The 219,257-nt window shown below is 44.6% G+C and overlaps 3 protein-coding genes and 1 long non-coding RNA gene across 8 annotated transcripts; 3 read left to right on the plus strand and 1 right to left on the minus strand.

Moving 5' to 3' along the window:
* Positions 1-7,187: 7,187 nt before the first annotated feature.
* On the plus strand, positions 7,188-14,880 carry LOC118944375. The gene is made up of 4 exons (XR_005039599.1): positions 7,188-7,318; positions 8,773-8,833; positions 9,085-9,189; positions 14,517-14,880. It is a non-coding gene; the product is annotated as an uncharacterized LOC118944375 (long non-coding RNA).
* A 30,262-nt stretch (positions 14,881-45,142) lies between these two features.
* On the plus strand, positions 45,143-61,106 carry grhl3 (grainyhead-like transcription factor 3). 2 transcript variants are annotated; one of them, XM_036962967.1, is made up of 15 exons: positions 45,143-45,312; positions 48,680-48,791; positions 48,899-48,963; positions 49,794-50,070; positions 50,269-50,357; positions 50,601-50,751; positions 51,404-51,515; positions 51,830-51,924; positions 53,526-53,684; positions 53,862-53,943; positions 54,473-54,603; positions 55,768-55,894; positions 56,090-56,175; positions 56,313-56,377; positions 59,740-61,106. In XM_036962967.1, the coding sequence occupies exons 1-15, from the start codon at positions 45,296-45,298 to the stop codon at positions 59,855-59,857; spliced, it is 1,686 nt and encodes a 561-aa protein (XP_036818862.1). In that variant the 5' UTR covers positions 45,143-45,295; the 3' UTR covers positions 59,858-61,106. The 2 variants fall into 2 exon arrangements, with proteins under 2 accessions (XP_036818862.1, XP_036818863.1); XM_036962968.1 differs by having other exon boundaries at positions 50,272-50,357.
* Positions 61,107-81,176: 20,070 nt separating this feature from the next.
* Positions 81,177-83,219, plus strand: si:dkey-221l4.11 (claudin-23). Its single transcript, XM_036963052.1, has one exon. It carries the CDS (start codon positions 81,431-81,433, stop codon positions 82,085-82,087), a length of 657 nt encoding a protein of 218 aa, XP_036818947.1. The 5' UTR covers positions 81,177-81,430; the 3' UTR covers positions 82,088-83,219.
* A 7,077-nt stretch (positions 83,220-90,296) lies between these two features.
* cnksr1 (connector enhancer of kinase suppressor of Ras 1) lies at positions 90,297-218,572 on the minus strand. Of its 4 annotated transcripts, none has more exons than XM_036962457.1 (21): positions 218,311-218,572; positions 212,627-212,784; positions 163,205-163,407; positions 162,980-163,064; positions 144,653-144,694; positions 141,701-141,820; positions 123,680-123,739; positions 120,975-121,043; positions 120,747-120,875; positions 118,946-119,025; positions 117,480-117,622; positions 116,575-116,726; positions 116,357-116,390; positions 115,992-116,167; positions 114,950-115,023; positions 109,920-109,991; positions 97,525-97,598; positions 94,132-94,202; positions 93,549-93,684; positions 92,565-92,746; positions 90,297-92,103 (listed from the first exon to the last, which is right to left on the minus strand). In XM_036962457.1, the coding sequence occupies exons 1-21, from the start codon at positions 218,360-218,362 to the stop codon at positions 91,666-91,668; spliced, it is 2,550 nt and encodes an 849-aa protein (XP_036818352.1). In that variant the 5' UTR covers positions 218,363-218,572; the 3' UTR covers positions 90,297-91,665. The 4 variants fall into 4 exon arrangements, with proteins under 4 accessions (XP_036818352.1, XP_036818351.1, XP_036818353.1 ...); XM_036962456.1 differs by having other exon boundaries at positions 118,931-119,025; positions 218,311-218,571; XM_036962458.1 differs by lacking the exon at positions 141,701-141,820 and having other exon boundaries at positions 118,931-119,025; positions 218,311-218,571.
* Positions 218,573-219,257: the final 685 nt, after the last annotated feature.

The following is a 219,257-nucleotide window of genomic DNA, read 5'->3' on the forward strand; positions in this document are numbered from 1 at the left end:
ATAAATAAACATTCAGATCAACATTTTTGTTAATTAATATAATCAAACCCCTTGAGTTCCTTTGTCCATGACAGAAAATTATTTCACCACCCCATTCCTTTTTCCACGCAACAAGCAAAGTTCCGACACTCATATACTTCAGAACCCGTGAAAACAAATAACGGTAATACTTAACCGAGCACCTCACAATCAACAACTAATCCCGCACAAATTTAGGCAGGCAACAGGTTACGATTATACACACAGAAATTAACGCAAATGAAACCAGGTGTGAAAAAGAACCAAAGACAAAACAAACAGCAAAGGAAAAGGGGATCGGTGATGGCTAGTAGACCGGGCGACTCCGACCTCCGAGCGCCGCCCAAACCGGGAGAGGAGCTACCTTCGGTAGAAGTCGTGACATCGCCTTACAGCACCTTATACCAGATTGAAGTTGCATGCCCAAATTGTTTGTGCAGCTTGCAAATAAAGATGACAAATTCACTTAAGAAAGTAATTGCTAATGGAAAGGATTGCCAATAATTGAACAACACATTGTGTTCTTGCCTATGGTGTATATTTTGCAGGATATGATTAGTTGCTGTTGCACTGTCACATATTGGCCCACAGTAGGCCACGCTAACACGCCCTTTCTTCGAATAGGCAACAAAAAGGCTACATAAAGGGAGGAAACCATAGACCTAGCCCATTCAAATAGGTAGTAATTGTTATTAAACATTATACCGTCTATTCAAGAAAGCTGGCTGCCGCCTGAGTGGTATGGGGTACACATAAATACTTTACTGGAAAACAGTTAAACAGAAGGTACAAAGTAACACTGGGAAACAACTAGGACTCGAAAACGTACTCAGGAGATAAGCGCACACGGCAAACGAATCAAGCTTCCTCAAAGGGTAACAGAAACACACCTTTCTTAAAAGGTAATCATAATTAAGTGAAAATGCCCGAGCCAGTGTTTGGAGGATATATTGGCACAGGTGTTGTTAGGCCGAAGTCGAGCCAGAATAACAGCAAATAACATTTGTTTAAGCTGTTTTCTAGTGACTTATTTGGATACATCCATAAAAATTAGCTAATGGGGCACGATTTCACCTGGCATAGAAAATGTGCTCACTCCTCAGGACACTGTTCTTCAGAGGAGCTAGCCAACAACATAGCTAACACAATCACTTCAAACTGAAGCCGGAAAGACTGCAAACTAGCTGCACTTTGTTTCGTTTGACCTTTTTTCAATTGACATTTCTTTGTATATATCCATAAAGATGATGCCAGCTGATTCATGATTTCGACTGGCTGAGAAACTCTGCCTGCCTGTCTCGTCCAGACACGTTCATTACTATGGGACAGCTGGAGATCGAATTGGTATATTGAAACAATGTTGCAAATGTCAGAGAGACAGACAGCAAGGTTTATACAAATCGCTGTTGAAAACAGAATGTTAGTCTAAAAGAAATGTGAGATAATGTCTAGATGCTTTTTATAGTGGAGATCACGTTTATAAAGTGCCTGGCTGGACTGATGAGACAGTGGATTGCGCAGTCAGATGGAACAGAGTAAGTAGGCATTTTAAAGTCATATATTTAGCCGGTGGTAATTAGTATTATAAACTGGGTGGTTCGTGCACTGAATGCTGATTGGCTGACAGTCATGGTATATCAGACAGTATATCATGGGTATGACAAAACATGTCATTTTACTGCTCTAATTACGTTGGTAACCAGTTTATAATAGCAATAAGGCACCTCTGAGGTTTGTGGTATATGGCCAATATACCATGGCTTCAGGCTGTATCCAGTCACCCCGCATTGCGTCATGCATAAGAACAGCCCTTAGCCACGGTATTTTGGCCATATACCACACCTTCGTGCCTTATTGCTTAAATAGAAAACACCTGTCATAAGTCTCTAAAACAGTCTCTGCCGCCCTCTAGTGACAGATGAAAGATGACAGGTCTCTGCCCCCCTCTGGTGGCAGGTGGAACATGACAGGTCTCTGCCGCCCTCTGGTGACAGGTGGAACATGACAGACTAAACCAGGCACATGCACAGCTAGGGCTCTGTGGCTGGCTGCATTCACACAGGCAGCCCAATTCAATGTTTTTTTCTCCATTAATTGGTATTTTGACCAATTACATCCAATGTTTTCACAGGGTTGATCAGATTGGTCAAAACACCATGCAATTTGTGAAAAAAAAAGATTATTATTGGGCTTCTTGTCTAAACGCAGTCTACCTGTGCAGAGCATATGCCCCTTTGCCCTTCCAGACTCCAAAGTGCTATATTACTGCTGTTTGTCTCTCTTGAGCCACCGTAACTGCATAGCTTTAACACTTCATCAAAATAGTATGAATTAATCGAAGATCATATACAGTATATATATTTTTTTTTCCGAGGAGGTCTTTCTTGCGCAATTTTACATCTAACCAAGATGTTTGGTGCAGTATTTCTCAAGTGACAAAATGTGCACGAAAACTCTGTTGAAGACTCCTTACCATAATTCCCACTTCTACTAGGAGTAGTACTGCTAACAAATCTCTTATGAAGAGGCGGCAGACTCAAGAAAACTTGCTTCAAGAAAAACAGACGGGTGCAACTTTGCTTAACTGAGCTCAGTAAGTGTACTGTATATTTTGTGTTTTAAAGATTTTCTCGCTTATATGAAAAGTTAGTTCCAAAGGTTTCCAAAACTGTATCGCAAGTGAAGTGTATTTATGTTTAGACAGAGCGTCGGGATTGTAGTTCACGAGAGAGCCAGCTGTAATCAGGAACATCAACTGAGAACCCAAGGGGAGGCGGCTGTAAACTGGGTATACCCCACTTGGGTTTTTGAGGCTACCATAGACCTAAATAAAGGCAGGTGCGTTTATTATATACAGTAAGAAGTACTCCAGGTTTTTACCTATATAAATACCATATTCATCAATATGGGACAACAAATTATGACAACCACAACACCAAAGCTAAACCCTATCAAACCAGAGGTTCATAAAATGTTATCCCAATTCTTCTATCAACACACACACACACACACACACACAACATACCTGTGACTTGTAATGAATGGTATGATAGTGTTCTGCCTGTGCGTTGTACTTTTCCATGGTAGCTATTATTAAAAACTGGGTGGTAAATGGAGAAAGACAATGATAATCTGATGCCATCAGTCATCTCTAACTTTGCTGAATGAAACAAATGCGTTCCTTGTGTGTCATACACTCCTACAGGCATTTGACAGACCCTGCATTGCGTCAAAGCTACTGGTTCCATACACATTCCCTGCTATTGTAGCTTTAAGGCAGGTCGGGGGGGGGGGGGGGTGTTATGCCTGCTGATGACAGAGGATAAAACTATTTGTGTCCTCTTGTTTTAAGAACACGCCAGTCCACCTGTTCTATATGATTAGTCATGGTGACTGACAAGTTTGTTTAGTAAAAATACATTGTCATGGGATTGGAGAAAAGCCATGGTAAAGTAGCACTAAAACAATGAATGATGGCGATACAATAGGCTACTCATGTCACAATTATGATAAGATTCAGAATCTCAGACAGACAGGCGGGAGCTTAATGTGAGGGTGTAGTATTTGTTTAATTGTGGCGAAATAAGCAAATAAATTATATTCATGTTGTAACCTATAATTAGTTTTTCAGAAAAAAAATCTATTAAATCCAACCTCAGATGGAATAATGTCCCAGTTGCTTTAACCAACAGAATATCTGTTATATTGCCATGGCTAAATATCTGTAGTTCAATGTTTCCCATGGCCCCTCCTTCTGCCTATTGGGATAAAATGCATAGTGTGGTTTCAAAATGTATTTAATAAGGTAAACGATCCCGGATAAAAAATTTAACACATTTACAAAGAGGGAAAATCGTGGGTGGACTATCCGTACCAAACTTTAAATTGTATTTCCAGCCACTAGCATTTTGCCCCATCCTAAATTGGTTTAGACATAATTATTCTTCCCCCTGGCTGAGTATAAAGAGAAATATGGTGTCTCCTATTGCCCCTGGAAAGGTGGTCTTCACTGATATCACTTAAACAATGTAAACTATTCTTTGGACCTATGATTGGTCACACAATTTCTATTTGGCACAACATTGGAAAAACAATGTAACTGGGAATCAAAATGGCATGCCCATACGCTAATATTTCATGGTAATCTCTTGCAATCTGGAGGGTGGCCTTCTGCATGCACCCAATGGTCCCAATGTGGTTTGAGAACGTTCCAAGATTTTAAAGATACATACACTTTACTAGGACACTCCTTATTTCTATATTTGCAACTTTAGGTCAGCTATGCTGGCCTATGGAGTCCCTTGGGAAACACAACTATCCAATGATGGGATTTATAAATACATGATCTGGGCTCCTGAATGGACTGATCTCTATAATATATAAACTACTTTTGGAAAGCTCATATTCTGAGTTAGCTATTAAAGTATGGTCCACATATCTAATTGAATCTGAACAACCCCTTAACTGGAACAGAATTTTGAAAAATGTCCTTGGCATCCCATAATCCCAACCATCAACTTGTACATTTTAAGTTTGTTCACCAACTGTATTTAACACCAAGGAAACCACATACAATAAAATTGGCCACAACTCCCAACTGTGTGTGTCCCCTAAATCAGGTATGCATATTCCTTCATATGATGTGGGAGTGCAGCAAAATATTTCTGGGGCAAAGTTACAAAATTAATTAAGAAATGTACAGTTGAAGTCGGAAGTTTACATACACCTTAGGCAAATTGTCACGACTCCTACCGAAGGTGACTCCTGTTCGGGTGGCGGTCGTCGTCACCGGCCTACTAGCTGCCACTGATCCTTTTTCCCCTTTCTGTTTATTGGTTTCACCTGTTTGTGTTTTAGGCTGATTAGTCAGGCTTTATTTACCAGTAGGCCCGCCTGCTCTTTCTGCGGGATTGTTTTGTGTAACTTGTGTGCACGTCTGTGTGTTACATGTTTCCCCATTTTTGTGGGTTTTGCTGGAAAGTTTAAGTCCCCGTGTTTGGGGTATTTGTTTTGTTGTGCGCCCTGTGTTTTCGTGGGGTTGGCTTATGTTCGCCGCATTAAATATAGCACTACCCTGAACTCTCTGTTTCCTGCGCCTGACTTCTCACCCGCTACACCCAGTACGTTACACAAATACATTTAAACTTAGTTTCTCACAATTCCTGACATTTAATCCTAGTAAACATTCCCTGTCGTAGGTCACGACATTCCCTGTCGTAGGTCACCACTTTATTTTAAGAATGTGAAATGTCAATAATAGTAGAGAAATTTATTTCAGCTTTTATTTCTTTCATAACATTCACAGTGGTTCACAAGTTTACATACACTCAGTTAGTATTTGGTAGCGTTGCATTTAAATTGTTTAACTTGGGTCAAATGTTTCAGGTAGCCTTCCACAAGCTTCCCACAATAAGTTGGGTGAATTTTGGCCCATTCCTCCTGACAGAGCTGGTATAACTGAGTCAGGTTTGTAGGCCTCCTTGCTCGCACACGCTTTATCAGTTCTGCCCACAAATGTTCTATAGGATTGAGGTCAGGGTTTGTGATGGCCACTCCAATACCTTGACTTTGATTTCCTTAAGCCATTTTGCCACAACTTTGGAAGTATGCTTGGGGTCATTGTTCATTGGGAAGACCCATTTGTGACCAAGCTAACTTCCTGATTGCTTCAATATTTCCACATCATTTTCCAGCCTCATGATGCCATCTATTTAGTGAAGCACACCAGTCCCTCCTGCAGCAAAGCACCCCCACAACATGATATTTTCCCTCCAAAATAACAATCGTCATTATGGCCAAACAGTTCTATTTTTGTTTCATCAGAGCAGAGGACATTTCTCCAAAAAGTATGATCTTTGTCCCCATGTGCAGTTGCAAACCGTAGTCTGTCTTTTTTATGGCAGTTTTGGAGCAGTGGCTTCTTCCTTGCTGAGCGGACTTTCAGGTTATGTAGATATAGGACTCGTTTTACTGTGGATATAGATACTTTTGTACCCGTTTCCTCCAGCATCTTCACAAGGTCCTTTGCTGTTGTTCTGTGATTGATTTGCACTTTTCACACCAAAGTACGTTCACCTCCAGGAGACAGAACACGTCTCCTTCCTGAGCGGTATGACGGCTGTGTGGTCCCATGGTGTTTATACTTATTATTGTAAGTACTATTGTTTGTACAGATGAATGTGGTACCTTCAGGCGTTTGGAAATTGCTCCCAAGGACGAACCAGACTTGTGGAGCTCTACACTTTTTTTTCTGAGGTCTTGGCTGATTTCTTTTGATTTTCCCCTTGATTTCAAGCAAAGAGGCACTTAGTTTGAAGGTAGGCCTTTCTGGGTGAGAAACTGTGGGAGGCATGCTTTCATCAGGTCGGGGATGTGGATAGGGAGTGAGGGAATGGTTTGGGGATATCTTTGTAGGCATTTCCTTGACTTAAAAAAAAAATGTGTAACTCCACCCCCCCCCCCCCCCCCCCCCCCCCCCCCCCCTTGAAAAGAGACTATAAAGTAAAAAGCTGCTCACAAAAAAAGGAGGAAAAAAATAACTGAACATTGTCATCCTCAATTTCGACCACACACAATATCTTCAGTATTTGTTTTATCCAGTAGAGGGAGTGACGCTACATGGTTTATTTTCCTGGTCTTTATTTTGTAGACTATTTGATCATGGAAAGTATCCTCCTTAACTTGAGTAGCTGAATACCATTAGAAATGCATAATGAACAGACAAATAAATACAAAAAATGTGATGTGTTTAAGTGATAATAACACCTCTGAAGCAAACAATTATTTATACTAATAATCAAAACTACCCTGTGTCATTGGGTTTAGCACAACAAGAACATAGGAAGGCTATTCCCTCACATGGGGATGATGTCATACGTTGTCAATTTGCAGTTTGACGTGTACTATCACTTTGCATAGAGAGCAGAGTTTTTACGCAGAAATTGCCCATAGACTCTCCCAGTCAGTGGGGACATGTAGCCAGTATTGACAATGATTGACAAAGCCCATGACAATGATGCTATGAAACACAGTTATTAACAAACACAAAACACAAAAATTGGCATATTCACATGGATGAAATATTTTGTTGTAGTTTCCACAGCAGGATACATAGCCTGCCAGATATGTATCCCAGTGTAATTGGGATACTGACATGGAAGAAATAAATTCAGTAATCCTTGTCTTTTCATCACAATGCAGAGGCTAGAAATCAACACATCTGAAGAAATATAAATGAAAATGAAAGATACCATCTCTTCTAGAAAGAGCCCAGATGTTACATCATCCCGACAACCCTCAGGTAGGTAGCTGCATATTTTGATGGACTGGATTCATCATCTGTCCCCTCCTATTCTCAATATGGGTAATGCTTCTTAGGTAATCACATATTTATTGTGACATTTTGAGGACAATACACAGGGCCATTGCAGTGACGTATGTCCTTGCATTGGCAACATTTGACAATTTGGAAAAGATTTGTGAAAAGATTGCCTTGGCTTTCAGGACTTTATATGCCTCCTTTCCACAGCCAATTCTAAAGCCCATGTGAATGGATGGTTGGGTGGGTAGTTAGAGAGGTGGATGGATGCCTGCGTATTTATGACTCGATGCATGCATAGTTAAATGTATAGTTAGGACTCGATTTTATGAATATGTACCAGAGAGAGTGTTTCTATAAATACATTTTCACATGACCCATGTCAATTTTCACTTGTTCTAATGTATTTTATTTTAATTTAATTCATTCATGGGAGCCCATTGACATCAGGGTCTCATTTACAATGGTTCCCTGAGGACAACAATACAACTTTAATGAGGACCAGCCAACTTTTTGATTTGCCTCATGCAGCGTGACACATCTCCCTGACTAAGGCCCTTCTCCCCTGATTGGTCAGTTTGGAAAAATGTGGGAAAAAAATCAAGGGGTCTGAATACTTTTCCGAATACACTGTATATACATAGTAAAGAGGACGGGTCCCAAAATTGACCCCTGCAGAACACCTTTAGTAACATCGCGATAACTTGACTTGACACGATCAAAAAGCACACATTGCGTCCTGTCTGACATATATTCCCCAAACCACTTCCAAAGATGCCTGGTCGAGCCTTATTTGAATGAGTAGGGGATGGTTGACAGTATGAAAGGCATTGGATAGGTCTATAAATATGGCAGCACAGTGATTCCTATGATCTAAGCAATTTAATGTGTCATTTAAGACAAACGTAGCTGCTGAAACGGTGCTAAGTCCAGGTCTAAAACCAGACTGGTACACATTAAGAATATAATTTGAAGTTAAAATAGTTCTTAGATGAGTGTTTGCCAGGGATTCTAATATTTTTGCAAGGCAAGATGGTTTAGAAATTGGGTGGTCTTGATCTAGGTGAGAAAGATCTCCACTTTGTGAAGGGGGAGGACATGCGCCGCCTTCCTGATCTTAGGGATAGCACCAGAAGCAATTGTTATATTAAAAATGTGGATCAACGTTTTTACAATAGGGGGACAGAAAGCTGCATTAGAAAGGGATCAAGCGAATCCGTTCCTGTGGATGTTTTTTAATACGTCATTGACATAAAAATGGTTCAAATTTACAAAAGAGTATCATTCTCTGCTATCTGTCTAGCAGTGAATAAGAAAAGGGTTAACCCTAGGAAAAGGGTTATTAAAACAATCACAAATGTAATTTTTGTCTGTTATGGGACCAGAGGCTGTCATAACCTGCTGGGGCAATGACGGGGTGTCATTTCTTTTCATAGATTTGACCACTTTCCAGAATTTAGCTGGATTTCCACCACTCTCAGCTACACAATTCAAGAAGTAAGTTGACTTTGCTTTTCTATCCAGAGGAAGACATCTATCTAATAATAGCTCCGGAGGGTATGACTAATTGTGCTATTCTGTGTGTATTTTTGTGCTGTTTGTAACTTTTGTTGTACATAATGTATCTGCCAACATCTCTGTTCTCCGGTAGGCTGTTGTTGTAAATAAGAATTTGTTCTTAACTGACTTGCCTAGTTAAATAATGGTTAAATAATAATAATAATGACTGAAAATAGCTTTTTTTTTAGGAATCGGAGGCGAAAGATTTACGGCTCCTCCTGGACCAGGCCCAAATCCCTGTCATTCACATGAAGAGGAGACGCCGATACAGGGGGCGCAGATTCTGGTGCTTGGTGAGAATTTGTCAGCGAGTGGATAATCCGCCTTGTTCTCTGTTTGTCTGTTGCCAGTTCATCTTGTTTGTCAAGTCAACCAGCGTTTTGTGTCTCAGCTCCTGCTTTTCCCCAGTCTCTCTCTTTCTCGCCCTCCTGGTTTTTACCCTTGCCTGTCCTGTCTGAGCCCGCCTGCCTGACCACTCTGCCTGCCCCTGACACTGAGCTGCCTTCCGTCCTGTACCTTTGCACAACCTCTGGATTAACAACGTCTGCCTGACCCGACCCTGAGCCTGCCTGCCGCCCTGTACCTTTCCCCAACTACTCTGGTTATCGACCCCTGCCTGCCTGGACCTGTTTGCCTGCCCTGTTTCTGTAATTGTTACTCCGACAGTCTGCATCAGGGTCTTACCTTCAAACCTGATAGTACAAACTGGCCATGACTGTCCCAGGAGACCCGGGCCAGCTATGCAACGCCATCTCCTCCCAAGGAGCCACCATCGGGAGGCACGAGGAACTGCTTCATGGCCTTATGGAGGGGGTCCAAACGTTGGATGAACGCCATGACCGGGCATTAGACAGTTTGCTGGAGCAATTCCGCATGTTGTCTGGGAGGCAGCCTACCACGTTGGTAAATCCACAGCCCTTCAGTTACCCAGCTGCTAGCAGCGTCGTCTCATCAGTCACTCCACCTGTCAGGTGTTTCTAGCTCAGTGTGCCCTCATTTCTGAGCTTCAGCCCTCCTCCTTCCCCTCGGATCGATCCAAGATAGCCTATCTCATCACACTGATGTCCGGGAGGGCTCTCAACTGGGCTACTGCTGTATGGAAACAATATGCGTTAGTCTGCAGGGGTTCGTGGGAGAGGTAAAGAAGTTTTTTTTACACCCTGTTCTCCAGGAAAGAAGCTGCCCAGCTAATCCAGCTTCAGGAGGACTCCTGCAGTGTGGCCGACTATGGATTTTCTCACGTTGGCAGCGGAGAGTGCTTGGAACCAGGAAGAACTGCTTGCTGCTCGGGAGTTACCCACAGAACTCAATTCCCTCATCGCTTTGACCATCCGAATCGATGGGCGACTACAGGAACAACGGAGGGAGAGGAAATTTGACTTTTTTCGCACGTCCAGGGATTCCACCTTGCCCCCGAATCAAATCCAATTTTATTAGTCACATGCGCCGAATTCAACAGGTGTAGACCTTACAGTGAATGCAAATACAGTCAATGCAAATAGTCTGGGTAGCCATTTGACTAGATGTTCAGGAGTCTTATGGCTTGTGGGTAGAAGCTGTTTAGAATCCTCTTGGACCTAGACTTGGCACTCCGGTACCGCTTGCCATGCGGTAGCAGAGAGCAGTTGCCATAGCAGGCAGTGATGCAACCAGGATGCTCTCGACGGTGCAGCTGTAGAACCTTTTGAGGATCTGAGGACTCATGCCAAATCTTTTCAGTCTCCTGAGGGGGAATAGGTTTTCTCGTGCCCTTTTCACGACTGTCATGGTGTGCTTGGACCATGTTAGTTTGTTGGGGATGTGGACACCAAGGAACTTGAAGTTCTCAACCTGCTCCACTGCAGCCACTGCATGGGGGCATGCTCGGTCGTCTTCTTCCTGTAGTCGACAATCAGCTCCTTTGTCTTGATCACGTTGAGGGAGAGGTTGTTGTCCTGGCACCACACGGCCAGGCCTCTGGTCTCCCCCCTATAGGCTGTCTCGTTGTTGTCGGTCATCAGGCCTACCACTGTTGTGTCATCTGTAAATTTAATGATGGTGTTGGAGTCGTGCATGGCCATGCAGTCATGAGTGAACAGGGAGTGCATGAGTGGGCTGAGCACCCACCCCTGAGGGGCCCCTGTGTTGAGGATCAGCGTGGCAGGTGTGTTGTTACCTACCCTTACCACCTAGGGGCAGCCCGTCAGGAAGCATCAACTGCATCATCTGTGGATCTGTTGGGGCGGTATGAAAATTGGAGTGGGTCTAGGGTTTCTGGGATGATGGTGTTGATGTGAGCCATGACCAGCCTTTCAAAGCACTTCATGGCTACAGACGTGAGTGCTACTGGTAGGTAGTCATTTAGCCAGGTTACCTTAGTGTTCTTGAGCACAGGCACTATGGTGGTCTGCTTAAAACATGTTGGTATTACAGACTCTGACAGGGGAGGTTGAAAATGTAGTGAAGGCACTTGCCAATTGACCAGCGCATGCTCGCAATACACGTCCTGGTAATCTGTCTGGCCCTGCAGCCTTGTGAATGTTGATCTGTCTAAAGGTCTTACTCACATCGGCTGCGGCGAGCGTGATCACACAGTCTTCCAGTGCAGCTGGTGCTCTCATGCATGTTTCAGTGTTATTTGCCTCGAAGCAAGCATATAAATAGTTTAGCTCATCCGGTAGGCTCGTGTCACTGGGCAGCTCTCAGATGTGTTCCCTTTGTAGTCTGTAATGGTTTGCAGGCTCTACCACATCCAACGAGCATCAAAGCCGGTGTAGTTCAACTCGAAATTAGTCCTGTATTGACGCTTTGCCTGTTTGAGGGGCATAGCAAGATAAACTATAAGCTTCCGGGTTAGAGTCCCGCTCCTTGAAAGCGGCAGCTTTAGCTCAATGCGAATGCTGCCTGTAATCCATAGCTTCTGGTTGAGGTATGTACGTACGGTCACTGTGGGGATGACGTCATCAATGCACTTATTGATGAAGCCAATGACATGTAGTGTACTCCTCAATGCCATTGGAGGAATCCCGGGACATATTCCTGTCTGTGCTAGCAAAATAGTTACATAGCTTAGCATCTGCATCATCTGACCACTTTTTATATTGTTCTAGTCACTGGTGCTTCCTGCTTTAATTTTTGGTTGTAAGCAGGAATCAGGAGGATGGAATTATGGTCATATTTGCCAAATGGAGGTGAGGGAGAGCTTTGTATGCATCCCTGTGTGTCGAATATAGGTGGTCCAGAGTTATTCTCCCTCTGGTTGTACATTTAACATGCTGATAGAAATTAGGTAAAACTGATTTAAGTTTCCCTGCAATAAAGTCCCCGGCTACTAGGAATGCCGCCTCTGGGTGAGTGCTTTCTTGTTTTCTTATGGCGGAATTCAGCTAGTTCAATGCTATGTTAGTGCCAGCCTCTGACTGTGGTGGTATGTAAACAGCTACAAAGAATACAGTTAAACTCTCTCGGTAGGTAGTGTGGTCTACAGCTTATCATAAGAAACTCTACCTCAGGCGTGCAATTTCTCTAGACTTCCTTAGATATCGTGCACCAGCTGTTGTTTACAAAATTACATAGACCTCCACCCCTTATCTTACCAGACGCCGCTGTTCTATCCTGCCGGTACATTGTATAACCAGCCAGCTGTATGTTGATGTTGTCGTCGTTCAGCCACGTCTCCGTGAAGCATAAGATCTTACAGACAAGACCCAAGCATCGACTACCAGGGATTAAATGACAACGGTGAAGAACTGCTACCACTCATCTCCTCGGCCTTCGAGCCGCTCCAGGGGGCCACCGTGTTTTCCAAGCTGGATCTACGGAACGCCTACCACCTGGTGCGGTTACGGGAGGGGGATGAGTGGAAGACAAAAAAACAAAACAAAAGTTTTTGGTCATGCCATTTGGCCTCACCAACGCCCCTGCTGTGTTCCAGGCTCTGGTAAAGGATGTTCTCCGTGACATGTTGAATCGGTTCGACTTTGTCTACATTGACATCCTCATCTTCTCCCGCTCCCCCCAAGAACATGTGCTCCACGTCTGACAGGTTCTTCAAAGCCTCCTGGAGAACCAGCTGTTTGTTAAGTCAGAGAAGTGTTCCAAGAGTTCCATTGCTCCACCATCCCCTTTCTGGGGTACATCATCTCCACTGGGAGTTTCCAGATGGATCCCGGGAAGGTGAGAGTGGTGGTAGATGGGCCTCAGCCTACGTCCAGGGTGAAGCTGGTAATGTTTCCTGGGGTTCACCAACTTCTATCGCCGCTTCATCCGGGGTTACAGCTCCCTGGCTTCCCCCCTGTCAGCACTCGCCTCTCCCAGGTTTCTGTTCACGTGGTCCCCTGCTGCTAACTGGGCCTTCCGGGACCTGAAACACCGCTTCACCACTGCTCCCATCCTGGTTCATCCTGACCCTTCCCGTCAATTTGTGGTGGAGGCCGATTGTCGGATATAGGAGTGGGGATGGTCCTGTTCCAGTGTTCTGCCCTGGACCTGAAGCTACATCCCTGCGCCTTCTTCTCCCATCGCCTCGACGCCCTGGAGAAAAACTACGATGTGGGAAATTGTGAGCTTCTCGCAGTGAAGATGGCATTGGATGAATGGAGGCACTGGCTGGAAGGGGCGGAACACCCATTCATTATTTGGACCGACAACAAAAATATTGAGTAGCTCCGCACCGCCAAATGCCTCAACTACAGGCAAGCTAAATAGGCCCTGCTGTTCACATGATTCAACTTCTCCCTCTCATATCAGCCTGGATCCAAAAATGTCAAGCCGGATGCACTGTCTTGCCGTAATAGCCCCATGGCTATTACCCCGGAGCCCATGACCATCTTTTCCACCTCGTGCCTGGCGACGGCACTCAGCTGAGGTATAAGGAAACAGGTTCAGGAGGCACAGATTCCCCAGCCGAAACTCCTCCAGACTGGCCCTGCCACCCGGGCTCCCGCCGGACCCTGGCTTTTGTGCGACAACGCTTTTGGTGGCCCACCATGGTCCCTGATGTCTCTGCATTCGGCTGGTCTCCTCCAACCTCTGCCTGTCCCTCACCATCCCTGGACCCACATCTCCCTGGACTTTGTCATGGGTCTTCCTCCATCTGATGGCAACACTGCCATCCTGACTGTGGTGGATCGGTTTTCCAAAGCCGCCCACTTCATTCCTCTCCCCAAAGTACCCTCTGCCAAGGAGACGGCCCAGCTCATGGTGCAGCACGTCTTCCGGATCCATGGACGATCGGTCAACATGGTCTCTGACCGGGGCCCTCAGTTCTCGTCTCGGTTTTGGAAGGTGTTCTGCACCCTCATTGGGTCGTCGACCAGCCTGTCCTCCGGATTCCACCCCCAGTCTAACGGCCAGTCGGAGGGAGCCAACTAGGATCTGGAGACTAGCCTGCGCTGCCTGGTCTCCTCCCCGGCTCCCCGGCATCGTCTCGGGCAGAAGGTATGGCTGTCCACCCAGGATTTGCCCCTTCGGGTGGAATCCCGCAAACTCTCCCCCCGGTTTTTGGCCCGTTCCCCATCTCTAGGGTCCTTAGTTCCCCTGCTGTTTGTCTTTTGTTACCCTGTACCCTTCGTATTCACCCTACGTTCCATCTGTCTAAGATTAAGCCCATGTCTCACAGCCCTTTGTCTTCTGTTTCCAGGCCCACCCCTCCTCCCCGTGTCATCGATGACCATCCTGCATACACGGTGAGACGCCTCCTGAGTGTTCAACTGTGGGGCAGGGGTTTCCAGGCCCTGGTTGACTGGGAGGGTTATAGACCGGAGGAGAGGTGCTGCGTCCCCGCTAGAGACATTCTGGACCCAGCCCTCATCGCCGACTTCCACTGCTGGCACCCCGGTCAACCAGGTATGCACCCATGTAGGACGCCAGGTGGCGTCCCTAGAAAGGGGTGGGGGTACTGTCATGCCCTGATCTGTTTCACCTGTCCTTGTGCTTGTCTCCACCCCCCTCCAAGTGTCGCCCATTTTCCCCATTATCCCCTGAGTACTTATACCTGTGTTCTCTGTTTGTCTGTTGCCAGTTAGTCTTGTTTGTCAAGTCAAAGAGTGTTTTGTGTCTCAGCTCCTGCTTTTCCCCAGTCTTCCTTTTTCTTGCCCTCCTGGATTTGACCCTTGCCTGTCCTGTCTCTGATCCCTCCCGCCTGATCACTCTACCTGACCCTGACCCTGAGCTTGCCTGTCGTCCTGTACCTTTACCCCACTACTCTGGTTATTGTCCCCTGCCTGCCTTGAACTGTCTATCGCCTGCCCTGTTGCTGTAATAAACATTGTCACTCCAACACAGTCTGCATCTGGGTCTTACCTTCAAACCTGATAATTACCAAGCCTTACATTTAGGACAAGACATTCATATTGCTTGAGGACAGAGGTGGCAATACATACAGCAAAACACACAGTAGTTGTTCTTTATTAATATGGTGACACTCCCACCCCTGCCAGCTCTGTCAGATCTATAAACATTAGAACCATTCAGACACATCAGAGTATGGAACATACTTTTTTAACTAAGTCTCAGTAATTATCAAAATGCATGCATTAGTTTGAGAAGCCAGAATTACAATAAGATCCATTTATGAAATCAAACTTCTGATATTTACATGAATCAGTCCAAGGCCACAACTTCGGGATTTCAGATTGGACCGTCTCGAACACAAATATGCTATGATCAGTAGGTAACCCTCTATATATCAGTGGTTCCCAGACCTTTTATAGCCCTGTACCCCTTCAAACATTCAACCTACAGCTGTGTTCCCCCTGTAGCATCAGGGTCAGCGCACTCTCAAATGTTGTTTTATACCATCATTGTAAGCATGCCACACACACACTATATGATACATGTATTAAACATAAGAATGAGTGAGTTTTTGTTACAACCCGGCTCGCAAGAGTTTCAGTCTTAAATAATTTCCCACACTAGGTGTAGCAGGTAAGGTGGAGTCAGGCGCAGGACACAGAGATGAGTAATGCACGTAACTTTACTCAAAACAACAAATATTCCAATAAGGAAAATAATCAAGCTCACAAATACAGACAAACGTACAACGAACAAACACGAAAAAAACCATGGGGGAACCAGAGGGTTAAATAAGGAACATATAATTATAGGAATGGAAAACAGGTGTGTACAATGAAGACAAAACAAATGGAAAATGAAAAGTGGATCGGTTGCAGCTAGAAAACCGGTGACGTCGACCGCCAAACGCCGCCCGAACAAGGAGAGGGACCAACTTCGGCAGAAGTCGTGACACTGTGCCTGTATTTAGTTTCCATGCTAGTGAGGGCCGAGAATCCTCTCTTACATAGGTACATGGTTGCAAAGGGCATCAGTGTCTTGACAGCGCGATTTGCCAAGACAGGATACTCTGAGCGCAGCCCAATCCAGAAATCTGGCAGTGGCTTCTGATTAAATTAAAATTTCACAGAACCGCTTGTTGCAATTTCGATGAGGCTCTCTTGTTCATATATCGGTAAGTGGACTGGAGGCAGGGCATGAAAGGGATAACAAATCCAGTTGTTTGTGTCATCTGTTTCGGGAAAGTACCTGTGTAATTGCGCACCCAACTCACATAGGTGCCTCGCTATATCACATTTGACGTTGTCCGTAAACTTGAGTTAATTTGCACACAAAAAAAACACAATGATGGAAAGACCTGTGTGTTGTCCTTGCAAACAGAGTAGAGCTCCAACTTCTTAATCATAGCCTCAATTTTGTCCCGCACATTGAATACAGTTGTGGAGAGTCCCTGTAATCCTTGATTCAGATCATTCAGGGGAGAAAAAACATCACCAGTCGTGTGAGAAACTCATCATCATTCAAACGGTCAGACTAACCAGCACACTTCTGTATGTTGTAAAATCGTTACATGGTCGCTGCCCATATCATTGCATAGAGCAGAAAATACACAAGAGTTCAGGGGCCTTGCTTTAACAAAGTTAACCATTTTCACTGTAGTGTCCAAAACGTCTTTCAAGCTGTCAGGCATTCCCTTGGCAGCAAGAGCCTCTCGGTGGATGCTGCAGTGTACCCAAGTGGTGTCGGGAGCAACTGCTTTCACCCACTCCACTATGTCTCCCTGTTATGGTATTTGCGCCATCAGTACATCAGTACCAACATGAGCAGCAGCTACATTTACAGACCATTAGTGGAAGAGAGTAACGGTTAATGTGATTTGGATGTTAATTATTTGATGAGGCTACCTGTATTTGACATTGTGTTGTTATTTCGCTGAACACTAGATGGTTTAATTACATTTTTTGGCAGTGGAACAAGGCTACACAAGTGATAAAATATTAATGGACTGTTTGATAATGTGAAGATTTTTTTTTTTTATATATAAATATTTTAAAAAGAAAATGGGAATCGCGTTTTTATTTGGCATACCCCCAGTTTGGGAATACCTGCTCTATATGAAATAATCATGGGATTGGCTTAAAATGACCCACAAAAGACATCATGCAAATCACAGGAGGTTGGTGGCACCTTCATTTGGGAGGAGGGGCCCAACATAATGGCTGGAGCTGAATAAGTGAAGTGGTATCAAATACATCCAACACATGGTCTGCATGTGTTTGATCCCATTCCATTCGCTCCGTTCCAGCCTTTATTATGAGCTGTCCTCCCCTTAGCAGCCTCCTGTGACGCAAATATCTCCCTCCAAAACTTCAAAGTTGTTCCCCCTGAGCAAATCACACCTGTCAAACTATATCGCCACTTAACATGAGTTGTGTGAATGCCCCAAATGGAACATGTCATGATGGGTCACAGATATGTATCTCGGTGAGAGATAAGAGACAGCATAAGGCGTTCTTCAGAGGTTGTTTACAGGTGCACAACACAGGCATTGATCTCCATAGAGCCAGGAGGGGCTTTGAGGCTTGGTCTCCGTACTGAGACCTGGTGTGTGTGTGTATATATGAATTTGTGGGTGGGGGGGGGGTTGGGGTCCAGGGGCTATGCGCCAAAGGGGAGAGGGTGCATCCTACCCGGGGGGCCTTAGAGGTTCATTCATACTGCATAGTGGACCGACCAGTTCAGTTCACCACCTGTATCCGCCCACCTATAATAACCGTTGGAATTTCTACAGCACTTGCCTATGGCAGCCTCCAGGGGCTTAGGCTAAGGATGGATCAATCCGCCAATCCCCAAAATCCTCCAATATCCTGTCATTGTATTAGCTTCAAATGCTAACAACTTCCTCCTGGTTGAGGTTAGAGGCAAGCTGCAGGTGGTTTTATGACTGGGGGTTTGATTGGGAGGGCTGGAGAAGGGCTGTGTCTTTAGCCCTAGTTGAAGCTGTGACTCGCAGGGTCATGGTTGTGGTGCATAAATGTCTTGGTCTTATGCGCTTGACAGATGCAGTGTCAAAGTAAAGTGTTGGGATCAGTGAAGATGTGTGGGATTCCTCTCATTTACAAGAGGGAGAAACCCGATTTTTGCAACTTTGAGCGTGTCTATTTCAGAGCATCTATTATTTAACTCAATCTTTAGGGGGTGACATATTGTGTTTTATTCGGTATGCTTGGGAAATAAAGCATGTGATTGTCATGACCTGTGACATACAGTGTGTGTGCGTGAGTGTGCCTTTGGTGTGTGTGTGTTCTCCATATTGTTTATATTTTCTCATGTGTAACTACATGTAAGTCACTCATCCACGGCTGTCAGTTCCTTGCCATGCGTGGGCGATGCCCACCATCTCCAGAGGAATGCGCGAACGTTGGTGTTAATGACAAGTGTCTCCAAAGTGTATCCGACAAACCAGTTTCAAAAAGCAAACGAGCCTGCGGGCGGCCAGTACATACGTCCCTTAGTCACGGCTCAAGAATGCATGTACGTTAGGAGAACAAGAGGGAAGCTTTATTACTGTGTACATGTCACTCTTTCAGGAAGGCTGGTTAGTTTCTTTTTGAGCAATGAGGTGATACTCCTTTCTGCGGAGAATGTTGTGTCATTATGAGGTTAGGTCATGGCAGAGCAGGCGTTTTCTTCAGTCCTCTCTACCTGCCCAGGCTCGTCTCCCTGCACGTTTGGGAACATGGAGGCTTTGATTTTACAAAGGTGAAGGCGACAGTGACAATGTTAGGAGGAAGTTCAGAAACGTTGGATGAGTGATTTGGGTGGGATTTGATGCATACCTATGACTTGAGTGTGACTTTATTGATTGAATCATTATTTCGTTTTTTTTGGGCATGCACCTATCGGGAACATTGGTTTCGGTGGTATGTGCCACTTACTCTTTGAAATGTGTTACTATTATTAGACCGCTCAAGTAATTAAATTGGGATTTTTGGGTCTCATAACTTTTACTGGTTGAGGAGTCAAAAGTCCCATTGAGTGGACGCTACACAAGCATTTAGGACAGTTGCTGCTCACTATCGAACTAGCGTATTTTCCTTGATGTCTTGAATGTAGAATTCATTATTACATTCCTTCTACTCCTCAATAGCTACTATGCCAGTCCAGTACAGTCTATTATAAGTAAAAACGTGCAACCTCAACGCCCCCATATCACTGGCCCTACAATAGACTACACTACCTATCAAATGCCAGGCCTGCCTCATAATAAAACCCAATTGTCTTGACCGTATTGAGTTACCAAACAAACCCACACAAAACACATATTTCTAAAGGCAGCACAATTCCAGCACCCTGCCACATAGAACATGATATGGATCATTAGTCCCCTAAACTGTAACCATTACGACTTTGGCAAAACCACTCAAATTCCTGCGGTTGCACTTAGTTAACCTGTCAGGTCCATAAGCCCCACAATGTATTGTTCTGGTGTGGTGATAGTGAGCTCATGCAGCCATACCTGCTCATTAGGAACAGAGGGGTCAACGGGCTGAAGATTCTTAATGGCATAAGTACTATAATTAGGCTGAGTACAAATTTGAGATTTTGGGGTTTAATTAAGGGATGTGTCTTGCTTCTTCTGTGTGCGCGTGTTTGTGCGCGTGTGTGTGTCTGTCCAGATGTCTGTCACAGTAGCAACGGCACGGTGTTGCCATAACTGTACCACTGTAACACTATGACAGTGTTTTGAGGGCCCTGATCCGAAACAATGCACAGATCAAGGATAGGGTTGTCTCTGGGTTCAAGCCATGACTAGAGAAGAGAAACTCGTCGTCTTACCTTTTGACCTTAGCGTAGATGTTAAACACCTGTATGTGGTTCTGACAGCATCCTCTAAGAGATGTTTGGAGTGTAGGTGTTCATACATTGTGGATTGTGTTTAGCCTATCCGTGCATACATCCTAATCTGAAAACTCCTATTTTGCCATTTCTTCATAACACTTTCATAATGGGGCAGAAGATCATTTGTATCAGGGTTTGTGTGTGTAGAGTGTTACTTGGTGCTTGATTTAGTATGGCTGTTTGAATGTATATACCTAAGTGAGCGAGTGACTGTATATTTAAGTGTAGGTGTGAGGGAGCGGCATTCGGTGGTGTGTGTGTGTGTGTGTCTGCACGTGCGGCTGCCGCCTGCATGCTTGTTGCCCGCTGCCGGTATGGCTGTATAAACTTTGTCAGGGTCGGCCAGTGACACTTTATCCTGTCAATCTGTGCTTGTTTCGGGGACTGAAGACACTGCTTCTGGACAGAACCTCAGCTGAAACCTGAGAAGAAAGAAAAGAGCGGAGTGAACAAAAGACTGTAAAAAAAATAGAAGAAAAAAAGTGTGTTTTGTTTGCTTGTTCCTTCATATTTTCAGCACCTTACAATCCCTGCCTTTTGTTAGTTTTAGATTCAGGTTTAACTTGTTGCAGAGCAAAGGACAAGTGAACACCCCTCTTCCTTCCTCTCCTCCAAGTCTCCCCTACCCTGTCGTCCTCCTCCCATCTCCTCCAAACTTTCATTCGGCCTCCATCTTGATTTGTGGTGTTTTACATAATGACAGGACACATTTGTCTTGAAGGCCCCTCCCTTTTTTCTTATATTTTTTTTCTCTCCATCCCTCTCCCTCCCTCTCTCCCTGACAGGTGCATTCATTCAGGAGGTACTTGAGTCACACAATAGCAGGTGCATGCCTGATGTCACCCTATGCCAGCTGGTGTTGGCTGCTCCACTCAGGTTACCTAAATGCCCCTCACATTATTTACCACACATAAAAACAATTTATATTAATTAAGTTGTCAAATTCTTACATGTCAGAGTTTTTACATGACATAAAATGTGTACGTCTGGTATGAATAGAGATCCCCAAAAATATGTTCTTGTCCTGTAAACAAATGCAGACACAGCGTGCTCCTTTTTCGTTACTCTTTCCGGGACAGTCACCTGTTGAAATGTCCTGGTGTAAAAAATAAAAAGCTTTTTGAGATTTTAAAGTCCCCGAGTTGAACATCCTGATTCCCTTTTTGTTCAAGCTGAGCTGAGGTGCATGCTTTCATTCCATAGAGAAATACAGTGGGGCCCGAATTATTGGATCCCTTGATAAAGATGAGCAAAAAAGACTTATATTGGATCCCTTGATAAAGATGAGCAAAAAAGACTTATATTGGATCCCTTGATAAAGATGAGCAAAAAAGACTTATATTGGATCCCTTGATAAAGATGAGCAAAAAAGACTTATATTGGATCCTCCGCCAATTATGTTTTTTACTATTATTATATACTAATACAATTGCTTAGAGAAATAGATTTTGTTTTAACAAATTATTTTTTTAAACTTTTAAAAAAGATGGGGGTTAATATTATTGGATCCCCTGTTTTCAATAATCCAGCACCCCCCTTACGAAAGATAACGACACTGAGTATTTTTCTAAAATGTTTGATAAGATTGGAGAACACATTGGGAGGGAACTTCCATATAGAAACTGTCCAGATCCTTGATATCCTTTGTCTGTGCTTATGGACTGCTCTCTGCAATTCAAACCGCAGGTTTTCAATGGGGTTCAAGTCCGCAGACTGCGATGGCCATTGCAAAATGTTGATTTTGTGGTCAATTAACCATTTCTTTGTGGATTTTGATGTGTGCTTGGGGTTACTGTCTTGCTGGAAGATCCACTTGCAGCCAAGTTTCAGCTTCCTGGCAGAGTCAATCAGGTTTTGTTCTAAAATGTTCTGGTTCTTGTTCAAGTTCATGATGCTGTTGACCTTATGGCAACTACTGGTTCATGTTTGTGATGACTGTGTTTCCATCTGCAGGAGGTCAAAGGTCAAATGTAAGCAGTGGTGGAAAAAGTACCCAATTTGTCATACTTCAGTAAAAGTAAAGATACCTTAATAGAAAATGACTCAAATAAAAGTGAAAGTACTACTTGAGTAAAAGTATAAAAGTATTTGGTTTTAAATATACTTAAGTATCAAAAGTAAATGTTATTGCTAAAAATATACTTAAGTATCAAAAATAAAAGTATAAATCAGTTCAAATTCCTTATATTAAGCAAACCAGATGTCACAATTGTATTTTTTTTTTTTATATTACGGATAGCCATGGGTATACTCCAACTGCCATGGGCATACTCAGACATCATTTACTAACGCAGCATTTGTGTTTAGTGAGTTTGCCAGATTATAGGCAGTAGAGATGACCAGGGATGTTCTCTTGATAACTGTGAATTGAACCATTAACCTGTCCTGCTAAGCATTCAAAAAGTTTTTTTTTGGGATGTCAGGGAAAATGTAAGGGCAATATTTTCTTTTGGAATGTAGTAAAGTAAAAGTTGTCAAATATATACAGTACCAGTCAAAAGTTTGGACACACCTAGTCATTCAAGGGATTTTCTTTATTTGCCTATTTTCAACATTGTAGAATAATAGTGAAGACATCAAAACTATGAAATAACACATATGGAATCATGTAGTAATCAAAAAAGTGTTAAACAAATGACAATATATTTAAGATTTTTCAAAGTAGCCACCTTTTGCCTTGATAACATCTTTGCACACACTTGGCATTCTCTCAACCAGCTTCATGTGGTAGTCACCTGGAATGCATTTCAATTAACAGATGTGCCTTGTTAAAAGTTCATTTGTGGAATTTATTTTCTTAATGCGTTTGAGCCAATCAGTTGTGACAAGGTAGGAGTGGTATACAGAAGATAACCCTATTTGGGCCAAGTCCATATTATGGCAGGAACAGCTCAAATAAGCAAAGAGAAACAACAGTCCATCATTACTTTAAGAAATGAAGGTCAGTCAATGCAGAACATTTCAAGAAAGTTTCTTCAAGTGCAGTTGCAAAAACCATCAAGCGCTATTATGAAACTGTCTCTCATGAGGACTGCCCCTACTTTGAAAGGAAGACCCAGAGTTACCTCTGCTGCAGAGAATAAGTTAATTAGCGTTAACTACACCTCAGATTGCTGCCCAAATAAATGCTTCACAGAGACATCTCAACATCAACTGTTCAGAGGAGACTGTGTGAATCAGGCCTTCATGGTTGAATTGCTACAAAGAATCCACTACTAAAAGACACCAATAAGAAGAAGGGACTTGCTTTGAACAAGAAACAAGAACAATGGACATTAAACCGGTGGGAAACTGTCCTTTGGTCTGATGAGTCCAAATTTGAGATGTTTGGTTCCAACCGCTGTGTCTTTGTGAGATGCAGAGTAGATGAACGGATGATCTCCGCATGTGTGGTTCCCACCGTAAAGCATGGAGGAGGTGGTGTGGGGGTGCTTTGCTGGTGACACTTTCTGTGATTTATTTAGAATTCAACGCACACTTAACCAGCATGGCTACCACTGCATTCTGCAGCGATACACCATCCCATATGGTCAGTGCTTAATGGGTATACCATTTGACTACCAATAGCCCTTACACACTTCCAGGCTGTGTAAGGGCTATTTGACCAAGAAGAAGAGTGATGGAGTGCTGCATCAGATGACCTGGCCTCCACAATCACCCGACTTCAACCCAATTGAGATGGTTTGGGATGAGTTGACTGCAGAATAAAGGAAAAGCCGCCAACAAGTGCTCAGCATATGAGGGAACTCCTTCAAGACTGTTGGAAAAGTATGAAGCTGGTTGAGAGAATGTCAAGAGTGTGCAAAGCTGTCATCAAGGCAAAGGGTGGCTACTTTGAAGAATCTATCATCTAAAATATATTTTGATTTGTTTACGCCCCTTTTTTTTCAATTTTCGCCCAAAATGACATACCCAAATCTAACTGCCTTTAGCTCAGGCCCTGAAGCAAGGATATGCATATTCTTGGTGCCATTTGAAAGGAAACACTTTGAAGTTTGTGGAAATGTGAATGGAATGTAGGAGAATATAACACAATAGATCTGGTAAAAGATAATACAAAGAAAAAACCAGCCGTTCTTTTGTATTTTTTGTTCCATCCTCTTTGAAATGCAAGAGACAGGCCATCATGTATTATTCCAGCCCAGGTGCAATTTAGATTTCGGCCACTATATGGCAGCAGTGTATGTGCAATGTTTTAGACTAATCCAATGAACCATTGCATTTCTGTTCAAAATATTGTATCAATACTGCCCAAATGTGCATAATTTGTTTATTAATAACTTTATGTTCAAAATTGTGCACTCTCCTCAAACAATAGCATGGCATTATTTCACTGTAATAGCTACTGTAAATTGGACAGTGCAGTTATATTAACCTCTCTGGGATATGTGGGACGCCACCTGGCCAAACGCCAGTGAAAAAGCAGAGCGCCAAATTCAAATAAATTACTATAAATAAATTACTATAAAAATCTAACTTTCATGAAATCACACATGTAAGATACCAAATTAAAGCTACACGTGTTGTGAATCCAGCCAATGTGTCAGATTTCAAAAAGGCTTTTCGGGGGAAAGCAAACTATTATGCTATTATCTGAGGGTAGCACCTCCGTAAACAAAGAGAGAAAACATATTTCAACCCTGCAGGCGCGACACAAAGCGCAGAAATATAAATATAAATCATGCCTTACCTTTGACAAGCTTCTTTTGTTGGCACTCCAATATGTCACATAAACATCACAAATGGACCTTTTGTTCGATTAATTCGATCGATATATATCCAAAATGTGACTACTACTTCTGTAATACAACTTTAGGTATTTAAAAAAAAGTAAATTATCGATACAATTGAAGACGGTATGATCTGTGTTCAATACAGGAAGAAAACAAACAGACGCTACCTTTCTGGTCACGTGCCTCTATCTAACAGTACACTTGAAGTGACCCTCGTTTTGAACAGGGCTACTTCTTCATTACACAAAGGAAAAACCTCAACCAATTTCTAAAGACTGGTGACATCCAGTGGAAGCGCTAGGATCTGCTAGAAGGTCCCTTAGAAATCTGGATTCCCAATGAAACCCATTGAAAAGAGAGTGACCTAAAAAAAATAATCTGAATGGTTTTTCCTCTGGGTTTCGCCTGCTACATAAGTTCTGTTATACTCACAGACATGATTCAAACTTCGGCGTGTTTTCTATCCAAACCTACTAATGATATGCATATCTTATCTTCTGGGGGTGAGTAGCAGGCAGTTGAATTTGGGCATGAATTTCATCCGGTTGTGAAAATACTGCGCCTTCACCAAAAAGTTAACACAATAATTGAAGCTTTCTGACAATATCAGATATGGCTATGTCCTGGGAAATGTTCTTGTTACTTACAACCTCGTGCTAATCGCATTGGTCTACGTTAGCTCAACCGTCCCGTGGAAGGAACACCGATCCCGAAGAAGTTTATCACTTTTTTGGTTACTACATGATTCCATATGTGTTATTTCATAGTGTTGATGTCTTCACTATTATTCTACAATGTAGAAAATAGTAAATAATGACATCAGCTTTTGTGAATGAACAATGAAGATGTCGCGCCCCACTGTGGCCCAGGAGTACGATTAACACGCACACACACGTACACACAGATTTATTTAACAAGATTGAGAAGAAAGGGAGTGTTTCTCATTCGACTTCAGGACAAGACGAGACACGTAGACTGAAACTGGGTGCGAGCATCTCGAAAGAAGCCCTCGCGATAGAGCGAAAGAGAGAGAGTATAAAGTGTCTGTTTGAGGAGGAGGAGGGGATCACCTGTGTCCCACGGCCAGGTAAGGGCCCGGTTTCGAGCAGTGATACTGTACTATTCCAGATGGCGAGGTGGTCTGACTGAACATGTTCCCTGCAGGTGATTTGGGATGAGGCAACAACGAGGCCATGGAAAGCCTGGAAAGCACTCTGGCCTCACTATCCCACGGGAATATCGCAAGTCATCCATAAAGAAAGTGGAGGGGTGGAGGGAGGGAAGGGGGGAAGAAGAAGAGAAGGAGGAGGGAGATGGTTATCGTAAGAGGGAGAGAAGGAAGTGCAGAGTACTGCACGCTATGTCTGAATCAGTGGGTCTTGCTTTTGGTCAATTTGACAGTGTGATAAGGAGTTTCACACAGCACTCACTCCCACACGGCTGATTTACAGCCATTTCCCAGAAAGACGATTACACTGTCTATTCCATAACACATCTGGTCATTTGTAAAGTTTTTGTTTATCTCCCTTTCTGTGCACAAACATGTAAATACACATGTACTCACACACACAAGGCATGTTTTTTTTAAACTCATAACAGGAAACAAATGCACGGACGATTCATTTCCATATCCTTTAACGCTTCAAACATGCCAACTGTCAAAAAGGTCATTTCACCAAATTCCTGCATGTAGTTGGAATTTTATATTTTTTCTCAGTGGAGTGTGTGTTGAAACACCAGCTGTCCCTCTCACATTTCACTTAGAGAACAATATATTTTAAGTATCTGCTGCTGCAAAACCAAGCAGAAAATTGGTAGTAATTGTTGTAGCTAGTTGGAGTTGTCTGTGCTATCACAGCATTTTGCCCTCAGGGTTGCCAGATTGGGCCTGTGGCTGCAGGCTGCTGACTTGGATCATGTTAACTACTGCAGCCTGGAGCCAAGTTCCTTTAGGGCTGTAATAGGGAGGGCTCTATGGCTCTGCAATGGACTGAAACCAGCCAGAGAGATTAATCAAGCTTCGCTCTCTGGGTGTGACCGACTCAAACGCTCCCGAAGCTGTTAAAAAGTGTGTGTGTTTTCTGAAATATTCAGAGATTAGGGGTGTTAAGTCTAAATCCCATTGATTAGGTTTGCAGGCGGGTTTGGTAAAGGTCTAATGAATTCACTGGAGAATGTTTACTTTGAACGAGCATGTTGTAATTAATAAAACCAAAAGCTTACCTTGACTTGGAAGAGTTCCAGTGTTGTGTTGAATAGTCATAGCCAGCTAGCTAACATAGCATCCCTCTGTTTGAGCCGGGTGTTTGAGTAGGCTAAACTAGCCAGCTGCATTTGCTAGCTACTGTAAATAAGTGAAAATGAAAGTGATAATAAAAAATGACACTCATTCAGCCTCCATTCTTGAGTTGACTTGAGAATACATTTACAGCAACAACATGGGGGAAATTGCAAAATATAGTAAAAGTATATAGTAAGCCTACAAAATACACTACCAGTCAAAAGTTTTAGAACACCTACTCATTCAAGGGTTTTTCTTTATTTTTACTATTTCTACATTGTAGAATAATAGTGAAGACATCAAAACTATGAAATAACACAAATGGAATCATGTAGTAACCAAAAAAGGGTCAAACAAATCAAAATATATTTTATATTTCAAATAGCCACCCTTTGCCTTGATGACAGCTTTACAAACACTTGGAATTCTCTCAACCAGCTTCATGAGGTAGTCTCATGGAATGCATTTCAATTAACAGGTGTGCCTACTTAAATGTTCATTTGTGGAATTTCTTTCCTTCTTAACGCATTTGAGGCAATCTGTTGTGATGTGACAAGGCAGGGGTGGTATACAGAAGATAGCCCTATTTGGTAAAATACCAAGTCCATGGCAAGAACAGCTCAAATAAGCAAAAAGAAAAGCTTCACAGAGTTAAGGGTTTGTAAGTAAGCATTTCACGGTAAAGTCTACACTTGTTGTATTCGGCGCATGTGACAAATTAAGTGTGATTTGATTTGATTTGAATAAGAAGAAGAGACTTGCTTGGGCCAAGAAACACGAGCAATGGACATTAGACCGGTGGAAATTTGTCCTTTGGTCTGGAGTCCAAATTGGAGATTTTTGGTTCCAATCTCTGTGTCTTTGTGAGACACGGTGTGGGTGAACGGATGATCTCCGCATGTGTATTTCCCACCATAAAGCATGGAGGAGGAGGTGTTATAAACAAGGCAGTTAACCCACTGTTCCTAGGCCATCATTGAAAATAAGAATTTGTTCTTAAATTATTTGCCTAGTTAAATGAAGGTAAAATAATAAAATAAAATAAAAATATGTTGTGGGGGTGCTTTGCTGGTGACACTGTCTGTGATTAATTTAGAATTCAAGGCACACTCAACCAGCATGGCTACCACAGCATTCTGCAGCGATACGCCTTCCTATCTGGTTTGGGTTTAGTGGGACTATCATTTGTTTTTCAACAGGACAATGACCCAAAACCCACCTCCAGGCTGTGTAAGGGCTATTTTACCAAGAAGGAGAGTGATGGATGACTGCATCAGATGACCTGGCCTCCACAATCCCCCGACCTCAACCAAATAGAGATGGTTTGGGATGAGTTGGACCGCAGAGTGAAGGAAAAGCAGCCAACGAGTCCTCAGCATATGAGGGAACTCCTTCAAGACTGTTGGAAAAGCATTCCAGGTGAAGCTGGTTGAGAGAATGCAAAGGGTGGCTATTTGAAGAATCTCAAATATAAAATATATTTTGATTTGTTTAACACTTTTTTGGTTACTACATGATTCTATATGTGTTATTTCATAGTTTTAATGTCTTCACTATTATTCTACAATGTAAAAAATAGTAAAAATAAAGAAAAACCCTTATTATTTATTTCACCTTTATTTAACCAGGTAGGCTAGTTGAGAACAAGTTCTCATTTGCAACTGTGACCTGGCCAAGATAAAGCATAGCAATGTGAACAGACAACAACACAGAGTTACACATGGAGTAAACAATAATTAATAAACAAGTCAATAACATAGTCGAAAAAAAAGAATCTATATACATTGTGTGCAAAAGGCATGAGGATGTAGGCAATAAATAGGCCATAGGAGTGAATAATTACAATTTAGCAGATTAACACTGGAGTGATAAATGATCAGATGAACATGTGCAGGTAGAGATACTGGTGTGCAAAAGAGCAGAAAAGTAAATAAAATAAAAACAGTATGGGGATGAGGTAGGTAAATTGGGTGGGCTATATACCGATGGACTATGTACAGCTGCAGCGATCGGTTAGCTGCTCAGATAGCAGATGTTTAAAGTTGGTGAGGGAGATAAAAGTCTCCAACTTCAGAGATTTTTGCAATTCGTTCCAGTCGCAGGCAGCAGAGAACTGGAAGGAAAGGCGGCCAAATGAGGTGTCGGCTTTAGGGATGATCAGTGAGATACACCTGCTGGAGCGCATGCTACGGGTGGGTGTTGTCATGGTGACCAGTGAACTGAGATAAGGTGGAGCTTTACCTAGCATAGACTTGTAGATGACCTGGAGCCAGTGGGTCTGGCGACGAACATGTAGAGAGGGCCAGCCGACTAGAGCATACAGGTCGCAGTGGTGGGTGGTATAAGGTGCTTTAGTAACAAAACGGATGGCACTGTGATAAACTGCATCCAGTTTGCTGAGTAGAGTACTTGGAAGCTATTTTGTAGATGACATCACCGAAGTCGAGGATCGGTAGGATAGTCAGTTCTACTAGGGTAAGTTTTGCGGCGTGAGTGAAGGAGGCTTTGTTGCGAAATAGAAAGCCGACTCTAGATTTGATTTTGGATTGGAGATGTTTAATGTCTCTGGAAGGAGAGTTTGCAGTCTAGCCAGACACCTAGGTACTTATAGATGTCCACATATTCTAGGTCGGAACCATCCAGGGTGGTGACGCTAGTCGGGCATGCAGGTGCAGGCAGCGAACGGTTGAAAAGCATGCATTTGGTTTTACTAGCGTTTAAGAGCAGTTGGAGGCCACGGAAGGAGTGTTGTATGGCATTGAAGCTCGTTTGGAGGTTAGATAGCACAGTGTCCAAGGAAGGGCCAGAAGTATACAGAATGGTGTCGTCTGCGTAGAGGTGGATCAGGGAATCGCCCGCAGCAAGAGCAACATCATTGATATATACAAAGAAAAGAGTCGGCCCGAGAATTGAACCCTGTGGTACCCCCATAGAGACGGCCAGAGGACCGGACAACATGCCCTCCGATTTGACACACTGAACTCGGTCTGCAAAGTAGTCGGTGAACCAGGCAAGGCAGTCATTAGAAAAACCGAGGCTTCTGAGTCTGCCGATAAGAATATGGTGATTGACAGAGTCGAAAGCCTTGGCCAGGTCGATGAAGACGGCTGCACAGTACTGTCTTTTATCGTTTGCGGTTATGATATCATGAATGAGTAGGTGTTCTAAAACTTTTGACCGGTAGTGTATATAAGCAGGCAAAACACAGAAACATTATATAAAAAAACATAATATCAGGTATAGAAGCAAAAGAAACAAACAAATTAATTTGTATAACAAAAAAGTGTATAACGGGTGTGTGTGGCCAAAGTGCTCTATCGTCACGTCATCCAACAAATGTAAATGCCTGGAGTTTGCTATACGGCATTGGCAATTGGATTGGAACCAGTGCTTTAGTCAGATGACATTAAAATAGTGCTCTGGCCATGCATACCAGTGGTGGGTTTTGTCATCGAAAGGAGAATGCATAAGCAGAAAAGAACATCTTACCCAGTGTAAAAAATGGTGGTGCATCTTTGATGTTATTTTGCTTCCACTGTTCCTAGAGCCCTTGTTAAAGTCAACGGCATCATTAACTATATCCAGTACCAGGACATTGTAGCCAAAATCTGGTTGCCTCTACCAGGAGGCTGAAACTTGACTGCAAATGGATCTTCCAGCAAGACAGCACCAAGCACACATCAAAATCCACAAAGAAATGGTTAATTTGCCACAAAATCAACATTTTGCAATGGCCATCTCAGTCTCCGGACATGAAACCCATTGAAAACCTGTGGATTGAATTGCAGAGGGCAGCCCATAAGCGCAGACGAAGGATATCAAGGATCTGGAAGGATTCTGTATGGACAACTGTTCTACGATCCCGCGCAATGTATTCTCCAACTCATAAAACATTTTAGAAAAAGGCTTGGTGCCATAATTCTCACTACCGAGTTCCAAATTGCCTCTGGAAGCAACGTCACAAAAACGGTTTGTCGGAAGCTTCATGAAATGGGTTTCCATGCCCGAGCAGCCACACATAAGCCTAAAATCAACATGCGCAATGACAAGCGTTGGTTGGAGTGGTGTAAAGCTCGCCACTATTAGAATCGGGAGCATTGGAAATGCGTTTTCTGGAGAGATGAATCACACTTCACCATCTGGCAGTCTGATGGTTGAATCTGGGTTTGGTGGATGCCAGGAGAACGCTATCTGCCCAGCTGTAAAGTTTGGTGGAGTTGGAATAATGGTCTGGGGCTGTTTTTCATGGTTCGGGCTAGGCCCCTTAGTTCTAGTGAAGAGAAATCTTAACGCTACAACATACAATGACATTCTTGACGATTCTGTGCTTCCAACTTTGGGGAAGGCCCTTTCCCCTCTTTCAGCATGACAATGCCCCCATGCACAAGGCGAGGTCCAGACAGAAATGGTTTGTTGAGACTGGTGTGGAAGAACTTGACTGGCCTGCACAGAGCTCTGACCTCAAACCCATCGAACACCTTCGGGATGAATTGGAACGCCAACTGCGAGCCAGGCCTAATCACCCAACATCAGTGCCCGACCTCACTAATGCTCTTGTGGCTGAATGGAAGCAAGTCCCTGCAGAAATGTCCCAACATCTAGTGGAAAGCCTTCCCAGAAGAGTGGAGGCTGTTATAGCAGCAAAGGGGGGACCAACTCCATATTAATTCCATGATTTTGGAATGAGATGGTCAACGAGCAGGTGTTCACATCCTTTTGGTCATGGACTGTATTTCTAGCACTGTCACAGAATGGTTGGTTCGAGAGGCCTGCGGGGCATGGCTAAGCCTATCCTGTGCTAACGCTAAGGTGAGTCATAGGCCCTTTTCTCCATTGATTTTCAATTAGTCTAATAGAAATGCATGTGGCAGTATTGGGCAACACCAACAACTGTATTTAAACTCTATACATTCCCCATGGATACTCAACAGCCATAATGTGTTGCAATGGTTGGGGATTTGAAGTGGTAAGTGGCACCCCCCCCCCCCCCTCTGGAGCCCATGTGGGGTTGCTGGGAGCCTGGGAGGGAGAGCAGGGGTTGGATAGGGGTGCTAGTAGGGTCTGTCGTGTCTTCTCTCTCAGGGCTCTGTGCTTGGCTAAAGCAAATACATTGACAAGACAGCTCTCTACCTGAGAGTGCATGCACACAATCACACACACAGTAGCGCCAAAAGCACCTGCCAGGGGTCACGATAGCAGACAACCTGTCTTCTACATACACACACAGACCCCCGTGGGTGGCCCCAAGGTCCACCGGGGTGCAGCGGGGTCCAGCATTCAGGGCTGTGGCGTTGTTTGGATTACCACTGTCTTGTAAGCGAGGGTCGAATAGATACAGGGACTGATAACCACAGATCTGCTGATAACCAAGAAAGGAGAAGAAAGGAGAGAGGGAAAGAAGGAGTTTGGGTATTCAGGTCAATTCCTTTAGCTTAAGGTAACATTGTCCTCCACAGAGGGAAAGACATGCTCCAGGGTTCTAGCGTCGTACACCACCATCTACACAAATGCCTCCTTGACAAGCTACCCATTACAATAGATTGAGAGGTAGGGTTGGATTCAATCCGTATCGCAGAAGTGTTATTGAAGATCTGCGTTATAGCTGGATTGAAATTTAAAGGCGATGTTCCCGTGTTCGTGGAGACCGCATTCACGCTAAACGGTGCATATGTCGGCTCAAACGGAAATAACGTTTACACTTTAACACAGATGTTACGCGATATGGATTGAATCCAGCCCCTTAGATAGCTTAAGATGCCACATGTGAATGTCGCTCTTTTAACCTTTGCAAAGGTTTTTCTTTCAGTTATTTGTATATTATTGTGTTTCATATTTGCATATACAATACCTCATTTGTTAGAAAAATATATGAGTTCTGTTCTAAAAGAAGTTATAGGCCTCTGTACGGCTTTCCACAAAATATCATAACATTTTAAAAATACTCAAAACTAAACGAAAGTCAAAAATGTAATTCATATGAAAATAGTACAGAGTTAGAGGTTAGCTCTACATTTCAGTCAAGGCTTAGTGGGAGAGTGGGTGCTTGTTGTCTTTAGCAGTGGAAGGACTGAAGAAAGGAAGAGAAAGGAAGAGTTACTGAGAGAGGGGAAGATAGAGCGGGAGGGAAAGGTGATGAGAGAGCCCCTTCTCAGCGGAAGTGGGGCGTAGAGACACCCCCTGACATGTCTGTTTGCTTGTACTCATGCATGACTGCACTCACACACACACACACATAAATACGCATGTGTGCGCACACATACGCCAGACAGACACACAGACAGGCAAGTAAAGCAGGCAGGTCGGACAGACGGATAGACAGATGGCACCGAACAGTTGGTAGTGCAGTTTCAAGGCGTGAAAGGGGAGCACACCTTTTCTATTCACACCCTGTAGTGGAGCTGAGCTGCAGACTTGATCTGTGTCTTGATTGGGGCCGTTAACACCTCCACACTCTCAGAGAATAACACCACCACTCATTCGTTTTTACCAGGGTTGGGAGGATGGACAGTCACTGTGGAGCACTTTCAAATGTTCCTACCGCTTTATCTCAGAGCACTCAAGTCTCCTAAGATTCTTCTCAACTCTAATCTTCATCGAACAGAGTGTGTAACAGGTTGAATTGTTGAACAAATATCTGTAGGTCCGCCAGAGGCCTGTTCAACACCTCAACCTGTAACAAGAGAAAGGGAACACTCTCTATTCAATTCAAGGGCTGTATTGGCATGGGAAACATATGTTAACATCGCCAAAGCAAGTCAAATAAATAATAAACAAAAGTGAAATAAACAATAACAAATGAACAGTACACATTAAACTCACAGAAGTTCCAAAAGAATAAAGACATTTCAAATGTCATATTATGTCTTTATACAGTGTTGTAGCGATGTGCAAATAGTTCAAGTACAAAATGGGAAATAAATAAACATAAATATGGGCTGTATTTACAATGGTGTTTGTTCTTCACTGGTTGCCCTCGTGGCAACAGGTCACAAATCTTGCTGCTGTGATGGCACACTGTGATATTTCACCCTGTAGATATGGACGTTTGTCAAAATGGGGTTTGTTTTCAAATTCTTTGTGGATCTGTGTAATCTGAGGGAAATATTAGTCTCTAATATGGTCATACATTTGGCAGGAGGTTAGGAAGTCAAGCTCAGTTTCCACCTCATTTTGTGGGCAGTGTGCACATAGCCTGTCTTCTCTTGAGAGCCAGGTCTGACTACGGCGGCCTTTCTCTATAGCAAGGCTATGCTCACTGAGTCTGTACATGGTCAAAGTTTTCCTTAAGTTTGGGTCAGTCACAGTGGTTAGGTATTCTACCACTGTGTACTCTCTGTTTAAGGCCAAATAGCATTCTAGATTGCTCAGTTTCTTTCCAATGTGTCAAGTAATTATATTTTTGTTTCTTATGATTTGGTTGGGTCTAATTGTGTTGCTGTCCTGGGGCTCTGTGGGTCTGTTTGTGAACAGAGCCCCAGGACTAGCTTGCTTAGGGGACTCTTCTCCAGGTTCATCTCTCTGTATGTGATGGCTTGGTTATCGAAGGTTTGGGAATCGCTTCCTTTTAGGTGATTGCAGAATTTAACGTCTCTTTTCTGGATTTTGATAATTAGTGGGTAACGGCCTAATTCTGCTCTGCATGCATTATTTGGTGTTTTATGTTGTACACTGAGGATATTTTTGCAGAATTCTGCATGCAGAGTATCAATTTGGTGTTTGTCCCATTTTGTGAATTATTGGTTGGTGAGCGGACCCCAGACCTCACACAAACCCTAAAGGCAATGGGTTCTATAACAGATTCAAGTATTTTTTAGTCAGATGTATGTTGAAGTTTATGTTCCTTTTGATTGCATAGAATGCCCTTCTTGCCTTGTCTCTCAGCTCGTTCACAGCTTTGTGGAAGTTACCTGTGGCGCTGATGTTTAGGCCGAGTTATGGATAGTTTTTTGTGTGCTCTAGGGCAACGGTGTCTAGATGGAATTTGTATTTGTGGTCCTGGCGACTGGACCTTTTTGGAACACCATTATTTTTGTCTTACTGAGATTTACTGTCAGGGCCCAGGTCTGGCTGAATCTGTGCAGAAGATCTATGCGCTGCTGTAGGCCCTCTTTGGTTGGTGACAGAAGCACCAGATCATCAGCAAACAGTAAACATTTTACAACAGATTCTAGTAGAGTGAGGCCGGGTGCTGCGGACTGTTCTAGTGCCCTCCCAAATTTGTTGATATATATGGTGAAGAGGATGGGGCTTAATCCAAATCCCTGTCTCACCCCACGACCCTGTGTGTTTTTTGCCAATTTTAACCGCACACTTGTTGTTTGTGTACATGGATTTTATAATGTTGTATGTTTTTCCCCCAACACCACTTTCCATCAATTTGTATGGCAGACCCTCATGCCAAATTGAGTCAAAGTCTTTTTTGAAATCAACAAAGCATGAGAAGCCTTTAGCTTTGTTTTGGTTTGTTTGTTTGTCAACTAGGGTGTGCAGGGTGAATACGTGGTCTGTCGTACGGTAATTTGGAAAAAACACAATTAGACATTTTCTCAGTACATTGTTTTTACTGAGGAAATGTACGAGTCTGCTGTTAATGATAATGCAGAGGATTTTCCCAGGGTTGCTGTTGACACATATCCCACGGTAGTTATTGGGGTCAAATTTGTCTCCACTTGTCACGTCTACTCCTGGTCCTCCCCTCCGGCGTTCGACGTTGCCGGAGTACTAACCACCGGCTAACCACTAACCACGCACACCTGGCATCCATCATTACGCGCACCTGCAGATGTTTTATTAAATGTTTTTTGCCCTTTTTCTCCCCAATTTCGTGATATCCAATTGGTAGTTACAGTCTTGTCTCATCGCTGCAACTTCTGTACAGACTCGGGTAGATGCGAAGGCTGAGAGCCGTGCGTCCTCCTAACCACAACTCAACCAAGCCGCACTGCTCCTTAACATAATGCTCGCTTAACCCGGAAGCTAGCCACACCAATGTGTCGGAGGAAACACCGTACACCTGGCGACCGTGTCACCGTGCATGCGCCTGGCCCGCCACAGGAGTCGCTAGTGCGCGATGGGACAAGGACATCCCTGCCAGCCAAATCTTCCCCTAATCCGGACGACGCTGGGCCAATTGTACGCCACCCCATGGGTCTCCCGGCCATAGCCAGCTGCAACAGAGCCTGGACTCCAACCAGGACCTCACAGCTAGCACTATGATGCAGTGCCTTAGACCACTGCGCCACTCGGGAGGCCCCTCAGTGTTATACCACTTTTGTTGATTGGGGTGATCAGTCCTTGCTTCCAAATATTGGGGAAGATGCCAGAGCTAAGGATGATGTTAAAGAGTTTAAGTATAGCCAATTGGATGTATATGTATATTTTATGATTTTATGAGGATACAATCAACACCACAGGCCTTTTTGGGTTGGAGGGTTTGTATTTTGTTCTGTAGTTCATTCAAAGCAATTGGAGAATCCAGTGGGTTCTGGTAGTCTTTAATAGTTGATTCTAAGATTTGTATTTGATCATGTTTTTGCTGTTTGTTCCTTGTTATAGGGCCAAAAAGATTGGAGATGTGGTTTTACCCATACATCTCCATTTTGGATAGATTACTCTTTGTGTTGTTTGTTTTCCAATTTTCCCAGAAGTGGTTAGTCTATGGATTCTTCAATTACTGAAGAATTTCTCATTTCTGACGTGCTGTTCCTTCTTTTTCCGTAGCGTATTTCTGTGTTGTTTTAGTGATTCACAATAGTGAAGGAGTAGACTTCTCTATGTTTCAATGTTTTTGATTGGATAGGTTTCTCAATTTCTTTCTTAGATTTTTACATTCTTCATCAAACCATTTGTCATTGTAAATTTTTTTAGGTTTTCTGTTTGACATTTTTAGAATTTGATAGGGAAGCTGAGAGGTCAAATATACTGTTTAGATTTTCTACTGCCAAGTCTACACCTTCACTATTACAGTGAAATCTTTTGTCCAGGAAGTTGTCTAAAAGGGATTGAATTTGTTGTTGACTAATTGTTTTTGGCTGGTGTCAGTGATAAAGTAGTCTACAGTTCTACTACCAAGAGATGAGCTATAGGTGTACCTACCATACCATTGACTATGTACATACCCAGCGTGCGACAAAGCTGCAGGAGTTTTTGTTGGTTATGTTGTCGTAGTTGTGCCTAGAGGGGCATATGGGGGAGGGAATGCTGTCACCTCCAGGCAGGTGTTTCCCCCCCTGTGTGCTGAGGGTGTCAGGTTCTTTATCCGGTTCTGGCATTTAGGTCGCCACAGACTAGAACATGTCCATGTCCATTTTCTTTTGAATGTCTAGCCAAATGTAAAAGGTTCCTGTTTTGATTAATTTAATAGAGTGAGTTAGGTCGGCTCCAAAATTAACATACCCCGAGTCCCTTCCCTGTTTCACACCTGGTAGTTTGGTGGATAGGACTACCAGCTCTCTGTAACCTAATAACGAATATGTTGATATCACTTCCATAAATAGAGAGAGAGAGGGGCAGAGCGAGAGAGTCCCACACCTGAAAGGAGAGGCTGTTCACGCCCAGGGAGAGGTGATGAAAGGTGAACGAATAGCTGTCAGGGGCTGTATTGTGCAAAAGGCCCTCTCTTTCAACCCCTCATTCTTTTTGGTACTATCTCCCTTTGTCTCTCCCTTTGTCTCTCCCATTCTCTATCGTCCCATTCCCTCTCTCTTGCTCTTTTGTTCTACTTCGCCCACTTGACTCTCTCCTTCCTCTCTCTTTCTCTCTCTGAGGTTGTTACAGATGCCAACACTCCTATATGGCTTTGTTTCTATTTCCTGGAAAAGCTTCCTACTTCTCTCCTCTCTCTCTAGATGATCTTACCTGTACTGCTTTAACACTAAACAGGTAGGTTTAATTGACGTTTCTTTGCTTCTCAAATCAATCTAACCATCGGAAGAAAAAAAACATGTCTTCTCATCAGAAGTTTCAAAAAAAGATTTAGGATTGAGACAACAGTGGGAAAGTGTTGAGGCTAAAGGGTGATGGGTGTCTGACAGTATGCAAGGTTGTATTGACCGCAAGTGGTTTTTCTCTTTGACTCGTTCCAGCTTGCATACCTGATTTCATATTTCATGCTTCATCTCCACTACTCCTTTGGACAAGTAACTGTAAAGGATCCTGTTATCATCCCATAATGTTTTTTGACATTTTTAATTGTATTATTATTTATATCTTTTTTTTACCCCTTCTTCTCCCCCAATTTCGTGGTATCCAATTGATTGTTATAGTCTTGTCCCATCGCTGCAACTCCCGTACGGACTCGGGAGAGGCAAAGGTCAAGAGCCGTGTGTCCCCCGAAACACAACCCAGCCAAGCCGCACGGCTTCTTGACAATGCCTGCTTAACCCGGAAGCCAGCCGCACCAATGTGTCGGAGGAAACACCGTACATCTGGCGACTGTGTCAGCGTGCATTGTGCCCGGCCCGCCACAGGAGTCACTAGTGCGCGATTGGACAAAAACATCACTGCCGGCCAAACCCTCCCCTAAGCCAGACGATTCTGGGCCAATTGTGCACCGCCCCATGAGTCTCCCGGTCGTGGCCGGCTGCGACAGAGCCTGGACTCGAACCAGGATCTCTAGTTGCAGGATCTTTAGACCACTGCGCCACTTGGGAGACCCAACATCCCATAATTAAGGAAAACGGCTTAGTGAAAGATAGACACACCGTACAATAATGTCTAGCTCAATAACAGGCCCTGTAGAAACATCAATTCAGAAGTAGGCAAAGTGATTGAACCAGATCACTAGTTGGCTGAATAATTGCACACAGATCTGTGGAGAATTCTCCATGAACAATCTATGTCAAGGCATATTTACACAGTATGCCACTAGCAAATATTCTGCTATATAGAGAGCCCTGTCATTTAAAGATGCTACAGTATCTAATTCAAATCAGTGTCTGCAAACAAATACAGTGCCTTGCGAAAGTATTCGGCCCCCTTGAACTTTGCAACCTTTTGCCACATTTCAGGCTTCAAACATAAAGATATAAAACTGTATTTTTTTGTGAAGAATCAACAACAAGTGGGACACAATCATGAAGTGGAACGACATTTATTGGATATTTCAAACTTTTTTAACAAATCAAAAACTGAAAAATTGGGCGTGCAAAATTATTCAGCCCGTTTACTTTCAGTGCAGCAAACTCTCTCCAGAAGTTCAGTGAGGATCTCTGAATGATCCAATGTTGACCTAAATGACTAATGATGATAAATCCAATCCACCTGTGTGTAATCAAGTCTCCGTATAAATGCACCTGCACTGTGATAGTCTCAGAGGTCCGTTAAAAGCGCAGAGAGCATCATGAAGAACAAGGAACACACCAGGCAGGTCCAAGATACTGTTGTGAAGAAGTTTAAAGCCGGATTTGGATACAAAGAGATTTCCCAAGCTTTAAACATCCCAAGGAGCACTGTGCAAGCGATAATATTGAAATGGAAGGAGTATCAGACCACTGCAAATCTACCAAGACCTGGCCGTCCCTCTAAACTTTCAGCTCATACAAGGAGAAGACTGATCAGAGATGCAGCCAAGAGGCCCATGATCACTCTGGATGAACTGCAGAGATCTACAGCTGAGGTGGGAGACTCTGTCCATAGGACAACAATCAGTTGTATATTGCACAAATCTGGCCTTTATGGAAGAGTGGCAGGAAGAAAGCCATTTCTTAAAGATATCCATAAAAAGTGTTGTTTAAAGTTTGCCACAAGCCACCTGGGAGACACACCAAACATGTGGAAGAAGGTGCTCTGGTCAGATGAAACCAAAATTGAACTTTTTGGCAACAATGCAAAACATTATGTTTGGCGTAAAAGCAACACAGCTGAACACACCATCCCCACTGTCAAACATGGTGGTGGCAGCATCATGGTTTGGGCCTGCTTTTCTTCAGCAGGGACAGGGAAGATGGTTAAAATTTATGGGAAGATGGATGGAGCCAAATACAGGACCATTCTGGAAGAACTTGACGGAGTCTGCAAAAGACCTGAGACTGGGACGGAGATTTGTCTTCCAACAAGACAATGATCCAAAACATAAAGCAAAATCTACAATGGAATGGTTCAAAAATAAACATATCCAGGTGTTAGAATGGCCAAGTCAAAGTCCAGACCTGAATCCAATCGAGAATCTGTGGAAAGAACTGAAAACTGCTGTTCACAAATGCTCTCCATCCAACCTCACTGAGCTCGAGCTGTTTTGCAAGGAGGAATGGGAAAAAATTTCAGTCTCTCGATGTGCAAAACTGATAGAGACATACCCCAAGCGACTTACAGCTGTAATCGCAGCAAAAGGTGGCGCTACAAAGTATTAACTTAAGGCGGCTGAATAATTTAGCACGCCCAATTTTTCAGTTTTTGATTTGTTAAAAAAGTTTGAAATATCCAATAAATGTCCTTCCACTTCATGATTGTGTTCCACTTGTTGTTGATTCTTCACAAAAAAATACATTTTACATCTTTATGTTTGAAGCCTGAAATGTGGCAAAAGGTCGCAAAGTTCAAGGGGGCCAAATACTTTCGCAAGGCACTGTAGAAGATGCATTTAATGATCCTACTGTGCAGTGGAGACTGGTGACTTGGAAAATTGAGGAGGATGGGAGATCTACGGTTATAGGTGCGGACCACCTAGACGACAAAGCGTGTTTCAAAAATCGCCAAAGACTAATTATCTGAACCTAAATAATTGAATAAAGACATTAGCAGTACAATATTATGGGGAATGGGAATGAGAGGGCTTCTTACACAGTGTTGGGAAGGGATCACAGCAGTGATTGAATGAGGGTATGAGGCATGAGTTGAGGTGATTGTGTTTGTGTTTGTGTTTGTGTATGTGATTGACTACATACAGTAATGAGAGAAAAATGACAGGTCTACTCACATTCAATGTGCCAGTGGATGAGCAGGTACATGAGACATGGCTTCAGTTCATGTCAGGAGAGAGTTGACAATGGGAGTGGAGTGAAGTAGTCATCACCTCTTATTCAGGAAACAGGAGGAGACTTAGCTTTCAATACAAATAGCAGATACATTCCATTAAAGCAAATCAAATCAGTACCCTAATAGGTTTGGGCAACAAGTTTCTCCATGAGGTTAAACTCAGACATCTCAGATTTCACAACGTCAAACACAGACTGCACAGCTCACCCACTTGACAGATCAAAGTAGCCCGAGAATCGTTCCTGAATAAAGCCATGATCATCCACATACCTGACAATAACTGACAACTGTGAGCAGACTGGTGGCACCATTGGTCCCAGAGTGGTAGGGCAATTTCCCCCCCCCCCATTTTCTTTATCTGGTAACCTAACCAGGAAAACTCTGGACCCTATAGGGTATTACATTGATTAATTTGTTGTTAAAAGGTTTTATATATGCGATGATAGGACCAGTTTTTCTAAATCAGGTCACATGGTTTAAAAAAACTCCTGGGAAAAACTACTGGCCCTGGGGAGGATGAAAACCTTGTCAAACTGCAGCATCCTTATACTTGTTCATATAAATTATATTTAGACTAGACTAAGAGGGGGTTTCCTCTACCCAGACAGAGAGACAACAACGGTTAGACAATTTAACTCACAGGGCTGAGCTTGCTTTATGCATGTTTGCATCATGCTGGCCCATACAATAACACAAACTCACTATTATCACTATTATGTTGATTCAGTCCAGGTAATCATTTTGGATTGAAAAGGTATAGGTAGCCTAGGCAGCCCAAGTTTAAACGTAAACCTAAATGTATCACATTCACATTTTCTCCTGACAAATAAATGGACTATAAATACATAGGATTACCAATTTGTTTACTCTGACCAGATGGACAGGGTGCATAGGCTGTATGCATCTGCTCTTATTAGTAGCCTATAATTGATCAGACTGAACAATTGTCTTGTTTTCAGCCAATACAGCATGTCAGATCTCTATTGTTTAAGTGTAGCCTCAGCTGCTGCAACATTTATGAGATTAGTTTTTTGCTTGTGTCCGTCTGGAGTGATTATGCGCTGTCACCTTTGCTAAATAAATACCAGAGGAAAGTGGAAAGCCCACGCGCTGCGTCAACCTCTCGCTTTAATCGCACTTTTAATGGATGATGCAATGAAATCATTCCGAATTGATTTCGGCGTCCCAAAAGAAGACAGTAGAAATGTCCATATGCTCAGCATGTAAAGCATGGTAAAACGCAATTACATATGCAAGTTCCTTGTTAGTTGCCCTTGTTAGCTGAACTTTTTATCTTAAAAGGATAACTTTTTTAAATGTTTCATAATTTTTTCTTTTGCTGAAATTCACAGAGGTAGATGGTCCTCTCCTTCCTCCTCTGAGGAGCCTCCACTAATACAGCGAGAATTTAAATTAGTACAGAAACCTCACATAAGTCACTTCTAAAATCGTACTTCGTAGTCAGTGCTTCGACGTCATTACACAGTCGGTTACTGTATTTTATTTGCCTGTTGCTATGACCATGATATAATCATGATATTGTTTGTAACTCATTGGGCTGTAGCTCAAGTGATCAAAACCAAACTTGGCTGAAATCTAATCTAATACAAACAATGAGAGTGATTAAAAAGTGTGACCTCACTGAGTTCAACTAATAACACTTCCTGAGGATTACATTAATATAGGGAAAGTAGATACCTAGTCAGTTGCAGATCTGAATGCATTCAACCGAAATGTGTCTTCCGTATTTAACCCAGAGGTGTGTCACTCAGTGCATTTTCTCTCTTTCTCTTTTTCTCTGATTTACATCCAAGTTGCCCTCAGGCCTCGGTGTGTGTGAGGGTGTGTGTCTCTGTGTGTGAGAGGGTTTGTGTGTGTGGGGGGTGGGGGGGAGGCGCAAGTCTCAGAGCACACACCCGTATGTGTCTCCACGCCAGATGCCCTGAGGTCCCAGGAACAGAAAACACACACAGACACACGTACACACGCACACACACACACACACACACGCACACACACACACACACACACACACACACACACACACACACACACACACACACACACACACACACACACACACACACACACACACACACACACACACACACACACACACACACACACACACACACACACACACACACACACACACACACACACAGTATACATCCTTACTGATGCATGCATTACATATGAATTTATCTTCAGTGCACAGATGGTCAGAAAGGCATGTTTATGCCAGAGTCCGGATCAATTCCATTTTAATTCCATCCATCCTGTCACGTTCTGACCTTTATTTCCTTTGTTTTGTATTTATTTAGTATGGTCAGGGCGTGAGTTGGGTGGGCAGTCTATGTTTGATATTCTATGATTTGGGGATTTCTATGTTTCGGCCTAGTATGGTTCTCAATCAGAGGCAGGTGTCATTAGTTGTCTCTGATTGAGAATCATACTTAGGTAGCCTGGGTTGCACTGTTTGTTTGTGGGTGATTGTCTATGTTAGTATCTTGTGTTCAGCACAGGTCTCATTTGTAGCGTCACGGTCGTCATTGGTTTATTGTTTTTGTATAGTGTTGCAGTGTTCAGTGTTTTCTTTATTAAAATTCACTATGAACACATACCACGTCGCATTTTGGTCCTCTGATCCTTCTCGCCTCTCCTCTTCAGATGAAGAGGAGGAAGACCGTGACACATCCATCCATTAATCATATTTATTATGATCTAAAAGGCACAACTGATCCTAAATCTCTAATCTGAGATGCCCATGTGTTGTTGTTTTTGGTTCTTCAGAAAGGAACGGAAAATGTGTGGGTGGATGAGGCCAGTGCACGTTTGCCTGGAGGAGCCTTATCATTGTAGCAATCTAAGAAGATCCTTATAGGAACACAGATTTCTGTTGGTAACTCAATTCATAATTCATTGTGAAATAATTGTGAAGAAAGTAAGGTATCATGTAATTTGTATATTGTGGTCTGTGCTGGATGGGCTGACCCCCCTTTCCTATTCATCTGTCATTTAGTTTCCTCTGTAATCACATGGTAATAAGCCTAAAGAAATAAACTACATTCATAATACAATAACATACAGTACCAGTCAAAAGTTTGGACACGTACACATTCAAGGGTTTTTTCTTTCTTTTTTTTTTACTGTTTTCTACATTGTAGAATAATAGAGAAGACATCACAACTATGAAATAACACACATGGAAACATGTATTAATCAAATAAGTGTTAAACAAATCAAAATACATTTTTGATTTTAGATTCTTCAATGTAGCCACAATTTTTTGGGTTACTACATGATTCCATATGTGTTATTTCATAGTTTTTTATGTCGTCACTATTATTCTACACTGTAGAAACGTTTGACTGGTACTCTATGTTTGTGATATTTCCTGTTATATGTGAAATATGTAAAGATGTAATGCTTTTGAGAGTTTTGAACTCTCAATGTAAAATTCAAACCAGAAAAAATCCTAACCTAATTCTAAAAAATGTAAATCAGCAAATGTTTTTTGTAAACTATTGCAGACTAAGCACATGAAAAGGAGTTTCTTTATAGGGAACATATTCTAATGTTTCTCATGTTCCTCTTGTGGATAATTCAATATGCAAATTACAAATCCTCCCCAAATAATAAGTATTGAACCACTACCCCCAACTACTCCCATCAAATAGTTTTGCCAATGATAATTACAAACACAAGGGCACCAAAACCACCAGTTGAAATTTCACAACACCGTAGACTTAGAGAGAGAAAGTAATGATACTGAATTAACATTACCATTTTAAAGCCTAGTTCCTGCAAAAACTCTTTGGTTTATCACTCTAAATAAGAAGCATTTCACACCTTGGAGAAGCCAATCTCACTATTTTCTTTAAATCTCAATGAGATGCGTGAAACGCTGCCCAGCATTGTCCTGATAAGTACCCACCACTCACACCTGGTTTCTCACCAGCACTGAAACAGTTAACCCATCTACACCTGTCCTATCAGGCACCTGTCTCCAGAGCCCTCGGCCAATCAGGAGTGAGTGAGGAAAGCTCCCTGTCGGCATGAAATAAATGTTGGGAGCCAATGTGGACAGGAATCAAACAAGCTCACTCAGCGGGACAAGTCTGCTTCTCTCTGCTAAGACTGGCTGACAGCCTTTCACAAGAACACACAAACACATACACACTAGAGGAGACTTTACCTGAAGAAGCCCGAGATCTACTGTCTTGGAAAGGAGTCATGACCAAAGAGATTGAGTAAGTTGACAATTTTTTCTGTGACATGCTATGTTTCATGGGGTTGGAGTTGGTGTTTCATGCTAGAATGTGTTATTTAAGCGAAATGTGTTTGGACTCGTAATAAATCATTTTATTTAAACGCTTTTAACAAAACCCAAAGTTACTTTATATACACAAGAAAACCAGCAGGATAAAAATAGTTAAAATCACACGTTAAAATAAGTAAGTATATAAAAGAACACTAAACATGATGACAGACTAACCAGGGAGAACACTAAACAGGATGGCAGACTAACCAGGGAGAACACTAAACAGGATGACAGACTAACCAGGGAGAACACTAAACAGGATGACAGACTAACCAGGGAGAACACTAAACAGGATGGCAGACTAACCAGGGAGAACACTAAACATGATGACAGACAAACCAGGGAGAACACTAAACATGATGACAGACTAACCAGGGAGAACACTAAACATGATGACAGACTAACCAGGGAGAACACTAAACATGATGACAGACTAACCATGGAGAACACTAAACATGATGACAGACTAACCATGGAGAACACTAAACATGATGACAGACTAACCATGGAGAACACTAAACATGATGACAGACTAACCATGGAGAACACTAAACATGATGACAGACTAACCATGGAGAACACTAAACATGATGACAGACTAACCATGGAGAACACTAAACATGATGACAGACTAACCAGGGAGAACACTAAACATGAGGACAGACTAACTAGGGAGAACACTAAACATGAGGACAGACTAACCAGGGAGAACACGAAACATGATGACAGACTAACCATGGAGAACACTAAACATGATGACAGACTAACCAGGGAGAACACTAAACATGAGGACAGAAAGTGAACTAGATAGAGGATTTAAAGACAAGACGACAGAGAATTCCGGTTAGCAGGTGTGAAGAGCTGTGTCTTTTAGTGTGGACTTGAATTTATGTATGGATTGCGAGGTTCTGACATGGAGAAGGAGGGACTTCCAGAGTTGCACTGCTAAAAGCCCAGTCTCCCATGGAGCGGAGACTGGCGCGAGGGATGGTGACGAGGCCAGTGTCAGAGGAGCGCAGTGAAGAGGTGGTAGTGTAGGGGTGCAGGAGGTCAGTAAGGTATGTGGGCGCCAGTCCATTAAGTGCTTTGTAGGTGAGCATGAGCAATTTGGGCGATGTGGTCCCAAGGTTTGGTTTCGTGTGAGGACCCGTGCAGCGGAATTTTGATATGTTGAAGTCTGTCCCGTGTTTCGGCGTGGAGCCTGTAGAGAATGGCGTGGCAGGAATCCAAGTGTGATAAAAAATGTAAAAAAGCGTGAATGAAGGTTTCAACAATGGGGTCAGTGAGAGAGGGTCTGAGTCGTGAGATTCAGTTATTGAGTTGGAAGAAGTCTGATGTTGGGGATGTTCCCGGATGTGGGGTTGAATAAAACACTGAGGTTGTGGAGTGGATGGTGCAGCCATTGATTCGCATGTTGACCCCGTTTCCTGATGAGGGAGTTGGGGGCCCATGAGCATGACCTCTTTTTTTTGTCGTCGTTTAATTTGAAAAACCATCCACGTTTTCATTTCAGATAGTCGACAAGAGAGGGGGGATGTAGTGGAGTTAGTTTTTCATCTGGCCCCAATCTGACTTGTGTCTTGTGGTTTAACTTCCAAGGTGAAATGCAACCAGTCGTATAGTCAAGTGTGTTGGTTGGTTAGAATGACAGATGTAAGGCCTTTGGCTGAAACTGCTGTTGATTCTGCAACATTCTCCCCTCCTCTTATAATTTTCATCTAAACTTTTCTGCCGAGGGCCAGAATAGAAAATTATGCAAGCGTTGACTTGTTCATTCATCTTCTGTTGTACAGTAGTTTGAGCCACTTAGACTTCCAGAGAGAGGGTGAGAAATCAGGCACTCGGGGGCCCCCCTTCTCTTTCTCTCTTTACATTGTGTAATGAGACCCCCATGTGAAAGGTGTGTTTTTAGAAAAGTGTGTGTCAGGTTTCTCCATTTTATATTTGACATTCTCTCTCTCCCCGCTATGTTGTGAATTTAAGCCGGCTCATGATTTAAACTGGCCTGTCCATAAGCCGTGTTGACACTAACCCAGGGGGGTACAACACACAATGGGGGAGAGAGAAACGGGTATCCCCCGAATGTGTTGGAGGGGCTGGTTAATGACAATGTGTAATGAGTTGAATTACATAACAGTGTAGTAGGGAAACTCTAGACCGGGATTCTCTATTGTAACATCTGTATTGGGCATTATTTAGGGAAAGGAGAGTAGCTAATGAGATATTGTGGTGTCATAGTGTACTGAGGTGAGTGAGCGTACAGGGAGAGACAGGTGTATTTTAGAACAGTGGTGGGTAGAAGTTTTTTGAGGTGAAGCATTTTAGTAAAACAGTTGTATGGAATTATATACGACGTATAGGTGATCACACAGTCTTATTTGATGCTAATATACCTTATTGTGACAGTCATTAAGAGTTTGGGTTGGAATCGTAACAGCGTAGGTATTTTTCTTGCCATTCTCCCTCTCTCCTAATCAAACATAGTCGGCTGTCAATGCCTGGAGTCTTCCTCTGTTGTTAGCACATGATGTGGTAGCCCATAGGTAAATCTGCACCGTTTGCATGCTGGCCATTTCAGGGCCACTTACAGGAGAAGGCTTATTCCCATTCCCAGTAGCCAGGGAATTCCCAAAACAAATCCTGCTTTTCTCTCTGTTTATCCTGGTCTGAGGAGTAACTCATCCTTCCCCCAAATCCCTTGTTTTGTTTCTGGCCTTTTGGCAATATTGAAACCCAGGGACTCCCAGGTGAGCACTCCGGTCCGGAAATGTTTACTTTAGAAATCGTTATATGTTCCTAGGAAGGGAAAGGCTCAAATCAAAAAAAGTTGTTTCTTTCTTTCCTAAAAAAACAAACACCATACAGTTCTGAGGTAACGTGATCATTTTGAGGTCATGCAAGGCATGTTTGTGTGTACATGAGCTCTTGGCCCCTGGCATGTTGAACTTCTCTGACACTTGCAACCAAATATGATTAAGATCTGTGGTTTTGCAATCGAAACCCTCCAGAGGCAGGTATGTGCAGTGCTTAAGGTTGTCAATAGCATGCAGATGATCACACCATAAAGCCCTTGCATTTCTAATACACCGGTAAAGAGGCACTTCTATAGCCAAAACATGCTCATTGTTGCCTTTCTAATATATTATTGTATTATTTAAAAAAAGAAGAGGAATTTAATGACTAAATCCTTCACTGTAATGCCACATTCTGAATGGGAAGCCTACCATTTTGACTTGTAATAAAACTATAATGTAAGTTTATTCATGTGTTGTTTCTCCTGGCCCTGTTTGCTGCAGGACTCTGGGACTGGTCCTTCAGAACGAGAGCTTCAACTACCAGCGCTACAATAACTACATCATGGACTCCTGGGCCTACACAGACAGCCTACTCGCATATGACCAGTGCAAGGTAACTGTGCGTCTGTGTGTTATACCACCTGTTTAAGTTCAACTTTGAGTCCTGTGTATAGATATTGTGCTGTATCAGTACTCACGGTTGTTGTTTCACTTTCACAGACACCCAAAGAGCAGAAGATGGTTGCATGCAGCCGAGGCAGTAGTATGTACAAGCCATCAGAGAGGTAAGATTGACTTCTGAGCAATTATTAACACTACCAAGAGTATGGACTTGATTGAGAGAGCCACCTGTCAATCTAGGGAGAGAGGCACTAAAGGGGTGTGCTTATGGCACAGATAAGGGGGTAAAGGGATTTTAAGTGGTTGCCGGGTGGTATTAGGAGTTCCCATGTCATGAAGTCAAGCCCATTGACATGGAGTCAAGCGGTAGAGGCAGGGCAGGGCTTTGGTGAGGTTAGAGTTGGGTGAGCTGGTGGCTAATCCCCATGTCAAACAGAGCCCCAAGGGATTATGGGCCGTGGTACACCTCCTTCTCATCATTCTCCTCCCTCCCCCGAACAACACTCTGACTCACAAAGGAGGAGAAGCAGCCCCAGCTCTGCCGCACTCTCACCCTCTCTTTTGTCTGGGTTGAAAAATGGCCACCGTCAAACACACCCGTCAGTCCCACAGATAAATTTATAGAAAGAGAGAAAACATTCCAGGATTAGGCCGTAAACAGTTCCTGCCCAGCTCTGTTTAGTTCACTTTCAGTAGCATTGTGTGCTTAGTGGGCTCTGAGAACTAAACTGGCTTTATTAATGTTTTATTGACTTTGACGCCTAGTTTTACAGTCTGTAATTGTGTGCATGTGTGCTGCTGTATCTGCTACTGTATAAAAGAGCTGGAGTTTATTTGAAGGAAGGAAGTACCTTTGACAATCAGTGTTTCGCGCGAGAGTACTATTTGTCAAACAACCCCATTGATTTCATTGAGTGTTAATTCGAAGGGGTGGCGAATTGGGTTGGTCCTGTATCTAAACTCCTCCCCCCCCCCCCCCCCCCCCCCAATCCAGGACTATGATTGGCTCCTCCCCCGAGCTGGTCTCCCTGGAGACGCCAGCCAACATTATGAAGCTGCTGTCCGAGAACATTTCCTCCAACCACCCCCAGGAGGCGCTGGAGCTGAACAGCAAGCTGTCACCCCTCTGTCCCCCCTCTGTTCTCCAAAACCCTCTCCCTCTCACCCCCAGTGCCGACACCTACGACAAGCAGGTCATCAACAACATCTTCGACTCCTTGCTCTCCCAGAAGTGGCCCACAGAGACAGCCTTCCCTGAGGCCACCACTGAGGTAAGCTTACAGCACCAAGAAGAGTAGCCATCTTGTTTTTTTGTCTAAATCACAACTGGTGTTGACCTTTGTACATTTTCATCTCTGGCAATGTCTCATCTTCCCCTTCACTTCTAGTTACCCTCCCTCCATCTCTCTCTTTCTTTTTGTCCTTTTCATATTCCCTCTTCTCACATTTTGTCTTGTGTCGCCCTGAAGCAGACTCTACCCTACAGCGATCCCTTTGCCGAGCAGCACAGCCCAGTTTACTCTGACTCTTACAGCAAATCCCCTCCAGAGAGATACAGGTAGCTATTTGCCCCCCGAGAATCAGATCAAATTATGACACCTGTGTGATGACTTCAAAGTCATCACGTCCGCTTGAACACTGAACTATTGTACGCCCAGTATCGCTAATACTTATTAGGCTAAAGATAATGAATATAATTGAGCTTTGTGTAAATTATAAAGCAATGGGGGGGGGGTAAAATTCCAATAGCAAAGCATAATGCTGTGCACTAACATTCTTCTCTGTTCTTTTCTGTCTCCAGGAACACTTTCCAGTTCATTCTGGGAGCCCCTCAAGCCATCCAGCACAAGTCGTCCGAGCTGCCCATGGTTTACCTCAACAAGGGCCAGTTCTACCCCATCTCCCTTCAGGGGGTGGACAGCTCAGCCAGTCTGATCCCCAACAAAGTCAAGGTGAGTCGAGCTTTGATGACATCACCCAGGAACATTTCCTCTATCCATAGGATGTTCTGTCTGACACAACCCCAGTGAAAGTATGTTCCTTAGGAATCTCCTGAGAAAAAAATATATATATCTAGGTTCAACATTGTTGACTGTCTGAAGCAAGTCATGGTGAATTGGGGTGGGAAACCTTTTTCTCTCTTTCTGTGATGGGTGATTTCGGGTTTGGAGTTCCGCCAGGCACAGTACTCAGGCCATTGCATATTTCGTCTGGCGGGGCCAAACCCAATGCATGTCAGCCAGTTAGTCAGGCCCTGAGTTCTTTGTGACTAAGTCAGAAGGAGAACAGGGGGAGAGGTGTGGTGCCAACGGCCTGGGTGACAACCCTCTCTTTTGTCAAGTAAAAAGAGAGCACACACAAGCCCTGCTAATAGTTGGTGACAATACCAGGAGAGAATTGAGGATTTAGAATTATGATAACAGGGCCTGATGTCTGAATGAAACGTGCCCAGTTGTGCCTTTCTCAAAGTCGACGACGCACCAACAAAGACGTATAACCTATACAAAATGTACCTTGTCTGATGGCTCTCGCTCTCTCTCTTTCTCTCTTTCCCTATTTTCTCTTCTTTCTCTCTCTCTTTTGTTTGTGGCTCTCTTTCTCCAGACGGTGGTCATGGCGGTGTTTGAGAACGACAAGAGCGCAGAGATTCAGCTGAGGTGCTGGAATCACTGGCACGCACGGCAGCCGACCGTTAAGCAGAGAGTCATTGACATCGGTATGGCACCGCATCTTTGACCGTCTGTCTACACACAAACACATGTATAGCATAGAAACAGACAGTTACAAGGCTTTCCCCGTTGTCTTCTCTGAAGAATGTCATGGATAAATGCCATAGGTCAACATCTACAACAACAAATGCCACTGACTGGAAGATTATTATTTTTTTTATCAGTTGTTGTTTTTGTTGTTGCTTTTTGTAAGCCTGTATCTATTCTGAGCAGATAACCACTTCAATGAAAGACAATAACAATTCCAATGGTTCCAGAAATTTCTCTGAACTAAATCAATATCTTTCTATTTATCTTCTAGCTGACTACAAAGAGGTATTCAGTGGCATCAGCCACGTGGAAGAGGTGGCCTTCAACGCTTTGTCCTTCATCTGGAACCCCAATGAGGAAGCTAAGGTAAAAGCAGCGAGGAAACTGGAGCAACAGTGGAAAACACGCACACTGACACTCACACAGATGATGTCGTAACGCTTGGCGCACCCCTATTATGTACCTAGCCACGCTACCCATTGAGCTGAAATGGGGCGATGAAGGAGCGCTGAGGGTTGGGAGGGGAGGAATCCCTGGCATGCGGCTGCCCCGGTGCAAGTGAAGAGCGTCACGTCGAGAGCGCTTACTGCTCACTGCCCCCCAGGGCATAAGGGTTGGGCAATAAAACTCACTGCAGGTGAGGGAGAGAGAATGAGAATGAGAAAGAGAAGGGAAAGGACGGGTTGGAAGGAATGAGAGAGAAAAACTCCTTTTAATTTTAATAAACACGGAAGGCACTTGTTGTCACAACCATCCCTTTCCACTCCTGGCCCCTCACAATAGTATGTTCAAATCAATGCCTCTCATATCCTAAAACCTTACCAAGACCCAACCAGTGTGGAAACATTCTAGACTTTTCTGCTATACTGTACCTCTGTACATTTGTCCACATTGGAGGGGGTTTACAATCCAAAAAGGTGTCATTACACCATGTGTCCATAGACTTCTAGTGTTTGTTTTGTAAAACAAATGTGAATTGTGTCAAGATATCTACTGCAGCCCTCATCCTCCACATACAACACCCATTCTGCCAGTCACATTCTGTTAAAGGTCCCCAAAGCACACACATCCCTGGGTCGCTCCTTCACTGCAGCTAGCGACTGGAATGAGCTGCAACAAACACTCAAACTGGACAGTTTTATCTTAATCTCTTAATTCAAAGACTCAATCATGGACACTCTTACTGACAGTTGTGGCTGCTTTGTGTGACATATTGTTGTCTCTAACTTCTTGCCCTTTGTGCTGTTGTTTCGTGCCCAATAATGTTTGTACCATGTTTTGTGCTGCTACCATGTTGTGTTGCTACCATGCTGTGTTGTCATGTGTCGCTGCCTTGCTATGTTGTCTCTTGTCGTGATGTGTGTTTTGTCCTATATTTTATTTATTTTATTTTTAATCCCAGCCCCCGTCCCCACAGATGGCTTTTTGCCTTTTGGTAGGCCGTTACTGTAAATAAGAATTTGTTCTTAATTGACTTGCTTAGTTAAATGAAGGTTAAATTTAACCGATTTTTAAGGTTCCAATTGCTGTGCAAGGACCTTTAACCTTTTACTGCAGTAGGCTAAATCAGGGTCACACAGAGTGTTTCTTGGTAGTCTTAAACAAATCTACAGTGAAACAAAATATACACCTCTCACACATGGTTATGGGCCTACAAAAAAGAAGACAACTGTACCATGTCAGATATAATGTTGAAATGTATTCAATGTTGAGTTTGCATCCCAATATTACACTTTACACACATCAGAGAAGACTGAAATATAGCAAAACCGTTTGACATCGATACACCGTATTTTCTGCGGCTTTTAAAAAATAATGTTAATTCATTATGAATAACATTTCACCCATGAGGCCACTAGGTCATTTGACGACAGGAAAGTGCTACTGGCCAGCATAACTGTTCTAGAAAGTTCCAATTCAACTGTTGTCTGATATCCTGTGTAACCCTCTTCTTCTCTCTCCTCCAGGTGTACATTGGCATTAACTCTCTGAGCACAGACTTCTCCTCTCAGAAGGGAGTGAAGGGGCTTCCTCTCAACCTCCAGATCGACACATATGACTTCAGCAGCGGCACCAACCGCCTCATCCACAGAGCAGCCTGCCAGGTCAAAATCTTCTGCGATAAGGTCAGTGAAGATCTCTATCCACTGTGCTAGCTATGCTCATCCATGACATAAAAATAGTTTTTGTTTTTTGTTGTTGTTTGTTTTTAAAGAAATGCACCTGTTGTACGGCTGACTCATTTGTTAAATGAGGAGTAAAAGTGTCAGAGTGGAGCTTTGACCGTCTGTCTTTTTCCTCAGGGTGCAGAGAGGAAGATGAGGGATGAAGAGAGGAAAAGGAGCAAGAGGAGGGTCAAGACAGTCATTGACTCAAGCAACAACAGTAAGTCTACCTCAGGCTCTTATTACTAATATAATGACAGCCTACGACATCCACCAACAAAATAATCCACCGATACATCATGTTGTGTGTCAGAACATGCAAATAAGGAATTTAATTACAGTTTGGGTATCTTTCATCAGTTTGTTTTTATCGTGAAGCTTGGCCTTCCCAAGTCCAATTCAACTCCATTGCGTGATTGAAAATGTACTCTGACTAGATCAGCAGTGGAGCAAGACACCAACCCAAGCAAGAAATACATCCTGTATTTTAAGTCTGTGATTGTAATTTAACACCTCATGGGTTTCTAACAAAATTTAGAATTTTAGGTTTCAGCCCCATTTGTATGAATAGCATCCGACTCTTTCTTAAAGAGAATAACTAGTGGTGCATTACAATGTCATAGAGCCAGTTTCCGACACTCAGGTAAACCTTACTCATAGACTAAAGAGCACCCGGTAAACCAGTCCTTTATACCTTAGGCCAGTCTGTAACGCCAATTCTAAACCAGTGTTCTCCTCTCCCTCCTCAGCCAACAAGTCAGTAGTGTCCAGCTCAATGGGAAGTGGCAGCACCTTCTTCAAGACCCTGGAGGACCACGTCACCAACCCTGTCCTCTTCATCCCAGAGATGCACCTCTCCAACATGCAGCGCTGCAGCCTGGTAGGTTCCCTCCCCCCATCCACTCCCCCTTTATTTTCCTCTCTTCTCTTTTCTCTCTCTCTCTCTCTCTCTCTCTCTCTCTCTCTCATTTTCTGGGATTGAGGGATCTTGGAGTTCACCACCACAAGAGTGAGTTGAGTCATGTTCCCTGCTATCCCTGGACTGTAGCTCCAGGCTGACGGTGCACAGAGGGGGGGGGGGGGGGGGGGGGGGGAGGGATAGTGTGGGAAAAAAAATGTTGTGGGAAAAGTGGGTTGGGATGGGAGAGTGAGGAGAGACAGACGCCGAGATCAGACGATCTAATTGGTGGGTCGTTCAGTTTCCTCGACTCGAAACTCGACTCAAGTGTGACTGACCCACGGATTAACCTGCGGGGGCTTAGACAAAGACACACACACACACCTGGCACACACACACACACACACACACAAGTCCCCCTTTTCAGTGTTGTTGACACAAGCCAGTGGAGGTGGTAAGGGCTGCTGTCCTGACAGGCCTTTAGTTCCCACAGTCTGGGCTTTAGAGAGTGGGGAAGGAGAGTGTGTATGTGCTCAGTATGTCTAGTAAGGTCTGCATGCCAGTCCCTTTCCAGCCCTTTCCAGTATTATTTCCCTAGTGTTAATGAACACACACTTATTAGACAGTACGTAGATTATATACATCTTCACAGCTTTAAGAGAGGAAAGCAAGGTAGAGATGTGACCTAATTCAGGCTAAAGGTGGAGGGGGTACCTTGTATTTTGGAGGTGGGGGGGGGGGGGGGGGGGGGGTTACAAGAGTTGAGTATCGTAAATCATTCCATTGCTCAAAGAAAATGTCTTCGATAACTTTCTTAGGAAAAGGTCAGCTTCTTTAGAGGGGAGCGACATCATCATGACTCGTAAAAGAGTCTGGAAATGTTCTGTTCTATATAATATACAATGTGACTAGCTGACTGGTTGTGAGACAAACATCTCTGAACGTCAGACAAACGTCTTGTCTGGAACCTTTTATCTGTCTGCATCTGCATCACCATTCATGTGCGTATCGACAGATTCGTGACAATAACATTCATGCTCATGACTGTTACAACCATGCAATGACTGGGGATGGGAAATGAAGCAATAATATTCTACGGAGGAGTTGTACCTAATAGTTTTACATATCTCCTATTTCTCCGTGTAGGCACCCCCCACAACACTGGAGGAGGTTGAAAAGAGCTCACTGAAGAGACTTTACCCTAATCGACTGGAACAAAGCAATGGTAGCCCACCACCAAGCAAGCAGGCCAGATGCGAGGAGCAGCAGCGAGGTAAAGAAGAATTTCTGAATTGAAAATAATGTACTTCCTGTATTGAAATGGAATTGGCTCAAACCCAAACCTGTTGTACAGAGAATACATATAGTATGAGGCAATTAATAAGTGGTCAATATGCAAAACAAAGCCCTGCTGTGGTCCTTGTCTGGCACACACAACCTGAAGTATTCTGTTACCTTGCTTTTGCAGTGCTCCTGTACGTGAGAACCGAGTCAGAGGAAGTGTTCGATGCTCTCATGCTCAGCAGCCCAACCCTGAAAGGCCTAAGACAAGCGGTAGGTAGTACACTCATGATACTTGTTCCTTCCTTACCCAACCTTGTTGTCATCCTCCAAGCATCTCATCCAGCAACCAGGAGAAGATACCGTGGGAGTTGACCGTGACACTCATCTTTCGTTTGTTCCTTTCTCAGATTTCTGAAAAGTACGCCATGCAACAGGACACCATTGGGAACATCTACAAGAAATGCAAAAGAGGGTAAGTTACTTTTTAAACCAAGGCCCTGCATTGATCTGTGTCTTCTTTTGGGGGGGGGGGTTACATCAGGAGGAATAAGTGTTAGCATTAGCTATGCTACATAATTACCAATAGTATTAGCATGTAACAATAGCAAGATACAGTAAGTTGAAGGGACATTTTTCGGATTTGATTAAAGGAAAACTCCACCCAAAAAGAATTAGTCTATTGTTGACATAGTTCCAAAAAGTTTTACTTGCCAGCAATCATGTTTTCAAGATGCACTATATATACAAAAGTATGTGGACGCCCCTTCAAATTAGTGGATTTGGCTTTTTCAGCCACACCTGTTGCTGACAGGTGTATAAAATCGAGCACACAGCCATGCAATCTCCATAGACAAATATTGGCAGTAAAATGGCCTTACTGAAGAGCTCAGTAACTTTCAATGTGGCACCGTCATAGGATGCCACATTTCCAACAAGTCAGTTAATCAAATTTCTGCCCTGCTAGAGCTTCCTCGGTCAACTGTAAGTGCTGTTATTGGGAAGTGTAAACGTCTAAGAGCAACAACGTTTCAGCCGCGAATTGGTAGGCCGCACAAGCTCACAGTACGGGACTGCCGAGTGCTGAAGAACGTAAAAATTGCCTGTCCTCGGTTGCAACACCTCAGTACCGAGTTCCCAACTGCCTCTGGAAGCGACATCGGCACAAGAACTGTTCTTCGGGAGCTTCATGAAATGGGTTTCCATGGCCGAGCAGCCTAAGATCACCATGCGTAATGCCACGCGTTGGCTTGGTGTAAAGCTTGCCACCATTAGACTCTGGAGCAGTGGAAACACTGTTCTCTAGAGGGATAAATCACGCTTCACCATCTGGCAGTCTGATGGACGAATCTGGGGTTGGTGGATGCCAGGAGAACGCTACCTGCCCGACTGCATAGTGCCAACTGTAAAGATTGGTGGAGGAGGAATAATGATCTGGGGCTGTTTTTCATTGTTTGGGCTTAGTTCCAGTGAAAGGAAATCTTAATGCTACAGCATACAATGACATTCTAGATGATTTTGTGCTTTCAACTTTGGCAACAGTTTGAGGAAATCGCTTTCCTGTTTCAGCATGACAAAGTGAGGTCCATAGAGAAATGGTTTGTCGAGACTGGTGTGGAAGAACTTGACTGGCCTGCACAGAACCCTGACCTCAAACCCCATCAAACACCTTTGGGATGAATTGGAACACCGACTCCGAGCCAGACCTAATAGCCCACCAATCTGACCTCACTGATGCTCTTGTGGTTGAATGGAAGCAAGTCCCCGCAGCAATGTTCCAACATCTAGTGGACAGCCTTCCCAGAAGAATGGAGGCTGTTATAGCAGCAAAGGGGAACCAACTCCATATTAATGCCTATAATTTTGGAATGAGATGTTCGACGAGCATACTTTTGGTCATGCAGCATATAACTTTCAAAATACTGAAATCATCCCTGTATAATGCTGCAAAATGCATGATACGGGATGATTTCTGTATTTTGAAAGTTACATATCTTGGTAGGTTGAATCTAAGTTGAATCTTGCTTGAATTTTGGTCTTTCCTCAGTAAGGAAGGCAACTAAAGTTGACAGACCGGCTAGGTGAGCTAGCTAGCTCTGTCTCCTGGAATGTGATAATTGCAGCTCTTCCAAAAAACACAGGATGGAAAGATTTTAAAACTAGGCTGGATGAGTCACCCTATTCTTTTACTTTACAGTATTTATGTTCCTCTAATCTGATCTAACCATCCCATAGCTACACCAAGAAGTGTTCTGGTCTATTTACTTCAGAGTGAAAAGAGGGTGGCACCTTATTGAGCAACAATGTGGAGGCCAGGTGGTTGACATTAAATAGGACTAGCCTTTGAAAAAGAGCTGGTCTCCCTATTGGCAGCATGTCAACCATGAAATTAAATAATGGTGGCCATTTTGTTTTCAATGCTTGCGCCAAAGGCTGTGTCCGAAATCGATCTTGCCAAATACTTACTAAAATGTCCTACTATGTACTAATTCTACTACATACTATTTAGAATGTACTGTTTAGTAAAAACGAATGCAGTTATCAACAAATATCAACATACTAGGCTCACCCATCCTGAGAACCTGTCATCTAGTGTGCAATTGCGTTGATTCCCGCCATTCGTTCATTTGGTCACAGCGCGTCCGCTTATTTCGTTATCGAAGGTCTTTATCAAACACATGCAAGTCTGGAAAGACAATTCTCTTCCTTAATAGTGTGCAGCAAGTTCTACTAGATGAAAAGCAGTAATGAGTATAGCATCCTGGCATTTAAATCTGCAATATGTCACTTTTTGGGCAAACTGATCAAATTCACATAGAAATGTGAGGTATATTGATCTGTCATTCTCATTGAAAGCAAGTCTAAGAAGTGGTAGATCTGTTCTATGTGCACTATTTCTATGGTTCCCCTTCTTTTATATTTGGTGTTGTACACCAGCTTCAAAAAGCTGAAAATACAATATTTTTGGTTGTTGAAAAAAAAAATTTCACAGCACTTTAGACGGCACAACGATTCTCTACACTTGCTTGTTTTGTCACATTAACTATTTGAATTTTAGCAACCAGAAAATGGCAGAACTGTTTGTGCATATTGCACCTTTAAACCATACTCGATTTTAGACATTTCGCATACTATAAAACATACTATTTTCGCATGACTAAAATGCCTTCTATTTAGAATGCAAGTATATGTATGCGTATTTGGACGTCACCATAGTCTTTGGGGAAAAATTCTGTACTATTCTAATTTCATAGTGTACATCGAAGGTCTTTATGTTTACTGATTAGGTGACATTTCCCTAAGCTTCAGATCTACTACTAGTAGTAAAGTAGGCCTGTTGTAGGTGTCTTCACACAAGCATTCATACCAATGAAGATGTGTAACTAACATGTTCCGAGGCAGTGATCTGTTGAAGCTGACTTGATGGAGTAGATCACTGTCACCTAGAATGTTTTGTGGTTATTCTGTCACACTGCCTGAAAGGCTTTAATAACTTTGACTGAAGTTGAGTTTGCCCTGGGGGTTTGAATGGAGAACCCAACAGGTTATGTCTCATTCCGCTTATAGTGTTCTATCAGTCCCTTCCCTCCGGGTAGCGTGTGCAGGCAGTTCGCTTGATTATCAACAGAGCTTTACTTACCGTAAAGACGGGTTGCCCTATGGGAAAAGGAGTCTGGCCTGATAAATTGTCTGCAGTGTTGAGGGAATTGTAGGCTTCTCACTCTTTTGTTTCGTGCCTACAAAATGTATCAGCCAGACAGCAGAAAACTGGTAATTTACATAGCATGTTCCCCCCTACAAAGACATTAATCTGTTATTTGTCTGTTTATTTTTCAGGATTTTCGTCAACATGGATGACAACATCATTGAACACTACAGCAACCACTCAGCATTCCTCATAGAGATCTCTGAAATCATGTGCGGTCAGTTCCAGGTCACTCTCATGGAGTTATGAAGAGAGGGGGCGGACATTTTTGATGTTCGGCCCACCCCATTGCAAAGTGTGGCCAATCAAACTGCCTGCCGATTTCAACTTTTTAAGCACTACTCTGTGAGAGACTCTATTGGCTAGCCCAAGATGGCAAAGACCAATGAGGCCAAAGAAGACAATCTACACCCACCATTAGTTCAACCATCGAACCAACTTCAGACCAAGAGCTTTATACCAATGCCAGTCACTGCCTTTGTAAATACAATTTAAACCCCTTATGACTTTTTACTGTAGTATATATTTTATAACAGAGCGATTCTGATGAATTATGCTGTAAATATTTTATGTAAATAGAAATTAATATGTCATATGAGTGATAGTATAACCCATTTTCCACAAACATCCAAAGCTATGTATTTCCATTTCAGGAGACATACCGTCCATGTATGTTGTCAACTTTTCCAAAAGACTGCCCTTCTTGCTGCTTTTCATGTACTTATAATTTCTTCCAAGGGATCTCAAGTAATGGGAATGATGCCATTGTGTTGGATTATATGTTTTTCACTATATTACAGATGTGGGATCTTAATTTGTGCCAGTTTGCTACAGCAGGAAAATAATCCTGCAGCAATAGGGAATGTGAAGTATTATGTGGATTATAATAAATTGACATTTTTGTAGGGGTTGATACATTTTGCATAAGGGAAAATCAAGTGGAAGCAAACTTTAAAAACCCTTTTTAAACCTCATACACTACGAGTTTAAAATGTCCTGCATTGCAGGAAAGTGCTCCTGCAATAGGGTGATCAATTAAGATCCTACATCTGTGTATTTCTCTGACCATAATGTTTGCTATTATAGTGCTACAAATAGTATAATGTAGCCTGTTAGTTTCACACCCCAGAATTCTCCAACCAGGGACTTTTTTTAGAACCAAAGTCACACATTTCCCACTTCGGCGAGTATTGCCTTCACAAAAACCTGAGTGGCCTTCTTTCATAGAGGACTATACACATTTCTAGGTTGTATTGTAACCATCACATTTTTCCCCTAAGGACCTGTGCCTGAACCACTTGATATCTGATCAACCCCTGTCAAAATCTTTCAGTTGAGTTTACTTGTATGTTTTTGCAACATTTCAATTCTCTATCTATATCCCTGTAATGTATATTATGATTTTAGCATGGCGATCCTTTTGTATTGATACTCTTCTTAGTTTTTTTTGTTTTGAAAGAATATAAAAAATATACGAAATAAAAGATGTTGTCTTTTAGTGGTTTTAGTATGCTAAAGTTTGAAGATGACTTAGAATGAATTCACTTCAACTCAAATCTTACTGAATGATGACATGATAAGAATACTCTAGACCAGTGCAGGCCTATAGCACAGGCCCTTTCCAGCTAGCACGTAACGTTCTGAGAACTATATGTTTCTTCCAGGTTGGTGAGAACGTGGTTGTCCTATGTTTATTTTGAATACAACCTTCCCACAACATTCTCGGAACCATATGTTTCTTCGGTGGAAATGTCAGTTAGCAGTGTTAAGTCTTATTGAAACATGTTCTCAGAACGTTATTTAATTACCTTCAAATAACCAATAATTTCTGTTCTCAGAACCTCCCTGCAACCAGAAAATGAACGTTCCCAGAACAGGCAGAATTTTCACTTTAAAAAACGTTCAATTTTGCCGGTCAGGAAATGTATCACAAAAACATACTTCCCCACAACTTCCAAGGAACCAAATGTGCTAGCTGGGTTAATACCAGACAGATTGCTCAAAAGTGACTTCAAAATTGGACGTCTATCCATGTCCTCAGGACATTGGGAATGCCTTTAAAACCGGCTACTAGGGGCAACAGTGAGCTCTGTTGCCATAAAGTAGGCTTGGGTTTTGCCGTTAATCCCATGACTCTGGATCAGAAGGTTCAGTGTTCACTCCATGTTTTTTTTGTTTTAGACCTATCCCAAACGTTATCCCTTAACCTTACAAATTTGACATTTGGAGCAACTTCAAAATTTGATGTTTTGAGAAATGGAATGATACTGAGCAGGAGGACTCTGAAGGAGTCAAACCAGAGTGTCAAATACTCTGAAATTTGATGTTTGGAGAAACATCTTATTCTGCAGTGAGACTGTGAGAGCTTGTTGCTTAATACATGTACACGTGTGTGTCTAGTCCTGTCTGCTTATTTTATATCAGCCATCACAAACCAAATTCTTATTCTGTTAACAATAAGGTTAAGTATCTCTATCATCTTGAGTGTGTGTGTATACATGAGTGTACTGTATGCATGAGTCTGTGTCTATGTGCACGTGTGTGCCTGTCTGTCTGTTTAGCCAGTTTATTGGATGAACCCTCTTGCCTCTTCCTTATCCTTACCGGTTTGTTCCAGCATGCAAGCTGCTTCTAGTGCGGACACAACTTATATAGCAGGCAGCACACGTACCTATGTGGAGTGTTTGGGCATCCTTCACTGGGTACCAAAGACGAGACAGAGAGTGGGAGAGGGGGAGAGAGAGGGAGATGGAGAGAAAGTGAAGAGAGAAGAATAAAAGAGAAGCGAAAGACAGCAAGAGCGGGTTTGTGAATCCAGTGGGTACCAGAGATGAGAGAGACAGAAGGAAAGAGAGAGCGAGAGAAATATAAGTGAGAGAGAGAGAGAGAGAGAGAAGCTGAATGCACACTCGGCTACATCTGAAATCTAACACAGCCATCCTCCCGTGACCCGTGATCGAGACAAGAGAAAGAGGGGAGGAGAGAGAGAGAAAGGATAAGAGATGCATAGGGCAAGCATAGGATCCTACTAGAAGGAATAACGTAAGGAGTACAGACGGACAGAGGATGAGCAGGCAAGACGTGGAGCCCGCTACTACCTCACCTGAATGGTACGTGTGTCCTTCTAATTCGGTTTGGCTTACAGTGCAATCAATATGACAGCGAATGAGGGAAAGAGTGTGTGTGGATGTAGGATGTCTGTGAATCATAGAACATTTTGTGAGAAACTAAACACGCTTAGAGAGAGTATTGAGTCGTCACAATGATACGTATATAATGACGAGATGGTCAAGTCTCATGTCTAACAATGGGATTCGCTGTCCTCGGAGAGGAAGAGGCAGAAGAGACGAAGTGAATACCATGTGGGGCCATTCTAGCCAATGAGAAGGAAGATAGTGTGAAAAACAGGCACACCACCATATAAAATAGTTTTTCTAAAAGTTGCCGGTATGCCACGTGTGTGTACTTATATTAGTACATTCGTAACAACCTACACATCACAACACTTCTATTCAATCAAATAAGCCTCACATAGCAAATAAGCTATTACAGTTTCTGGGGACCAAATTCGACATTCTCTCATGGACCTCCATACAAAAACAACTCGCTTGGTGGGCTTTTTTTTTTTTTTTAAACGCCACCTTCTGGAGGAGACCGATTGTGGACCGAGTTACCCTTTTCGCTTCACCTCTTCCTCTTCCTCGCATTACTAATAGTTTCCCCTGATTATTATTCTGAAAGTTGCTATGCCAACTTCTGTATCTTATGTAAAATGTGTTCTGCTGCTCAATGTCTTAGGCTGCATTTACACAGACAGCATTTACACAGACAGCCCAACTCTGATCTTTTGGCAGAATATCCGAATGGGGCTGCCTGTTTAAACACAGCCTTGGAGACACAGGTGTCATCAGGGGCCGCATTTGCTCATTTGTACTTGATCATCTCTGGGTGTCCATGAAGGTGAGCATGTCAAAAGAATGAGAGGGAAAATGATAGAAATTACTTTTAAAAGTTTGGAACTTTCTATGATTCAAAATAGTAAATTACAGTGCCTTGCAAAAGTTTTCATCCTCCTTGGCATTTTTCCAATTTTGTGGCATTACAACCTGTAATTTAAATGGATTTTTATTTGGATTTCATGTAATGGACAAAATAACTAAATAAGATCTGGTGCGACCAATTACCTTCAGAAGTCATGTAATTAGTTAAATAAAGTCCACCTGTGTGCAATCTAAGTGTCACATGATCTGTCACGTGATCTCAGTATATACACCTATTCTGAAAGGCCCCAGAATCTGCAACACCACTAAGCAAGGGGCACCACCACGCAAGTGGCATCATGAAGACCAAGGAGCTCTCCAAACAGGTCAGGGACAAAGTTGTGGAGAAGTACAGATCAGTGTTGGGTTATAAAAAAATATCTGAAACTTTGAACATCCCATCCATTATTAAGAATATGGCACCACAACAAACCTGCCAAGAGAGGGCCGCACACCAAAACTCACGGACCAGGCAAGGAGGGCATTATTCTGAGAGGCAACAAAGAGATCAAAGATAACCCTGAAGGACCTGCAAAGCTCCACAGTGGAGATTGGAGTATCTGTCCATAGGACCACTTTAAGCCGGACACTCCAGAGTTGGGCTTCACGGAAGAGTGGCCAGAAAAAAGCCATTGCTTAAAGAAAAAAATTAGCAAACACGTTTGGTGTTCACCAAAAGGCATGTTGACAGACAACAGACAATAGGCAAGCAGCTTGGTGAGAAGGCAACAACTGTTGGCGCAATTATTCGAAAATGGAAGAAGTTCAAGATGACGATCAATCACCCTCGGTCTGGGGCTCCATGCAAGATCTCACCTCGTGGGGCATCAATTAAGGAGTGGCTCCGTAAGAAGCATCTCAAGGTCCTGGAGTGGCCTAGCCAGTCTCCAGACCTGAACCCAATTGAAAATCTTTGGAGGGAGCTGAAAGTCCGTTTTGCCCAGCGACAGCCCCGAAACCTGAAGGTCTGTATGGAGGAGTGGGCCAAAATCCCTGCTGCAGTGTGTGCAAGCCTGGTCAAGAACTACAGGAAACGTATGATCTCAGTAATTGCAAACAAAGGTTTCTGTACCAAATATTAAGTTCTGCTTTTCTGATGTATCAAATACTTATGTCATGCAATAAAATGCAAATTAATTACTTAAAAATCATACAATGTGATTTTCTGGATTTTTGTTTTAGATTCCGTCTCTCACAGTTGAAGTGTACCTATGATGAAAAGTACAGACCTCTACATGCTTTGTAAGTAGGAACACCTGCAAAATCAGCAGTGTGTCAAATATTTGTTCTCCCCACTGTATTTTTATCTTACCCTGCCTTTCTAAGGTCTTCGAAAGCCAAATCAACAAAAAGATTACCGACCATTTCGAATCCCACCGCACCTTCTCCGCTATGCAATCTGGTTTCAGAGCTGGTCATTGGTGCACCTCAGCCACGCTCAAGGTCCTTAACGATATGTTAACCGGCGTCGATAAGAAACAATACTGTGCAGCCGTATTCATTGACCTGGCCAAGGCTTTCGACTCTGTCAATCACCACATTCTCATCTGAAAACTTGATAGCCTTGGTTTCTCAAATGATTGGCTCGCCTGGTTCACCAACTACTTCTCTGATAGAGTTCAGTGTGTCAAATTGGAGGGCCTGTTGTCCAGTCCTCTGGTAGTCTCTATGGGGGTGCCACAGGGTTAAATTCTTGGGACGACTCTCTTCTCTGTATACACCAATGATGTCGCTCTTGCTGCTGGTGAGTCTCTGATCCACCTCTATGCAGACGACGCCATTCTGTATACTTCTGGCCCTTCTTTGGACAATGTGTTAACAACCCTCCAGATGAGCTTCAATACCATACAACTCTCCTTCCGTGGCCTCCAACTGCTCTTAAATTCAAGTAAAACTAAATGCATGCTCTTCAACCGATCGCTGCCTGCACCTGCTTGCCCGTCCAGCATCACTACTCTGGACGGTTCTGACTTAGAATATGTGGACAACTACAAATACCTAGGTGTCTGGTTAGACTGTAAACTCTCCTTCCAGACTCACATCAAACATCTCCAATCCAAAGTTAAATCTAGAATTGGCTTCCTATTTCGCAACAAAGCATCCTTCACTCATGCTGCCAAACATACCCTTGTAAAACTGACTATCCTACCGATCCTCGACTTCGGCGATGTCATTTACAAAATAGCCTCCAATATCCTACTGAATAAATTGGATGCAGTCTATCACAGTGCCATCTGTTTTGTCACCAAAGCCCCATATATTACCCACCACTGCGACCTGTACGCTCTCGTTGGCTGGCCGTTGGCTTTATACTCGTCGCCAAACCCACTGGTTCCAGGTCATCTACAAGACCCTGCTAGGTAAAGTCCCCCCTTATCTCAGCTCGCTGGTCACCATAGCAGCACCCACCTGTAGCACGCGCTCCAGCAGGTGCATATCTCTCTGGTCACCCCCAAAACAAATTATTCCTCTCCTTCCAGTTCTCTGCTGCCAATGACTGGAACGAACTACAATAATCTCTGAAACTGGAAACACTTATCTAGCTCACTAGCTTTGAGCACCAGCTGTCAGAGCAGCTCACAAATTACTGCACCTGTACATAGCTCATCTATAATTTCGCCCAAACAACTACCGCTTCCCCTACTGTATTTATTTATTTTGCTCCTTTGCACCCCATTATTTCTATCTCTACTTTGCACATTATTCTACTGCAAATCTACCATTCCAGTGTTTAACTTGCTATATTGTATTTACTTCACCACCATGGCCTTTTTTTTTGCCTTTACCTCCCTTATCTCACCTCATTTGCTCACATTGTATATAGACTTATTTGTCTACTGTAATATTGACTGTATGTTTGTTTTACTCCATGTATAACTCTGTGTTTTATGTGTCGACCTGCTTTGCTTTATCTTGGCCATGTCGCAATTGAAAATGAGAACTTGTTCTCAACTTGCCTACCTCATTAAATAAAAGTGGAAAAAAAAGAACGTTTTGAGACTGGGATGAGGTTCACCTTCCAGCAGGACAATGACCCTAAGAATACTGCTAAAGCAACCCTTGAGTGGTGGTTTAAGGGGAAAACATTTAAATGTCTTGTATTGGCCTAGTCAAAGCCCAGACCTCAATCCAATTGAGAATCTGTGGTATGACTTAAAGATTGCAGTACACCGGTGGAACCCATCCAACTTGAAGGAGCTGGAGCAGTTTTGCATTGAAGAATGGGCAAAAATCCCAGTGGCTAGATGTGCCAAGCTTATAGAGACATACCCCAAGAGACTTGCAGATGTAATTGCTGCAAAAGGTGGCTCTACAAAGTATTGAATTGGGGGGGGTGAATAGTTATGCACGCTCAAGTTCTGTTTTTTTGTCTTATTTCTTGTTTGTTTCACAATAAAAACTATTTTGCATCTTAAAAGTGGTGGGCATGCTGTGTAAATCAAATGATACAAACCCCTGAAAAAATGGTTTTAATTCCAGGTTGTAAGGCAACAAAATAGGAAAACTACTTTCGCAAGCCACTGTAATAACATTTCTGGTGAATATGTCACAGTTTCCAATACCTGCCAGAGTGAAAGTGTAAAGTAGGTTAAAGTAACTGTCCCAAGAAATCTAATTTTTAAAAGCTCATTCTGTTTCCAATACCTGCCAGAGTGAAAGTGTAAAGTAGGTTAAAGTAACTGTCCCAAGAAATCTAATTTTTAAAAGCTCATTCTATTAACAAATAAAGTTGCTGACTCGTCCTTTACTTGCAGAAAAAACACTGTTCAAAAAATGCTTGAAATCTGCTTGCAACATGACATGATGTTCTTTGTTTAGAAGCAGTTAGCTAGAATGGTGGCAAACTTAGCTATACCAAACAAAAATATAAATGCAACATGTAAAGTGTTGGTGCCATGTTCAATGAGCTGAACAAAAATAAATACATGTTTTTTTCTTATGCACTAAAATCTTATTTCTCTCAAATGTTTAGCACAAATTTGTTTACATCCCTGTTAGTTAGCATTTTCCATGTGTAACCACACCAGCCCAGAACCTCCACGTCCAGCATCTTCACATGGCTAAGACCAGCCACCTGGACAGCTGATGAAGGTGTGGGTTTGCACAATCAAAGAATTTCTGCACAAACTGTCTCAGGGAAGCTTATCTGCGTGCTCGTTGTCCTCACCAGGGTCGTGGCCTGACTGCAGTTCAGCGACGTAACCGACTTCAGTGGGCAAATGCTCACCTTTGATGGCCACTGGCACGCTGGAAACGTGTGCTCTTCACGAATGAATCCCGGTTTCAACTGTATCGGGCAGATGGCAGACGTATGGCGTGGTGTCGGCGAGCGGTTTGCTCGTGTCAACGTTGTGAACAGAGTACCCCATGGTGGCAGTGGGGTTATGACATGGGCAGGCATAAGCTACGGCCAATGAACAAAATTGCATTTTATCGATGGCAATTTGAATGCACAGAGATACTGTGATGAGATCCTGAGGCCCATTGTTGTGCCATTCATCTCATGTTTCAGAATGATAATGCAAGGCCCCATGTTGCAAGGATCTGTACACAATTCCTGGAAGCTGAAAATGTCCCAGTTCTTCCATGGCCTGTATACCAGACATGTCACCCATTGGGCACGTTTGGGATGCTCTGGATCAATGTGTACAACAATGTGTTCCAGTTCCCGCCAATATCCAGCAACTTCGCACAGCCATTGAAGAGGAGGGGTACAATATTCCACAGGCCACAATCAACAGTCTGATGAAGCCCATGGGAAGGAAATGTGTCATTCTGCATGAAGCAGATACTGACAGGTTTTCTGATCCACGCCCCTACCTTTTTGTTTAGGTATCTGTGACCAACAGATGCATATCTGTATTCCCACTCATGTGATATCTATATATTAGGGCCTAATGAATTTATTTAAATTGACTGATTTCCTTACCTGACTCACTAAAATATTTGTAATTGTCGCATGTTGAGTTGATATTTTTGTTCAGTGTAGCTGGCTAGCCAACAAGAAAGCAAGTCAAGGCAAATCCTCCACACAGCCATCTCGCCATTCCCTTCTATTTCAAATCCTGTGGTTTGTAGCTAAAAGTTGGATGTCAAGATGAAACCTATTTAGCTGTTGTTGACTGCCAAAATAAAAGAAACACTTGAGTAAGTGAGGGATACAAAGTATATTGAAAGCAGCTGCTTCCACACAGGTGTGGTTCCTGAGTTAATTTAGAAATGCAAACAAACCATCATGCTTAGGGTCATGTATAATCATGCCCAGTTGCCCATTATTTTGGATGGCATGGCTAGAAGAAGAGATCTCAGTGACTTTTAAAGAGGGATCTCAAAGGAGCATAGGGGATTTAAAAGGTGTGTGTGTCTCACTCACCAGATCTCAATCCAATTGAATACTGAGACAGAGTTTTCCACCACCATCAACAAAACACCCATAGATTTCCAGACACTTGTAGAATTTATGCCAAGGCGCATTGAAGCTGTTCTGGAATATCGACTTAATTAATATTGTAATTCATTTTAAAGACCCAGCGCAGTCAAAATTCAGTTTTCCTGTGTTTTGCATCATATTGTACAAAAGCTGATGATACGAACACTGTAAACGTCCAATGTTTTTTAACAGTGATATTTCCTGATAGTTGCTCATTGAAAATACAATCTACACAAGACATTCTAATCGGCAGGTTTGCATGGGCAAGAGTTTTGTTTTTTGTGAGATTATCATGCGGTAAATAGACCACTAACAAAGAGATTTCCAAATCTCTCTGCCAATAACAGCTAGTTTCTCATTTCACCCTCCCCACCACTCCCAAACAGTCCTAGCAAAATTATTGATACATTTTAGCAAAAAAAATTATTGGGGGGGGGGGGAATATATTATTACATTCTTACCCAGAAATTATTTGATGTTGATATAAAAACCGCTGCATTTGGCCCTTTAAGTCATATTTCACAGATATCTGGAACACTGGACAGCTACTTTAATTGGTCAACAGCGGTCATACTGTATGTGCTGAATTTGTGGTACATATCATCCATTATTCAGTGATAATGCCAGGATCAAAAAATAAACGACAACGATAAAGCCAGATGCTGATAGTGAAAATGTCACTGCCCAAGTGCCCATGTTCACTCAGGGCTAGATTCTATCAGATCCGAGCTAGCCGACACCCACGTAGGGGTTGTTTTGGCCGTGTCTGAGTTGGACCTAGATTTAGAGCTGTCAAATCCACAAGCGGCTCCTTACGCTAGTTTACCGCGGACACGGCTATTGGATGCAACAAAACCACCGACTTTATAATCCGACAAATCTCATGCAGTCTCATTAGAATCTCATGCAGCCTCATTAGAATTTCATGCAGCTGCGCTACAAGTTCAAACACTTACATGCGCGATGCTCTATTGTTTAAGACAGATAAGACTGATGGGCTATAAATCCCCCATCAACTAAACATGAAAACCTGCATTAGCCTACACTTTATATCGCCATTTCAAACTTCTAACTTGGTAGGAATAATAAGGGAGTGTCTTGACCCGAGAGCAGCCGCTCACCTATTTGTCTGCTCATACCACAGTTACACCTCCAACCCCACCAAAACATCCACTATGTGGACGAATGCCAATGCAGGTTAACGCTCAATCTGATGGAATCGAAGCCAGTCACAGGCAGGGCTCTAAATTAATATTTTTCATTGGTATCACTGGTGCTCCGCATTGAAAGTTTGGAGCACTCATAAGAGTTATGAACACCACAAAATATTTAAGTGCCTTTGAACGGGGTATGGTAGTATGTGCCTGTCCAGAACTGCAATTCTGATGGGGTTTTCCACACTTAACAGTTTCCCATGTGTATCAAGAATGGTCGACCACCCAAGGACATCCAGCCAACATAACACAACTGTGGGAAGCATTGGAGTCAACATGGGCCAGCATCCCTGTGGAACGCTTTCGACACCTCATAGAGTCCATGCGGACAAATTTAGTCTTCTCTGAGGGCAGGGAGTGCAACGCAATATTAGTAATGTTTTGTACACTCAGTGTAGAGCAACACACTTTGGTCAAAAGTTGGAAACTAACAGAGATGCTGGGAAACGAGAAGCAGGTGCGTAATAATACAAGAAACATGTAACAATACAAAACAAGAGTAGCGTCTGGACATGACACACAACCAATACTCCCTGGGGAATGGAACTAAGGGAGTGACAGATAATCAGTGAAATGGTGGAGTCCAGGTGTGTCTCATGAGGTGCAGGTGCGCGTAACGATGGTGCCAGGTGTGCGTAATGAAGGTTGTCAGAGCCAATGATTAGTAAACTGTCGAAGGGGGAGCAGAAGTAGATGTGACAGTAACCTCCCCCCTGCCCCACTCTGGCCAGGGGCACGGCCTCGAGGGCAAGGAGCGGGCGGCGAAGATCGCGGATGATGTTGGCATCCAGAATGTCCTCCACCGGAACCCAACACCGCTCCTCTGGACTGTGCCCCTCCCAGTCCACCAGGTACTGTAGCCGACCCCCACGACGTCGGGAGTCCAGTACGGATCTGATGAAATAGGCGGGACCTCCCTCGATGTCCAAAGGGTGCGGAGGGGTGTCGTGGAGGACAGCCTCGGGCCAGGAGACTAGGAACCACTGGCCTGAGAAGGGAGACATGAAAGGAAGGTGAGATACAGTAGTCACTATTGAGCTGTAATCTATACATCACCTTGTTGACCCTCCGGAGAACCTTGAACTGTCCCACAAACAGGAGGCTCAGCTTCTTGCAGGGCAGGCGGAGTGGGAGGTTCCTGGTAGAGGACCAGACGTGGTCACCAGGATGGAACACAGCAGCCTCCCTGCGGAGGGCATCGCTCCACACTTCTGCGTGTATTAACCACTCATCCACTGCAGGAGCTTTGGTCGGGCCCGGGGTCCACGGAGCCAGGGCTGGCTGATAACCCAGAACAGACTGGAAGGGAGTCAGCCCGTTGGAGGAGTGACATAATGAATTCTGGGCATACTCCACCCAGGGAAGGAATCGGGCCCACTCCCCCTGCTGGTCCTGGCAGTGGCTCCTCAGGAACCTTCCCAGCTCCTGGTTCATCCTCTCAACTTGCCCGTTAGACTGAGGCCTATCCCTGGAAGTGAGGCTGACCGTGACCCTGATCATCTCCATGAAGGTTCTCCATACACGTGATGTGAATTGGGGGCCACGGTCGGAGACGATGTCCTCTGGAAGGCCTTAATGCCGAAAGACCTGCTGGAACAGTGCCTCAGTGACCTGGAGAGCAGTAGGGAGACCAGAGAGAGGGATAAAACAACAGGATTTGTAGAATCTAGCCACAACCACCAAAATGGTGGTGAATCCGTCAGATGGGAGATCAGTGACAAAATCAATGGATAGATGAGACCAGGTGTCACGTTCGTCATATTGATGAGACCAAGGCGCAGCGTGATAGGCGTAAATACTACTTTAATAAATAACGAACACTGAACAAAACTATATAAAACAACACGAACGTGAAGCTACAGTGCCTTGCGAAAGTATTCGGCCCCCTTGAACTTTGCGACCTTTTGCCACATTTCAGGCTTCAAACATAAAGATATAAAACTGTATTTTTTTGTGAAGAATCAACAACAAGTGGGACACAATCATGAAGTGGAACGACATTTATTGGATATTTCAAACTTTTTTAACAAATCAAAAACTGAAAAATTGGGCGTGCAAAATTATTCAGCCCCCTTAAGTTAATACTTTGTAGCGCCTGGACTTTGACTTGGCCATTCTAACACCTGGATATGTTTATTTTTGAACCATTCCATTATAGATTTTGCTTTATGTTTTGGATCATTGTCTTGTTGGAAGACAAATCTCCATCCCAGTCTCAGGTCTTTTGCAGACTCCATCAGGTTTTCTTCCAGAATGGTCCTGTATTTGGCTCCATCCATCTTCCCATCAATTTTAACCATCTTCTCTGTCCCTGCTGAAGAAAAGCAGGCCCAAACCATGATGCTGCCACCACCATGTTTGACAGTGGGGATGGTGTGTTCAGGGTGTTGAGCTGTGTTGCTTTTACGCCAAACATAACGTTTTGCATTGTTGCCAAAAAGTTCAGTTTTGGTTTCATCTGACCAGAGCACCTTCTTCCACATGTTTGGTGTGTCTCCCAGGTGGCTTGTGGCAAACTTTAAACAACACTTTTTATGGATATCTTTAAGAAATGGCTTTCTTCTTGCCACTCTTCCATAAAGGCCAGATTTGTGCAATATACGACTGATTGTTGTCCTATGGACAGAGTCTCCCACCTCAGCTGTAGATCTCTGCAGTTCATCCAGAGTGATCATGGGCCTCTTGGCTGCATCTCTGATCAGTCTTCTCCTTGTATGAGCTGAAAGTTTAGAGGGACGGCCAGGTCTTGGTAGATTTGCAGTGGTCTGATACTCCTTCCATTTCAATATTATCGCTTGCACAGTGCTCCTTGGGATGTTTAAAGCTTGGGAAATCTTTTTCTATCCAAATCCGGCTTTAAACTTCTTCACAACAGTATCTCGGACCTGCCTGGTGTGTTCCTTGTTCTTCATGATGCTCTCTGCGCTTTTAACGGACCTCTGAGACTATCACAGTGCAGGTGCATTTATACGGAGACTTGATTACACACAGGTGGATTGTATTTATCATCATTAGTCATTTAGGTCAACATTGGATCATTCAGAGATCCTCACTGAAACTCACAGAGTTTGCTGCACTGAAAGTAAAGGGTCTGAATAATTTTGCACGCCCAATTTTTCAGTTTTTGATTTGTTAAAAAAGTTTGAAATATCCAATAAATGTCGTTCCACTTCATGATTGTGTCCCACTTGTTGTTGATTCTTCACAAAAAAATACAGTTTTATATCTTTATGTTTGAATCCTGAAATGTGGCAAAAGGTCGCAAAGTTCAAGGGGGCCGAATACTTTCGCAAGGCACTGTACATAACAAGAGTGCTGACAGGCAACTACACATAGAAAATAACCCACAATACCTAAATGGAAATGGCAACCTAAATAGGATCCCCAATCAGAGACAACGATAAACAGCTGTCTCTGATTGGGAACCAATTCAGGCCACCATAGACCTACATATACCTAGAATACCAAAACCCCATAGAATACAAAAACCCTAGATAAAACAAAAACACACATACCACCTTCGTCACCCCCTGACCTAACCAAAATAACAAAGAAAACAAAGATAACTAAGGTCGGGGCGTGACACCAGGGACGCTGAGGCACGGGAAGGAGTTTCCCTGCTGGAGCATGCAGGGGGGATTTAGTTTTTCACACATAGAACAGGGCCAAGGTGGACCACCAATACTTTTTGGAGAGAGCTTGAATAGTACGGGTGATCCCTGGATGGCCAGCAACAACAGCTGTGTGCACCCAGGTCAGCAGCCGATCCTTTGTCCCTGTGGAAATGTAGATGTGCTCAGGAGGTCAGGTAGTGGGTGCGTGTTCCCTCTCCAGAGCCTGGAGAATATCTACGTACCAGACCACATGGGCTATGACTCGAGAGGGGATGGGAAAGCAGGTCCTCCGGCATTCAGTTGCCCAGGCCGTGATTCTCATCCTCAACCTTGAGATGGTGAGATTATGGCGTCAGAGCCATGGGAGGCCAATGATGATCTTGTGAGCTGGTGCACTAATGAGGAAGGGAATGTTTTCATGATTAATGGACTCCACGGGTAGTGGTGTGGTGGTGTGTAATGGTGCCGGATCCTAGTAGCCAATTATCAAGGGCTGAAACCGGAAACGGAGAGGGGGTTTGAGGTGATGTTCAGAGAGGCAAGGGTCTGGTCAATAAAGTTCCCCAGGGCACCAGAATCCACTAACGCTGTAGAAACAGTACATGAGGGACAGATAGCTAATGTGAGCGACACTAAAAAGGGTTTGGCAGAAAATGATGAAGGATACTCACACCTGCCCCAGGAGGTGGAAGATCACAAGACTATCCTCCTGCTCTTGTGTATCCCGAGTTGTGACGTACCAGACACTGCTGAAGCTGGTGCCCCCCTTGACCACAATAGGGACAGAGCCCCAGCTGTTTCCGCCTGCGTCGCTCAGCTGCGAGGAGGCGTGTGACCCCTACCTCCATGGGTTAAAGCTCTGATCCAGAGTGGTCACTGAGGGAGGGAGAGAAGCGATGAGGGTACCGACGCTCCTGAAGTAGGTTATCCAGATGGCCATCGCGATGAGTGCATCCAAGGAGAGGTTGTCGTCACGACATGCCAGTTCTGTCTGGACCGCTGGCTCATTCCATCCGCTGGACGCTGCTACTGTCCCGAAGGAGAGCGCGTACTCAGCAGCGGTCTGGCCATCCTGCTGTAGTTGGAATAAGTGCTCACCCCCCTCTCTGCCCTCCGGTGGATGATCAAAGATACCTCTGAACAGAGCCATGAACGCCTCCTCTTTCCCAGATGGCCGTAGCCCACTCCAAGGCCTGCCCAGCCAGCAGAGAAATAACCTTGGCAACCTTGGGAGCTCCCACCACCGAGAGGTCCGTCTGGTGTGTAAAATAGAGGGAGGACTGGAGTAGGAAGCCACAGCATTTAGATGGGGTTCCGTCATTTGTCCGGGAGGTACAAACGGGCATTGCTAACCTGGGCTGACTGCTGAATGGACTGGTGTCCTGGCTTGCTGGGTTGACTGGTGGTAGAGTATCTTCCGGTAGTTGAAGGTAACACCTTCTGGGTATGTTCGAGACGTTGAAGAACGCAAAGGACCTCCATAGCCGCCCCAGTTGTACCAGCTGGTCGTGGTGCAGACGAAGTAGATATCCCTGTTTGTCGACCGTCTGGGAGTTTTGATTCCCTGCTGCTTCCATTTGTTGAGGCAGTATTCTGTGACAGAGACGCTCGGAGTCGAGAAGCAGGTGGTGAATTTAATAATACATGGAACGATACAAACCAAGAGTAGCATCTGGACATGGAACACATAACCAATACTACCTGGGGAATGGAACTAAGGGAGTGACAGATATAGGGGAGGTAATCAGTGAAATGGTGGAGTCCAGGTGTGTCTCATGATGAGGCGCAGGTGCGCATAATGATGGTGCTCGGTGTGCGTAATGAACGTTGTCAGAGCCAGTGATTAGTAAACCGGCAACGTCGAACGCCAGAGGGGGAGCGGGAGTAGACGTGACAGAATCATAAAAATAGAATTATTATTGCCATGATTATTGGCCATATTGGCATGTTGTTTGTTATTTGGCATGACAACTAATGAAAAGGCCAGGTTGCAGTAATGACAGGGTAGGAACCAAAGTGTTGGTCAATGGTTCCCAGGGGACCCTAATCACATTTGAGTAGGTGTTATATTCAAACAAATATTTTAAAATAGGCTATTTGATTCAGAACATGCCGTTGCACAAATAGCTAAATAGCATTTAGCTAGCCAGCCATAATAGCGATTAGCATTGTGTTTGGATCATGTCACATTTTGCAAAGATAAATATACAGAAACTAATAGCAGCCTATAATAGAGATATAATAGAGCCTATAATAGAGATTTATTTTTGCAAGCAACGTGGAAAGCAACATCATTCTTGTTTTGTAAGAATCTGTTGTGCATGAGTTGACAGCATGCTGAGAGAATAAACAGCATGGAGGAACTGTGCGCGGTCGTCACTAGTTACCACAGCCACAAAGTCTTAAACCGTGCCTATTTCTACAATTTCTCATCTTAAAATGCAATTTTGAACCTAAAATTAACCATAACCTTAACCACAATGCTAACCTTATGCCCAACCCTAACCTTAAATTAATTAATTCTGATTTTTTTTTACGATACAGCCAATTTGGACTTTTGTTTGTGTTAACTAGTGATAACCCGAGGAGAGAGGCGTATGCAATTGAGTAACAATTTTTTAATTAACAATTATTATATAATCTCCCCAGAGCATCAATGTACTCGCATCCACCCTGCATCCAAACCCACAGATCAACAATCTGCCTGGGAGGCTGCAGACAAACTCCCATTGCAATCTCCCCATGTTGTCTGTAATTAGTCTGATCCACATACAGACACACACAGCAGCGTTAGGGGAAATAGAAATACACAACAAGGTTATTTCAAAATAGCGGGAGTGAAAAATGCTACAATCAAACACACATGCGTGAATGCACACACACGTGCACATACGCAATCACAAATTCATAAACACACACCCTACCAGTGGGAAGGGGCTCAGTAGGACTCCTTCAATAAATAAATCACCAGAAACAGTGAAGAATCAAAGAGATACAGACTGAGCAACTGTTTCTAACGCTCTATGCTGCAGCCTAGCAGCATCTGTATCTGCTGTATGGCCGTCATAGAAAAATAATTACCAGTCCAACCATTATGGCATAATTGGTTTGAATGGGAATGTCCCTTCTAGTAATTCTATTTCTATGATGGCAGCCACTTAGATGCTAATATGATGTTGTCACACACAACGCAATTAATTGATGCCTTGTAGCACTTCACACAATGTATCAAATGTCTAATCCATGCGTGGTAATTGCTATTATGTGGCAAATCATGAAAGGAATACTTTTAGATTGCTATTAACTAAGAGGGTAATTATCTTGGGGTGGATAAAACACTGTCACAAAACTGGGATCAAACAACTGGGTTGTGTTATCAGGCACCAAGTTGAGAAAAAAAATCTGAAAATAGGGAGGGACTACATGGACTTCACTAATGAGAAATGCTTATTTTTATTTTCAATTTCAAAACACTTCAATATGGTGTGCCCTACTGAACATGGCCTTGATGTTTTTGATTAGAACATCCCTTTATAAGGACACGCTTGTCATGCAGCCCTCTGATGGTGACTGATGTTGTTTGTACCCGGGGGATGTTTGTTCCTGGATTTTCCGTGTGTGTGCCTAGGTGTGCCCCCTGAGTATTCTTGTCACTGATCAACTCATTCAGCATTCAGACAGTAGAACAACCCAATTACATCCTAGTCTCAATATAACCAAGTACTCACTGTTCCTAACTATCCCTACCATAAAGTGTAACACACACACACACACACACACACACACACACACACACACACACACACACACACACACACACACACACACACACACACACACACACACACACACACACACACACACACACACACACACACACACACACACACACACACACACACACACACACACACACACACACACACACACACACACAAAGTCGGAAGTTTACATACACCTTAGCCAAATACATTTAAACTCAGTTTTTCACAATTCCTGGGATTTAATCCTAATAAAAAATCCCTATTTTAGGTCAGTTAGGATCACCACTTTATTTTAAGAATGTGAAATGTCAGAATAAGAGTAGAGAGAATTATTTATTTCAGCTTTTATTTCTTTCATCACATTCCAAGTGGGTCAGAAGTTTACATACACTCAGTTAGTATTTAGTAGCATTGCCTTAAAATTGTTTAACTTGGGTAAAAGCTTTCCACAAGCTTCCCACAATAAATTGTGTGAATTTTGGCCCATTCCTCATGACAGAGCTGGTGTAACTGAGTCAGGTTTGTAGGCCTCCTTGCTCACACACGCTTTTTCAGTTCTGCCCACACATTTTCTGTAGGATTGAGGTCAGGGCTTTGTGATGGCCACTCCAATACCTTGACATTGCTGTCCTTAAGCCATTTTGCCACAACTTTGGAAGTATGCTTAGGGTCATTGTCCATTTTTATGGCGGTTTTGGAGTAGTGGCTTCTTCCTTTTTGAGCAGCCTTTCAGGTTATGTCGCTATAGGACTTGTTTTACTGTGGATATACAGTGCCTTGCGAAAGTATTAGGCCCCCTTGAACTTTGCGACCTTTTGCCACATTTCAGGCTTCAAACATAAAGATATAAAACTGTATTTTTTTGTGAAGAATCAACAACAAGTGGGACACAATCATGAAGTAGAACGACATTTATTGGATATTTCAAACTTTTTTAACAAATCAAAAACTGAAAAATTGGGCGTGCAAAATTATTCAGCCCCCTTAAGTTAATACTTTGTAGCGCCACCTTTTGCTGCGATTACAGCTGTAAGTCGCTTGGGGTATGTCTCTATCAGTTTTGCACATCGAGAGACTGACATTTTTTCCCATTCCTCCTTGCAAAACAGCTCGAGCTCAGTGAGGTTGGATGGAGAGCATTTGTGAACAGCAGTTTTCAGTTCTTTCCACAGATTCTCGATTGGATTCAGGTCTGGACTTTGACTTGGCCATTCTAACACCTGGATATGTTTATTTTTGAACCATTCCATTGTAGATTTTGCTTTATGTTTTGGATCATTGTCTTGTTGGAAGACAAATCTCCGTCCCAGTCTCAGGTCTTTTGCAGACTCCATCAGGTTTTCTTCCAGAATGGTCCTGTATTTGGCTCCATCCATCTTCCCATCAATTTTAACCATCTTCCCTGTCCCTGCTGAAGAAAAGCAGGCCCAAACCATGATGCTGCCACCACCATGTTTGACAGTGGGGATGGTGTGTTCAGGGTGATGACCTGTGTTGCTTTTACGCCAAACATAACGTTTTGCATTGTTGCCAAAAAGTTCAATTTTGGTTTCATCTGACCAGAGCATCTTCTTCCACATGTTTGGTGTGTCTCCCAGGTGGCTTGTGGCAAACTTTAAACAACACTTTTTATGGATATCTTTAAGAAATGGCTTTCTTCTTGCCACTCTTCCATAAAGGCCAGATTTGTGCAATATACAACTGATTGTTGTCCTATGGACAGAGTCTCCCACCTCAGCTGTAGATCTCTGCAGTTCATCCAGAGTGATCATGGGCCTCTTGGCTGCATCTCTGATCAGTCTTCTCCTTGTATGAGCTGAAAGTTTAGAGGGACGGCCAGGTCTTGGTAGATTTGCAGTGGTCGGATACTCCTTCCATTTCAATATTATCGCTTGCACAGTGCTCCTTGGGATGTTTAAAGCTTGGGAAATCTTTTTGTATCCAAATCCGGCTTTAAACTTCTTCACAACAGTATCTCGGACCTGCCTGGTGTGTTCCTTGTTCTTCATGATGCTCTCTGCGCTTTTAACGGACCTCTGAGACGATCACAGTGCAGGTGCATTTATACGGAGACTTGATTACACACAGGTGGATTGTATTTATCATCATTAGTCATTTAGGTCAACATTGGATCATTCAGAGATCCTCACTGAACTTCTGGAGAGAGTTTGCTGCACTGAAAGTAAAGGGGCTGAATAAGTTTGCATGCCCAAGTTTTCAGTTTTTGATTTGTTAAAAAAGTTTGAAATATCCAATAAATGTCCTTCCACTTCATGATTGTGTCCCACTTGTTGTTGATTCTTCACAAAAAAATACAGTTTTATATCTTTATGTTTGAAGCCTGAAATGTGGCAAAAGGTCGCAAAGTTCAAGGGGGCCTAATACTTTCGCAAGGCACTGTAGATACTTTGTACCTGTTTCCTCCAGCTTCTTCACAATGTCCTTTACTGTTGTTCTGGGATTGATTTGCGCTTTTCGCACCAAAGTACGTTCATCTCTAGGAGACAGAACGCATCTCCTTCCTGAGTGTATGACGGCTGCTTGATCCCATGGTGTTTATACATGCGTACTATTGTTTTTACAGATGAACGCGGTACCTCCAGACGTTTGGAAATTGCTCCCAAGGATGAACCAGACTTGTGGAGCTCTACACTTTTTTTTCTGAGGTCTTGGCTGATTTCTTTTGATTTTCCCATTATGTCAAGCAAAAAGGCACTGAGTTTGAAGGTAGGCCTTGAAATACATTCACAGATACACCTCCAATTGACTCAAATGATGTACATTAGCCAAACAGAAGCTTCTAAAGCCATGACACATCGTTCCAAGCTGTTTAATTAAGGCACAGTCAACTTAGTATATGTAAACTTCTGACCCACTGGAATTGTGATCCAGTGAATTATAAGTGAAATAATCTGTCTGTAAACCATTGTTGGAAAAAATTACTTGTGTCATGCACAAAGTAGATGTCCTAACTGACTTTCCAAAACTATAGTTTGTTAACAATAAATTTGTGGAGTGGTTGAAAAACGAGTTTTAATGACTCCAACCTAAGTGTATGTAAACTTCCGACTTCAACAGTATGAATATACAGGCACTCACACACACTCATTGACTAATGTATCTTTCAATCCGACGTTTCCAAGTGTAATAAAGCGGCTGTGAGACTGGCCAGGTTAGTGTATCTTAGCAACAGAGGGGCATCTAAATTCTCCTAGCCTCCAGCAGACCACTGAAGCCATATGCTCTCTCACTCACTCTCTCTCGCTTTATTGGCATGACGTAACAATGTACATATTCTCTCTCAGCCCAGTGAGGAGTGAAGGATGCGTAGAAGACCACAGCAAGGTGAAGGGAACCATTTAGATCTGTCACGTAGACAGTTACACCAGATATAAGACCGTTTGATCTCTCAGAGACGGGGATGAAATCCAGCACATTCCAAATTAGGTCAATTGGAGTTTGTGGTCAGAGGACATTCAGTCATATTTGCGTCAGTGCAAGGTTTTGTACTGGGTGAGGTAATGTCTTATGTCTCCTCTTTCCTCCTTGTAGCTTGACGGTGTCCTACCTCAAGGTGTGACTGACGTCTACTGTCTGTGACTCACCTGGCCACGATCTCAGATCCACCATCCATCCTTTGTCTCTGAACAAGGTCAACCTACACCACAGGTCGACCTTCATTACCACCATCACTTAGAGTCGAACATTATCCAGAAGCCCATCCAGAACTCCATTACCCAGAAATTACCCAGCAGCAGCATGCAAACCCCGGCCTCCATGGTGATGGGCATCGTGTTCGCCCCTCTGGGCCTGGTGCTGGTCTTCATGGCAGCCATCACGCCCCAGTGGAGGGAGGGGCAGACCCAGCTAGTGGGTGTGGCCGGGGCTGAGCCCCGCCTCCTCCTGCGCACCGATGGCCTATGGGAGAGCTGCCTACAGGTGGCCCACTCGGAATTGAAGCAGTGCTGGCCAGTAGAAGGCGCCTACCAGAGCGACCCACAGGTGAGGCTGGCGCAAGGCCTTGTGCTCAGCTCCTTGTTCCTGTGTGGTGCCGGCATTGTGCTGGCCAGTGTGGGGGTGAGGTGCTGGACCGACCTGCCTCTGAGAAGCGTGGTGGCGGCGGGAGGCCTGCTAGTGGCGCTGTCAGGCCTGCTGAGTCTAACCGCCCTGGGGGTGTACACACACAACCTTGGAATACTGGGGATGGAGCAGACACCCCCCCACAGACTTCATCATAGGCTGCCACAGCTCACTCTCCACCCGGCCGGGTCGCTCTACTTCGGCTGGGTGGGGGGATGTGTACAGGTGGTGGGGGGGGTGGCGCTACTGCTCAGCTTCAAGATTCGGCCCAGATGTCCCTCCTGCTCACAGCTGAAGAACAAGCAGGACACAGAGGTGTACGACGTCAGCTGTTAGTGGAGACTGGGGGAGAGTTACTGTGAGTGAAGATGATGAATTGGATTTACCCTTAACACTACAAAGCCAAGCAAAAGCCGAACCAAGCTGTACTGCAATTGCTTGGTATGTTTCCACCATAGTTGCTAGAACAATGCTGAAAAGGGCATTGTGAAAAGAACATATCTAAGCCAACACAGTAAGGTTCAGGTCGACACCAGGGGCAGACTGGGACCAGAAATTGGCACTGGCATTTCTAAAACACTGGCCATTGTTTTTCCTCGAAGCCCCCAAACCGGACAATTTTTTCCTTGAAGCCCCCATTATTAGCTAAATAATGATCCATTTGTGCAAAAACCCAAGCTAGAAAGGGATACTGGTCTAAAAATTTACCCGAAACGCCAGCTGGCCATTCTGCCCCTGGTTAACACAACAGTGTGAAAAGGGTGTTTGTGGATGGTTTGGGTTCAGTGGTGGGAGTCTTTTGTTCATTTGGCACAGAGGGTGTATGAAGGATGATGAACTTTAACTTTTGTAAAGGAAGCTGTATGGCACTGTGGTGTTTAACTTGGAGATGATAACCTTTAAAAAAAAGTATTAATGTTGCCTTTAACTGCAAAAAAAAGTATAGAACTGTCACAAAGCAATGTTTTGATGTCAGCCTTGTAGGTAGTTGTAGTAGCCTACTACCCATGCCTTTGCAAACTCTTTGCCCTTTGTCTAATACTTTCTCTTTCTTTCCTGATTTTCATTAAGTCATGGTTTCTGTCGGACACAATATTTGAGCATACAGCAGACCCTACTACTTCTGTGTCAAACTAAATGTATATGATTTAGGGATAATCTTAGATCTAAGGGCATATTTAGGACTTAAGCTTTAGAAGCAGTGTTAGTTGTTGACCATTTTTGACAATACCTCAAAGAATTAAATCACGGATTGTATAGAATTTTAAGTCAGGCATACATTACAGATGCCAAATCCTATTGATGACTGTGAAGATTTTATCAAGATGTTTATACTGTTTGTAGTGTAGAGATAATATACGGGGAAAACATATTATTTCTATGTCATTTGGAACTGTATAGTAGTTGTCAGTATGTCATGTATTGTTACTATGATTCTACTGTGAATAAACAGGTTTGTTAACTGTGCAACAAACACTGTCATTGGAGTTTGTAATGATTATTTAGTGAAACTATAATATTCACAACTCACACTGTCAACACGTCAGCACTGCCATGGTTGAAAAGCCAACAATAACAGTGTCTGTGTGAAGACGGAACTGGCGAGCGAGCGAGCACGCACGCACGCCCGCGCACACACACACACACACACCTTCCATTCATTCAGAAGCTGGCAGAGGTAGAAGAGAATATATAACAGAATACAATGCACATCATCTCGGAAGGTCAGAACTAAAATCTTGCGCAATTGCATCAGATGCTCGATTAAGTTCTGGGGGCAGACTGCAGACTTGTTAGAACATTTAAGTGGAAGCAGGGCGGTAGCTCCACCCCATCTCTTTGCACCTCCCCTTCTGAAATTCCAAAGTTGCAAACCCTTGCGAAATCTTGATTTTTCCAAATGATCGAGAGGGGTCCACCTCATCTCTCAGGCCCCTCATTTCTCAGGCCTCTCTCTATACTGACACCTTCTGGAGACCTCATTTCTCAGGCCCCTCCCCCTCATCTTTCAGGCCCCTCACATCTATCAGGCCTCATCTCCCATGCCCCTCTCCCCTTGTCATCATCCAACATAATTTATAACATTTCAATAATACATAATATGGTTAAAGTCGTTATCTCCCAAATATAATGAAATAAACAAGACAACAAAAACATTGAGATAGTGACACAAACAGGCTTCCATGAACTAAAAGACTTATAAGCATATAAAGCAGGAACAGTAGGATATTATGATTCAGATAGGCAAATCGAAATGAAGTTTAAAAAAAATATGGCTGCTACTGCGACCCATAGAACGAGGCACTTCCGGCGCCTACAGAGATGGCCGCCTCGCTTCGCGTTCCTAGGAAACTATGCAGTATTTTGGTTTTTTTACGTGTTATTTCTTACATTGGTACCCCAGGTAATCTTAGGTTTCATTACATACAGTCGAGAGGAACTACTGAATATAAGAGCAACGTCAACTCACCATCATTACGACCAGGAATATGACTTTCCTGAAGCGGATCCTGTGTTCTGCCTTCCACCCAGGACAATGGATCGGATCCCAGCCGGCGACCCAAAACAACGACGCTGTAAAAGGGACAGACGAAGCGGCCTTCTAGTCAGGCTCCGGAGACGGGCACATCGCGCACCACTCCCTAGTAAGAAGAGGGGCGGGGGGGGGGGGGGGGGGGGGGGGGGGTGTAAGCCTTATGATTAACGAGACATGGTGTGTTCATAACAACATACAGGAACTCAAGTCCTTCTGTTCACCTGACTTAGAATTCCTCACAATCAAATGTCAACCGCATTATCTACCAAGGGAATTCTCTTTGATGTTAATCACAGCCGTATATATTCCCCCCCAAGCAGACACATCGATGGCCCTGAACGAACTTTATTTGACTCTATGCAAACTGGAAACCACATATCCTGAGGCTGCATTCATTGTAGCTGGGGATTTTAACAAGGCTAATCTGAAAACAAGATTCCCTAAATTGTATCAGCATATCGATTGCGCAACCAGGGCTGGTAAAACCCTGGATCATTGTTATTCTAACTTCCGCGACGCATATAAGGCCCTCCCCCGCCCTCCTTTCGGAAAAGCTGACCACGACTCCATTTTGTTGCTCCCAGCCTACAGACAGAGACTAAAACAGGAAGCTCCCGCGCTCAGGTCTGTTCAACGCTGGTCCGACCAATCTGATTCCACGCTTCAAGACTGCTTCGATCATGTGGATTGGGATATGTTCCGCATTGCGTCCAACAACAACAATTGACGAATACGCTGATTCGGTGAGCAAGTTCATTAGAAAGTGCCTTGATGATGATGTACCCATAGCATCGATTAAAACATTCCCAAGCCAGAAACCGTGGATTGATGTTAGCATTCGCACGAACCACTGCTTTTAACCAGGGCAAGGTGACCGGAAACATGGCCGAATACACAGTGTAGCTATTCCCTCCGCAAGGCAATCAAACAAGCTAAGCGTCAGTATAGAGACAAAGTAGAGTCGCAATTCAACGGCTCAGACACAAGAGGTATGTGGCAGGGTCTACAGTCAATCACGGATTACAAAAAGAAAACCAGCCCCGTCGCGGACCAGGATGTCTTGCTCCCAGACAGACTAAAAAACTTTTTTGCCCGCTTTGAGGAGAATACAGTGCCACTGACACGGCCCGCAACCAAAACCTGAGGACTCTCCTTCACTGCAGCCTACGTGAGTAAAACATTTAAACGTGTTAACCCTCGCAAGGCTGCAGGCCCAGACCGCATCCCCAGCCGCATCCTCAGAGCATGCGCAGACCAGCTGGCTGGTGTGTTCATGGACATATTCAATCAATACTTATTTTCCACCATAATTTGCAAATAAATTCATTAAAAATCCTACAATGTGATTTTCTGGATTTATTCTCTCATTTTGTCTGTCATAGTTGAAGTGTACCTATGATGAAAATTACAGGCCTCTCTCATCTTTTTAAGTGGGAGAACTTGCACAATTGGTGGCTGACTAAATACTTTTTTGCCCCACTGTATATACTGTACTCTATATCATCTACTGCATCTTTATGTAATACATGTATCACTAGCCACTTTAAACTATGCCACTTTGTTTACATACCCTACATTACTCATCTCATATGTATATACTGTACTCGATACCATCTACTGCATATTGCCTATGCCGTTCTGTACCATCACTCATTCATATATCTTTATGTACATATTATTTATCCCTTTACACTTGTGTGTATAAGGTAGTAGTTTTGGAATTGTTAGGTTAGATTACTCATTGGTTATTACTGCATTGTCGGAACTAGAAGCACAAGCATTTCGCTACACTCGCATTAACATCTGCTAACCATGTGTATGTGACAAATACATTTGATTTGATTTTGAAGCCAATAGAAAGAGAAGCATCCAGGAGCTAATTGAAAGAGGGGATTTGTTTTCCCTGGCAGTTCGTCACTGAGCGCCTGAGAGATGTGGGGGTTGAGAGATGAGGTATCCAGTAGGTGGCAGTATACAGAGGGGGCTGAGAGATGAGGTCTCCAGTAGGTGGCAGTATACAGAGGGTGCTGAGAGATGAGGTCTCCAGTAGGTGGCAGTATACAGAGGGGGCTGAGAGATGAGGTCTCCAGTAGGTGGCAGTATACAGAGGGGGCTGAGAGATGAGGTCTCCAGTAGGTGGCAGTATACAGAGGGGGCTGAGAGATGAGGTCTGCAGCTAGAGCATTGAAATCATTAGTGTTGAAAAACCTGTGCACTCCTGTGGTGAACTTATTGCATTCCACGTCCTACAATACCAGTTGTGTTACATGCGTCCTTCCACGAGAAATTGCAATGCACAGAATGAACTACAATGGACTTTTTAATTACAGAGCAAATATTTGAGGAACTCACGTCACTGACCTATGGGACACAGAAATCCACATCCATTGCGAGAAAAGTGATTTCAAAATACGCCCCACAGAAACAGAATGGGTCTTGGGTATTTCATTGATACTGACTAGCAAACATGTCACAAGACCTTGGAAGAATCTAGCTTGTACTTACAATGATAAGCCCTACTTACGCCAGGCTACACCTAGATTCCTGGGCCTGTATTCATAAAGCATGTAGTGCAAATCTAGGATCAGTTTACAGTGGACTTTTAGGCCACAGGGACCTTTATCAAAGAGCAGCACTCCTACTCTGAGATGCTTTATGTTCACAGGTCCTGCTGTGAAACGGGCCATTTACACGAGGAAGCGCCAATGCACGGCGAAACATCCGGAGCCATTCACATTCAATGGAAGGAAAGCGAGAGAGGAGTGGGCCGGGACCATTGAGCGAGGCGAGCACAAGCGAGGGAGCTGAACAGGGCGGGACTAAAGTTGGGGAAAGTGGAACTAATGGAACCAATCAAAGCTCACCATAACTTCCAATCCCTACTGGACTGGCTGACAATGGCTGTTGATATGTGGCACTACTTAGCTTGCTTAGTACCCACATGAGGGTGAGGCTAGCATGGCTAGGCGAGTGCTGCTTGTATAGTGTAAATGCTATGTAATCCTCTAAACACAAGCTGCCTTCAGGGACTAACGATATAGAAAGCTAATCGCAGGCTAACTTTCAACAGGCTGTGAAGTATTGTAGCCTAGTTAATTGAGCCCTATACGGACATTCTGTTTTGAAACCTGCAAAGAGGGTAATTATTAATTAAATATGTTTAAGTGTCTTTAGACACATGGAACGGGTGGGTTTGTAAAGATATGCGCTACCACTTTTATCTTAATATTTGTGTTCTTGGCCCAGCACAAAGATCATTTTGCTAATTCACACAATGAGTAAGAAGAAACCCAAACACATTGCTCATCAAAATTCATACACACACACTGGCACCCGTCCTGTCCAATGAGATTTACAAGTTTTTGTCGGGGAGGTAACCATCACAGCAGTGGTGTAGTGGTACCTGGAGAAGTGGGTATACTCTAATTTTGCCAACAATTTTCCAAATGGCCCACCCGGCGAAGGAAAGGCGTTAAGAATTATATAGCAAACAGTGACATACACTCTGGATTACCTAAAATTATAAATCCCATATTGCTCTTTCACTTCTATACTGTTCAAGTTGGCTAATAGTAGGCCTATTATTGAAACATATAAATGAAGCTGTCAACTGAGTCAGAAATGCACAGGTTTCTGATTTTCAAAATTGTCCAGGTTTTCGCTCTCAAAGTTAAACCACAACTTTTGAGGTCTGGGAAAAATCCAATACATTTACTAGATTTTTTGGTGTACCTACAACTGTTGTTTGTGTAACACACATGAGCATTTACATAAAAAAAACTATTATATTCCGATTTTTCAGGGGGTGCCGCAGCACCCTCAGCACCCCTACTTCCAGCGGCTATGCACGAGATGGAGTTTGCAAAACAAGTGGCCAAACATCATTGCAAGTAATCATGATATCATTCTGCCAGGAAGGCATATGCTACTTTGTAGCTAGTTAATATTTAATTCAGAACGTGAAAGCCTTTCCATCTACCAGAAGACAGTTAGATCTATCATTATATTTGTCCTGTTTCTTAATGGTTGGAAACCTGGATGTTTTCCTTCGTATTATGAGGCATGTCTTACCTTGCGGCAAAGTAGACTATAGCCAAAATCCCACCATAGAAATACTAAGGCAATTATTTTAAAGACTTCCTCATATGGCTATTCATTTCTACTGGTTTTCAAATGAACTTTCTTTCATCGTCTTGCAGCCAAATGCATTATCCTAGTCATATTTGCAACCCATGATAGTTGTTGCATCTATTATTTCACCTCTTTCTAAATTTAGAATGGATATTTCTATCTCTGTCTATGAAACCGCAGAGCCTATTGGCATTTTAGAAACTTTCCTGGGGCCATGTTTCGGGTTTTTGCCCCAACAGCCGATTCAAATAACCAACTCATCGTCAAGCTTACATTATTTGAAATCTAGGGGTAAAAAGCTAAACATGCACCCAGGGGGACACCAGAAGAAAGTTAGAAAACCCTGGACTACACCACTGCATGGCAGCGAGTGTCTTGGAGAAGTATTTGAGGAGGAAACGTAGGGAACTAAACAATATTCAAACCTGTCAGTGATAAAAAACGATCTTACAGCACAGAGATGTATACTGAACAAAAATATACAGTTCATGTAAGGAAATCAGTCAATTGAAATAAATTCAATAGGCCCTAATCTATGGATTTCACATGACTGGGCAGGGGCACAGCCACGGGTGGGCCTGGGTTAGGTCTTCCCCACAAAGGGGCTTTATTACAGACAGAAATACTCCTGTTTCCTCAGCTGTCCGGGAGGCTGGTCTCAGACGATCCCATAGATGAAGAAGCCGTATGTGCAGGTCCTTACACGTGGTCTGCGGTTGTAGAGGCCAGTTGGACGTGCTGTCAAATTCTCTAAAACGAAGTTGGAGGAATGAACATTAAGTTCTATGGAAACAACTCTGATGGACATTCCTGCAGTCAGCATGCCATTTACATGCTCGCTCAAAACTTCAAATCAAATTAAATTTTATTTTAAGACATGTGGCATTGTGCCAAAACTGCACATTTTATTTCATTTTTTACATTTATTTTATCCGTTATTTTACCAGGTAAGTTAAGTGAGAACACGTTCTAATTTACAGAAACGACCTGGGGAATAGTTACAGGGAAGAGGAGGGGGATGAATGAGCAAATTGTAAACTGGGGATTATTAGGTGACCGTGATGGTTTGAGGGACAGTTTGGGAATTTAGCCAGGACACCAGGGTTAACACCCCTACTCTTACGATAAATGCCATGGGATCTTTAATGACATCAGAGTCAGGACACCCGTTCACCCATCTGAAAGACGGCACCCTACACAGTGCAGTGTCCCCAATCACTGCCCTGGGGCATTGGAATATATTTTAGGGCAGAGGAAAGAGTGCTTCCTACTGGCCCTCCAACACCATTTCCAGCAACACCTGGTCTCCCATCCAGGGACTGACCAGGACCAACCCTGCTTGGTATGCAGGGTGGTATGCTGCTGGCTAGAGTGGCATTTTATTGTCCCCAGCACAAGGTGCACTTGTGCAATGATCATGTTTAATCAGCTTCTTGATATGCAATACCAGTCAGGTGGATGGATTATCTTGGCAAAGGATAAAATGCTCACTAACAGGGATGTAAACAAATTTGTGCACAAAATTTGAGAATTCAGATTTGTGTGTATGGAAAATTTCTGGGATCTTTTATTTCAGCTCATGAAACATGGGACCAACATTTTTCATGTTACGTTGATATTCAGTTCAATATATTTACTGATAAATTACATGGTAATATTGTATACAGCAACAACCTATTAACTGCTTGTTTGTTTGAGGTTCATTACCAAAAACAAGTAGGCATCGTTTGATACTAGAGGTAACAATGTTGTTCCCAATTGTGTTGATTTCCAAAGAAATTATCAGAAGGTGCCCGCTGTTATCATGCAAATTCTTAGCAAATACCCTGTATATACAGCCAAGGTACTCATTGTGTATTTATATCTCATGGTATTACCTTTTTTTTTCTGCATTGTTGGGAAGAGCCCATAAGGAAGCTCTTAGTCTACACCTGTGGTTTACAAAGAATATGACAAATACAATGAGAGTTTTACCACAACCTTGTCAACACTTTCCTCATCACTTTTTTCAGCAATGAATGCAAAACTAAAGTCCCAGACAAATATCAATACAAATTTCATCAATAAGTGTAATGTCATTTTATTGACAGTTTCATCATCACATAGGACATCACAACACACACAGCTGGAGAAGACACCCCCCAACAGACCTCATCATAGGCTGCCCCCCAGCTTACTCTGCACCCGGCCGGGTCGCTCTACTTGCCTGGGGGGGGGGGGGGGGGGCTGAAGATGGTCTTTGACCCTTTGAAGGACCCTTTTTGGTTACAGGTAGAACTGTTTTTGGATCCATGTAGAACCCTTTCCACAGAGGGTTCGACATGGAACCCAAAAGGGTTCTACCTGAAACCAAAAAGGGTACTTTCTCCCTGGAACCAAAATGGGTTCTCCTATGGAGACCTAACCCTTTTGGAACCCTTTTGTTCTAAGAGTGTAGGACAATGGCTACTTGAAATAGATCATTAAACTTTTATCAAATTTATGCGTTCATCATTTGTTCTTTACAGCAGTCGCTTGCTCAGTCACCAGTGAGGATCGCTATTGCTCAATCGGAATATATTGAATCAATTTACACTGAGTGTACAAATACTCAGTGTATTCAAGATGCATTGTACAAACCCAGCTGAAAACAAGCACGTACGCGCACACACACTTGGGAACACATCTTGGAACAGTCTTCAATGTTAACCTCAGATTAAAATGAATAATTGTCTTTGATCTATAATAACAATTTTCATAATGTGGCAAGATCGGACCTTATTCTGTGCAAAAATACATACAATCTAAGTTTAAAAAGGCCAATACATCTTGTTACATGACATTTAAAATTATATGTACATAACAGGCATAAAGCACATAGATATCATTTACCTGTAAAATCTCCTTTAAAATCTGCAATAATAATGCAATAGTAGAAAACTAAGACAGCCCATAATATCCCATGAATACAGTATATATATCTATCAATAGAGTGATACTTGGCAAAATTGTTAGTTTTTTGTTATATGAATACCGAATTCAGGTTTGGATAGACAAAGCCCGTCTTTCTTATCAACAAAAACCAAGCAAAAATCCTGAGGGGCCACACTTTTTACTGACCAGAAAAATATCCTGGAACGTATCACAGCTGTAACTTGAGCCATGAGTTTTTCCTGCTTAGGTCATATGGTTGGAAAAAACACCAGACCCTTATAATAATCATTGATGGAAACTAGAAAAACCATCATCAGATCAGTCCATTGGTGTCTCATATGTAGAAGTAATTATCTGGGCTAGCTTGACTAGCTACGTCGGCTGTGTTGCTGCTCTGCTGGTCTGTGCTGCTCTCAGCAGTCGATGAGTGTTCGGACTGTGGCTCTACATCCAAGTCACCCACATTCTTCACCGGGCCTGACAACAACGGCTCCGCATCCACCAGCATCTCCCCGTCACTAAGGCTCAGTCCACACACACAACCCCCCGTCTCCACAGCGACCTGCTTCCCGGGTGACGGTACGGGGGGTGTGTCCTGGTCCTCTTTATGCCCCACCCTTGCCGTGGCTACAGCTTTAGCCCGTTGGACAGCCAGTTTCTCGATCACCAGGTGAAGGTCTTCGTTATGTTCTTTCCACTGGCGGTACTTTTGCGACGTCAGATCAGAGTCCTCCAGAACCTTGTTAATGAGTTGGAGCTCCGCCTCTTTATCCTAGAAGCACATTCAGAACAGACGGTCATTCACATCATAATAGTAAATGAAATGTTTATATTAGTACACTATAATGAGGGTCAGGAGTTTTCCCGGGCTACGTGAACTGGGGCCAGGAGTTTTTCCAGGTGAAGTCACACAGACCGGGCCATACCTCCTGCTGCTATGCCTGTTCCTTTCACAACATTGTAGGTCATGGGGAAAACCACTTGTGGAAAGAGATCTTCTTTCAAAGACAACCCAATTTAGAAACGGCTCAAATTGTATGAAAGAGAACAAATTAAGACAACAATAAGAGCATACCATCGGTCAAAAGTGAGACTACTTGTGGATACAATCCCCATATAGGGCACTTATACAAATGCGTTCAAATAAGGAGTACACATAAGGAGCGATGTGGGTCAAGTTCAGGGGACACCACTTAGCTAAAGAGGCTCTGAGCTCGGAGGGTCAACCCGAACCTTGAGGGTGCTCTGCAGCACGCGGAGCGTGTGGGCCTTCTCGTTGATGACCGGGTTCTTGTTGCGCCGGATGAAGGACTTGCGGAAGTGGTCGTGAGTTGTGAGCTTGTCGCTGCCGATCAGGGACACGCCACCCTCATTCAGCCGGTGGAACAGCACGCCCATCTCATCCTCCGGAGCTCCTGGTGGGAGGGGGGATTGGGGGTAGAGAGAGTGCGGGGGGGGGGGGGGGGGGAAGAGGGAGAGATGTACAGAGAGAGAGAGACCTTTTGTCTTTCTTTAATGATATATCCTCATTTCATTAAAACTGCACCACCCCACCCCCCACCCCTCTTTAAAAAACAAACATCCCCTGTGCTGCATACTCACCTTGCCCTCTACCTCACAAAACAAAATCCCACATCACTATATCCAAAACCTCACCACTTCTTCTGTCCTCTTCCTGCCTAACTTTGAAAAAAAAAAAAAAGAGGGTACCGCCAAACTAACAGTGCGTTAACTCTCCACCATATTTTATATATATATATATATATATATATTTTTTTTTTAAAGAAATTACCATGGAAAGAATAAAAAAAATGAGTAAGGACAGAGCCCTCCATACCACCTGTCAACTACAAAACACTCCCAGCATGCACTGAGCGAGAGAGAGAATATGTTGTTGTAATTCACTTTTGGCATTGTATTTTGTCATGCTTTCAACACCAATACACCTTATTGAGAAGGAAGGTAGCTGATTAGATATCATGACACAAAGGAGGCAGACAAATAAACACATTATAGAATCCCTGGTGGCACAATTTGAAGACACCGGGGAGAGACAGGCAGACAACAGCCATGATGAAGCTGGCGAAGCCCCCAGAACATTGGGGCCATCTGGTAGAAATTCAAACGTATCCATCAATGGAACCCCCTATAGGCTTATATGACTCTCTTCTTCCACCTTGTGGTGAAACAGAAGTGTTGCGCTCCACCATACAGTACCTGGGCTTCTGCTGCGCCCTGTGGGTGGACCAGGAACGTGCATCTTGTCCTTCTTCTCTTTGTCCTTGTCCTTGTCCTTGCCCTTGTCCTTGTCCTTGCCCTTCCTGGCCCGAGGCAGTGTGTTGGACAGGGTTTTCTGGTGTCCATCAAACACAACACATTAGATTAGTATGGAACATCACTTGCTTTTTTTTGTTCAATGAGTGGTTGGAGGGAAGGACAGAGCGAGAGGTAGAGAGGTGGGAAAGGGCTAGAGGGAGCGAGAGAGAGAGAGAACGAGTAACCAGAAAAAGAAACAGAGAACAGGTAAGTGTGGCAGACTTAGGGAGAGTTCTGACTTGGACCTCTATTCTACGGCATTACTAGGGCCAAGATTTTTTTCCTGAGCATGTCCTCTGACGAGAAAAAACTGAGTCGGTTAAGAACAAATTGTTATTTTACCGGTACGATGACGGCCTGGCAAGTAACAAGAGACAAAAAAACTAATCTAATAAGAAGAAGAACAGTACAGTGCAGGATAAGACAGACAACAAAACACAAAAAGACAGAAACAACGTATGTGTTTGTGTGTGGTTCTCCTCACCGTGTAGATCTTGTTTCTGTGTGGAGAAGGAGAAGACCCCTCATCTTCTGACTCGGTCTCACTGTAACAATCTGTCCACAAAGACAAAAAAATAAATAAATCAACCGTAGCATTATTATTTCCACTTGTCCATACCAGTTGTCCAGACAATTGCGCTTACAACGCCACGGGTCGTGGGTTCGATTCCCGCTGGGGACACCGATACGGGAAACAATGTATGCACACACGACTGTTAGTGGCTTTGGATAAAAAACGGTCAGCTAAAAGGCATACATTATTATTAATATATACGGTGCATTCGGAAAGTATTCAGATCCCTGGACTATTTCCACATTTGGTTACGTTACTGCCCTACTCTAAAATGGATTTGAAAAAATATATATATCGACCCACAATACCCCATAATGACAACCCAAAAAACAGGTTTTTAGAACATGTTTCAAAATGTACGCATTAAAAATGAAATGCCACAGTCTGCAAAGCTGTCAAGGCAAAGGGTGGCTACTTGGAAGAATCTCAAATATAAAATAAATGTAGATTTGTTTAACACTTATTTCGGTTACTACATGATTCCATATGTGGAATAGTTTTGATGTCTTCACTATTATTCTACACTGTAGAATATAGTACAAATAAAGAAAAAAACCTTTTGACTGGTACTAGGTATATATATATATATATATATATATATATATATATATATATATATATATTATTTTATCTATGTATTTGTTTTATAACAGACAACGATGAGACGACCTATAGGGAGGAGGTCAGAGGCCTGGCAGTGTGGTGCCAGGACAACAAACCTCTCCCACAACGTTAGCAAGACAAAGGAGCTGATAGTGGACTACGGGAAATGAAGGGCCGAACACGCCCCCTTTCACAACAACAGGGCTGTAGTGGAGCGGGTCGAGAGTTCCTTGGTGTCCACATCACCAACAAACCAAGAAAGTTGTGAAGAGGGCACAACAAAACCTTTTCCTCCACAGAAGACTGAAAAGATTTGGCATGGGTCCCTAGATCCTCAAACAGTTCTACAGCTGCACCAGTGAGAGCATCATGGCCGGTTGCATCACCGCCTGGTATGGCAACTGCTCGGCATTCGACCGTAAGGCGCTACAGATGGTAGTGCGTACGGCCCAGTACATCACTGGGGCCAAGCTTCCTGCCATCCAGGACCTATATACTAGGCAGTGTCAGAGGAAGGCCCAAAGTCGTAGACTGTTCTCTCTCTCCTACCGCACGGCAAGCGGTACCGGAGATCCAAGTCTAGGTCCAAAAGGCTCCTTAACAGCTTCTACCCCCAAGCCACAAAACTGCTGAACAATTCATCAAAATGGCCACCCGCACTACTTGCATTGACACCCCACTTTGTTTTTACACTGCTGCTACTAACTGTTTATTATCTATGCAGTCACTTTACCCCTACCTAAATGTAGAAATTACCTTGACTAACATGTACCCCGGCACATTGACTCAGTACCAGTATAGATTGTTGTACCGTTATTGTTATTTTATTGTGTTAATAATAATAATAATAATAATAATAATAATAATACTACAAGTACTACATTTTTTAATACTACATTTTTTTACTTTAGTTTATTTAGTAAAAACAAAACTTTTTTTTAAAAACTGCATTGGTTAAGCGCTTGTAAGCAAACATTTCACGCTAAGGTGACCTGTTGTATTCAGCACGTGACAAATAACATTTGATTTGATTATTATATATATATATATATATATATATATATATATATATATACACACACACACACACACACACACACACACACATATATACAGTTGAAGTCGGAAGTTTACATACACTAAGTTGACTGTGCCTTTAAACAACTTGGAAAATTCCAGAAAATTATGTCATGGCTTTAGAAGCTTCTGATAGGCTAATTGACATCATTTGAGTCAATTGGAGGTGTATCTGTGAATGTATTTCAAGTTCTACCTTCAAACTCAGTGCCTCTTTGCTTGACATCAAGGGGAAATCAAAAGACATCAGCCAAGACCTTGTAGAGCTCCACAAGCTCCATCTGGTTCTTCCTTGGGAGCAATTTCCCAACGCCTGAAGGTACCACGTTAATCTGTACAAACAATAATACGCAAGTATAATCACCATGGGACCACGCAGCCGTCATACCGCTCAGGAAGGAGATGGTTTGTCTCCTAGAGATGAACGTCCTTTGGTGCGAAAAGTGCAAATCAATCCCAGAACAACAGCAAAGGACCTTGTGAAGATGCTGGAGGAAACCGGTACAAAAGTATCAATAGCACAGTAAAACAAGTCCTATATTGACATAACCTGAAAGGCCGCTCAGCAAGGAAGAAGCCACTGCTCCAAAACCGCCATAAAAAAGCCAGACTACGGTTTGCAACTGCACATGGGGACAAAGATCATACTTTTTGGAGAAATGTCCTCTGATGAAACAAAAATAGAACTGTTTGGCCATAATGACCATCGTTATGTTTGGAGGAAAAAGGGGGAGGCTTGCAAGCCAAAGAACAACATCCCAACCGTGAAGCATCATGTTGTGGGGGTGCTTTGCTGCAGGACGGACTGGTGCACTTCACAAAATAGACGGATTCACAAGGAAGGAAAATTCTGTGGATATATTGAAGCAACATCTCAAGACATCAGTTAAGTTAAAGCTTGGTCGCAAATGGGTCTTCCAAAAGGACAATGACCCAAAGCATACTTCCAAAGTTGTGGCAAAATGGCTTAAAGACAACAAAGTCAAGGTATTGGAGTGGCCATCACAAAGCCCTGACCTCAATCCTATAAAAAAATTGTGGGCAGAACTGAAAAAGCATATGCGGGCAAGGAGGCCTACAAACCTGACTCAGTTATACCAGCTCTGTCAGGAGGAATGGGCCCATATTCACCCAATGTTTGACTCAAGTTAAACAATTTAAAGCCAATGCTACCAAATACTAATTGAGTATATGCAAACTTCTGACCCACTGGGAATGTGATGAAAGAAATAAAAGCTAAAATAAATAATTCTCTCAACTATTATTCTGACATTTCACATTCTTAAAATAAAGTGGTGATCCTAACTGACCTAAGACAGGAATAGTGAAAAACTGGAGTTTAAATGTATTTGGCTAAGGTGTATGTAAACTTCCCACTTCAACTGTATCTAAATCTAATCTCTCTCTTTTTTTAAAACACATTTGTTTGGTTACCCAGACAAAGATAAGAAAACTCATGGAGATACTCCATTTAAACTAGTCCAGTAGTAGGCTGGGAAACCAGCCTCTAATGTATTTTTTGATTTGGCTACTGTCAGGGACAACTGTAAGATGGAAAATGGTGACAAAATACATATCTTCATCCAATCAAAATCTCAAGATTTCATGTAAAGCTTCTCCTACCCTCTTCGCTGTCCGGTGGCCCTTTGTGGAACTTCTTGTGTTTTTGGATGGCTGAAATCAGACAGTTGATCCACCTGCAGAGGAAGAGACAGCATTCACTCCAGGGCTTGTATTCATTAAGCTATTAGGAGTACTGATCTAGATGGAAAAGGTCAACTGCTGTATTACCTAAATGCTGAGTGAGTGTGGGCGGTGGAGAGAAACAAAATGGTGCAGTTTGAGGCCAAGTGGTGTAGAGTGATGCGGTGCTGGAGATGGGGGTGTGAGTAGGTGGGTCTGGGCAGGGGTGATGTTGTGTATGTTCAAGTGCGTCTGTATGTTGTCGGAAGTTTACATTCACCTTAGCCAAACACATTTAAACTCAGTTTTTCACATTTCCTGACATTTAATCCTAGTAAAAAATGACCTGTCTTAGGTCAGTTAGGATCACCACTTTATTTTAAGAATGTGAAATGTCAGAATAATAGTAGAGAGAATTATTTATTTCAGCTTTTATTTCTTTCATCACATTCCCAGTGGGTCAGAAGTTTACATACTCAGTATTTGGTAGCAATGCCTTTAAATTGTTTAACTTGGGTCAAACATTTCAAGTAGCCTTCCACAAGCTTCCCACAATAAATTGGGTGAATTTTGGCCCATTCCTCCTGACAGAGCTGGTGTAACGGAGTCAGGTTCGTAGGCCTCCTTGTTCGCACAAGCTTTAAGTTCTGCCCACAAATTTTCTATTTTCTAGGATTGAGGTCAGGACTTTGATGGCCACTCCAATACCTTGACTTTGTTGTCCTTAAGCCATTTTGCCACAACTTTGGAAGTATGCTTAAAGCGACCAAGCTTTAACTTCCTAACTGATGTCTTGAGATGTTGCTTCAATATATCCACATAATTTTCTTCCCTCATAATACTGTCTATTTTGTGAAGTACACCAGCCCGTTCTGCAGCAAAGCACACCCACAACATGATGCTGCCACCCTCATGCTTCACGGATGGGATGGCGTTCTTTGGCTTGCAAGCCTCCCCCTTTTTCCTCCAAACATAACGATGGTCATTATGGTCAAACAGTTCTATTTTTGTTTAATCAGAGCAGAGGACATTTCTCCTAAAAGTATGATCTTTGTCCCCATGTGCAGTTGCAAACTGTAGTCTGGCTTTTTTATGGCGGATATGGAGCAGTGGCTTCTTCCTTGCTGAGCGGCCTTTCAGGTTATGTCGATATAGGACTCGTTTTTACTGTGGATATAGATACTTTTGTACCCGTTTCCTCCAGCATCTCCACAAGGTCCTTTGCTGTTGTTCTGGGATTGATTTGCACTTTTCGCACCAAAGTACGTTCATTTCTAGGAGACAGAACGTGTCTCCTTCCTGAGAGGTATGACGACTGCGTGGTCCCATGGTGTTTATACTTGCGTACTATACGTGGTACCTTAAGGCGTTTGTAAATTGCTCCCAAGGATGAACCAGGCTTGTGGAGGTCTACAATTTTTTTTCTGAGGTCTTGGCTGATTTCCCCATGATGTCAAGCAAAGAGGCACTGAGTTTGAAGGTAGGCCTTGAAATACATCCAGAGGTACACCCCCAATTGACTCAAATTATGTCAATTAGCCTATCAGAGGCTTCTAAAAAAAGCAGTGACATGAGTTTCTGGATTTTTCCAAGCTTTTTAAAGGCACAGTCAACTTAGTGTATGTAAACTTCTGACCCACCGGAATTGTGATACAGTGAATTATAAATGAAATAACCTGCCTGTAAACAATGGTTGGAAAAATTACTTGTGTCATGCACAAAGTAGATGTGCTAACCGACTTGCCGAAACTATAGTTTGTTACCAAGAAATTTGTGGAGTGGTTGAAACATGAGTTTTAATGACGCCAACCAAGTGCATGCAAAACTTCAGACTTCAACTGTATGTGGATGTATTGTATTGTAAAAAAAAAAAATGAAGGAGCTTTTTTAAATTTTTTTAGATCATATTGAATATGAATACACAGACAGGGGGAAACTGATCCTAGATCGGCACTCCTACTTTGAAAGCTTTATAAATACGGACCGGGCCATCAGGCAGCTTCTAGCACTCATTAGAAACGAGAAGAAAACACTGGAGGGAAGAGTTCCAAAAAATACCACATGTTGAACGAATGCCTGTGAGGCTAAAGCAGGCTACTGGGAATACATTGTCTTTATGTACAGTTATGCACGTTGAATTTCCTCCAAGCAACCAACTACCCCACTGGGATCATTTCAGAAAAGAAAATTCAGCTTATGCCCACAAGTCTTTATTTTAAACTGGAACAACAAAAAAAAACATACGTGATTCTCTGCCTATTTCTGTAGCACTAACTATCCGCTAGAAGGTGGCAGCGAAGACTATAGCATATGCTCAGAAGTCAGTACTCATACCTCGCTTTACCTTACCGGCATGTGATCAAACTATTTGAGGTCTGTGCGGGAGAGATAAAGGCTCTGCTTTAAGCGTGTGCCTGTGTGTGCGTGAGAGAGAGAGAGAGGTGGCACCAGACCGTGGCAGAGACAGGGATAACAGCTGTATAAATGTTTTAGAGCAAGACTTAGTGAGTGGGATGGAGAGATTCAATCTATTGTTGATTCTGTCACACAGCAGTGATCATAGAGGAGTGGAAGTGGTATCAAACAACCCATATACCATCATAATGTTCCAGTTTGTTCAATAAAACCTAATGTGACATACAGGGCTGTTACGGTGACCGTATTACCACCACACTGGCGGTCACGAGTCATGACAGCAGTCAAATTCCATGTGACCGTTTAGTCATGGTTATTAGGCTTCTCCAAGCTCAGATGCTGCTGGTGGTCATTAGCAGCCTACCAAACTCGCTAACTGCCTGGTACTCAAGCACTCTATTGTCCCTCTAATCACTCGGACATCAATGCAAATGTAATCAAAAATCTAAATCTAAATCACGAGTGCCCATGAGTTAATGTTGCGCAATATTTCTACAGGCTATGCAATTGCGTGAGAAAACAAAGTTTAGAATTGGCCTTTATTGAAAATAGGTGGATCCCATCAGCTTTCTACAGGCTAGGCCTAAAAAAAATAATAAAAAAAAACGTCCTCTCACTCAAATATTTGTATGAACATAAGATTCAACAACTGAAACAAACTGAACAAGTTCCGCAGACATGTGACTAACAGAAATTTAATATTGTGTCCCTGAACAAAAGGGGGGGGGAGGGGGTTCAAAATCAAAAGTAACAGTCCGTATCTGGTGTGGCCACCAACTACATTAAGTACTGCAGTGTATCTCCTCCTCATGGACTGCACCAGATTTGCCCATTCTTGCTGTGAGATGTTACCCCACCAATGCACCTGCAAGTCCCCGGACATTTCTGGGGGGAATGGACCTAGCCCTCCGATCCAACAGGTCCCAGACGTGCTCAATGGGATTGAGATCCGGGCTCTTCGCTGGCCATGGCAGAACACTGACATTCCTGTCTTGCAGGAAATCACACACAGAATGAGCAGTATGGCTGGTGGAATTGTCATGCAGTAGGGTCATGTCAGGATGAGCCTGCAGGAAGGGTACCACGAGGGAGGAGGAACGCACAGTGTTGAAATTGCCTGCAATGACAAGCTCAGTCCGATGATGCTGTGACACACTGCCCCAGACCATGACGGACCCTCCACCTGCAAATCTATCCCGCTCCAGAGTACAGGCCTCGGTGTAACACTCATTCCTTCGACGTTAAACGCGAATCCGACCATCATCCCTGGTGAGACAAAACAGCAACTCGTCAGTGAAGAGCACTTTTTGCCAGTCCTGTCTGGTCCAGCGACAGTGGGTTTGTGCCCGTAGGCAAAGCTGTTGCCAGTGATGTCTGGTGAGGACATGCCTTACAACAGGCTTACAAGCCCTCAGTCCAGCCTCTCAGCCTATTGCGGACAGCCTGACCACTGACGGAGGGATTGTGCGTTCCTGGCGTAACTCGGGCAGCTGTTGTTGCCATCCTGGACCTGTCCCGCAGGTGTGATGTTTGGATGTACCGATCCTATGCAGGTGTTGTTACAAATGGTCTGCCACTGTGAGGATGATCAGCTGTCCATCCTGTCTTCCTGTAGCGCCGTCTTCGGCATCTCACAGTACGGACATTTCCATTTATTGCCCTGGCCACATCTGCAGTCCTCATGCCTCCTTGCAGCATGCCTAAGCCACGTTCACGCAGATGAGCAGGGACCCTGGGCATCTTTCTTACGGTGTTTTTCAGTGTCAGTGGAAAGGCCTCTTTAGTGTCCTAAATTTTCATAACTGTGACCTTAATTGCCTTAATTGCCTAAGCTGTCAGTGTCTTAATGACCGTTCCACAGGTGCATATTCATTAATTGTTTATGGTTCATTGAACAAGCATGGGAAACAGTGTTTAAACCCTTGACAATAAAGATCTGTGAAGTTATTTGGATTTTTATGAATTATCTTTGAAAGACAGGGTCCTGAAAAAGGGATGTTTCTTTTTTTGCTGAGTTAATATTTATCTATCAACTTTCCTAATAGGGCTGGGCGATATGGCCAAAATCTCATATCCCGATAACGATACAGCACATTCTGTAAATTCAATGAATAAATAGTTTATATAAAATGACTGCATGTAAAGGCCAATTTCTTATTACATTTTGAATTATACTCAACAAATAAAAAGGTACTTATTCATATTTGATTATTTCTCCTTTTATTTAGAGTCTTTGTGCAAATGTTCAATTGAGCATATAACAAAATATAAAATATGAATGAATAAAATAGAAAACACTTCAACTCCTGTTGCAAACAAAATAAATATAGGCCTAATATATATATATTATATTATATTATATATACACACACCCCCGTTTCTCGACTGTGTAAATTGGAGCCATGTCTTTGCAGATGTAAGTTGTAACGGCAGCTGTTATCTCCTTCCATCTTCGTGATTCTTTGCCATATGGCGTGCTGTTGGCAAAAGCCTCTTGCAACGTCTGAGTCGGGGGTTTGTTTTGAGCACTCGACTGTACTTTCTTGGGTCTCATCCGTACTGTCCCAGATGATTCTTGTGCAAGTGGAAACTAGATTTGTGGTGTTTGAGCCTGTTGTCGGGACCGGCCTGCGGCATATTTTGCAGAGGGCGGTTTTCTGGTCCGTGTCAGACTTTTCATACCCAAACCACGTCCATGCGGCTGAAGTAGCCCCTGTTTTAGGTACGAGCTCAGGAACCAAAATTCTCAAATTTGGACTCAGACCAAAGGACAGATTTCCACCGGTCTAATGTCCATTGCTCATGTTTCTTGACCCAAGCAAGTCTCTTCTTATTATTGGTGTCCTTTAGTAGTGGTTTCCTTGCAGCAATTCAACAGTCTCCGCTGAACAGTTGATGTTGAGATGTCTCTGTTAATTGAATTCTGTGAAGCAGTTATTTGGGCTGCAATCTGAGGTGCAGTTAACTCTAATGAACTTATCCTCTGCAGCAGAGGTAACTCTGGATCTTCCTTTTTTGTGGCGGTCATCAGAGCCAGTTTCAACATAGTGCTTGATGGTTTTGCGACTGCACTTGAATAAACTTTCAACGTAATGATGGACTGTCGTTTCTCTTTGTTTATTTGAGCTGTTCTTGCCATAATTTGGACTTGGCCCAAATAGGGCCATCTTCTGTATACCAACCCCTAACCTTGTCACAACACAACTGATTGGCTGAAACGCATTAAGAAAATAAATTCCACAAAATAACTTTTAACCAGGCACACGTGTTAATTGAAATGCATTCCAGGTGACTACCTCATGAAGATGTTTGAGAGAGCGTGTGCAATGCTGTCATTCAGGCCAAGGGTGGCTACTTTGAAGAATCTCAAATATGTAGATTTCTTTGGTTACTACACGATTCCATATATGTAATTTCATAGTTTTGATGTCTTCACTATTATTCTACAATGTATAAAATAGTAAAAATAAAGAAAAATCCTGGAATGAGTAGGTGTCCAAAACTTTTGACTGGTACTGTATATTATTTAGTGTAAAGACAACATTAAATTAAGAAGTCTGATGGGTGACATTATTAGCCTATCACTTGTGAAAGACAAGAAACAATGCATACCTTTTTTTTGCGACTTTTTCAAGTCATAGTCGCACACCTCATGTATCCAAGCCCACGAGCCTATATGTTTCGTATTACAACTAAAGTGGACAAATAACTTCTTAAAATGAAGCACATTCATCCGCTTTATAACCAGTGTCGAGCCTGGCGTGCGGCAGGTAGCCTGGCGGTTAGGAGCGTTGGACCAGTAACCGAAAGGTTGCGGGATCGAATCCCCGAGCTGACAAGGTAAAACTCTGTTGTTCTGCCCCTGAGCAAGGCAGCTAACCCACTGTTCCCCGGGTGCCGAAGACGTGGGTGTCGATTAAGGCAGCCCTCCGCACCTCTCTGATTCAGAGGGGTTGGGTTAAATGCAGAAAACACGTTTCAGTTGAATGCATTCAGTTGTACAATTGACTAGGTGTCCCCCTTTCCCTAACTGGCATACACAGGCTGTGAGTTTGGGGAAGATCCTTTTCACCATAACAATGTGCCTTTATAATAGAGCATTACATGCAGAATCACATTTGCCATCAATTTTGAGAACAGTGTCTTCCCACTAATTGATTGCATTTTGGAACATTCGCTCTTATAGCCTACTGCCATGTGCACATTCAAAATGTTAAGCTAAATGATCAGCCTCGTTGCTTTTAAAAGGTTTTTTGATGCGAGTGGTTTTTATTAATTTGGGATCTATCGCATCCTACAATTGTCCCAGAGTATGTTTGGAAAATCTATTTATTGCACGAAAGAACAAGTTGACCAATAGAATAGGTGAACTTTTGTAATATGGGGGATAGTAGATAGTAGATTGACAAAGGCTGCTATTGCTGTTCGTTAGGCCTACTCATCTTGTTGGCTGACAAAAAGTAGGCAACACGGACTGTTGTAACATCTTTAGTATGCACCTCGGAATTCGATAAGAGGGACGCGCGCAGTTGCGTCCCCCGATGTGTCTATCTTCATTCACTTGTAGCCTACTTCTTAGCTGAAATGCCTAAGAGAAGGACCCGATCACGTGACGTGCATTGGCTACATCTGAGAGAGCCATGTAAGTGAGAGGTGCTTCAGAGCACGGCAGCCGGGGAGAAGGGATTTACAATTAGCCTATTATATTCAGCCCAAGGGCAAAATGTCCCCTTTGGCAGCGAAAGGCATTGATTTTTTTTTAGGGGGCATTACGGCCACACAAGGGGGATGCCGCCAAGAGTGTGTGCAGCTTGCGACTTTTTTCAAATCATCAGAACATCAAATCATGCATGAACATCATGCAGCCTTAAAATATATTAAAACATCAAAACATATGGCACGACGTTTGTATCACAACAAAACATATGGCCCGACGTTTGTATCACAACAAAACATATGGCCCGACGTTTGTATCACAACAAAACATATGGCCCGACGTTTGTATCACAACAAAACATATGGCCCGACGTTTGTATCACAACAAAACATATGGCCCGACGTTTGTATCACAACTAAACATATGGCCCGACGTTTGTATCACAACAAAACATATGGCCCGACGTTTGTATCACAACAAAACATATGGCCGACGTTTGTATCACAACAAAACATATGGCCCGACGTTTGTATCACAACAAAACATATGGCCCGACGTTTGTATCACAACAAAACATATGCCCGACGTTTGTATCACAACAAAACATATGGCCCGACGTTTGTATCACAAAAAAACATATGGCACGACGTTTGTATCACAACAAAACATATGGCCCGACGTTTGTATCACAACAAAACATATGGCCCGACGTTTGTATCACAACAAAACATATGGCCCGACGTTTGTATCACAACAAAACATATGGCCCGACGTTTGTATCACAACAAAACATATGGCCCGACGTTTGTATCACAACTAAACATATGGCCCGACGTTTGTATCACAACAAAACATATGGCCCGACGTTTGTATCACAACAAAACATATGGCCGACGTTTGTATCACAACAAAACATATGGCCCGACGTTTGTATCACAACAAAACATATGGCCCGACGTTTGTATCACAACAAAACATATGCCCGACGTTTGTATCACAACAAAACATATGGCCCGACGTTTGTATCACAACAAAACATATGGCCCGACGTTTGTATCACAACAAAACATATGGCCCGACGTTTGTATCACAACAAAACATATGGCCCGACGTTTGTATCACAACAAAACATATGGCACGACGTTTGTATCACAACAAAACATATGGCCGACGTTTGTATCACAACAAAACATATGGCCCGACGTTTGTATCACAACAAAACATATGGCCCGACGTTTGTATCACAACAAAACATATGGCCGACGTTTGTATCACAACAAAACATATGGCCGACGTTTGTATCACAACAAAACATTTGGCCCGACGTTTGTATCACAACAAAACATTTGGCCGACGTTTGTATCACAACAAAACATATGGCCGACGTTTGTATCACAACAAAACATATGGCCCGACGTTTGTATCACAACAAAACATATGGCCGACGTTTGTATCACAACAAAACATATGGCCGACGTTTGTATCACAACAAAACATATGGCCCGACGTTTGTATCACAAAAAAACATATGGCACGACGTTTGTATCACAACAAAACATATGGCCCGACGTTTGTATCACAACAAAACATATGGCCGACGTTTGTATCACAACAAAACATATGGCCCGACGTTTGTATCACAACAAAACATATGGCACGACGTTTGTATCACAACAAAACATATGGCCCGACGTTTGTATCACAACAAAACATATGGCCCGACGTTTGTATCACAACAAAACATATGGCCCGACGTTTGTATCACAACTAAAGTTGCATAAATACCTATACAGCCACACGTGCACTTCCTTTGAAATCGTTTGGAGAAAATATCCTCTCTCTTTTATTAAGCCTTGTTCAATTGTGTTCTACATACTATAAAATAATACAAAATAATGTCACAGAATTCTAAGCAAATCTTGTCTGCTAAATGAACCAGTGTAGCCCACAGCCATATGGCATAGCGGCAGGGTAGCCTAGAAGTTAGAGCGTTGGACTAGTAACCGAAAGGTTGCAAGTTCAATTCCCCGAGCTGACAAGGTACAAATCTGTCGTTCTGCCCCTGAACAAGGCAGTTAACCCACTGTTCCTAGGCCGTCATTGAAAATAAGAATTTGTTCTTAACTGACTTGCCTAGTTAAATAAAGGTAAAAAAATATATATAAAAAAATAAGCGATATCAGGGCCTAACATAAGAACAACTCTGAGTATGCTATTCTGTTCTTGTGAAGTGTGTTTCTCATCTCATATGTATATACTGTATTCTATTCTACTGTATTTTAGTCAATGCCACGCCGACATTGCTCGATCTAATATTTATATATTTCTTAATTCCATTCTTTTAATTTTAGATGTATGTGTACTGTTGTGAATTATTAGATCCTACTGCACTGTTGGAGCTAGGAACACAAGCATTTCGCTACACCCGCAATAACATCTGCTGAATATGTGTATGTGACCAATAAAATCAGATTTGATTTAAAATAGACTACATTTGCTTCATATCATGTTTCCTTAGAACTGTCTAAAATAAATAATGGATTTGACTTTTTAAAATGAAGATGTTCCAAAGGTCTGCATCAGTGGCTTGTAGGCTATGCTTGGAAGCCAGTAGATGATAAACGTGTTTATGCTAATTAACGGTCAATTACCGTGTGAAACTTGCAGTTATTTGCTTGACAATCACCGGCTCCACAGTCCTAGTGACATATCCAGTGAGCTCAAGATGGTGAAATACCTCTTTCTTGTGCTCATAGGTTAGCCTTTATCTTTATGGCCTAGTCCCTGACATGTTTGTGCCACGTGACAATGACAGGAATGGAAAGAAAGCACAAACAGATCTGGGACAAGGCTAACGTGACCCATGTCTGATATAATAACCCTCTCTAAAGTAAGAGCCATCACTGATCATGGTTGTGACCTATGTGGCGTACAGCAGGTCAGCCACCAGGGGGAGACTCGTCGAGCCATGGTGACAGACGGAGTATACATCACGAGGCGATGGCGCCCTCTGCTGGACGTGCCAGGTCTCGACGGGCTCTCCAGTCAGGACTAATTGGGGCTGATTGTGGTTGGTGAGTAATCAAGGGCTTATTGCTCACCAGCTGGACAGGTCCCAATAAAGCTGCCAGAAGAGCAGCACACGGGAGGAAGGACTGGGGGAAGAAAGGTTACTGCCATATAGTTGGGGACGGTTCCAGAGGTAAAAGGAGCGAGTTCAGTTTTTGTTCCCCACAGGATACAGCAAGACCCGGAGCCCAGAAGACGGTATCCCGGAGAGGGTCTCATGGGGGAGACCTTTTCTTTTGGCTTGTTGTTCAAATAAACACCCTTGAAACCGAGCTAATCCTACTCTGTCCGTGTCTGATCTGTGTAAACGTTTTGACCGAACCACCTGGTCTGCCACACCTATAAGACTAACAATGTTGCCGGACCGACCAATCAACCAACATCACTCATTCTTTGCCTAAAAAAAAACAACCATAGAATCAGAAGACGTCTCTTTAGCCACGCTACATCATTTCAATGCAATGCATTTGAATAGTAAGTGTATGCAAATCAAATCACTGCGACATTTCCATCGTCGTTTCTATGGGGAATCCTCAGCTGTAGGCTTGGAAGGTAGACCGTATATATTGTATACCGGGGCATTTGGAAGTACCATGAATACCATGAATAGCATTGAATTTTTTTTTAATAAATAATGAATATTTGTTGCTACTTTTTAAGTAAAATAACCGCAATCAACTTGTGCAATACGTTAGGAGATCAAGCATTTCACCGGTCACTTTTTTTTTAATGATAAAGCTTACCTGTAGTCCCCAGTCCCGTTTACAAGCACACGACGACAAGAGACCTGGAGCCTTAAGTCACTCACTGTTCTGCAGCACGCACCAGGTGATCTAGCTACAGTACGGATATGACAAGTAAATGTTTGCCAGCTAGATGTCTTATACAGTGAGCTCCAAAAGTATGGGGACAGTGACATGTTGTTTTTTTGGGCTCTGTACTCCAGCACTTTGGATTTGAAATGATACAATGACTACGAGGTTAAAGGGCAGCTTTAGTCTGTCAGCTTTCATTTTAGGGAATTTTCAACCATATGGTGTGAACCATTTAGAAATTACAGCACTTTTTGTACATAGTCCCCCCCCCCCATTATAGTAGACCCAAATTATTGGGACAAATTCACTTATGTTTATTAAAGTAGTAAAAAGTGAAGTATTTGGTTCCATATTCATAGCACACAATGACTACATCAGGCTCGTGACTCTACAAACTTGTTGGATGCAATTTACGTTTGTTTTGGTTCTGTTTCAGATGATTTTGTGCCCAATATAAATGAATGGTAATTAATGTATTGTGTAATTTTGGAGTCACCTTTATTATAAATAAGAATAGAATATGTTTCTAAATCCACATTAATGTGGATGCTAGAATAATTACAGATAATCCTCAATGAACCATGAATAATGATGTGTGAGAAAATTACGGACACACAAATATCATACCCCCTCCCAAGAACGCTAACCTCCCCTGTTATTGAAATGGTGAGAAGTTAGCATGTCTTGGGGGTATGATACTTGTGCGTCTGTAACACCCGACATGGATGAAAATACTTTCAAATTAAAGCTGTCAGTCTGCACTTTAACCTCATAGTCATCGTATAATTTCAAATCCACGGTGCTGGAGAACAGAGCCAAAACAACAACAAAATGTGTCACTGTCCCAATACTTTTGGAGCTCACAGAAAATTCCTAAATGCTCAGCAGTTGTTGTGCATTTGGTTTGCTAACTTAGTAGCTAGTTATCTAGCTAGCTAAGGGGTTAGCTTCTTTCAAAATCAAGCGTCTCGCAGAATCATGCTTCTCTTAGTAAGAGCAGAGAATCCCTTCCTGGATCAAGAGCCTTGCTGTCTAATATACGTTTTGTGCGTGCAGCAAACTGTGAGTAGCATTTTCGAGTTACTTTTTATAACTTTATGAGTTGGGAAATAGTTTATGTCAGAGACTGTATAAAATGTTTGCATGCGCTCATGAGCATTTGCTATGTTTTTTCCCATGTACTTGTTAGCATGGGGGGAGGGGGGCTGCATCATTCGTGGGCGACGACATGTTTACTGTTGCCTTGTTTTTCCTAAAAAAAAATGAATACTCTCGCAGGCAATCGAATACTAGCATCCGTTTCGATTAATCGTGCCCATCCCTAGTGTGTATGTGTGTACTAGCACACTGTGTGTGTTCATAAAATTGGTCACACTTACTTGGTCATGTCATTGACGTTCTCGGCGGCGAAGAAGAAAGTCTGGAAGCGCTGGTGGCACATTTGGAAGACACTGGGAGAAGGAGAGCGAGAGTGGTAGAGAAAGCGAGAGAAATTCTAATTAAATTACAGCTCTACAGCCTCAGACGATCTAGATACTTTTTCTAACCTCTCTGGATTACAACCAAATTACGATGAGTGTACTATATTACGTATTGATCACCGCCTAAAAAATGTTTTACATTACAGTGTTGTTTACCAATAAAATGGTCTGACGGTGATGTGGACATACTCGGTATTCATATCTTGAAAAAAAATAAACAATTCACTACAATACATTTTTATAGAAAATGTGCAAAAATAGACAAGATCTTGCTACCCTGGAAAGAAAAACACTTGTGGAAAAATCACCCTGATTAACTCTTTAGTCATATCCCAGTTTACCTATTTGCTTATGGCCTTGCCTACACCTAGCAAAATGTTTTTTAAATTATATAAGCAAAAAAGATTCCATTTTATTTGGAACGGAAAACCAAACTAAATTGAAGGGGCCTATTTATATCATGAATATGAATTTGGAGGGCAGAAATGATAAAATATTAAAACATTAGACCTCTCACTAAAGGCGTCAGTCATACAACAGTTATAATTAAATCCGAACTGGTTCTCCAGCAGATTAGTAAGAATGTCTCACCCCTTGTTCAAGAATGGCCTTTTTCCCTTCATTCAGATTACATCATCTCACTTTCGGTTACTTGAAAATGAAATAATCTCCAAAATATCCCTGTTTTTAAGACAAGCCATAGAAAGTTGGTTGTAATTTCAGTTTAATTCACCAGAAAACACAGAACAAATAATACAACAAATATTATGGTTAAACTCAAATATACTAATTGATAAAAAAAAAGAGAAAAAAACATTATTTTTGGAATAATAATATATATATATTTTTTAAATGTATATTCTTTGTAAATTATATCATAAATAGGACTGATGGAGTTATTTCACACATGCAGCTAACAAAACTATATGGAAATGTCTGCTCTACCCAAAATTTCAACCAACTAATTGCAGCATCAACACAAAAATCAAAGAGGCAAGTGGAAGGGGGAAATAGTAAGAAACTTGTCTGTCGGCCGTGCATTAAAGACCAAAATTGGTTAAAGAAAATTGTGATAACTGAGAAAGCATACCAGTTTCATTTAAGGACCAAAAAATAAATAATTGACTGTTGCCATATAGATTGCAAAATAGTTGGGAAGAGATTTTAGATTTTTGGCACATGGTTTATGAGCTGATACACAAAACGACGTCGGATTCAAAACATATAATTTTCCAATTTATATTATGATACATAATTCTTGCAACCAATAGAATGTTACATACAGTGCATTTGAAAAGTATTCAGACCCCTTGACTTTTTCCACATTTTGTTATGTTACAGCCTTATTCTAAAATGGATTCAATAGTTTTCCCCCCTTCATTAATCTACACACAATACCCCATAATGACAAAGCAAAAACAGGTTTAGAAATTTTAGCAAATTTACAAAAAAAGAAAAACAGAAATATATTTACATAAGTATTCAGACCCTTTACTCAGTACAGTACTTTGTTGAACCTTCCAGAAGAACAACCATCTCCATAGAGGAACTCTGTCAGAGTGACCACCAGGTTCTGTCTCTGAGCTCTACGGACAATTCCTTCGACTGACATGCACTGTCAACTGTGGGACCTTTTCAAATCATGTCCAATCAATTGAATTTACCATAGGTGGACTACAATCAAGTTGTAGAAACATATCACGGATGATAAATGGAAACAGGACGCACCTGAGCTCAATTTCAAGTCTCATAGCAAATGGTCTGAATACTTATGTAAATAAAGGTATTTCTGTTTCTTAATACGTTTGCAAAAATTTCTTAAAATAATTTTTCACTTTGTCATTATGGGGTATTGTGTGTAGATTGATGAGGATTAGAATAAGGCTGTAACGCAACAAAATGTGGGAAAAGGGGTCAGAATACTTTCCATATGCACGGTATACAATCATCCCAGCTCTGCAGATTTTCCTGCGAAGAGACAACCATTAGATAATTTGTTTAGGGTTAGGGTTACTGCTGGGTGAAAAGTTTTAGTCAATTTATCAATAATACAAACATTATTGCTAAAATCATTATTATCTTTAAAATTCACTATCTGTAGAAACTACGAGAATAGAAAAAGGTTCAGAACTTTTGTGAAACATCACAGCACATTTGAAAAATATGTGGAAAATAGAAACTGGATGGTCTTCAGAGATAGATGGAATGGGTTGAGGGTAAGTGAAGGATGGGATAAAAATCTAATTTAAAAAAGATAACTATAGTAAAATATATTGTGTCCGTAAAATATACATAGTATGTATAACCTGGAAGTAGAAGCCTAAGTGCTATTGCCCATTAGTTTACTCCAATTAGAGGAGGGGTGGTAGGTTTAGGGGAACATAATAAAGGAAAATATTTTGTATATATGTATAATGCATGTAAATACATGTACAATGTATTTACAAAAAATATAATGGTCGATTGGAAATTATACAGACAATTACATTGATGGAAGCTACAATATACAGTGGGGCAAAAAAGTATTTAGTCAACCATCAATTGTGCAAGTTCTTCCACTTAAAAATATGAGAGAGGCCTGTAATTTTCATCATAGGTACACTTCAACTATGACAGACAAAATGAGAAGGAAAAAAATCCAGAAAATCACATTGTAGGATTTTTTATGAATTTATTTGCAAATTATGGTGGAAAATAAGTATTTGGTCAATAACAAAAGTTTCTCAATACTTTGTTTTATACCCTTTGTTGGCAATGACAGAGGTAAAACGTTTTCTGTAAGTCTTCACACGGTTTTCACACACTGTTGCTGGTATTTTGGCCCATTACTCCATGCAGACCTCCTCTAGAGCAGTGATGTTTTGGGGCTGTTGCTGGGGAACACAGACTTTCAACTCCCTCCAAACAGCCCCAAAGCATGATGTTTCCACCCCCATGCTTCACAGTAGGTATGGTGTTCTTTGGATGCAACTCAGCATTCTTTGTCCTCCAAACACGACGAGTTGAGTTTTCATCAAAGAGTTATATTTTGGTTTCATCTGACCATATGACATTCTCCCAATCTTCTTCTGGATCATCCAAATGCTCTCTAGCAAATTTCAGACGGGCCTGGACATGTACTGGCTTAAGCAGGGGGACTCGTCTGGTACTGCAGGATTTGAGTCCCTGGCGGCGTAGTGTGTTACTGATGGTAGGCTTTGTTACTTTGGTCCCAGCTCTCTGCAGGTCATTCACTAGGTCCCCCTTTCGGTTCTGGGATTTTTGCTCACCGTTCTTGTGATCATTTTGACCCCATGGGGTGAGATCTTGCGTGGAGCCCCAGATCGAGGGAGATTATCAGTGGTCTTGTATGTCTTCCATTTCCTAATAATTGCTCCCACAGTTGATTTCTTCAAACCAAGCTGCTTACCTATTGCAGATTCAGTCTTCCCAGCCTGGTGCAGGTCTACAATTTTGTTTCTGGTGTCCTTTGACAGCTCTTTGGTCTTGGCCATAGTGTAGTTTGGAGTGTGACTGTTTGAGGTTGTGGACAGGTGTCTTTTATACTGATAACAAGTTCAAACAGGTCCATTAATACAGGAGGACAGAGGAGCCTCTTAAAGAAGAAGTTACAGGTCTGTGAGAGACAGAAATCCTGCTTGTTTGTAGGTGACCAAATACTTATTTTCCACCATAATTTGCAAATAAATTCATTAAAAATCCTACAATGTGATTTTCTGGATTTTTTTTCTCATTTTGTCTGTCATAGTTGAAGTGTACCTATGAAAATTACAGGCCTCTCATCTTTTTAAGTGGGAGAACTTGCACAATTGGTGGCTGACTAAATACTTTTTTGCCCCACTCCATATGCTGATCTACCCCGCAAAGAAAAATATGAATAAAATAAAAGTTACGACTACGCTAGCTACCCCTAAGTCAGATAGCTAGCTACCCCTACAATAAGAGATGGGGGATGTTACTACTTACTCACACTTTGACAGAATGGTATTAGTAAGAAGGTCTGCTCAATTGATTCCCTTTACCTTTGGTAGATATGATATTTCAGTGTTTGCCTCAGACCCACATTGTTAGAGGCCCTACTCTTTGCTGCAGAGACAAAGTGTACCTGTTTTAAAGCTAATGTGCTGCAATTCTCCAACCTTGCCATGGTTTATGCCATATTCTTATGCTATCCGAGTGACTCAAACATAACAAAATCAATGTGGGCCCTATGACATTACATTTTTGATATTTTAGATTCTAAATCTAAGTTTATTTTGGTGATTGTTAGTTTCAAAGATGATCTTTAAAAATATATATGTGGCTCCATTTTATTTACTACATACTTTATACCAGGTTTTAATTGCTTATACACTGAAAATGTTTTACCATTCAGAAAATTATTTTCAACAAAATAATAATATATTTTTATTGTATTTTTTGGAGTAGCGGCAGCTAAATGAATATAGGGGAAACACTGCACTCTTGGAAACGTATATAGCAGTTCCCTTTTTTGCTGATGTACATTACACTGGGCTTGCATTGCAATCTAATAATATAAAGGTTAAGTCCAAATCTGGGTTAAAATAATTTTCGAAATACTTAATTTGCGGCTGTCTGGCGTGTCAGATGGATGGGACTTTCAAATTTAGGATGATTCCATTGCGCCAGATTTCAAAAACCCAGATGGGACTCAAGTAGGTCAGGTACCATCAAACAGTGAATCCTAAGTCAGTTAAGAACACATTCTTATTTACAATGACAGCCTTGGAATAGTGGGTTAACTGCCTCGTTCCGGGGCAGAACGACAGATTTTTACCTTGTCAGCTCGGGGATTCGATCTAGCAACCTTTCGGTTACTGGCCCAGCGCTCTAACCACTAATCTATCTGCCGCCCCTAAATAACCTGTCTTATCACACTAGACACTCCATCCGACATGAATACTCACTACTTCCTCTTGTGTTCTCCTGCACCCTCTATGTTGTAGCTGGAGATCTTAACCAGGCCCTCCGCTTTCTCCTCCTGACGATGACAAAGAAAGGAATAGGTTAATCTCACACATAACTACTGCAGCCATGATAGCCTGGTTACTCCACAATGAGTGTTCAGTCCACTTTAACCAGGCTACTGCAATTCCAGTGAGCACAAGACGTTGAAAAGACACATTATCGAACATATTTTGCGCATGGTAATTTTGATAAGGGCCGCCTCATAAGAGGCCATGCTTATCACAATTACCAGGCATAAAATACATACAGATAATGCCAAATCACATTGCACAGTGGAAGCCTGTTTCACAACCAAATGCAATAATACTATCAGTCATAGTGGTAAATACAACTATCTGAGCCATGTTATTATTGGGCCTCCATCACATTACGTGCATAAACCTGCCAATGAGACACAGTGTATAATATGATATAATAGCATATTGTCTATTATCTGCTGTAGCCTGTCCAAGGGCTTCAGATGAAAATGAACTTTTATGGCTAACACAAGTGCGACTGTACATTGATGTGAGGCGTGGAATGCAGATTCATGTGCATCGTCTCTATCAACGCAATAAGATGAATGCACTTATACGATTGTGTTCACCTGGGGTATATTCAGGGAAGTGAAACCTTTCCATAGAAACGTTTTGAATAAAGCTGCCACGACTCACCATTTTCCTCATGACAGACAATCCCATCTGTTCTACGCAATACCATACAATCTACACAATTCTGCATGCACCCTCCCGAACAGTTATCAAGTCCTGGAATATTAAAGCACCTTATATGATTGTGTAGGTTTGTGTATAAGTGTTTAACAGTTTTCTTCCCTCCCGACCCTTTTTGAGGGGGGATGAGTGGGGAGTTGGGGTGGGGGTGGGGGCTCAACTGGGTTAGCACTGGTAACATGGTTCTAACTAATGAAACAGTTAATACATTCAATTGCACAGTTCATAGAACAGTTCATATTTATAACAAATACAACAAAAAGGACCTCACCTGCTGACTGGTGTACCAATAGAGAGAGGGGCCCTTGAGGACGAACCAGAAGCGCTGCCACTTCTGGGTCATGAACACACTGCTCTCCTTCCTCTTCTTCCACAGCCAGCCGTCACACTCGGGCCGACTCAACTCACGACACGACACACGCCGCCTGCTCATCACTTTATGCGTGCCTGGGGGGGGGGGGGGGGGGGGGGGGTTGTGGTGTGTGTGGGAGGGTGGGGTTAGACGGGAGAGAGGGTGTCAAAGTTACGGTGACACAATCTCCATGCGCATCGAAAGACCTGCTGCGAAAATAAGTACAGCACATGTAAAGTACTCAAAATAAATAAGGAAAACTGATTTTTAAAACCCAAACTTACCTTTTGTAGACCCCTTTTTTTGCTCTTTATCCTCCTAAAATTAAAAACAGCAGAGAATTTGTCCTCAATTCAATAATTTAAAAAAAATGTAATTGTCTTTCCGAAAAGCTCAAATGTACACATTAAAACATCACATGTAGAGAGCCTCTCCAGAAACTAACCTCATCGCCATCATAACCACCACCACCAAAAAAAAACAGTGTGTGTGTCTCTCTCACCGTGTGTCCGCCCATCTCAGGACAGGAACTGATGGAACTGATACTCTCTCTGCCTAGTTCTATTACCCGGGGGGACGGACTTCTGGAGGGTGCAGAGCCCTTTCCGTTCGGCCCGGGGCTGAGCCTGGACCCCTCCAAACCCTCGGCTTCTCCTAGGACACACACATGCACACACACACACACACAGGTGAGAACACTTTTTATACAACAACACAGCACAATTACAATCACTACTAACAGCCAACAACTAACATTCTGTCTCCAACAGTCTTACTTTAGCTGGAATTTAGTGTCATGTTCAGTAGCAAAAATATTTTGAAAAGTTTTCAAAAAAGGACAAATTCATCCCTTTATTGGCTTAATTCTGCAATGTTCTTCTCTGTTTTTCTCTCGTTATTTTACCAACTGGTTTTGGATGCCGAGAGTAACTGAACAGGGCCCTGGTAGGCCATCTACTGAAACATGTTATGGCGATAAGCGGTGTCGTCTGATAACAACTTCAAACTGTCTTGAACGATAAATAGTGACACTTGTTCAAATGACAAAAAGGAATCAATAAAAAAGGTAACTATTATTACCATTTACCGTAATGCCAGTTCGGCTATTCCTTCTAAAGCTTATCATATTGGCCTATGTGCCCCGGCACTAGTTCTACCAGATGGTCACTATCTGGCCAAGTTCCAAAGACGGATGCCCAGGCTAGTTGTTCTACAATTTATCTTCTTTAAATTTGATATTAAACCTAACCCTAAACTTAACTACACTGCTAATCTTATGCCTAACCTTAAATATAGACCAAAAAGCTACATTTTGTTTTCATAAATGTTTACAATTTAGCCAATTTTGACCTTTCAGCATCGAGTGGGAACCCTTCTACCATTTATGGTCATGTCTATGGTTCCGACCTGATGACAGGTATGAGAGGTCCCCCTGGGACCCCCTGGGACATAAGGTGTATGTCAGGCTGCCGTCCAATCCCCTGTCGCTGGACAGATCCGACTTCTCCTGGCCCATAGGCTGGATATCCACTGGCCCTTGAACTGCAGCCCTACATACAGGTAGAGGGGGCACACTTTACCACACTCACACGATCCATCCACAACACTATATGTCAGCCCTGCACACCACACATGGGATGGAGGGGAAGAGGGAGCACACTTAGTTACACTAACACCAAAGATGGTTTAGAATGAAGATATGTAGAAACTGCTTCTAATAGAAATTCAACATTGCGCATGTAGGTGTAATGGTCGTACTGCGCATGTGCAGACCATCAAATCAAAAGGCACTCCTTCGATATAAAATTGTTTCTTGACGAAAAAAGAAAACGTGTCAGTTTGTCACTTTCATGAGGTTGGAGAAAAAAGATGTTCAGCTACTTGGCTCGAATCTAGGTTGTGCCTTTAGATTTTGAAAAAATTAACAACTAAGAAAAATCCCCAATCTGGTCTGCAGAGTCTGCTTCGCCAGCTTTCCCGGAAGTCTTGCGATGTTGGGCCTCTGGGTTTAGAAACTTACACACGCAACACGCAAAAGAGTGGGAGGGGCCAAAAAACTATAGCATTGATATAGAACCCTGAAGCAGGAAATACAAATGCAACACATGAAGTTAGGATATTTTTCGAGGTGGTGAATATGAACTAATATTAATGTAAGACCATTGTGGAGATTATGAAAGCAACTGACAAACTTTCATTTTAAGGTAAACTTCCCCTTTAAAGTTCAATTCAAGTTGGATATATCATTTCAACAAAAACTCTTCAGAAGTCAGAATTCATCTACACTCCCATAGGAGATCAGTATGAGACCGAGTCAAATGTTTTTCAGACAGTAGCACAGTACACAATATAAATGTATTGATCTAACGCACCAGGCCTTTGTTGGTTTCCAGTATTCTGTGGGAGGGAAAATATTAAATCGCCAATGACCGTCTATGACAGCCTTAATTGCATTTGCAACATGACCTCAGCCATTGGTCTATTACAGAATCATGCTGCCTGTTGCCGACAGGTCAGACAAGTTGTGCGAGAGGACACACTTCTGACATTTCTTTTTAAAATCAACCAGTACAGACAGAAAATAGGTTTTAGGCTCAAAACAACTGAAGAGCTTCTGCCTAAAACATGCAAAGTAGGTGGAGGGAGGAAAAAAAAAACTCTTAATTGAAAAATACTGGACGTCATTTGATAAAGAGAAAAAATATGTTCAAATGGTTGTGTAAAACACACACACACACACACACACACACACACACACACACACACACACACACACACACACACACACACACACACACACACACACAGAGAGGAAGTACTGAAGTAGTAGCATTCATGTCTGGTGTGTGTGTTCTCACCTGAATGACAGAGACCTGACTGAGGCTGCTACTCTCTCAAATATGGAGTGTTTCTGGTTTCCCTCTTCTTCTTCCTCCTCCTCCTCTTCCTCTTTCTGAAAACCAGCCAGCAGAAAATGTGAACCCTCCCCACCCACTTCAGATTAAGAGATAGGGTGTGAAGTTGTGAACTCTGCTCAGTTCCTTTTAATACAGTGTGTGTGTGTGTGTGTGTGTGTGTGTGTGTGTGTGTGTGTGTGTGTGTGTGTGTGTGTGTGAGAGAGCTGAGCCACAACGCACCATGTGGACCGAGCCCTCAGGACAAAAGGCAGCTTTTATCATCCACATAAAATCCTAGTCTTCAGCCTCCTGTGGCGTGCACACACACTAGCAACGCGCCTGCCCCTCTTTTTCAGCCGTATACTTCCTGTGTTTGAGGGGTGCAAAATCCACTTCTCATTTGCATCTCGCTGGATTAATTGCTTTTATTTTACTCCTGCGTCTTTTCCCACACTTTACGACCATGGAAATGTTTGTAATGACCTGTCAAACACACCCCGGTAATGGCTGAAATGGGCTCAATGGAAAAACACCGTCTTTCCGTTGCATCTATAAGAATGGTAAAGCTTCATCGGGGACTTCGTGCACTGTTTCGAGACATCACAAGAAAGACAACTATTTTGAAGGGTGTACAGTTTTTGTGGATTCAAATTTTTTTAAATAATTTAATATTAGTTGAAACGTTCATAAAATTAGATGCACTGAAATGAAAGCAACATCTGAAAATGAACACTCGGATTATAGTGATATTATGTCTGATGTCGCAAACAATGTATGTTCCGATAGGTATAATCTAGAGCCAAGCGTGTTGATTTTTAATCCAATGGTATTCTGCTATTGACACGTTTGTTAAATTATGCAAGAGAATGTGACAACACCAATTAATGAGGCAGTCTGGACAGCACAGCTGAGTGCAGGTCGGGTAGACGGAACAAGTTGTTGGTGGTTACAGCCCTGTTCCACCCCTTTATGTTAATATTCATATATGTAAATACAACAGGTGTGTTTATGCAAATTGGGTACATATAACTTTATTTTAACACATATATATATATATATATATATATATATATTTATTTTTTTATTTTATTTTAAATACCTGATATAGTAAGAAAATCTATTTAGGAGTGCATTCTAAGATTTTTATATATCTTTTTTTTTTTACATTTGACAAATTGAATACCTGAATTACATTATTTGTCCATGCCAGTAAAATGTTATGTGCTTATAATAATTATTGGATTATTAAAAAATTTCACGTTTGGAGTACCGCACGCACACACAGGTCCTGAGCAAGCGTCAATACACACGACTGACTGACATGGCTCGCTGTCTCAGTGTTCAGACTACAGCACAGGCTGGCTTTAACACGGTGAGTCATGTAACGAGGGGTGGCGGAGTAGTTAGCTGTGTGTGCATGACAGAAGAGTGTGTGTATGAGAGGGAAAAAAATGTGTGTGTGCATGTCCGTGATTTGTTTTTCTATATAGACAGAGACAAGACCTTGGGCAGGGTGAGAGCATGAAGGCTTGAAGGTGGGGATAACAAACAGTTAAACCCAAGTGACCGGAGGTTATCCAGAGAGAATCCGCTCTATGAAAGCCTACAGGTCTAAATGGATGTGTTTCCTTGGTTCAGTATGTGCTGGTGGGCGGGTGGGTGTGTGTACATGCCTGAGTGTAAACGTGTGTGTGTGTGTGTGTGTGTGCATCCTCGTGAATGCGTGTATGTATGTACACATGCAATGTATGCTTCCCACTGTACTCTAGCAGCCTACCTGTGGCGAGGGGGGCTGTTGGGCTGTCTCTTTGCTTCTCAGTGACACGGGGACCTTCTTGAGGACCAGCGTCACCCCACTGGGGTTCTCCTTCAGTTTCTTCACGAGGTTCTTCCTGCTCCAGCCAACCTGACAATGCAGAGCATTGGGAGTTGGAGTTCATATAAAGTTATGCTTGGCTAGGCCAGACTTGGCACTAAGTAACACACAAGCACACAAAATACTCACCACAATCTGGTCATTGACTTGGATCACTTCGTCTCCAGCCAGTATCTTCTCACAGAACTCAGCGGGTGACTGCAATGCACAAGCCAATAATTAAAACACACAAACGCACACCACTATAGACTATGTATGACAGATGTAACATTGTGGCGGGGACTTGACGTCTGACCTTAATTGGTTTAAAAGAGAAATCAAATCAAATCTTATTTGTCACATGCTTCGTAAACAGCAGCGAAATGCTTACTTAGGGTCAGAGTTTAAAAGTCTGAGTGGGCTTGTGTACTAAATCATGCATACTGTACGTGCACATGTGCATGCACTGAGTGTGCATGTGCTGTTCTCTCTAGAATGCATACACAGAGTGCTTCAGATCGACTCCAGTAGCAGTAGCCAGGGGAGTCGGTCTATATTCTGATCATGACATCATGGAAAAACACATGTCTCTCCCAGGCTGTCCCAGAGAAGAGACCATCCTGTACTAAAGCTTGGTTCCCTCGATCCTTTCCCTGGCAAGCCTTCATCTAACTGGGAGAGTAATAAAATAGCCAAGCCCCCAACCTATTTATTCATTTGATTTAACTAGGCAAGTCAGTTAAGAAAAAAAAATCTTATTTTCAATGACAGCCTAGGAACAGTGGGTTAACTGCCTTATTCAGGGGCAGAACGACAGATTTTTCTTTTTTATTTTTTTACATTGTCAGCTCGGGGATTCGATCTTGCAACCTTTCCGTTACTAGTCCAACTAGGCTACCTGCCGCTCCACCTATCACCTAGGAATGATCAGAATTCTATTTTATATGTGCATTTGTATCATTCAGTAGATGCTCTTATCCAGAGAAACGTACAATTAGCGCATTCAAGTAAGTTCGGGAAAAACAACCGCCTATCACAATCATTGCAGCCATTCCATTCAGGTCTCTGTACATGTACTGTAATAGCAGAGAGACACAGCCAAGTCAGGGCGGAGTACATATGTGAACCACCTAAACTGACAGGGAAAAACTCCTGGCCATAAAAAGTGACCTGCTTCAACCAGTCAATATCATCAACTAAGCAAGACATTTCACTGAGATATTTCACAAACGACCGTTCAAGTTTCGTCATGCACAAGTACGGTGAAATAGCCGTACCACTAATGACCATTAAAAAGTGGCATTCTCTTTCACAACACTAAAACCTCAATAATCAACCTAGATAACGTTTCGAACACAGTATGATTAGTTACAACCACATTGGATTTACCAGTCTTAGATACTGTAGGTCAGTGGTTACATCCCAAATGGCACCAGATTCCCTATAGTGGACTATTTTTGACGAGAGTGGTGTGAACAATCCTCCCACAGTAGCAGCTTGTGATAAACATTATGCCTTTATAGTAAATAGTGGTATCATTATACTGGCTTACAGCCGATGCCATGAGGTCCATGTTTTCTGATGATTATATCTACCATGGTAATCCCCTGATATTTGTGGCTTTAACAGAGTACTTGCACTTGGCAACTGTCCCTCTACAGAATGGCAGACTAATGTTAGCTCGATTAACTAATGGTTATTTAGAGATCTACAGTGCACACAAAGAAAAACACACACACACACACACACACACACACTCACACACACAGTGTGTACAGTGGCTACTAAATTACTGACTCCCTTGATAAAGATGTGCAAAAATAAATAATTGAAATACTGAGCTATATTGTATGCACCAAGAAAATGCAGGAAATTATATTATAATAATACAATTGCTCAGAGAAAGCGATTTTGTTTAACAATTAATACTTTTTTTAATCAAAAAGGTAGGGGTCAAAACTAAACTAAAACTAAACACCCCTAAAGATTCTCATAAATAATGTTGTCAAAAGTTCAGCATTTGGTCCCATATTCCTAGCACACAATGACTAAATCAAGCTTGTTGGATGCATTTGAAGTTTGTTTTGGTTATGTTTCAGATTATTTTGTCCCCAATAAAAATAATGGTTTTTAGAGCGCAATTTATTGTAAATAAACTTCTACATTAATGTGGATGCTACCATGATTACAGATACCCCCAAGATAATAGCAGACATTCTAACCTCTCCTGTTATTGGTAATAGTATGAGGTTAGCATGTCTTGGGGGTATCTGTAATCATGGTAGCATCCACATTAAAATGTAGAAGTGTTTAGAAACACATTCTTATTTAAAATTAAATTGACTCCAAAATGACAATACATTATCTACCATGCATTTATATTGGGCTGAAATATTCTGAAACACAATCAAAATTAACTGCAAATGCATGCAACAAGTTTGTAGTCACAAAACCAAATACTAAACTTATGACTACTTGATTTGTAGGAATCTTTGGGTGGTCAACAATTTTGCTTAACAAAATCTCGTTCTCTTAGCAATTGTATTAGCATAAAAATATATAATTTCCCAATTTTGTTTAGCATACAATATAGCTTAGTATTTGAATCATTTATATTAACACAGTCATTATCACTCATCTTTTTCAAGGGTATCAGTAATTTCAGACCCGATTGTACACCCACCCACCCAGACAGTACAGCAGACCTTCTAAATGTCAAGGTAATGCAAACCATTAGTCCCATGGGGTTTGTTTAAAGTAAAGTGCATTTATATGATAATGTTCGGTAAGAGCCCATGGCATTGGGCTCTGAAGGACAGGGTTGAGAGGGGGAAGAGGAGAATAAAGAGTCTGACCTCTGCGGTGGTGCCTGTGATGTAGTGATTACTGGAGCCAGTGGACGTGATCTCAATGCCCTGGAAGGGAGACAACACGGTAATGTAAAATACAATAAAAGACAGACAGAATGGGGAAAAAAAAGAACAAAAAAAACAAGATCGCTAGATAAGGAGAAATTCCCTGCGTTCTGTGCCCAGCTAATCTGATGTCAGTACTACAGTTAAAAATCACCCATCATCCATCAACCTGCCACAACAACACAATACCTTCTAGTCCTGCAGTGCTGATGTCATTCAACGTCCCACACAGCAATCAAACCTCCAATCCTTCTCTCCTATGTCATTCTACTCTAGCACTAATGTATGTACAGGTGCATACTGATTCATAGTGATCTGCCTGTATGTCATGTCATTTCTCCCTTGGGGTCCTGTTTGATATTTGCGCAGGTAAGCTAAGGGGAGCCGTGGGGATCATGATCATGCACGGCCCAGCCACGATCAATACACATCACATGATTCCTGGGGCTTGTAGACATGCCTCTAATAATGACTTATTGACTGGAGCAGATTTGAAAATAGATCTGAATCTGAAAGGCCATCGCCACGTCCCTCAGACTCCAGGGTTGTATTCATTAGCGCGTACAACGTAGCAAAACGTTTTGCAATAGAAACGAAGACAAGCGGTTCTTCTTGGACATGTTCCGGTAGTCCTTCCCTCTTTCAGTATGTTTTCATGCGTTTAGTGCCTAATGAACATGGCCCAGCTCTTGTTTACTGAAAATGAAGGAAGGGAGAGATGATAATGATGGCCAGATAAGACTTGAACAGACCTGGGTATTATTTGGGTCGTTCCACCAACTTAGTACCTTTTGCGTAGTGTTTAAGATGCGAGTGCGTTGCCCTGTTACGATCAACCCTGTTACTTTATTTGGCACTTACTATAGGATTATTTTATTTACCCTCTTGAGATGTGTATGCGTTTGTGCAACAAATGTTAGTGCATCGAATCATATCACATCGAATTGCATCAATTTGTTCCTCTAATCAAACCGAAACGCACCAAATTGTTTAACTTCTTGGAACTCTGGGGGCGGTATTTCATTGTTGGATAAAAAAACGTTCCCGTTTTAAGCGCGATATTTTGTCACGAAAAGATGCTCAACTATGCATATAATTGACAGATTTGGAAAGAAAACACTGACGTTTCCAAAACTGCAAAGATATTGTCTGTGAGTGCCACAGAACTGATGCTACAGGCGAAACCAAGATGAAATTTCAAACAGGAAGTGCCCCAGATTTTGAAGGCGCTGTGTTCCAATGACTCCTTATATGGTTGTGAACGGGCCACGAATGAGCTTAGACTTTCTGTCGTTTCCCCATAGCGTCGACAGCATTGTGACGTATTTGTAGGCATATCATTGGAAGATTGACCATTTTACACTACATCTACCAGGTGGTCGCTTGATGTCCAGCTGCAGTATTTTTCCGTTTGCTTCCGAGGAGAAACCCAACTGCCACGAATGATTTATCATCGAATAGATATGTGAAAAACACCTTGAGGATTGATTCTAAACAACGTTTGCCATGTTTCTGTCGATATTATGGAGTTAATTTGGTAAAAAGTTTGGCGTTGTAGAGACTGCATTTTCAGATTTTTTTCTTAGCCAAACGTGATGAACAAAACGGAGCGATTTCTCCTACACAAATAATCTTTTTGGAAAAAAATGAACATTTGCTATCTAACTGAGAGTCTCGTCGTCATTGAAAACATCCGAAGTTCTTCAAAGGTAAATTATTTTATTTGAATGCTTTTCTTGTTTTTGTGAAAATGTTGCCTGCTGAATGCTAGGCTTAATGCTATGCTAGGCTATCAATACTCTTACACAAATGCTTGTGTAGCTATGGTTGAAAAGCATATTTTGAAAATCTGAGATGACAGTGTTGTTAACAAAAGGCTAAGCTTGTGAGTGAATATATTTCTTTCATTTCATTTGCGATTTTCATGAATAGTTAACGGTGCGTTATGGTAATGAGCTTGAGGATATGATTACGCTCCCGGATACGGGTTTGCTCGACGCTAGAGGTTAAAGCTAAAACGGATCGTTCCTGTATCATTTCAGATACGTATCAAATCGTCTTAAAAGGGAAAGATGCTGCATTGGGAATTTTAAAACACATTTTTGTGTTCATGCAAGTGGCTGAATGAACGAATCCTCACTATCAGTAGCTGCAATTTGGTAGTATGCCCAGACCTTGTTTTGAGAGCGAAATATCTGTTTCAAGGTCTCAGCTTAGAGAGAAGACTCGTGAGGTATTGGTCTGTCACATGTTATGAACCAGTATTGGTCAGTCACATGAATGAAACAAAACGGTAATGATTAATTAATTATGCTAAATCATGCAAATATAACTTGTCTGTGCATAGCTGAATATGATAAGACAACTGCTGGGGACTGCCTAGGCAGAGCTCCTGATAGACATGTACATTGAGTTGATTGGAACCTCTCCAGCACGCTGACAATAAACAGGATGATTGACTGAGTGTCCCTGTGTAAGAATTTCCACAACAATTTGGCGTCAAACAGGATGATTGATTCTGCTTTCCAGTGGGGGTCTACGAGGAAAACCGGTGGCGCATTTTATGAAGTGTGAGGGAAATTCCCACCTGACCAAAAGACGACGAGACCCGCCCAGAACAGACCCTTACTGTGAGCTGTCCAGGAGGAGACACATCATCCACGAACAATTGAGCGACGGCAATTGATTTCAGTCAGTCAATTATATATATATATATTTTTTTTTTTTTAAATCAAGGCCGCATTAAAGGTACCCATAGTCTTATAGAGAGAAGACTATTCACTAGTTGTATGAGAAGACTAGAGCGAGGGCGTAACAGTACCATGGAAAGCCCCACTGACAGCTGTAGGCATTTAGAAGACATGTCTTTGTTGTCTGCAGCCACTACAAAATAACAAGGTATTTTTGAATTAGGGGTGTTATTTATATGTATAGCAGAGAACCGTTGATGATGATCCATATGGTTCATAGCAAGTAACGACAAGAGAGAATCATTGACGATGCACATGGGGTAATAAGGAGATTACCGAGTGTGTTTGGGAATAGTACTAAGTGAAAGTTGTGTGATTGTGAGATATGGAATAAGCTGAAATATTGATATTTGGATAACAAGAGGTGATTGAAATTTGCATAATACATGGTTTGAAATTTAGCTATTAAGAATTGAGTGATTGAGAGCTGTCAGGGGACTAGCTCCAGTGTGAATATGGAGTGAATGTGAGCTGTGTTTTCCAGTTGTGTGTGAGTTGATCATAACGTTATCTAGGGGCCTGTCCAACACAGCTGTAGGATCTAAAGGTAGAGATAACATGTCTCAGAAATGTCATACGTAAAATGTCTCAGAGGATAACGGGTCTCGTTCGTAACGAGGATAACATGTCTCTGAGGTTAACATGACTTTAGATTACATGAGGATAACATTACTCATCAGTGGAGTCATGTATGGAGATATGAAAGAAGATAACTATTTCAAAATATGCTGTTAAATAGAACTAGTGCAAATTTCTAAACCCCTGTATGAATAGAACACTAGCCTAAAGGAGGAATTTGTGATGTAACAAAAGGTTAGAGTTAAAGTAACATAATATTGACTATAATAGGTTATTATGATGAACTGAAGAAGTAAGAATAGAAAAATAATATCTTACAACCTCCACATCCACACGTAGACATACGTAAAGTGGTGTAAAAAAGTATTCTGAGAAATGTTCAGAGTGGTTCCTTTATGGATCATTTGAGGTATGACAAGATTAAAGCATTGTACGGGACTTGATTTACTCCTGATCAACTATAAACGCTTAGAAGATTTCCTCCACCCTGGTAATGTATTTTGAAATAAGCCCATATCCTGTTAAATAGAACCAATGATTTTCTGTATTCACCTATTCAACTGTTTAAGGTGCTAGGTAGAGACTTCGTATGGACAGCATGCCATCTACTGGGGACTGAGACAGTGCTAACCAAGATAATACATATTGATCCCTCCAAAGCATTACATATGAATCTTAACCTCTTAGAGCTCTAGGGGCGCTATTTCATTTTTGGATAAAAAACGTTCCCGTTTTAAGCGTGATATTTTGTCACGAAAAGATGCTCGACTATGCATATTCTTGACAGTTTTGGAAAGAAAACACTCTGAAGTTTCAGAATCTGCAAAGATTTTGTCTGTAAGTGCCCCAGAACTCATTCTACAGGCGAAACCAAGATGATGCATCACCCAGGAATTAGCAGAATTTCTGAAGCTCTGTTTTCCATTCTCTCCTTATATGGCTGTGATTGCGCAAGGAATGAGCCTACACTTTCTGTCGTTCGCCCAAGGTCTTAGCAGCATTGTGACGTATTTGTAGGCATATCATTGGAAGATTGGCCATAAGAGACTACATTTTCCAGAGGTCCGCCCGGTGTCCTTTGTCTAAATTTGTGCGTAATCTTCAGGTGCGGGCATTTTCTCCTGGGATTCAGGAGAGAAAGCATTTTTCCAAGAACGATGTATCAATGAAGAGATATGTGAAAAACACCTTGAGGATTGATTCTAAACAACGTTTGCCATGTTTTCAGTCGATATTATGGAGTTAATTTGGAAAAAAGTTTGCGTTTTGAGGACTGAATTTATGGATTTTTTTTGGTAGCCAAATGTGATGTATAAAACGGAGCTATTTCTAATACACAAGGAATCTTTTTGGAAAAACTGAGCATCTGCTATCTAACTGAGAGTATCCTCATTGAAAACATCAGAAGTTCTTCAAAGGTAAATGATTTTATTTGAAGGCTTTTATGTTTTTGTTAATGTTGCGTGCTGGATGCTAACGCTAATGCTAACGCTAAATGCTAACGCGAAATGCTAACTCTAGCTAGCTACTTTTACACAAATGATTGTTTTCCTATGGTTGAGAAGCATATTTTGAAAATCTGAGATGACAGTGTTGTTTACAAAAGGCTAAGCTTGAGAGATGGCATATTTATTTCATTTCATTTGCGATTTTCATAAATAGTTAACGTTGTGTTATGCTAATGAGCTTGCTGATAGATTTACACAATCCTGGATACAGGGGTTTTTTCATAGCTAAACGTGACGCAGAAAACGGAGCGATTTGTCCTAAACAAATAATCTTTCAGGAAAAACTGAACATTTGCTATCTGAGAGTCTCCTCATTGAAAACATCTGAAGTTCTTCAAAGGTAAATGATTTTATTTGAATGCTTTTCTGTTTTTTTGTGTAAATGTTGCCAGCTGAATGCTAATGCTAAATGCTACGTTAGCCATCAATACTGTTACACAAATGCTTGTTTTGCAATGGTTGAGAAGCATATTTTGAAAATCTGAGATGACAGTGTTGTTAACAAAAGGCTAAGCTTGAGAGCTAGCATATTTATTTCATTTCATTTGCGATTTTCATGAATAGTTAACGTTGCGTTATGGTAATGAGCTTGAGTCTGTATTCACGAACCCGGATCCGGGATGGGGAGATCAGAAAGGTTAAAATAATAGACATGTAATATATATTGAAGCAGAAAGTGAATATCCAACAGATATTGGTAATAAAATACTTAGCTTTTTGAAGGTATAGTAAAAATGAAACAATGCCTTCCAATATGAAGGAAAGTATCATGTTTGTTTTGTTCTGTTTTGTTTTAAAACCTTGCAATAGTGGGAAAAGCAGAATGTTGTTTGAGAGTGATCCATGTGTATAAGTAGTAGATTGAGAAGGTCTTCCTATTGGGAAGAAGGGAGTCAAGGTTGAAGTAAACAGATTATGGAGACTAATGAAAGTACCAACGTGAATGGTAATTGGCTTTCAGATAGCAATCCAATAATACAATATTTTAGTCATTTGAAGTAATAAGACAGAGGGATTGAGCATTGCGACTTAAATTAGAGGCCACTCACTCTTCTTGGCTTGGTCCACTGTTTAAGTCATCTGTTGTTTGTGATTTAAGATAAGCTTTTTGTGGAACAGTAGTTAGCCGCCAGTACACACTGAACTCAAATAAGCTGTGAGACACAGTGGGGAAATTTGGAACAGTTTGTACATAATTGTATGTCAATGCAACAGGTCAAAAATATTAACTTATGGCTGCAGGGGCAGTATTGAGTAGCTTGGATGAAAAGGTGGCCAGAGAAAACGGCCTGCTCCTCAGTCCCAGTTGCTAATATATGCATTTATTAGAAGTATTGGATAGAAAACACTCTGAAGTTCCTAAAACTGTTTGAATGATGTCTGTGAGTATAACAGAACTCATATGGCAGGCAAAAACCTGAGAAGAAATCCAAAAAGGAAGTGGGAAATCTGAGGTTGGTCGATGTTCAACTCAGCCCCTATTGAATATACAGTGGGATATTGGTTATGTTGCACTTCCTACGACTTCCACTAGATGTCAACCGTCTTTAGAAACTTGTTTAAGGATTCTACTGTGAAGTGGGACCGAATGAGAGAGGAATGAGTCAGAGGTCTGCCAGCAGTCACACGCTGGTCACGCACATTTCACTCTTTTGCTTTTCTGTAGACAAAGGAATTCTCCGGTTGGAATATTATCAAAGTTTTATGTTAAAAACATCCTAAAGATTGATTCCATACATCGTTTGACATGTTTCTACGGACTTCAGTGTCTCCTGACCCCTCCTGTCTCAGCCTCCAGTATTTATGCTGCAGTAGTTTGTGTATCTGGGGGCTAGGGTCAGTTTGTTATATCTGGAGTACTTCTCCTGTCCTATTCGGTGTCCTGTGTGAATTTAAGTGTGCTCTCTCTAATTCTCTCTTTCTCTCTCTTGGAGGACCTGAGCCCTAGGACCATGCCTCAGGACTACCTGACATGATGACTCCTTGCTGTCCCCAGTCCACCTGGCCGTGCTGCTGCTCCAGTTTCAACTGTTCTGCCTTATTATTATTGGACCATGCTGGTCATTTATGAACATTTATAACATCTCCACCATGGCCAAGATGTTCAATCTCCACCCAGCACAGCCAGAAGAGGACTGGCCACCCCACATAGCCTGGTTCCCCTCTAGGTTTTGGCCTTTCTAGGGAGTTTTTCCTAGCCACCGTGCTTCTACACCTGCATTGCTTGCTGTTTGGGGTTTTAGGCTGGGTTTCTGTACAGCACTTTGAGATATCAGCTGATGTACGAAGGGCTATATAAATACATTTGATTTGATTTGATTTGTAAGGGAACTTTTTGACATTTCGTCGGCTCCTAGTGAACGCGCTTCGGGACTTTTACCAAACGCGGGACTCTTAGCGTTTGTATACCAAACACACTAACAAAAGTAGCAATTTGGACATAAATGGACATTATCAAACATTTAATATGGAAGTGGGATTCCTGGGAGTGCATGATGAATGATGAAGATCATCAAAGGTAAGTGAATATTTATAATGTTATTTCTGATTTCTTTTGACTCCAACATGGCGGATATAATCTATTTGTTTCTGAGCGCCGTTCTCAGATTATTGCATGGTTTGCTTTTTCCGTACAGCTTTTTTGAAATCTGACAGTGGTTGCATTAAGGAGAAGTTTATCTATATTTCCATTTCTAACACTTGTATTTTCATCAACATTTATAATGATTATTTCTGTAAACTGATGTGGCTCTCTGCAATATCACCGGATGTTTTTGGAACTAGTGAACATAACGCGCCAATGTATACTGAGATTTTTTTATATTAATATGCACTTTATCGAACAAAACATACAGTGGGGCAAAAAAGTATTTAGTCAGCCACCAATTGTGCAAGTTCTCCCACTTAAAAAGATGAGGCCTGTAATTTTCATCATAGGTACACTTCAACTATGACAGACAAAAAAATCCAGAAAATCACATTGTAGGATTTTTTATGAATTTATTTGCAAATTATGGTGGAAAGTAAGTATTTGGTCAATAACAAAAGTTTCTCAACAGTTTTGTCACATACTCTTTGTTGGCAATGACAGAGATCAAATGTTTTCTGTAAGTCATCACAAGTTTTTCACACACTGTTGCTGGTATTTTGGCCCATTCCTCCATGCAGATCTCCTCTAGAGCAGTGATGTTTTGGGGCTGTTGCTGGGGAACACAGACTTTCAACTCCCTCCAAAGATTTTCTATGGGGTTGAGATCTGGAGACTGGCTAGGCCACTCCAGGACCTTGAAATGCTTCTTACGAAGCCACTCCTTCGTTGCCCGGGCGGTGTGTTTGGGATCATTGTCATGCTGAAAGACCCAGCCACGTTTCAATGCACTCAATGCTTCAATGCCCTTGCTGATGGAAGGAGGTTTTCACTCAAAATCTCACGATACATGGCCCCATTCATTCTTTCCTTTACACGGATCAGTCGTCCTGGTCCCTTTGCAGAAAAACAGCCCCAAAGCATGATGTTTCCACCCCCATGCTTCACAGTAGGTATGGTGTTCTTTGGATGCAACTCAGCATTCTTTGTCCTCCAAACACGACGAGTTGAGTTTTTACCAAAAAGTTATATTTTGGTTTCATCTGACCATATGACATTCTCCCAATCTTCTTCTGGATCATCCAAATGCTCTCTAGCAAACTTCAGACGGGCCTGGACATGTACTGGCTTAAGCAGGGGGACACGTCTGGCACTGCAGGATTTGAGTCCCTGGCGGCGTAGTGTGTTACTGATGGTAGGCTTTGTTACTTTGGTCCAAGCTCTCTGCAGGTCATTCACTAGGTCCCCCCGGGTAGTTCTGGGATTTTTGCTCACCGTTCTTGTGATCATTTTGACCCCACGGGGTGAGATCTTGCGTGGAGCCCCAGATCGAGGGAGATTATCAGTGGTCTTGTATGTTTCCTAATAATTGCTCCCACAGTTGATTTCTTCAAACCAAGCTGCTTACCTATTGCAGATTCAGTCTTCCCAGCCTGGTGCAGGTCTACAATTTTGTTTCTGGTGTCCTTTGACAGCTCTTTGGTCTTGGCCATAGTGTAGTTTGGAGTGTGACTGTTTGAGGTTGTGGACAGGTGTTTTTTATACTGATAACAAGTTCAAACAGGTGCCATTAATACAGGTAACGAGTGGAGGACAGAGGAGCCTCTTAAAGAAGAAGTTACAGGTCTGTGAGAGACAGAAATCTTGCTTGTTTGTAGGTGACCAAATACTTATTTTCCACCATAATTTGCAAATAAATCAATTTAAAATCCTACAATGTGATTTTCTGGATTTTTTTCTCTCATTTTGTCTGTCATAGTTGAAGTGTACCTATGATGAAAATGACAGGCCTCTCGTCTTTTTAAGTGGGAGAACTTGCACAATTGGTGGCTGACTAAATACTTTTTTGCCCCACTGTACATGTATTGTGTAACATGAAGTCCTATGAGTGTCATCTGACGAAGATCATCAAAGGTTAGTGATGCATTTGATCTCTATTTGTGCTTTTTGTGACTCATCTCTTTGGCTGGAAAAATGGCTGAATTTTTCTGTGACTTGGTGGTGACCTAACAATCGTTTTTGGTGCTTTCGCTGTAAAGCCTATTTGAAATCGGACACTGTGGTGGGATTAACAACAAGATTACCTTTAAATTGTACAAGATACATGTATGTTTGAGGAATTTTAATTATGAGATTTCTGTTTGAATTTGGCGCTCTGCACTTTCACTGGCTGTTGTCATATTAATCCCGTTGACGGGATTTCAGCCCTAAGAAGTTAAGATTACAAGAGAATGGTTTACTTTAGAATGTGCCTTATTCAGCTTTACAGGACACCGTATCATCTCATGTGTATGAAGTTTAATTCTGTAATTAAGACTTCCTGCCCAAGATGCAGTAAACTCAATTTATGATTAAGAATTTTTAGGACTGATTAAAATGCAAAGTGAAAACTAAGTACGGGTGAATTTTCTTTCTTGGGACTGATGGAATGTCTGCTATTACCCTTTTTTCATGTGTATCAATGATTCTGTATCTCTCCTCCTTTGAAAGGCTTCCTGAGGCATGTGCCTTGGGAGAGCAGCTAAAAGTGCCCAGATCCAGCTGTTAAGGGACCTCCCAAATTAAGCAAAAGGCCTGGCCAATTTGTTTGTGTTTACCCTACAATTTCTGCCACACACACACACACGCCAGAACCCACACACAACCCACCTGTTAATTAATATTTGTTAGTGGTGTTAATATTGATTTATGGTGTGGGGTCTTTTAATTTGGTTTTAGTGGGTTTTTCAGGGGTTAGAAAGGATGCTGTACACATTTTAACCTCTCTAGGGAATGTGGCATCCCACCTGGCCAACATCCAGTGAGATTGCATAGCGCCAAATTCAAATACAGAAATACTCATAAAAATTCAGAAAAGATACAACTATTTTACATAGGTTTAAAGTTTAACTTCTTGTGAACCCAACCACTGTGTCAGATTTCAAAAATGCTTTACGGCGAAAGCATACCTTACAATTATTTGAGAACATAGCCTAGCAGACAAATCATTAAGTCAGAAATAGAGATAAAATGAATCACTTACCTTTGATGATCTTCATATGTTTGCACTCAGAAGACATTCATTTATTCAATAAATGTTCCTTTTGTTTGATAAAGTCTCTCTTTATATCCGATACTCACCGCCATTAAAAACGCAGTCACAACAGGCAGACAAAAAAAATCCAAATTGTATCCGTAAAGTTCATGGAAACATGTCAAACGATGTTTATATTCAATCTTTTAGGGGTTTTTAGCCTAAATAATCGATAATATTTCAACCGGACAATAACGTCGTTAATATAAAAGGTAAACAAGAAAGGCACTCTTCTCGGTCGCGTGCATGAAAAAGCTCTGTGACACGACAGGGTCCACTCATTCAGGCTGCTCTTACTCCCTAATTTTTCAGAATACAAGCCTGAGACAATTTCTAAAGACTGTTGACATCTAGTGGAGGGCTTAGGATCTGCAATTTGAGTCCTAACTCAATGGATAATGCAATGGCATTGAATAGAATAGGTTTTCTCCTGCCAAATCAGTTCTGTTATACTCACAGACCTTATTTTAACAGTTTTGGAACAGTTAACAGTTTTGGAAACTTTAGAGTGTTTTCTATCCAAATCTACTAATTATATGCATATCCTATCTTCTGGGCCTGAGTAGAAGGCAGTTTAATTTTGGCATGCTTTTCATCCAAAATTCAAAATGCTGCCCACTACCCTAGAGAAGTTAAACAAAAATGTTTAAAATGTTTGAAGCATAATTAAATAAATGTCTGAGGTAAAGGAAAACAAACACTCACTTAATAGGGCTGACTGACCTCTGTTTGGTCTTCCTGGTGAGGCCTGATCACCCTCACTAGAAAGACAGGAGATAGTTTATGGGCTACGTAAAAACAAATAATTAAGAAGTGTATAATTTATCAATAGTCTGTGTGAGATTCGGACCACGAGAAGAACAGAGAGAGCGCTGCACCTCAATGAGGGACACCTGTCTTTAGTCTGTTTTACCATTACCTTAAGGGATACAATTATTTATTTTGTTATTCTAATTTTGTTTACTTTTGATTTAACAGGCAGTGTTGTTTTTTTGGGGACGGATGAATCAAGATGTGAGTCATGTGTCCAAAGAGGGGGATTATCGGTCCCCTGGGGCCCTTCAGTAAATAATCAAACATTTTTTTCACATGCCTGCCTGTAAAATAAAAAAAGAGATGTTGGTATTGGATGACAGTTACTTCAAATGGATTGAAGTTTTCCACACCTCTAGTTTTATATGAAGATGTATATTGTGGTTGTCGTTTACATTTTTGTTTTTGTCTTGCTTCTGTAACAAATCTCACCATATTGGGTCTGCTGGAGTGTCTGGATGTCTCCCTAAGGATTAGCCCTCTGACTCCCTGACCTGTAACTCTGCAGTGGGATCGCCAAGATGATCAGGGAGTATAAGCCAATTGGGATGGTTTCAGCTGTGTGGTGTTATTCTCCTTTACATTTGTTTTAGGAAATCTGTATTTCCTGAATCAGATAGTAATAATAATTTGTCATACAGTAAATTAGAAATGCCCTCAACTACTGTTGTTCCGGTCTGTCCTCTCTCTATGGTTATGGTGAAGGTGACCATAGATGGTATCTAGATGCATGGAAGATAATTTGACCAAGAACAGTGTGAACCTCAACACACCCTCTAACCGGCTAAAGTAACGGTTGACAATGGCGTTCAAAATGGTCCTTCACGTCTACCGTGAGACCTGAGTCCGAGCCAGCAACCTGTACACAGCATCCAGTCGAAGCGATTAACTGCCTTTTCTCTCATGCTTTTTCTCTCAGGAGTGTGACATGGGTCCTTGGAGAGAGATCCAGTCCAAACTTCTCTCATGCTGCTGGTGTACTGGTTGGAAAATGGACAAAGACATAATGGATTGTAAAGGACAGTGGCAGCTCAGATGAGAGACATTGTCAAGGGCCATCCACTTTGAACATATGCCATTAAAAAGGACGAACTGAAACCCTATCAGAAGAAGAACTTGAAGAAATGGCAGGAAGGATGAGTGCCTTTGGTCAAAAGTGCCCGTATTTGATTTAGGCTTATCCAAAATTGTTTATTTGGGGTATCAGGTTGATTGTGGAGGTCTGCACACTGTGAAATGTATAGTAATTTAGACTAAGAACACATTGAGATACCAATCTATCATTACCACAAGTGATGAGAAAAGTTGAAGCTAGAAATATAGGATGAATATACTGTATGTCAATGTAAATGTAAATTCTGTCAGTATTGGTGTGTGCTAAGTTGAGGTTCTTAAATGAAAGTAATAGAACCAACGTGAAACACTAAGGACTGTCATTCTTAATTTGGGTTTGATAATTTATTAATAGTTATAATTAGGAAAGGTGAGGCTTGGACTAACCATGCCCCAACCTCATTCTTATCAAGGTTGGTGTGAAACTTATAACGCGTTTTCTCTCTTCTCTGTGAAATGTTATTAACGTGCTGTAAGGCGATCTGTGCCTCTCTGGCTGATAAGATTTCAGCAGCTAACATGTTTTATGCTCCTCCTCTGGAGGATGATGAAACTAATGAGCTGCCTACTCTGGATGAGCTCCTATTTCCCCCTGCAGATACGGACGGTAATGATTGAAGGTTGTTTTTTTTTTAACAAGTTGAGGGTAAGGTCATCTAAACCCTTAACCTGTTTACATTATGTGGAACACTGAGCTGATAAGCAAGCACCAACCTTTTGAAGGTCTTAGCAGAATTGTTAAACAACTGGGTTTTATATTTTGACTAAGTTGATGCCCCAGGGACAGTTCGTGAAAAAACATATGTCAATCCAACCCGATTCTGGTAAGAGATATGGAAACAATCTCGAGATCCCTTGAGCATGTGTGTGTATTTTTGATACTCACTCCCATTAATAGAAATATAACCTTTATTATGATTATATTATTACCATACTAATTTGATTGTACAACCCAGAATGAAGGGTTTGAAATTATGAATTGTCTGGGTTTTTTCCTGTGTTGAGTTCCCTCCCTTAAGAGTATAGAATATTTTGATATAGAAGCTAAAATCTAAACTCTTACATGAAAATAAAATGCTTATTATCACACAAGTGAAAAGAGGATGGAACGTAAATGGGAATTTTAATGTTGGTGCTTTTCTTATAACTCATTTCTATGTTCTATTCACGTGCTGTTCAATAAACCAATTTCTGTGTTCATGCATGTGGCTGAATCCTCACTACAAGTACCTGCAATTTGGCAGTACGCCCAGACCTTGTTTTGAGAACGAAAGATATCTCAGTTTGAAGGTCTCAGCTTAGAGAGAAGAAGCCTCGTGAGGCGTTGGTTTGTCACATGTTACGAACCAGTATTGGTCGGTCACATGAATGAAACAAAATGGTAATGATTCATGAATTATGCTAAATCATGCAAATATAACTTGTCTGTGTATAGCCATATATAAAAGACAACCGCTGGGATTGCCCAGGCAGAGCTCCTGATTGACATGTGCACTATGGTGCATTGAGTTGGTGGGAACCTCTCTAGCACGCTGACAATAAACAGAATGATTGATTTAAGATGGACGTTGAGTGTCCCTGTGTAAGAATTTCCACAACAACGCACATGCCTACTATCTATCTATGGGTAACAGGGTTGACGTGTTAAAACTCAACTCGCTCAGTTTTCCGCCACAAAACACGAAAAAAAATGACCAAAAAGAGTTCACGTGCTTTAACACTTGATTTGACTATTAGAAGTGAAATGTTTCCTTTGAAAAATATATTTAAAAAGGAATAGTTTCCCCACATGAAATTGAAAGTTTAATTCACGTAACAGGGTTGACCTTGAAATTAGGGACAGGCATTCCATGTGATTATAATCACATGAAATAAATGATCATCTTCAGAAATGACTGTCAAAGCAAAACAATAACGAGGGGCTTACAATGTTGGTGAAAACTTGCCAAAATGTTGGGGTTAAGTGGGTTAAAATCTTCCTAGAAGTCACAGAAGGTGCACAGAGGGACATGTCAAAATGGAGAATTTTTCACTTTAGGAAGTATTTTTTCATATAAAAAAAATATATATTTATTGAATTTTCCATGTGGTCTATATTAAAAGGGCACTTCATTTAAAAAAAAAAACGGACATTTACAATTCTATATTGGTGTGAAACGGTACTCATTTGGTGGAACAACCCATATTTGTTTCCTTTCAGGGGCTTTAGCTGCGCTTAATTGAGCTTGCCTGGCGTGAAGGAACCAATGGAAGTTGCAAAACTGCAGATTTGGCACTCCAGGCAGGCTCAACCAAAAATGAAAAGGATGGGAAAGAATACAGATACTATCTGAACCCAGATCTCTGTGTGAGAAAAAGACTGTTGGGGCAGCTAGAGCAGATCAATCATAGAGCTTCTATATACGGTTTCTCATGATCAACATTTACGATTTTTAAAGAAATACTATATTAATTTTCTATGAGATTCTTCTGACTTGATTTAAAAGGCAACAGGGTTTTTAAATCGCTGCAGTGCAATGTGACATGCACCAGACTGCAGTAAATCCTCTATGCCAGCCAAGTTCTAATACCAATGATCCATTCTAACCAATCACTCTTTGACAGGTCACATCACACCAACGGTAAACTGTCTAGACTTGGGGGAGGATAGGTCCATAATCTTCCTCCAACGGTCAACTAAAAGGTGGGAATTAACCGATTTCCGAAACGGGCAAAAATCGGTAAGATATTGATATTGTTTCTTTACATAACTTGAAATATGTTTTCCTAGGTGCTTGTCCATTGGTTTTCACCATTTTGATGAAAAGGTCAATACTTTCATCCTCATTTAAGTAAGTATAATTTATAAGAATATACATTTCTAACTTAAGCTTATTTTTTTTTCTTGCAGAGCGAGAAATGTGCCTTCTTCCCCTCATGTAACTCGAAATATGTCACACTCAGTATGTGTCTTGGGTTGTGCTGTCTCCATGGCAATAACTTTGCACAATGCTGTAGCATAACGAAAATGTCAGAGGAAGGAAACTGAAAATGTGAACAGAAAGAGAATCAGGGAACATAAAATAAAAAAGTTGGGTGTTGGTGAAACATGACGGAGTGAAAACGGAAAACTGAGTCAGAACGAGAGAAAATGGAACAGCAAAGAGAGAAAAGTGGACGCCTACAGTGCATTCGGAAAGTATTCAGACCCCTCGACTTTTTCCACATTTAGTTAAGTTACAGCCTTATTCTAAAAGTGATTAAATTAATTCCCCTCGCATCAATCTACACACAATACCCCATAAAGAAAAAAATGGTTTTTAGACATTTTTCCTAAAAAATTTAATATTACATTTACATAAGTATTCCGACCCTATACTCTGTACTTTTTGTTGAAGCACCTTTGGCAGCGATTACAGCATTGAGTCTTCTTGGGTATGACGCTACAAGCTTGGGACACCTGTATTTTGGGAGAATCTACCATTCGTCTCTGCAGATCCTCTGAAGCTCTGTCAGGTTGGATGGGGAGTGGTGCTGCACAGCAATTGTCAGGTCTCTCCAGAAATGTTAGATCGGGTTCAAGTCCAGGCTATACCTGGGCCACTCGAGGACATTCAGATACTTGTCCCGAAGCCACTCCTGCGTTGTCATGGCTGTGTGCTTAGGGTCGTTGTCCTGTTGGAAGGTGAACCTTCGCCCCAGTCGGAGGTCCTGAGCAGGTTTTCATCAAGGATTGATGTACTTTGCTCCGTTCATCTTTTCCTCGATCCTGACTAGTCTCCCAGTCCCTGCCGCTGAACAACATCCCCACAGCATGATGCTGCCTCCAACATGCTTCACCATAGGGATGAATGCCAGGTTTCCTCGAGATGTGACACTTGGCATTAAGGCCAAAGAGTTGGCTTCATCAGACCAGATACATTTTTTTCTCATGGTCTGAGAGTCTTCAGGTGTCATTTTGGCAAACTCCAAGTGGGCTGTCATGTGCCTTTTACTGAGGAGTGGCTTCAGTCTCGCCACTCTACCATAAAGGCTTGATTAGTGGAATGCTGCAAATATGGTTGTCCTTCTGGAAAGTGCTCCCATCTCCACAGAGGAACTCTGGAGTTCTGACAGAGTGACCATCCGGTTCTTGGTCACCTCCCTGACCAAGGCCCTTCTCCCCCAATTGTTCAGTTTGGCCGGGCAGCCAGCTCTAGGAAGAATCTTGGTGCTTTGAAACTTCATCCATTTAAGAATTATGGAGGCAAAAAGCCTCCCGGGTGGTGCAGTGGTCTAAAGCACCGCATCGCAGTGTTGCAGCGTCACTACCGCCTAGGGTTTGATGCCAGACTGTGTCATAACCAGCCATGACCGAGTCCCATAGGGTGGTGCACAATTGGCGCAGCGTCATCTGGGTTAGGGGAAGGTTTGGACGGTGGGGCTTTACTTGGCTCATTGCGCTGTAGTGACTCCTTATAGCGGGCTGGGCGCCTGCAGGCTGACTTCGGCCGTCAGTTGAACAGTGTTTCCTCCGACACATTGGTGCAGCAGGCTTCAGGGTTAAGCGAGCAGGTGTTAAAGAAGCACGGTTTGGCGGGTCATGTTTCGGAGGACGCATGACTCGACCTTCGCCTCTCCCGAGCCCGTTGCAGCTTGCATCGATGAGACAAGATCATAATCACAAAATTTGGGAGAAAATATTTAAATATGGTGGCCACTGTGTTCTTGGGGACCTTCAATGCTGCAGAAATTTTGAGGCTCTGTGCCTCGACACAATCCTGTCTCTGAGCTCTATGGACAACTCCTTCAACCTCGTGGCTTGGTTTTTGCTCTGACATGCACTGTCAACTGTGGGACCTTATGTTGACAGGTGTGTGCCTTTCCAAATCATGTCCAATCAATTGCATTTACCACAGGTGGACTCCAATCAAGTTTTGGAAATGTCTCAAGGATGATCAATGGAAACAGGGTGCACCTGAGCTCAATTTCAAATCTCATGTTTGTAAAAAAACAAAATGTCACTGTCATTATGGGGTATTGTGTGTAGATTGCTGAGGAAATGTTTTTTTTTAATCCATTTTATAATGAGGCTGTAACGTAACAAAATGTGGAACAAGTGAAGGGGTCTGAATACTTTCCGAAGGCACTGTATAACAATGGAGGTCAAGTGAGGACTAATTGCATAGAGTGAGTGACAGCTGGAGAAAAGTGGACAAGAAGTTTGAAGAAATGATCGGAGAGGATGATTAAACAGATGGGAAATAAGGAGGACAGAGAGTGAGAGAAGTAATACGTTTGAAATGTAGAGCAGAGAGAGATGGAGATCCCTAAAGAATGACCAGGCTGACCTAAAGGACTTATGTCAGATTAGTAAGACAGAGGTAGAAGGCGCTCAATAGAAGGTGTTCTGGTATTCTCTGTCTCTGACCAATCTGACTAACCAAAAGGTAGAGGGAGACGTGGCAGAGGCAAAGGAAGAAACAGACAGAGCCCAATAACAGGTGATTGGTTAGCCAAAGCCGGTCCCAGATCTGATTGGTTAGTTAAAAATGTTGACATTGACAGTGGACCAGTTACCAGGTGGTCGCCGGGGGAGACAGGCACCAGGTCAACACTCTCCAACTGGGCAGTGTGGGAAAGGAGCGCCTCTGGACTGCAGTTCAGGATCTCATCGCACACTGCCTCCAACTGACGACACTGACGGGACAGACAGATGTTGTATATGAAAAATGGTTTCACTTATATTTGATATCTTATATGGGTATACAATTTGATTTCTACAGATCTTATCCAGAGTGACTTACATTTACCTTACGATAGCTGGGTGAGACAACAACATATCACAGTGGTATCAATAAAGTACTTATCAGTAAAGTCACTACTACTAGGATTTTTTTGTGTGTGTGTGGGCGGTGGGGTTCTCCAGGATTCATTTAAGGTACTATTTGAAGAGGTAGGTTTTTAGACATTTCGAAAGGTGGGCAGGGATTCTGCTGTCCTAGCTTCAAGAGGAAGCTGGTTCCACCATTGGGGTGCCAGGACAGAGAAGAGCGTTGACTGGGCTGAGCAGGAGCTGACCATCATAGGGTTTGAGCATAACCGAGTGCTTGTGTTGGGGTGTAGGGTTTGAGGATAGCCTGAAGGTAGGGAGGAGCAGTTCCCCTTGCTGCTCTGTAGGGAAGCACCATAGTCTTGTAGTGGATGTAAGCAGAGGAGCGGGGCGACATGGGAGAATTCGAGAAGGTTGATGACACGAGCCTGGATTAGGACCTGCGTCGCTTCTTGTGTGAGGAAGGGCATAGGGCATACAAAGCAAGAGAAGGTAAAGAGGAAGGATGATAGGTACTCAGGACGTTTAGTTTTCCTCCATTTCTGCTCAGCTGCCCGCAGCCCTTTTCTATGAGCTCGCAGTAAGTCACTCAGTCACGGAGTAGGAGTGGAGGGCCGAGACGGTCGGGAGCAAAGGGGACAGTGAGAGTCAAAGGATGTTGAAAGGGACGAGAGTAAGGTTGAAGAGGCAGAATTAGGAGACAGGAGAGAAGGATTTAGCAGAAGGTAGAGATGATAGGATAGAAGATGAGAGTAATGGGAGAGAGAGATTTCAATGGTGCATGGCCGTCTGGGTAGGAGCTGAGTTGGTAAGGTTGCTGGAGAGAGGGAAAGAAAAATAAACAAAGTAGTGAGCAGAGACACAGAGGGGGGTTGTAGTGAGATTAGTAGGCAAACAAACTCTAGTAAAGATGAGGTTAAGCACATTGCCTGCCTTGTGAGTGGGAGGGGACTGGGAAAAGGAGAAGTCAAAAAAGGAAAGGAAGAAAGATGTGGAAAGAAATTCATCAAAGCCAGGTGTTACGATGTTGAAGTCACCCAGTATGATGAGTGGTGAGGCATTGTTGGGAAATTAGCTCATCAAGGTGTCAAGCTCATTAAGGAAGAGCAAATGTTGGGTGATAGATGGCAACAATATAAAGCTTGAGTGGACAAGTGAGTGACCGCAAGGAATCCAAATTAGGAGATAGACAGGTTAGAGGGGGGAAATATTTTTTTTTAAATGTGACTTTGGAGAAATTAGTAGCATTGTGCCACCAGCGCGACTATCCAGATGCTCTCGGACTATGAGGGAACACTTAGTCAGAAGACGACAGAGCAGCTGGAGTAGCAGTGTTCTTCGGGGTAATCCATGTCTCCTTCAGCGCCGAAAAGTGGAGTGATTTAAGGGCAAAATAGGCTGACATGAACGCTGCCTGATACTAGGAATTCCACATGGGCTGTGTGCGCAGGGTAGACTAAATTAGAAGGGTTGAAAGCCAACGGGTGGGGAACGTGTAAAGCTTACAGAAAGAAGAGTGAACAGGGATAGAAAACACACAGTTGACAAAGCTGCAAAAGAGTAAAACAAGAATCTGAAAATAATTAGGTAATATACTCAAGTGAGAGAGTGATGTGCAGCCTTCCTCTTTTTCCTTCCTAGAATAACTATGCAGAACAACTCGACAGAAAAGTCTTTGTTTTGGTGACGGTCTTAGTTTTGGCGAAGAGACCACCTCTGACAAGACTGCCGCTGATATGACTGCCGCTTACGATCTACGCTTACTTATAATATAACCTTCTTTCACCATGTTTCATTCCTATATTTTGATGTATAAAATCAAATGCTTCAAATTCAGTTGCTGTTAGCATTAAAATTAAACAATTACAATAAAAATTGTTTTGGGGGGGTTGCACTGCACATCTAGTAGACACACTATATATACACCAAAGTATGTGGACACCACATCAAATTACTGGATTTTACTATTTTAGCCACACCCGTTGCTGGCAGGTGTGTGAAATCAAACACACAGCCATGCAATCTCCATAATCACGCTTCAGCATCTGGCAGTCCGATGGTCGAATCTGGGTTTGGCGGATGCCAGGAGAACGCTACTTCCCCAATGCATAGTGCCAACTGTAAAGTTTGGTGGAGGAGGAAAAATTATCTGGGGCTGATTTTAATGGTTAGGGCTTGGCCCCTTAGTTTCAGTGAAGGGAAGTGAAGTCTTAACACAACAGCATACAACGACATTCTAGATGATTCTGTGCTTCCAAATTTGAGGCAACAGTTTCGGGAAGGCCGTTTCCTGTTTCAGCATGACAATTCCCCTCTGCACAAAGCGAGGTCCATAAAGGAATGGTTTGTCAAGATCGGTGTGGAAGAACTTGACTGGCCTGCACAGAGGCCTGACCTCAACCCCATCGAACACCTTTGGGATGAATTGGAATGCCAACTGCCGAGCCAGGCCTAATTGCCTAACATCAGTGCCCGACTTCACTAACGCTCGTTGCTGAATGGAAGCAAGTCCCCAACATCTAGTGGAAAGCCTTTCCAGAAGAGTGAAAGCTGTTATAGCAGCAAAGAGGGACCAACTCCATATGAATGCCCATGATTTTGGAATGAGAGTTCGACGAGCAGGTGTCCACATACTTTTGGTCATGTGGTGTATTTGAGTAGGGACAGATTTAGAAAACAGTGGCTATGAGTATACTCACGATGGAGATTATGTCCTTTTCTTTCTCGTAAACTGTTGAATCCTGTCAAAAAAGCACAGTGAAAACAACAAGATCAGGGACAGGTGTAAACCTTACAAATAATATACAAACACCCGCTGAGACCGAAAAACCATTTGCAGAGAGCAGTGTCATTTGACAATTGGACGATCTGATGGTTTCATGTCCCACTTTCTCTGATAAAAAAGGCCTGAGGCATTCCCAAAGACCAGGAAGTGGACAATCCAAGAGTACTAGGAACACTACAACACCCACAATCCTCTCTGCTAACACTAACTGTGACACATGCCATCCAGGCCACTCACGGTATTTACCTCACTCGTCATTTCATTGACAAACACCTTTTTAGAGAGGCAGACCAATTGTATTCAAAGTCACTGTTTCGCAATGTGGATACCAGGCTATGTCAACATAGAGGAGTGAGTCGGAGGTACATTTTTTCCCTGATATACAGTGCGAGTGTGTGTTTAACTGGGTTGCCCTGTGAGGGAGGGTAAATCCTGTGAACTCCTGTGAGCAGTGAATGCTAGGATTAGAGTTAACTAATTAAAGGTTGTGTGACGTGAGAGATAAAGCAAGAGATTAAGGGAGAGAGAAAGAGTCGCTTGAGTTGGATTTATTTACATCAAAAGCTAGCCTAATTTCATAACGAGTCCAAACCCCATGCAATTGGTTGTATATGCCTCAGCCCGAAGAACCACACATCTGGAAAAACATTTACTCATTTCGGATTGAGGCATATCGCTGCATCTACAAAGCAAAATGGCCTGGGACATGGACGATCTACATTAGACCGCTTTTGAGCTCTGAAAACATCGGCCAAACTTTGATTTTGGAGCGGAATGCCTCTTTAAAATTAGAAGTGAAAGGCAAGACCTTGGACCAAATAGCTACAATTTGCAATGTATACATGCACCAGCCAGGAAAAACCCAATACCCTAGCAATGGGTTAATAACATCGAAGGAGTAGGAATAGACGCATTGTAGCATAGCTCTATGACTGATATTGACAACTTCCCCCTAAGGCTGCTATTGACAACTTCCTCAATGATACATTTTTCTTCTGTATTTGTGAACCCGCAGAACAGGATATGACATCTCTGGGCCAGTGTCCCAATTGGCACCCTATTCCCTACATACATAGGGAGTACGGTGACATTTGGGACGCAACCCGAGTGAAAATCTGCCTGCCCTGAAACTACTCTTAGATCAGGTGGGTAATGGTGAGAGAAAGCACAAGTGTAAATCTAAGCTCACTTCTCAGTGTCACTTCCTCTTTGTGTACTGCACGGATGCACGCCAGACCCAAAGCACCACAGCACCCACTACCCAGCCCTGTTAGTAACAGGCCCCTCCACTTCGATGTTCAATTTTTCCTCAACATGAGTTCCGCACAAACTGTGGTTGTTTCTTAGCAGAAGAATGAATATAAAAGCCTCCATTACTTTTATAATATAAATAAAGCCTTCATGAAATTTGGCCTCGGGCTTTGGCCCGTCTCACACATGTAATGAGCCTTCATTGGAATTTAATGAAAGATTGAGTGAGAATTTACAGCAAATCAGACAGTCCCCCCTACTCCAACACAAGGTTAGGCAAAACTACTCAAACATTATGTTCACTTTTCCAATATAGTTATGTCATATGTATTTATTTTACCCTTATTTTACCAGGTAAGTTGACTGAGAACACTTTCTCATTTAAAGCAACAACCTGGGGAATAGTTACAGGGGAGAGGAGGGGGGTGGGGGGTGGGGGGAATGAATCTGTAAATTTAAAAAACAAGAACATGGTGCCGTCTGGTTTGCTTAATATAAGGAATTTGAAATGATTTATACTTATGATACTTAACTATATTTAAAACCAAATACTTTTAGAGACTTTTACTCAAGTAGTATTTTACTGGATGACTTTTACTTGAGTCATTGACAATTGGGTACTTTGTCCACCACTGCATGCATTAGGTACATGAATATCAGTATCACTACTCATCCAAATAACTTGCATATGGCTCTCAGGTGAATCCTGTGGCTCATTACACCGTGTTTGATATGGTATGTTCACTACTTGGGTTGACATCAACAGTACTACTACTACTACTACTACTACTACTACTACTACTACTACTACTAATAATAATAATAATAATAATAATAATAATAATAATAATAATAATAATAATAATAATAATAATACGTTTAATTCACATTGCAACTCATATGGCAGCAGGTAGCCTAGCGGCTAAGAGCATTGGTCCAGTAACCGAAAGGTCGCTGGTTCGAATCCCCGAGCCCGCAAGGTGGAAAAATCTGCTGCTTTGCCCTTGAGCAAGGCAGTTGCGTGCTCAAGGGCAACAACACTTGCTTCCCGGGCGCCAATGACATGGATGTCGATTAAGGCAGCTTCCCGGCACCTCTCGAGATTTAGAGGGGTTGGGTTAAATGCGGAAGACACATTTCGGTTGAACGCTTTCAGTTGAGCAACTGACTAGGTATCCCATTTCTCTTCCCTAGGGAACATAATCTAATCTGTATCAGTTACAATAGAAAATGTTTCTATCAGACCTTTCAAATACTGAACATTTGCTTTAGCCTGCCTGCCTGCAGTGGTTGGTGTTTGCACTTTTTGGGACTTGAATCCATTGCAACAGGCAAACTCAATCAAGCACAGCCAAAGTATTTGAAATGATTCAGCCAGCAAAGAATCACCACCATGTTTGACCGTTTGTATAAGGTTCTTGCTGTGGAATGCAGTGTCGGGTTTTCACCAGGCATAAATGGGACCCATGTCATCCAAAAAGTTAACTCAAGTTTGCCAAAAAAGCACCTTGAAGCACCTGGATGATGATCAAGACTGGAAATATGTTCTATGGACAAATTATTCAAAAAATATAACATTTGGATGACATTGGTCCTATTATGCCTGGCGAAAACCAAACACTGCATTCCACAGTAAGAGCCTGTGTAAGGGGGCAATTACTTTTTCACAAAGGGGGCATTGGGTGTTGCATTACTTTCCTTGTGAAATAAATGAAATAAGTATGTAATTGTTGTGTTATATGTTCCCTCAGGTTCCCTTTATCTGATATTTTTCAGGATGGAAAAATGCTTTCAATGCAAACTATTTTTCCACTCCTCAGATGTCCAGTGTTGGTGATCGCGTGCCCACTGGAGCTGCTTCTTCTAGTTTTTAGCAGATCGCAGTGGAACCCGGTGTGTCTGTTTGCTGCAATAGACCACCCGTGACAAGGACCGGCGAGATGTGCATTCCGAGATGCCATTCTGCACACCACTGTCGTACTGTGCCGTTATTTGCACGATTGTTGCCATTCTCCTTCAACCTCTCATCAACGCCCACAAGACAGACGCCGACTGGATGTTTTTTTGGTTGTCACTCCGTTCTCGGTAAACCCTAGACAGACTGTTGTGTGTGAAAAGCCCAGGAGGCAGGCTGTTTATGAGAAACTGGAATCGGAGCGCCTGGCATTGACGATCATACCACGCTCAAAGTCGCTTAGGTCGCTTGGTTTTGCCCATTCTAACATTCAATCGACCAGTAACTGAATGTGTCGCTGCCTGCTTTATTATAACAAGCCACGGCCATGTGACTCACTGTCTGTAGGAGATAACCATTTTTGTGAACGGTGCCTAATAATAATAATAATAACTGTGTATATTTTTTAAGAATATCATCTTTGACAGCAAAGGACAAATGAAAATTTCCAAAACAATGAATTTAGAAGTATAGATTTGGTTATTATGCTTGAGCAAAAGAACACAGCATAAGCCATTGCAAAATGCATGGAATTGCAGAAAATATGCTTTGAAAAGGCAAAAAGTTCTCTCAACTGCATGGCAATATCTGTAGAATTGCAAGAAATTTGCTTTAAAAACGACAAAAATGTCCCTGCGCTTAAAGGTAGACTCAGCGAAATTGCGTTGCTACGAGCAGCACCGCAGACATTGAAAATAGTGAGATGCAAGTCTCACACACAGTATCTGCGCATGTGCACGGTGTGGAAGCCATGGCACCAAAACAGTGGAGAAGTTGATCCTAAACGCTTCAACGCTCGTAGTTGTTGCGGAAATTGACCCACTATGGCATTTACTTTCTGCATCTGCATCATATCGCTAAGTATACCTTAGTTGAGGAGAATATCCCCCCCCAAAAATGTGATACTGTCGCAAAGCTAGTCAAAAAGCAGCATTCCCCAAGAGAGGATGGCTTTCAGTTCAGCAGTGCTAAATTCATGAACTTCTTTGACGAAAAGATCATGATCATTAGAAATTAAATTACAGACTCCTCTTTAAATCTGAGTATTTCTCCAAAGCTCAGTTGTCCTGAGTCTGCACAACACTTCCAGGACCTAGGGAGTTTTTAAATCCAATATCTCTTGACACATTCATGAAAATAGTCATGGCCTTCAAGCTGCATCCCTATTCCAACTAAACTACTGAAAGAGCTGCTTCCTGTGCTTGGCCCTCCTATGTTGAACATATTAAACGGCTCTCTATCCACCGGATGTGTACCAAACTCACTAAAAGTGGCAGTAATAAAGCCTCTCTTGAAAAAGCCAAACCTTAACCCAGAAACTATAAAAACATAAATAAAAAAAAATAATAAAAAATTAAAATTAAAATAAAAAAATGTATATATTTTTTTTAAATAAAAATGTAAATACATAAAAAAATAAATAAATAGGTCTATATCGAATCTCCCATTCCTCAAAAAAAATTGAGAAAAAGGCTCTTGCGCAACAGCAACTCACTGCCTTCCTGAAGACGAACAATGTATATGAAACGCTTCAGTCTGGTTTTAGATCCCATCATAACACTGAGACTGCATGCATGAAGGTGGTAAATTACCTTTTAATGGCGTCAGACCAAGGCTCTGCAACTGTCCTCGTGCTCCTAGACCTTAGTGCTGATTTTGATGCCATCAATTACCACATTCTTTTGGAGAGATTGGAAACCCAAATTGGTCTACACGGATAAGTTCTTGCCTGGTTTTAGATCTTATCTTTCGGAAAGATATCAGTTTGTCTCTGTGGATGGTTTGTCCTCTGACAAATGTTCCTCAAGGTTCTGTTTTAGGACCACAATTATTTTCACTATATATTTTACCTCTTGGTGATGTCATTCGGAAACATAATGTTAACTTTCACTGCTATGCGGACGATATACAGGTGTACATTTCGATGACACATGGTGAAGCCCCAAAATTGGCCTCGCTAGAAGCCTGTGTTTCAGACATAAGGAAGTGGATGGCGGCAATTTTTTAAACTTATAAACTCTGCCAAAACAGAGATGCTAGCTCTAGGTCCCAAGAAACAAAGAGATCTTCTGTTGGATCTGACAATTAATCTTGATGGTTGTACAGTCCTCTCAAATAAAACTGAAGGACCTCGGCGTTACTCTGGACCCTGATCTCTCTTTTGACGAACATATCAAGACTGTTTCAAGGACAGCTTTTTTCTATCTACGTAACATTGTAAAAATGATGCAGAAAAGTTAATCCATGCTTTCATCACTTCTAGATTAGACTACTGCAATGCTCTACTTTCCGGCTACCCGGATAAAGCACTAAATAAACTTCAGTTAGTGCAAAACGACTGCTAAAATCTTGACTAGAACCCCAAAATGTGATCATATTACTCCAGTGCCAGCCTCTACACTGACTTCCTGTTAAGGCTAGGGCTAATTTCAAGGTTTTACTGCTAACCTACAAAGCATTACATGGGCTTACCTGTATCTCTGATTTGGTCCTGTCGTACATACCTACACGTATGCTACATAGTCTGCCTATCCATGTGAGAGACACAGACTCTGTCTCAACCTTCAAGTCTTTATTGAAGTCTCATCTCTTCAGTAGGTCCTATGATTGAGTGTAGTCTTGCCCAGGGGTGTGAAGGTGAACGGAAAGGCACTGGAGCGACGAACCGCCCTTGCTGTCTCTGCCTGGCCGGTTCCCCTCTCTCCACTGAGATTATGCCTCTAACCCTATTATGGGGACTGAGTCACTGGCTTACTGGTGCTCTTCCATGCCATCCCTAGGTGGTGTGCGTCACATGAGTGGGTTGAGTCACTGAAACGATCTTCCTGTCCGGGTTGGCGCCCCTCTCGGGTTCGTTATATTCAGCCTCGTCTTAGTTGGTGATTTGAAAATATCCCTTTGGGGGCTGTTATATCCTGTCTGGTTGGCAAGGTTCGGGGGTATTTTCGGACCCATCCCGTCTCTGCCTCCAGTATTTATACTGCAATAGTTTGTGTCGGGGGGGGATAGGGTCAGTTTGTTATATCTGGAGTATTTCTTCTGTCTTATCCGGTGTCCTGGGTAAATTTAAGTATCCTCCCTCTCCTCCCGGAGGACCTGGGACCTTGCCTCAGGACTACCTGGCCTGATGACTCCTTGGTCTGATGGTCTGACGACTCCACCTGGTCGTGCTGCTACTCCAGTTTCAACTGTTCAGCCTGCGGATATGGAACCCTGTTCACCGGACGTGCTACCTTGTCCCGGACCTGCTGTTTCCGACTCTCTCTACCGCACCTGCTGTCTCGAACTCTGAATGCTCCGCTATGAAAAGCCAACTGACATTTACTCCTGAGGTGCTGACCTGTTGCACCCTCTACAACCACTGATTATTTGACACTTTGAACATCTTGGCCACATACTGTTATAATCAACTTTTATTTTTTTTATCTCAAATCTTTTTCCGAGCCACCATGCTTCTACATCCGCATTGCTTGCTGTTTGTGGTTTTAGGCTGGGTTGCTGTATCACACTTTGTGACATCAGCTTATGTAAAAAATGACTTTATAAATACATTTGATCGATTGATTGGAGAAATGGGCTTAAATGCCAACATTTCTCTACACAGCTAAAATGGGGGCCTCATACTTAGCAGGGCCAACCGCGTACCCTGCCATGACCCCTGCCACACCCCCTGCCACGTTCACCACGTACAGTGCCTCCAAAAAGTATTCACACCCCTTGACTGTTTCATCATTTTGTTGTTACAGACTACATTTAAAATAGATTAAAATGTTGATTTTTGGTCACTGGCTTACACACAATACCCCATAATGTAAAACTGGAATTATGTTTTTTTTCTTTTTTCAATTATTTTTCTAATTGATACAAAATAAAAAGCTGAAATGTCTTGAGTCAAAAAAGTACTCAACCCCTTCGTTGTGGCAACTCTAAGTTCAGAAGTAAAAATGTCCTTAACAAGTCACATAATAAATTGCATGGACTCAATCTGTGTGCAATCAGTGTGTTTAACATGATTTTTGAATGACTACCTTCTCTGTACCCCACACATACAATTATCTGTAAGGTCCCTCAGTCGAGCAGTGAATTTCAAACAGGAAGGTTTTCCAATGCCACACAAAGAAGAGTACCTATTGGTAGCAGACATTGAATATCCCTTTGAGCATGGTGAAGTTATTAATTACACTTTGGATGTTCTCAATTCACCCAGTCACTACAAAGATACAGGATTTATGGATTTCACCATGATGCCATTTGTGACTTTAAAACTGTTAGAGTTTAATGGCTTTGACAGGAGAAAACTGAGGATGGATCAACAACATTGTTGTTACTCTACAATACTAACCTAATTGACAGAGGGAAAAGAAGGAAGCCTGTACATGATTCAAAATATTCCAATAGCATCCTGTTTGCATTAAGGCACTATAGTAATACTGCAAACAAAGTGGCAAAGCAATTAACTTTTTGTCCTGAATACAAAGTGTTGTGTTTGGGGCAAATCCAATACAACACATTACTGAATACCACTCTCCATATTTTCAAGCATAGTGGTGGCTGCATAATGTTATGGGTATGCTTGTAATCGTTAAGGACTGGGGAGTTTTTCAGGATAAAAAAATGAAAAGAAAATGGAGCTACGCACAGGCGAAATCCTAGAGGAAAACCTGGTTCAGTCTGCTTTCCACCAGACACTGGGAGATTAATTCACCTTTCAGCAGGACAATAACCTAAACACAAGGCCAAATCTACACTGGAGTTGCTTACCAAGAAAACAGTAAATGTTCCTGAGTAACCCAAGTTACAGTTTTGACTTAAATCTGTACTGAACAAAAATATGAAACGCAACATGTGAAGTGTTGGCCCCATTTTCCATGAGCTGAAATAAAAGATCCCAGAAATGTTGCATATGCACAAAAAGCATATTCCTCTGAAATGTTGTGCACAAATTTGTTTACATTCCTGTTAGTGAGCATTTCTCATTTGCCAAGATAATCCATCCACCTGACAGGTGTGGCATATCAAGAAGTTGATTAAACAGCATGCTCATTACACAGGTGCACCTTGTGCTGGGGGACAATAAAAGGCCACTTAAAAAAATGGGCAGTTTTGTCACACAAAACAATGCCACAGATGTCTCAAATTTTAAGGGAGTGTGCAATTGGCAGGCGGACTGCAGGAATGTCCAACAGAGCTGTTGCCAGATAATTGAATGTTAATTTCTCGACCATAAGCCGCCACCAACGCCGTTTTAGAGAATTTGGCAGTACATCCAACAGGCCTCACAACCGCAGACCACGTGTAACCACGCCAGCCCAGGACATCCACCTCCTAATTTCTTCATTTCAAGTGACTAATTTCCTTCTATGAACTGTAACTCAAGTAAAATCTTTAGAATTGTTGCATGTTCTGTTTATATTTTTGTTCAGTATACATACAAATCTATGGCAAGACCAGAAAATGGTTGCCTAGCAATGATCAACAACCAATTTGATAGAGCTTGGAGGAATTTGTAAATAATAAAAATGGGAAAATGTTGCACAATACAGGTGTAGAAAGCTCTTAGAGACTTTCCCAGAAAGACTCACAGCTGTAATCACTGCCAATGTTGCTTCTACAAAGTATTGACTGGGTTTTTCATTCAAGGGTTTTTCTTTATTTTTACTATTTTCTCCATTGTAGAATAATAGTGAAGACATCAAAACTATGAAATAACACATATGGAATCATGTAGTAGCCACAAAAATGTTAAACAAATCAAAATACATTTTATATTTGAGGTTCTTGAAAGTAGCCACCCGTTGCCTTGATAACAGCACTGCACACAAATAGTACAAATAAAGAAAAACCCTTTAATCAGTAGGTGTCCAAACCTTTGACTGATACTGTATGAGATTATTCTATTCATTTTCAATCAATTTGAAAATATGAAGAAAAACATGGGTATTGTGTGTAGATGGGTAAGACATTTATTTTTTAAATAAATGTTGAATTCAGGCTGTAACAACAAATGTGGAATAAATCAAGGGATATGAATACTTTCTGAAGGCACTGTAAGCCCCTTCTTGATACAGAAATGTGTGTTTCTATGTACCTCTGTTCACTTTGTCACTGTGCCTCTTCGTGTGTATTTTTGCTCTTGACCAAATAAGACAGAACGTGTTCCCTGTTAGCAGGGCAGACAGGAACAATCTATTAAAAGACAGAGGGACATACCTAGGGTGGATCTCATTACACTTCAACACACTAACACCAAACAACCCAGACCTGGGTTCAACAACTATTTGAAATATTTCCAATATATAATTACCGTTTGCTTTAGCCTGTCTAAAGTAACAGATGGGTAGGGTTTGCTTTTTTGCGACTATTATTTTACTTCCATTGCGCCAGGCAAGCTCAATCAAGCCCAGCTTAAGCATTTGAAATGATTTCAAACCGTATTTGAACCCAGGTCTGCACTGAACCAACCCATGTGAAATATTAGGAGCATATATCTCTTTAAATGATGGTGAAGGGACTACAAAAAGCAAGTGTTAATTTTCTCCTTGCTCTATATTTGATAATTACTCCAAACACTAAACACAATAAAACTTCACCTTAATGAACTACAAATGCTAACTTATGATGTAAGGCAAAGGCTCTAGAAAGCTTTGCATTAAATCGGGAAACAATTCATATTTTAAATTCAAATGTCTCATTTCCCTTCATTGTATACTGTAGCATGAGTGATCAAAGTGAGGAGTCGTCGTTGACACTGGTGTCGGTTTAAAATGCTTAGGAGTCTACTGACTCATGTACGTCAATCTAAGTAACTTAATAAAAAAATCCCCACTAAAATCTGTCAGTTTAAGGTGCATACACACTATATATACACACAAAGATATGTGGACGCTTCAAATTAATGGATTCGGATATTTCAGCCACACCCGTTGCTGACAGATATATAAAATTATGCACACAGACATGCAATCTCCATAGACAAACATTGGCAGTTGAATGGCCTTACGAAGAGTTCAGTGACTTTAACATGACATGGCACCGTCATAGGATGCAACCTTTCAAACAAGTCAGTTGCTTGCTAGAGCTGCCCCAGTCAACTAAGTGCTGTTATTGTGAAGTGGAAACATCTAGGAGCAACAACGGCTCAGCAGCGAAGTGGTAGGCCCCACAAGCTCACAGAACTGGACTGCCAAGCGTTGAAGCGCATAGCTGCCTAGATGACAGCTTTGCACACTCTTGGCATTCTCTCCACCAGCTTCACCTGGAATGCTTCCAACAAGCTTGAAGGAGTCCCCACATATGCTGGGCACTTGTTGGCTGCTTTTCCTTCCCTCCACGGTCCAACTCATCCCAAACCATCTCAATTGGGTTGATGTCAGGTGATTGTGGAGGCCAGGTCTTAAGATTAGTATTTATTTTTGTATGTTTTTATTTAACCTTTAACTAGGCAAGTCAGTTAAGAACACATTTTTATTTACAATGATGGCCTAGGAACAGTGGGTTAACTGCCTTGTTCAGGGGTAGAACAACAGATTTTTTACCTTGTCAGCTCGGGGGTTCGATCTAGCAACGTTTCAGTTACTGGCCCAACGCTCTAACCACTAGGCTACCTGCCGCCCCAAAATGTAGCACTCCATCCCACTGCTTCTTGGTTAAATAGCCCTTACACAGCCTGGAGGTGTGGTGGGTCATTGTCCTGTTGAAAAACAAATTATAGTCCCATTAAGCACAAACCAGATGGGATGGCGTATAGCTGCAGAATACTGTGGTTGCCATGCTGATTAAGTGTGCCTTCAATTCTAAATAAATCACTGAGTGTCAGCAGCAAAGCACCCCCACTCTGCGTCTCACAAATACACAGCGGTTGGAACCAAAAATCTCAAATATGGACTCATCAGACCAAAGGACAGATTCCCACCGGTCTAATGTCCATTGCTCATGTTTCTTGGCCCAAGCAAGTATTTTCTTCGTATTGGTGTCCTTTAGTGGTGTCTTTTCAGTAATTCTATTATAAAGGCCCAATTCACACAGTCTCCTCTGAACAGTTGATGTTGAGATGTTACTCTGTGAAGCATTTATTTGGGCTGCAATCTGAGGTGCAGTTAACTCTAATGAACTTATCCTCTGCACAAGAGGTAACTCTGGGTCTTCCTTTCCTGTGGCGGTCCTCATGAGAGCCAGTTTCAACATAGCACTTGAAGGTTTTTGCGACTGCACTTGAAGAGACTTTCAAAGTTCTAGAAATGTTCCGTATTGACCGACCTTCATGTCTTAAAGTAATGATGGACTGTCATTTCCCTTTGCTTATTTGAGCTGTTCTTGCCATAATATGGACTTGGCCTTTTGCCAAATAGGGCTATCTTCTGTATACCACCCCTACCTTGTCACAACACAACTGATTGGCTCAAACACATTAAGAAGGGAAGAAATTCCACAAGGCACACCTGTTAATTGAAATGCATTCCACGTGACCACCTCATGAAGCTGGTTGAGAGAATGCCAAGAGTGTGCAAAGCAGTTATCAAGGCAAAGGGTGGCTACTTTCAAAAACCTCAAATATAAAATGTATTTTGATTTGTTTAACACTTTTTTGGTTACTACATGATTCCATATATGTTATTTCATAGTTTTGATGTCTTCACTATTATTCTACAATGTAAAACACTTTAAAAAAAGAAAGAAAAAAACTTGAATGAGTAGGTGTGTCCAAACTTTTGATTGGTACTGAGATGAGATAGTAAGTAAAGCAGCATGTAAACATTATTAGAGTGACTCGTTAAAGTGTTGGGTCACTATTAAAGTGGCCAGGGATTCCATGTCTATGTATATAGTGCAGCAGCCTCTAAGGTGCAGGGTTGAGTAGTCGGGTGGTAGCCGGCTAGTGATGGCAATTAACAGTCTGATGGCCTTGAGAAAAACAGCTTCTTTCAGTCTCTCAGGCCCAGCTTTGAAGCACCTATGCTGACATCGCCTTCGGGATGATAGTAGGGTGAACAGGCTGTGGCTCGGGTGGTTGATATCCTTGATGATCTTTTTGGCCTTCCTGTGACATTGGGTGCTGTAGGTGTCCTGGAGGACAGGCAGTTTGCCCCCGGTGATACGTTGGGCAGACCGTACCACCCTATGGAGAGCCCTGCGGTTGCGGGTGGAGCAGTTTCCATACCAGGCGGTGATACAGCCCAACAGGATGCTCTCAATTGTGCATCTGTAAAAGTTTGAGGGTCTTAGGGGCCAAGCTGAATTTCTTCTGCCTCCTGGGGTTGAAGAGGTGCTATTGCACCACACTGTCTGGGTGGGTGGACCATTTCAGATGGTCAGTGATGTGTACGCTGAGGAAATTGAAACTTTCCACCTTCTCTACTGCGGCCCCGTCGATGTGGATAGAGGCATGCTCCCTCTGCTGTTTCCTGAAGTCCACAATCAGCGCCTTCGTTTAGTTGACATTGAGGGAGTGGTTATTTTCCTGGCACCATTCCGCCAGGGCCCTCACCTCTTCCCTGTAGGCTGTCTCGTCGTTGTTGGTAATCAAGCCCTACTACTGTTGCGTCATCTGCAAACTTCATGATTGAGTTGGAGGCGTGCGTGGACACACAGTCATGGTGAACAGGGAGTACAGGAGGAGGCTGAGCATGCACCCTTGTGGGACCCTGTGTTGAGAATCAGAGAAGTGGTGTTGTTTCCTACCTTTACCAACTGGGTGGTGGTCTGTCAGGAAGTCAGACCCAGAGCTCAATGATGAGCTTGGAGGGTACTATGGTGTTATAGTAAATGAACAGCATTCTGACGTAGTTATTCCTCATGTCCAGATGGGGTAGGGCAGTGTGCAGTGTTATGGCAATTGCACTGTCTGTTAACCTATTGGGGCGGTAAGCAAATTGAAGTGGGTCTAGGGTGACAGGTAAGGCAGAGGTGATATGATCCTTCACTAGCCTCTCAAAGCACTTCATGATGACAGAAGAGAGTGCTTCGGGGCGATAGTCATTTAGTTCCTTTTGCCTTCTTTTGTACAGGAACAATGGTGGCCATCTTGAAGCATGTGGGGACAGCAGACTGGGATAGGAGAGATTGAATATGTCCATAAACACAACAGCTACCTGGTCTGCGCATGCTTCTGAGGACGCGGCTAGGGATGCCGTCTGGGCCAGCAGCCTTGCGAGGGTTAACATGTTTAAATGTCTTACTCACGTCGACCACGGAGGAGAGCCCACAGTCCTATTCAATCGGGTTCAAGTCCGCGCTCTGGCTGGGCCACTCACATTGAGACTTGCTGCCACCACCATGCTTCACTGTAGGGATGGTGCCTGATTTCCTACAGACGTGCCGCTTGGCATTCAGGCCGAAAAGTTCAATCTTGGTTTCATCAGACCAGAGAATCTGGTTTCTCATGGTCTGAGATTCCTTTTAGGTGCCTCTTTGGAAAACTCCAAGCGGGCTGTCATGTGCTTTTTACTGAGCCGTGGCTTCTGTCTGGCCACTCTACCATAAAGGCCTGATTGGTGGAGTTCTACAGAGATGATTGTCCTTCTGGATGGTTCTCCCATCTCAACAGAGGAACTCTATGCCACAGGTCACCTCCCTGACCAAGGCCCTTCTCCCCCGATTGGCAGGCAGCCAGCTCTAGGAAGAGTCTTGGTGGTTACAAACTTTTTCCATTTAAGAAATTATGGAGTCCACTGTTCTTGGGGACCTTCAATTGCTGCAGACATTTTTTGGCACTCTTCCCCAGATCTGTGCCTCGACACAATCCTGTCTCAGCACTCTACAGACAATTCCTTTGACTTCATGGCTTGGTTTTTGCTCTGACATGCACTGTCAACTACGGGACCTTACATAGACAGGTGTGTGCCTTTCCAAATCATATCCAATCAATTGAATTTCCCACAGGTGGACTACAATCAAGGAGGACGATCAATGGAAAAAGGATGCACTTGAGCTTAATTTCGAGGGTCTGAATAATTATGTAATTAAGGTATCCGTTTAAAATGTCTAGAAACCTGTTTTCACTGTCATTATGACAGTGTAGATTGACAAACTATACATTTTAGAATAAGGCTGTAAAGTAACAAAATGTGGAGGAAGTCACGGGGTCCGAATACTTTCCGAATGCACTGTAGTATGTCAACCAGACCACTAACCAGACCTCCCTGATGTCGAGGGGTTGGGTTGAATGCAGAAGACACATTTCAGTTGAATGCAGGTGCGCAACTGACTAAGGTATCCCCATTTCCCCGTAGTAAGAAGCTCCACGCTGCATAACATCTTAGAGAAGCCATACTCACTGTTCTAAACTACAGTAGCCTATATACTGACACGATTATGTATTGTTACCATCAGGCCATTGGAAACGTAGATGTAAACACTAACGGCTTTGCATTATGTTAGCCATCTCCTTCTCACATACCTCAATACGACTCCTTCAAGCAACTCTCGCTTGATCCTCTCTCCACGTTTAAATTAACTGAATTGAGAATCTTTGTTCTCTTTCTCTCTTCCCCCCACACACACGCTCGCTCTCTCTGTCCAGTATGTACCGCTCTCTGTAGTGGACTTTGCTTGCTGTTGCTCTAACCGGTTCCAGTCCGATCTTGTCCTGTACTCTCCAGTCCTACAGAGTTAGAAGAGTACCGATTGAGAGCCACTAGTCAGTGGAGCACTATAGGATCACAGCAGCTTACTCCTGGCCCAACAAAATCCTTCAGGGCACCAAGGAAAATAAACCCTGTGAGTGGGGAGGGAGGGAGGCGGGTGGACACGTACTTACAGAGAGAGCGAGAGAGAGAGAGTGAGCGAGCGCACACACACGAGCACAAACACACACACAAAGACACATGAATGCACCACACATCCATACATACATTTCATACATGCCGGAAATGAAAGAGAGTCCTTTATTTTCTATGAGGACCCAGAGACATGGTTTGCGTCCCAAATGGCACCCCTCTTCCCTACATAGCACGGAAACAAGGATGGCCCATAGGGCTCTGGTCAAAAGTAGTGCACTATATAGGAATTGGGTGTCTTTTGGGACGATCTGTCTGGCCCTTGTTCTTGTTACAGATTAACCAATTCTCTAGAAACAAGCAAAGTAATAATCATTGAAAGCATCAGTCTCTGAAACAAGGTGACATTAGATTTGACATTTGTGTTTGTTGCCAAGGGCTAACTTTGTTGTACGCAGAGGAGGGGGATGGGGTGTGTGCGAGCGTGTATTCTGCCGACCTTACTAGAGCTATCAACTTGATAAATGATGCCTTGAGAGATGGACAGAGGACCAACCCACCTGTCTGGATGTCCTACGTTATTTTTATTGAGTGTAATAGAAATTCCTTATAAACTTCAGACATATACTGTACGCTTATTTATTTTTTTCCCAACGACAAAACCGCTGTACAAAAACCTGCTGTGAAGGACATCACTCGGTCCTTTCTGTCTTAACTCTCAGCTACCTTGCCTTGAGACTCAAGTGATTGCACTTACAAAGCTGCCTTGCGCAAGCACCCGAGTCTTGGATCCCGACCCCTTAATATCCAGCATCTCTCAATGATACACATCCTACCTATGATAGAGGCCTATGACTATAGGTCCTGTGTCGCTCAGTTGGTAGAGTATGGCTCTTGCAACACCAGCATAGTGGGTTTGATTCCCGGTACCACTGGTACCTAGAATGTATGCATGCGTGGACAGTAAGTCGCTTTTGATATAAGCGTTTGCTAAAATGACGTGTATATTTATTATTTAGGGGAGAGTGGGGTAAGTTTAAAAATAAATAAAAATGACATTTAGCATCACTCCGTCATGGGAAATATAGTATTCTTTCTAACAATGTGTACATATATGTGAGCAGGTTGCGTATCCCTGGAAATAATCAGAATTCACGTAAACATTTTTAAAACCATAGCTTGTCCAACAAAAGCAGTCTCTAGGCACAACATACCCCAGGTATGGGGTAATGAGAGCCGTGGGACAGGGTAAGTTAAGCTGCCTTTAAAACCATGTCTATGTGTAATAAACCATCTTTATTTCCCCAAACACAATTCAACACAAATCACTTTTTTTGTCTGAATCATTTTAAGCATCTTTTAAAACACAGGCTTAACACCTAACCAACACTTTGTACTTTTAAAATTAAATTATGCATTTTGTGTATGGTTTCCTAGAAACAAGGATGGCTCAACTTATCCCTAAAACACACAATAGAAGCGGGCAGTGGCTTGCTCACTGGGTCCAAAAACAGGAACCAACCAAACAATGACCAGTAACTTCAGCGTAGAACAATCCACCGTCAAAACAATCTGGCGTAATGACAAAGTCTGACAAAGTTTTGCGCGCTAATTACTTTAAGTCTCATGTTTGGACAGACTTCATACAAAAACCAACAAGCTGGCATTTGGCTGGACAAAACACCCTTAGAAAGCATCAACATCCCTCAAGGGCCTTCATTGTTCTAATGCAGACCCCATCACACACACTCACTTCCCACCTTCCTTCCCTTCTGAGGGGTAGTGGGTTCTTAACCATAGAAATAGTGGGAGTAGACTGTCCATTGTATTTCTATGCTGCTTTACTCAAGAGAAAGTCAGTCATATTCATGAATTGGCTTCAACAATGTGCTATTATTACCGTTGGAGCACGGTGAATGTACCGAATGAGCGTGCACAGCGCAAAGCGTTTCGAGTCCGTTTTAAAGAGCTTTGTATTGATTTGTGAAGAAGAGGTCAAGTCTATTATCACGTCTCTTATGTTTTAAGGCGAACAACTAAAAAGAGGACCACAAAAAAAGCGAGAGAGCAAACAAAAAGCAAAAGCAATTTTTCTACAAGAAAACAAACTTACAATGATGGAAGACTGGTCTAAATTGACACAAACTGTGCGCACCACAAACAAGCAGACAAAACCAGTTAGCTACTGCAATAAAGAAAGAAACAAAAACAGCTACACAGGAGAAATGACCTACCTTGGCTGGAGACAATCCAGAGTTGCAAAATAGGGCTATAAGTAAGAGCACTAAATATAATACCTTGGGGTCCTCTTTCTCTCCCTCTGTCTGTCTATCTATCGGTGTCTCACGACTGCACTGCAGGCCACAGCAGGTGAACTACAGGGAATTACACAAGTTGAGTTTCAGTAAACCTTTCCATCAGCTCGCTCTCCTCTGTCCCTGCTTCTCACTCCCTCCCCCCGGTCGGTCGCTAACTCTCTCTCCTCCCCCAGGCACTATCTACGGAAAGATCCAGGGCTGTCTTTCTCACGAGTCACAAGTAACCAGTTTAACACATTCATCCACCTTCCCCACTCGTACAACATTTCCCATCACAAAAATAACAAACACGGAATAGCAACAACAGCAAAAGACTCCTTCGGCAGTCAACCTGTGCTTCTTCAAGGTGCCTGAACCTAAACTATTCCAAGTATGCTGGAGATAAAGAATGCATGCATGGTCGGTGCTTATACAAGAGTTCCACAATAGCAGAGGAGTGAGATTACTGTTGTCGTGCCGTGTTGGGTGGCTGATTAAACTAGCAAACCAAACAAACACAGTGGTGGTTCCTCTTTGGAAGTTGGCTGCATGCGTTTTAACCCACAAGCAGCTGGCCTGCCCCGTGTACACTTCCTCTAAAAAACAAAAAAAATCTGGTATGTATTGTTTGGTCAAACTAGAATATTTAAGCCACTCATTCAATGTGTAAGTTTTCAAAATGTTGTTTATAAGGCCTAGAGTTTTTCCTGGTTAGCTTACTCCTACCTATTAGGTAAACGACATTAATCAAATTGGTATAAAGCAGTGAGTGCCTACACTAAGAAAACATGAACAGCCATGCCTGAAAGACTGCAAAATTGCTAGTTAAATAGTTGATGAAATAGCTACCCGGACTATCTGCACAGATGCTTTTGGCACTAACTTTTTTGTCTCATCACATGTGCGGCTGCCACAGTTTAATATCTGTAGCAAAACGAAAACAACTATTTCTAATTTCATAAATACAAATGTTTCTCCTGGTTTCTGTCTGTTTTGTTTGATGCCTATTGGAGCAGTAGACGTACCTTGTGTACTGTGGTCCCCAGCTCTTTACAGTGGGTGATGATGTTCCTACTGGTCGTGTAAGCACTCAGCTGTGCAAACTGGTACCTGGACACAGACAGTGAGCACAAGACGATGAAGATGTGTCTCTTTAATGTCTATTATTTCCACTAATTGGTGTTTTGACCAATCGGATCAGCTCTTTTGCCAATAATTGGCCATATATAAAACAGGGTTGTTTAATGTACCTGTTGAGCAGAGAGAAGAGGCCCTTGGCGGAGGTGATGAGCTCCAGCACCACCTGCAGCACGCTGGCCGGCAGCCTGGTGGCAGTCTGCCCGTCGTAGGGGTTCACCCTCCAGCGGACCTGGATACCCATGGTCAGGGAGTGGACCACAATGCGCAGCTTCTCTGTCAGGCAGCGCAGGCTCTCTCCACCCATACCGTACGTCTGGGGAGGGAGACCGGGAGGGGAAAACAGTGGGAGGCTGTTGAGAGTGAGACAACCAGGAGCCAAGTTTGCTGGGAGTTCACATGCACACGCATTGCACACAAGCACAAGTCGCACACACAGTTACTCAACTTGAAAAGTAGGCCTAGTACAGTAGGTCTTAGTGCATCTGTTATCATAAAGCCATGATGCACAATGACATCTAAGAGAGAGTGCCTGTCTACACAAATGATCACATGTAAACTCAACCTACAATAGCATTAATAACATGGCAAACATACGCACAGCTGGTACACGCCACTTCCAAAAGATTGCACAGCTGCCAAAATATTACACTGCTTCCAAAACATTTTTCACTGTGTATGAACTACTTCATTAAGATCCACAGAGGCCCAACTGAAAGCACAAAAGCTAAAAATCCGATCTGGGAAAGAAGAATAGATGGTCAGATGGGAGTCATACTGTTGGCCTCATACTGTTAAACTCTGAGTGGTTGTTTTGTCAGAAAATAGAAAGTGAAATATAATTTGAAAGCTACAGTCAAAAGTTTAGGGTGAAATCAAACGGAAATCTTACTGCTGTCAATGTCATAAGAAATCACCCCCACACACCATTAAAGCCATGAATCATGAGTTAGTCATTTTCATAGCTCATACAATGTAGGTCAAGTCACCAAAAGTGCAAACACCTACACTGAGTGTACAAAGAATTAGTAACATTTCTAAAATCATAATTCCACTTTGACATTATTGGGTATTGCGTGTAAGCCAGTGACACAAAATGTCAATTGAAGCCATCTTAAACTCAGGCTGTAACACAACAAAATGTGGTACAAGTCAAGAAGGGAATATATACACTTAGGTTGGAGTCATTTCAACCTGTTTTTCAACCACTCCACAAATGACTTGTTAACAAACTATAGTTTTGGAATGTGGGTAAGGACATCTACTTTGTGCATGGCACAAGTAATTTTTCCAACAATTGTTTACAGACAGATTATTTCACTGTATCACAATTTCAGTTGGTCAGAAGTTTACATACACTAAGTTGACTGTGCCTTTAAACAGCTTGGAAAATTCCAGAAAATTATGTCATGGCTTTAGAAGCGTCTGAAAGGCTAATTGACATCATTTGAGTCAATTGGAGTTGTACTTGTGGATGTATTTCAAGGCCTACCTTCAAACTCAGTGCCTCTATGCTTGAAATTATGGGAAAATCAGAAGAAATCAGCCAAAATCTCTGAAAAGAAATTGTAGACCTCCACAAGTCTGGTTCATCCTTGGGAGAAATTTCCAAACGCCTGACGGTACCACGTTCATCTGTACAAACAATAGTACACAAGTATAAACACCATTGGACCACGCAGCCGACATACCACTCAGAAAGGAGATGCGGTCTGTCTCCTAGAGATGAATGTACTTTGGTGTGAAAAGTGCAAATCAATCCCAGAACAACAGCAAAGGGTCTTGTGAAGATGCTGGAGGAAACAGGTACAAAAGTATCTATATCCACAGTAAAACGAGTCCTATATCGACATAACCTGAAAATCCACTCAGCAAGGAAGAAACCATTGCTCCAAAACCGCCATAAAAAAGCCAGACTACGGTTTGCAACTGCACATGGGGACAAAAATCGTACTTTTTGGAGAAATGTCCTCTGGTCTGATGAAACAAAAATAGAACTGCTTGGCCAGAATGACCATCGTTATGTTTGGAGGGAAAAGGGGGAGGCTTGCAAGCCGAAGAACACCATCCCAACCATGAAGTATGGGGGTGGCAGCATCATGTTGTGGGGGTGCTTTGCTTTAAGAGGGACTAGAGCACTACACAAAATAGATGGCATCATGAGGGTGGAAAATGATGTGTATATATTGAAGCAACATCTCAAGACATCAGTCAGGAAGTTGAAGCTTGGTTGCAAATGGGTCTTCCAAATGGACAATGACCCCAAGCATACTTCCAAAGTTGTGGCAAAATGGCTTAAGGACAACAAAGTCAAGGTATTGGAGTGGCCATCACAAAGCCCTGACCTCAATCCCATAGACAATTTGTGGGCAGAACTGAAAAAGCGTGTGCAAGCAATGAGGCCTACAAACCTGACTCAGTTACACCAGCTCTGTCAGGAGGAATGGGCCAAAATTCACCCAACTTATTGTGGGAAGCTTGTGGAAGGCTATCCGAAACATATGAAGGAAGTTAAACAATTTAAAAGCAATGCTACCAAATACTAATTGAGTGTATGTAAACTTCTGACCCACTGGGAATGTGATGAAAGAAATAAAAGCTGAAATAAATCACTTTACTTTTATTTCACATTCTTAAAATAAATTGGTGATCCTAACTGACCTAAAACAGTGAATTACTACTAGGATTAAATGTCAAGAATTGTGAAAAACTGAGATTAAATTTATTTGGTTAAGGTGTATGTAAACTTCTGACTTCAACTGCATGTATGTGCACACACACAGTGCATTCGGAAAGTACTCAGACCCCATCATTTTTACCACATTTTGTAACATTACAGCCTGATTTTTAGATGGATTAAATTACCCTAAATGTTCCCCTTCCAACAGGACAATGACCCTAAGCACACAGCCAAGACAACGCAGAAGTGGCTTCGGGACAAGTCTCTGAATGTCTTTGAGTGGCCCAGCCAGAGCCCGGACTTGAACTCGATCGAACATCTCTGGAGAGACCTGAAAACAGCTGTGCAGCGACGCTCCCCATCCAACCTGGCAGAGCTTGAGAGGATCTACAGAGAAGAATGAGTAAAACTCCCCAAATTCAGGTGTCCCAAGCATGTAGCTTCAAACCAAAGAAGACTTGAAGCTGTAATCACTGCCAAAAGGTGCTTCAACAAAGTACTGAGTAAAGGGGGTGTGAACATTTCTGTAAATATGATATTCCAGTTAATATTTTATAAATATGCACAAATTTATAAAAAACGTTTTTGCTTTGTCACTATGGGGTATTGTGTGTAGATTGATGGAGTATTTAAAAAAAAAAATCAAAATTACAATAACGCTGTAATGTAACAAAACGTGGAAAAAGTCAAGTGGTCTGAATACTCCAAATTCAATGTATGCACAGTACCAGTCAAGTTTGGACACACCTACTCATTCAAGGGTTTTTCTTTATACTGTAGAATAATAGTGACAGCATCAAAACTATGTAAAAAAATAAAAAATAAAAAAAACATGAGCTGGCGCTATCAAAATTTTAAATTAAATTTTTTTTTTTTTAATAAAATAAAATAAAAATCGCACACTCCATGTATAATCTCCCAGGAATTTAATGGGTATTCACCAATGTTTCGGCATCACTGTGTCTTCCTCGGGGTAATGTCATGAATACTTGAACCAGATTATGTAGACACACAGTGCAATTAGTGTAACCAATGACAGTGGTGGGGGGTGTCATAATGTTTAAGTTAACTAAAAATGAGTGAAACTGTAAAATATATATATATATATATATATATATATATATATGGCATATTACATATATTATACTATTGTTATCATATAGAACCTTAATGGAATACTGTACATCATATTAACGGCAACATACATTATTGATTCATTCAATTCCACATTATTTCGTATTTAATTTTTGTTACATGTAATCTTTTGGTTCAACCTTAACGTATAATGAGCATCATCAACAGGGGGAACACATTAGGTGTACGCTAATAAGCTGTAAAAAAATATATTTTATTTTATAAAAAAAGGGAAAAAAGTGCTCATAAGAAGGGCCTGAGATAAAAGTCAACATTCAGACCACTAGGGGTCAATGTTTTTCGATAGGATATCCAGTAAGCCTGTCTTTGTAGTAGTAGGATCTCAATGTTACCTCCTCTCCTTGGTAGAGCAACATGCTCAATACCTGTGTATTTGAGGGAGGAGATGGGATGGTTAGCTTCAACAAAGTGAGCTGCTACTGGATAGTCCATGTTCTTACACCTGGTTGAGCTGCAGTGTTCAGCTATGAGTTGTATAAATGGTATTTTCGTTTGTCCTACATAGGCTTTTCCACATGAACAGGTGATGAGATAGATTACTCCCTTGGTCTTGCATGAGATGAAATAACACATATGGAATCATGTAGTAAACAAAAAAGTGTTAACCTGTTGAGTGTAGGGGCAGTATTTTGACGTTTGGATGAAAAACGTACCGAAATTAAACTGTCTATTTCTCAGGCCCAGAATCTCGAATGTGCATATAATTGTCAGATTAGGATAGAAAACACTCTAAAGTTTCTAAAACTGTCAAAATATTGTCTGTGAGTATAACAGAACTGATATTGCAGGCGAAAACCTGAGGAAAATCAAACCAGGAAGTGGCCTCTATTTTGAAAGCTCCATGTTCCATAGCCTGCCTTCGCTCCTTTTAAAGGGATATCAACCAGATTCCTTTCCTATGGCTTCCCCATGGTGTGAACAGTCTTTAGACAGTTTTAGGCTTTTATTTAAAAAAAATGAGCAAGAAAGATCCCATCGCGTCATTGTATGGCTGGGTGCCAGCAGCGTTTTGTATGCGCAACAGCTTGGAGAAGCCATTTTCTCTCTCTCTCCGATTGAAGCTACATTCCCGGTTTATATATTATCGATTATACATTGTAAAAACAACCTGAGGATTGATTAGAAAAAACGTTTGAAATGTTTCTACGAACATTACGGCTACTATTTGGAATTTGTCTGCGATGTCGTGACTGCTCGAGCCTGTGGATTTCTGAACAAAACGCGCCAACCAAATGGAGGTATTTTGGATATAAAAATAATCTTTAGGGAACAAAAGGAACATTTATTGTGTAACTGGGAGTCTCGTGAGTGCAATCATCCAAAGAGCATCAAAGCTAAGCGATTTAATTGATTGCTTTTCTGACTTTTGTGACCAATCTACTTGGCTGCTAGCTGTTTGTAATATTTTGTCTACTGAGATGTCCTTACATAAACGCTTGGTATGCTTACGCTGAAAAGCTTTACTGAAATCTGACACGCCAGGTGGATTAACAACAAGCTAAGCTGTGTTTTGCACTTGTGATTTCATGAACATTTTATATTTTTAGGCATTTAATTTGAATTTGTTGCTCTGCAATTCAGCGGTGGTTGACGAAAATGATCCCGCTAACGGGATGGGGCATCAAGAAGTTAAATAAAAAATATATTTTATATTTCAGATTCTTAAAAGTAGCCACCCTTTGCCTTGACAGCTTTGCACACTCGTGGCATTCTCTCAACCAGCTTCATGAGGTAGTCACCTGGAATGCATTTCAATTAACAAGTGTGTCTTGTTAAAAGTTAAGAAGGAAAGACATTTCACAAATGCATGGGTTTGAGCCAATCAGTTGTGTTGTGACAGGGTAGGGGAGGTATACAGAAGCCCTATTTGGTAAAAGACCAAGTCCATATTATGGCAAGAACAGCTCGAATGAGGAAAGAGAAATGACAGTCCATCATTACTTTAAGACATGTAGGTCAGTCAATACGGAAAATAATAAGAACTTTGAAAGTTTCTTCAAGTGCAGTCGCAAAAACCTTCAAGCGCTATGTTGAAACTGGCTCTCATGAGGACCGCCATAGGAAAGGAAGACCCAGTTACCTCTGGTGCAGAGGATAAGTTCATTAGAGTTAACTGCACCTCAGATTGCAGCCCAACTAAATGCTTCACAGAGTAACATCAACTGTTCAGAGGAGACTGTGTGAATCAGGCCTTCATGCTCAAATAGCTACAAAGAAACCACTACTAAATGACACCAATAATAAGAAGAGACTTGCTTGGGCCAAGAAACACAAGCAATGAACACTAGACCGGTGGAATTCTGTCCTTTGGTCTGACAAGTCCAAAATTGAGATTTTTGGTTCCACCTGCCTGACCAAGGCCCTTCTCCCCCGATTGCTCAGTATGGCCGGGCGGCCAGCTCTTAGTGGTTCAAAACTTCCTCCATTTAAGAATGATGGAGACCACTGTGTTCTTGGGGAAAGTCCCCACTGCTGCAGAAATATTTTGGTACCCTTCCCCAGATCTGTGCCTCGTCACAATCCTGTCTCGGAGCTCTACGACAATTCATTCAACCTCATTGCTTGGTTTTTGCTCTGACATGCACTGTCAACTGTGGTACCTTATACAGACAGGTGTGTGCCTTTCCAAATCATGTCCAATCAATTGAATTTACCACAGGTGGACTCCCAAGGTGTAGAAACTTCTCAAGGATGATCAATGGAAACAAGATACACCTGAGCTCAATTTCGAGTCTCATAGCCAAGGGTATGAATACATGTAAATAAGTTTTTTATTTTTTATTACATTTGCAAATAATAAAAAAAAAACTGTTTTTGCTTTGTAATTATGGGGTACTGTGTGTAGATTATTTATTTAATCCATTTTAGAATAGGGCTGTAACGAAACAAAAATAATGGTAAAAGGGGTCTGACCTCTTCCCGAATGTACTGCACGCACACACGCAATGTTCCGAGGGCAAAAGGGGGTGCAACTCAATATTAGGAAGGTGTCCCTAATGTTTTGTACACTCAATGTAGTATGCATGGAAAGGGTACACCCTGATGGTAATTGTAAAGCAAAGCATTTCCTTCTCCATCCACATCGTTTACAATGGGAAAAGCAAATGGGAAAATAAGTTACGTTTTCCTCACGTCATTTAAAGATTTCAGCCTTGAAAATTACCGTTGCAATAGATAAATGTTTGGGAGAGGCGTGTGAGAGAGACCGATTAAGTTAATGAATAACGTTTTGGTGGCAATCAGCTTTGAAATCAGTATTATTTTGCATATTATCAAAAACAAAGTACCAGGGTAATGAATTGATGATAGCTGTAAGCTAGCAAAAGCTGGAAGCTACCGGTATCTTTTAGCTTTACAGTGTTCTACAAACAGTAATGAACAGTTTAAACATTTCTACATGCCTTGCCGCATTAGTCAAGTGTGTTAACTTCTGTGCAGCATGAGCGAGGAGCTAACATGATGCAGCCCAGACTCCCAATGCAGACGAAAAGTGGAGAGCAAGAAAGCGCGCGCGCACATACACACACACTACATGTTAACATAGTAGCCATTAATCTCAATATGAGTCCTTTGTAGTTCATAAAATGTACCTCCATTAGGCTAACCATAAGCCATAACAGTATTACAGTAAATACCTGCCAAGAGCTGGTCAGACCTTACCCAGTCACTACATGCTGGGTCCATTTATTCAGACCACAGGAAAGACCAGGGTCTGTATTCATAATGAGGAGGAATGCTGAACTGGGATGAGTTTGGCCTTTGAGATAATAATGAATAGCATTACAACAACAGAGGAGACATGATGCTAGAAAAGCACTCTTATTCGGAGATGCTTGATACATACAGCCCCTGGGCCTGTGAATCTAGAGTGCTGATCTAGGATCAGTTTAGCCTTTTAGTTAATAATGCACATAATAATAAGGTTACAGGGGAGGGACTTGATCCTAGATCAGCACTCCTTCTCGGAGACCACTTCATTAACACATGAAGGCCAGAAACCTATTTCTGCAACAGACTTTTACAAGCAGATCAACAGCTTAGCCCCCGGTGACATCGGTGGTTACGCCACTCAAACCCACAGGCCCTGGCACCGTCTGTCAATTAATCCACCCAGGAGAAACAAAAGCATGCTGGAGCTGGGAAGTGGTGCAACACACTCTGTTTACATTAGTGTCCTGAGAGTGAATCCCCAGAAAGTATTCGGAAAGAAAAAGAGAAATGGAGAGAGGAAGGAGACAGAATGCCAAATTCATTATACCAACATTTGAGGAGCAAGAGAATGAAGAGCATCTTAAAAAGAGAGAGGAGGAAGTGAGGGTTTGCCAATGACAACTAACTTTCCCCATACAGTAATTTGCATGAGAAGTATGAAGCGGTAGGTTCTTTTGTGTCCGGGGAATAATCGCCTTTGATGGCAGGTGAAGCGTGTCTACACAAACACACAACAAGCTCTCACAGTCTCACGTCAGAATTAGACCTTCATCCATGTTTCTCAAACATCACATTTCGAAATTGTTCAAAACTTCATATGTCAAAGTATTTAAGGTTAAGTTTAGGCATTCATTCTGAATGGTTAAGGTAAGGGTTAAGGCTATGGATAGGCTTAAAACAAAAATATAAAAAACAACTTTCCATCACTGGATTCGAACATCGAACATTTGGCACCAGAGACACACACACACACACACACACACAGCGCTCGCTTACACACACACACACACACAGCGCTCGCTTACACACACACACACAGCGCTCGCTTACACACACACACACACACAGCGCTCGCTTACACACACACACACACACAGCGCTCGCTTACACACACACACACACACACAGCGCTCGCTTACACACACACACACACACACACACAGCGCTCGCTTACACACACACAGCGCTCGCTTACACACACACAGCGCTCGCTTACACACACACAGCGCTCGCTTACACACACACACACACACACAGAGAGCTCGCTTACACACACACACAGCGCTCGCTTACACACACACAGCGCTCGCTTACACACACACACAGCGCTCGCTTACACACACACAGTGCTCGCTTACACACACACACAGAGAGCTCGCTTACACACACACACCGAGTGAGCGCTCGCTTACACACACACACACACACACAGCGCTCACTTACACACAGCGCTCGCTTACACACACACACACAGAGAGCTCACTTACACACACACACACATAGCGCTCGCTTACATACACACACACACACACACACAGCGCTCACACACACACAGCGCTCACACACACAAACAGCGCTCACTTACACACACAGCGCTCGCTTACACACACACACAGCGCTAGCTTACACACACACAGCGCTAGCTTACACACACAGCGCTAGCTTACACACACACAGCGCTAGCTTACACACACACAGCGCTAGCTTACACACACAGCGCTAGCTTACACACACACAGCGCTAGCTTACACACACAGCGCTAGCTTACACACACACACACACACACACAGCGCTCGCTTACACACACACACACAGCGCTCGCTTACACACACACACACAGCGCTCGCTTACACACACACACACACAGCGCTCGCTTACACACACACACACAGCGCTCGCTTACACACACACACACACACAGCGCTCGCTTACACACACACACACACAGCGCTCGCTTACACACACACACACACACAAACACACAGCGCTCGCTTACACACACACACACACACACACAGCGCTCGCTTACACACACACAGCGCTCGCTTACACACACACACACACACAGAGAGCTCGCTTACACACACACACAGCGCTCGCTTACACACACACACAGCGCTCGCTTACACACACACAGCGCTCGCTTACACACACACACACACAGAGCGCTCACTTACACACACACACACACAGCGCTAGCTTACAAACACACAGCGCTAGCTTACACACACACACACAGCGCTCGCTTACACACACACACACAGCGAGCTCGCTTACACACACACAGCGCTCGCTTACACACACACACAGAGCGCTCGCTTACACACACACACACAGCGCTAGCTTACACACACAGCGCTAGCCTACACACACACACACACAGCGCTCGCTTACACACACACAGCGCTCGCTTACACACACACAGCGCTCGCTTACACACACACACAGCGCTCGCTTACACACACACACACACACAGCGCTCGCTTACACACACACACAGCGCTCGCTTACACACACACACAGCGCTCGCTTACACACAGCGCTCGCTTACACACACACACACACACACAGAGAGAGCGCTCGCTTACACACACAGATCGCTCGCTTACACACACACACAGCGCTCGCTTACACACACACAGCGCTAGCTTACACACACACACACACACACACACACAGCGCTCGCTTACACACAAACACAGCGCTCACTTACACACACAGTGCTCACACACACAGCACTCGCTTACACACACACACACAGAGCGCTCGCTTACACACACACACACACACACAGCGCTCGCTTACACACACACACACACACACACACACACAGCGAGCTCGCTTACACACACACACACACAGCGCTCGCTTACAAACACACAGCGCTCGCTTACACACACACACACACAGCGCTCGTTTACACACACAGCGCTCACTTACACACAGCGCTCGCTTACACACAGCGCTCGCTTACACACACACACACACACACAGAGAGCTCGCTTACACACACACACATAGCGCTCGCTTACATACACACACACACACACACACAGCGCTCGCTTACACACACACAGCGCTAGCTTACACACACACACAGCGCTAGCTTACACACACACAGCGCTAGCTTACACACACACAGCGCTAGCTTACACACACACAGCGCTCGCTTACACACACACACACAGCGCTCGCTTACACACACACACACACACAGCGCTCGCTTACACACACACACACACACACACACAGCGCTCGCTTACACACACACAGCGCTCGCTTACACACACACACACACACACACAGAGAGCTCGCTTACACACACACACAGCGCTCGCTTACACACACACACAGCGCTCGCTTACACACACACACACACACACACACAGAGAGAGCGCTCGCTTACACACACAGATCGCTCGCTTACACACACACACAGCGCTCGCTTACACACACACAGCGCTAGCTTACACACACACACACACACACACACACAGCGCTCGCTTACACACAAACACAGCGCTCACTTACACACACAGTGCTCACACACACAGCACTCGCTTACACACACACACACAGAGCGCTCGCTTACACACACACACACACACACAGCGCTCGCTTACACACACACACACACACACACACACACACACACAGCGAGCTCGCTTACACACACACACACACAGCGCTCGCTTACAAACACACAGCGCTCGCTTACACACACACACACAGCGCTCGTTTACACACACAGCGCTCACTTACACACAGCGCTCGCTTACACACAGCGCTCGCTTACACACACACACACACACAGAGAGCTCGCTTACACACACACACATAGCGCTCGCTTACATACACACACACACACACACACAGCGCTCGCTTACACACACACAGCGCTAGCTTACACACACACACAGCGCTAGCTTACACACACACAGCGCTAGCTTACACACACACAGCGCTAGCTTACACACACACAGCGCTCGCTTACACACACACACACAGCGCTCGCTTACACACACACACACACACAGCGCTCGCTTACACACACACACACACACACACAGCGCTCGCTTACACACACACAGCGCTCGCTTACACACACACACACACAGAGAGCTCGCTTACACACACACACAGCGCTCGCTTACACACACACACAGCGCTCGCTTACACACACACACAGCGCTCGCTTACACACACACACACAGAGAGCTCGCTTACACACACACACACACAGAGAGCTCGCTTACACACACACACCGAGTGAGCGCTCGCTTACACACACACACCGAGTGAGCGCTCGCTTACACACACACACACACACACACACAGAGCGCTCGCTTACACACACACACACACAGCGATCGCTTACACACACAGCGCTCGCTTACACACACACACACACACAGCGCTCGCTTACACACACACACAGTGGTCACACACACAGCGCTCGCTTACACACACACACACAGAGCGCTCAATTACACACACACACACAGCACTAGCTTACACACACACACACAGCGCTAGCTTACAAACACACAGCGCTAGCTTACACACACACACACACAGCGAGCTCGCTTACACACACACAATGCTCGCTTACACACACACACACACAGCGCTAGCTTACACACACAGCGCTAGCCTACACACACACACACAGCGCTCGCTTACACACACACACACAGCGCTCGCTTACACACACACAGCGCTCGCTTACACACACACACAGCGCTCGCTTACACACACACACACACAGCGCTCGCTTACACACACACACACACAGCGCTCGCTTACACACACACACAGCGCTCGCTTACACACACAGATCGCTCGCTTACACACACAGATCGCTCGCTTACACACACACACACAGAGAGCTCGCTTACACACACACACAGCGCTCGCTTACACACACACACACACACACAGCGCTCGCTTACACACAAACACAGCGCTCACTTACACACACAGTGCTCACACACACAGCACTCGCTTACACACACACACACAGAGCGCTCGCTTACACACACACACACACACACAGCGCTCGCTTACACACACACACACACACACAGCGAGCTCGCTTACACACACACAGACACAGCGCCCGCTTACAAACACACAGCGCTCGCTTACACACACACAGCGCTCACTTACACACACACACACACACACACACACACACACACACACACACACACAGAGAGAGAGCTCGCTTACACACACACACATAGCGCTCGCTTACATACACACACACACACACACAGCGCTAGCTTACACACACACAGCGCTAGCTTACACACACACACACACACACACACACACACACACACACACAGAGAGAGAGCTCGCTTACACACACACACATAGCGCTCGCTTACATACACACACACACACACACAGCGCTCGCTTACACACACACACAGCGCTCGCTTACACACACACACAGAGAGAGCGCTCGCTTACACACACAGATCGCTCGCTTACACACACACAGATCGCTCGCTTACACACACACACACAGAGAGCTCGCTTACACACACACACAGCGCTCGCTTACACACACACACACACACACAGCGCTCGCTTACACACAAACACAGCGCTCACTTACACACACAGTGCTCACACACACAGCACTCGCTTACACACACACACACAGAGCGCTCGCTTACACACACACACACACACACAGCGAGCTCGCTTACACACACACAGACACAGCGCCCGCTTACAAACACACAGCGCTCGCTTACACACACACAGCGCTCACTTACACACACACACACACACACACACACACACACACAGAGAGAGAGCTCGCTTACACACACACACATAGCGCTCGCTTACATACACACACACACACACACAGCGCTCGCTTACACACACACAGCGCTCACTTACACACACACACACACACACACACACACACACAGAGAGAGAGCTCGCTTACACACACACACATAGCGCTCGCTTACATACACACACACACACACACAGCGCTAGCTTACACACACACAGCGCTAGCTTACACACACACACAGCGCTAGCTTACACACACACACAGCGCTAGCTTACACACACACACAGCGCTAGCTTACACACACACACAGCGCTAGCTTACACACACACACAGCGCTAGCTTACACACACACACAGCGCTAGCTTACACACACAGCGCTAGCTTACACACACACACAGCGCTAGCTTACACACACACACAGCGCTAGCTTACACACACACACAGCGCTAGCTTACACACACACACAGCGCTAGCTTACACACACACACACAGCGCTAGCTTACACACACACACACACACACACACACACACACACACACACACAGCGAGCTCGCTTACACACACACACAGCGCTCACACACACACACACACACAGCGCTCGCTTACACACACACACACACAGAGTGCTCGCTTACACACACACACACACACAGAGCGCTCGCTTACACACACACAGCGCTAGCTTACACACACACAGCGCTAGCTTACACACACACACAGCGCTAGCTTACACACACACAGCGCTAGCTTACACACACAGCGCTAGCTTACACACACACACACAGCGCTCGCTTACACACACACACAGCGCTCGCTTACACACACACAGAGAGCTCGCTTACACACACACACAGCGCTCGCTTACACACACACACACACACCGAGTGTGCGCTCGCTTACACACACAGAGCGCTCGCTTACACACACACAGCGCTCGCTTACACACACACACACAGCGCTCGCTTACACACACAGCGCTCACTTACACACACACACAGTGCTCACACACACAGCACTCGCTTACACACACACACAGAGCGCTCACTTACACACACACACAGCGCTAGCTTACACACACACACAGCGCTAGCTTACACACACACACACAGCGCTAGCTTACACACACACACACAGCGCTAGCTTACACACACACACACACACACACACACACACAGACAGCGCTCGCTTACACACACACACACAGCGAGCTCGCTTACACACACACAGCGCTCGCTTACAAACACACAGCGATCGCTTACACACACACACACACACACAGCGCTCGCTTACACACACACACACAGCGCTCACTTACACACAGCGTTCGCTTACACACACACACAGCGCTCACTTACACACAGCGTTCGCTTACACACACACACACCGAGCTCTTGCTTACACACACACACACACACACAGAGAGCTCGCTTACACACAGACAGCGCTCGCTTACACACACAGCGCTAGCTTACACACACACACACACACACACACACACACACACAGAGAGCTCGCTTACACACACACAGAGCGCTCGCTTACACACAGACAGAGCACTCGCTTACACACAGACAGAGCACTCGCTTACCTACAAACAGAGCTCGCTTACACACACAGAGCGCTCGCTCACACACACACACACAGCGCTCGCTCACACACACACACACAGCGCTCGCTCACACACAAACACACACACAGAGAGCTCGCTTACACACACACAGAGCGCTCGCTTACACACACACAGAGCGCTCGTTTACACAGACACACAGAGCGCTCGCTTACCCACAAACAGAGCTCGCTTACACACACACACAGCGCTCGCTTACACACACACACAGCGTTCGCTTACACACACACACAGCGCTCACTTACACACACACACACACAGCGCTCGCTTACACACAGCGCTCGCTTACACACACACACACAGCAGGCTCGCTTACACACACACACACACACAGCGCTCGCTTACACACACACACACACAGCGCTCGCTTACACACACACACACACACACAGCGCTAGCTTACACACACAGCGCTAGCTTACACACACACAGCGCTAGCTTACACACACACACACACACACACAGCGCTAGCTTACACACACACGCACACACACAGCGCTCGCTTACACACACACACACAGCGAGCTCGCTTACAAACATACAGCGCTCGCTTACACACACACAGCGCTCGCTTACACACACACAGCGCTCGCTTACACACACACAGCGCTCGCTTACACACACACACACACACACACAGCGCTCGCTTACACACACACACACACACACACAGCGCTCGCTTACACACAGCGCTCGCTTACACACACACACACAGCACTCGCTTACACACACACAGCGCTCGCTTACACACACACAGCGCTCGCTTACACACACACACAGCGCTCGCTTACACACACACAGCGCTCGCTTACACACACACACACACACAGTGCTCGCTTACACACACAGTGCTCACACACACAGTGCTCACACACACACACACAGAGCGCTCGCTTACACACACACACACACAGAGCGCTCGCTTACACACACACACACAGCGCTCGCTTACACACACACAGAGCGCTTGCTTACACACACACACACAGAGCTCGCTTACACAGACACAGCGCTCACTTACACACACACACACAGCGCTCGCTTACACACACAGCGCTCGCTGACACACACACAGCGCTCGCTTACACAGACACAGCGCTCGCTTACACAGACAAAGCGCTCGCTTACACAGACACAGCGCTCGCTTACACACACAGACACAGCGCTCGCTTACACACACAGCGCACGCGCACACACACACAGCGCTCGCTTACACACACACAGACAGACACAGCGCTCGCTTACACACACACACAGACAGACACTGCGCTCGCATACACACACACACAGACAGCGCTCGCTTACACACACACAGACACAGCGCTTGCTTACACACACAGCGCTCGCTTACACACACACAGACACAGCGCTCGCTTACACACACAGCGCTCGCACACACACACACACACACAGCGCTCGCTTAAACACACACACACACAGCTCTCGCTTACACACACACACAGCGCTCGCTTACACACACGCACAGCGCTCGCTTACACACACACACACACACACAGCGCTCGCTTACACACACACACACACACACACAGAGCGCTCGCTTACACACACACACACACAGCGCTCGCTTACACACACAGAGAGACACAGCGCTCGCTTACACACACACAGACAGACACTGCGCTCGCATACACACACACACAGACAGCGCTCGCTTACACACACACAGACACAGGCCTTGCTTACACACACACAGCGCTCGCTTACACACACAGCGCTCGCTTACACACACACAGACACAGCGCTCGCACACACACACAGCGCTCGCTTACACACACACACACACAGCTCTCGCTTACACACACACACACAGCGCTCGCTTACACACACACACAGCGCTCGCTTACACACACACACAGCGCTCGCTTACACACACACAGCGCTCGCTTACACACACGCACAGCGCTCGCTTACACACACACACACACACACACACACAGCGCTCGCTTACACACATACACAGCGCTCGCTTACACACACACACACAGAGCGCTCGCTTACACACACACACACACACAGCGCTCGCTTACACACACACACACAGCGCTCGCTTACACACACACACACAGCGCTCGCTTACACACACACACACACACACAGCGCTCGCTTACACACACACACACAGCGCTCGCTTACACACGCACACACACAGCGCTCGCTTACACACACACACACACAGAGAGCTCGCTTACAAACACACACACAGCGCTCGCTTACACACAGCGCTCGCTTACACACACACACACACACACCGAGTGAGCGCTCGCTTACACACACAGAGCGCTCGCTTACACACACACACACAGCGCTCGCTTACACACACACACACACACAGTGCTCACACACACAGCACTCACTTACACACACACACAGAGCGCTCACTTACACACACACAGCGCTAGCTTACACACACACACACACACAGCGTTCGCTTACACACATACACAGCGCTCGCTTACACACACACACACACACAGCGAGCTCGCTTACACACACACACAGCGCTCGCTTACAAACACACAGCGCTCGCTTACAAACACACAGCGCTCGCTTACAAACACACACACACAGCGCTCGCTTACACACACACACAGCGCTCACTTACACACAGCGCTCGCTTACACACACACACCGAGCGCTCGCTTACACACACACAGCGCTCGCTTACACACACACAGCGCTAGCTTACACACACACACACACAGAGAGAGCTCGCTTACACACACACAGAGCGCTCGCTTACACACAGACAGAGCGCTCGCTTACCCACAAACAGAGCTCGCTTACACACACAGCGCTCGCTTACACACACACAGCGCTAGCTTACACACACACACACACACACAGAGAGCTCGCTTGCACACACAGCGCTCGCTCACACACACACACACAGCGCTCGCTCACACACACACACAGCGCTCGCTCACACACAAACACACACACACACACAGAGAGCTCGCTTACACACACACAGAGCGCTCGCTTACACACACACAGAGCGCTCGCTTACACACACACAGAGCTCGCTTACACACAGAGCGCTCGCTCACACACACACACACAGCGCTCGCTTACACACACACACACACAGCGCTCGCTCAAACACACACACACACACATAGTGCTGGCTCACACACACACACACACACAGCACACACACACACACACAGTGCTCGCTTACACACACACAGCGCTCGCTTACACACACACACACACACAGCGCTCGCTTACACACACACAGCGCTCGCTTACACACACACACACACACAGCGCTCGCTTACACACACACAGCGCTCGCTTACACACACACACACACAGTGCTCGCTTACACTCACACACACACAGCGCTCGCTTACACACACACACACACACAGCGCTCGCTTACACACACACACACACACAGCGCTCGCTTAACCACAAACAGAGCTCGCTTACACACAGAGCGCTCGCTCACACACACACACAGCGCTCGCTTACACACACACACACACACACACACACACACACAGCGCTCGCTCACACACACAGTGCTCGCTTACACACACACACACACACACAGCACTTGCTTAAACACACAGCGCTCGCTTACACACACACACACACACACACACACACACACAGCGCTCGCTTACACACACACACTCACACACAGCGCTCGCTTACACACACACACACAGCGCTCGCTTTCACACACACACACACAGCGCTCGCTTATACACACACACACACACACACACACACACACAGCTCTCACTTACACACACACACACACACACAGTGCTCACACACACAGCACTCGCTTACACACACACAGCGCTAGCTTACACAGACACAGCGCTCGCTTACACAGATACAGAGCTCGCTAACACACACACACACACACACACACACACACAGCGCTCGCTCACACACACACACACACACACACAGCGCTGGCTCACACACACACACACACACAGCGCACACACACACACACAGCGCTCGCTTACACACAAACAGCGCTCGCTTACACACACACACACACAGCGCTCGCTTACACACACACAGCGCTCGCTTACACACACACACACACACAGCGCTCGCTTACACTCACACACACAGCGCTCGCTTACACACACACACACACAGCGCTCGCTTACACACACACACACACACACAGCGCTCGCAATACACACACACACACACAGCGCTCGCTTACACACACACACACACACAGCGCTCGCTTACACACACACACACACAGAGAGCTCGCTTACACACACAGAGCGCTCGCTTACACACACACACAGAGTGCTCGCTTACACACACACACACACACAGAGCGCTCGCTTACCCAAACACACACAGAGCGCTCGCTTACCCACAAACAGAGCTCGCTTACACACAGAGCGCTCGCTCACACACACACACAGCGCTCGCTTACACACACACACACACACACACACAGCGCTCGCTCACACACACAGTGCTCGCTTACACACACACAGCACTTGCTTAAACACACACAGCGCTCGCTTACACACACACACACACACACACACAGCGCTCGCTTACACACACACTCACACACAGCGCTCGCTTACACACACACACACACACACACACACAGCGCTCGCTTACAGACACACACACACAGCGCTCGCTTACACACACACACACACACACACACACACACAGCGCTCACTTACACACACACACACACAGTGCTCACACACACAGCACTCGCTTACACACACACAGCGCTAGCTTACACACACACAGCGCTAGCTTACACACACACACACAGCGCTAGCTTACACACACACAAACAGCGCTCGCTTACATACACACACACACACAGCGCTCGCTTACACACACACACACACAGCGAGCTCGCTTACACACACACACAGCGCTCACTTACACACAGTGCTCACACACACAGAGCGCTCGCTTACACACACACACACAGCGCTAGCTTACACACACACACACAGCGCTCGCTTACATACACACACACACACAGCGAGCTCGCTTACACAAACACACACACAGCGAGCTCGCTTACACACACACACAGCACTCGCTTACACACACACACACACCGAGGGCTCGCTTACACACACAGCGCTAGCTTACACACACAGCGCTCGCTTACACACACACACACACACACACACACACAGCGCTCACTTACACACACACACCGAGGGCTCACTTACACACACACAGCGCTCGCTTACACAGACACAGCGCTCGCTTACACAGACACAGCGCCCGCTTACACAGACACAGCGCCCGCTTACACAGACACAGCGCCCGCTTACACAGACACAGCGCCCGCTTACAGACACAGCGCTCGCTTACACAGACACAGCGCTCGCTTACACAGATACAGAGCTCGCTAACACACACACACAGACAGACACAGCTCGCTTACACACACAGACAGACACAGCGCTCGCATACACACACACAGGCACAGCGCTCGCTTACACACACAGCGCTCGCTTACACACACACGGCGCTCGCTTACACACACAGCGCTCACACACACACACAGCGCTCGCACAAAGCACACACACACACACAGCGCTCGCTTACACACACACACACACAGCGCTCGCTTACACACACACAGCGCTATTTTACACACACACACACAGAGCTAGCTTACACACACACACACAGCGCTCGCTTACACACACACACACAGCGAGCTCGCTTACACACACACACACAGCGCTCGCTTACACACACACACACACACAGCGCTCGCTTACACACACACACACAGCGAGCTCGCTTACACACACACACAGCGCTCACTTACACAAAGTGCTCACACACACAGAGCGCTCGCTTACACACACACACACACACACACACAGCGCTAGCTTACACACACACACACAGCGCTCGCTTACATACACACACACACAGCGAGCTCGCTTACACAAACACACACACAGCGAGCTCGCTTACACACACACACACACACAGCGCTCGCTTACACACACACACAGCACTCGCTTACACACACACATAGCGCTCACTTACACACAGCGCTTGCTTACACACACACACACCGAGCGCTCGCTTACACACACACACACCGAGGGCTCGCTTACACACACAGCGCTAGCTTACACACACAGCGCTCGCTTACACACACAGCGCTCGCTTACACACACACACACACACACACAGCGCTCGCTTACACACACACACAGCGCTCACTTACACACACACACACACACACCGAGGGCTCGCTTACACACACACAGCGCTCGCTTACACAGACACAGCGCTCGCTTACACAGACACAGCGCCCGCTTACACAGACACAGCACTCGCTTACACAGATACAGAGCTCGCTAAAACACACACACAGACAGACACAGCTCGCTTACACACACAGACAGACACAGCGCTCGCATACACACACACAGACAGCGCTCGCTTACACACACACAGGCACAGCGCTCGCTTACACACACAGAGCTCGCTTACACACACACAGCGCTCACTTACACACACAGCGCTCGCACACACACACAGCGCTCGCACAAAGCACACACACACACAGCGCTCGCTTACACACACACACACACAGCGCTCGCTTACACACACACACACACAGCACTCGCTTACACACACACACACACACACACAGCGCTCGCTTACACACACACACACAGCGCTCGCTTACACACACACACACACAGCGCTCGCTTACACACACACACACAGCGCTCACTTACACACACAGCGCTCGCTTACACACACACACACACACAGCGCTCGCTTACACACACACACAGGCACAGCGCTCGCTTACACACACAGAGCTCGCTTACACACACACACACACACAGCACTCGCTTACACACACACACACAGCGCTCGCTTACACACACACACACACAGCGCTCGCTTACACACACACACACAGCGCTCACTTACACACACAGCGCTCGCTTACACACACACACACACACACAGCGCTCGCTTACACACACACACACACACACAGCGCTCGCTTACACACACACACACACACACACACACAGCGCTCGCTTACACACACACACACACACAGCGCTCGCTTACACACACACACACACACACACACACACGCTCGCTTACACACACAGCGCTCGCTTACACACACAGTGCTCACACACACACAGCGCTCGCTTACACACACACACACAGAGCGCTCGCTTACACACACACACACACACACAGCGCTCGCTTACACACACACACACAGAGCTCGCTTACACACACACAGCGCTCGCTCACACACACACAGCGCTCGCTCACACACACACACACACAGCGCTCGCTTACACACACACACACACAGCGCTCGCTTACACACACACACACACAGCGCTCGCTTACACACACACACACACACAGCGCTCGCTTACACACACACACACAGCGCTCGCTTACACACACAGCGCTCGCTTACACACACAGTGCTCACACACACACAGTGCTCACACACACAGTGCTCACACACACAGTGCTCACACACACACATAGCGCTCGCTTACACACACACACACACACACACACACACAGAGCGCTCGCTTACACACACACACACACACACAGCGCTCGCTTACACACACACACAGAGCGCTTGCTTACACACACACACAGAGCTCGCTTACACAGACACAGCGCTCGCTGACACACACAGCGCTCGCTGACACACACACAGCGCTCGCTGACACACACAAACCGCTCGCTTACACAGACACAGCGCTCGCTTACACACACAGCGCTTACACACACACACACAGCGCTCGCTTACACACAGCGCTCGCTTACACACACACAGCGCTCGCACACACACACACACAGCGCTCGCTTACACACACAGCGCTCGCACACACACACAGCGCTCGCACACGCACACACACAGCGCTCGCTTACACACACACACAGCGCTCGCTTACACACACACACACACAGCTCTCGCTTACACACACACACACAGCGCTCGCTTACACACACACACAGCGCTCGCTTACACACACACACAGCGCTCGCTTACACACACACACACAGCGCTCACTTACACACACAGCGCTCGCTTACACACACACACACACACAGCGCTCGCTCACACACACAGTGCTCACACACACAGTGCTCACACACACAGTGCTCACACACACACAGTGCTCACACACACACACAGCGCTCGCTTACACACACACACACACACAGCGCTCGCTTACACACACACAGCGCTCGCTTACACACACACAGCGCTCGCTTACACACACACAGCGCTCGCTCACACACACACACACACACACAGCGCTCGCTTACACACACACACACAGCGCTCGCTTACACACACACACAGACACACACAGAGCGCTCGCTCACGCACACACACACACACAGCGCTCGCTCACGCACACACAGCGCTCGCTCAAACACACACACACAGCGCTCGCTCACACACACACACACAGCGCTCGCTCACACACACACACACAGCGCTCGCTCACACACACAGCGCTCGCTCACACACACACACACACACACAGCGCTCGCTCGCTTACACACACACACACACAGCGCTCGCTCACACACACACAGACAGCGCTCGCTCACACACACACACAGACAGCGCTCGCTCACACACACACACAGACAGCGCTCGCTCACACACACACACACACAGCGCTCGCTCACACACACACACACAGACAGACACAGCGCTCGCTTACACACACACAGACACAGCGCTCGCTTACACACACACACACAGCGCTCGCTTACACACACACACACAGCGCTCGCTTACACAGACACAGCGCTCGCTTACACAGACATACACACACACACAGCGCTCGATTACACACACACACACAGCACTCGCTTACACACACACACACAGCGCTCGCTTACACACACACACAGCGCTCGCTTACACACACACACACAGCGCTCGCTTACACACACAGCGCTCGCTTACACACACAGCGCTCGCTTACACACACACACAGCGCTCGCTTACACACACACACAGCGCTCGCTTACACACACAGGCTCCCTTACACACAGCACTCGCTTACACACACACACAGCGCTCGCTTACACACACACAGCGCTAGGTTACACACACACAGCGCTAGCTTACACACACAGCGCTAGCTTACACACACACAGCGCTAGCTTACACACACACAAACAGCGCTCGCTTACATACACACACACACACAGTGCTCGCTTACACACACACAGCGAGCTCGCTTACACACACACACACAGCGCTCACTTACACACAGTGCTCACACACACAGAGCGCTCGCTTACACACACACACACACAGCGCTAGCTTACACACACACACACACACAGCGCTCGCTTACATACACACACACACACAGCGAGCTCGCTTACACACACACACACAGCGCTCGCTTACACACACACACAGCACTCGCTTACACACACACATAGCGCTCGCTTACACACACACACACACCGAGGGCTCGCTTACACACACAGCGCTAGCTTATACACACAGCGCTCGCTTACACACACACACACACACACAGCGCTCGCTTACACACACACACACAACGCTCACTTACACACACACACACCGAGGGCTCGCTTACACACACACAGCGCTCGCTTGCACAGACACAGCGCTCGCTTACAAAGACACAGCGCTCGCTTACACAGACACAGCGCTCGCTTACACAGATAGAGCTCGCTAACACACACACACAGACAGACACAGCTCGCTTACACACACAGACACAGACAGCGCTCGCTTACACACACACAGGCACAGCGCTCGCTTACACACACACAGCGCTCGCTTACACACACACACACACAGCGCTCGCTTACACACACACACACACACACAGCGCTCGCTTACACACACACACAGCGCTCGCTTACACACACACAGCGCTCGCTTACACACACAGCGCTCGCACAAATCACACACACAGCGCTCGCTTACACACACACACACACACACACAGCGCTAGCTTACACACACAGCGCTCGCTTACACACACACACACACACACACAGCGCTCGCTTACACACACACACACAACGCTCACTTACACACACACACACCGAGGGCTCGCTTACACACACACAGCGCTCGCTTGCACAGACACAGCGCTCGCTTACAAAGACACAGCGCTCGCTTACACAGACACAGCGCCCGCTTACACAGACACAGCGCTCGCTTACACAGACACAGCGCTCGCTTACACAGATAGAGCTCGCTAACACACACACACAGACAGACACAGCTCGCTTACACACACAGACACAGACAGCGCTCGCTTACACACACACAGGCACAGCGCTCGCTTACACACACAGCGCTCGCTTACACACACACAGCGCTCGCTTACACACACACACACACAGCGCTCGCTTACACACACACACACACACACACACACAGCGCTCGCTTACACACACACAGCGCTCGCTTACACACACACAGCGCTCGCTTACACACACAGCGCTCGCACAAAGCACACACACACACACAGCGCTCGCTTACACACACACACACAGCGCTCGCTTACACACACACAAACACACACACACACACACACAGCGCTCGCTTACACACACAGCGCTCGCTTACACACACAGTGCTCACACACACAGTGCTCACACACACAGCGCTCGATTACACACACACACACACACACACACAGCGCTCGCTTACACACACACAGAGCTCGCTCACACACACACAGCGCTCGCTCACACACACACACACACACACACACAGCTCGCTTACACACACACACAGCGCTCGCTTACACACACACACACACAGCGCTCGCTTACACACACACACACACACAGCGCTCGCTTACACACACACACACACACACACAGCGCTCGCTTACACACACACACACAGCTCTCGCTTACACACACACAGCGCTCGCTTACACACACGCACAGCGCTCGCTTACACACACAGAGCGCTCGCTTACACACACACACACACAGCGCTCGCTTACACACACACAGCGCTCGCTTACACACACACAGCGCTCGATTACACACACACACACAGCGCTCGCTTACACACACAGCGCTCGCTTACACACACACACACACAGCGCTCGCTTACACACGCACACACACAGCGCTCGCTTATACACACAGCGCTCGCTTACACACACACACACAGAGAGCTCGCTTACACACACACACACACACACACACACACACACACACACAGCGCTCGCTTACACACAGTGCTCGCTTACACACACACACACACACCGAGTGAGCGCTTGCTTACACACACAGAGCGCTCGCTTACACACACACACAGCGCTCGCTTACACACACACACACACACACAGTGCTCACACACACAGCACTCGCTTACACACACACACAGAGCGCTCACTTACACACACACACACACACAGTGCTAGCTTACACACACACACACACACACAGCGCTCGCTTACACACACACACACAGCGCTCGCTTACACACACACACACACAGCGAGCTCGCTTACACACACACACAGCGCTCGCTTACAAACACACAGCGCTCGCTTACAAACACACACACACAGCGCTCACTTACACACACAGCGCTCGCTTACACACACACACACACACACACAGCGCTCGCTTACACACACACAAACACACACACACACACACACACAGCGCTCGCTTACACACACAGTGCTCACACACACAGTGCTCACACACACACACACAGTGCTCACACACACACAGCGCTCACACACACACAGCGCTCACACACACACAGCGCTCGATTACACACACACACACACAGCGCTCGCTTACACACACACAGAGCTCGCTCACACACACACAGCGCTCGCTCACACACACACACACACACACACAGCGCTCGCTTACACACACACACACACACAGCGCTCGCTTACACACACACACACACAGCGCTCGCTTACACACACACACACACACAGCGCTCGCTTACACACACACACACACACACACAGCGCTCGCTTACACACACATCGCTCACTTACACACACAGTGCTCACACACACAGTGCTCACACACACACACAGTGCTCACACACACACACAGCGCTCGCTTACACACACACACACACACACACAGCGCTCGCTTACACACACACACACACACAGCGCTCGCTTACACACACACACACACACACACACACACACACACAGCGCTCGCTTACACACACACACACAGCTCTCGCTTACACACACACACACACAGGGCTCGCTTACACACACGCACAGCGCTCGCTTACACACACAGAGCGCTCGCTTACACACACACACACACACACAGCGCTCGCTTACACACACACAGCGCTCGATTACACACACACACACAGCGCTCGCTTACACACACAGCGCTCGCTTACACACACACAGCGCTCGCTTACACACACACACACACACCGAGTGAGCGCTCGCTTACACACACAGAGCGCTCGCTTACACACACACACAGAGCGCTCACTTACACACACACACACAGCGCTAGCTTACACACACACACACACACACACACACACACACACACACACAGCGCTCGCTTACACACACACACACAGCGCTCGCTTACACACACACACACACAGCGAGCTCGCTTACACACACACACAGCGCTCGCTTACAAACACACAGCGCTCGCTTACAAACACACACACACAGCGCTCACTTACACACAGCGCTCGCTTACACACACACACACAGCGAGCTCGCTTACACACACACACAGCGCTCGCTTACAAACACACAGCGCTCGCTTACAAACACACACACCGAGCGCTCGCTTACACACACACAGCGCTCGCTTACACACACACACACACACAGAGAGCTCGCTTACAAACACACAGAGCGCTCGCTTACACACAGACAGAGCGCTCGCTTACCCACACACAGCGCTCGCTTACACACACACAGCGCTAGCTTACACACACACAGAGAGCTCGCTTGCACACACACACACGCACACACACAGCGCTCGCTTACACACACACACACACAGCGCTCGCTTACACACACACACACACACACACACACAGCGCTCGCTTACACACACACACACAGCTCTCGCTTACACACACACACACAGCGCTCGCTTACACACACGCACAGCGCTCGCTTACACACACAGAGCGCTCGCTTACACACACACACACACACAGCGCTCGCTTACACACACACACACAGCGCTCGCTTACACACACACAGCGCTCGATTACACACACACACACAGCGCTCGCTTACACACACACAGCGCTCGCTTACACACACACACACACACAGCGCTCGCTTACACACGCACACACACAGCGCTCGCTTATACACACAGCGCTCGCTTACACACACACACACACACAGAGAGCTCGCTTACACACACACACACACACAGCGCTCGCTTACACACAGTGCTCGCTTACACACACACACACACACCGAGTGAGCGCTTGCTTACACACACAGAGCGCTCGCTTACACACACACACAGCGCTCGCTTACACACACACACACACACACACAGTGCTCACACACACAGCACTCGCTTACACACACACACAGAGCGCTCACTTACACACACACACACACAGCGCTAGCTTACACACACACACACACACACACACAGCGCTCGCTTACACACACACACACAGCGCTCGCTTACACACACACACACACAGCGAGCTCGCTTACACACACACACAGCGCTCGCTTACAAACACACAGCGCTCGCTTACAAACACACACACACAGCGCTCACTTACACACAGCGCTCGCTTACACACACACACCGAGCGCTCGCTTACACACACACAGCGCTCGCTTACACACACACAGCGCTAGCTTACACACACACACACACAGAGCGCTCGCTTACACACACACAGAGCGCTCGCTTACACACAGACAGAGCGCTCGCTTACCCACACACAGCGCTCGCTTACACACACACAGCGCTAGCTTACACACACACAGCGCTAGCTTACACACACAGAGAGCTCGCTTGCACACAGAGCGCTCGCTCACACACAGCGCTCGCTCACACACACACACACAGCGCTCGCTCACACACAAACACACACACACACACAGAGCGCTCGCTTACACACACACAGAGCGCTCGTTTACACACACACACACAGAGCGCTCGCTTACCCACAAACAGAGCTCGCTTACACACAGAGCGCTCGCTCACACACACACAGCGCTCGCTTACACACACACACACAGCACTTGCTTAAACACACACAGCGCTCGCTTACACACACACACACACACAGCGCTCGCTTACACACAATCACACACACACAGCGCTCGCTTACACACACACACACACACACTCACACACAGCGCTCGCTTACACACACACACACAGCGCTCGCTTACACACACACACAGCGCTCACTTACACACACACACACACACAGCGCTCACACACACACAGCACTCGCTTACACACACACAGCGCTAGCTTACACACACACACACACAGAGAGCTCGCTTACACACACACACAGCGCTCGCTTACACACAGCGCTCGCTTACACACACACACACACACCGAGTGAGCGCTCGCTTACACACACAGAGCGCTCGCTTACACACACACACAGCGCTCGCTTACACACACACACACACACACCGAGTGAGCGCTCGCTTACACACACAGAGCGCTCGCTTACACACACACACAGAGCGCTCACTTACACACACACACAGCGCTAGCTTACACACACACACACACACACACACAGCGCTCGCTTACACACACACACACAGCGCTCGCTTACACACACACACACACAGCGAGCTCGCTTACACACACACACAGCGCTCGCTTACAAACACACAGCGCTCGCTTACAAACACACACACACAGCGCTCACTTACACACAGCGCTCGCTTACACACACACACACACAGCGAGCTCGCTTACACACACACACAGCGCTCGCTTACAAACACACAGCGCTCGCTTACAAACACACACACCGAGCGCTCGCTTACACACACACAGCGCTCGCTTACACACACACACACACACAGAGAGCTCGCTTACACACACACAGAGCGCTCGCTTACACACAGACAGAGCGCTCGCTTACCCACACACAGCGCTCGCTTACACACACACAGCGCTAGCTTACACACACACAGAGAGCTCGCTTGCACACACACACACACACAGCGCTCGCTTACACACACACACACACACAGCGCTCGCTTACACACACACACACACACACACACACAGCGCTCGCTTACACACACACACACACAGCTCTCGCTTACACACACACACACAGCGCTCGCTTACACACACGCACAGCGCTCGCTTACACACACAGAGCGCTCGCTTACACACACACACACACAGCGCTCGCTTACACACACACACACAGCGCTCGCTTACACACACACAGCGCTCGATTACACACACACACACAGCGCTCGCTTACACACAGCGCTCGCTTACACACACACACACACAGCGCTCGCTTACACACGCACACACACAGCGCTCGCTTATACACACAGCGCTCGCTTACACACACACACACACACAGAGAGCTCGCTTACACACACACACACAGCGCTCGCTTACACACAGTGCTCGCTTACACACACACACACACACCGAGTGAGCGCTTGCTTACACACACAGAGCGCTCGCTTACACACACACACAGCGCTCGCTTACACACACACACACACACACACACAGTGCTCACACACACAGCACTCACTTACACACACACACAGAGCGCTCACTTACACACACACACACAGCGCTAGCTTACACACACACACACACACACACACACACACAGCGCTCGCTTACACACACACACACACAGCGCTCGCTTACACACACACACACACAGCGAGCTCGCTTACACACACACACAGCGCTCGCTTACAAACACACAGCGCTCGCTTACAAACACACACACACAGCGCTCACTTACACACAGCGCTCGCTTACACACACACACCGAGTGCTCGCTTACACACACACAGCGCTCGCTTACACACACACAGCGCTAGCTTACACACACACACACACAGAGAGCTCGCTTACACACACACAGAGCGCTCGCTTACACACAGACAGAGCGCTCGCTTACCCACACACAGCGCTCGCTTACACACACACAGCGCTAGCTTACACACACACAGCGCTAGCTTACACACACAGAGAGCTCGCTTGCACACAGAGCGCTCGCTCACACACACACACAGCGCTCGCTCACACACAAACACACACACACACACAGAGAGCTCGCTTACACACACACAGAGCGCTCGCTTACACACACACAGAGCGCTCGTTTACACACACACACAGAGCGCTCGCTTACCCACAAACAGAGCTCGCTTACACACAGAGCGCTCGCTCACACACACACACACAGCGCTCGCTTACACACACACACACACACACACACAGCGCTCGCTCACACACACACAGCGCACACACACACACACAGCGCTCGCTTACACACACACAGCGCTCGCTTACACACACACAGCGCTCGCTTACACACACACACACACACACACACACACAGCGCTCGCTTACACACACACAGCGCTCGCTTACACACACACACACACACACACACACACACACACACAGCGCTCGCTTACACTCACACACACAGCGCTCGCTTACACACACACACACACACAGCGCTCGCTTACACACACACACACACACACACAACACACACACACAGAGAGCTCGCTTACTTTGAGAGCGCTGTTTGTGTGTGCGCTCACTTACACACACACACAGCGCTCACACACACACAGCACTCGCTTACACACACACAGCGCTAGCTTACACACACACACACAGAGAGCTCGCTTACACACACACACACACACACACAGCGCTCGCTTACACACAGCGCTCGCTTACACACACACACACCGAGTGAGCGCTCGCTTACACACACAGAGCGCTCGCTTACACACACACACACACAGTGCTCACACACATAGCACTCGCTTACACACACACAGAGCGCTCACTTACACACACACACACACACACACAGCGCTAGCTTACACACACACACACACACACACACACACAGCGCTCGCTTACACACACACACACAGCGCTCGCTTACACACACACACACACAGCGAGCTCGCTTACACACACACACAGCGCTCGCTTACAAACACACAGCGCTCGCTTACAAACACACACAGCGCTCACTTACACACAGCGCTCGCTTACACACACACACCGAGCGCTCGCTTACACACACACAGCGCTCGCTTACACACACACACACAGAGAGCTCGCTTACACACACACAGAGCGCTCGCTTACACACACACAGAGCGCTCGCTTACACACAGACAGAGCGCTCGCTTACCCACACACAGCGCTCGCTTACACACACACACAGCGCTAGCTTACACACACACAGCGCTAGCTTACACACACACAGAGAGCTCGCTTGCACACAGAGCGCTCGCTCACACACACACAGCGCTCGCTCACACACACACACAGCGCTCGCTCACACACAAACTCACACACACACACAGAGAGCTCGCTTACACACACACAGAGCGCTCGCTTACCCACAAACAGAGCTCGCTTACACACAGAGCGCTCGCTCACACACACACACACAGCGCTCGCTTACACACATACACACACACACACACACACACACACACACACACAGCGCTCGCTCACACACACACACAGCGCTGGCTCACACACACACAGCGCACACACACACACACAGCGCTCGCTTACACACACACAGCGCTCGCTTACACACACACACACACACACACACAGCGCTCGCTTACACACACACAGCGCTCGCTTACACACACACACAGCGCTCGCTTACACACACACACACACAGCGCTCGCTTACACACACACAGCGCTCGCTTACACACACACACACACACAGCGCTCGCTTACACACACACAGCGCTCGCTTACACTCACACACACAGCGCTCGCTTACACACACAGCGCTCGCTTACACACACACACACAGCGCTCGCTTACACACACACACACACACAGAGAGCTCGCTTACACACACAGAGCGCTCGCTTACACACACACACACACAGAGTGCTCGCTTACACACACACACACACACAGAGTGCTCGCTTACACACACACACACAGAGCGCTCGCTTACCCACACACACACAGAGCGCTCGCTTACCCACAAACAGAGCTCGCTTACACACAGAGCGCTCGCTCACACACACACACAGCGCTCGCTCACACACACAGTGCTTGCTTACACACACACACACAGCACTTGCTTAAACACACACAGCGCTCGCTTACACACACACACACACACACAGCGCTCGCTTACACACACTCACACACACACAGCGCTCGCTTACACACACACACACACACACACTCACACACAGCGCTCGCTTACACACACACACACAGCGCTCGCTTACACACACACACACACACACAGCGCTCACTTACACACACACACACACACACACAGCGAGCTCGCTTACACACACACACAGTGCTCACACACACACAGCACTCGCTTACACACACACAGCGCTAGCTTACACACACACACAGCGCTAGCTTACACACACACACAGCGCTAGCTTACACACACACACAAACAGCGCTCGCTTACATACACACACACACAGCGCTCGCTTACACACACACACACACACAGCGAGCTCGCTTACACACACACACAGCGCTCACTTACACACAGTGCTCACACACACAGAGCGCTCGCTTACACACACACAGCGCTAGCTTACACACACACACACAGCGCTCGCTTACATACACACACACACAGCGAGCTCGCTTACACAAACACACACACAGCGAGCTCGCTTACACACACACACACACACACACACAGCGCTCGCTTACACACACACACAGCACTCGCTTACACACACACATAGCGCTCACTTACACACAGCGCTTGCTTACACACACACACCGAGGGCTCGCTTACACACACAGCGCTAGCTTACACACACAGCGCTCGCTTACACACACAGCGCTCGCTTACACACACACACACAGCGCTCGCTTACACACACAGCGCTCGCTTACACACACACACACAGCGCTCGCTTACACACACACACAGCGCTCACTTACACACACACACACACACACTGAGGGCTCGCTTACACACACACAGCGCTCGCTTACACAGACACAGCGCTCGCTTACACAGACACAGCGCTCGCTTACACAGACACAGCGCTCGCTTACACAGACACAGCGCCCGCTTACACAGACACAGCGCTCGCTTACACAGACACAGCGCTCGCTAACACACACACACAGACAGACACAGCTCGCTTACACACACAGACAGACACAGCGCTCGCATACACACACACACAGACAGCGCTCGCTTACACACACACAGGCACAGCGCTCGCTTACACACACAGCGCTCGCTTACACACACAGCGCTCGCTTACACACACACAGCGCTCGCTTACACACACAGCACTCGCACACACACACAGCGCTCGCACAAAGCACACACACACACACACACACACAGCGCTCGCTTACACACACACACAGCGCTCGCTTACACACACACACACACACAGCGCTCGCTTACACACACACACAGCGCTCGCTTACACACACACACACAGCGCTCGCTTACACACACACACAGCGCTCGCTTACACACACACACACACACAGCGCTCGCTTACACACACACACACACAGCGCTCGCTTACACACACACACAGCGCTCACTTACACACACAGCGCTCGCTTACACACACACACACACACAGCGCTCGCTTACACACACACACACACAGCGCTCGCTTACACACACACAGCGCTAGCTTACACACACACAAACAGCGCTCGCTTACACACACACAAACAGCGCTCGCTTACATACACACACACACAGCGCTCGCTTACACACACACACAGCGAGCTCGCTTACACACAGTGCTCACACACACAGAGCGCTCGCTTACACACACACACACAGCGCTAGCTTACACACACACACACACAGCGCTCGCTTACATACACACACACACAGCGAGCTCGCTTACATACACACACACACAGCGAGCTCGCTTACACACACACACACAGCGCTCGCTTACACACACACACACAGCACTCGCTTACACACACACATAGCGCTCACTTACACACAGCGCTTGCTTACACACACACACCGAGGGCTTGCTTACACACACAGCGCTCGCTTACACACACAGCGCTCGCTTACACACACAGCGCTCGCTTACACACACACACAGCGCTCACTTACACACACACACACCGAGGGCTCGCTTACACACACACAGCGCTCGCTTACACAGACACAGCGCTCGCTTACACAGACACAGCGCTCGCTTACACAGACACAGCGCTCGCTTACACAGACACAGCGCCCGCTTACACAGACACAGCGCTCGCTTACACAGATACAGAGCTCGCTAACACACACACACACAGACAGACACAGCTCGCTTACACACACAGACAGACACAGCGCTAGCTTACACACACACACACACACACACACAGCGCTCGCTTACATACACACACACACACAGCGAGCTCGCTTACACAAACACACACACAGCGAGCTCGCTTACACACACACACACACACACACACAGCGCTCGCTTACACACACACACAGCACTTGCTTACACACACACACAGCGCTCACTTACACACAGCGCTTGCTTACACACACACACCGAGGGCTCGCTTACACACACAGCGCACGCTTACACACACAGCGCTCGCTTACACACACAGCGCTCGCTTACACACACACACACACAGCGCTCGCTTACACACACACACAGCGCTCACTTACACACACACACACACACACCGAGGGCTCGCTTACACAGACACAGCGCTCGCTTACAGACACACAGACAGACACAGCTCGCTTACACACACAGACAGACACAGCGCTCGCATACACACACACACAGACAGCGCTCGCTTACACACACACAGGCACAGCGCTCGCTTACACACACAGCGCTCGCTTACACACACACAGCGCTCGCTTACACACACAGCACTCGCACACACACACAGCGCTCGCACAAAGCACACACACACACACACACACAGCGCTCGCTTACACACACACACACACACAGCGCTCGCTTACACACACACACAGCGCTCGCTTACACACACACACAGCGCTCGCTTACACACACACACACACACACAGCGCTCGCTTACACACACACACACACAGCGCTCGCTTACACACACAGCGCTTGCTTACACACACACACACAGCGCTCGCTTACACACACACACACAGCGCTCGCTTACACACACACACACAGCGCTCACTTACACACACAGCGCTCGCTTACACACACACACACAGCGCTCGCTTACACACACACACACAGCGCTAGCTTACACACACACACACAGCGCTAGCTTACACACACACAAACAGCGCTCGCTTACACACACAGCGCTCGCTTACATACACACACACACAGCGCTCGCTTACACACACACACACAGCGAGCTCGCTTACACACAGTGCTCACACACACAGAGCGCTCGCTTACACACACACACACAGCGCTAGCTTACACACACACAGCGCTCGCTTACATACACACACACACAGCGAGCTCGCTTACACACACACACACAGCGCTCGCTTACACACACACACAGCACTCGCTTACACACACACATAGCGCTCACTTACACACAGCGCTTGCTTACACACACACACCGAGGGCTCGCTTACACACACAGCGCTCGCTTACACACACAGCGCTCGCTTACACACACAGCGCTCGCTTACACACACACACAGCGCTCACTTACACACACACACACCGAGGGCTCGCTTACACACACACAGCGCTCACTTACACAGACACAGCGCTCGCTTACACAGACACAGCGCTCGCTTACACAGACACAGCGCTCGCTTACACAGACACAGCGCTCGCTTACACAGACACAGCGCCCGCTTACACAGACACAGCGCTCGCTTACACAGATACAGAGCTCGCTAACACACACACACAGACAGACACAGCTCGCTTACACACACAGACAGACACAGCGCTAGCTTACACACACACACACACACAGCGCTCGCTTACATACACACACACACACAGCGATTTCGCTTACACAAACACACACACAGCGAGCTCGCTTACACACACACACACACACACACACAGCGCTCGCTTACACACACACAGCACTTGCTTACACACACACACAGCGCTCACTTACACACAGCGCTTGCTTACACACACACACCGAGGGCTCGCTTACACACACAGCGCTCGCTTACACACACAGCGCTCGCTTACACACACACACACACAGCGCTCGCTTACACACACACACAGCGCTCACTTACACACACACACACAGCGCTCACCGAGGGCTCGCTTACACAGACACAGCGCTCGCTTACACAGACACAGCGCTCGCTTACACAGACACAGCGCTCGCTTACACAGACACAGCGCTCGCTTACACACACACACAGCGCTCGCTTACAAACACACACACAGCGCTCGCTTACACACACACAGCGCTCGCTTACACACACACAGCGCTCGCTTACACACACACACAGCGCTCGCTTACACACACAGCGCTTGCTTACACACACACACACAGCGCTCGCTTACACACACACACACACAGCGCTCGCTTACACACACACACAGCGCTCACTTACACACACAGCGCTCGCTTACACACACACACAGCGCTCGCTTACACACACAGCGCTCGCTTACACACACACACACAGCGCTAACTTACACACACACACACAGCGCTAGCTTACACACACACAAACAGCGCTCGCTTACACACACACAAACAGCGCTCGCTTACATACACACACACACAGCGCTCGCTTACACACACACACAGCGAGCTCGCTTACACACAGTGCTCACACACACAGAGCGCTCGCTTACACACACACACACAGCGCTAGCTTACACACACACAGCGCTCGCTTACATACACACACACACAGCGAGCTCGCTTACACACACACACACAGCGCTCGCTTACACACACACACAGCACTCGCTTACACACACACATAGCGCTCACTTACACACAGCGCTTGCTTACACACACACACCGAGGGCTCGCTTACACACACAGCGCTCGCTTACACACACAGCGCTCGCTTACACACACACACAGCGCTCACTTACACACACACACACCGAGGGCTCGCTTACACACACACAGCGCTCGCTTACACAGACACAGCGCTCGCTTACACAGACACAGCGCTCGCTTACACAGACACAGCGCCCGCTTACACAGACACAGCGCTCGCTTACACAGATACAGAGCTCGCTAACACACACACACAGACAGACACAGCTCGCTTACACACACAGACAGACACAGCGCTAGCTTACACACACACACACACACACAGCGCTCGCTTACATACACACACAGCGAGCTCGCTTACACAAACACACACACAGCGAGCTCGCTTACACACACACACACACACACACACAGCGCTCGCTTACACACACACACAGCACTTGCTTACACACACACAGCGCTCACTTACACACACACACCGAGGGCTCGCTTACACACACAGCGCTCGCTTACACACACAGCGCTCGCTTACACACACACACACACAGCGCTCGCTTACACACACACACAGCGCTCACTTACACACACACACACACACACACCGAGGGCTCGCTTACACAGACACAGCGCTCGCTTACACAGACACAGCGCTCGCTTACACAGACACAGCGCTCGCTTACACACACACACACACACACAGCGCTCGCTTACAAACACACACACAGCGCTCGCTTACACACACACAGCGCTCGCTTACACACACACAGCGCTCGCTTACACACACACACACACACACAGCGCTCGCTTACACACACACACACACACAGCGCTCGCTTACACACACACACACACACACACACAGCGCTCGCTTACACACACAGCGCTCGCTTACACACACACACACACACAGAGCGCTCGCTTACACACACACACAGCGCTCGCTTACACACACAGTGCTCGCTTACACACACAGCGCTCGCTTACACACACACACACACAGCGCTCGCTTACACACACACACACAGCGCTCGCTTACACACACACACAGCGATCACTTACACACACACACACACAGTGCTCACACACACAGCACTCGCTTACACACACAGCGCTAGCTTACACACACACAGCGCTAGCTTACACACACAGCGCTAGCTTACACACACACAAACAGCGCTCGCTTACACACACACACACACAGCGAGCTCGCTTACACACACACACACACAGCGAGCTCGCTTACACACACACACACACAGCGAGCTCGCTTACACACACACACACACACACACACACACACACACAGCGCTCGCTTACACACACAGCACTCGCTTACACACACACACATAGCGCTCACTTACACACAGCGCTTGCTTACACACACACACACACCGAGCGCTCGCTTACACACACACACACACACCGAGGGCTCGCTTACACACACAGCGCTAGCTTACACACACAGCGCTCGCTTACACACACACACACACACACACAGCGCTCACTTACACACACACACACACACACCGAGGGCTCGCTTACACACACACAGCGCTCGCTTACACAGACACAGCGCTCGCTTACACAGACACAGCGCTCGCTTACACAGACACAGCGCCCGCTTACACAGACACAGCGCTCGCTTACACAGATACAGAGCTCGCTAACACACACACACAGACAGACACAGCTCGCTTACACACACAGACAGACACAGCGCTCGCATACACACACACACAGACAGCGCTCGCTTACACACACACAGGCACAGCGCTCGCTTACAAACACAGCGCTCGCTTACACACACACAGCGCTCGCTTACACACACAGCGCTCGCACACACACACAGCGCTCGCACAAAGCACACACACACACACAGGCACAGCGCTCGCTTACACACACAGCGCTCGCTTACACACACACAGCGCTCGCTTACACACACAGCGCTCGCACACACACACAGCGCTCGCACAAAGCACACACACACACACAGCGCTCGCTTACACACACAGCGCTCGCTTACACACACACACACACACACACACACACCGCTCGATTACACACACACACACACACAGCGCTCGCTTACACACACACAGCGCTCGCTTACACACACACACACACACAGCGCTCACTTACACACACAGCGCTCGCTTACACACACACACAGCGCTCGCTTACACACACACACACACACAGCGCTCGCTTACACACACACACACACACACACACACACAGCGCTCGCTTACACACACAGTGCTCACACACACACAGTGCTCACACACACACACAGCGCTCGCTTACACACACACACACAGCGCTCGCTTACACACACACAGCGCTCGCTTACACACACACAGCGCTCGCTCACACACACACAGCGCTCGCTCACACACACAGCGCTCGCTTACACACACACACAGCGCTCGCTTACACACACACACACACACAGAGCGCTCGCTTACATACACAGCGCTCGCTTACACACACAGTGCTCACACACACACAGTGCTCACACACACACATAGCGCTCGCTGACACACACACACACACAGCGCTCGCTTACACACACACACACACACACACAGCGCTCGCTTACACACACACACACACACACAGCGCTCGCTTACACACACAGCGCTCGCTTACACACACAGTGCTCACACACACAGTGCTCACACACACACACAGTGCTCACACACAAACATAGCGCTCGCTTACACACACACACAGAGCGCTCGCTTACACACACACACACACAGCGCTCGCTTACACACACACACACAGAGCGCTTGCTTACACACACACACACAGAGCTCGCTTACACAGACACAGCGCTCGCTTACACACACACACAGCGCTCGCTGACACACACACAGCGCTCGCTTACACAGACAAAGCGCTCGCTTACACAGACACAGCGCTCGCTTACACAGACACAGCGCTCGCTTACACACACACAGCGCTCGCTTACACACACACAGCGCTCGCTTACACACACAGCGCTTACACACACAGCGCTTACACACACACACAGCGCTCGCTTACACACACACAGCGCTCGCTTACACACACACAGCGCTCGCACACACACACAGCGCTCGCACACACACACACACACAAACACACAGCGCTCGCTTACACACACACACACACAGCGCTCGCTTACACACACACACACAGCTCTCGCTTACACACACACACACAGCGCTCGCTTACACACACACACACACACACAGCGCTCGCTTACACACACACAAAGCGCTCGCTTACACACACACACACAGCGCTCACTTACACACACAGCGCTCGCTTACACACACACACACAGCGCTCGCTTACACACACACACAGCGCTCGCTTACACACACAGTGCTCACACACACACAGTGCTCACACACACACAGTGCTCACACACACACACAGCGCTCGCTTACACACACACACACACAGCGCTCGCTTACACACACACACACACAGCGCTCGCTTACACACACACAGCGCTCGCTTACACACACACAGCGCTCGCTTACACACACACAGCGCTCGCTTACACACACACAGCGCTCGCTTACACACACACAGCGCTCGCTTACACACACACACACACAGCGCTCGCTTACACACACACAGCGCTCGCTTACACACACACACACACACACACACACAGCGCTCGCTTACACACACACACACAGCGCTCGCTTACACACACACACACACAGCGCTCGCTCACACACACACACACAGCGCTCGCTCACACACACAGCGCTCGCTCACACACACACACAGCGCTCGCTCACACACACACACACACACAGCGCTCGCTCACACACACAGCGCTCGCTCACACACACACACAGCGCTCGCTCACACACACACACAGCGCTCGCTTACACACACAGACACAGCGCTCGCTTACACACACACAGACACAGCGCTCGCTTACACACACACAGCGCTCGCTTACACAGACACAGCGCTCGCTTACACACACACAGCGCTCGCTTACACACACACAGCGCTCGCTTACACACACACAGCGCTCGCTTACACACACACAGCGCTCGCTTACACACACACACACACAGCGCTCGCTTACACACACACACAGCGCTCGCTTACAAACACACACACAGCGCTCGCTCTCACACACAGCGCTCGCTCACACACACACACAAAGACAGCGCTCGCTCACACACACACACACACAGACAGCGCTCGCTCACACACAGACAGACACAGCGCTCGCTTACACAGACACACAGCGCTCGCTTACACAGACACACACACAGCGCTCGCTTACACACACACAGCGCTCGCTTACACACACACACAGCGCTCGCTTACACACACACACAGCGCTCGCTTACACACACACACACAGCGCTCGCTTACACAGCGCTCGCTTACACACACACAGCGCTCGCTTACACACACACAGCGCTCGCTTACACACACACAGCGCTCGCTTACACACACACAGCGCTCGCTTACACACACACACACACAGCGCTCGCTTACACACACACACAGCGCTCGCTTACAAACACACACACAGCGCTCGCTCTCACACACAGCGCTCGCTCACACACACACACAAAGACAGCGCTCGCTCACACACACACACACACAGACAGCGCTCGCTCACACACAGACAGACACAGCGCTCGCTTACACAGACACACAGCGCTCGCTTACACAGACACACACACAGCGCTCGCTTACACACACACAGCGCTCGCTTACACACACACACAGCGCTCGCTTACACACACACACAGCGCTCGCTTACACACACACACACAGCGCTCGCTTACACAGCGCTCGCTTACACACACACAGCGCTCGCTTACACACACACAGCGCTCGCTTACACACACACAGCGCTCGCTTACACACACACAGCGCTCGCTTACACACACACAGCGCTCGCTTACACACACACAGCGCTCGCTTACACACACACAGCGCTCGCTTACACACACACACAGCGCTCGCTTACACACACACACAGCGCTCGCTTACACACACAGCGCTCGCTTACACACACACACACACACACACAGCGCTCGCTTACACACACACACACACACAGCGCTCGCTTACACACACACACACAGCGCTCGCTTACACACACACACACAGAGCGCTCGCTCACACACACAGCGCTCGCTCACACACACACAGCGCTCGCTCACACACACAGCGCTCGCTCACACACACACACACACACACACAGCGCTCGCTCACACACACAGCGCTCGCTCACACACACAGCGCTCGCTCACACACACAGCGCTCGCTCACACACACAGCGCTCGCTCACACACACACACACACAGACAGCGCTCGCTCACACACACACACAAAGACAGCGCTCGCTCACACACACACACAAAGACAGCGCTCGCTCACACACACACACACACACACAGACAGCGCTCGCTCACACACAGACAGACACAGCGCTCGCTTACACACACACAGACACAGCGCTCGCTTACACAGACACACACACAGCGCTCGCTTACACAGACACACACACAGCGCTCGCTTACACAGACACACACACAGCGCTCGCTTACACACACACACAGCGCTCGCTTACACACACACACACAGCGCTCGCTTACACACACACACACACAGCGCTCGCTTACACACACACACACACAGCGCTCGCTTACACACACACACACACACAGCGCTCGCTTACACACACACACACAGCGCTCGCTTACACACACACAGCGCTCGCTTACACACACACAGCGCTCGCTTACACACACACAGCGCTCGCTTACACACACACAGCGCTCGCTTACACACACACAGCGCTCGCTTACTCACACACTCACACACACACACAGCGCTCGCTTACACACACACACACACAGAGCGCTCGCTCACACACACACACACAGAGCGCTCGCTTACACACACACACACACACAGCGCTCGCTTACACACACACACACACACACAGCGCTCGCTTACACACACACAGCGCTCGCTTACACACACACAGCGCTCGCTTACACACACACAGCGCTCGCTTACACACACACAGCGCTCGCTTACACACACACACAGCGCTCGCTTACACACACAGCGCTCGCTTACACACACACAGCGCTCACTTACACACACACAGCACTCGCTTACACACACACAGCACTCGCTTACACACACAGACACAGCGCTCGCTCACACACACAGCGCTCGCTTACACACACAGACACAGCGCTCGCTCACACACACAGCGCTCGCTCACACACAGCGCTCACACACACACACACACACAGCGCTCGCTCACACACACACACACACACACACACAGAGCGCTCGCTCACACACACACACAAAGCGCTCGCACACACACACACACAGCGATCGCTTACACACACACAGCGCTCGCTTACACACACACAGCGCTCGCTTACACACACACAGCGCTCGCTTACACACACACACACACACACACACACACACAGCGCTCGCTCACACACACAGAGCGCTCGCTCAAACACACACACAGAGCGCTCGCTCACACACACAGCGCTCGCTCACACACACACACAGCGCTCGCTCACACACACACACACACAGCGCTCGCTTACACACACACACACAGACACAGCGCTCGCTTACACACACAGACACAGCGCTCGCTTACACACACACACACACAGACACAGCGCTCGCTTACACACACACAGCGCTCGCTTACACACACAGCGCTCGCTTACACACACACAGCGCTCGCTTACACACACACACACACACAGCGCTCGCTTACACACACACACACACAGCGCTCGCTTACACACACACACACACACACACAGCGCTCGCTCACACACACACACAGCGCTCGCTCACACACACAGCGCTCGCTCACACACACACACAGCGCTCGCTCACACACACACAGCGCTCGCTCACACACACACACACACACACACACACACAGCGCTCGCTCACACACACAGCGCTCGCTCACACACACAGCGCTCGCTCACACACACAGCGCTCGCTCACACACACAGCGCTCGCTCACACACACAGCGCTCGCTCTCACACACAGCGCTCGCTCTCACACACAGCGCTCGCTCACACACACACACACACAGACAGCGCTCGCTCACACACACACACACACACAAAGACAGCGCTCGCTCACACACAGACAGACACAGCGCTCGCTTACACAGACACAGCGCTCGCTTACACACACACACAGACAGCGCTCGCTCACACACACACACACACACAAAGACAGCGCTCGCTCACACACAGACAGACACAGCGCTCGCTTACACAGACACAGCGCTCGCTTACACACACACACACACACAGCGCTCGCTTACACAGACACACACACAGCGCTCGCTTACACACACACACACAGCGCTCGCTTACAAACACACACACACAGCGCTCGCTTACACACACACACAGCGCTCGCTTACACACACACACACACACAGCGCTCGCTTACACACACACACACACACACAGCGCTCGCTTACACACACACAGCGCTCGCTTACACACACACACACACACACACACAGCGCTCGCTTACACACACACAGCGCTCGCTTACACACACACAGCGCTCGCTTACACACACACAGCGCTCGCTTACACACACACAGCGCTCGCTTACTCACACACACACACACACACACACACACACACACAGAGCGCTCGCTCACACACACACACAGCGCTCGCTTACTCACACACACACACACACACACACACAGCGCTCGCTTACACACACACACACACACAGCGCTCGCTTACACACACACACACACAGCGCTCGCTTACACACACACACACAGCGCTCGCTTACACACACACACACACACACACACAGCGCTCGCTTACACACACACAGCGCTCGCTTACACACACACAGCGCTCGCTTACTCACACACACACACAGAGCGCTCGCTCACATACACACACAGAGCGTTCGCTCACACACACACACAGCGCTCGCTTACACACACACACACAGCGCTCGCTTACACACACACACACAGCGCTCGCTTACACACACACACACACACACAGCGCTCGCTTACACACACACACACACACACAGCGCTCGCTTACACACACAGCGCTCGCTTACACACACAGCGCTCGCTTACACACACAGCGCTCGCTTACACACACACACACACACACACAGCGCTCGCTTACACACACACACACACAGCGCTCGCTTACACACACACACACACAGCGCTCGCTTACACACACACAGCGCTCGCTTACACACACACAGCGCTCGCTTACACACACACAGCGCTCGCTCACACACACACAGCGCTCGCTCACACACACACAGCGCTCGCTCACACACACACACACACAGCGCTCGCTTACACATACACAGCGCTCGCTTACACAGACACACACACAGCGCTCGCTTACACACACAGACACACACACAGCGCTCGCTTACACACACACACACACAGCGCTCGCTTACACACACACACACACACACACACAGCGCTCGCTTACACACACACACACACAGCGCTCGCTTACACACACACACAGCGCTCGCTTACACACACACACAGCGCTCGCTTACACACACACACAGCGCTCGCTTACACACACACACAGCGCTCGCTTACTCACACACACAGCGCTCGCTTACTCACACACACACACACACACAGCGCTCGCTTACACACACACACACACACACACAGAGCGCTCGCTCACACACACACACACAGAGCGCTCGCTTACACACACACACAGAGCGCTCGCTCACACACACACACACAGAGCGCTCGCTTACACACACACACACACACAGCGCTCGCTTACACACACACAGCGCTCGCTTACACACACACAGCGCTCGCTTACACACACACACACACACACACACACAGCGCTCGCTTACACACACACACACACACACAGCGCTCGCTTACACACACACACACAGCGCTCGCTTACACACACACACACACACAGCGCTCGCTTACACACACACACAGCGCTCGCTTACACACACACACACACAGCGCTCGCTTACACACACACACACACAGCGCTCGCTTACACACACACACACAGCGCTCGCTTACACACACAGCGCTCGCTTACACACACAGCGCTCGCTTACACACACAGCGCTCGCTTACACACACAGCGCTCGCTTACACACACACACACACAGCGCTCGCTTACACACACACACACACACACACACACACAGCGCTCGCTTACACACACACACACACAGCGCTCGCTTACACACACACAGCGCTCGCTTACACACACACACACACACACAGCGCTCGCTTACACACACACACACACACAGCGCTCGCTTACACACACACACACACACACAGCGCTCGCTTACACACACACACACACACACACAGCGCTCGCTTACACACACACACACACAGCGCTCGCTTACACACACACACACACAGCGCTCGCTTACACACACACACACACAGCGCTCGCTTACACACACACACACACACACACACACAGCGCTCGCTTACACACACACAAACACACACAGCGCTCGCTTACACACACAGCGCTCGCTTACACACACAGCGCTCGCTTACACACACAGCGCTCGCTTACACACACAGCGCTCGCTTACACACACAGCGCTCGCTCACACACACACACACACACACACACACACACACACACAGCGCTCGCTTACACACACACACAGCGCTCGCTTACACACACACACACACACACACACACTTCACTGCAAACAAAGTGAGAGAATAATGAAAGGATATTAAATCACCAGAGGGAACATGAACTTAACTCAACTCTCTGGTGTAATCTAGAAATAGTTGGTGAATGTCAGAGGAGTACTTGTAAGAATAAATAAAACCATTTGCTTATTTGTTCTGGTACAGGCCCAGAGTAGTGTTTCTGCTTCTGCTACAGGTCTGTTTCTTTTGCCCAAATGAAAATGGTGCTGTACCGCTGTAAATACCCCACTGTATGCCATACTTGGAAGAATGGTGTTCAGTAGGCACGAAGTGTACGAAAACTGTCCAAACTGGGGGGAGGTACTACCTAAAATTGTCCAATTACATTGAACATCCATACGAGGCCGTTTGTTAGGTAAAGCCAAGGTTGTGTTCGTTAAGAGCTTGTTTTCGTTTTCCAGTGTAAAGCGTTTAGCTACGGTGTTCCATAATGAATACAACCTTGGCTTTACCTAACAAACGGCCTCACATGGATACTTAATGTAATTTACATACACTGTTAGTATTTGGTAGCATTGCTTTTAAATTGGTGGTCTGCTTGAAACATGTAGGTTTACGAGACGCTGCCGCTCTATCCTGCCCGATACAGAGAAAAACCAGTCTAGATGTATTTTTAACTGTGTCCTCGTCCAGCCACGACTCTGTAAATCATAGGATATTACAGTTTTTCAGGTCCATTGATAGGATAGTCTCAAACGGAGTTTGTCTAGTTTGTTCCCCAGGGATTGTACATTTGCCAACAGAACAGAGGGCAAAGGCGGTTTACTCACTCGCCGCCATAGTTTCATCAGGGTTCCCCACGTCGCCAGCTATATCGTCGTCTTTTCCACCTCCGAGTGTTGGGGATTAGGGCCTGGTACCCGGGTGAGCAGTATGTCAAGATTAGTGATTACAACTTACGAAAAAAAAGTCACCATCAGCGCAACAACAAAAAAAAGACACAAAAATGGTCACCATCAGCCCTGGCCTACTATAGAAACCCAAAAAGAATGTATAGTAGTATCCCCTATGGCAAATGGCCTTTCTAGGCTGAATCTTAACTTAAGAAACCTCAATGCATGGATGTCAATGGCAGATTTGGGAGGGTTCAGGACTTTATTGCCAATCTCCTCCTTCCACAAATAGCCATTACCACCTGGAAAGCAGTGGAGCTGTAATGGGAGATTAATATAGTGCCTGATTAAAATGTGAAATGCAAAGAATGTCAAAACAATTGTATTATCTCCTGGAATTAGTTTAGACCAAGACATCAACTCTATGCATATCTCAAGTTAGTCTTGGGCCCTCTATCAATATATAATACCAATAACATATACCATTCAGCAGACGCTTTAGACTTAATCACGCATGCATACATTTTATGTTTGGGTGGTCCAGGGGATCGAAGCCACTATCATGATGTTGCACGCACCACGCTCTACAGTACCAACTAGGCTATAGAGGACCACTATGAGCCATCCAGCCCCTAGAGAGCAACAGCCCAGTCCTCACCAGGGAGCAGAGCTTCTCCACGGCCTCGAGGATGAGCTCCTGGTGGCCAATCTTATGGACGCCCAGACGCTCCAGGTCCTGGGAGGAGAGCTGCAGCAGTTCCAAACCAGTCACCTGCCACTCTGTGAAGGGGTACTGCTGGAGAGGGACGTCCAGACCTGGAGGGAGACCACACATGGATAATTGTATCATTTTTCAACCTTTTATTAAAACGCAAGTGACACATGTGCAGTTACATTAGTGTACATTTGAGTTTTTTGCCCTAGCACTAACACACTTGATTCAACTAATCAACCAATTTTTGGTTGGTCCGGATCAAATCAAATCTGAACAAGTCTGTTTCACGAGCTTGGATATCAAAGTAGAGCACATTACAGCTTAGTAGAGTACAGCACAGCTCAGTAGAGTACAGCACAGAACAGTAGAGTACAGCACAGAACAGTAGAGTACAGCACAGAACAGTAGAGTACAGCACAGAACAGTAGAGTACAGCACAGCTCAGTAGAGTACAGCACAGAACAGTAGAGTACAGCACAGCTCAGTAGAGTACAGCACAGCTCAGTAGAGTACAGCACAGCTCAGTAGAGTACAGCACAGCTCAGTAGAGTACAGCTCAGTAGAGTACAGCACAGCTCAGTAGAGTACAGCACAGCTCAGTAGAGTACAGCTCAGTAGAGTACAGCACAGCTCAGTAGAGTACAGCACAGCTCAGTAGAGTACAGCACAGTAGAGTACAGCACAGCTCAGTACAGCACAGCTCAGTAGAGTACAGCACAGCTCAGTACAGCACAGCTCAGTAGAGCACAGCTCAGTAGAGTACAGCACAGTAGAGTACAGCTCAGTAGAGTACAGCACAGCTCAGTAGAGTACAGCACAGCTCAGTACAGCACAGCTCAGTAGAGCACAGCTCAGTAGAGTACAGAACAGTAGAGTACAGCTCAGTAGAGTACAGCACAGTAGAGTACAGCTCAGTAGAGTACAGCTCAGTAGAGTACAGCTCAGTAGAGTACAGCTCAGTAGAGTACAGCTCAGTAGAGTACAGCTCAGTAGAGTACAGCTCAGTAGAGCACAGCTCAGTAGAGTACAGCTCAGTAGAGTACAGCTCAGTAGAGTACAGCTCAGTAGAGTACAGCTCAGTAGAGTACAGCTCAGTAGAGTACAGCTCAGTAGAGTACAGCTCAGTAGAGTACAGCTCAGTAGAGCACAGCTCAGTAGAGTACAGCTCAGTAGAGTACAGCTCAGTAGAGTACAGCTCAGTAGAGTACAGAACAGTAGAGTACAGTACAGAACAGTAGAGTACAGAACAGTAGAGTACAGCTCAGTAGAGTACAGCTCAGTAGAGTACAGCTCAGTAGAGTACAGCTCAGTAGAGTACAGCTCAGTAGAGTACAGCTCAGTAGAGTACAGCTCAGTAGAGTACAGCTCAGTAGAGCACAGCTCAGTAGAGTACAGCTCAGTAGAGTACAGCTCAGTAGAGTACAGCTCAGTAGAGTACAGCTCAGTAGAGTACAGCTCAGTAGAGTACAGCTCAGTAGAGTACAGCTCAGTAGAGTACAGCTCAGTAGAGTACAGCACAGCTCAGTAGAGTACAGCACAGCTCAGTAGAGTACAGCACAGCTCAGTAGAGTACAGCACAGCTCAGTAGAGTACAGCACAGCTCAGTAGAGTACAGCTCAGTAGAGTACAGCTCAGTAGAGTACAGCTCAGTAGAGTACAGCACAGCTCAGTAGAGTACAGCACAGCTCAGTAGAGTACAGCACAGCTCAGTAGAGTACAGCACAGCTCAGTAGAGTACAGCACAGCTCAGTAGAGTACACAACTGTGATGTGTTTTACTCTGTTTTCTAATGTAGGCCTACTGTACTTTGCTGACCAAACTTATGAAACGGACATCTATGATTGGTTTCTTAAAAAAGGCAAATAATGTATCAAAAACGAAAAATAAGTGTTTGATATTAGTTACCAGGGGTCTTTACGTCAACATTATTGTTTTGATCCATTTCTAATACACTTTAAGACTTTCTGGTAGATGTTTTCTAAGACCCCTTTTTCCATCTGTTCGATCAGAAATCAAATGGTTAAAAAATGAATGAATGAAAATATATATATATGCCTTAATTTCTAAAAAAGATAGACTCTTTGCTTTCACTTGACATGCTCTCATGAACTTGAAAATGTTGGTGCCCGTAGGTCCGTTTACATGGAAATGCCCTAAACTAGTAATCACATTTTTAATGAGCCAGCAGACCCTCCAATAAAGTGTTACCCATCTCTGTCCATATCACAACAGCATTATCGGGGTCATTATCTGTATCCTCATCATCACCGTCAGGGCCAGCCCTGGTCATAAGCAGCCGCTAGGGGCCCTGACATCCAGGGGGCCCCCATTGATTTTATTAGTCATTCTCACTCAGATATCATATTAACATGGTACATTGCATGACAAAATGTGTACAATTGCAGGAAATTAGCTGTAAAACTGCACATTTTTCTCACCGCCCCAAGAAAAAAAATGAGTAGAATTGCATGAAATTGATTTTAAAATTGCCATATCTTCTTCCTGCCCCATGACAACTTTTTTTTAGAATGTCAGCAAACTTGCTTTAAAACTGCAAAAATGTTCTGCGCCCCATGGCAAAATGTGTACAATTGCCGGAAACTCTACAAATTCAATTTCTCTCTCTGCCGTCAAGAGGGGGGCCATTTCAAATGTTTTGCCGGCGAGGTGGGGGGCCTCCAAACAACATTTTGCTTAGGGCCACCAAAAGGCTAGGGCCGGAACTGATCGCCATTATCGTCATGGCCATCAGCATTGTCATTATTTTCATCACAGAGGAGAGGATGCCTCATGATTTACTTAGTCAAGTATTGCGGTAGTAACTAATTATAATAATTACCTGTTCCACGCATGGTAAAACAGGAACTGTTCACACGGCTAATTGGTGTGCTAATGCTAATCAAATGAAAAGGCTGTGGGGTTACTTAAAGGTAGGCGGACAGCCATTCAAAACAGCCTGGGACTCCATCATAATGACTGGTCGTACATCAGGTTGTTTACGTAGTATCAGCACTCGCTTGCTTCGGTCTAATTAGCTAAGTGGACGGATGCAAGCTCTGGGGGCAGCCAGCTATCCTAATGCTACATTATAATAAGCATTAGCACAGCGTTCTCAGGTGCCATAATGGTAAGTCGACAGCGGGTAAGTTAAGTCAAAAGGACACTGTACAAATGTCCAATCTGAACCCAAATTAGAAAAAGATAGGGTGGCATCAATTTACCATGCAGACAAAGAGGTTAAGCCAAAGGCCAAACGTTTGATATACACTGCTCAAAAAAATAAAGGGAACACTTAAACCACACAATGTAACTCCAAGTCATTCACACTTCTGTGAAATCAAACTGTCCACTTAGGAAGCAACACTGATTGACAAATTTCACATGCTGTTGTGGAAATGGAATAGACAACAGGTGGAAATTATAGGCAATTAGCAAGACACCCCCAATAAAGGAGTGGTTCTGCAGGTGGGGACCACAGACCACTTCTCAGTTCCTATGCTTCCTGGCTGATGTTTTGGTCACTTTTGAATGCTGGTGGTGCTTTCACTCTAGTGGTAGCATGAGACGGAGTCTACAACCCACACAAGTGGCTCAGGTAGTGCAGCTCATCAATGCGAGCTGTGGAAAGAAGGATGTTGCAGGATGTTTGGCATTTGCCAGAGAACACCAAGATTGGCAAATTCGCCACTGGCGCCCTGTGCTCTTCACAGATGAAAGCAGATTCACACTGAGCACGTGACAGAGTCTGGAGACACCGTGGAGAACATTCTGCTGCTTGCAACATCCTCCAGCATAACCGGTTTGGCGGTGGGTCAGTCATGGTGTGGGGTGGCATTTCTTTGGGGGGCCGCACAGCCCTCCATGTGCTCGCCAGAGGTAGCCGGACTGCCATTAGGTACCGAGATGAGATCCTCAGACCCCTTGTGGGACCATATGCTGGTGCGGTTGGCCCTGGGTTCCTCCTAATGCAAGACAATGCTACAGTGCCTTGCGAAAGTATTCGGTCCCCTTGAACTTTGCGACCTTTTGCCACATTTCAGGCTTCAAACATAAAGATATAAAACTGGATTTTTTGTGAAGAATCAACAACAAGTGGGACACAATCATGGAGTGGAACGACATTTATTGGATATTTCAAACTTTTTTAACAAATCAAAAACTGAAAAATTGGGCGTGCAAAATTATTCAGCCCCCTTAAGTTAATACTTTGTAGCGCCACATTTTGCTGCGATTACAGCTGTAAGTCGCTTGGGGTATGTCTCTTTCAGTTTTGCACATCGAGAGACTGACATTTTTTCCCATTCCTCCTTGCAAAACAGCTCGAGCTCAGTGAGGTTGGATGGAGAGCATTTGTGAACAGCAGTTTTCAGTTCTTTCCACAGATTCGCGATTGGATTCAGGTCTGGACTTTGACTTTGAGTGTGACTCCAAATCCAGACCTCCATGGGTTGATGAATTTGATTTCCATTGATAATTTGTGTGATTTTGTTGTCAGCACATTCAACTATGTAAATAAAAAATTATTTAACAAGAATACTTCATTCAGATCTAGGATGTTATTTTCGTGTTCCCTTTATTTTTTTGAGCAGTGTACAAACCACACAACATACACTGGAGGAGGAGTTGCTTTCAAATGTCAAAGACTAATCTGGAGTGTTAAAGATCTCTCTCTGTTTCCTGGTACAACAAAAAGCATATCATCACATGTTCTACACCAGGGGGTCTGGAACAGGTAGATCGCGAGCTACCAGTAGCCCGCCAATCAATTCTGAAAGTACGTACATATTGTATGTGTTCCATCGCAAACTGTCATTAAACATCAAGCTTCACAGCTACTATCCATTCAAAGCCACATTGACAATATCCCACCCCTGGTAAGCGACAACACTATTGGATTAAAAAGACAAACGTTACACAATATCTGCAAACAAATGTCCAGTTTTATTGCCCGTTTGTCTGTTAAATGCACGCACGTCTATTACTCTGTATGTAGCCATTTCGCGATACGAATGATAACCGCGCTTGTGGGTAGACAAAGACTTTCCCAAAAAAACTCGAATAAAATGTTAACAGTAAAGTACGTTTACCTGACAAATCTCTATCACGATTATTTGCATCAATTAGGTGGCGATTGTTCTGCTAATTCTGCCATGACTTGTGCAAGCAAATTAGCCTACAAGCAAATGAAAGAAACTTTGAAGCTGTGTAGCTTTACAGGATTGAACTGTAGTAACAAATGGTGGTAGTTTCTAATCATGTCAGAAACAGTTGAGTAACTGGTCCGGTTTCTACTCGCTGCAAATGACAGCTCAGTATTTGGTGTAATTTAGACTCGTTTGGATGCTTTAATAAAACCGCACACTCCAATAGTTACACATAATCAATAACTGATACATGTAGGACGTGAAATATTGTAGGCCTATTCGCGCTTTGGTCAACGTGTCCTCCTTGTCGACAAAAGTACAAAACCTACGATCACTTTATGAAATGGCCATTCAACTTCACTTCCTCATTCCACCTACACCTCCCCTTCCAAGCGGATTTGTGGATGTTTTACTTACGACTACCTGCGTGCAAACCGAATTAAACGTACCTGGCAAACACAAAAGGCGCCGTTAATAGCCTACCTTTGAGCCAGTCGCTTACTCTCTCCTTGCTCCACGACGTTATAGGCTCCATGCTTGGAGTCCTGGGAACGTTGATTCAGTTATTCCCAATCGAATTCTTCAACGGACTCTACAAGGGATCAGAGGAAGGAACAATTCATCTCGATGATGATGATGATGATGATGATGGGCACTCCCATTTCCAGGTAAATCCCCAGGGAACCAATAGCATGAAGCTTGTCTGCCCGTGATTCAGATGCGCATATTTTCTTCACACTCAGTTTGGAGCGGTGGGAGTGGTCGAATTAAATAATATTGGTCGAACAAAAAATATTCCTTCAAATTTTAGACTATAATTTGACGAAGGATTAAACGAAAGCACTGGAACGAGTAGTGAAGGCTGGTCTTTATTTTTGTCGACTTAATCCTTATCCCTTAATCTTTCCCAAAACAGTGCGTTGCTTTTGGGAATTGGCTTTGTTTGTCAAGAGTGGAGTGAGGAGTTTTCTTCCTATTTTAGCCTTGGTGCTAGAGCCAAGTGTATTGCAGCAACTCTACTGTAACTATACTACTAGCTATTAGGCCTGCTCTGTAATATAGTTTACCATTGTATGTGAGTTGTTTTGTTTAATTATTTATGTACTAACATAGGCTATTTAAGCAATACGGCACGATACGGTGTGGTATATGGTGCGTGGACACAGTACTTAGCCGTGGTATATTGGCCATATACCACAAACCCCCGAGGGTCCTTATTGCTATTATAAACTGGTTTCCAACGTAATTCGAGCAGTACAAATAAATGTTTTGTCATACCCGTGGTATAGGGTCAGCCAATCAGCATTCAGGGCTCGAACCACCCAGTTATGGTCATACATAAAGTAACTGACATGCTTCTGTTAGGAACATGCACATGATCAACACATCAAAAAAGATATCTATCATATCCAATAATGATAAGTGTGTCT

Source organism: Oncorhynchus mykiss, chromosome 25 (assembly GCF_013265735.2).
Source record: "Oncorhynchus mykiss isolate Arlee chromosome 25, USDA_OmykA_1.1, whole genome shotgun sequence".
Classification (NCBI taxonomy): domain Eukaryota; kingdom Metazoa; phylum Chordata; class Actinopteri; order Salmoniformes; family Salmonidae; genus Oncorhynchus; species Oncorhynchus mykiss.

What these genes read in the sequence shown, in the direction of transcription:
- si:dkey-221l4.11 (XM_036963052.1), top strand. Translation starts at nt 81,431, where the DNA reads ATGCAAACCCCGGCCTCCATGGTGATGGGCATCGTGTTCGCCCCTCTG.
- grhl3 (XM_036962967.1), top strand. An exon ending in ACATGCAGCGCTGCAGCCTG is followed by an intron (nt 54,604 to 55,767) that starts GTAGGTTCCCTC and finishes TTCTCCGTGTAG; the next exon opens with GCACCCCCCACAACACTGGA. An exon ending in TGAAAGGCCTAAGACAAGCG is followed by an intron (nt 56,176 to 56,312) that starts GTAGGTAGTACA and finishes TTCCTTTCTCAG; the next exon opens with ATTTCTGAAAAGTACGCCAT.
- cnksr1 (XM_036962456.1), bottom strand. Translation starts at nt 218,362, where the DNA reads ATGGAGCCTATAACGTCGTGGAGCAAGGAGAGAGTAAGCGACTGGCTC. An exon ending in TGGGGACCACAGTACACAAG is followed by an intron (nt 144,695 to 162,979) that starts GTACGTCTACTG and finishes CTTTTTTGACAG; the next exon opens with GATTCAACAGTTTACGAGAA. An exon ending in CTGAGATGGGCGGACACACG is followed by an intron (nt 116,391 to 116,574) that starts GTGAGAGAGACA and finishes TTTTAATTTTAG; the next exon opens with GAGGATAAAGAGCAAAAAAA.